The sequence below is a fragment of the Anastrepha obliqua genome, chromosome 1 (genome assembly GCF_027943255.1).
Source record: "Anastrepha obliqua isolate idAnaObli1 chromosome 1, idAnaObli1_1.0, whole genome shotgun sequence".
Classification (NCBI taxonomy): Eukaryota; Metazoa; Arthropoda; class Insecta; order Diptera; family Tephritidae; genus Anastrepha; species Anastrepha obliqua.
This window is the reverse complement of record NC_072892.1, coordinates 33,751,372-34,039,729: the sequence shown is the minus strand read 5'-3', so window position 1 is coordinate 34,039,729 and position 288,358 is coordinate 33,751,372. Positions and strand designations below refer to the sequence as shown.

The window sequence follows — 288,358 nt, the reverse complement described above, 5'->3', positions numbered from 1 at the left end:
TTATTTTACTTTGTTTTAATTTATTTCGATGTTTTTTTCGTCTAGGTTTAGTTACAAATGTTACGTCTGCTGATTTATTTTCAGTTATGCTATTTTATGTTACTTTAAGTTTTGTTAAGTTAAGTTATTTATTTTTTATTTTAATTGCTCATACTTTTTTACGATATGGCATACCATATTCCATGTTATTTTACTTCACGTAATTTTTTATACTTAATTTACATCAGTATTTCTTATTATTGTTTTGCGTTTATTTAGTTTTTATATTAAATCATAACAGTTATCAACTTGTCGCACTACTAACAAACAAGCAAACAAGAGGCCTTGTGCTAGATTTGCCACTGTATCCGGACTATCGTCACCTTCCCTCGTCAGCACATTCGAAGCCACAACGCATATGATTCCAATGGTGATAATCATTCGCCACATTGCTCGCAGCATGACAACTGATTACAATTTAGCCCATGTCCCATAAATGTGTGTGTGTAATCATAATTGTCCAACATACACGAAAATATTTGTACTCGGATGGATGTTCGTTATTATTGTTTTCGTACAGCCATTTGCTACCCAAATATCTTCATATGCCAAATATGTCTGTATGTCAGTCAGTGGCGATAGATATTTGCATTTGTGAACACAGTAATTCAGCATCCGAGTATCTTAATTTGAAATATTTATAAGCTGTCACCGCGGTTTAACCTCCTGCGAGTTTATGAGGTGTACAGGGGGGGAGCAGCGGCGTGAGCGGGTGTACAAGTGTTGACATCAACAAAACAATATAAACTAATTAGGACAAATAATTGCATATGACAAATGTTTCGACTGCACTGGAGGGAGAGGGCGAAATCGGTGCACCATAGCCTTGGCGACATGCAACATTTGCAACCACAATTATTGTATGTACCCATACATATCCAAATACGATTGTAATATGGCGTATGTGTGCATGTATTTGATAACTTTGTGAATATTTAATCAACACACCAGCAGCAAACAAGGAAGTGTACGCATATCATAGTTGGTTGCTGAGAGAGGGGTGCAAATGGCACATTGCGCTGGGATTAACATATTAAAAAACCTAATTTGAAGTGTGAAATAGGGCAATTTGCTTTTGGCACATTGAGTGAGCTAAGTAAATATTGCAGATTATTAAAGAAAGGATAAAAGTTGGCGCCCCTTTCGCATTCTTATCATTGACCTTAAACTAATTTAAATTTTATAAAAAAAAATCCCGAAAGATACAAAAATATTCGCTTTAAGATCTCCAGCTAAACGTTAGAGCAATTAGCTTTTTGCCTGCTGAAGATATCAGCAACACATTTGAATAATTCCCGTCATGAATAAATGCACACAAATTTCCGGAAGGACAACTAAGACAAAATATTCGGGTGTGAGTGGAGACGTGTCAGCAGCCACAGCGCAATTCCATGTTGAGCAAATCAAACAGAAAGTAAAACCACAATGCCACAACTTTGGCAGTGACAAGGCGCTGAGTGGCCCAATACTAAAGGGCCTGCTTTCATTTCCATGCGCGTCTCTTACACTCTGCGGTCACAAAATGTCTCGCAGTAACAACGGCAATAGCAACTGGAACCGGAGCGACAAACGCGCAGCCTTTGCTTTTGTCACATACACAACCACACACAGGCAAACAAACACATAGCCACATAGCCACATACAGGCACACTTACACTTATTCTGTATCAAGATTTGTCAACGCGTCCTTTTCGCGGGCGTTTAACCGCAAATGCGACGACTGTTAGTAGTCAAATACCAAGTGCCGTTTGCCGCCGTTGCTTTTGTCATCGGTCGGCCTTTATCGGTGGCGGTTATAGGCTGTTGCTGCTACTGCTGAAATTTTCAAATTTTGTCTTTAAGTAAATCTATAATACAATTTTAGTATGACCTGCCAACGCCACACGCAAGCCGGTCGCTGCTTATGCGGGCCAATGTTGATGGCGGATATGTGGTTTTAGCTGCTCCTGACTGGCAAGTCTAGCAATCTGGTAGCCAAACAGGCAATTTCAGATTGTGTCGTCGCATAAATTAGCGCCACTTTAATCTGATTCAAATACGACTGAAATTTATTTTTGCAACAAAAAGGCGAACTGTTTAGTGAAGGGTTAAAAAGGTTGATAAGAAGTCAAGGAAAAGTTTAATTCAGAAAGGGCGGTATAAGAAGAAGCAAAGGCAGTGGAGACTTGCATTTCTCAAAGGAAATGGAAAGAAGTCTTTAAAGGGCAAATAAATAAAGAAAAAACTAACTCACAAAAAAACCAAAAAATTAACAGTAAAATAAAAATAATGAATTTAAATCATATAAAATTAAATACCAAAATAAAATAAGATAAAATCAACAAAGTGCAAAAAAAACGCTAATAAAAACTAAATAAAAAAAATAAATAAATAAAAAAAAGTAAATAAAAGATAAATAAATAAAAAACTTAATCTAAAAAACAATGTAAAAAATAATAATAAAATACTATAAAAACAACAAAGTGAAGAAAAATTAAAAAAGCAAATAAATAAATAAAAAAAATAAATCGTATACATACTTTTATAGAGCTCGGTATTGTGTTTTCGCCACACGTAAGTCATTCCGTCAGAGCCGAAGAGATTGAATTTGGACTCGTCAGAGAAAATTTCTGTCTAGCAGATATTGAACTCCTTAGTTTCTAGTTCGCTGGCAAATCAACTCGGCTCGGTAGGCTTTTTTTGTTTGCTTAAAAGGGCTTATTTGCTGCTAATCACCCAGTGAAGTCCTACCTACGTAGCAGCCGCCGCACTGTTTCGACGCAAAATGATTTCCCCCATTTCCTGCTGAATTTCCTTGGCCAGTTTGGGAGCCGATAGCTGCGATTTTTTTCTTATTTGCACGATTAAACGCTCGTCACGTTCATTGAAAACTTTATTTGCTGCTTTTCGGCCTTTATTATTTACCCGAATGTAATGAACGAAGCGTTCGATGATACGTCGCATTGCTCAAGTGAACCATTTCAACAATTTTTCGCTGCGTTTTTTCACTTTGGAAATGTTTAATCACCAACTCTGTTCATCAACGCTGTTCAGTGGTAGATTTTTTATTGCATTTCACTTTGATTTGCATGTCAAACCCTAGTGCTAATGGGATTGTATTGGGTTGGAAACGAAGTAATTTCGGATTTCACTTTAGATGGCTTCGGTTGAGTTTTTAGGTTTCCAGACGTAGTACAAATGTAAAACACATTTTGTTATTTGATAGTTGGCAATTCAGCTGCCAATCAGTAAAAAAAAAGTTGTTTGAACGGATGCGTAGTTTTCGTTGGGCGTTCGTTGAAAATTGTAAAATCAAAAGGAACATTTTCGTCAGATTTTGCTTTTTGATTTCAGCCAAGGGAAAACCGTATCGCAAGCTGTTTATGGTGACGAAGCCTTAAAAGAACGGCAGTGTCAAAATTGGTTTTCCAAATTTCGTTCTGGTGATTTTTCACTCAAAGATGAAAAACGCTCTGGTCGTCCAGTTGAAGTTGATGGCGCCTTAATCAAAGCAATAATCGTTTCGGAACGCCACAGTACAACACATAGGGCATAGAAGCTTCATGTATCACATACATGCATTGAAAATCACTTAAAACAAATTGGCTGCGATTTGCTGAAGAAATGTAATGAAAGTTATCCATTTTTAAAACGACTAATAACAAGCGAAAGAGATCGTGGTCCAGGCCAGGTGAACCAACTCAAACAGCATCAAAAGCTGATATTCATCAAAAGAAGGTTTTGTTATCAGTTTGGTGGGATTACAAAGGAATTGTCTGCTTTGAACTCTTACCAACCAATCGAACGATTAACTCAGATGTCCACATTGAACAACTAACGAAATTAAACAATGCAGTTGAAGAAAATCATGAGAATGCAAGGCCACTCACATCTTTGGCCACTCGGTAAAAATTATTATAGCTCGGATGGGATGTTTTGCCACATCCACCATAAAGTCCTGACCTTGCACCATCCAATTATTATTATTGTTATAGGGTGGGCCATGTAAAATTTGCTTCTTGAATCGGCTATAAAAAAAAAACCAATCAATATTTTTTCTGGATGATTCGCATAGCATTTGTCCTTAACGGCTTCCCACAAAAAATACTCCATCGGGCTTAAATTACAGCTCCGAGGCGGCAAATTGATATCGGAATTCAAAGACGGAGCCAAAAGTTCGTGTCTAACTTTGGCAGTGTGACAAGTTGCACCGTCCTGTTGAAACCAAATGTCGTCCATGTCATCCTCTTCAATTTTTGGAAACAACTCGTTGAGCATGTCACGGTAATACTCGCCATTTACTGTAACCGCGGCTCCTCGCTCATTTTCGAAGACAAATGGCCCGATGATGCCGCCAGACCAAAAACGGCACCGAACAGAGACTCGTTGTGGATGCATTTGCTTCTCTACAGTAACGTGTGGATTTTCTGAGCCCCAAATCCGACAATTTTGCTTATTGACGTAGCCACCGATGTGAAAATCAGAAAAGAAGAAGAAGGCTCACCACTTTGGAAATAGCTTTTCAATATTTCCCAATTTTATTCGAGCGTATAGCGTCCCATTTCATAAATGTCATACCTTTAAGTAAATTGCGAACACATTTGACATGTCATTTGAGTTACCATTCTAAAAAAAAATAGGTGGTTCAAAAAGCAAACGCTATATGGCCCACCCTGTAGAAGACCATTACGCACTGCGAACAGAGCTGATCAATTGTAAAACACCATCTAATTACGTTTTGTTTCGATCTTTACAAAACTCCTTGAATGGTAAAAATTTTAATAATGAGGATGATATCAAATCGTACCTGACTCAGTTTTTTGCTAATAAAAACCAGAAGTTCTATGAACGTGGGATTATGGTGCTGCCTGAAAGATAGCAAAACGTCATTGATCAAAATGTTTTGATTTTCTAAAAAAAATCCGCAATTACTTAGGCCCATTATTCCCGCGAATTCTGCTCGTCTCTCTATGTTGCTAAAGCTTTTTACTAAATATTAACATTTAATTTTTTATTTTTTATTGCGACAGTTTCTTACGTTTTCACAAACTATATTCTTAAATTTGAAATTGCATGAAAGAGGCTGTGAGCCACTGTATTTGTTTAGCGGTTTAAAGATTACGATGTACAAAAATACAATAACGCTTGCGACATCTTCGTGAATACCAGAAATATATTTTATTAACAGCATAAAAGTAGTTTCTCCGAAACACTGGAAATTGCTTTATTTACTTTGGCAAATAGTTTTCAACAGAAAATTGCTTTTCGCCAACAAAAAATTCTTAGTTGAAGTCGAAGGCAAATCCCCAAATCAGTAACAGTAGAAAGTAGAAATGCCTTTCGAAATTACTTTTTTCCCAAAATAAGCAAAGCATACGCCCGTACGTATGCGGAATTATGCATTGAACATTTTGAATGAATATTTTCTTTATCTAAAATAACATTTCTGAATTGAAATTTGTTTTATCAAAGAATTTAAAAATAGTTTCACTGCTAAAAATTCCAACTACACGCACACACACACTCATACACACACAACATGTCATGTCAAATTGGGTCACTCGAAATGGCTGCCAGTGACAGAGGCAACTAAACAGTTAAAACACACACACACACATGCGTAATATGGGAGTTTGTAGGCGTGTGTGAGACAGTAAACTCCTCTGCAACTCCAAACGACACGGAAGATGGACAGCAAAGCAAGCTGTGAGCTGTAATTCACACGCACCTCAGTTGACTACGTAGAACAACGAACGGTTTGCCAATTTCTAAAGGATTACCAATTGCATACCACAAGGCAGCTGTTAGTGTTCTAGGAAAGCTCCGACAAGTTACAAATCCTAACACACTTAACCTATTTCTTTCTGGTATGTAGATGAGTTGTCTATGCAACAAAACCAACAAAAACAACGGCATGACTATGTGAGGGAGTATAGGAGGATATGACAGGAGAAAGCAGAGAAATACTGTTTTGTAGAGAATTCCATTGATAACAGAATAACTAGGCAAACAAGCCACATACACACACACATTCCTATTGTCATTCCCGACAGCAGAATACGGAAAAGGCACACGTGTGCAAGTTGAAGCGACCTATCTTTCGAGTATTCCTATAAGGAAACTTGCAGCAGTCGATGTATTGCAATAATACAGGTATGAGTATGTGTACGTGTATGTGTTTATTAACGGAAATAACTGGCATGCCGCATTTTAGTGCACAACTTAGAGAGACAGCAGTAGGGCAGAGAGGATTCATAGTACCCACGCACATGCACACACACACACCATGAGCATGAATATTCGAGAACGAGAAATATTTGTTATTTTGCATATTCCTGATTCTGTTTTGTTGCATAGTGTATTCAAATGCAGTTATGCTTGTAACATAAATTTTTGAATTTACACTGAATGAGTGAATTTCTGTGTACAGATGTTTGCAATGCAGTTGTTTGTACTATAACAAAGCAAGCGGGAATATAGCAGGTAATACCCGGTAGGAAATTTTTGAGGTTATCATAAAGAAAACTTATGATTGAAGACGTGGACTTTTACTTCAAACAAACTGTGTAATATGAAAAAGCTAGCGGGAATGCAGCAGGTAATACCCGGTAGGAAATTTTTGAGATAATCATAAAGAAGGCTCATGATTTAAAGTATCGATTTTTATTACAAAAAAAAAAAATAATAATAAATTGTGTTATATACAAAAGGAAATGAAGCAGATAATACCCGGTAGGAAATTTTTGAGATTATCATAAAGAAAACTTATGATTGAAGGCGTGGATTTTTATTACAAAAAAAATTTGTACAACATGAAAACGCAAGGAGAAATACAGCAGCTAAAACCCGGTAGGAATTTTTTGAGATTATCATAAAGAAAGCTTAGGATTTATTGTGGTGTGGATTTTTATTACAAAAAACGCTAAAAATAAATTTTTAATATATAACTTTGTTATATAGAGGGAATACAAGAGATGAAGTTTTTAGTGAGTAAAAATATGTTACAAGAAAAAATCTATTATAGTGGGTGAGCCAAATGCTTTTTCCTGTAACAAAGCTATTCATAAACAACTTTTAATGATTTTTGTTTTAGGCAAAGAAGTAAAACCTCCTTTGTAGTGTTCAAAAGAAAGATCTTGTGTTAGATTTATGGGTCTTTAAGTGACAACGAATGGAACCTGGTCGGCGAGATAGGCATAAGTAGTCCAAGTTAGTCCATTTATATCTAAAAAAGCAAATCTTATAACAAAACAAAAAATATGAAAAAAGAGATAAAAAAACATTATTAAAAAAAAAATATAAAAATATAAAAAAACAGTATATATTATATTATAAAAAAAGCATATAGGCTCTCAAATTTATTTTAAATTTAGCTGAATTCATCAACACGATATTCGAAGCAAATAAAGTTATCAGGGCCGTTAATGGCCAATCAATGATTTGGGAACACCAAAATGGAGTCCGTAGGCTACTTAATCTCATTAGAACATACGAAAATACATCGAATTGATAGCTTTAACTTTGATTAGCAAATGTGACGATACAAATAATTGTAAAATTGCTTTAGACGCCTATCGCGGAAATTAAAAGACAAGTGGAAGAACGTTAGAACGGCAAAGGCAAGCAGTGGCACGCGAGTGCGGCAAAGGATGTTGCAGCAGAAATACTAATCATATACAATGTTTATTTCCTTTATATATGCTTTCCATAAAAATATCACATCATACGGAATTGAAATTTTTGCTCCTGTGCGTAGCTACCACCTACTTTTTGGGTCAAGGCTGCAGCGAACGAGCTGAGTGCAGACAAACATGAGACATAAAAAAAAAAAAAAAAAATGGGCGTAAATACATAAATAAGTTTCGAAAATTTTCTTATTTCTTTTTTTTTTTTTTTTTTTTTTTTTGTTCGCACACAAGAAGTAAATTATAAGAACAGCAAATAAAGAAATGCGAAGAACAAAGAAGAGAATAAAAGAAAAATAAATAAAACAAAAACACGCTAACATGCCTATCCAGCGAAAAGAATATGCAAGCGTTGCAAAGGAACACCCCACCCACCCACTTCATGCACTGCTCACTGCTCAAACAACCCTTCCACTCGTACCGTTCCATATCCTCTCTCTCTCGCCCTTTGACACACACACCCATCGCACTCCAAGGCTTTTGGTGCACTTGCATACAGTGAACAATTTTAACAAGCAAATAAATTTTGCTACAAGTAAATTTTTTTGCACTTATTGCAGAAAACTACAAGTCAACAACAACGCGCAACAACAAAAAGCACACTGGCTCGCACGCCTCCACCACTCCTCTTTTTCGCATTTTCCAACACTTCAACAACTAACTTTTATACTTTTGCATATGAGTGCCACTTTTACACGCGTCAAGTGTTGTGCATGTATGTATGTGTGTGTGTGTATATGAAGGTGAGTATATACATATATATAGTATGCATGTATGTGTGAGTCTTTGGGTGTGTTTGTATATTTAAAGGCGCCTTCTCGTTTTCGAATGTTGGCAAAAATTAATAGGTTGAAGTGTTAATTTCGTCCAGTTGCAAGTGTTGCAAGCTCAGAAAGAGCGCAACGGCAAAGTAACTCAGCGTGCGGAAATAGCAATTGGCAGCACTTGTAAAGAATTCCAACTAATTGTGGTTGGAGCATGGCAAAGCAAAGCAAATATATGTATATGTATGTATATGAATGTGAATGTGTGTGAATGCGCATGTGTATTGGACACTTCAAAATGAAATTTCCGTTGGTGCGCACAAAACAAATTTCATATTTGATTTTGGTAGAAGTTCTACGATTTTCTTGATTATAATTTTTGTGAGCTTAGGTTAGATTAGATGGATTGCTCTCTATAGAGATGGCTCGCAGGCTAAAAGAGCAAGTTTTTCAAAATTAACGCGATTAATCCCCGATCCGTCAACTTCTGTGCAAAATATCGTCGGATGAAAGCATGTCTGCTGATTGGAATTTAAGTGTGCTCTGCCCAATCCATAAGAAGGGCGATCCTGCAATCTGTGCTAATTACCGCGGGATTAGTCTTCTAAATATCGCCTATAAGGTTCTAGCGAGCGTATTGTGTAAAAGGCTGAAGCCCACCGTCAACCAACTGATTGGACCTTATCAGTGTGGCTTTAGACCTGGAAAGTCTACCATCGACCAAATATTTAGAATACGCCAAATCTTGCAAAAGACCCACGAAATGGGAATCGGTGCACACCATCTTTTCGTCGATTTCAAAGCTGCATTCGACAGTACGAAGAGGAGTTATCTGTATGCCGCGATGTCTGAATTTGGTATCCCCACAAAACTAATACAGCTTTGCAAGATGAGGTTGCTCAACACCAGCAGCGCCGTCAGAATTAGGAAGGACCTTTCCGAGCCGTTTGATACCAAACGAGGTTTCAGACAGGGTGACTTGCTGTCATGTGACTTCTTTAACCTGATGTTGGAGAGCATCGTACGAGCCGCAGAACTTAATCGCTCAGGCACAATATTTCATAAAGCATACAATTGTTGGCGTATGCCGATGATATTGACATCATCGGCCTTAACAACCGCGCTGTTAGTTCTGCCGTCTCCAAACTGGATAAAAAGGCAAAGCAAATGGGTCTGATGGTGAACGAGGACAAAACGAGGTACCTCCTGTCATCAAACAAACAGTCGGCGCACTCGCGTATCGGCACCCAAGTCACCGTTGACAGTTATGATTTCGTCTATTTAGGAACCAGCATTAACACCGATAACAATGTCAGCCTGGAAATCCAACGTAGAAGCTCTCTTGCCAACAAGTGCTACTTTGGACTAAGTAGGCAACAAGCAGAAAAGTCCTCTCTCATCATGCCCGTCCTAACGTATGATGGAGAAAATTGGACGATTAATACATCCGACGAAGCGACGCTTGGAGTGTTTGAGAGAAAGATTCTGCGGAAGATTTTTGGACCTTTGCACGTTGGCAACGGCGAATATCGCAGGCGATGGAACGATGAGCTGTATGAGCTTTACGACGACATAGACATAGCGCAGCGAATAAAGATCCAGCGGCTTCGTTGGCTGGGTCATGTCGTCGGAATGGATACAAACGCTCTGGCTTTGAAAGTATTCGATGCGGTACCAACAGGTGGTAGCAGAGGAAGAGGAAAGCCTCCTCTGCGTTGGAAAGATCAGATGGAGAAGGACTTGGCTTCACTTGGTGTGCCCAATTGGCGCCGGTTAGCACGAGAAAGAAACGACTGGCGCGCTTTGTTAAACTCAACCAAAATCGTGTAGGCGGTTATCGCGCCAATTAAGAAGAAGAAGAAGGTTAAAGAATTAACAATTTAAAATAAATAAAAAAATATATATAACAAAAAATATTTAAAAAAGAATATATAAAAAAAAATATATAAAAAAAAATATATAAAAAAAAATATATAAAAAAAAATATATAAAAAAAAATATATAAAAAAAAATATATAAAAAAAAAATATATAAAAAAAAATATATAAAAAAAAATATATAAAAAAAATATATAAAAAAAAATATATAAAAAAAATATATAAAAAAAAATATAAAAAAATAAGGTTTTTCAATAGGTGCGCTTCAACTTTTTCCGATAGGGAGGGCGAACAACGCAATATTTTTTATTTTTCGCTTGTCATTTGTAAACTTCATTATTATACATTTCATCATGGAACGCTACACACTTGAGCAACGATTGCAAATCGTGCAAATTTTTTATAAAAGTAATCGTTCTGTTGGGGTTGCTGTTTTTCCAAAAAATCATCTTCAGTGATGAAGCTCACTTTTGGCTCAATGGCTTTGTCAACAAGCAAAATATGCGTTACTGGGCAGAAAGCAATCCACACGTGATTCATGAGGCACCGTTGCATTCCGAAAAAATCACTGTTTGGTGCGGTTTACATGCCGGCGGCGTAATTGGCCCATATTTTTTCGTTGACGAGAACGATCGCCACGTTACTGTGAATGGAAATCGATACCGCGACATGATAAACGATTATTTTTGGCCGCAATTGAATGGTATGGACTTAGACGACATGTGGCTTCAACAGGACGGGGCCACAAGCCACACAGCACACGCTACAATTGATTTGTTGAAGAGTAAGTTCGATGAGCGCATTATTTCCAGAAATGGACCGGTCGAATAGCCGCCGCGCTCGTGTGATTTGACGCCTCTAGACTATTTTCTTTGGGGTTATGTGAAGTCATTGGTCTACAGTAACAAGCCGGCGACGATTTGTGAGCTCAGAGCCAATATTGAACGCGAAATTGCTGGAATTTCGGCCGATTTATGCAAAAGAGTGGTCGAAAATTGGGTTCAACGATTGGACTTCGTAAAACGTGCACTCGGTGGTCATGCAAAAGAAATCGAATTTCATACTTAAATGTATATGTTCAAACTCGATAATAAAAAAAAATTAGTTAAAAAAGTCAAACCGTTTGTGTTTTATTCAAAAAAGTTCAAAAGTTGAAGCGCTCGTACTGAAAAACCCTTTATAAAAAAAATAAAATAAAAACAAAAAAAAAAATTAAAAAAAAAAATTAAAAAAAAAAAATTAAAAAAAAATATTAAAAAAAAATAAAAAAAATATATAAAAAATATAAAAAAATAAAAAATTAAAATAATATATATAAATAGATAAATAAATATATAAAACACGACAAGTCCAATACTTCGTAACTCAAAAACAAACAATCTTCGTGCAGTCAGTTTTAATCGCCAGTGTGCTTTTCAAACGCATAAATGCGGGGCAATACGAGGGGTGCCTTTTATATGTCGGGATTGGCAAGCCTGGTGTTGCAATCTGGCAACTGACAGCTGACATTTTTTGGATTTTATGTACTCAGAACGTTTTGAAATACCAACGCTATTTGTGTTGTTTACAGTAACTTACAAGATTCATCTCGGTCCAAAAATGGAATTAAATCGTGAACATTTTCGTGCGATTATTTTTTACAACTTTCGACGTGGATTAACTCAGCAACATTGCATGGATGAACTTAATTCATTTTTTGGCGATGAAGCTCCATCAAGGACCAGTGTTTATCGATGGTATGGTGAATTCAATCGTGGTCGTAGTTCACTCCAAGACGAATTTCGTGAAGGTCGTCCAAAATCAGTTGTTGTTCCGAAAACCATTGATGCTGTGCGCGAACTGATATTGCAAGATCGTCATATGACCTATCGTGAGATTGAGACAATCTTAGGCATTAGTGAGACCAGTATACATTCAATATTGCATAAACATTTGACTGTCAAAAAAATTTGTTCGCGTTGGATCCCACACAATTTGTCAATCGCTCAAAAAAAAGGCTCGTGTCGATTGGTCGAAGGAAATGCTCAAAAAATACGATCGCGGGGCTTCGAAACACGTCTATGACATCGTGACAGGTGATGAATCATGGATTTACGCGTATGAGTCCGAAAGTAAACAGCAGTCGACTGTATGGGTGTTTCAAGATGAGCCAAATCCAACAAAAGTTGTTCGCGCACGAAGCACTTCCAAGCAAATTGTCGCCTGTTTTTTTCGGAAAAACTGGACATGTCGCAACCGTACCACAAGAACAACGCAGAACAGTAAATTCTGAGTGGTACACAACCATTTGTTTGCCAGTTGTCTTCCAAGAAATTAGGAAAACCAATCGCCAAAGACGGATCACTCTTCACCAGGACAATGCGAGCTCTCACACATCGGCTCAAACAATTGCATTTTTGAGCACCCAAAACATCGAATTAATGGGTCATCCGCCGTATAGTCCTGACTTGGCACCGAATGTTTTCTTTTTATTCCCGTACGTAAAACACAAACTGGGAGGTCAACGTTTTTCGACACCTGAAGAAGTGGTTGCGGCATTCAGAATGCATGTTTTGGAGGTACCTCATTCAGAGCGGCAAAAGTGCTTCGACAATTGGTTCAAACGCATGCAAAAGTGTATGGATCTTCATGGAAAAACAATAAAGTGATTTTCGATGATTAAAATTTGTTTTTGTTCTCTAATCCCGACATATAAAAGGCACCCCTCGTAGTAGTTGAGAGAACATCTTTAACACAAATTGTCTACGTTTTTACATAAACCCACGGTCAAAATTATAAATACACAGAATTTTACACAACTTTGACTACTTCTCGGCTTTCTCTAATTATTTGAATTTTTTGCGAATTTTCAGTATTAAAATTCAGTCGATTTTTCAGTAAATATCTTATCAATCAAAGTTTAAAACTCTGAACACACACAACCAAATAACGCTCATCGATCAAGAATTGTGCCTGAATATCTAGCAAAACAAGAATCCACTTCGTTGCACCATTCGCCGCATTCAGCTGATTTGGTATCTAGCCACTATCATCTATTTTGGAATCTACATTTTCCTCTTGAAGCCATTCAAGCTGCTGTGACCGCCATTCTAAGCAGCATTCCTATAAGGACTACCATAGACGTATGTAGACAGCTAATTTGCTCATATGGAATGGCATGTCATACCATGTATCGAAGCAGGCTATTAGCTTTCTTTAATAAAAAAGTATTTGCTACAAAATTATTCACTTGACGTCTCGATTTGCGAGAAGTTAGGTCAACTCTGACTTTCCCGCCTTACTTATTTCATGCTGTTAGAATCTAAAGATTGATGAGAGTCGCAAACATACCTGAAAAGAGAGAAGAGAACAAAAAGTTAGTAAATTGTTGGCTAAACGAATGACATGTGTGTGCATATTAATAAATATATACATATATACAAACAAGTATGTAACTTCATACGATTTTTTAAAACACAGCTACTCGCTACGCGCCAAGTCAATAACAAATCATTAACAAGCCATTAACCTTTATTTTTTTTTTCTTAAATTTTTACATTTGTGAATTGCCTGGCTTAATGCAAGGTTTTGCAAAATAAACGGGTCCAGTTAACATAAAGAATGAAAAAAAAATAAAAGTAATCCCAAAACCGCGAATTCCTATCCCTCAGTCATAAAAAATAAATATAATACAATGCCATTTCGGCGGCACCCGTTTACCCATATTTTTTCAGAGTTTTACGAAAATAATTAATTATGAGCCATTTTCTTGGCGCAAACCAAAACACGATTCAATATCATCATTCAACTCCGAAAGTAATTAAAAACTTGCTTTATTTAAAATTTAAGAACTTTTTCGCATAAAAAGTTTACGAGTAAGAAGAAAAAACAGCAGAAAAAATCGCAGTAGTGGTCCTTCGTATAGGTATATTATTAATTCAACACTGCAATTTTTAATGTAAATTAACATATATGTATGTATCTTATATGGACGAATATGTATATATGTGTGTGAGTGTGCACACATGTATGTCATAAAAAGCGATTACTAATGTTATTATCAGCGCTTCAAGGGCAAGTCATAGGTGCGCGAAGGTGTGAATGTGGAGGCTTGTGCTGTAGCGTCTGTTGCGTCGCAATTTAAGTTGAAGTTCATTAAGAGTAATTCTGTAATTAATAAAATAATACCCTTCGCACATACATAGGTACATACATATGTAAGTATTTTCGATGGCATTGTTTACAGGCAAAATACAAAGTGCTGATTAAACAAAAAATCTGTCTCATTAGTTATACAGAATGCTTAAAAAAAATTCCAGATTTTCAATGGTGAGTGAGTGGTGATTCCGGCTCAAGTGAACGAAATATTTTCAGCATAGTGTTAACTTTTTCTGAAAATTGGTTTGTTTGTAGGATTGCGGGCAATAAGAAATACATTGAAAAAATATAAAAAAAAATTTAATAATTTTAAGATTTATTCAATACCGAAAATGTTTGTATATTTTCTTATATCTTCTTCTTTTATATATAATATGAAAATGAATGTTTGTCTGTATGTCCTCGATGAACTCAAAAACTACTGGACCGATTACTATAAAAATTGGTATATATATGTACATAGTTTTCCACGGAGAAGGTTTGTAGAATATGCCCACTCGCCACCAGGTGACGCTGCAGAGAAGTAACTTATACCCCGTTTAACCGATTTTTTCGAAATAAACAAAATCAATAAAATGGTTTAGAATGAATTGAATTAGATTTTTCTTTAAAGTTATTTTTCTTAAATTTATTTTAGTTGTTGGCATAGCAACGCGCGCCGGGTACAAGTTTCTATTCTATTCGGCGCTATTTAACATTTTTATAAATTTGTATTATTTACGTCAGCTTACAAATAACTCAATTTACATAAAAAGTGAACACTATGTCCAGAATTCTTCGAGATCCAGTCAAGTTCGAGAAAATTCACTTTGCTGGTTTAACGAGTTTCGAAATAGTGAAAATTTTTAAGGAATTTTACAGACAGTCTTTACGTTCTTACGTTGGAAAGGACGGCTTCCTTTCAAGTGGGCTTTTTTAAGTAAGTGTCACATTGATATTCGAGGATGAGTATAGCCTTTTGGTAGCAAGAGTGTCGCTTTTACAAGGATTACATATATGTATTTCTAGCCTTGGTCACTTTTAGTGCTTTTAGGCGCGATCTGATGTTTCCATTGGAAAGTTTGACATATTTTATCATAAACACACTCGGCATATTTTGATTCAAACATTAAATTTGCCTAGGAAGTCGGATTTTTTTTTTTTTTTTTGCAAGAAAGAAGGTCTAAAATGCCTAATGCATCATCAAACCTACCGTCACGATAATGGTATGTCCAGAGAAATTGTTAGTTTATAATTAGATAATTGCATTATTATTTGGACGAAGTTTGCCAACTCAGTTTCTTAACACAGTTTCATGAATTGCAGCAGTAATCTCAAGGAAGGCAATTTCGATTTAATTTTGCAACTCTTGAATAGTATTTATTTGGTTGGCGTAACATTTGTCTTAACTCTCCGACGGACACCTTTTTTGTGAATTCAAATCACCTTTTCGACTGTTTATTCGACTTTCGAAGAAAATCGAACGTTTTTTTTTACATTTTTCAAATTTCAAGTAAACGTTCAAGTAAAGAGCAACACAGTTTGTAAATGTCTGAACATAACCTAAAATTTTTCACAGCTTAGTAGTCTTCATAGCTATAATTTTTTAGTTAAAATAATTTTTTTTTTCTACTGGTAATAAATTATTAAATAAATAACCATTTGACCTATCACGCATACTATTTTAGCCATCAAAGTAACAAAACCAGACAAGCACAAACACAAATTTACTGCTTTCTAACGGCATCAAGAATTGTAAACTAAAAAAAAATTGGTATTAAATATCAGTGTAAGCCTTTCAGGGTGTTACCCGTGACCTTAATTTTATTATTAATTGAAAGTTTAATATTTATTCTACCAGCGATTCCATTTATTTGTAAAATTTAAATTGCTCTCAAGGGCCTCCTTCACATGTCAATTCTGGCAAATTCGACTGAAAAATTTGCCATCAGCAAAATTTGGCACATTCATCTTGAAAAGTCTCAAAATTACAACAAATTACAGAGAGGCCTGCCAATTAATACAGGCATTACTGTGTGCATGTGTCTGTTAGCTTGGAATATCATATGACACATTTTACGCCACATTTGCCGTCGCATATCCTTACGAGGTGCACACATACATACGTATAATTTGCAATAAGAAGACTTTATATTTACATGTGTGTGTATATAAAATATACAGTTGCGGCTATAAAAATCTGCTCAGGGCAGCAAAGAATGTGAGACCTACTAAGCTGTGAATTGAATTTGATTGGTTCCTTGAAGAAGTTTGGTATGATTCAAAGACGGGACGAATATAGCCCAAATTTACGAATTTATTATTGAAACCGATGAAAGTTGTTGTTCTTGTTTCAAAATATCTAACGTTAGAAACTAATTTGGAAAGAAATTCTTTGTATGGTGATAACAACGTGCAACAAAAATCAACTTTTTTGTTATGTAAGAAAAGTTTCATACGCACGTGAAACTATCGATTATATATAGAAATGCTGCATACTCGGTTTTTCAAATTCTTATGAATTTAATTTCGTTGTAAAGGAGTTTAAAATTTTAATGAACTAAATTTTCAAAAAATGGTTTGAAATATTTGTACGCACTCTACGATGTTACTGAAGATATACAACGAAAAATGATATATCCAGCTATTAAAAACAAATGTTGTTTATTTTTCGCCAGGACAAATATGGTACAATAATGTCCTTTGAAAAATTTATGTTAAATATGCTTGATAGTTTTTAATGAAATATTTTGAAAAAAAAAAAAATGTTAAAGATATATATGTGTAGTAATATATAACTGAACTACGTTTTTTTAGCTGTTTTATAAAAACGTAAGAAAGAATTGTTGAACTTTTCTAACAGGTAAAGTATACGCAATGGGTGTACTCTGTCTACGTTTTCTTCTTTGAAAAATGAAAAACTGTGTCGTTAAGCAGCATTAATGTACAAAATCTTGACTTGATATAAATACGGGTCGTGTCGGTAATGTGATGTGAAATCTATATTTTCACGCGCATATAAAAATTTTTCTGAATAACTTTTAACGTCGTATGGTGTAATATCTGGAGCTAAAATAATGTAAACATTAAAATTTTCCCATAAAAAACGCTTCATAAACCAAATTAATTTACTTGTCGCACCCCAATAAAAATAACCCGAAAATCAATTCCAAACTATCTGCATTCGTAAACTCTTTCACAGAATTTTTACTGCAAATGAAATCAAACATTGCGCAATTAAAAAGTAATACAACAAAAAGTGCTATATTATTATGCCCGCCACTGTATATCCTTATATAAATATTACAACTTATAAAGGATATATTTTGAATGAGTGGCACATTGACAGATTTGTGTGCACGCATTACATATTTTCTGAAAATTGATTCCCTTAGGCTGAAGCGTGCCTTTTCACTTTTGCATATCCCTTACAAATGTGTATCCCCTTTGTCGTTGGCCCACCCACCCTTGCGGTGCAGGCGGAAACTTGCCTTAGTATTGCAGCCATCCTTCGCCTGACGAACGCGTGCTTGCGCCTCTTAATAATAAATTCAAATTTAATTGCCATTCAAATTATATTCTGCGCGGTCTGATTGACTGATGTCACTGCTTCTTACCACTTGTCCGCTCTTCACTTCAATGTGTCTCTTTAAGATTGTTATTAATTTTTCAATACTTTTAGGTTTGTTTGCCAGAAATGATAATACAAAATTGTTTGTATTTATAAAATTTGTATACCTACATTCTCAATTCTCAGTGTCCCACATAATTTCCCACAACTATCCCTCACACTCTCACAAGGCCTCTGCTGCATGTTTACTCTGTTTTACCGCTGTCTGTCAACTCCAATTCGAAGCTAGAGAGTTCTTCGCCCACAAACTACTGGATTTGATTCAATTGCCAAAGTGTCCTTTTGAAAATTTTCTTAAGCCTTAACATATGCACACATTTTTCTTCATCATTCTTTCTTTTAGTCTCGTTTGTTGCGCATTTTATTGAAATCATTATATTCCGGTTGCCTTTGAAATTTCTCTTTTCTCCATTTCATTTGCCTCTGCTCCACTACTCTTCATTTTGTTTCTTATGAACATACTTCTTGCTGACTCTCCGCATCCTAATGAGGATGAGAGGACAAAATTAGATTCAGCCAATGCGACAGCGTCTGTGCGTGGGGCCAGCTCAATAAGACACTGATTGATTGATTGATTGATATATGGGATTGATAGCTATTATGCAAACAGCAGCAAGAATGGCACCAAATAAATTTTCTTAGTAAAAATATTTCTTGCCCCTTTCTTAAAGTTCACTTCGTAATGGAGCAATGCTAAAAAAATTGATTAAATCATTCAAGTTCAATACGCAGCTGAAAGTATGGCTCCAGCAAGCAGATATAGTAGACAGACGAAACAAGGTTTGAAATCAGCACTTTACTGGAGCAAACTTTTATTAAAAAAGTCATCTTAATAAGCTTGACAATTTGCCATCCATCCAGGCAGCACATTTTTTTAGTTCTTTTACAGTTTTCGTTGCTGAACTTTAGGCCACCACAGTAAGGAAGCGTAAGTGACGATGAGTTTGACAACTATAGTGAAGGTCTAGTAAGTCAATCAGGGGCTCATTCCCCCATGTTTTCCAAAAAGTCTTATACCGACAAAGAATGGTCTGGTAGCTTTTGCAGTAACTTTCTCAAGATGAAAGTTCCAAGTGAGCGTTTTATCAGGATTAGTGCCCAGATAGTTCGTTCCTGGGGGAGATTTAAAGAGTTGAGTCAGGGCAGTTGATCTTCTTTTCCTACTGAACGACATTAGCGCAGTTTTCAATTTGTTAATAGAGGTGCACAATTTGTTCATTATGCTAAGGACTTGTGGCGAACGGTTATGAGATTGTTTCCTTATGCTAGCCTAAAATTTATACTACCAGGTCATCAGCAAAATCTTGAATGTGGACGACTACATTGTTCAGTTTGTTTATCTATTACTAATGGGGAATGAAAAGGGGAGAGAGTACTACCCCTTACAGGCAACATCTTGTGACTTTGATAGAGCTTATTGTTCATCGTAGTTCTACACTGAATGCTCTAGATTCCAGCTTCGATCCAATCCTTCTTATGATGGTTTCAGAACGAGATAGTGATATGCACGAATATTATTTATAGACCCCGAATACTGAATGTCTTACAATTCCCTAAATTTACACAACCATTTCATGTGTTCTTTTATTTAAATTTTTTTTAATTATTAATTATTTATTGATTTAGTTTTTTTTAATATTAGTTTTTGTTATTTTTTTAAATATTTTTTTCTTTTTACTATCTTTTTACTATTTATTTTTTTTTTTTAATTTTTTCCAAATTTTTTTTTTAATTAATTTTTTTTTTGTAATTAATTAATTTTGTTTTTTAATTTTTAATTATTTATTTAGTTTTGTTTTTTAATATTTCTTTAAAATATTTTTTTTAATATATTTTTTGTTTTAATATTTCTTTTAATATTATTTTTTATATTTATTTTACTTTTTTTTTATTATTTTTTATATTTATTTTATTTTTTTATCATATTTATATATTTATATAATTTTTTTTAAATTTTTTCTTTTAATATTTTTTTTTAATATTTTTATTAATTATTTTTTTATTAAATATTTAGTTTTGTTTAATTTTTTTTTATTAAATTTTTTATTTATTTATTTTTCTTTATTTATTTAATTTTTTATTTATAATTTTTACTTTTTTATTTATTTATTTTTATTTATTTATTTTTTTATTTATAATTTTTTACTTTTTTTATTTATTGTTATCTTTTTTTTATTACTTTTCTTTTCTTATTTATTATTATTCTTGTTTTTTATTTATTTTTTCTTTCCTTCTTTTTAACAATTCTTTGCCTCTAAAACGCACTCGCAACCTTCAGTAAATCACTCAGATATTTATTTTTAAGCCACTTTTAAAATTGTTAAGAAGAAGTACTCGAATATTCAATGAAAACATCAAAGATGTCAAAACCAAAAATATTCACTGCTTCAATTGGTCCTCTGCCAATCGTAGTAGTTTTTATGCAATGGCGGTCATGGGAGTGTTCACAGGAGTATACACATGGACATATCTATGTATGTACGTTAATTTATAGTACGCACCCAAATATGACAGCCTTTAAATGTAGAATCAAAAATAAATCCCCCTTTTAGCGATTTTCAACTTTGTTTGTTGCTGTTGTTGCATTTCCCCCATCTACTCCACTTGCTTCTCGTTTTACTTCAGAAGCAATAGATTTGTTTGGTTTTTTGATGGTTTTTGTCTCACTGTTGAGCGCCCACTAACAACTCTTTCCCAATGTACCCTCCACTTGAGGGCCCAAAAGTATGTTATGGCAATTGCAATGAAGTGAAAACGACAAAAGTTCCTGGCAAACAATGATGCACAGGGCGGCTACTCAAGGGGTTCAACCAACCAACCAGCCTACAGAAAAAGACAGCGGTGTCGGACGCAAAGGCAATTTGAGTGTATAGATGATGTTGGTGCGCTATATGTGGGTGTAGGTCAAAACTATATTCTGCATTTTTTTTTTTTTTTGTTCGTTTATTGTTGTGTTTGTGGCATTTAGCATTTCTGTTCGACTATGGCGAACTCAAAGTTTGATGGCGTGCTCAGCGCTGGCACAATGGGATCAATTATTTTTGATTTCTGTGTGGGTACTTTTTTTAGTTGGTTTTGTATTTCATCCAGTGCCAGCAAGTAAAGCGTGAGAGAGAGCTTTGTGAGAGTTCGTGACCTCTTTTTTGTTAGCATAGTTTTTACTTTTACAAAAAATATTGGTGACCACAATATGTGGCATATTGCAATGACCGCTTCAGAATTGTTGCTGCTTTTTGTTAAAGTTCAAACCAGATTTTGACTGCTTCATTCAACTCACCCCATTCCAACTAATCCACCTCGTACACTGTGACTTAAGTTTTCGTATTTTCGTGCCATTTTTTATTGAGCTATATAAAGTGCGCCTATAATTTGTTTAGCGTCTCCCAATCGAATTAATGCTTGATAAATGCTTGATTGTTCTGAAAATTTAATAATACAAACAAAAAACCAACTCCCACTTTTCAATTCCGGGTAGCGGAGCAATGGCACATAAGCGAAAAAACAAAACACAAAAAATCGAACACTGCATTTGATGTCGATTGAGTGCACTTGTGACGTTTATTTGACGTTCGATGGCTTGTAGTTGTTGTTGTTGTTCTGCCCTCAATTCGTGTATGCCAAATTAACTTCAAGTGGGTTGCTGATTTTCTCTTTTAATAAGTGTTTGCGGACATAGTTTTAGTATTTTTGGCAAAAACGCTGGCAGTTTTATTAAAAAATTGGCAAGGAAATCGCTAGCAACAAATTAAAACTATTTTTTATCGCTTCCATTCTACATCTTATAATATATATTGACCGCCCACCCGTGCTTTTATCAAATTTTAATTGAATCATTCACGTTTTCATGAAAAATGCAGAACAAAGTTCTTTCCCATTCCTGCCACTTGTTTGTGCGCCATTTATTAAGCGAAAATTCGATATGAGTAATATTCCTCACAATATTTCACAATCAAAAGCTTAATGTGGTGGCCGGCCCATGGCCTTTAGCTGTCGGAAAAATTCTAAAAAAAAAGTATAAAAATTAATTAAGATGAAATAAAATTGAAGCAATTAAGAGTAGTACATAGAATATGAATTTCGAAAATGGCATTTAAATAAGATAAAAGGCAAAAGCAGAGTGATGAGTGGATACATCTTTGTTCAGAAGTATAGCAGCGTGACACATTGCTAAGTTTTGACTATTTACTCATTTCTTATTTAATTTTTATTATTTAAAAAAAAAATATTGCCTTAACTATTATGAAAACCACATAATCTAAAGTTTCAAATTTCGTATAAAATTATGAAAAACTCAAAAAGATTTAAATCACAATCTCAAACTTTTTAATAGGAATTTCTAGAAAAATTCTGTATATGCAGTTGTATAGGCCATTGAACTTTGATCCAATAAAGTGCACATTTCAAGTGGCTAAAAATGTATGCTGATTTTTGACAATTTCTTTTGCTGACGGTGTTGAGTGTTTTCTTCAATATAAAAAGAAAAATATGGCGTAGACGTTAGATGGAGAAAATGCACAAGACCGCGACCAAAGAAATCTGTGTGATATTTGATCTACCTGAAACTTGCACTTTGTAATACCGAAATTCAATGATCTATAAAACTGTATATCCGAAATTTTTCTGAGTTAAAATTCTGAGTAAAAAACTTGAAATTTTGTTAAAAACTCGTTGAATTTTTACAAATTTTATACAATGTTCGCAACTTTGACTTATATGTATGTTTTTTTTGTAGTATTAACAATATTTTTATAAAAAAATAATTGAAATTACAAAATAAATAAATAAATAGAAAAAACTTAACAATATGTGGTGTACATTTACTTTTGGCATTGACTGTACAAATGCGATATACGGTGGCGAACGGACAAATCCGTATCATTACAAACTCTCGATTTTTCTGTATTACTATTGTTTACTACTCAATATAATTAAAATTTACAAATTTATATCACGGCACTAGAAACTAGGGTATCGGTTTTTATTATATATATTTTTTAATATTTTTTTAATATTTTTTTTTAATATTTTTTTAATATTTTTTATATATACTTTTTTTTGTCTTATTATTACTTCTTTTTTGTTTTAATGTTTGGTTTCATATCTGTCGGCATTTTTTTTTTTCTTTTTCTTTTTGTTTTTTGAGTATTTGAAGATCGTAATAATAAAGTTGTTGAAAATAAAAATTAAATTTTTTTAAGTTAAGTTTAAGTTATCAAATGCTGTTTATTTACCCCATTTTTAGCTTTCGAAACCTAATTACACTGTGCGACAAATGGAATGAAAAAAAAATATATAAGAATGCAATTTAGCAATTATGAAAAAGGTAAATATGTAGAATATGCGTTCACATGCCGTTTGGTCACTAAAGGCCACCATATTTTTTCACAGTGTATTGAAATTTTCTTTATTTGTTGTCAATTAATCAAATCAGTTGAAAAAAACCACTTACATAAAACTGCATTTATCATTAATATTGTCTTCAAGAGTATTTAATAAAATTGAATGGTGCCTATTTTTGTATATTACAACTTTTTAGTTCAATATTTCTTGCCACTGTGGGTCATATTGACCCTTATTTTACAATAAAAAATCTGAAAATGATTAAGTTTGCAGAGTTGATGAAGGATTAAAAAATTTCAAAAAATATTCCTCAGGTAATTTCAGTAAGGGTCTTCTCAGCTAAAACCCGTGTGCGACAGCGAGAAAAAAGTACGCCTATGCCTTTTAATAGTAGATACAAATGCAAATCTGTGGAAAGAAAGTTGTTAACCAACATCTCGGGGCACTTATATTTTATAAATCTAGATTTATCACACAGATTGCTGAATAAAGTAAGACTTGTTGCTTTCCTTTTTTTGATTAATATTTTTTTATTTCTTTTTTATATTATTTATTTTATTGCATTTTTTTATACGCATTTTCTTTATTTTTCTTGTTTTTCATTTATGTATTCATTTTTAATTTTTTTTAAATTAATTTATGGTTTTTTGTTTTTCAATTTTTTTATTTATTTATTTATTATTTTTTTTACTTAATTTAATTATTTTTATTTTTTTATTATTTTTATTTTTTTTTTTATATTTTGTTATTTTTTTATTTTTTTTTTGTATTTGTTGTAATTTTTTTAATTTTTTTTTCTATATTTTAATTATTTTTTTTAATTTCGTTATTTTTATAATTATTAATTTAATCTAATTTTTTTTGTTTCTATTTATTTATTTTTATTTATTTATCTGTCTATTTATTTATTTTTGTTTTTGTTTTCAGCCCCATTCTGTTATTTTAGCAGCATATAGTAAGTTAGCTAACATTTCATTCACGATTTTACTTGTGTACCCAAATTCCATATTCAACGACTTTCGATTATCGATATTAATTTCGATCTTCCTAGATCTTTATGTTTATCTAAGCGAAGCCGAATTACATTCAAGCTTTACTTTTGAATAATACAGTTAAGTCATTTCGTACCTCTGTAGGGCTTTCTAACCATAGACTTGATAAATAAAATTATATAAAAAAGGAAAAAAAAACTCCGACACCGAATGCTAAACCGTTTTTTCTGCAAAGAGAGAAATCTGCCCTCACTTTAGTTATTTTTTCATCAGATACTATACACGAATAACACTCTAACAAAATTGTGGATCGAAAAAATAAATAAATAAAAAGGAATATTAAATAATACAAAGAGTAATGACGAATATGATATGTTACCAAAAACCAAGGTACTATTAGCACAAAAATATTAAGCAAAAGAAAACACAAAAATCACAATAAACCAAAACAAATAATAAAAACAGAAAAAGCAAATCTTAATTTCATATGTGGAATTGTAACTTCTCAATACGACGCTACAAAACGAAAAAAAATTCTCTCATATTTTATAAAATATCAACGAAAAGCAATATGCAATTTTCTAATTATAATCTCATTCCATTTTTCAAAAATGTCTCATTCAGGTGTCGGTAGCTCAAATAAGAAAATAAACACAACAATAAACACATTCAAAACAAAAAATTAAATAAAAAATAAAAACCAAAAAAAAACACACAAAAAAAACAAACAAAAACAAAACAACAACAGTCGGTGCAACGATTTATCACAGCAGCACAAACACGCACATATTCCAAGTCAAAACATCAAAGAAACAGTTTGTGTTGGCGGAAAGAACAGAGCCGCAGTAATGAGTAGAAAGCTTCTTTCGGCTTATTTCCAAATCCAAAAATTTTAAAAACCAAATGGGAATGGCATGACTAAATAGAAATTCTATGATAAATTTACATTAGTCACTAATTAAGTTAAGTACAGATACATACACACACATACATGCGGATGAACGAATCCACATACCTATTACAATTTTATATTATTCACGAGTTGGCATGGTAAGGGATTATAAAATTAGGATGTTCAAGTTGATTGTAGCGTGACGTGGTGGCGGATGAGTAATATTTAGATATTTATAGAAATTGAAGTAAAGTTAAGTAAAATAGGGAAAACAAAAGTAAAGTAAATTTAAGTAAAGTGACATAAAGTAAGCTAAACTTAGTTAAGCGAAGATAAATTATGATAAATTAAATTAAGCAAAGTAAAGCAAATTTAATGTTAAGTTTGGTGAAATAAAGTAAAACAAAGTTAAATTACATTAAGTAAAGTAAAGTTAAATTAAGGAACAAAAAGGAAAGTGACACAATACTTTGTGAAGTAACGTAACGTAAAGTATAAATATAAGTATAAGTATAAGTATAAGTATAAGTATAAGTATAACTATAAGTATTAGTATAAGTATAAGTATTAGTATAAGTATAAGTATAAGTATAAGTATAAGTATAAGTATAAGTATAAGTATAAGTATAAGTATAAGTATAAGTATAAGTATAAGTATAAGTATAAGTATAAGTATAAGTATAAGTATAAGTATAAGTATAAGTATAAGTATAAGTATAAGTATAAGTATAAGTATAAGTATAAGTATAAGTATAAGTATAAGTATAAGTATAAGTATAAGTATAAGTATAAGTATAAGTATAAGTATAAGTATAAGTATAAGTATAAGTATAAGTATAAGTATAAGTATAAGTATAAGTATAAGTATAAGTATAAGTATAAGTATAAGTATAAGTATAAGTATAAGTATAAGTATAAGTATAAGTATAAGTATAAGTATAAGTATAAGTATAAGTATAAGTATAAGTATAAGTATAAGTATAAGTATAAGTATACAGCGATAATCGACATATTAACCAAACAGCTGTTTTGTGCTACCGATTTTCGTTATAACATGGGTTTCTGTATAGCAAAATGGTTACAATTGTGGTTGCGAATGTCGTTAAAATTTGTTGATGAAGCGAAGGAATCATGTAAACTATAAAACAGTTTTTTTAAAACAAAAGACATATTCGTAAATTTACATTAAAAAAGAACAGTTTTTAATCGAATAGTTTTTCGACAAAATTCGAGCTAATCGGTGAAACTCGACATTAAAGCTCCCAGAGCGATCGTTAATACAACTGTTATTTGTGTTTGAATTAGCGTAATTAACGGGTAGACCAGTTTGTGTTGGGTTTCGCAGGAAAGCGCGCTCTGAAAACTCACCAACACGCACGCAAACAAACACAAATCAAACGATACGGCAAAACATCATCACAAACAACAAGCGGCTTTGTATGTCGCCACCACAAATGAAAAAGCGTTAAATTCAATGCAGACCCACTTGTCGACCACACACACACACACACACATCGACTGACCAAGCAAACCAACAACATATGCAACAACTGCGGGCGAGCAACGTGCAACAATTGTGCAATGCGAGTCTGTTGCGCTAAAGTATCTGTTAGATACCGCAAACGCGGACTGTAGTTGGGAAAAAGAGACTCTCGTATGACTCGATTGAATAGAATCTATTGGTGAATGCGCGTATGTGTTGGTGTTTACTTGCTGATTCACGGCTTGTTAAAGCGTTGGATCTGGTGCATACATACACATATACATATATGCTGCTTTTATTTTTTATTTATTTTCTTTTTTTGGTACGCCAGCCCACGCACAAATATACATATTTGCTTGAGTGCTTTTATGACTCGCTACCATTTCAAGTGCTGCCGTCGATGAGTATAAAGCCAGCCGTCACTCGGGAGCCACACACTCACACTTACAAATGTTGCGACTGAAGCGTGAGAAGTTGTTCCCGAATGTGTCAAAAGTGTTTTTAGAGTTTGGATTTTTTTTTTATGGTTTATATATATACATATATATAGTTAAACTTTTTTTTTGCTTTTAAATTTGTATTGTTCTTTGTTTGTTAATAGTCGACATATCACCACTTCGTATTTGAATTTCACGAAATGTTTCCCTTTAACTCCAATTCTCCACTAGCAACAAATTCATTTCGATTTAAAATGCCTTGGGCGACCGACTAACTCTTAGGCTGTGAGGCTATGATGCAAAAACCTTGCATCTTTTCATCCTATAAACCGATACAGCAATACTCTACTATATCAAAACTCACCCGCACATTCAAGCATACTTACAAGTGCATGTGTATGGTATGTAATTTCAATGCACAGGTGAACATAGAAGAGCTGTTAACACCATATCCACCCCCACCACCGCTGCTAGCCATAGCAATCAAAATGCGTTTATGTGTGAAAATATAAATCATTTTTCTCCTACAAGCACTTTCATTCACTAATAGTTGATGCCAGTATGCATAAGCGTGTGTATGTGTGTCGTAAATTCAAGTGGAAATGATGAAGTGCAGCAACAGACTGTCAGCGCCATTGGCCAACCCCAGGTTTGTTTTCAAGTGGTCTGCGCTTCCGGTCATCAATGGGAATACATTCACGACTTTATTCGGAATTTTTGTGTGTGTTTCATGATTTGTGTGTGGCGACGCACCAGGTGCCAAAGGCAACATCACTCTTACACTATTGCACTCATTCTGCCACTCAACTAACGGGCTATTGCGTATGCAATACTGCTTTTTTTTGTTTGTTATTGAGGGTGCAATTTGTAAGAGGTTGTAACGGTGTAAATCATGGGCATAGGAGTATTGACAACTGTGGTGGGATGGGTGACAGACAAACCGTGGCAAATGTTTCTTTTAAAGGCGGATATACAGGTATGGGTGCACACGCATAAATATGAGTCTCTAAATTGAGTCTCTTTTATTTACATTTCGACTTTTATTCTTATTTTATAATTTTTTTTTTTGACTCCTCATAATAATAGTAGTGCGACATTTTGCAAAGTTTCGACTTTTTGTTTTTCATAATTGTTTTATTTTTAAGGGTTTAAGGGGTTTAAGGGTGACCCTGCATCGGAGTGCCACATAGACCGCAAGTTGGGTCCGTTGTGTTGCCCCAGAGCTCATTATATTATATGATTTCCCCACCTAACCGAGATTTTTACTATAGTTTTAGGTCCAAGATATTTATTCGTTTCGAGAATTTAATGAGAGATTCGATTTTCAGGACCGAGAGTACTGAAAGATTATCAATTGTTGGAGAGCTTAGAAGAGCGAGTCGACTTCTGGCTAGGCCGGGACAACTGCACAGCATTATTTATTTTATTTTATATTTTTTTCATTTTGTTTTTTATTCTTTTTATTATTATTTTATTTTTTATTATTTTTTTTTTATTATTATTTTTTATTTGCTCACTTTTTTATTTTTTGTTATTTTCTTATTTTTTATTATTATATTTTTATGTTTCATTATTTGTGAACTTTATATTTTTCCATATTTTTGTTCTGTATAATTTTTTAATGTTTTTATTTCTTATTATTATTATTATTATTTTTTTTTCTTATATTTTTTTATATTTTTTTATACTTTTTTATATTTCTTTATATTTTTTTATTTTTTATTATTTATTTATTTATTTTTTCCCGGTTTTTTTATTTTTTTTTCATATTTTTTATTTATTTTTTTTTTTACTTTTTATTTTATTTTTTTTTTTTTACTTTTTATTTTTTTTTTCTTTGTTCTTTATTATTTATTTATTTTTTTGTTTTTATTTATTATTTTTTTCATATTTTTTTATTTTACTGTTTTTTTTCTTAAATTATTTATTTTATTTTATATTTTTTTCATATTGTTTTCATATTTTTTCATATATTTCTTTCATATATTTTTTTATATTTTTTTATATATATTTTTTAATATGCTTTTTCTTTAATTTTTGTTTCTTAATTTTTTTCCTTATTATATTATTATTTTCTTTTGTTTATTATTATTATTTTTTTTTTATGTTTTCCTCATGTAACGAATGTATGGAATTTTTCGAATTTTTATTAATTTTTCACAAAGTGTGAAACGATGAATTATATCAAATACATACACCTACAAAGAGACGGTATGGGCGCGCAATAATGCAAAACAAAGCCACAGAAAGGAAGATCCATTGTATGGGTATGCTTGTAAATGTGCGAAAGTTAGTGAAAAGTCTACGACGAAGCTATTGAGTAATAAAAAACAAAATTAAAATAAAAAACCGATAGCCTGGGTAGCTTGTGCTAAAAAGTTATTTTGTAATTTTAATTATAGATAACAAATAAATAATAATAATAATTAAATAAAAAAACCATAACCGACATACAAATGTATGTATGCCTTAGAATAAAAAAACTGCACAACGGCATTGGCTGAAATGACTAACTTACGTCACATTTACGTGTTGCAGTTGCAGTTGTTGCACTTTTTCCTGTGCACATTTCCTTCCAGCTCAGCTCCACATTGGCTTCTCTAACTTTTAGTTGAACTGCTGTTTGAGTTCAGCTAAAAAACAATGAATATAAACACACAAAAAAAAATGTTACAAGTTGCCTATTGTTATTGTGAGATGTGCTTGTACTTGTACAACTGCAATCGGTTTTGAAAATATGTACGGACAAGTAGATAAACAGAAAATGCAGGAGGGTTGACGGAAAGTGCGCGAAAGCCATGTTAAGTTCGAAATGAGAAAATGTCATTGGGGGCAATTGAAAAAAATTGTACATAGAAAGATTCTGACATTTATGCATTATTCCATGTGCTTTCAATATTTTATTGATTTTCACTTTGCTTTTTTGTCGTGCGCTGGTTATTGCTTTAGTTTCTGCTGCGATTTAAATATTTTTTCTTATTTTCTTTTTATTTATTCATTGTAATTCTCTGCGCATTTTTCATTAAAAGTTAGAAGCGATATTGTTTTGCAGTAAGCTCAGCGTAAGTGAAATATTTAAAAGTGTGAGGACCATTACATTACAACAAAACGTTGAACACTCGTGTCTGCCCGCAGCAACGACACAGGTTGGCTAATCATATGTGAAAGATGCTAAAAGCGTGAAAGATTTTTAGTACTTTGCGAACTTCCAACACCCTCCCCTCCCCGCTAGCTCATTATATGTAAAACTAAAAATTCTACAAATTTTCGTCAAAACTTCACACGTTAATCAGAATTTCTAGAAAAACTCAGGGTACGCAGTTTTATAGCCCATTCAATTTTAGGATAATGAAGTGTAACTTTAAAGTAGCTCAAAATTAGCGTTGATTTTTGATAATTTTATTGTAGACGTAGCTACGCATTTGCTTCTGTAAAAAAAATAACAGATGCAGATGCAGGTACTTCTTTAACGTAGGAAGGGAAAATCGACGCAAACACTTTCATAGATATGTAAATATAAAGTCCATAAAAGGTTATCCTGAAAACTAAATTTGTGCAAAAAGTTTCCAAAAGGTAAACATTACTTGTGGTCAAAATACTCAGCATATGACCCAGTAATGCTTGGGAAACACACACACTTAAAAGATAAATGACACAGACGGAAGTGTAAATTTGTAAACGAGGAAACTTGCAAAAGTGGAGGATAAATTCTCATCACCTGTAATAGGTGTTATTTTTGGTTGGTGATTCTTTATTTATTTATTTATTTGTTTTCTTTATTTATTTTTGTTGGTTATCCATTTATTTTTTTTATTTATTTATTTTTTTTTTTTTATTATTATTTTTTTATTTTATTTTTTTTATTACTTTTTTATTAATTTAATTTTATTTTTTTTGTATAAAGCACAAAAAAAAATGCATTACAAAATACGTAGCGCGCAGATTTAATCGAATTTAGTGCTGATATTATTTGCCACTTTTTACAGCCTTACCGGACTTAGCTCGCTAGTGACGCACAGATTATTGACTTCCAAATCGTCTTTATTAACTGGTTGTTAGCATATCCTGAGAGACTAAGTTAAACCCACAAAAAATAGTCAAGTGAACTCAAATCCCATGCGTCCAATTAACAGACGTTTGGTTTTTGTCGAGAAAAAAGTCGCATAACATTTGCTTATAGCAAATGACACTGACTGACAAATTGGCAAACTGCGAGTTTCCAGGTTATCCAGTGGGGCTAGAGATTATTATATGCATCGAGCAGCTCGCGAACAAACCACTCAAGAACCTGAGCTCTTGCACGACAGCTGAGTTCCTATTGAAAAGGCAGTGCAGGACGATAGTGAAATCCAGAATTAAACTGAAAACGCAAAAATTATTTAAGACTACGGAGGCAATATATCACCGAAAGGTATCCCAGAACAGCGCCAGTAAATGTATCCTCTCTCATCCGAAGAAGAAAGACAACAGAGACAGTTTTCTCTGCTAGACTCAGTTGGCGCTTCTATGGTCCAGATGTGTTGAGAATGTACCAACTAAATGTTCTACTCCTACACGAAATTTCCAGATTTTTTAAGAAACTAGGAGTGTTCGTAAAGAAGTTATAAAACCTGTTAGTCACTTTTTGCCTATCCGTTTATAGCATACATCTAAGTTCACAATAATAAAACCGCGATATATTCCAAAAATTATACTATTTATTTATTTTCCACAACAAAGCCAACTTATACGTTTCACACTTTGCACAAAATTAAAAAAAAATTAAAAATTAAAATTTTCTATAAAAATTTCAAAATGTTTAATCTAAACAAAAAATTTTGAGTAATTTGATAGCCCATTGAATTTGGGTATGATAAGTTGACGATTTAACACATTTTGCATTTTTTTTTAATCTTTTTTTAATTTATTTTTTATTTTAAATTATTTTATTTTATTTTATTTTTAAATTTATTTTTTATTTAAAAAAAAATACAATAAAAAAATATATTTAAACAAACTACATTAAAAAGTGTTAAAAAATATATTTTAAAAATGAGTTTAAAAAAATATTTAAAGAACATAATAGTACACAAAATATTTAAGAAACGATTAAAACAAAAAAAGTATTTAAAGAAATAAATAAAACAAAAACGCAAAAAAAATTAAAATAAGTTAAATATTTAAAAAAATATATTTAAAAAAAATTAGTACAAAGCAAATATTTTTTTGTTTGTAAATATAAATAAATATTCAAATCATTCTCATACATGACGCTGCTATTATTGTGAACACCAGTGCCTGAGTGCTTGGAAAATCACGCTTCGTTTGATGCCCTACAAAAATCTATCCCCACCTGACGTTTATCTACCTTTCGTCATGCAAAGAACACCAAATATTGGTGCTTTAGGAATGGCATTGAGTATCTAGAGTCTTAGATGGATTGTTCTCAAAACCAACTACGCCAAGTTTGCTTTTTAATTTACCCACACCGTCAGAAAGAAGTCTCAATATTAAAGATAGTAAAAATCCAGGTCGACTTCCGGCTGATTCCAAATTCTCAACCAGTTAGAAAAATTACAGCAGTGCAGGCCTAGATTTTTAGACATTGATCTAGTTATTGAGTTCGTGTTGAATCAACAAGTTTGGGCCATAGGGCCATTCGCCTCCACAACGGAGATATTGTTTTGGGCGGGTGTAAGTTTTTGCATAGTAATCTGATAGAATAAACTGGCAGCCTATACGATACGTTACCTATTGAGAGTTCTACTTGTCTAATAGACAAACCCGTTACAGGGGAATTAAAAATATTCATCACAACCCACTACATCAACGCAAACTTCAAAATGACAAACAAAACTTATATTTGCAAAACCACAAACGTGTGGGTGCAGAGAAAAGCGCCACTAAGCGTGCAACCAGAAGCGTAAATGTGACAACTGTTTAATACTTCTGCACACAAGTTACAGGTGAAAGGAGTAAAAGGGTAAAGGATGGGTGGCAGGGACAAATAGTTAAATCAACAAACAAATGTAATGCAAGAACTGTTGCGTAAAAGACAAATAGAAACGCACAAATATAAATACAGAGCTTGCACACACGCACACAAGCAAAGAGCGTGCAGCGGCAAAAAGGTACACGTGCAACGCCCAACTAACTGGCGTCGTATCAGAAGTTCCATTAAGTCGGTAGCAAGGCAAAAGAAGTGGTGGCGCAGAGGAAGCTGCAGACAAAAACTAGAAACCGAGATGGAAGCTGAGATGAAGAGATATAAATATAAGAGAGGAAGAAGAAGAAGCGACACGATGGAGTTAACTTGCCGAACACGTACACTAAACGTGTTGTTTCAGCTGCCGAGCGAACTAACAAGACAGGTGGACATGCAGAGTGCAGACAGACGAGACGAGCACACAACGGCGGCTAACGTAGAAGATGTTGGCACTGGCACTTGAGAACCTAGTGTACGAGAAAGCAGCGTAAAGAAGTATGAACAGAAAATATAGGCAAGAAGTTGTTTTGGTGCTTCATAAATGGCGTAACGGATGTTTATTTGATGAGTGAGAGTGAGTGTCAGCGAATGTTTGTTTTTATGAAGTCGAAGAAGAGTAACTTCTCATTTCCGCGCCTGTACGTGTGGGTGTGGATTTTTGGAGTGAGCATTAGCTACGTGCGCCTTCAGCTGAAGTTCAAATAATGGTATACTTTCAGGCGAAGCAACGTGCCGGAGTGTGGAGGATGTAGCGCATTGCTACATTGCGTGTCTCAGTGTATGCTTGCGGTTAGTTAAGGGCAATAAAAAGGGTAATAAACTAATTTTGTGAAATGTTGGCTCTTGGAATGCATGTAGCATTTGCGCATCGCCACTTTGGAGCAAAACGAAAATAGCTGAATGGAAAATTGAATACTCTAATGGGCGAAGAAATGTTTAGTAAAATAAGTTTTACAACATTTTACATACGAGCATACACATACATACACATACAACTAAGAACTTACACACTTTGATATTTATTCATATATCTATTAGAGTAAACTTTAATCTACTTTTAAAGTTGCTCTCAATAAAATCACATTTATTAATTACATTAAATGAAAAGAAATAAAAAACAAAAAATATTAAAAATAAATATTAAAATTAAAAGAATAAAATAAATTATTTTTAAGAAATTAAAAATTAAAAACAAAAAAAAAATAATAAAAAAAAAACCAAAAGTAATCAAAAACAAAAAGACGAAAAGAAAAACAAAATTAAAAAAAAAAAAAATACAAAACAAAAACAAAAAAAAATACAACGAAAAACCAAATAAAGACAAATAATTAAAAAAAAAGCAAAATTATAAAAAAAACAAAATTAAACAAAAAACAAAAAAATTTAAACAAAAACAAAAAAAATTTAATCATAAACAAATAAGATAAAACTAAATAAGAATAAAAATTTTTAATTAAATAAAAAATAATAATTAAAAACATTTTTTGTTTTTATAAAAAGATATTAAAAATAAATAATAAAATTAGAAAAAATTAACTTTCACTCATGCACATTTACATACTTTTACACTTACGCACTTGCTCATTGGTGTACTTTTAACTCTTTTTTACTATTACTTATTCACTAAACCAAAAAGGCTAAATCGAAATAATACGAAATGTCCGAAAAACCGCTCTTCCATAATCAAACATAGTTCCATATTTGCAGCACTTGCCTGCGCCTTGACTTGCAAGGGATACCTCACCCTAGTTACTAGTTCCCGGCGATCAAAATCGAGCAGGCAGAATAGTTAAGAACCTCCTGGCTGCCCTTTCGCCTTGTATTTCCCTAGCAACCGTTTCATTGCCTTTGTCTCAAGTGCTGCCAGTTAGCGATTTGATAACTTTGCTGTACTCTGGTTGTGATGGATGGCTGTGATGCAAATATGTACGGTGAAAGCAAATTCGACGTTTTCTATCACCCAATAACAGTTCGCAGTCGTAATTACTATCTCCGACTATTATGTTAAGCTCAAATTTGAATCGTTTATTCGGTGAGAAAGATTGCCATGGATTTAAAGAAAGTTCGGAGAGGTAGTACAATAACTTACTTCTGAGCATTCACCAACATTACCGTGTGGATAATCATCAGCGATTTAGATCAATCAAACTCCCTCTAATGGCTGAGGAAACTTTAAGAAGTAATAAATAAACACTTGAGAGGGATAGACACTATGCTGCCGCTGGTCTGGTTTAATTTATGGATTAAGCTTGAAAAATAATTGAAGAATGACGACCATTCTTTCGATCTTAGTTGGAGAGAGTAGTTCTCGATGTGTGGTTCACAGAAGCGACTGCTTTCGATAAGTCTAGGCTCTACTGCTAAAGTATTTTCATAGAGTCGTTGATTCTGGTTTCCGCTGCAATTAATATGTGTGTTTATGCTCTGCAGGGCTGTGATGGTATCGTGCACCTGAGACCTAGCAGAGCTCAGGTGTTTTACTAATGAAAGGAAAGTTGCAAGACTACAACTCTATTCACTGCTGGGTATAGCGGCGATATTGGGCGGTGATAACTTCCATGGCTGGCTGGTTTCAACAAGTTTCGATAGCAGGATCAGGCTCTCCCCGCTTTTCACTCTGTAGTTATGAGAAACAAGAAGATTTTTCTTCTTCAGTGGCCTAACCAGAATTAAATCTTGCCAGAAACTTTAAGTGAAATCAGTTCGTCAAATGAGCATCTCTGTGAGAGCACTTCGTCTCAAATAGCCGGCATTTTATGAAAAATTAAACACTTTTTTTTTCACTGAAATTGGAAAACAGACGATTCTCTCATTTTTCAGTACAATTTGTTGGCAGTGCCAAAGAAAGAAGATGGCTTGGTCAAACATTATATCCACAAAATGCACAACCAAAGTACATACGGCAACACTTTCAATGCCAGACACAATAACAAACAAAGATACACGCAAAAGACAAAAGAACTCACAGGAAGTATACAAAAACATTGGTAACAGTTAAAATCGACAGTTAAAGCAATCTCAGCAATCAGCAACAGATAGTGACAATGGCAAAAGTAATAGTATCGCCGCCAACGACAACAAGAAAACAACTGAAAGCACACATTTACTTAGCAAATACGAGAACACTAAAACATAAACTTTCGACAAACTCCATGAATGCCCAGATAAATGAAAATGAACTCACAAAAACTAAACAGCAAATGAAAGCAATGAAACCTAAAACTCACAAAAGTACAGACTCAAATAAAAAAGAAAAAACAAAAAAAAACATAGTTGGCCTATTGTTCCTACTGTATACGTACGTACATATGTAGGTGTGCACACAACGAGAGCCACAACTAAATAGAAAAACGGCGCCAAATAAGAACGAGAGCAAAATCAGTAGCAACAGTTGCACCTCCAGACAATCCAACTAAATTGAAGCAGCGATTAAAAATTCAATTGAGAGGCAAATAAAACAAAACGCCAGCAATCAACGGCAGTGAACGAAGGATAACAACAAGTATGGGTTTGTTGGGAAAAAAGGACTCGAGTGTGCGAGATAGACGATTGAGGTGGGCAAACGAAACGGATAGTAGCAGCAAGACAAGGTATATTTGTATGTAAATAACGACAACGCTAGCATATAAATCGGTATTCAAAATGCTAGACTGGGTTTATGTTGATGTAGGGTTTTGGAGTGAATTCCATTAGGAAGTATCTGTAAACTATGATTGTTGACAAAAGCAATCAAAACCGCTTTGTTAAACCACAAAGCCAAACAAGAGTTGGGCGGTGAAGCAAAACTGATCGAAAATGCATAAATATGTGTTTAGACGGGAAAAATAAAAACAATTAGAATTATATACAGTTAACAGTGTTACCATGTGAGAATTCCTGCTTTCCCTATCACGCAAACGCGGCCGCAAAGGAAAGGTGCACACAAGGTACATATGTGCTGGTATGTGCTGTAAATTGTACGATTGAAAATCGAATGGCAAATACACTATCACACTTTCGTGTATTACTGAACATAGACTCAGCTTTTAATGGAAAAATAAGAGAAAAATCTAGAAGTGTTTTTCAAAAATTCCAACAAAAAAATTTTCAAACAAACAAAAACGTTAATTTCGTTCCAAATAAAAATCTTTTCAAAAATTTTGAACAAAAAATATTAAAAAAAAAAAACATTACAAAAAACTTTCCAAAACAAAATTACAAAGAAAACAATTCCAAAAAAAAACAACAACTTAGAAAGAAAAAAGTTTTACAAAAACAAATTAAAATATAAAAGTTCGAAAACACGCATATCATGATTCAATGATAAAAGGTTTGTTCAGTAAGCAGCTTTTTCGTTCTCTCTTGACAAATCGGGTCCCTTAGCAAGACACTGGGTTGTTAGCTCTAGAAATTTTGAGTAAAAGTGGAGGAAAAATAAAATTTGTAGAAATGGTCTGCTTACGAGTAACAACTCGCTAAAGAGTTTTCATCGGTATGTTGAGGACTATGGTAGTATGACATGCAATGCACACCACTTAAGTCAGGACATGATAGAGCAATTGACGCAATCCGAGATCGATGAATGGAGAATTTATATTACAAAGCTTTATTTGTTATGATGTGGTGATTTAGACGGAATTCATGTTTTACAAAGAGTTACAACAGGGAGAATAATTGAATAGTCCCGACGCAATTGGTAACATTGTATACTTCATTATAAAAAATTTGGGATTGACGGAACTTGTTTCCAAAGAGCCCATCTTCCCATGGATGGATGAAGTGTCCAGAGGAGGCTTAGCAAAGCACAGTACCAGCATGAAAAAGGTGGTCGACATCGACATCGAAAACCGATGAAAAGATCAACAAAGTGAAAGGAAAGTTGATCAATACTCGCAAAGTAACCATCAGAGAGCTGGTAGAGGATTTTAACATTCCTTATGGATCCGTTCAGGACATTGCAGTTAAGGGGTTATATACCTCGTGTTGGACTAAAAAATCGAAAATTTTTTATGGCATATTCTAAAAGTACATCATCTTAAAAATATAAATTCAAAATATTATAAAGACCGGAGCACTAGAACGAAAGTTACAGACCGTGGAAGCGCGCGACCTTATCCATAAAAGAAGTGCACGCAAAACTTTAGACGCGATTATCTTGAAGTCGTGCTTTTTGAAAATTACAGTATTATTTTTCTACAATAATCATTTAAGGGGGGAGCCTGCTTTAGAGGCTTCAAAAAATCGATTTTTTCGGGGATTTTTTTGGGAAGGAAAGAAATATTCGATTGAAACGAGACTTTCTGGTTTTATTGTTATATATTTCAACAATCTTCTCAAATTTTTTCATTAAAATATATGTCATATTATGCCTGGTACAAGCATTTTGCCGAGGCGCCTCGAGTGTGCATGTGTCGTTCGGCGGGAAAGATGCAGGTCGCAATTTTCATCTGAAACCAAAATATATTTTTCTACAATAATCATCTGATCGGGGAGCCTGCTTTGAGGCTTCAAAAAATCGATTTTTTCGTGGATTTTTTGGGAAGGAAAGAAGTATTCGATTGAAACGAAACTTTCTGTTTTTATTGTTATATATTTCAACAGTCTTCTAAAAATTTTTCACTAAAATATATGTCATATTATGCTTGCTACAAGCATTTTGCCGAGGCGCGCCGAGTGCGCATGTGTCGTGCGGCGGGAAAGATGCAGGTCGCAATTTTCATCTGAAACCAAAAACCCGAAAAGTTTTTATTTTGGTATAGTATAGCTTCTAGTTAAACCAAGAAAATTAAACAAAAAGTGAGAAATTCAACAATTTTTCGCTAATTAAAAAAAAATTAATTTTTTTGGAAAAACAAATTCACTTTGGATTGTTTAAAAAGTGGGTTAATCATAACTTTCTTAAGGTTTTTTAGATTCAACTAGAAGAGAATTTAATTCCGAATACAATCAGTGTTATCTCGTTTCAATAGGACGTTTAACTTTTTCCCTATCTTTCTCGCCAATTAGGAAAAATCGCAAAAATAAAAAACCGAGAAGTCGCACTTCGAGCGATCCGGCCGCTCGTATACTTGCTCACAATTTCTTCTGTAACTCCGAAACTATTTTGAATTTGCTTCTAAAATTTTGAGGACACATTTTTGGATAGTTTGGGAAGACATTTATGCAAAAAAAAATAAAGTTTTTGAAGCCTCTAAAGCAGGCTGCCCCCTTAATTTTTTTGATTTCAGTTGAGCTGCTCATGCTCTCCCGTGATCACCGCAAGCCTCTTTTAAAAAACGGTGTTTCGGGGGAGTGGCGATATAAACGATATATAATAACATTTTTTTAAATAAAAACACCAAAAGGTATTCTTCGAGAGTTACCCTTGAGTATGATATATTTGAATAAAAGTTCTAACACATATTTAAAAAAAATTATGACAACGTCCATTTTTTCGGGCTCACAAGGTATATAACCCCATAATGATTCGGGTTTGCGCGGTGCTACTGCGAAGTTAGTCCCAAAGTACCTAAAAAACGGGGCTGCATTGAGAACGCTAAACAAATGATTCCAAGACTGAATTCGACCTAACATTCGAAAAAGGTGAATTTACTTTCATTACTGAAGGTGAATTTATGAGTACCACACGCAATTCAGACATCAGGCGAGTGAGTGGGGAACTCCACATGAACCAAGACCAAACACAACACGTCGTTTTCAGTCAAAGAAGAAAGCGATGCTCACGATTTTTATGGATTGCAAAGGTATTGTACACCACAAATGTTCGATAGCAGGTCAAATAGATAATAAAAACCATTATTTGGACGTGATGAAACGTTTACGTGAAGTAAAACGGGGAAAAAGACGGATATTTGGGGAAACAACTCGTGGATTTGGACAGTACTTTCACTATGCATAAATTTTTTACTAAGAGCTAAACGAATACCATCCAACAGCTATCGATATAGCTCCCAGTGATATTTTTCTGTTTGATCGAATCAAAAAACTACTACCGGGAATCGCTCGATTAATTCAAATAAAATATTGTCCGGAAGAAAATCGAAATTGATGCATTTTCCACCTATTCTTATTTCCAGTAAGCAAATATATAAATATTTGTTAAGTAGTCTGACGTTTTCTACACGTCCGGCTTACTCAATCAATTGATTGATTCAAATACTAAGAACTAAGTTGACGACTCTATGACAGCTTTCTTGCTCTACACCACAAATTCTACTCAGCCAGTGCAGACAACTTAATTTGTATTGCATACTTTTGTGCGCTTAACTACTGCTTGTGCAATGCCGTAAACTCACTCATTTGCTTTCATTCTACTATACTAAGATTTTTTTTTATTTGCATCTACTAACACGTTCCGTACATTTTTTCCTATTGTTCCAGCATCTCGTACTCGTCTACGCCAGGATGAAGATGAACACTTCAACACCTAATTCAATATCGTGCTTAAGATCAGCTAACAGTACTACAAAATGGGGAAAAAAATAAAGAGAAACCAAAAAAAAAATTAAAAAAAGCAAACAAAAGAATGTTGGCGAAGGGGAAGCGAATGAAGATGGCGGCATAGTTCATGACTGCTGCTGCTGCTGCATTAAATGAGCAAGCGAGTGGGAAGCAGGTGTTTGGAACAAGACATCAAGTCTGATGGCAAAGTGTACAAGATAGAAGGATGTTTAATTGAATTTCTATTATACTCGTTGAGTAAGTGATGGTCTTGCGATGGTAAATACATTTAATACCATTACAGCACCGGTGTGCTTTCAAGCACTTTCCGCTCAAACATGTATTTGCAAATACTTGATTGCGAAAATGAGAATGTAAGAGTACAAAAAAAAAAAACAAAAAAAAAACAAAAAAAAAAAACAAAGCAATAAAGATAAAATTAAATTATACCACAACACTGTCGATTAGCGATCAAGCGGCGTACTAGTCGAAGCACGAAAGTTCGATTGAAGAACAGCATTGGCGGCAAAGATTATTTGGTCAGAAGTTGATTGGTACGAAGTGGCCCAGAACGAATGTTTAAATAGGTACACATGGAAAATTTGGGGTGTAGAGGATAAAAAAAATATGTGCGGCTTTACCATCTCAAAGCAAGACTAATTTTTATTTTGATCAAATCAATAGAGACAACAACAGGCATTGATATCCAGGCAAGTGTGCAGTGCACTTAAACGCAATTGAAGTGTAACAAAAGTTGAGGCATGTGGAACTTAAAGAAAATTACCGACAAGGAAAAAGCAACCATTCCACCCATGTAGAAAGAAACACTTCATATCCTCATCAAAAGTTGAATTCAGCAGGCCCGCCTCAACGATTTTTCTCGTAAAAGGCAAACGCGCACAGACGCTGTGAAAACGAACAGTTTGAAGGAAGATCGTGTAATAGAGCACACGCTCAGAAAACCTCTAGGGTTCTTAGAAGGTAATTTATAGAATACATTGGTACGTAAATTAAAGCGGGAGCCATGCGTCCAAGACTTCAAGACGTGATCTGCAAGGCAACATGGCTTCAGACATAGAAAGCCTATCTTAGGCGAAATTGAAACCTTTATAACCAGCGTAGACGCAGCGCTACAGATCAGCATTCAACTGCGACGTATAACATAGTTCTTGCCTCCTTAGAGGAAAGAAATGTATTAAATAGTATAACATGCCTAGATACTTTTGCCGCTTAGAAGCAGAGGTTTCAAACTCCGCCATATTTACAGCACATGAATAGAGCGAGATTCCAAATTAGTCCATGAAACACCAGAGGGTTCTCGCTGTATACACATCACATCCAGAGCTGCACGAGTGCCAATTCTCGGTCTCGACTTGTAGAACATCAGTTATGAAAAGGTACTCAATACAGAAATGCCCGATATTACTTTTCTAATCTGGCAAAAAATTACCAAAAAAAAAAATATTGCATCAGAATAAAAACAAATCTAAAAATTTAACGCTGAACATTTCACTAAACATACGTATGGCAACCCTAATAGTACCTCCATGTCTATCACGAAAATTTGGTATAAAATCAAAAGCGCGACCAGTGATAGCATTAATACCGAATTATTTGTCCCATGAAAAGAGAAAGTTATTATTAATGGCAAGTGTTGAAGTGCGAAAATAGCCAATAAAGAGGGAACAAAAAACTCGGCAAGTTAGCATAAAATAAAATTAACTATAGACATTCAAAGGAGTGAAATAAGTTGTAACATATCTTTTCACAAAGTTTTAAAAAATACACACACACACAAACAAAAAAATAGATAAAGATAATTTAAGGGCTTAGGGATGTGAATAACGCAGTAGTCGAGAACGAGTCCAAGAGCTTATTAAGAGCGTTTTTTAGGAGAATAACAAAAGAGATTCCAGAATTCGGAATATTTATATAGCAAAGCAGGAGCTGTAACGGCAAGGATGAAATTCTATTTTGTATTGCGTGTTCTCTCTACTGTGCTGTGAAAGAACAATTCTGCTAACAACAAAAAAGTTACTCCGAAATTGTCTTCGAAGAGAGTGCAATTGGAGAGGCAATAAGATATACCTTATATACTAATAGGATATAAAAAAGATAATTATTTTTGAGAAGAAAATTATTGTGTCCGCCATTGTATTGAGTAAGAGAGTAGTAATTTGAGCGAGACATTATTAAATGAGTGTGAAAATCATACGAACAACAGTAAGGTGTAACTGTTGAATGAGCAACAAAAAAAAGGCGCGTCAAATATATATTTTTGTTTTTTATAAGAGCAGTGCGCTGGCAGTAGCAATTAGTTACGTAGAAGCTAATTAGTGACTAACTTAAAACGCATACTCAACTCGCAATGGCTCACTAATTACCATTTACAAAGTTGGCTGGCTATGGGTTACGTCATGCTTTTGTAGACTTCCAAAAGGACAATCCATATTCAGCAAATAACGCGCCCGCCTCTCGCACTAGCCACAAACTCACTCATTCGCTCTCTCTTCGTACCAAAGATAAATAGCGAAGCTATGTTCGCTGGGAAATAGCTATTCTCCACACTGTAGAGAGACAGAGAAAAAGAAAGCGGCGAGAGAGCACGCGTTTTTACTTCGTACCATGCTTATGTAAAATCCATACAGCACATAGGAAACAGGAAACTGTTGCAACAAGTTGTTGCAAACGCCGACAAAGAGCATTCTTGGTATACCCACAATATTTCTCAATAGTCAAATACTTACACAATATTTCACAAGTAAATTTTATTATACAAAATACAGAGAATCACTCGTGCTTGTAGAAGTAAAGTGCATAGCATACTTCTAGGGGCTATTTCTGTGCATACATACATACGCACGTACATAGTCGTCCAAGCAATAAAATCTGTGGTTACTCAAAGGAGTTTTCACCACATTTGCCACACTTTTTGTGCGGCAAACACTTTACGCTTCGGTCGCCGCTCGCCGCTCGCTCCCTCCTTTCGCTTATTCTATGGGCTGCAACATCCATTCGTATTTTCTTCCCATCCAACTCGCGCGCCATACTAAAATACATATAAGTCAAGCACGAACAACGACAATTGGAATTAAAAACATTAAACATTGAGCGGATTATTTTATATTCAATTAACCCAATTTTAAGCTTGGTCGATGGGTCGTCTCGTTGGTTTGTCGGCTGGTGGTTGCTTCGTTCATTCTTTGGCTGTTTGCTTATTTGGCGAGAGCAAAGTGGCACAGTTGGGAGTAAGCAAAGCAAGTGATTTACTGTGTGCAGCAGCATCAAGTATCCATTATTTAGTGGCTTGGCCTGAGTGTCACTGCTATTGTTATTGTTAGTTTTGTTGAGGATAAAAAAGGATTGTAATTAAATGCATGCGGAGTAGTCACCGATGACCATCAACCGGAAAGAGCACACACACACACCAAGCAAAAAGTAAGAGGAAAATACAAATACAAATACTTTGGCAGCGTGATTTTAATAGCTTCATTGCAGCAGCATTTTTGTGTCTTGCAATTATTTTTATAAATATTAAATTTCATAGCTAGCAGCTAAAAGGTTTGTGCGATTATTGTAAATACAATGCAGTAGTTGGTTTGGTGTTATATGGCTGAATCAAATTAGGTGAACGAATTGTATGCTACTGGGACTCCAATTTCGGATAAAAGGCTGATTTGCTACATAGCAAATGAGAGAGAAGCCGTTTTTGTTTTTTGAGAACAATAGGAAAAATGCGAAAATAATTTTTTTGTTTTTTGGAAAAAGTACTTTTTCCAAGTTTTTTTAATACCTTGTTTTTAACTCTTCTCTACAATAATATTAGTTTTTATGTGCTTGCTTTATTGCTTCTATTTTCACACTTTTACTTTAATTCGAATGATCTCTCTTGGTAAATTTGTAATATGCTTTTGGTGGTAAAGGTCGGAGGATAGTGCCGTGTATAGAAGTCCATGCAAGTGGGGAAGTCTCTGATCGCCGTTCAAGTGGGAGTAACCAAGACGATTTTTCTGAATATGGTTCAAGAAATTCACAACTTCCCGATTTTACCCAAGTATACTCTGGGTAGCTTCCGAGCCCCCGTTTGAGAGCGAGCCCAGGAGGATCACAACAACGTCTAGGAAAAAAACTTATCAAAAATCAAAGGGAATTGAAAGCCGCTAGAAATTCATGGGCTATAAAATTGCGTACCCCTTTCTTTCGTAATTCTCACTAAAAGTATAAGGTTTTGATGGAAGTTTGTAGAATTTTTATCAAAGATTTAAACTTGAATTTACTTGATATTTGTTGTAGAACAAAAATTGAATAATAAACGCATTAAATAAAAATTTATCATAATAAAAACAAATACAAAAAAATACAAAAAAAAGTCCAAAAAAAGTAAAAAAAAAAAATCCAAAAAAAAAAACAAAAAAATACAAACAAAAATATAAAACAAAAAAATACAAACAAAAATATAAAACAAAAAACAAAAAAAAATATTTGTTGTAGAATAAAAATTAAAAAAAAGTATTCAAATAAAAAAAGTTTACATTAAACATAACCAACAAAAAAATTAAAAAAATAAAAAAACATAAAAATTAAAAAAAAAATAAAAAACATAAAAAATTAAAAAATAAAAAAAAACATAAAAAATTTAAAAAATTAACAAAAAATAAAAATAAAAAAATAACCAAAAAAAAACTAAACAAAACAATAAAAAATAATAAAAAAAAATATAAAAACATAAACAAAAATTAAAAAAAATTAAGTAATAAATACAAAAAAACAAATAACAAAAATAAAAACAATAATAAAATTAATTGAAATTAAAATAAGTGCATTAAAATTAAAAACAAAATCATCACAATTAAAAAAAAATCATTAAAATTAAAAAAAAATTAAATAAAATTAAAAAGACAATCATTAAAGTTAAAAAAAAAATAATAATTAAAATAAAAGTAGAGTAAAGTTAAATAAAAAAGTAGGCAAAACTGGCATAAATACCGCTGTTCTATTATTTTGTGCATAAGTGTGGCCCGAATTGGTGGATGACTTTTATTCGAGAGTGCTCGGGTACCAAATGATAGAACAAGTTTTTTCTAATATCAGTCGCACCTCGACAGGCAATGGCAAACCCCCGGATGTTTATCTGCGATGAAAAATATCCTCATTAAAAACCATCTGCCATTTAGAAGCGGCATAAAAATGTGGGAGCCGCTACATTAAGACGCAAAAATATCAAGCTAAACACCACAAATAGAAGGAGGAGCTCGGCCGAATACCCAATAAAGGATGTAAGCGTAAAATATAAATCGTTATTTGCGTTGAAAATCATATATAGTATTTTTCCACTTCCCACACATCTCTCGCCCAATTATTATATGTGGCAGCATTATTTTTTATACAAAGTTTTACTTAACTAATAAATGCACTTACATGAAACACAAAGAACTTCCTACGAAAGTCAAAGATAATCCAGTGTATACCGAATAGAATTCAAATATTTGCCAAATATTTACCAAATACGAGTGCGTCCATTATCCACTGAGCGCTTTCAAATCGCATGAGCAGATATCAATGCTGTAAAATGTAATCCGGGCATAAATAGTTGAATTAAATTCCAATTATGGATGCTTTCAGCAACAGAAAATCCATGCAGGCCAATAGAAAATGAACTTAATTATAAATTCCAATATTTATTAAGTAGCACTTTAAAGGATTCTACAGAAGTAAATATGTGTACATAAGACAATAATTGCAACAACAAACGGTTCTAATAATATTAACAACATCAGGCACAGTAACACTGCCAAGCGCACAGAACAACAAACATAAACATGAAATGCCTCTCAACAATTGTGTACCTACTTAATTAAATAATTGCGCAGTGAGATGGAAAATTATAAGCCAAAAGGCGCCATAGCCAATAGCCAGTAGCCACTTGTCAATGCAAAGCAAAGCAAAGCGAATACCAAGTGGAGGCAGGCAAGGAAAGCAAGAATTTTTGTACCTACACATTCATATGCAACATACAAGTATATATGTAGGTAGGCAAGTGAAAATTTGCATTACCACAAGAAAATGCAGTTGCTGCCAGTGACGGTACCACAAGACGCACATACACAGGTACATACACACATGCACAGAAGGCCAATGGGGACTTAGAGCAGGACAAAAGTTGATTGTTTGAAGAAGCCCAATATGAAACCACACTAGCGCAACAAATTACATGCCGCCAGTGGAATAACAACAATAATTGCAGCAAATATGCACATTTACTATTATGCAACGCACTGCCAGAGGTATTGACCATTTGATTACAATATATCTGATTATAATTTGAATGCAAATAAAGGCAGTTGGAGATAAAGAGGAGTAGAGTTACAAAGCGAAGAATAGTTGTGGCAAGTGCAGCAATGAGTTAACCAAAGTGGTTTCAGTTATGCTGAAAAACAACGATAATAAAGCGTTTATTTGTGAATCCAGTGCTGCCCTAAAGCTGAGAAAATATACTTGTATTGGTATTGGAGTTTGTGGTGGTATTGTTGGTTTTGGCATGCAAGTAGCCAGTGGTAGTAACACTAAAATTAGGCAACGATTTAGGCAGGAAAATAGCTTAATTCTATTAATTATTACGAAAGCGTTGCCATATTAACGCTTGAACGAGTAATTTGCTTATTAGACAGCGTATGTGTGTGTGTGACGTGGAGTAGATCGGGGCAAACTTGCCGAATCCTCTTGAAAATCTGCTAGGAAGATACGCACTTGTAATGAAAATTAGCTGAGATATGCGTGTGAGTCAAGCAAGAAATTTCGAGTGGTGATTTTATATTGCATTGTGGAATGTTTATAGTGAAGCCACAGTGTCTAAAAATTGTACCACTGGCATTTATAGTATGTATGTGTATGTATGTGTGTAACTAACTAACTTCGTAATCTTCGTAACTAAAATCGTATGCTGGATTTCCAAAACTTAACCATTTAATGGTATCGGAAGGCACGCCCAGAGAATAGGTGCGCAAACGCATGACTTCTGCAGTTGCTGTCTAGACGCGGAACGGAAAGAGACGATTTCACACCTTCTGTCACTGTCCTGCTCTATCCAGATGTAGACTCGCCTTTTTGGGGAAACAATCCTTTAATCTAATAAAATTTTTGAAAAGTACACACTGCTTTTAGGAGAGATAAGGACAAGTTCCCCATGAGGCATCACAATTGACTATGGGTCTGAGTGCGTCCCACAGTGGACAACTGCTTCAACCTAACCTTATGGTACCGCGAACTCTCGAAATAATTTTTTTTTTTTTTTTAATATTAACTAAATAAATCCTCTGTTAATGCGCTGAATATAAATCTGCAGTCAAAGCTGACAAATTTAAAATGGCGGAAAATTTTTTTCTTTTTAATTCGTTCTTGTGGCAGAAAATTTACACTTTAGAGTTTTCGTGGTTGCTGATGCGGAATCTAAAGTCAGATTTTAAAAATCCGAAATTATGGACAAACACTTTCAAAATTACCATCAGAGTTGCAAGTGCATCTGTATTTTGAAATCATATTCACCACACTTGATCCGCCATTTTGAATATGCCAATCTTGACCACATACTCGATATAGAAGCATAGTAAAGGCGAAACTAAAGGGTGATTTTTAAAGAGCTAGTAGCTCTTGCAATTCTTCTGGCTGGTCTTCACTCCAAAATCGACAACTCTGCTTATTTACGTACCCATTGATCCAAAAATGAGCTTCGTCGCTGAAAACAATTTTTCGACTTTAAACTTTCTTAACAGAATACGCATTTTTATAATAAAATTCAATGGTTTGCAAGCGTTGTTCGTTTGTAAGACAATTCATGGTTAAATTACAGACCAAACTGAAGATGTTTGACAGTGAAACAAAACACGAAACGTGCGTCAGCTGTTAAACCAACTGTTTAAAAAGATAATAGCTAAAAAATCATCCTTTATTTAGTATGGAAAATTGTATTTGTACTTGAGAGTTTTGCAAAAAAAAATCGCAATTTATTCGCTTTTTTTTATTTTCAAATTCTCATGCAAAACGGCAATGGGACGCAAGTGGGATCTTTCTCCGAAGCACAGTCACTGGCTGTATTGGACTGTTATTGCAACTATCCTTCTTTACCGAATATAGTCTGGTGAACGACTCTCAACAAGACCACGATTAAAAAGAGGCTTTAGAAGGTTCAACGTACAGCGCTTGTATGTATTGCCGCGTCGCACCTAATCAATGGCGCGGTCTAGATTTTGGACAATCGGCCATAACACTTGGTGTGGGTCTAACTAATCCTGTTGACTATTGCTTGGATGAACGATTTCTTAATAGGTTATTTAGTACTAGAACTCTAGCTAGACCTGAGTGGACTGACAATAACCTGGTCGGAAAAACTGCCGAAAGGCTTTTACTGATGGCTCAGAGCTTGATGACGTTTGATGTCTGCTGTAAAAAGCCGAAAGTAACCGTTTCGGCTGGTCTTCCTAATCACTGGAGGAAGAATTTCAGGCTGAAATTCTGGCAATTAAGGGGGGAGATTGGTTTATGAGGTCTAAAAATTGCATCTCTTTGCGATTTTTTTTTTTTTAAGGAAAAAATTAATTTAGCACTGCAAAGTTTTTTCTATCTTTCAATGAACATTTAAAAAGTATAAACAATTTTTGTACTGGTTAAAATAAGTTGAAAAAAAATGTTTAACATAGAAATTAGTAGAGCGCTGCAACGCTGGAGCTTCCAACTGGCGTACAAGATACAGCTCGTAATTATTATCTAAAGCAAAAAATTTCTATTTCTAATTCTAATTTCTAATTATCATGATTTTTTATTCTAGATGAACTAATAAAACTGAGAGAAATTCCAAAATTTCAACTTTTTGGAGGTTTAAAAAAAAATGCCTTTCTATAAAAAAAAAATTCACTTCAACTTGGTATAAAAATCTTGAAAAAAATTTTTTAATCTATTTTGTTAGTTCAAATAGAAGAGAATTTAATACTGAAGGGAACAAGCTATGATTCATTTCAAAAGGTTCATTCGTTTTTTTTCATTCATGTACGCCAATTCAAAGAAATCATAAAAATGAAAAGTCGAGAAAAGAAGATAAAGTTTGTACTATAGCTGTCCGGTCACAGCGTAACTACCTAACGCTCGCCTACCTTTGGCTTTGTATCTACGGAAATATTGAGAATTAGGCTCTGTAACTTTGTGTGAATATTCTGAAATATATTAGGAATCGCTTAAAAAGAAAAACAAAAATTGATTTTTTTGACCTTATAAATCAGGCTCCCCCCTTAATGAGGTGAATATCTGGTTGGGCAAACATGTGACTACCTTTAGAGAAGTCTATAAGTATATTTATTCTGATAGCCAAGCGGCGATGGTGGGTTGTCATTCATTTCATCATTGCTCGCAAATGCCGGGCACCTCTTAATGAGAAGGCGGAGTATTTATTGCCAGAACGTAGTGACATAGCAGAAAAATGTAAAGCAGACAAATTAGCGAGAGAGGCTCCCAATTGGTATGGAAATTTTAGGTATACTCCACTCAACCTACAAACTGCATGGTACAAATGGCATTGTCACTTCAGCTAACACGAGAAAGGTTGATAGTCTGGCACGCAACGCTACAAAACCAATTTGGCCGAAATGGGACGACAGGCGCTACTAAATCGTGGAGGAAAAACGTCTCTATGTTAGTTGTTTTAATCACAGGCCACTGTCTCCTAGGTCAACATGCTCAAAGATTGAACCTAAATGATTGCGACTATTGCAGAAGCTGCAAGAATGAGGAGGAAGAGCATGTAAGACATCTTATCTGTCGCACTCACGCGTGGTATGCCACTTAAGGATTTAAGTGTCAGCCAGTTCAATGGGCTTGCTCTTAAAACAAAATGGCTTAACGAGGAGTAGCAGCCAAACTGCTACTGCGGTATCACAATGGATGGGCAACGGTCTAAATGAGATGGCCGACCGTCGTTTCCACCTACCTAATGCTCTTGAAAACATAAACTCACACACTATGGACACGTACTGTCTTAGGCAAGTGGATGGATCATGGATACAACCGCTTTCAAAATGAAACGAGAAAGGGAGGCCAGGTCTGAGAATAAAGAATGCATCCACTAATTAGTTTTACTTGGAATAAATATGCAATATTACGTAAGACTTGGCAATTTTAAGTGCTCTTACGATAATTTGGCCGATTTCGACATCTATGCAGCAAAAATTGCATATTCTTTGGTATCCAAATTTTTTGTCCGTCTCTGTGCTCGAAATATTCAATTTTTGCCATTCATTGATATGTCGGCTTCTAATGACAATGTAAACACGTCACTTCCGTTCGCTGTCGTCATTAGTTTTATTCTCACCCCAAACGCTTCTAGCGGAGGCCCAGGCGTGGCGGGGCTACGAATTAAAGCACCTTGTTTACCATAGCCAGCTGGTCTGCTGGCATGTAGTGGACAGGTGTTAAGATAAATCAGCGGCCCATTCAGTCATTAGCTGTGATATCAACAACAATATACGCTTTATATACCAATACATTCACCTCTACATATGCACATGAATTACTCTGAAACTCTGCGCTGGTAAACCGAGTGTAAATGGGTCACAATATATTTAGAAGCTATTTAACGCGCGCACTTCCTACTTTCATGCATTCACTGCAGTCTGACGGCAAATGAAGCAGAGTTTTTGAAAAGGCCTGTGAGAAAAATCTGGACCTGTTCACATTTTAACTGTCGAGTATGATTTTCATATATTAGCTTGGGTTAGGTTAGACGGGATGATCTAGAAAAGATTTGCAGGGCCGTTCTCCCAGCAATGAACGTCTGAATACCTGTGTAGATTCTAAAAAATGTAGTTCCCCAGAAATTTGTAGTGCATTCGCACAAGTAATGCTGAATGAATAGAATAAACGAGAATTACAAGACACTGCAAATTTGTAATAAAATGCACTGAAATTTAATAGGCTAACTTCGTACCCAGTTAGCTTTTATGAACTTTTTTTTATAAATTTTTTACAAAGTTTGAAACTTGGAGAATTTATAGAACTTCTAAGAATTTTGTTATGAAATACATAAAAAAACAATTTAAATTAAAAATAAATAGTCAAAACTTCTCAACATACGGCGACTTTATAATTATGCCACTCACTTTACATGTTTGAATGAATAGCATAAACCACAACCAATTCGGGCGCAATTGAATTGAGCTGGAGGGAGAGAGGAAGAGAGGTAGATAGAGACAAGAAGAGGAAACACAAAGTGCTGTCAATAATTTAGTGTTTTGGGTGAATGAGCACAAGTGTAATCTGTGCACGTGTATGTGTGAGTGAATGCTTAGTTTAGCATACCGCCAAGTTCATTCAATGACGACGTTAATTAGAATTGATTTATTTGGTCGCATGAATCGTTAATACGAGTAAGTTACAATGTTGCTAGACAGCATACCTTCACTGCACAACCAAAAGACCAAACCAAACCACTTCTGCTCCTCTCACACGAGAAATGCCGAGGTGGAAGTACACACACATACATATGTATGTACGTAATGTGGTGTTTGTTGCCGTCGTGAGTTTGGGTGTGGGATTCTAAATTTTTTTGCGAATTGTGTGTAATAGTTGGAAGCGCTGAGATTGCATTAATTCAATTCAAATTGGCAGGGGACTGGTAAAGGGTCGAAATGTTGCAAATTCGCATTTGAGTTTGAATTTACATTTGATTGGCGGCGCCGATCACGTAAAATAGCACTAAATGAGGCTCAAATTACAAGCAATGCGCCGCATCGCTGGGGGCGGGATTAGTCGATTTGGGCAATTTAGGATGTAGGTAAGGTGTTGCGTTTAGGTGAGAACTTATTTACGGTGGAATGATTCTGCATAGAATTACAGTTAATTATTGATATGCGCGAAGTGAGTTTGCATCTTAAACTTGCAAATGCATTAAGATATTGAAAGCTAAAGAGTTTGTCAAACGAGCTTCTCATATTTTCATCTACATTCGCTATTCTGAATGATTGAGGTATTTTGGACGTGATCGTAAATTTTTCTGAAAATTTGTTTATTTGTAGGCTTGTGTATTGTGTATAGTAAGAATTAAGCCAAAATAGTTTTGAAAATAATTTTAATTTTATTTTATAATTTCAAGATTTATTCAATATTGAAATTTTTGGTATAGCTTTTTAAAACGAAATTTCTTCGATTCGTTGTAATACTTTATACAATTTCGTTTTTTTTTTTTATTTTTAGAATAAAATACAATGTAAATACAAGAAAAACAAATTTGGGCAAAAAAATTGAAAATAATTTAATAAATTCGATATTTATTCAGTATTGAAATTTTTAGTATAGTTTTTCGAAACAAAATGTGTCCGGCTCGTTTTAACACTTTTATACATTTTTATGTTTCTTAATAAAACAGAATTCAAAAATATTAAATTTGCACCGGTCAAAAAATGTTTACAGCCGATCAGAACTTCGCTTCATTTCTGCCAAGGCCGAACTGATCATTTTCAAGGCCATTTGGGGTATTTTCACCTTGCCAGCGGCAACGTCGTTAATAGATACAAAGCTTACCTGCGGCACTGAGCAGTTGCTCACCAACCACATTCAATGGATAAACTGACAAATATTTCAAAGCAAATTTTTCCAATAGAATCTATACCAGTGTGCAAAAAATTTGACTAATATAATTTTTTAATAAAAACACATTTTCAGAAATGTTCGGCCGAAGTAAGGACATTTTTTGCTGAATCAGAACCGAAACCGGACTACACCTTTATGGCCGAAGACGCAGTATAAATAAATATTCCCCATACTTACATACGGGTAATGCTGCTGGAGTGACAGTCCTTGGCCGGATATAAATCCGGGTCGTTTCGGTAACGTAGAGCCGACTGTCGTGGAAACGATACTTAAGTGTGTTAAAAGTTAGGTAATTCCTGATTAATTTGGTTATTTCGGTTTCGGTAACGTAGAACCGACTGTCGTGGAAACGATGCTTAAGTGTGTTAAAAGTTAGGTAATTCCTGATTAATTTGGTTATTTGACATGCCAACACCAAATCGTTTTCGAGATATTCAATTTTAAATAAATATTAAAAAAAAAATTTGCTGGACATTATGTACAACTTTTTTTTAATATTAGTTTAAGGGTCCAATTTTTTTTGTTTTGAGTCAAAGATGAAGTATATCATCATCATCAAAGCTCCACAATTCGCGGTGAACCATTGCATTCGTTACAATTCGCCGCCACGTCACTCGGTGGTTAGCTTTTCTCTTGACATCAGTTGGGTCCGTAGTTCGTATGCATTTTTCAATGTGACTTGTACATCTTTTTTTCGGCCGACCTCTTCTTCTATCGCCTTGTGACCGTACCATCGAATGCTTTCGCTTTAACTTAGCTGATAACATTTGCATCTCGGCTAAGGGTGTCTCACTCGTCATTGTACCGAATGCGGTAGGGATCATATACAGTCTCGTGCAGGGCCATATATGAGAATTTTTCTTTCAAGACAATTCGAGACTTCATTTCAGCACCCAGCCTTCGCCACCATATAAAGCTTCAAAGGAAAAAAGTATCAACTTTATCAGTTTTGTACGCAAAGTAAAAGTTATTTGCAGTTTGTATTCTGCGTTGTAGGGCAATTGATGTATCTTTCTCGCGTTCAGCATAACTCAATGGTACTTAAATTCATTGACTTTATTATATTTATTTATAAGATACAGGTTGCGTTGCGTGCGCCACCTTCCATATGTTTCGTTTTTTCTTGGTTGATGGCAAGTCCTACCATCCTAGCTGATGATTCCAGGTGCATGAATGTTTTTTGCAGCACCTGTTTCTTTCTGGCTATAACTACCAATCATCCGCATATGCACAAATTTGTGTAAATTTGTAAAAAATGTGCCTCCTGAATCTATCATTAGTTACAACAGCGTCGAGTACTAGGTTGAAAAGTAGGGATGAGAGCGCATCTCCCTGTGCTACACCAGAGATCACTTCGAAACGATTGGTGATATTTTTTCGAATTCTCACTTTTGTCCAAGTGTTTGTTAAAGTTATGTTGACCAGTCGTACCAGTTTAAAAGGTATGCCTAACACCTTCAGATGATGTTCAATATGTTTTGGATTGAGTTTCTCAATTAGTATAAATCATCAATAAAATTTCAACCAAGCCCTGGCAGTTAATATTGACTGTATAATAAAGTTTTGAACTTACGATTTCCTAATTCAAAATATTACAGTAAAAAATTGCATTTGAGCTTATTTGCAAATTATTTTAGAGACTAGTACGCCTTTTCAGCTTTCCCAAAAAAACACAAAAAAAAAAACAATTCTACGAGTAATGTAATTGAGTAAACTGAGCAGGTACATAGTCCAATATATCGAAGCATCGATTCCAAACACTACCTGCCATATGGTAATTTAATTTGCGGTCGGGAGACCCTCTACGTACGCATGACTCAGTGTTTTTAATAGTGTTTTTCCTTTCCCTAGTCTGTTTATGCGGCCGCCGTAGCCGAATGGGTTGGTGCGTGATTCCCATTCGGAATTCACAGAGAGGTCGTTGGTTCGAATCTCGGTGAAAGCAAAATTAATAACAACATTTTTCTAATAGCGGTCGCCACTCGGCAGGCAATGGTAAACCTCCGAGTGTATTTCTGCCATGAAAAAGCTCCTCCATAAAAATATCTGCCGTTCGGAGTCGACTTGAAACTGTAGGTCCTTCCATTTGTGGAACAACATCAAGACGCACACCACAAATAGGAGGAGGAACTCGGCCAAACACCTAACAGAAGTGTACGCGCCAATTATTTATTTTTTTTTTAGTCTGTTTATGCCATTCATCGTGTCTCGGTAACTCTGAATAAATATTCACTACAGTTATATTTTAATTATTTTCTTCTCTTCTAAGGCGGCCAATATCTGCAGGCACCTCCATTTGCAGAAAAATATCAAGATGCACATCAGAAACTGGAGAAGGATCTCGGCCAAACAACCAACAAAGGATGTAGGCGACAATTATGTGCATGTATAAAAAGGGTGATCATATTGGAGGTACCCCGATAGGGTTTTTTGACAAATCACGCGTGACTACTGGCAAACTAATTATATAATTTTTTTCAGTATTCATTGACATCTTATCATGGAAAGACATTTGGTTCTAACAATGCGGCGCCACTTGCCATACAGCCCGTGAAATAATGGATTTACTGTGTCGTCATTTCTCTGAGCAATTTATCTCTCATCTCGGCCCAGTGGATTGACCACCAAGATTGTGTGATATCACACCTTTGGACTTTCATTTGTGGGGGTTTGTAAAGTCTAAATGCTTTGTAGATAAACCAGTCGCGATTGAGGCATTGGAAGCCAACTTTACTAAAGTTAGTCACGAGATACCGACCGAAGCCCTCCAGCGAGTCGTTAAAAATTGGTATTTACAGATGGCTGAATTACATTTGGAAGGGATTATCTTTAAATAATAAATGTCATGAATGGTTCAACACAAAAATGATAAAGGTTGCCCAGTCAATTTCGTTGTTTTATTTCAATTAAAAATCCGATAACTTTTCGAAAAAAAAAAATATCTTGAAATGCTAATTTTTTAACGCATTAGCACCTATATTTTTTTCTGAACACGTTTTAGGTAACGCAGTATTTATATTAAATTACATGTATATGTGTATGTGTACATACCGTTATTCATAAATTAATATGCTTAGCATGATATCATAGCAGAGTCTTACCTAAAAGAGAAAAAGAAAAAAGGTTGAAAGGTTGAAAGGATAATTAAAATCAGTTGTAATTAATATCCAAAATTCTTGTTATACAAAATAATTAATTATGAATCTTATCAGCCGCCACGTATGGGGATTTCTTTAATAATATGAGCACACACGCAAGGGGCAACACACATAATAAACAGGGACACACTGTGGGAGGCGGAAGCTGCAGCTAATGATCCACGTTATGCCAGACCAGGAAGAATCCGTAATGAAAGTAAATTATGGGCGAGTGCGTACAAAGTGAATGGAACAAAGAGGAGAAGGACGCAAGGTGTGGCAGAGCGGAAAGAAAAAATCACTGCAACAAACTGCACAATAAACACAATTACCATAACAATAGAAGCGGGCAAAAAGGCAAAAGCAGCATAAAACGGTGGACTAATGAGTATGCGAAAAACTGAGTAACGAAAAATTTTGCAGAAAAAGCAAAAAAACAAGAAAAAAAATTAAAAAAAAAAATACATTGCCAAACCATCCGGAAAGAAAATATGACCAAATAAATGCAGAACGAATGGAACAACAAGTAGGAGAAGAACGAAGAAAAAAGTAATAGTAGTAATAACAGCAGCAACACAAATCAGACACCCATACAGGCGAGAACTGAGAGGAGTGTCCGCAAAGTGGAGCGTGAACAAGAACCAAAAATACGCGCAAACAAAATAATACAAGCCATAAAAGGGATACCAAACGGGAAACGAAAACAACAAAAACAAAAACAGGGGGAAAAAAACAATAATAAAGCAACCAAGCGATATTATAATAACAAGTAATACAAGGTTAAACGGCGCTACACAAGCACCAGGAAAAGCAACAGCAACAGCTGCAGCAGCAACAAAAACAGCAGCCTGAGCCGGCACACACCGAACCAACCGAAAAACAGGGGTGGTACGCAGGAGAGCGCGGAGGACATGAAAAAATGGGCAATACAAATTTTTATGTAAGTACACGATTTGGGCGGTTACTGCGACACACACTCACTCAGCTGTAGAGATACAATAATGAAAACAATAAGTAAAGTTACAAAAGTAACGAAAGTGGCGCTGTAGAGGGCTTGGACGGTACAGGACGGGCGGTAGAGGACAGCCAGAACAGATTCAGGGACGCGCAACTAACAGCAAAGAATTGCATGCAACAAAGGACATAGGGGAAAATCGGGCAGTCAACAAGAGTGGCAACAACTTCCAACAAGACACAAAGTGGCCAAGTCCGGACAGGCTGCCATCGAATCGGTGAGCAATGAGGCGGACATTAAGTAACAAACAACAAGCGGGCAATGGGAGCTGATCGGCAATGGAAGAGGTAGACAGAAAGCAAGAAATTACAAAGGCTGTTGGCTCCAGCAGCAGGAGCAAAAAGCAAGGGTGTGGGCGGACGCCATGCCACGCCATACCACAATGCTATTTTCCAAATGACTGGGAATTATTAAAGGAAATTATTGCAGCTTCATGTAGCACTAACAAAAACAACAAGAAAAGAACAATAACAATATCGAGTCGGTACAGGGTCCATAGCAGAGTACATTGAACAAAACAGGCGTGCTAACAACAATTTACGCTTAACTACAAGCAATGTACAAAATACAAACAATAACAAACGTCAAACAGGAGAGGTGGAAGAAACAGGAACAGAAACAAAAACAAAAGAAACAAAGCAAAAATTGTTACAGCAACAGACACAAGACCTTTGTGGCCTGCACAAAGGCCAGCAAATGAAGCAAAATATGCGAAAGAAAATAGTGGAAGCCAAGCAAGCCTGCAATGGGGTCAAAGAAGTCACTCGGAATGAGTGAAGCTAAGATAGTGCAGCGCAACAGACTACTTTACGATGATGGGAGTATAATTTGAAGGAGATGGGAGATGAGAGGCAGCAATATCTTGGGGGAAAAAAAGACAAGTTTGGGCCAGCTGAGGAGTCAACAAGCAGGCATTAGTTTATAAGTCATACACAGATCACACTGAGCTGAAAATGTAGCACAGCCATATGTCAAGATAGGACTATTACAGTCTTTAGCGACCGCACTATTTAGCACCTTAACCTGATGCCTGATACTTGCCGGAGTCTATCAGCAACAGACTGTAATCATCAGCAAACAATTTAAGGGCTCTGGATAAGAGCAACCTCCATATGCAGGAAACCAGTTTACCGGCTAAGGCAAAGCAGGAAAAATCCATAAAGATCTCTGATATTAGATTGATTCCTAGCTGTGTCTAAACAAAAAATATTCTTCAAAACTTGCTACATAGTTTACGAGTTTAAAAGTATATCGTTTGTTGTTGAATGCGCTATACTTTATGTAAAAACATAAGAAAAAACATTGAATGTAAAACAAAAAATATAAAAACTTGGTAGTTTATCACGCTGCTATTAGTTTGAAGCCAGTTTATGTCTTGCCGAGGTTCATTAATATGGCGATACTTTTAAGGATTACGAAGCTCTAAAATAACTGTATTATCTGTTTATCCGATAAGAGTTTTTTTATTATATATTAGTAAAACCGCTTATTACTCATTCAGACGGCGATTACATCAGCAACATCGTAGACAATCTGTTTCCCACACACCCTTTGCTGCGCGGAAACCGAGACTCTAAAATTGATAAGATGCTAGAAGCATCTTCTTCATGTTCCTTTTCACTGGAGAAGAGCGTAAAACTGCGGCAAGAAGTCTCAAAAGGAACAAAGCTCCTGGCCCAGATGGCATCCCAGCCGAACTCCTCAATCTAGTGGCCTAAAGCCGATCAGACGAGATCCTCAACGTTTACAATGCGTGCATCGCTCAATGCATCTTCCCCAAGATGTGGAAAAGCCAGAATCTAACGCTAATCAGTAAGAGTAAAACGGACCTAGCTCAACCGTCAGGTTGGCGCCCGCTTTGTACGGCGGAAACGGCTGGAAAAACTTATGCAGCGCAGGCTAACAGAGTCAGTTGAGAGCGCAGAAGGACTGTCAGCAAGGCAATACAACTTTCGACCTGCAACATCGACCCTTGGCGCAACAGAGGAGGCGGTAGGCCGAGCTCAATGCGAACGCTCCTAGCCGAGACGCATCACCATCTTGGCAATGCTTGAAACGGCTTTAATAACTTACGATGGGCATAATAAAAATACTATGAGAAAGGTTTCGAATACCAGAATACTTGCTAAGGATCCTCCAGAGCTACCTGAGCGAGCGTGAACTTTTGTACGACACACCAGATCGGCAGAAAACTAAAGCCGTAACATCTGGCGCTGCCAAAAGATCTATTCTCTGTCCCGATCTCTGGAATCAGAGCTACGACGCGATCCTGAGCATAGAAATGTCAGAAGACACATGTCTCGTGAGATACGCGGACGATATAGAGTTGATCATATCAGCGCGAAATACCGATGACGGCAAGAGGAAGCTGAACCAAGTCATGTTAAGGATCCAATTTTGGCTTGGGGACCATGGCCTGGAGCTCGGCAAACATAGGACCGAAGTCATCTTGGTGACACAAGATCACATGGCACTCGACGTCAACATGCAATTAGGCGACACGTCCCTAGCAACTCAAAACGCGGTGGAATACCTGGCCATTCAACTCGATTGCAATACTCCTGTACGGTGGCAAAGCCAATGACACACTGAACCGGGTGGCAGATGGACGGCAAAACTCATTCGATCAATAGGCAAATGGGGCTAAAGCAATTTTGAGGAAGTGAATTACTTCTTAGCTCAGTTCCTTTCGGGTCATGGAGATACCATATGGACAAGGTAAGCAATCCCAAGTACATATACTGCGAGGCCCCGAGCGATGAAGCTGAACACAGTTGTGACAGCAGATTGGCCACGTCGAGCCGAGCAACATAATCAGCAAAGTGCTCGAACGGGACGACAGCTGGAACGCGGTAAAGAGATACATCGAGAACGTACTACGAAAAAAAGATAGACCTCGACACAATGCAACAAAGCGAAGCCTCACAGATAGAGGCATAAGAAGACGAGCCTATGACATGATTTTGGCTACAAGCATGGTCGACCCAGACAAGAGCGAATAGAACTGCCCCACTTCGTGGGCGTCGTTCTGGGCCCTCTAGAACTAATGAAGTAATTAGAGCTGGGAAGGGAGTTTCCCCAGAAGAGGAGGAGGCATTATATTTCACCACTTGACGAAGTAGACGACGGTCGCTGTAAGTGCGAAAGCATTTTGAACCCTACCTCACCCATTAAAAAAACACAAAAAAAAATCGGTAGACAACGCAAAAAAGTTTTTTTGACGGTCAAATATTTATTTAATATTCAAAATATAGAAGTGGTACTAACAACTGAGCTTCAATCTAAAACATTTCATACACAACCACAGCATAAATTTTTACTGGCGTAACAACCGATTTTGAACGTTCAGTCGTCGTCATCGGACAAAATTCGTGCTATAGCGAAGGGCGATTACGATTGAAGATGGAGAGAGAGAGAATATTCACATCGACAGTCATAGAAAACGATTTAATTCATGATTAATTTCCTTAAATTAACCCGGATGAATCTTTAGAAGTTCGCTATATCTCAAAACGTAAGTAGCTACCCACCTAATATCAGCAATACCTAATTATACAAAATGATGATGAAGTTGATGAAATTTTGAAAACTATTTGGTTCTTAATGCATAAATACATTTATGATATGAAACTAAAATGTAAACTAAAGCATATTTTATTATGTGGGACCAGCAGCAGTAGAAAGGAGAGTTGCCAACACACATACTTGCATACATAAGTGTACTCTCGAGTTGGATGTTCACATTTCTATTTGCAATTATACGTCAACGAACTGTGCAGCATGAATTTATGATGATTTTAACTTCAAAGTTATTGCACTCACACATACACACATACCCATACACGTTCATCGCAGACCCGCATATTCCTTAGTGGAAATATGACAGAATAGCATAAAGATGAGCAGTGTTAGATACACATATTAATGCATTTGGGAACTTATTTAAATACATACGAATTTATGAGTGCGAATGTGAGAATGCGAATGCGATTGAATGACGGAAAGCATCGGTGACAGAGCAGCATACAGACGGTTCACCGCAAAGGAAGCAACCGAAAGGAGTTTAAGGTGCCGGCAAAACAGACTGAAGCTGTGAAGTTGAACGGCGGACGGAGGCAGCACTCAAATGAAATAAAATATACAATAACCCAGAAGTTAAAGTGACGCCGGTAGGTAGCTACTGTCATAGTAATAGCGAAAAAAAACAAAAAAAAAGCAAAAAAAAAAAAACAAAAAAAAGCAAAAACAAAAAACAGTACAGCACCAATAACAATGAAAAACAACAAAAGTGCAAGGAAACAATATGAGCACGGCGACAGCTCATACAAGTGTGCATGTGGCGCACAATAAGCAAGCCACGCATGCAGCCGCACGCCTTGAAGTATGCTCGTATGAATAACACACCACTATGAAACGATAAAGTTTTTAAGTCAAAACTACAATTTAATTTAACTTTGATATTCCGGCGGGGAGTTGCATTGCCAAAGTAGAAATGTATAACTGCAAATGCACACATACATGGACACACATGCGCATATGAGTTTATGTGTAAAACATTCAAAGCACTTTTGTAAGGCGAGGCGAATCTAGCGAATGAGCGAGTGAGTTGTCGTCTGACAACTGCCACTGACTACATCCAACAACTACTGCCTGCTTCAACTGACTGTTGCACGCCGCTGAGGTTGCCGCAAAAGTTTACATTTTTGCGAATGGTTTTGTTTTATGTGAATATAAATATGTTGCAGGTTGTGCCATGAAGAACGCTGGCAGAAAAACAGATTCATACATATGTATGTTTATGCATGCAGCAGCAGCAGCGGCAGCTGTTTGGCGACATGCCGCTGGTTGGTTGGTTGGTTGCTTTGAAACAGCGTCACTCATAGGCCACAAGCGTGGTGTGGCATAACAATGAAGTGCAGATGATGAATGTTGAAAGGACGCCAAAGTTAATTGTTATGCGGCTGTTGGTGAATATGTATGAATTTGTTTATGTATGGATGGATACGCGGGCGGGCATGCATTAGGAAAATTGTATTATTTGAAAACGAGAACTTCAAATGCCATAAAATGGAAATAGAAGAAATGAAATGAAATTAAAAAAAAATTAAATAAATAAAAGAAAACTAAAAAATTTTGTAAATACATACGAATAAGATAAAGCGAAACTAAACTAAGTGAAACTAAAATAAACTGCGATAAAGTAAAATCAAATAATATAAAATAAAATAATACAAAAGTAAAATAATAAAAAATAAAATGAATTTATAGTTTATTTATAAAAATAAGTTAAACAATGAGCTTAAAAAATAGGCACTCATAGCTTAAAACATATCAAAAACTGTAAAATCAAAAATATATAATACAAGGAAAGAACAAAAATTTTGTAAATTTAAAATTAAACAAAAAATAATAAAATAAAAAATAAAACAAAAAAATAAAACGAAATGAAATAATGTAAAATAAATTAAAACCAAAAAAAAACAATTTAATTTAAAAGAATTCAAAACACAATAATATTAAGTAACAAAATAAAATAAAGTAGAATAAAACCAAATGAAACACATCCAATTTAATTAAATTAAAATAAATAGTATAAAAACATAAATAAATAAGATATAAAAAATTAAATAAAAAAATTAATAAAGAAGTGAAATAGATACATATAATAAAAGATCACAAAAAAATTAAATTAAATCAAACAGCATACAAATATAAACTAAAACACACAAAAAAATTAAGTAAATTAAAATGTAAACAAAACTAATAGCTAACTTAAAACAAAAAGAAAATACGAAGCAAAAATACAAAAAAATAGAAAGAAAACCATAAAATAAAATAAAAATATAAAATATAAAAAATAAAAATTATATAAATATAAAACAAAAAATAAATAAAAAAAAAAATTAAATAAAAAAAATTAAATAAAAAAATTAAATGGAAAAATTAAACAAAATTAAATGGAAAAATTAACCAAAATTAATACAGAAAACAAATGTAAAAAAGTGTCTACCAAAAATATGTAACACAAAAAATTTGGGTATACGAGGGCGGGTCAATAAGTCCGTGACTTTTTGTATTTCTGACCTCTTTACTGAAAAAGAAATACTGCTCCTGTCATCAGGCATCTGTCAGTTGAGTCCTGTCAAAATTTGAACGTGCTGCGTCAGTTAATTTGTGTTTTACAGCTACCTTTATCAGACTACCCAGTAATTTGAGGAGAAAATGGAAAAAACTGAATTTCGTGTGTGGTGATGGATCCATGTTTCGTTCACGGTTACAAAACGGCGCAAAAACTCCTCCATATTGCGATTAAACAACGCCAAACCTTCCTGTGAAGTTGTTACACGATTGCGTTTGTGGTCGACTGTGAATTACTGGGTAGTCTGATAAAGGTAGTTGTAAAACAGAAACTAACTGACGCAGCACGTTCAAGTTTTGACAGGAGTCAACTGACAGATGCCTGATGACAGGAGCAGTACTTCTTTTTCAGTAAAGAGGTCAGAAATACAAAAAGTCACGGACTTATTGACCCGGCCTCGCATTTTATTCTAAAACAAACAAAAATTTTAAAAATAAAAAAGAATAAAAAATTAATTAAAATAATACAAAAAAATTAAAGAAAAATATACAAAAAAATTAAACAAAAAAAAATAAAACAAAATTAACAAATAAAAAAAAATTAAACAAAAAAAAAAATAAAACAAAATTAACAAATAAAAATTGATCGAGTCCAAAGAACAGCCTGCCTCCTGATAACAGGATGCTTAAGTACAACACCTACTAAGGCTTTAAATACGTTGATTCACTTGTTCCCTATCGATCTGGCTGACAAAGCGATTGCAGCGAAAGCAGCGATTCGGCCATACTGAACAGGAACACTGTTATCTCTTCCGACATAGACTATCATGTAAGTCTTCCATCACCACCCTTGCTATTCTCCTGTTCACTCCCAACTAGGGAAGAATGGAAGACAAATCTTACCGAAATCGATGGCCCTCCGATTATATATACAGATGGTTCAAAACAAGACGGCAAAGTGGGATTTGGAATCTTTTCCAATTCCCCTCACATCAATCTATCATTTAGATTACCCGACTACTGTAGCGTATTCCAAGCGGAAGTATGCGCTATCTGGTATGCTGCGAAAACTCTCTTAGAAAATAGAATATCACTAGAGGATATCCGCTTTTTCACCGACAGTCAAGCGGCCGTTCGAGCACTCAGCTCCTCTTATACCCACTCAGATGTGGTTCGATCCTGTCTCTTATCTTTTAACGAGATAAGTGTTCAGAATTCTGTCCAAGTTATCTGGATACCGGGTCACAGTGGATTCGAAGGTAACTGCAAAGCTGATGAGCTCGCAAGAGCTGGAGCTGCGCAATCAAATGTTAGTAACTTACCCACAATCCACATTCCGCTTTCAACATGCAAACTGCTCATTGATCGAGAATTTCACAGCATTGCTGATCGGAGGTGGCGAGTGGAAACTACTTGCGTTACGACCAGACAAATCTGGCCGTCCTACAATCTGAAACAGACAAAAACCCTTATAAGTCTTTCAAAACACGAGCTAAGGCATATAACATCTCTTATCACCGGCCACTGCCATTTGGGCACTCACGCACGTCGGCTCGGGGTTCCTCAAAACGACCTGTGCAGATACTGCGAGGACGAAGATGAGGAAGTATCGAGCAGACATTTGCTGTGCAATTGTCCCGGTCTAGCCAGAAGTCGACTCGCTCTGCTTGGCTCTCCAACAATTGACAATCTTTCAGCACTCTCGAACCTGAAAATCGGATCTCCCATCAAATTCTCGAAACGAATTAATATCTTTGACCAAAATCTACAATAAAAATCTCGGTTAGGTGGGGAAATCATATAACATAATGCGCTCTAGGGCAACACAACGGACCCAACTTGCGGTCTATGTGGCACTCCGATGCGGGGTCACCCTTAAACCAACCAACCAACCAACCAACCAACCAACCAACCAACCAACCAAATCAAGATGTAAACAAAACTAAAAGCAATATTAGTAAAGAAAATACGACGAAAAAATACAAAAAAAAAAATAAAAACAACAATAAAAAAATTCATTAAAAATATAATAAAGCAACTAAAAACTGTAATAAAAAAATAAAACAATAGAAAAATAAAAAAATAAAAGAAAACCATAAAATAAAAAAAAAATATATAAAAAATAACTAAATATAAAAATAAAAAATTAATTATAAAAAATAAAATCATAAAAAAATTAATTATAAAAAATTAAACATAAAATAAAAACATATAAGATATTAAAAATATAAACAAATAGGAAAGTAAGTAAATCAAAATATAACAGAAACTAATAGCCAAATCAAATAATAAAATAAAAGGAAAAAATACAAATTAAAAAAAAAGATTAAATATATAATAAGAAGTAATCAAAAAATCTAATAAAAAAATTTAAAAAATAGATAGAAAACCATAAAATAAAAACAAATTAACGGATTAAAAAAAATTGCTTCACCAAAAATATGTAACACAAAAAAAGTTGGGGAGTATTTTATTCTAAAATAAAAATTTAAAAAGTAAAAAATAATAAAAAACTTGTTAAAAAACAAAAAATTAAATAATAGAAAAAAATTAAATAAAACAAAAATTAAATAATAGAAAAAAATTATTGTAAATACAAAAAAGTAAATGAAAAAATAATTAAATAAAAAAAACATTAAATGAAAAAATAAAACAAAATTAATACAGAAAAAAATTTAAAAATTGTTTTTACCAAAAATGTGTAACACAGGAAAGGTTAAGTATATTTTATTCTACCATAAAACAAACAAAAATTTAAAAAATAAAAAAGAATAAAAAATACAAAAACATTAAACAAAAAAGTAAAACAAAATTAACAAATAAAAAAAATTAAAAAAATTGTATTTACCAAAAATTTTCAATACAAATAAATTTAAGCATACACATTTCATTCCAAACAAAAAAATTAAGAAACGAAAGAAAAGATATTTCACATTTAAAAACACTATAACAAAGTTTTCAACAATGAATAAATGCAAAAATTATTAATTTTTTTTTCAACATTTTCCACTTGACTTTGTATTATAAAGTCTACAAAAAAAAAACAATTTCCAGAAGAATTTAAAACCCTGTCAAAGATATGTGGACTATTTAAATTGAATGGCTCATGGATTAGTACATTTATATGTATGTGTCTATGCACCCACAAACTCCTTTAATAATTTTTTGCTAATTTTAATTTTTTGCGTCATCTGCGTTTGTGCAATAGTTTAAAGTTAATTTAATGCTAATTAGCATATGCTTCATTTATGAGTTAATTATTCATACCACATGTTGCATGTTAAACGACACACCTGCATAGCCGCACGAGTATGTATGTTCATTGTACATATACGTAGTTACAACATAGTTCTATAACAATATATGCGTCCAAAATAATAAGGACACTACTTTAGCCTTCAGCTTAATTTTAACCATATAGCAGTAAATTTCCCAGTTCTATTTATTCTCAGTTTTTGTGACAGTTGGTCGTCTTTCAAGAAGGTTGGCTTCTTTACTTGTTCACTTGCTTATTTGAAGTCAAATGAAAAGTAATTAAGTGTTTCGATGCGTAGAAATGAGCATTGCTTGAGTAGAGTGAATTAAGTTCTTATTTATTTTAATAGTGTTTTTTATTTTATTTTTCATTTTATTTTATTTTATTTTTTATTTTTTTTTTGTCATTTTTTTTTTTATTTTTTTTTTTTTTGTCATTTTTTATTTTATTTTTAGTTTTTTAATTTTTTTTGTGTGATTTTTCTTGCTCTTTATTTTTTTTTTTTTTTTTGTTTTTTCTCATTCTTTATTTTTTAGTTTTATTTTATTCTTTCTTTCTTATTTTATTATTTTTTTTGTACGCAATATTTTTTTTCATTGCCATTTGAAAGGCTATGAGAAATTATCGTTAGTAGTGTCCTCAACTACAAATGCGCACGTACTTACTATTTTGTCCATGTGCGTATATTTACTTTTTATGCGAAAATAAGCAAATGCGCAAATTACATTTGTGGTTTGCGTCGAAGCTTCGGCCGCCCTCAAGGTGTAAATAACGATAATTCGTAACCATGAATTTTAAATTAAACACACATTTGCATATGGTTGTTCTCATATGTAAGCAGAATAATTTTTATTATTTTTGTTTTAGTGAAGCCAGCCATTTAGTAGTGCAGGAATAAATAATAGTGCAAGAAATAAATTCAACGAAAGCTCCAATGCTGAACAAACAACAAACTTCAAAGTTTTTCGCCAAAACAAAGTAATCCATGCCTAAGTGACCTTAAAGTACTTGTAATTTTTTTCATTTTCTCTGCAATACTTTTCTGCAAGTCATTCAGCAGAAGATACTTTTCTAGTGAAAGTACTTAAATTCCACTTTCATTGGATTCGGTGTGTGTGTGTGTGCTGTTTTTTGCTCGCTGCATAGCATTTAATTTGATTAATTCAATTTAAGCGTTGTTTAATGATAGGTGACACGCACTACTATCAACACAGGATGTGCAAGTCATGCTGCAGCCGCGTGGCAGTAGCCCACAAAGGACACATTACGGTGAGTGAAAATAAAAATAAGCCAACAATGGCAGAAAGACATGACAAAAATAATGATAAGTGGTATTTGCAGTTGTGTATTTAAGCCACACCCTACATAACACGCATAATCATGCAGTGGTGTAATTTATGGTAGTGGAATTGTTTCCCAGAAATTAGTAGAAATAAAGTCACAGTGGAAAAATAAAACATGAAACACGACTACAAGTAAGTTGTTTAATGTCTGTAAGTGAACTTAGAAATGTTAAATATGTAAGGTTGCATTATATACATATGTATATGGATTTCACTTTCATTAAACTTTCTGGAACATACTAAGTAGAGTTGAGTATACGTAATGTTGGGCGCAGACCGACTGAGGGGCAGTATACGCCATGTAGTCCTCCTCCTTCAATGAAAGGCTACTTTTAATATGCGCATAGCGCGGATAGTGATTATGACGCGCTTTGTGTGAACGCTTAATGCGACGCTGTTAATCAAATGCAAAATTTGCGCCCAATAATTTGCTGCGAGTCGAATGCAGACGTGCATGCCTTCTCCCACCTTTCACTTCGTCTCTCTCTCTCTAACTTTGGGCTCACTCCAGCGAAACAGCTCGCTTTTTCGGCCTACCATTAGGTAATTAGGTAGGTTGGGACTACGATAACTAATGATCTAGCAACTCTGAACAGGGTTCAGTAAACAACAACAACAAAAGTGCAGAGAATCTATACTAATACTTGTACATATTTTGAAATCAAATCCGTTTTTATTTTTTCTGTTCAAAAAACTGGAAAGCAGCTAAATAGATTTTGTTCAAATCGTCTTAGCTAAAAAACAATTTGAAAATTTTAGGGGCGTGACACCCTTATAACTAACTTATATTTTCCTACAGCATATCTCTGGAAGTATTGGTGGTAGGGTACTGACATTTGTTCTGCTTGATATGTTATCAATTCCATAATAATGGAGAAAAATAATGGTTACTTGGAAAGGAGGCATATCATTTCCCATAAAATCTGAAATTTTGTTCAACTAAACACTAACAATTGCAAGGTGTGTGAATACGACCACCAAAAACCAATAGAGAATTCGCAATGTTGAAGCAACAAAAGTCTCTCTTCTACGTGCCTGGAACTTTACCGAATTTATGTATGACCAAGCACTGTCACTTCAGCAGCATTTACCAAACATGTATGGGGAATTTTTTATACTTATACTACCACAACAACAACAGAAACTAGCGATGATATGGAGACATTTCTCAAAATCTTTTTTCTCTGACTCGCTTCAGAATATACACCTGCGTTCATAATAACAGCGCGACATATTGTTAAGTTTTGACTATTTTTTTTACCATCTGTTGGACAACTTTTTTAAAACCTTCAGTTCCGCACTCGCGGCGAGCCTTTTTTCGTCCTGTTAGAGACTCCTTGTTAAAAATATATCTCCATGTATCGATGGAAAATTAAATTTTAGGAATCTACCTGCAAGCTCAAGTCGTTAGCTTTAATAGAAATAATTTAAATTCTCGTCCAAAGTTGGAAAAGTCTGACCAGACCCGAGTACCCAATAAAAGATTAAATATAGTTGATGCTACAACAAAACCCATACAAAATTTTATAAAATGCAAAAATTTTTCATTTCATCAAATTCTAACATTTTAGTCAGAGTTTTTAGAAAAAATCCTGGTATGCAGTTTTACGGCCCATTCAATGTTGGTGTCATAAAGTGCAAGTTCGAAGTCGCTCTATAAAATCGCGTTGATTTTTGGCCATTTTTGTTTTAGCTGACGGTAGTGAGCATTTTCTTTCATATCAAAAAAATGTCAAGCATTCGTTATTGGGGAAAAATATGTATATCAAAACTACAGGCAAAAAAAAAAATTCAAAAATATATTCAAAGTTTTCAAAATAAAATTTACCCACTTGGAACTCACTCACTTAATTATACCAAAATTCAATGCGCTACAAAACTGCATGCCTGAAATTTTTTCGAAAAATTTTGATAAAAAAGTGTATTTTTTTTTTAATAAAGAAAATTGTTTTTAATTTGCTTTCGGTAGGAAAATTAAATACATTTTTATATAAAAATTATTAAAGTTAAATAAGAAACAAATTGTCAAAACAAGTCCTAGAGCCATAGTTATTTATCGCAGTGTATACGTCCACATCTGTTTAAAAACATTTTAAGAGGTTACCTTATTCTAACCGCCGCACTCCAAACATTACAGGACGCTAACAAGGCCAGTAGCAACGGATACTGACATCTAGCATAAAGAACTACCTTCTCCGATTTGAGCGCAAAATCCTCAGAAGGATATTTGGACCTAACAAGGAAGCTGATGGATCCTACAGAGTCACATACAATGACGAGATGGAGAAAACATTGTGCGTTTCGCAAAAGCTTAGCAGCTGAGATGGTTTGGATACCTACTCAAAATGGACGTCAGCAGGATTACGAAGAAGACCTTCAACTCTTTTATTATGGGCAGTAAAAAGCGTGGAAGACCGCCAAGAAGATGAGCAGAGGATTTTGATGCAGAATTATGCCTTAGAAATGCGAGGAGAAGCAACGCAATGAACTCAGTTGCGTGAATTGAAGGAAACACTGGCTCAACCCGAGCTGTAATTGCTATTATGATGATGATTACAGACATTGAACCTCCTTTCTTTATAGTGCTTGTTAAGAAATTTGCACAGAAAAAAAATCTCGCAACAAAAACTCTTAATTTTTTATTTTTATTTATTTTCTATTTTTATTTATTTTCTATTTTTATTTATTTTCTATTTTTATTTCCTTTTTATTTTTATTTATTTTCTATTTTTATTTATCTTTTATTTTTATTTATTTTCTATTTTTATTTATTTTCTATTTTTCTTTTGTTGAAGAAAGTACACCAAAAATTGTCCAAGCGATTAAGAAATTAATTGCCAGCAACGGAAGATACTTTGATTAAGTGAACTGCATAGACAGTACCTTAATAAATACTCCAAGATCGAAAAGAATGAAAACAACCAATGGAGCAACAATGTAACAATTAAAAACTTCAGCTGAAAAGCCTGCGATGTGAGCGCTGCGCTCTATTATAAAATTGCATATTCTCATAATTAATAATTAATTGTTACGTGAAGCTTAAAAAAAGAAATAAATAAAAAATAAAAAAAGGAAAAACAGCAATATCTTAAAATTGAAGCACTCAAGTGGCGCCTTAAAGTATGCAACAGTGTTTTCATTTCACTATTTAATTAAATGCCACTACTCCTGTGGCAACAAAATCATACTCGCACCACTACGCATTCACCACTACAAGTGACACTAATGTCCAACCGTGTGAAAGAGGTGTGGAAAAGTGCGCCACCCGCTTCACTTTATCCAACAACAACGTGACAAGTGTAAGGTAAGTGCATACCCCTGGAAATAGTTGTACGCTTGCAATTCGAGCTGGTGTCGGCGCTGGCGCTGGACATTGGCCGCCTGTGGGCGTTGTTTTGTATCTACAGTTAATGATGTCAGAATGTTAATTAAAGGCAAATTATTTACAAATCCCCTGTGAATTTTCCACCCACAGTATAATGCAGCTAGGCAGTGAGCCGGTGAGCCAGTGAGTGAAGGGTGTTTGGGGTTTTGTTGTAGTAAGTGTGTAGTAATGCGTGTTAGTGTGCGGTTGTGCGAGGATTTATTTTCTTTGCGTTTTATATACACTTTTTTTTGTTTTTGTCTTTTACGTGGCACCAACTCTATATGATAGCAGGAGGCAAAAGCAACAAGCACAACGAAAAAAAAAACGAAAAAAAAACCACTAAACACAACGATAGCACTGGATAACGACGAAAAAATACACACACAGCTATACTGGAGAGTGCTGAGAAAAAATGGTAATTAAACGAATGCCGAGAGTAAAAGAAATTTGTAAAAATACAAGGTAGAAAAAAAACGGATATATGCAGAAGCAGATATGCTAAGTGACAACGGGCGCTCAGCGCCTTATGCAAACTGTTAGCAAGTAAACGGTTAAACTGGCGAGCAGTGGAAGCAGTTCGTCACTGCATACAGACTTACAAATATTGCGGGTACGTACATATGTAAGTTTTGGTAGGTAGACACATGTTTGTATGCCTTTCGTGTCAGTATTTTGCATTCAGTTTTCCTTTCTTCATCATCGCTATTTTTTAACGTATGCACACACACAAATTCACATGCATTTACGTACCCATAAACATACACTCATTTACGAGCATATACTACGAATATGTGTACGTATGTACCATATTGTGTCAGTGCTCATTGCGCTTTTGCACCGAGTGGCTTAATTGTTTCCCAAGCTACAACAGCTAGTATTAACGTTTTTAATTTCTTTTTTTTTTTATTGCTGCCTTTTCTCTGTTAACATTTTTATTATTCTTTCATTTTACTACTTTTTGTTTTTGCCAGCTTCGCCTGTAAACCCGGCTATCGCATTTATATTTATGCACTGTTCTGAGTGACTGCAGTGGCGAGCAAAAAAAAAGCACATATCCGGCTCGTATCGGTTATAAGTGGCTCAAAATTGATTTAGCCGCACTGTTTAGTGTACCTCGGAAAGAATCTTTCTCTTTCTCATGCGGAAGAGTAACATGCAAAGCTTCGTTGCAATTCGTTGCTTCCATTTTAGCATTTCATAAGCCATTTGAGAGGTGCAGAGATATACTAAACGAATGAAATAATAAGGAAAACAGCTGAGATTTGCTGCATAGTTGCAGGCGAGAAAATATTTTCAGCGCAACTCGCTAAAAACCCAACTTAATTCTACATTGTGCGTGCGCGAAAGGAAGATATTCTCGCTATTTCTGGAGCAGGCCGTTGACAAGATGGACTAAAACAAATACCTACAAAATAACTGAACAAATGTGGCGCAATCACAGCCAGAACTGACGAGTTGTTAAGAAAGCCACGAGCAAACATATTCAGAATTACGCCAACAATTTTGCGAGCAGAACGATGGGGTAGCCGTACAACGATAGATGTAGAAGCTACAATCAAGAAGAATCTAAGGAAACAGCTTTCACTATCCATGTGAATGCCCAAGTCTGGGTGCTCTACGACATAAAATGCTGGGGAAATTCTCGATGGTTAACTAGAAAGAAATTGCAGATAAGAAAATAGAAATCAAATCAAGATGGTTCGACTAATAAAAAATAGTGGTTCTACAAGTGGCGTATCAACATCTTTGCATCTTTTATGCTAATTGGGTCTGAGCTGTATCACTCGGACAACATCTCCACCATAGTATTGTTGTTGTTTTAACAGTAATAGAAGCCCCGTCAATGTAGGGAATATCACCGGTCGTCTTCGTTTGGCTTATCTAAAGATAGGCCCAGGAAACATGAGGTTTCGACGGGTTGGGTCCAGAGGAAGAGGGGTGTTAAATGAGGTTTTAGAGGGCATGTGAAAAGGTGGTTATTGTCGTGCGGGGTATCTTCACATGCCGGACATGTGTTTGGTATGTCGAGGTCAATCCTGGATAAATAGGAGTTTAACCTGTTACAGTATGCAGAACGTAGTTGTGCAAGTGTTACGCGTGTCTCACGGGGAAGCTGGAGCTCTTCATCTGCAATAGGTGGTGGTTGGTCTCCGATTACGGCATTCACAGGGCGGGAACTTAAGAAGATGGAGACGATCTCCCGGTGAATGTCATTTAATGACTGTCTAAATACTGTCTGGTCCAGTAGATTTCTGCCAGTTTTATCCTGGATTTCGTCGGCATAGTTTAAAAGTTGTCTCCTGACGTGCCTAGGAGGTGGCTCTGGCTCCAGCAGGTGTCTGCAAGGGCGAAGCCTGCGGTAGCACCCCAGTATTCCTCAGTCCTTGTTTATGCCAGATAATGTATCTTTCTTAATATCATAAACATTGTCTCTTTTTTCACCCCTGAGTCCATTTTTAACTCTGCAACTTTGCATAAGTTTTAATAAACAAAAAGCTGAGAGATAAAGCCAATAATGATTTACGTCTCGAGTCATTTTTTCCGGATATATGTCTTCTTCTTCTTATTTCTTTACTTTCTTTTTGCCTTTGCTGGAGTTATCAATTTTGTTCCTCAGCTTCTAACCCAAGGCATATTTAATGTTATTAGCAAGAGGATTAATGTCAGCCACACAAGCAAATCTCTGCAGCCTGCGCTGAGCTGCTGAACTCCTATAATTTTCTCTCTGCCTTTGGAGGAGAGGTCTTTGGCAGTAAGCCGCTTTCACTCTCCCGCTCTATGTTAGCAAATCACGCTCTGGACTCAAGATAAGTAAGAATTTGAAATACTTTGTTTTTTCGTGGTTGTACGTCATGCAGGAAACCAGGTGGAAAATGTTATATGTGCCACTCACTATTATCACTAAACAAACATTAACGTCCACTGTGACACTTTGCAAAACGGATTCCACGGTAGAAGCAATAGCATCCGCGAAAGAGAATCGCGTCCAGCTATTCGTATTATTTTTCCCGCTTCCGAATTTTTACGGGAAAGTGTTTCCTAGCACGGGAAGGGTGACGATACCAGCTGCCATCTAATTCATCTCCACTGGCACCAAAAACCTCTAAAAAGCAATCAGTAGAGTCAACCTGCTGGCTTATTCGAGTGTGTGCTCAATACTCTATTATCTCTCCTGCTACCCTTTGTCCAGTATGTAGCTACATATTAGTGACCCGGATGATGGTTGCCACCTCAGAATCGAAGCATCTAAAACCGAGACGAGCTGGTTGCAATTATTAGTAAGACGTTTTCCATATTAGGGGGTGATTTTTACGTACTCAGTGCCATTGCAAGTGCTCTACTTAGAACTCTACTCCTTTTGCGAACTGACATGGAACCAATATTGAGCTTAGCGAAACTTATACGCTTTCATTTACCCTTATTAGGTTTGTACAGGATCAATTAAGAGACATAGTAGCATCACTCAGGCTGAGGTTCTCAGGTTATAGTATGCGTCAACGCCTTTCTGGAAAAGTTTTCATAGGAATTCAAGTAGCCAATCAGCCTTAAATTGTCTAATTGCCAGCACTGCACTAATCGAGAACTCATGTTCTTAACCCTCCGTTGCATATATTTTTTAAAACCTTGGGTTGGGCAACCGGGTCTGGCGTTTTTCGTCCTGTTCGAGGATCCTTTTTAAAAGGGTACATACACAGATCGATAGAAAATTAAATTTTAGGAAGCTGCCTGGAAGCGCAAGTCGTCAACTTTAATAGAAATATGTTAAATTCACGCCGATGGTCCCTACAAAAGGTCTGGCCAGACCGGAGTGCCCAACGGAGGGTTACGTTTTTAACACCTCTATAGTTTAAGTTTATTCTTAAGGAAGACTATTGCATATAAGTGGCTTATTACCTGAGAAGAGAGTAAGTTCCGTTACCCGGTAGGGGTTATGAAAGCCTAAAACATAACTATGGAATGAATGTATGAATTTTTGAGGGTTCCCAAGCTAATCTCTCCCGAATGTCAGCTTAGAATTATTATACAGTACTTTGTCTTCCAGTAACTACGAGAAAAATTTGCTGATCACCATTACAAAGGTTAAGCAGCAACTTAAGTTCGGAGACTATTTAGAATGCCTAAGTTCCTCCAGGTCACAGACTCTTTCTCTCAGCTCATGAACTTCGAATTCATTTTAACCAAGCTACTTTTGTACGCCACTGTTTATTTTTTCGTAGCCTTTCTACAAATACACGTATTCCTATACATACGCGCACTTCTACGAATACATAGACCATCAACAGCATACACAGCAGTCGACATACCTACATATCCATGAGCTTTGGAACTTGGCATCAGCACGAGAATACGACCAGTTAATAACCAACCAAACTTTGGCTGTTTCGTTTCCAAGCGCGTGCTGCTTGCTTGCTTGCTTGTTGCTTCTCTTGCTCTGTACTCGTCGCGAAAAGAGGCTAATGCGGACGAGGCGGACCAGCAAAAAAAATCAGCATAATGAAAATGGGATAAAACGACGAGCGAGACGAGAGAGCAGCATAGCATAGCTTAACTACGACGAACATATTTTTTTCCTCACTAAACGCACACACACACACACATGCATACACATACAAACACGCTACTGGTAGACTACGCATATTCGTGGCGTAGAAAAATGCAAAGTCTCTACCACCTCAACACTGAATAAATGAGCTACGAATATGAAGCGTCGTCATCAACGCCAACGACGCCACCACCAACAACTAGCGCAGCGGTGAAGAGGCGAGGTGATGTGTACTTCGTTTTCCCATTTTGCCTGTTGCATTTGCTGTTGCTGTTGCTGTTTCTCTTCCTTAACCGGTTAGTTGTTTTTTGCTATTTGCCACCTGCTCTGGCTGGTTGGCTGACTGAGTTGCTCGTTGCTTGCTGCTTGCTGCCTTTTTTTGGGCGCCTATTACCGCTGTTAATCATGACGCTGGTTAAAAGTTGTTTGCACGGTTAAAACTGATTAAACGTGGGTGGATGAATGATTAAAGTTGGTATGTAGATGCTGCCGTCGTGATGGAGACGTGCACGCATTTCTACTTCGCACTTATCAATAGTTAGTAGTTAAGATGCGTCATAATTAGACGTGTGTACGTATATGTGTGCACACCGCATATCTACACCTGATTTTGATTAACTACTCATCCATCAAAGCCACCTCTCAACGCTGACTTGTAAGTGTTCATCGTTTAACTAACCTCACCTACTCTCTCAGCAGCCGATTTGTTGTTGTTTAACAACACCTACCCACCCGCCATTCCACTGCAGCACAGAAAGCAGTATTTGAATGAGTTGAGTAGCTGTCATTTGTAATTGCTAGTGAGTCACTTATAAGCCGGCATTTTTCAGTACTTTCCTTTTGACTGCCTTGTACTTTTTTTTTTTGGTTTGCTTGTTTCTTCGGAAACTTTTGGCTTTTACGCACTACTACGCAAAATTCTTAAACAACAATTACTAACTTTCTGTTTTCTTTCGAAAAGAAAAATGCGTAAAAACTTTTATTTTCGTAAAGTTTTTGTGTAACTGCTCGGCTCCTTCGCTCTTTCGGTTATTTTCCATCAAATCTATAGTATGTTCTATTTTTTTCTTTATTTTTTCCGGCTACTCTCTACGCAATCCCCTCGCATTCTGCTAATTCTTTTTACTACTTTTTAGTATTGTCTTAAATCCATTTTTGTATTCTCTGGTACTTATTTTGCGCTTTCGCTATTTTCCTCGTGCGTATTAGTGAAAATAAAATCTCAGCAAACTAAATTATTTTCATTTGCCAGCACAGAAATTTATATATTCCAATGCTTTAACTTTTTTCCTTATATTCTAGCAAAGGGGGAACTTTTATTTACTTATAGTTTTCCACGAAAATACTTTTCTTTTTCTTCACGTAGAGCAGATTTGCTTTTGTTTCAGTTCGTTTTTCAACTTCAGCATGACTTTGTGCCTGGGTTGAGTTTAAGAGTTTAATGAAGAAAGTAAACAATTAATTAAACAAAAAGAGAAAAATTCCTGTTCAGTGTGTAGGTTTCGTTCGAACGGAAAAGCCTAAATTATTAACCAAAAAAAGAGTGTCCTGACACATAGACAGGCTTCTTTTTAAGCTGCATGCCCAAAAGTTGTAGAAACTTATCATCATATCTCTGCGGCTAAATTGATTGGAGTAGAATTGAAAAACTTTTCAAAAGATTTTAAACTTGCTTCCAGCGTACTGACGAATCTAAGCTTGATGAATAGGTAGGATTTTACTATGAAAAGCTAAGCATCAGTGCATCCTCTCGCTTGCGCAATCACTGTAGTATCTTTCAGGCCGAAGTTATCGTCATGAGAGGAGGCTTATTGCCTTTAAAGCACGAGGGAAGTATTTATTTAGAAGGATTATCAGGCAGCTCTGAAAGCGTTAGAGTCTGTAAGACACTCATCAAAAACGGTAGCTGAATCCCATAGATTATTATGCGAAGTATCGCAATATTTTAAAATAAACCTGATCTGGGTGCTAGATGAGCTTCCAAGAAAAGATACAAGACTAAATATTCACCCGATTCCCTTAGCTACGCGCAAACTATTAATAGATAAAAACTCTATCAATGCTGCTAACGTCCGTTAGAGGCAATCTCATTTTTGCCAAATAAGCAGGCAAACTTGGCCAGAATGGAACCACGGCCGTACAAACTCACTACTGAATTTCAGAAGGCAGAATATGAGAAACACGATAGGGGTACAAACAAGGCAGGAAATTAACTAAATTAATTCCATCCACAGATTGGTTCAGAGCAGACTCAGGAGAGTAAAAGACGAGCTCCAGTGGTACCACAATGGGACTATTCAGGCCTAAGTATGTTATCTTCAAGCGAGCTGTGGATCAGGTCAGTCTACAATCGCGGACCACGGAACTAACTTGTGAGATAACTAAACAGGTTCGAAGTTGGTGAGGGAGTATACTGCGAAGAGCTCCCCATCAAGCTCAAATTTAGGCTTCCGGAACACTGCAGCGTTTTCCAAGCGGAGGTAGCCGCAATTAAGGAAGCAGTGGATTGGTTGTTTACTTCTGTAATTACTGTAAATGACGTAAATATCTACTTCGACAGTCAAGTGGCAATTTGGTTCTTTGGGCTGGTTGTTTGTGCATTCGAAACAAGTTGAGGAATGCCTGATTTCTCACTCGACTGCATTCGAATACTTCGATATTAGGCTCATCTGGGTTTCCGGTCACAGCAGAGTAGAGGGAAACTGCTGTGCTGATGAGCTGTCTAGCCAGGGGACCCTTGAGAAGGTTTCATCGCAAAATGTGATGTTTGGGGTACCCTTTGGTCCTTTCGGCAAACGTTGTCTGAAGGAAGAGGTGGAATCATCTCATCACCTTCTTCTCAGCTACCTTTCTTTCGTCGGTCAAAGATTTAGACATTTGGATTCCCACTTTTTCGCTACACCTGCGGATATTGCGCATTTAAATATCACACATCTGATGAAATTCATCAGTAGCTTGAAACGGTTAATACTAGGGGTGGGACTATTTGAATAAAAATTATTCGAATAATAAAATCTTTTATTCGAGAGGTATTCGTAATTCGAATAATATTTATTCGAATTTTTTATTCGTTTATTCGAATAATGCTATTCGAATACCTCACTATTCGAATACCTCACTATTCGAATAGTTTACTATTGGTTTATGTACAAGTGCATGCACCATGAGAAGGGCCAATGTAATTTTTATATTTTTAAAAGCATTTTCTCCCTGATGTAAATGGATATATAGTGAGGTATTCGAATAGTAAGGTATTCGAATAATGAACTATTCGAATTATTTGAAACGAATAGTATTATTCGTTTTATTCGAATATTATTCGAAAATAATCCCACCCCTAGTTAATACCAATGTACTTAGGCACTGTTGGTCGTCATCCTCTAATCTAAAGTGCCTTCTTGCTTTTTCCACCTGTTTAGTTATTTTCTTTCTGCGTTGAACATTGTCTCTGCCTCTGTCCCGCTGTGTCCAAAACACGGTAACGCGGTCTTACTTCTTGAAGTGTCTAACAGACTTAGAATCGCCAGCTATTCACAGTATTTTGTCGTTACTCCAAGAGGCGAAGTGGGTTCATCACAATAACAATTAGTGGGAGAACGTGAGTTCAAACTAGTGCTATCAAAAGGTGTAGTGGCCCTCTCTGCACTCTTATACATGTTGGTAACCCCCGTAAACTAACCTAACTTACTATTATTTATTTAATCGTATTTTCATTTTATTCTTCCGCCCCGTAATATTTTCTGCCAAGCAGGACCACAAAAACTAACTTTCACAAAATGTGAAATAAATATGATTTAGTGAAGCATTGCTCAACAAATTATTTGAATAAATTTTCAATTATACAACTTATAGGTATGCCCAAAAGCGTGAGACCGGTTTTGCCAAAAATTTCTGGTGTTTAATAACATCGGCATCATTTTACATAATTGTTGACCGAACCGAATGTTATTATTTATCATAAATGCAAAACTGATAATTTAGATGAAGTGGGCTTTGATGCAAATGTCATTTGTTGGCGCATAAACAAAAATAAGAACAGCCACCCGCCGTTAATGACGAATTTATGGAAGCGCCTAACTAAAAGTGCATTCATGTGAAAAAGGGTGTCGTTTTAAGAGCGAAAATTTTCAATTTAACAGTATTTGTTTGCGGGAGTAGTTGTTTATAGTTAGGCTCTCATGAGCGAACATTAAAATTTAATAATGGAGATTAATGCGGGCACACAGCACCTAGAAATTGTGAAAACTCAGTACCGAAACATAAATTTATACGAGATGTGGCAGAACTTTAAATAGCACTGCTATAGAAGAAGGATGCATGGGTCAATCGCTAGTATCACAACATTTCCATATTAGACCAAAAAGCTTATTTAACGGAGGAGCTCGAGCTGAAAAAACAGTTTTGCGAAGAAAAAAGGAAAGCGGAACACTTCTCGAATGAGCTGATAGAAGAAGACTTTTGTTACTGTTTCGAACAGCGAAACAATCGCAAGAAGCATTGAAACTATGGGATGCCGCCCTGATCAAAAAGTTACCGGCATATATTTAGAAAATTCAAGCGTTCGATCCAGCTCTCGAAACAATACCGGAACTCTATTTTCAGTATAGCCATCAGAGTCGTCTTCGATTTTTTCATTACGTCATTTCAGCTGTTAAAACTTGTTTCCCTTAGTGACTTTTTGAATCGATCAAACAGAAAAAACTGGCAGGGAGCCATATCGCAGGAAATATCATGGCTATTGGATGGTATTCGTTTCGTTCTTTGTCAAAAATTCACGGATAATGATGGCATTGTGCGACGATGCGTTATTATGGCGCAAAATCCACGAGTAGTTTTACCAAAATTCTGTTCTTTTTTGACGAATTCTTTCACGTAAACATATCATAATGCCCAAAAAATAGTCCTTATTAACTCTCTGATCTTCGTGCAAACATTTTTGGTGCACAATATCGATGTAACTCATAAAAGCCGGGAGGATCCGGGTTTCAAACTTTGTACAGGATTTATGAAAATTCATCAAAATATCAATTAATTTTTTTAAAACATTTTGAGTACGCAATTTTATAGTTCATTACATTCTAGTACAACAACGCGTGCAATTTGAAATCGCTAAAAATGTTTATTGCTTTTTGATCATTTTTTCCGATGATATTTCCCTTTTTTTTCTCTTTATATGGAGAAAATGCGCAGCACCACCAACAAAAAAAAATTATCAAAAATCAGTGCGAATTTTAAGCCATTTTAAACTTGTACTTCATCGTACCAAAATTTAAGGAGCTATAAAACTATGTACATACTCGAAATTTGTCTAGAAATTCTTACTAAAAATTTTTAAGTACAGATGAAAATTTGTCGAGTTTTTATAAATTGTGTAAAAAGTTTGAAATTTTGATTTATATTGCATTAAATTATATTTGTAATAGAATGAGGCATATTTTTATTAAAAAAAAATATATTATAAAGCTAATTAACTAGTCAAAGCATTGACAAATGCGGTGCTTTTATAAATCAAAATAAAATACTTTGCTGCATCCGGCTGGTTATTTAGTAGCCAAATCTCGTATAATTTCACATTGTGACCTCGTGCAATTGCCACCAAAAGATCATGCCGATTGATGCTGTTTAATTTCTTCTGCTCCTCTGCGATCTTATTGCGCACCCTATACATTCACAAACTTACGCAGCGACAAATGCATTTGAGTGGAGTGCGATAAAGTGCAAGTGTATGTCACACACACATACATATAACTGTATGACTGCGGCCGATCGACCCATTCGCCACAATATTGAATGACTTTGCCCAATCTCGCTCCGCTGCCCCGCACTGCGTTGAACGCTAAATACATTTTGACAATTTTAGCTGAACTTTTCCCTCCCAACTCAACACGTGCCTGCCTGCCTGCCTGCCACCATCATACTTCTCTACCCACACGTAGATATGAGAATGCTTTTATTTATTTCTAGGCATATGCATATATTTAGCTGATGGGCAAATTACATGGCTCAATGGTTTATTGCATATCCGAAATATGACTAATTAACGGCAATAACATGTGACAAGGGGGTTAGGGAAATATGGTTGGCTGCGGAGCGGGTTAGTTGGCGCAAATTTTCAGAGCCATCCAATAGTATTTGCCATGTGGTCAAGTGTGTGTGTGTGTGTGTGTTTCTACAGTTTATTTGCCACATTATACAAGTGACGAATTTAATGATGCCAAGCCACCGACCATGGCAGATTTTTCTAATCGCAAACGGCTGATGGAAGTCAGTGCTGACTGTTTTCGCATTCAATCGAAAGGCATATAGCGAATTGATTTGCACTGATTTTGTTTGAAGTTTATTTATACTTTAAAGAACAAACATGTAGACGTATTTTCTTCTTATATATTTATTTAACTTTTTTTATAATTATGTTTTATTTAGACAGTTCATGATTCAGTCATGCTACTACAAGGTAGCGCAAAATTAATCATCCAATTTTATTTTTGAATAACTTTTTTACTAAATAAAAAATAATAATTTGAGTGATGGAAATCTTCCGATAGCGTGATTAATTTAGCGCCAATTTGTATAAGTAGTACAGTGCGTTTCATAACTATACCGCAGGGACTTATTATCAATTTGTTTGTTCCTTATATAATTTTAATCATTTTATTTTTTAAATACCACATAATTTCAAACTTGATTGAAAAAAAATTACAAATTAAAAGATAAATCACGAACTTAAAATTAGAATTCACAAATTAAAAAAAAAAAAAAACAAAAAAAAACGAGTTCACAAATTTTCACAAAATTTCAAAAAACGAATTCAAATTTAAAAAATGGCATGAGCTACGACGGCGATACTAAAGGGTTTTCCACTTACAGGTGCTATCTATCATCGTCATTCGATATTAACGATTTTTTATGGCCGGAATTGGATGGTATTGATCTGGACAACATTTTTTTCAACAAGACGGCACTGCGTGCCACACAAACAACGAAACCATTGATCTTTTGCGGGAAAAGTTTCCTGACCGTGGTATCTCTCGAAGAGGTGATCACAATTGGCCACCGAGATCTTGTGATTTAACACCTTGTGACTATTTTGTTTGGGGCGAAGTTGAAAGAGAATGTCTACGCCAACAGCCCAGGATCGATTCAAGACCTCAAAGATGAAATTCGTGAGGTTATCGAGGACATAGGGCAACCACTTTGCAATTCGGTTATGGAAAATTTCAATGACAGGATATTGTCCTGTAAGCGTGGTCGTGGTGGTCATTTGCCTGATGTGATTTTTCACTATTAACGGCATACCTTCCTCTTTATAATGTAATAAACATCCGATTATTTATATTAAAAAATAGCATTTTTCTTTGAATATTAAATTAACACCTCTAAAGTGTCAGTATGTTTGTGTCATCGGTATAAAAAAAGAGTTACGAACAAAGAGCTAATATCAAATTTCGTTTTAAAATCGGTAAAAAGTTTACCGAAACATTTGATTTGATGAAAAAAGTATATGGCGATGATTGTCTATCTGGTGCCAGAGTTCAGTTGGGTTTACACGTTTCAGAGATGGTTTTGGTTTGACAATGAACACGGGGGCCGCCCAAAATCAGTAATCACCGAAAACTCCATCGAAATTGTTCGCAAATTTATCAAAAATAAACCGAAATCATTGTTGACATTCATGGAGTCGATTTATCGCATTTTAACTGATCATTTGGGCTTATGAAAGGTCTGTGCACGTTTCATTCCGCCCAAGTTGACTGAGGACTAAAAATTGCTCAGAATTCAACATTCGAAAGACATCATTAAATAGGCGAGAAAAGACGAGAACTTCCTTTACAACACTGTAACTGGTGATGAAACGTGGTGTTTCCAACATGAACCTAAGCGTCAAAGTGCCGAATGGAAGGCCCCCAGATGAGCCAACACCTAAAAACTCGCGTTTGGAGAAGTCAAAAATAAAGTCGATGCTCATTTGTTTTTACGATTCCACAGGTCAAACCGTCAATGCAATTTTGATAGCTCGGCACTTATTGCATGATAATACACCATATCTCTTCGACCCACTCTTGTGACTGATTTTTTGACTAGAAATCGCTTTTTAACCATCAATCACTCACCGTATTCGTCTGATCTCCTTGGCTCCCTGTAACTTCTACCTATGCGGAAAATTGCATTTGGCCATGAAAGGAAAACGTTTTGCGTCCGTAGAGGCCATCCAAAAGGCTTGTACCGATATCCTGAAGGACATTCCGGTCAATGACCTGAAACCCTCTTTCTAAAAGTTTTTATATCGCGCAAAACAGTTTATCGAGGCCAGAGGCGAGTATTTTGAATAAATAAACTCGAAGTTATCAGAACAAAGCTCCTGTGGTTTCTATTTTAGCTTAGTCTTCTTTATTTTGGACTTCACCTTGTAAAGCGTTTTTCAGTAAGAGCGCTTCAATTTTTTTTTTTTTTTGAATAAAACACAAACGGTTTGACTTTTTTAACTAAGTTTTTTTTTATTATCGAGTTTGAACATATACATTTAAGTATGAAATTCGATTTCTTTTGCATGACCACCGCGTACACGTTTTACGAAGTCCAATCGTTGAACCCAATTTTCGACCACTCTTTTGCATAAATCGGCCGAAATTCCAGCAATTTCGCGTTCAATATTGGCTCTGAGCTCACAAATCGTCGCCGGCTTGTTACTGTAGACCAATGACTTCACATAACCCCAAAGAAAATAGTCTAGAGGCGTCAAATCACACGAGCGCGGCGCCCATTCGACCGGTCCATTTCTGGAAATAATGCGCTCATCGAACTTACTCTTCAACAAATCAATTGTAACGTGTGCTGTGTGGCTTGTGGCCCCGTCCTGTTGAAACCACATGTCGTCTAAGTCCATACCATTCAATTGCGGCCAAAAATAATTGTTTATCATGTCGCGGTATCGATTTCCATTCACAGTAACGTGGCGATCGTTCTCGTCAACGAAAAAATATGGGCCAATTACGCCGCCGGCATGTAAACCGCACCAAACAGTGATTTTTTCGGAATGCAACGGTGCCTCATGAATCACGTGTGGATTGCTTTCTGCCCAGTAACGCATATTTTGCTTGTTGACAAAGCCATTGAGCCAAAAGTGAGCTTCATCACTGAAGATGATTTTTTGGAAAAAAGTAGTCTTAAAGTAGCAGCAACAGAACGATTATTTTCATAAAAAATTTGCACGATTTGCAATCGTTGCTCAAGTGTGTAGCATTCCATGATGAAATGTATACTAATGAAGTTTCCCTATCGGAAAAAAGTTGAAGCGCACCTATTGAACAACGCTGTATATACCTACAAAAACAGAATCGTATAGGGTCTAAACACATACAAACAAGTAACCAAGGAAACCTAAAATTGTAAATAAATTTTAAGCGCAATTGTATTTGGCAAGGTGTGTGAAAAAATATCGTAGTATTTATTTTTTCCAGGCTCCCAAAATAATCATCAAAATAGGTGTTTTTTCAGCCGCCATAGTGGAGATACCTGCCGCTTAGCAACATCGCAAATTCTATTGGGTTAGCTGTCGAGCAGACGGTGAACTAAAGGGTGATTGTTTAGCTATTATCTTTTTAAACAGTTGTTTTAAACAGCTGACGCACGTTTCGTGTTTTGTTTCACTGTCAAACATCTACAGTTTGGCCTATAATTTAACCATGAGTCGTCTTGCAAAGCGTTGTTCGATTTCAAATCATTGAATTTTATTATAAAAATGCGTGTTCTGTTAAGAAAGTTTAAAGCCGAAAAATTGGTTTCAGCGACGAAGCTCATTTTTGGATCAATGGGTACGTAAATAAGCAGAATTGTCGATTTTGGAGTGAAGATCAGCCAGAAGAATTGCAAGAGCTACCAATGTATCCAAAAAGGTAACAATTTGGTGCGGTTTATGGGCTGGAGGTATCATTGGACCGTACTTCTTCAAAGATGCTGCGAATCGTAACGTAACTTTTTTTTTGCCCAAAATGCAAGAGTTTGAATTGCATGACATGTGGTTTCAGCATGACGGTGCCACATGCCACACAGCACGCGTAACAATGGACTTGTTGAGAGGCGAGTTCGGTGAACATTTTATTTCACGTTCAATTAGCCACCCAGATCGTGCGATATAACGTCTTTAGGTTATTTTTTGTGAGGCTATGTTAAAGCTCATGTCTATTCAGACAAGCCTGCTTCAATTAACGCATTGGAAGACAACATTAAAGTATTAATATGTGAGATACCGGCCGAAACATTGGAAGGAGTATGCCAAAATTGGACTAAGCGGATGGAAAACTTTTCTATAGCTCTTAGAAAATCACCCTTTACCAGCTAAAATTGAGTTTACCGTACACCCGTTAATAATCGTCAAACAAAAAAAGTTTTCAAAAAATTTTTAAATATAAAAAAACAATATTTACCAAAATATTAAGTAAACATTATACAAAAAACTGATAACAAATAAAAAAAAAATGACAATATAAAAATTAAAAAACAAAAAATCAACAACCTCACTGTCTTACTTCAATGCAGTAAATTAAAATTTACGCACCAATCAATTAGTCGCTTGTAAATCTTCACTAAAAACACAAATAGCGACCCTCGTATGCTCACTTCTACTCACTCTAACATGCGTTTCCCAGCTTCTTATTTTCCAACGATCTGATACCCCGGTAACTTTTCGATGGCTTCTTCACACCACCTTGTCAATCAATATTTTCTAGTAGTATTCGCTTCACACATCCACTTATAGCGGCTAAAAGCGCACATCATTTCTCACACAGCCAACTATTTAACTCGCAAAGTTAATAGCTCTGGGATAGCCTATTATTTTTATACCAAAACAACAAAAGAAAAAACCTAATTCGAAAAAATGTTTCACTCGCTTTATTTCTGCCATTTTGAAAAGCTTTTATCGCTATTTAATAGTGTCTGGTAATGCAATTAGGCAGCTCTCTTTGCACGGCGTTAATGCAAGACGGAAGAGACAATCTCATCCGGGACAACATGGGGAGAAGTACATTAATGTAAGCATAGCAGAAAAATGAGGAAAATGGGGAAAATAAAGAAAGCAAAGACAAGCAAAAGGAAAAATTAAAATAAGTCATTTTTCCAGGCTGAAAGAAAATGCGGAATGAAAGAGAATTTGCACAGGATATGTGGCAGGGATTAAGAGGCTGTATGGCCTACTCCTACATTATAACACAGTAAAATTGACAAGGCAGATATTGATGAAAAGAACAGCATGCCACAGCCAGCTAGCAGATAAGGTAAGAGATGTGGAGCAGTTTTAAATTGCGTTACACCCTCCTATTTTACGCTTCTGTTTAGTGTTGCCACACGTATTTCTGCAAGCAACAATAACAAAGTTCATTTTAACGCCTTGATTCATCAATGAGGCTCATAATCTATTTATAAGGCATTAATAATAAAATTTAACACCAGAAACATGCACACGCACACACACACACACAAGTAAATGAGTGACGCTGCCTTTGGTCGATGCGCACAGAAGCCTCCGGCCAATGAACGGCACGAAGCCAATGTTGCGTATATTAGCCCCTAGAAACTTGAAGAGTTTATATTTCAAACTATTAAAAAACTTTGCGCACTCACTCGCCGCCTAGCTTTCAACACGCTAAACTTTTGACTTTGGCAACAGCTTAAACTTTCATTGCCCCGCAGCCAAAGCAATTTCTGCTGTGCGAGTAAGTAGCTAAAGAATATTGCATACTACCGAAACAAAAAATTCCTCTTACATCAGCAAGTGGCCAAAACACACACACATATATGCATACATACATACACTTGCATAGACAATCATATGTGGCCGTAAGCTGGCGAAGTTATTGCAACTTATTTGTTGCTATTCGGCAGCCTCAAAAAGTTTTCACTCAATTTTCAAATTAAGTAAGTCCAGGATGAAGTTGAAGGCCTGGAAACCTAGTGCTTAGTTTCAATGCTAGGGCATTTGACTGCAAACACATGCAAACTCTCAAGAAACCCAACAAGGATATCAAAAGAAAAACAGGATCAAGTAGACGAGACGGAATTAATAACAAACGGGACTCGGATGCCACAAGCAATTCTCAAAACAACTATGTATGACTAAGTAACGGCGTAGTATGCGGCCCACAAACTAGCCGAGAACGAAAGTGGCTGACTGGGACAACCACAAGCGCAAAGGATTTGAAATGCAGAAAATTGTGGGAAAAAGTGAGAAAGAGTGAGGAAAAGTGTGTGAAACGCTTGTATATTAATAGCCATGAAGCCGCATACTTTATCAAGGCGGCAACACAACAACACAGATCTGTTAACGTATTTGCATATTCAAAGGCGAAAAGTATATGGTGAGTGTGAGTTCAGCAAGCAAGGACAAAGGTTTCTCACAAGGATATTTACATTCACATAAATTATTTTTCACGTACATATTCGTAAATATGAATTGGCTTATTAGTCGAACGCTTCTCTGATAGCAAGTATGAATAAAATATTTTCAAAAGCAAAAGGTAGGAGCAACTAGAAAACAAACGAGTGATTTAGGTTGACAAACTTTGTTAAAGCACAAAAAAATATCCCACATTATACAGGATGCATACGGTAGTTGAGGATATTCATATATGTGGCTATAACTTCCCGAAACCATTACTTTTCTTTTTGCTCCATTGCACAGAAAATATGGAGAACCACAACTTAACTGAAGAAATGAAGAGACATGCAGTTATTCTATCTGTTCGCGCAAATCACACCGATTGAGAAATCTCTAATTTTCTTAACACTTTATCGACCGGTAGCCTATTTATAGGCTTTTCGATTGCCAGCGCTTATTGACCGGTAGCCTATTAATCGGCTTTTGGTTATCGACGGTTTTTGTCAGTGGGTTGCTCTTTTTATAACTACGCAGAGCCAACGTCGTTAATTATTTGCAGCTTTGTACTTTGCAATAAATTGTAAAATCAAATACAAAATAAAGTATAAATATCAATAAAATTCCATTACTTTAAAACAAAAGGAATAAGCACAACACAATGCATAGTGAAAATTCAGCCGGTACTTACTGAATGGCAGCCTCAAACACAACCGGTCGATAAAGTGTTAAGTGCACCCGTCCATTAGCTCATAAGGTTCGCCCTGAATTGGAATCATCAGGCGATGATGTAGAATCTGTTGCAAAACGCAAAAAACACGAGGAACATTCTGAAACTGTTCGATGTGGAAAATTTATTCAACAAAACGAGGACTCTTCAAAATCAATGAGAACCCTGGCGAGGTGGGAAGGGAGCTTAATGTTTCACATTTATTCAAAAATTCGGCGGCTCTTAAAAATCAATGATGACTCGTGCGAGTGACGGAGGTAGCTTAATGTTTCTGAGGGTCTTATCTGTCGTGTTGACCATGAAGACCTCCGATATAAATCCTAAGTCCGATCTGGAGAATTTATTCAAAAATTCAACAAATCGAGGATCCTTCAAAATCAATTGTGAGGGATGGAGCTTAATCTTTCTAAGAGTATTATCCGTCGAGTTGTCCACGGAGATCTTCGGTATAAATCCTACAATATGTCTTGCAGACAGTTTATGTCAAGCAAATAGGAGAACAGCCAGTTATCCGATCAAAACGATCAAATCAAAATTAAACACCCGAGATGTTATGGTTTTTTTTCTGACGAAAAAACGTCTTACCAAGGCCAAAAGACCAACCGCAGAAAATATAGATAGCTATATTCCAAACCCACAGAGATTCCTGTTGTGAAGCACACCAAACACCCAGCCACAATTAAGGTTTTAGGGGTTATGAGCAAGAAAGTGCATGACATGCCAGCCCACTTCTTTATTCAAGGATTTCGAGTGAATTCTGTTGCATATATTGAGGTTCTAGAGACAGTAGTGAAACCCTAGATTGATAGTATACGCGGTGACAGCCCAGACATTATTCAGCTACACTTTGCGCCCTCACACAAAGCTATGGCGACACATGATTGGATGGCAGAAAATTTCCAAGGCCACATAACACTAAACTTATGGCTACCTAACTCCCGAGACCTTAATCCACTGGATTACTACGTACGGAGCGTAGTTGAGCATGAAACCATTCTCGTAACATCATTTCTTCTCTGACGACCGAGATTTTAAAATTTAGTAGAATAAAAAAAACCATTAAGAATTGAAAAAGGTATTCCGATCCGTTTGCATTTGAATGTCATTATGACATTCAGATCAGACGATTGACAGATCAAGTAATTTCGTTTCGTACCTCGAATGGAGTAGCAACTGCCTCCGTCTCTGTTATGTCTAATGCCGAACCTTTTTTGCTAACTCGTCTGCTATCTCATTACCCTCTATACTCCTATGACTGAGAACCCATATCAGAGTAGTTTGAAGCCAATGTCGAAGCAATTCTGGTATCTCTCTACACTGTAAAACTGGTTTGGATGAAATCTATATCTGCAACATCACCGGGCGCATTTTAACGGCGAGCATTGAAAATAAGATGGTTAAGAGAAAAAGTTTATGGCTTGCCATGTAACTGGTTTACCCATGAATCTAGCCGTGGTCTGTAAGAGTTGGTGCCACCAATATGCTGATTGAAATTAGAATGGCCAGCGTGGCTTTTGTCTTCGAAGCATATCCATCCCTTCAAAATCAATGGGCGCCTTTTAGTGACGAGCATTTAAAATGGGATGGTTAAGAGAAATCGCTTATGGCTTGTTTGCCCATAACGGATATGTAGATGTTTGCAATATCAGACTCCAGTTTTTCCTTGTAAGAGTTAGCTCTACCAATATATTAATGGGAAATATAATGGGTGGGGTAGTCCTTGTATGTTGGCGCAAATTCGCGTCTTGGAGATTAGTGGGAAACCGACAAAATAAGAAAGCGAGGACATTATAACGCCGGGCATAACTACAAGTTTAGATTGTTTCGTCATTATATCATTCAGATGCTGTAGCTATGAAGGTGAGTCATTTGGTCGGTTGTTACTTGTCATGTTTAAAACCTTTTAGTTGCTCAATCGCTTGTTTGGCTGGTGGCTCGTTTAGGACGTTCCATTTGGCACTTTGACGCTTAGTTTCAGGTTCATGTTGGAAACACTACGTGTCATCACCAGTTACCATGTTGTAAAGGAAGTTCTCGTCTTTTCTCCCCTCTTTAATGAGGTTTTTCGAATGTTGGATTTTGAGCACTTTTTCACCTTGTATGTATGTTTAAAATGGATGAGAAATTAGCTTAGGTAAGTATGAAATTAAGTTCGAAATTAGATAGCATCAGTCCATATATAAAATTGGAATAAATGTAATATATATATGCATTATTTGCATAAAAATTCTTAACCGAATTTATAGATATGAAGGTTTGACATTCCACTTCTGAATCTTATTCTAATCAAATTTATGGATATGAAGGTTTGAAATTTCGCTTCTGAATCTTATCCTCATTAAATTTATGTATATGAAGGTTTGACATTCCACTTCTGAACCGCATTCACAATAAATATTTTTTTAGATATTGTTCCGAACACCTTCGACTTCAACTTTAACTCTGTAACACAATAAATTTCTTCCATTCCGAAAACACTTGAATGGTCACCCCACACGTACACGACCATCAAATGAAAATCAAAGTTTATTTGAAATTTTGCGTTAGCACTTAAGCTGCAGTAGATAAAAATCTCTACTTCATTATTGAACATTCACCACTGAGAATACGAATAGACGCATACACATACAGACATATGTGAGCCAAGGCGTGAATGTGTTTAGGTGATGAAAACGTAAAATGTACTACTTTATATACTCTACACTTCTTACTTAATTGGGGATTAGGGGAAACGTGGTGCATTTAACTTGGAAACTAAGTAGGGGAGAACGCGAAGGGAGGCCTGGTTAAATAAATACAAGGCAAGTTTGTAATTTCGCCTTAAGGAAAAGGAAAAACACAAAACTAGCGAGCTGAACGCTTTTACAAGTAATGGTAATGGTAATGATAATGGGCAATACATATGATTATGTACGATTATCAGAAAGGATTATCAAAAGTGTCCACCTAAAATCTGGGTTTAAGAGGTAACCAACCGTTGTAAGGGGAGTTGGGCTTACAATGAGGACCTACCATTTTCTACGCAGCTCTTGAGAATTCATAATGAAATCAAGCAACCGCAAACCAAAACCAGCAAATCTAACAAGGATCTGTACTCGATGAACAAAACCGAAAGCCAGAGGACCAATAGTGTACGCTCTAGGAATACACAGTACTATTGGCGATGGGGTGAAAACAAGGAGACGACCCAGAAGTCTTCCTTGTACAAACATATACCAGCCTGATATCCAGATGAAAAGTCGAAACTGGTGTAGGACATACCTCACACGGCCTGCCGCCGAGACCCATCACCTCCACACCATTATAACAAAGGATAGATCTCGTTCCAACGACAGTCTGGTCCATGTTTCCAGAACGATCCGGATTTGTACCCGGCCAAGGACTGTTATTTCAGCAGCATTCTCAAACAAAGACGAGGAATATGCTGCTACAACAACAACAAACCCAACAGCAAAACAACAAAAGATCCCACGATGGCAGGATTCCACCATAGAAAGGCTACAAGCAAAGTTCCATGGACATTCAAATACGCCTGCACTTTGAAATATGACAGCCAAGAAGCATGACAGCGAGATCAGGACGAAAATAGAGTGGGCGAAGGCTATTCCTTCGAACTACAAAAGGTAGTAAGCGCAGGAGCCACAAGTAAAGCTATAAATCTACGAAGATTACGCGCAATAAATCCAAAGGAATAAGAATACAAAATGAAAGAATTCCGAGGTCCGACGACTCAATTTGGTTCTACATTGGTGGACTCAAGCTGGAAAGCAGAGACGAATGCAAACGTATTTCGGTCCCCAAATCACTGCAGCGTATTTTTAGCGCCAATGCGAATATCTGTTGACAATAAATGGGATTTGCGCATATCATTCGCATTCTGAAATCTGAAGATTGGCGAATTGATTCTCAAAGAAACTGAAACTGCATTGGTAGCACTACATAGGCGAACTCATCCGATGAAATAAAAGATAGTAAGAACTCTCTCTATCTAAGTAAGAGAGAAATATTCATAGTCATGGAGCAATTGTAGTCCACATTCTTATCGAAACACATGCAGAATGGCTAAAGACACCACACAATGACGCCTGCAGCAGTTGATATGACGAAGAAGAGCCACAAACTGTCACGTCCTAAATTACGTCACTGCACGGTACTTTTCAAGAGAATAAAACAAAAATTTGCCTGAAGAGTTTTTAATTGAACTGAGCGAGCGTAACGGCAGAGAAGATGCGGCAGCTGCTTAGGTATCTTGTCTTAAGGTAGAAATAGGGATTTTGGGTTCACGTAGCATAACAAATGGTGAAAAATTGCAGTCATATCTGCTTAGCCTAATTTGTCCTCCTATCTACCACCAAACTATAATTAAAAAAGTAAAAGTGGTTCTAATAAACATTACTATTCTTAGTTTTTTTCGAGTTACATCCAAAAAAAAAATGACATTTTAGCCAGCAGCGACTTTGCCAATCAAAAAAATATTAATAAGTATTTCGAACAAAAGCAAAAATTCAAACAAAGGCGGAGTAGGGTGTGGACTTTTCAGCCAACACGCAAAATTAAAATGTCGACTTAAGACAATAGGAATATACGAGGGTTGCTATTTATATTTTAGGCCTAAAAATGGGAAAAGTGAACAGTGGTGGTTGAAGACTTTTTTTTTTTTTTTTTTTTTTTTTTTTTTTAATATTTTCCCTTCTGATTAATAAACTTTTGCATTCGTTTGATCTATTTAATTTTTGAAGCACTTTGAGGACTTTGTCCAGTCGCGTTTCCGTGGCGTTTTTTTAAGCTGCTTGGGGTCCAAAACGACTACACTTTTTTAGCATAAGGTGAGCATGCAAAATCTTATTGATGCTCGCCATAATAATGCCTAAGTATGCCTCAATCCCCCTTGGGGGAGCCTGTTATCCCTAGAGGGCGCGTCCCCAGGTGGTGGATAGGGGAACACCTCCCAGATATGGAAGGTAGGAGAGTAGGTCTCCCGCGAACCACACAGGCCGAAGACGTAAACTTCGTTAAAAAAAACTCCCTCAACCCAAGGTGTGATGCGACCCGTGCCTATTGGGTGGGTTTGGCAGCCGGGGGATTAAACAAGGCTGTCTTTGAACGGAGCCCTCCTGATATCAGGCCGCCTCAGGTTGTAACGGTGGCCTTGCCATGGTATGGGGCGCTGCCATGGTCGACCGGTTATTTCCCCTAATTCCTCCTTGGTCACCGCGCATGGCGACATGCGCAGCCCCTTAGGCGGGGCAGGTGACCGTACGAACCAGAATAATGAAACCAACAAAAAAACCAAAATCGGATAGCGGCGAGAAACAGACGGACAAAGTGACGGAAAGACAAACGGACGCACTGACAGCACAAGACAAACAAACGGACACACAAACTAAGCTACAGGACAAGCAATCGGTCACCCATGACAAACTGGGGATCGGATCTTCCACGGAGGATGAGCTCCTGGCCTCCAGCCAGGAAGCAGTTGAGGGTAAAGCTGTGGGCCACAGCACGCCAACAACAATAAATAAACCGACAACATCCGCTAAAGCCATGGGGCAAAAGCGTGCCAATAAAGGCCCATCAAGGTACAAGCTCTACCAGAGGTCTCTCGCTATCCTTGGCAGGATTCGTAAGAACGAGACCGAAGGTAAAGCTCATCCCAAAGATGAGGCTGACAAGGCAAGGTGTCAAAAGGTGGTGGACGAATATCTGGCATTCCAAACCGCCCGAAAGACAGAGGCCAAGAAACGTAACCGTTCGCAAGACGAAAACAAAAGGGCAGCAAAGAAGCACAAGATCTCAGATCAGGGTGCGGTTGTCCCCACACTTACCAAACAGTTCAGTGAGGTGGCACGGGACCACCTTCAAATGGCACTGGTGGACGAAACTTCCAACCGCGGCAAACCTGTGCTTGAAAAATGGTCGGAGATTGAGGCACGGTTGTCTCGCATAATCGTCGACCATGTCATGGCGAACCCGGAGGGTCAATCGCCAGGTTTCGACTCGGTGGAAGTGGTTCGCGGTTGCCGGGTAATCAAATGTGATGACCAGTACTCATTGCATTTCCTGAAAAAAGCGATTGGCGAAATTCAGAACAGCTGGGATGGCTTGAGGCTCAAGCTCATTCTAGCTAGCGAGATACCACGAAGGCCGAGGGCTCGCATCTGGATACCAAACATGGAGTTTGAAGCCAATCAGCTGATTCCCTATCTCCAGGCTCACAACCGCGCAGTGCCGATGGCCGACTGGTCGATCATCAAAGCGGAGGCTCCGCAAAAGCACAGCGTGTCGTTCCTCCTTCAAATTACAGAAGAGAGCCTTGAACCACTGCAAAAAGTGGAAAATAAACTTCGGTTCGGCATACGGAAGGCCCAGCTGAAGATATTCCGTTCTGCGAATCCGGAGGAGGAGCAGGATGAGGTTGACGGCACCAGCGAACTGCTGACTGGCATGCAGTTAAATGACGCCGAACCTGCGGAAGCAAACCAATAAAAATGGTTTTAAAGGTTGTCCAAATTAACCTGCAGCATTCACAAACTGCAACGGACAACCTAACCGTTCTCCTAGGGGAGGAGAACGTTGACATAGCCTTAATTCAGGAACCCTGGGTGCGGAGCAACGAGGTGAAGGGGTTCCCTGGAAGAAACTACACTCTGTACTATAAGCGTACTCAAGGTAACCCTAGATCATGTATTGTAGCCAAAAAACACTTAAACATATTTTTAATCCCATCATACAGTTCACAGGATGTGACAGCCGTTGAGGTGGAAGCTGCTGACGGTGTCAGCATCACACTTGCATCCATCTATATGGCACATGATCGGCCAGCACCGCCCGAGGAGGCTTGTGGGCTTGTGCTTGAAGCAACCAGAAACAAAACCCTGCTACTCGGATGCGACGCAAACGCGAGGCATGCGCTGTGGGGAAGCTCTGAGACAAACGACCGAGGTGAGTCTTTATATAATTTTATTATTGATACTAACTTATCGGTATGTAACAGGGGTAACACTCCCACTTTCACCTTTCCCAGTACGGAGTACTTCAGAGGATGGGAGGAAGTGATTGATGTTACTCTACTGTCTGAAAATAGCTCAGTAAGGGTAGATAATTGGAGGGTATCCAATAAAAGGTCATTTTCTGATCACAGTTGGATCCTCTACGATTTGGATCTTAAGGTAGATCCACCCCTACCGTATCGAAATCCTTTAAGAACCAACTGGAAGAGGTTCAAAAATGCAGTAAACAATAGGTTAGGAGAGACTCCTATCTCTCAAATCACTCTCACGGAAAACCTTGAGAGTAGGGTCATAACACTGGGAAAGGCATTTAGTAGGGCCTACAAAACGTCCTGCCCCATAAAATTTAGCAAAAAAACTCACCCTCCTTGGTGGAGCAGTGAGCTCTTAAAACTAAGGGAAAAATCTAGATCAACGTTTAACCTCAGCTACTCGACGGGAAATTGGGAATTGTACAGAGAAAGTCGGAGACAGTACAAAAAGGCAATCAGGGCCGCCAAAAAAGAGAGCTGGAGGGAATTTTGCTCGTCAATCGAATCCACCAGGGATTCTGCTAGGCTCAGCCGTGTTCTTTCCAAAGACCACTCAATGGCTTCTTGGGTCAAGAAACCTGATGGAACTTGGACTGCTACAGCAGAGGAATCGCTAGAGCTTCTGCTAAACACGCACTTTCCGGGATGCAGCGCTTACGAAAGTGAGAGGGGAAACATTAGGCGGAGCCAATATAATCCACAGCATCTTGCAAATGAAATTATTACCAAAGAAAAAGTTGCATGGGCAATCAAATCTTTCTCACCCTTTAAATCTCCGGGGCCAGATGGGATCATTCCAAAGATGCTACAGGAAACCTTGGACTGTATCCTACCATGGCTAGAGGAAATTTTTAAAGCGTGTTTAAACTTAGGCCATATTCCAGATAGCTGGAAACTAGTCAAGGTCGTCTTCATACCAAAAGTAGGTAGAAGAGGACATGAATCAGCGAAGGACTTCAGGCCAATCAGTCTTTCGTCCTTCCTGTTAAAAACCTTTGAAAGACTTTTGGATATGCACCTCAGAAGCTCTTTGGAGAGCTCTGGTATATCAACTGCACAACACGCATACCTTAAAGGCAAATCTACGGAGACAGCACTTCACGAGGTAATCCGAACTATAGAGGGCTCTCTAGAGAGCAAACATTATACCATGGCGGCGTTCTTGGATATCGAAGGCGCCTTTAACAATGTTAGCACAGATGCCATCCAACGGGCGTTGATAGACCTGGAGGTGGACAGTTGCGTTAGCAACTGGGTCATCTCCATGCTAGAAACCAGGATCATCAAAGCTAATATGGGTAATATCAACATAACCAAGAAGGTCCACGGGGGCACTCCACAAGGAGGAGTATTATCTCCACTTCTTTGGCTATGTGTGATCAGCAAAATCTTAATAAAACTTGACGGAGGTGGGGTAAAAGTGGTGGCGTACGCTGATGATGTGGTGCTAATGGTGTCAGGACTGTGTCCAAATACGATCAGTGGGATCATCCAAAGGGCGTTAGGCGAGCTTAACTCTTGGGCCACAGGATGTGGGCTAAGTTTAAACCCGCGTAAAACAGAACTTATGCTTTTTACCACCAGATACAAGGTACCAACTTTCACCCTACCAAATATCAACGGACAAACTCTGTCACTATCAACCAGCGCAAAGTACTTAGGAGTAATTCTGGACTCCAAACTTAGCTGGAAGTTAAACGTCAAAGAACGGGTAAGGAAAGCAGAAATTGCTTTATATGCCTGCAAACGTATGCTTGGAAGAAGATGGGGTCTTCAACCTAAGCACACATTATGGCTGTATAAGGCGGTTATACGACCAATTTTAACGTATGGCTCGGTAGTTTGGTGGAAAGCTCTAGAGAGAGAGTACAATACCAAATTACTCGGCAGAATACAAAGATCAGCCTGTGCAATAACGGTCGGTGCAATCAGATCATGTCCTAGAGAGGCTCTCAATGCACTGACACACGTTATTCCAATAGACCTACATATAAAGAAGACGGCAACCATGAGTGCATTTAGGTTAAATGAAGCGGGTCGCTGGAAAGAAAAAACTTATGGTCACGCTAGTCTATTATTGCGACAAACTCAGTTAACCTCGGTGAGGACTGACTACATCGTCCCGATGGCAACGTTCAATAGGAATTTTGCCACACTATTTCCATCTAAAAAAGAATGGAATAAGGGATTCTCTCTAAACAACTTCGATACCACAGTCTATACAGATGGCAGTAAAATGGATTGTGGTGTCGGAGCTGGTATATATTCTCAGAGACTTGGAATTGAAAAATCTGTGCGTCTCCCTAATACCAGTAGCGTCTTCCAAGCGGAAGTACTAGCAATTGGGGAAGCCTGTAGGTTACTAATCGCAGATTTCTCTTTTAAGGGCAATATCGCTATTCTCTCGGATAGCCAAGCTGCAATCCAGGCGCTGGATGCGACTATAACAACCTCTAAAGTGGTGGAGCAAAGTAGGAATAGCCTCACCAACTTGAGTGAAAACCATAGCGTAACCTTAATTTGGGTCCCGGGACACCGGAACATAGAAGGTAACGAAAAAGCTGATGAACTGGCAAGAGGGGGATCTGCCATGAATAGCGCTCTTGCAGTACCAGTACTCACTCCACTAGGTGCGGTCAAGAATGCAATTTCACTAAAATACCTTCGAATTGCAGAGTGTAGATGGAGAGACCAGACGAAATGCAAAATCAGCAGAACGTTATGGCCCACCTACAACCTCAAGCAATCGTCGACATTAATAAACATGAAACGACGGGACACCTGCAGACTTACGGCAGTCATAACTGGCTTCTGGTCTATCGGAGAACAAGCCGCCAAAATGGGCATCCCTCACAACACATACTGTCATAGTTGTAAACAACCGGAGAAAAAAGAAACAATCTTCCATTTTCTCTGTGAATGCCCTGCCCTATGGAAGGACAGAATGTCAACCCTGGGCAAACCGCTGTTCGAGAGTCTCGAGCAGCTGTCTGGCTTAGACATCAACAACCTAATAAGGTTCCTAAACCGCACAGACTGGATATAGTCCTGCTGTAAATAAATGTTAAACAATTTGGTAACGAGGATGTGGCAACAAAATGGTGCGGAAGCGCTAGTTGGATTCTGGATGAATCACCACTCTAACCAACCAACCAACCATGCCTCAATCCATGCCATCCAGAGTCACGCTTGACAAGATATACAGTGTGGTGCTGCCAGAGGCTCAACTCTGTCAAACTCAGAAAATGAGCCCCGCAAACACTGTTTCCCAGGAGCGAGAACGGCTCCAGCTCTGGGGTCTACGTGGAATCCAGCGGGACAAAACTGCACTTTGATCTTGGAACGCATGCATCTGTGTTTCAAGCGGAGGTGTATGCTGTTCAAGAAGCGATGAACTTTGTTGTGTAAAACAGATGGCGAGACAGATCCATATGTGTCTGCAGCGACAGCCAAGCTGCGCTCATGACCTTAAACAGCACCCCAACGACTTCAAGGGTAGTCGAGTCCTGTAAATCCAGACTGAACTATGTCGGTAGACAAAATAGACGGACACGTGGGAGCGAATGGGTAACTAACACCCACAAGCGAGCTTGGCAGGCTGAGAGAGGCTGCAGATGGACAAAACTGATGTTACCTGTCATGTCCGACCGACTGTCGCAGTTCCTGCTGTCACTAATATAGCTGGGGACTGTACGAGACTGGTTGGACTGGTGACGGGCCACTTTCTATGGGCAAAGCACTTTGCCCGGCATGTGGAAAGGAGGATGAGACGGCAGACCACTTTCTGTGCGTCTGCCCCGCTTTCGCTCGAATCAGGCTTGAGGTCTTTGACACTGATTTGCTAAGAAGCGACCACCTTGGCTCCTTGGCACCGTAAGATCGACTCAGATTTCTTGAGATGTCGAGTAGATTTAAAGAAAATTAAAAAGGGAATCCGAGTGCAGTACAATGGATTTAATTGTATCTGAGTGCTGTACTTGCTAGTCTGTCCCGACAAAAAAAAGAAAGAAAAAAATTCCTCAATCTCTAGGTAAGCTCAAGTATTTTATGTGAAAACTGATTTTCGGCGACCTTCCCGAAATCCGACGGTGAGCGTAGAGAGAAAAATCATTATACTAGTTTTTTACGGTGCCAAAAGATGGTGTTTGATCGCCGTATAATGTTTTTAACACATCGAAGCAGTGTTAAATTCTTAGTCCATGTGGAAAATTGTGAAGAATAATTGCACGAAAATGTTGACTAATTAATTTCATTTTTTGCCGAGACACGTTTTTAAAGCAATTTCAGAGCTCATTTATAGTAAAATATGTTAAACTTATCCCTGCTTGCGTCTGACACCACTAGCTTCGTCCAATGCCGGAAATGTAAATATCCACCCTCGTATTACTATGATAGAAAAGTGTCTAAAAGCAATGCATTTAGCAACCGTATTCTTTGGCGAATAATAGAGCTTATTCAGCGCGATGTGGAAAAGCGTAAGGGGAAAAATAAAAAAGACATTTTATGCAAAAGACGTATTGGGAACCAACGAAATGTCGAAAATGCGGAAATGCGGAAAAGAGGAAACACAAGTCAATAAGTGAGAATAGAACAATGTAATGTAAGCATTTCTTCATAAATTATAATCTTTTTTTTTTTGTTTTTTGGTTTGCTTATTTCAAGCAAAAGTCATATTTTGTGAAAAACCAAGCACTTTTTGATGGAAACCACAGACGTCAAAATAAGAAAAGAATTATCGCGAATGTGTCACTTGTCTTATTCAAGTCAAACAGCAACATAATAACGACGCTAACGATGACAAACATAATGGTGACAGTGGCAGCAAGATTACGAAAGGAAGGGGGAATTTGCAAGGACATTGAAGGCGGCTCCTACTTACCTACAAAAATACGTATCTGCTATGCTGCTAAGAAAGAAAGGCTGCCAGCCAGGGGGGAGTAGGTACTTAAGTATAGAAGTGAAAAATGTGCACAAATGACGCCATTGTGAATAAATATAGTATAACAACTACAACAACGTGCAAGCTTAAGCTTAGCAAAGCAAAGGCAGGCATACGTAGAAGGCAAACGTAGTAGATTAGCCTAACCAAAGGACCCATACATACATACATATGTGATGAGCACGCAAGTGCTGCCCCATTTTCCGTATTACAATCAGATAGATGGATAACATCCTCAAAAACCTTTTATTTATTTGTTCATTTCTATGGCAAATGGCAACATTTGTTCACACCTTACACTTTAGTGCGAATTCATGGGAAAAGATGTCACTGTAATGACTTACATTTGTTTGCAATCGCATCCTTATAGCTATTATTGTCTTAGACAATCGTACATAATAACGCATGTGTTAAGATTTGAGTAGCTAAGTGTTTGTGAGATTAGTGGCAGGTCTTAAAATCAGCGCAAGTACGCCAAAGGACAAAAAAAAGTTCTCTTCCTATTAACTCTGACATTTTAACTGAAAACACGCATACATTGTAAAGTGTAAATGTTTACGTGGTCTAGGTTGCATTGCTTGGTGAACGAGCGACTCGGATGGTCGGAGACTAATGAACGCATTTTAGGTATTATTAACCGGTTATTATTAGAAGTAGTATTGACTAGCGAGGTTTAGGTAGTTTGTTAGCCTAAATAAAGTGGATGCGAGTTCTTTCAATGCGCTAATAAGCAAAGGTTGACTTCTCATGACCAAATCGCACTCGCCACAGCAAGCCCAGTATCTAATTAAATATCCACAAAGTCAATTGGTTATCCCTTAATAAAAAAAAACTGGCTTGAACACTTGGCACCTTGCAGCTCATGAAATCTTCATACCTGTTGATTCTGGAAACTACTCGTTTAAGTAGTTTTTTTGCTCAATAGTTTTTTTTTCGAATTTTGTTCTTTGTACTGGTACTTTTTGCAGTCTTTGCTATATGGCAAAGTTATAACTATCATTCATCATAATTCCATTCCATCCTGTCACAGTAGGTTATGTAAATTTCAATTACTTTTCTTGTAACTTCACCGAGTAACTGGTTTTTGATTGTACTGAGGCCAAATGGTTCTCGAAATAGCACACGAGGAATGGAGCACCGTCTCTTTCCGCGCTTTCCTGAGAAATAGTTGGTGTAATTCCCCTTTAACAACAGTCTGGAGGATGCCAATGAGCGGGTGGGAGACCTCAGATACCAATTCAAACGATCCCTTCTTGGCAAGGCCATCAGCAATTTCATTTTCCTCTATGTAACTATGTCCTGTAATCCAGATCAGAGAAATAATACCTTAACATCCATTTGATCTGCTCCCTACAGGAGTTGGCCAGGCATCATCATTGCCTTGACTCCCTCGTTCCCGCGTTCCGTAAGCATTCTGCATGCCTGCAGGATAGTAAAGACTTCTGTCGGAAAAACACTAGCGGTATTCAGCTGTTTAAAGGAAATAGATAAATTGGCTGATTTAAAGAGAAGCCCTGCTCCGCCTCCCGATTCCATCTTGAAACCGTCAATCCTGCCTACTCGGAAATATTGCCATGGCACGACCCTCAAACTCCAGTTTGCGGATACAGAGATCTGTACGAAGTTAATAGAAATGCGATGTTAACTGCCTGAAAGTGATACCGTGTCCCTTGAGAGTTTGCATCCAGAGACCAACCTCCTTTAATCTGATTGCACTTTGAGCAGCGATGTAAATAAATAACATGAAAGTCAAAAGAAGTAAGTGCAAAACGAAATTAAGGGCTGCACTGGGACAAGTTCTACATACTCCGGAGATGCCAATACAAGCAGTTCTTTGCACCCGCAGTCGAGTGATATTATAGCCATTCCGAAAAAAACTTCCCACCAAACCAGGCATACGTACGTTAAAATTGGCAGAACCACTACGTTGTACATCCAGGGAACGACCTGTGGCTTGAGTCCCCATTGTTTTCTAAACATTTATTTGCAGGACTGGAAATTTATACGGGCCTTCTTTACCCGATTTTCAATGTGTAGCTTCCAATGGAGGTTGAAGTCAAGTATCACTCCAAGATACTTCACTTCCGATGAAAGCGAGAGAATGTGGTTATTTAATCTAGGAATTCTAAAGTAAGGAGGTTTATATTGCAGACATTTTTGTTTTTTATTGAAGCATAAATCAAGATCCATTTACGCTATGTTCGCTTTTTAATAATAATCGATATTATTACCTAGTGAAATAATGCAGAAAATGTCTGTAGAATCAAGATTGATGCGTAGTACGAGAAGCTACTACTGTATTATAAAAATTACTACCAACCGCTAGTTCTTTCTCATGGTGTTTTTTTATATATTTCTCTTAAAACCCGCTTTACAAATTGTAATAAAATAGACGAAAATAAATTCCAACATAAAAGAAGTATCAAAGTCACCTCACGGCCATTACTGCCATTCGACGTATAATAAAATGACGTAAAAAAACAGAATCACTAAAATATAATACCGCCATAATTTCACAAGCGTTTACTTACTATGGTACTTCTACTATTACGGCACATTCACACTCAAACCAACAGCTATTTACGAAACGAGGAGAGACTTCAAATTGAGTGCATGTCAGGCGGTATATCCTATAAGTTTCATTGTGTACGCACGCATACACAGAAGCATATAAATACGGTACAGTATAGTTAAATGAAATCGCTACGCAGTGGAGATCTGAAATAGTTAGTGTCGCAGTGTCGCAGACTAGTTCACAGTCTTTTAAATTAGTTAATATGTAAAATTTATAAATAGAAAAGAAAAATCAGAAATAATAGTAATTTAGAAAATTATTGTAGAAAAAATTTTAAATTCAAAAATTCAAAACAAACAAAAAAATATCGCAAACTAATACTTCGTACTTGTAAAAATGAAAACTTGAGTTTAACTTTTTTTATTATTTATCTTTTCTACTATTCAACTTTTCAAAAACTCAGACGTCAAATGTAACCACTTTCGCATTGTAATGAAATACACCAAGACTTAAAGAAGCGCGTTGATTGCGTTTGGATCGAGTAGCGTATTCTCGAAGACCTTCTCAACGTGCTTGCCGTTGTTCCTTTACAAAAGCTGGGCTTGAGTTTACATGTTCAAAAACTTTTTAGACCTATACAAGTGCGATCCGTTGCATTTAAACCGGATATTCGGTATGCTTGTGGAAGATGTTGTATAGAACTGCTTAGTACCTTCACCTCGGTACAGTAAAATACTAATCTTTCTGCAGCAAATTATTTATCTTCATATTATTCACATATGTTTTTTTAGTTAGGGGCAGTGTTGCCAATTATTTTTTTCTTGGTTTTATAACTGTGAATTTTTCAAAACATTGTTTTTCGACCAAAAACTGTAACCCCCACAATGCATTGCAATGCAGAGTTTTGAGAAAACCAAGGTTCCTTAGTTTTATTAAACATAAAACACAAAAACACAAAAAACTAACACACTAAAAAACGAAAGAAAATGTAAAATATAAAAATAAAGTAAGAATAAAAAAATAAAATTAAAATAAAAAAAAAATTTTGATTAAAAAATATGAAAAATAAAACAATAAAAATATAACAAAAAAAAAAATAAAAACAAAAATTAAAAAAATGAACAACAAAAATTAAAAACTTAAAAAAAAATAAAAAAATTAAAAATAAAAAAAATTTATTTCAAATTTAAACAAAAATTAAGGAATAGAAAAAAAATAAATTAAAACCATTAAATAAAAAATTTGTGAATGAAAATATTAAAAAGATTGAAAACAAAAAATTATAAATATTTTAAATAAAAATAATTTTTTAAACCCAAAAGAGTTTAAATAAAAAAAAATGTATATGTAAACAAAAAAAATAAAAACTTTATTTAAAATAAACAAAATTTAAAAAAATTAAAAAAAAATTAAAAAAAAATTAAAAAAAAATTAAAAAAAAATTAAAAAAAAATTAAAAAAAAACTAAAAAAAATTTCTTTTTAAATTTAAGAAAAAATTAAAAAAAATATTAAAAATATTTTTTTTTTTAATTTTAATAAAATTTTTAAATAACTTTTACATAAAATTTTATTTAAATTTAAAAAAATTAAAAAAAAAATTTTTTTAAATATACATATTTATATGTATATAAAAAAATTAAATAAAAATATTTAAAAAAAAATTTAGTTTATTTGTTCAAGCCTGAAATTATGACTAAACTGTAATTTGTACTAAGTAATTACAAAAAAAAATGCTGTAAGCTTGTATAAAAAATTAGAAGAGAATTAGCAATATTTCAGTGCCGTCAGTGGATATATATTTAGCAAAATTATTCATTTTCATGCAACTCAAATTTATTCTAACTATGAACCAAATTGGCCCATAAATATAATTTTTTAAATAACTCGGCGTCAGTGCCATCTAACGGATATGCACATATAAACGCGCACATACACACAGCAGCTCACAGAAATATTATCACAAACTGATAAACGAATTAATGCAACTGAAAACATCAGCCATCTTAATATTTTTTCAACGAAGTCTTGGTTAAGTTTTCGCTGCAATTCAAGAAAGCTTGCAAACCTACGAATTTACATTAAAAATCTATTTGAACATTTTTTACTTGATTTTCTCATATCCACTCCTGCGGGAATATGCAGCGGATAGGTATTGCAATTGAAAACCACTCGTATTCTCTACCAGGTGAATTAGCGCACATGTGACGTGTATATGTACATATGTATATATACATGTGTGTGTTTAGTAAATGTCATTTCCGCCAAAGACTGCACTCAAATTTCGCATTGCTATCTCCTGCAATGGCACGCCCCTCAATCACCCCATGGCCTACCTACCGCCAACCAAACAATCCCTGCCCTCGCCAACATTTTATGTCATTCAGTTGTGTATATGTGAAACTATTTTAATAAAAATTTGCATGTGACACGCGAACTAAGGCCTTATACTACATTTTGTATTAAAAATAAAAGTTTTTTATGTGTCGATGTGTGCAATCATGTACATTGTAAGTGTGTGTAATGAAACAAATCTGAGTGCTAAAATGGTGTTATTTTCGCTACATTTAGCGCTGAACATACGGTCGCAAAATTACTTTACCAAAAATATGTATAATTCGAATGAATGATCAGCCGGAAAGGCCCTTCGCAAGAACAATAGTACCGCTAGTGAATAATTCAATGTAATCGAAAAATAACGCGAATAATTAACCAATAATACAAAATTTTTATTTTATAAACATTGATGAGTAAAAAGATAGTGCGATCCATTTAAATTCCAATAATAAATTTTGTATGTCAATGGTAGAATCAGATAATTCTTCGGAGTTCGCAATTCATTCGCTACATTGAAGAAGCGTCACTTAAAGAAATTATGTATGTATGTACATAATCGGTGATCACACAAATAAATTATCAAAAATCGACGAGACTATCATAAAATTTATCTTATAAAATGCGCACCCAAAACTTTTTTAAATTCTGATAAGGCTGAGCCTTTGTTATAGACTACGTTCAAGCTTTTGGCCATTGTCGAAAATTTTTTTATTAATGGGCTGATTTGCATGTATGCACAAGAAGAAGAAAACTAAAAAAAAACCATTGAAAAAAATGTTTTAATTTCCAGATTTTTTCAACGTTAAAAATTTTGATGTGAAGTTTTTTAAAGTCACCTCGGGTTCTTTTTATCATCTTTTTAGAATTTTTCGTTTTTTAGCATAAAATGTGTAATTTAAAACAAATACCGATTTTTCACTGGTTCGCATATCAATTTAGCACCAAAAGTTAATGGAATATCACTTTTGAGATTCTCAGGGATTACTGAGTACAGTCGCAGCCTTTTGTGGAAAAAATCGACAAAAAATCTGAGAGCAGGTGCTTTTCACAACGACAACACAAAATCATAAGAAATCTAAAAAATTTTTTTCATACACAAAGTATGTTTTATCCTAAAAAATTAAATAAAAAAATCAAACAAAAATTTAAAGAATTAATTGAAATTAATTAAAATTAAGAAAATTGTGAAAAATAATAAAAACAAAAAAATAAACCAAATAATAACAAAAAATTCCTATAATAACAAAAAAACTAAAACTAAAACAATTTAAATAAATTAAAATATTAAAAAAAAATTTAATATAAATGATAAAAAAAACCTTTAAATAAAAAAAACAAATTTTAAATAATAAAAAAAATTTTAAACATTAAAAAAAATTTTAATAATAAAACAAAATTTAAATAATAAAAACAAATTTTAAATAAATAAAAATAAAAAAATTAAAATTTAAAAAAATCCAAATAATAACAAAAAATTCCCATAATAACAGAAAAAAACTAAAATTAAAGAAATTTAAATAAATTAAATATAAAAAAATTTTTAATAATAAAAACAAAAATTTTAAATAATAAAAAAAAAAATGTTAAATAAAAAAATTTTAAATAATAAAAACAAATTTTAAATAAATAAAAATAATACAGAAAAGATATAAAATAAATTAAAATTATAAAAAAAACTTTAAAGCAATCGAAGGTATTTCATTTCAAACCACGTCATACCTGAACATTTTCAGTTCACTTTTTACTTCACTCAAGCCTACAAATAAACCAATTTTCAGGAAAACTAAAGTTGTCCAAATTAATTGGACTACTTGACGTGGAATCGCTCATATTAAACAATCTTAATGTGTCTGTTTTGCCAGTTGCACCCAATTCTGTCAATCACTGCCCACAGAGAAAAAATTTCCTATTGGCTACTTTGCTACTACAGCTAATAAAATGTGGCATAGACACAAATAAATGCTCTGAAGGATACTCGTACGTATTGCTGCATCGAAACAGTCAGGCAGTTGACAGTTGTGTGTCAGTAAAGTTTCAATGTTGCAACGCCATTTTGACACTTAAACAATATGTTGGTCTATAAACTTTAAGCGGGTATTTAGATTTTTATTTTTGCAGATGTTATTTCATTCACGGCTATATATATTTTATACAATCACCAACAGGCATTCAGTTAAAACGCGCATTTTTTATGAAGTTAATTCATATTGCCATGTTTAAGGATTGACAGATAGACAAAGAACTAAACAAAAAGAAAAAAGTGTTTTTAGGATTATAGGATATTGCAGTGCAGATATTTAGTAAAGTAACCATGGTGTATAATTTTTGGTATTGCAACAAAGAAAAATAATTACTCGTTTTACATGTTGCTTCCAACCGGCAAACCGGCAAAGGGCTTAGAGGGTTCATTGAGTTGAAGTTCAAGTGAATAAATTTACAGCGTTCAGCAAGGCGAGGATGGTTAGTAATGTAATTTAGTAGTGCTGCCTACTCAATTTTCATTATCTCAGCAATCAAATTTTTTAAAGAACTGTAAAGTTTAAAGGACTACATTTTCAAAAAATAGTTTTAAATACTTATGCGCACTCTGTGCGAATAATATCGAAATCAAACGAAAGGGGGTATAGCCGCTTATTAAAAAAAATATTGTCTAATTTTCGCCAGGACCAATATAACATAATAATTAACTTTGAAAAATGTATCCGTAAATATACTTGGAATGTCTCAATAATTATTTTGAAAAAAAATATACGTTAAAGGCACTTATATGTAACAATACACATCTCAACTTCGATCTTCTTGCTGTTTTATGACAACGTAAAAAAAAGTAGTTGTCGCTTTCCTCATAAAGTATACGCAGTGGATACCTACACATGTATGTGATCCGTTTCTACTTATGGATAGTGCAATGCTGGTAAATTTACTCAAATTATACTGGGTATTTTTCGATAAAAGACTATGGCTTTTCAGGCTTTTCAAAAAGCACCCAACTTTTTTTAATTGCAAAGCGAGAGGTCTAAGCACTATCATAGAGTGTATAGGCTTTTAGCGACTTTCGACGGGTATTGCCAGCTAGCACTTGTTTTCCTTTGCATTTTCCTTGACAACCCGCAGTCATCTACAGTGAATAGTAGTTCCATAAACCAGTAGAGATTTGCGGACGCGTTTTACAGGTGAATTATACGTAATTGCAAATGGATCGAACGAAGCGCCGCTACGTGCATTAGTAAGGAGATATTACGCCAAAAATGTTGAGCAAAAAAAACTGTTTCAAACGTCAAAAAAAAAATTAAAAAAAGCAAACATTTCCAAAAAAAAATTTAAATATGTATGTCCACAAAAAAATTAAAAAAAAAAAAAATATTATAAAAAAATAAATTTTATTTTTCCCAAAACAAAAAATATTCTCCCAAAAATAAAATTTTTGCTCAAACAAAATAAAATATTTTACCAAAAACATTTTTTCTGCTTAATAAAATTATAGAAAAGTTAAAAAAAGAATCAACAAATAATATTTTAAGCCAATAATTTTGAACAAAAAAAGGTTAATTCTTTCCCAAAACAAAAAAAAAATCCTTAAAAAATTAAAAAAAACCCTCTCAAGATATTTCACTTGACAAAAACAACTTTCTTAAATATATAAAAAAATTTAAAAAGAGCCGAAGATATTTCGCTGGACAAAAACAACTTTCTTAAAAAATATATAAAAATGTTAAAAAGAACCGCATATACCTATTTTACTTGAGAAAGAAAAATTACACAATAATTTTTAACCAAAAAATTAAATTTTTTCCCAAAAGTTTTTTTTTTCAAACGTATATTCTAACCTCAAAAATTAAACAAAATTGTAAAACAAAAATGCTTAACAAAATTATAAAAATATTAAAAAACAGAAGATTTTTACTTAACAAAAAAAAATTTACAGTCATTTTGAACACAAATTTTAGTTCTTTTCAAAAGAAAAAAATGTTCCCAAGCATTTATTCTTTCCTTAAAAATTAAACAAAATTAGAAAACAAAAATTCTTAAAAAAATTTTAAAAAATGTTAAAAGAACCGAAGATGTTGTACTTCAAAAAATCCCTAAAATAACAAAAAAAATTTCAACAATGAATAAATCTCGAAATTATTATATTTTTTAAATTTACTTTTTATTATACTCAAGCCAAGAAATAAACCAATTCCCATAAAAATTTACGACATTGCCCAAAATATTTGAATCACTCGACATAGAATCGCTCCCTTAACAAATTCTTCGCAAGAACATTCGAGTCTTAAATAAATAGTAACTCAAACATACCTGGGGATACTAAAGCGACTTTCGTCATCATTTTCATTAGGAAATAAACGAAACAATCAATTAGACCAGTCGTCCTCTCGCCAACTCGTTCTCTCTTCATCACCCTTCCCAATTTATCATCAAGCCATCTTCTAACCTACCTACCATCAAGCCAAGTATCTGTCTGTCATTTGCAGGCAGGCTGATGGCAGCACTATTTTCTTTGTTCAGAATCGCAGGCGCTCAACCTTAATACGCTAAAATATTTTAATTAATTTGAGTTTAAATTGTATGCGACACCAGCTGATCCACATTCCCGCACTACTCCACTCCGCGCAGCTACTGTTTGTTTTCATGACACTTCTTCAAGCATTTTGCAACTCTTTTGCTACTTTTATGCTAGCTACCATTTGCCCACTTCTATTTGTTTATTTACATACAAATTTGTGCACTATAAACTTTTTAATGAAGCAATTATTAGTGCCGTTAGCAGAATAAGAGAGAGGCAGAGTGGCAACTGAAGCTGTGTGTGCTCTGCTTAACCCGATTCAAAGTAAATACAAAATTAAAATAACTTTAAGGTAATACAAAATGACAAATGGTAAAAAATATGTTGCTGTTGTTGTTAGCAAACTTCAAGCTAACGATTTCAGTTTTTAATTTATATGTAAAGTATTATTTATTTACTCTCATTCAACGCAAACAGACGAATGGCACTACAATAAAAAGGGGAATTAAAGAGATGGATACTGAGCAAAACTTGAGAGTTTAAAAATTGGGTAAATTGAAAGGACGGTACCACTGGCTAAAGCACTAAGCAAATTATTAAAGTTGCCATCAATGAAAGGTTAAATGTATGGAAAGCGCAGCATGACAGATTAAAATCTACTTTAAAATTTAAACAAGTTCCCAGATCAAAAAATTGACATTTGGCACTTATCGTCGTCTTTGAAGCTGGTTTTTCATATGATGAGAAGCATTGCAAATACAACAAGAATCTCAATTTGGTTAATCTGTAGAAATCTAAATACTGATGATGAGTGGGTATACACAGAGCGGGATATGTAGTGGGGCCTAAGCCAAGCAAAGCTTTTGAGCTATCCCTTTAACTGAAAGGACGTCACTCGGTTAGGTAGAAACGACTTGTAGGTCACCTTACGGGTATGGGTATGTTTGCTTAGAGAATTTGAAAAAAAAAGTGTCGTAGCGCGATTATTAGTTCACTCCAGTTGGAACAATGTTATTGTGGATAGTTCAAATTTCAAAAGTGTGGCGAGAACTTTGTTTATGTATAAATTAAAAATGTTATCAATATTTTCAATTTTTCAAGCAGAACCTTAGAAAACTTCAAGGTATGCAATTGGATAGCCCATTTAATTTTAGTATCATGAAGTGTATGTTTAATGTAGCTCAAAAATCACTTTTTGACAATTTTTTTTATCGCATGCGATGTTGACAATTTTCTTCCACACAAGCTGCGAAAAAAAAACATTTAAAAATCAACGAGAATTTCCAGTCACTTGAAACTTGCACTTTTTATGCAAATAGTGAATGGACGAAAAATTTCTGAATATAATGTTACAATTTAGGACTTTTGTTTTAATAAATGAATGAGTGAAAGTTTGGAGTTTTCAGTTATATGGTTTTTGTTGTAGAATGCACAATACCTTTATGACAACGTATAAAAAATTATATATAATAAAAATGTAATAAAAAAAAATAAAAAAAATGAAATAAAAGTTAAAAATAAAGTTTTATAAGAAATTTTATAAAAACAAATGTTATAAAAACAATTTACAATAAAAATTTTATAAAAAAAAGTTTACCATAAAAATTAAAAAAAAGTTTATACAAAAAAAAATTATACAAAAAATTTAACGCAACAGACAATTGCTGTAGCAAAAAATTTAATGCAAAATATATTTAAAGCTTTGGTAATTCGTTTCAATTATATGGTTTCTGAGTTTTCCGTTATTTAGTTTTGGTTGTAGAAGGAGATTGGTAGTTATTAAAAAACAAATGAAATAAAAAAATTGCAAAAACGTTTAAAAAAAAATTACAAACAAGTTTTATAAAAAAAAAATTAAAAAAAGTTTAATAAAAAAATGTACACAAAAAACTAAAAACTTAAATTAAATTAAAAACCAAAAGTAAAATAAAATTAAAAAAAAATTATATTGTATAAAAAAAACTTTAAAACAAAAAAAGTTAAAGCCTTGTCCGTCGCGCTACAATTAATCTTCTTAAAGAGAAAATAAAATAGAGAAAAATTAAAAAACAAAAATTAAAAAAAAATTAAAAAAAAAATTAAAAAAAATATATAAAAAAGTTCAATAAAAAAAAAATTTATGAAAAAATTATATCAAAAAAATTTAAAACAAAAAACTTAAAGCTTGGGTAATTCGTCGCGCTACTATTATTTTGAACACAGGTGTTCCATCTTGGCAAGTTCAGTATAAGTTTTTTCCAGCCTTCGAACACAGAAACGATGTGGTGCACGAGATGTGCTCATCGAAATTGGCGTTGCAATGCTACCAGATAATTCCGCTCCAAGCACCATTAAACCATTCTTTAAACCAAGTTTTTCAGCATTGCACTTAAGCGAAAAGAAAAAAGAACATTTTTTTTTTGTTGTTACAAAACTTGTTATTGAATTAATTTTTACCAACAGGTATTTTAAAAAATATTTATTTAAAAAAAAACACGAATTCGCTCTTTGTTCTTCTCAAGTTCTGCTCCAAGTCTTCTTTGTTCTTTTGTTGTGAATATTTTAATATTTTAGAAAATGTAAACTTTTTCTTTTTATTAACCGCTTGGTTGAAAACAATTGCATTAATCCATTTAATAGCAACAACAATCAACAACAACTAATCCACTTTATGCAATCGACAGCACTCAAACTAAAAACAATACAACAACCAAACAACAAATTTCACTTTGAAATCAAGCAAATTGCAGAATATTTATTTTTATTTTCGCAATCACATCGTAAAGCTCAACACTCAGTTGATGCAGTTTTAATGCAATAACTCTTTTAATTATTGGTTTCATTTGCAGCCAAGCTAACAGGCGGAGATATAAAAGTTACCTAAAAACAATAAAAAAAAACACGAAACAAAATAGAAATACCTAAATAATAATTAAAGCGAAAAAAATGCACAATACCAATCGGCCGGGTCCGATCCGCCAGTCACTCACTCACCCAGCTACCTGGCCACCCAGGCATTGAGTTAACCTTACGGTTGGATGCGCTTGCGCACACTTGATTGTTTTTACATTAACACCAGCCAGACACCCGAACCGATATTTTGACCGTATTAGAAAAAGCGCACCGAAAAAAATTATTGACATTATTTTTTCTGTTTTTTTTTTTCGTTGTTATTAATGCAACAATAAGGGAATTTACTAATTTGTTGCTTGCTGTATTTATTGCGTGTTGTTGCAACTGATTTGTGTGGCATTGCTTCTTCACGAGTTTCAATGCAATTTACAAATTTTTTCGCCGGTTTCAACAGTACTTTTGCCACCTCGGTCCACATGCAATGAATGAACTTTATGTTTTTGGTTTAACAGAGCATAAATTTTATTGCAAAAACATTAATGAATAAAATTGGCAAATGGATGGAAGCTCCACAAAAAAAGACCACAAACACACAAAAAAAAGAATAGAAATAAAATTAAAATAAAACTAAAAACAATTTTACAGTTGTAACTGAGCACCTACTGTTTTACATTTTTTTGTATACCCAAGGCTTTGTTAAATATATAAACTTATATGCAAATGTTTTGTGAAATCAGAGCGAAAGTTCAATTGAAAAACTGGCTGGCTGACAAAGGAAATCAATGCCATTATTTTTAGTTATATGTTTAGTAGACAGGTGTGTAAAGAATAGTGGTAATCACGGTTTAGTTAGTGGTTATACTATTTTGTAGCTTAATCAATTTATTTTATATACGATTTATGATTTTCAAAGAATTTTTTTTGTTTTTTTTCGGAGTGGAGGCTTAGAAAATAATGATAAATGCTTTACTCGCGTGAAACTCAATGTGAAAAAGAGTCTCATAAAACAATAGTTTGGATTTAGACGTGGCCATTCGACGATAGAACAAATCCAATCAAAATACATTTTTTTGTATATTTAGCAAAAAAGTTATTCAAAAACAAAATTGCATAGAGTCCCACGCTTATTCCAGCGCTCATTGTTTGTATGATTAAATATTTCAATGTACGTCCCGCACTGCAAAAGAGCTCGAAGTTTCGTTAAAATGTGACTCCTTTGTAATATCATCAACAAAGAATTTTTAGTTAAAAATATAGAAAATATCAACCCAGGCGATATGAGATTATTACATTAGCAATTCAATGACTCATAACTTAGATAAGAGAGAACAAAAAGGCTGAAGTATTGGATTGACTAATTACCGCACGACAGGAGTAGCTTGACCAAATGACCACCAGCAACTGATCTCGTGACCGAAATGACGTTCCACAACTTTAACGAAATTGTTGTTCCAAATTTCGCGCGCTCTTTAAAAAAAATACTTATATATAATTAACACAAAATTTCGTAATTTTAAACGTCAAAAATGTACTTGAATGGGTCGATTGATTCAGCATAAAGAAGGTTAAAGTTTTCTCCTTGCAAGCAATCACACAACGGTAGCGATATCTTGAGGATTGATAAGCAATTCGATTTGTCGTACTGTTCCAATAAACTTTTCATGCTTTTCGAATTTTCCTGTACTTGACTTATTGCCCATGAACAATGCACAACTCACACACGTGTACACCTACAAGAGTAGAAGAATTCATGAGCATTGAAGCAATCAACTTGAAAATCACATGCGACCATTCTTCTGCACAGAAATTAAACTACATATAAGCCGGTATTGAAAAACGATGTCTTTTTTTCTAAAGCGTTGGTGAAAATTTATGCAAAATAAGGTAATCTCGGCACGATTCTTTTGGCACATACACACTCGCGCACTCGTATTATAAATTGCAAATGTATTGTATTCTCCACACAAAGCATCAAAAAAGAGCTAAGTGAACATGAGGAAAATGTTAATGCGAGATATTGATGATTTTTTCAATATAACGGAGTATTGTGATTTATGTGAAAGGAAAAAAGAAATGGCATGTAGTTATGAACGACGTGAGAAAATATAGAGGGAAGCATTTTTTAATAATATTTAAAATACGACTAGAAGTAGATAAAAGCGATTGATTGTTCATAGCTACCAAAAAAACAAAAACGCCCGTTAATCGGAATTTTTCGATATCCTCTAAATTACGAAAATTATATCATTATTTTCATTCGATATAAATCTTTTACTGCCAGCTGTTTCTTCATATTTAAAATCACGAAACAGATGCAAAAGGCTGGAATCGATTATTCGTTCGCGGTTATCAAAGGTCTTAGAAACTCGATTGGATTATGAAATACATTTCTGAAATACAATTGGTTATTCTGAAGTACATTTTACAGTTTCTGAAGTACAATTGTCTATCCTGAAATACATTTTATGGTTTCTGAAGTAAAATTGATTATTCTGAAATACATTTTAAGGTTTCTCAAACACAATTAAATATTTTGATGCACAATTTACAACTTCTGAAGTACAATTGACTCTTCTGAAATAAATTTTATGGTTTCTGAAGTACATTTTACAGTTGCTGAAATGCAATACAGGATTCGGAAGTGAAATTGACAATCCTGAAGGAGATTTTATGGTTTCTGAAGTATAAGTGACTCTTCTGAAATATATTTATTGATTTTTCTAGTGCAATTAATTATTCTGAAGTACATTTTACGGCTTCTGGTGTTAAACAGACTATTCTGAAACATATTTCATAGCTTCTGAAGCACAATTGACTATTCTGAAATGCATATTTCGGTTTCAGAAGTTCAATCAACTATTCTGAAGTTTAAACTACAATTGAGTATTCTGAAATACATTTCATGGTTTCTGAAGCACAATGAACTATTCTGAAATTAATTTTAGGGTTTCTGAAATAGTATTGACTATTTTGATATACATTTTACACCTCCTGAAGTACAATTGACTATTCTGAAATACATTTATGGTTTCTGAAGTGCAACTGATTTTTCTGAAAAAGAGTTTATGGTTTCTGAAGTAGAACTGATTATTCAGAAATCCATTTTGCAGCTTCTAAAATAGAACTGACTATAGTGAAATAAATTTTACTGTGTCTGAAGTACAATTGCAAAAGGGTGACCTGTCGAATTAAAATTAAAGAGTCTTACCAATTAAGCACATAAGTTGAATGGGAATTGTTAAGATATCTCTTCGGTATTTAATTAAATTTAAACGAAAAGTCGTGTTTTTTTTTTTTTGAATAATTATTAATCATACGATAAAAATTTGTGGAATTTGTTTTTAGCAAATATCAGCTCCTTAGTACTACGAAACATGGAAAAAACGTAAAAAAAAAAACATTCCCATCGATATCTCGAGAAACATTCCCTTTAACAAAAGCATTGCGAGTTTTTTTCGTTTCAGACGATGTGACGAGTTATAATGAACACCACAAAGCAATTTACTTTCGAGGCACCTCCAGGTGTTCACTGACAGTGGCTCAATTTTCTGTAATTTGCAATGAAAATTTAGGAAAATACCATTCATGTGAATTATTTAAAGGGAATTAACTGTATAAACCAAAACTGTCTGTAACTTCGAATTAGCCAACCCACTCCAACTGGAACTGCCATCTGTCTCACACTTATTACTTAAATTTTTACGTAACCACATTTAAACTGCTTTGTAATTCACACATCCCCGCGCATACAACACATTTTTGCATATCCGGCTGAAGTATTTTCTCACTTAACCAGCACTTATGTTTTTACTTTCAACAACTCTTACCCTCTTCCTGCATTTTCACCTCTTTGCCAAGTAATTTACACACTCCTGACCGCAGAGTACACATATTTTCATTTAACAAACCAAAGAACTCTACTAAGTCGCCAACTGATCCTAAGCCTTTTTTGGTTGCACTTACTTAATGGCGAGAATGCGTTTGTGTGTGTGTGGTAACTATCCTTTCTCCATGCAAACAACTGGTATTTTTATCATGGGGATGTCCTACGAAATGTGTAATTGTTCAGAAATGTACTAGTTCCATACTAGTTCAAAATAGACAAAAAATGTTGTGATGAAAAATTTATAGATATTTAGAAAAAAACTATACTATCGGAGAGGCGCTTTTGACAAGATGGCCTGAATTTAATTAACGATTATGCGCCTAGCCATTGTGTTAAAGATGTGGTTTTTCTGGCTTCTTGTAGTCCAGGAAAGACTAATATTTATAATATTAATATTTTTCCTTCTTTTTGGTAAAATATTATTTTCCGAAATCTCAAATCTTCACATTTTCCATATAAAATTCCATATATAAGCTTCATAGCCCCATAAAGAATATTGGAAAGCCCACCAGGTAAAAAGATGTTGTTGAGAAAAATAAAGTAGGCTCTGGAAAAGTCAACTATAGTAATTTTCGACTATCATTTGAAGAGGGTCATTTTACAATTTAAATGATTTTTCGAAAGTTATTTGAAACAAAACTGTTCAAATGTCTATTATTTGCCCTTCAAACTACGATTTAGCTAAAAAAAAAATAAAATTACAAAATAAAACATAACAAAAAATAAATGTATATTAATAATTAACAAACAAAAAATTAAAAAACAAAATTAAAAAAAACTAAATAAAAAAAATTAAAAAAATAAATTTAAAAAAATTAAAAAAATAAATAAAAAAAATTTAAAAAAGTTATTAAAAAAAAATTCAAAATTATTTTCAATTTTTTCAATTTCAATGAAAATTTTGAATTAAAAAAAATTAAATAAAAAAATTTAAATTAAAAAAATGTGAATAAAAATAAATGTGTAGTAAATAAAAAAATTTTAAAATTTAAGAAAAACAAAAATATAAAAAAGTTAAAAAATTATATAATATAAAAATTAATATATAAATTAATAAAAATTCAAAAAAAAATTTAAATAAAATAAATTTAAAAAATAAATAAAAAAATGTTAAATAAAATAAATAAAAAAATGTTAAATAGAGTAAATAAAAATTTAATATAAAATAAATAAAAATTGAAAATAAAATAAATCAAAAAAACATAAAAATAAATACTGTATTATGAACATAAAAAGGAACTTTTCTCGATTTAAGACAATTTTAAGTATTCAACTGATAAAAAAATTAAAAATCGATTTTTTTTCCTTCACTCTTCGGAATGAAGCAAATAAACAAGAGTAAAGCTACTTCAAATAGCATTATAAACTGTTGCTTAAAAAAATTTTATGATTTTATAATTTTTTCGTCGTATCATAGCTTTTATTTATTTATTATTTTTATATATATATTTTTTTTTTGTAATTTATACCTATTTAATATACTATATAGTATAATAGATAGGCATTTTATTGCCGCCAACAGCAAATTGCATTTGTCCCTGCTTCTTATTTACACCAAATTTATGAGCGTCTGCGAGCAAGCAGCAAACTGTTGCATACCAATAGGCGACGGGCACCAAACACTTTCACGCTGGCTGCTTTGATAAATTGGCATGAAGGAGAACATTTTTTGCCAACTAGACAAAATCACATTACAAGTCAAATACACAGAGTGTAAAAATCAAAAGCCAACAGAAGTTTTGGCTGTAGAATACGAAATAGTAGCAGAAAATACGAAAAAAAAATCAAACAGATAGGCAGGCAGGCAAGGCAGTTGACTGCCAGGATCACATCGAAGCCAGGGAATATGAAATCGGCTTGGTTTAGAGCAGACAATTGGACGTAGTGACTGGGCAGAGATATACCGAAATCAAAATATTGATTTTAAATTTGTATAAAACGATGCAACAACTACAACAACAGTAGCAGTAGCAGCACCAAAGGAGCATATGAAGAAAAACAGACAAAAACAATTGTAATGTGCCATAGAGGCTGAAATTTGGCAAATGCACATAAATGCATAGCCAAGCCAGAAGCGATAAAAAAAAAACATCCAAATAAGAGTCAAAGGGGTGTAGGAAATAGCGACAGGCAAATGTTTAAGGGCATAGAGAGAGAGTGAGAAAAGAGAGCAAGCGAACGGACGGGCGAGCGTGTGTGACATTTGAAGTAGTATTAAATAGAAAACGAAGCTTAAAAGCATTGAAAAGCAATTTTGCGGCTAATAAATCCGATTTCCGTGGCCAATAAATTGTGCAAAGCGACATACACCACAGCAGAGGGACAAAGCGAGGAGTTGGGAAGCGAGCAAAGAAGCATAGGGGGTAGAGGCAGAAAAAAGATAACTGCCACTACTACTAAGCCAATGCAATGAAGGCGGGTAGGAAGGCAAATGAGTGAACAAATAAACAAGCAGCCCAAATTAAGCAAGCAACAAACAGACAAACCAACCGTCACCGCCAGTTGCGAGTAATAGCAAACCAAAGCGCACGAACGCAGGAGGCAGGAGGCAGCTGGACGGACAACACCGCATTTAAGAGTTGCAAAGTTTTAAAAGCCTGAACGTTAAAGGATCTCGCCTCAACGCAACATTTGTTGCATTTGCAATACAAACTACTAAATTTGTGAACCGGAAATCGAATGGACATTTTCGGAGGAATAGTCAATTTGCAGCACTGGACAGAAGAGCAAAAGGACGTCCGACAAATAGTAAGACAACTGGTGTGCCAGAATGATCAGCTGCTACATTTGTTGCACAAACAATAAACGACAGAGGGAGACAGAGACGACAGATGAGTGTTGTTGTTGGGGTTAGTGGAAGACCAAATGCATGAAAGTTGTGTCATTTAGAGGACATTAACGCAAACTAGTGCTTACATGCACTTCCCTCACTAAGTTTGCACTTAGCCACTAATGTAATGGGCGCGCAAGCCAAGCCGGTTTTGGTTAGTGTGCTTTAAGGCGTTACTTTAAAATAGTAGAGCGAAAATTTCTTAATTTACGAAGGCGATACGAGTGAAAGTTGATCTGATAGCATTGACTCTCACGCTACGTATCAAAATTCCTTGAGGAGCTGGATTGAAATCTGAAAGTTTCGTGCAGGCAATAAATGCTGTTTGCGTTGAAATTGGAGGCAATTTGTGTAGATTAGAGTACATAGGCGCAATTTTTGCTTGAAAACTGAAATTCTAATAGTTCCTCTCTTTAACAGTTCTGGCTCAGCATTTATTCACAATTTAAGGGGCATCTTCCCTTTCTTTTTTTTTTTTATAATAGCAACGATAGAAATTCTTGGTTTAATCCACTTCCAGAGATTTCAATATCAAACAAATGGGGAAAAATCGTTCTCCTGTACTAACGAGACCGAGATGTAAACTCGGAATTATTGGCTGGAGAGGGAGAAGGGGATTTTTCGAGACTTATCACTGTTTACCAGCTCAATACAAGCGATAAAAATAATTGGCGATGATTATATTGTAATGAAGTGAGGTCTTGTTTATTTTGACCTATTTTGAAAGCATAGAGAAAAAATTGTATACTATAAATAAATTGTATGAATTAGCTGAGAAGTGTAGGCTCAAAAGGAATTATGTATACAAAGAAAAAATCATTTCTTATTTTAATATTTTATAAGCGATCCAGTAAATAAAGCCGGGTATTTAAAACAAAGAAACAAAAAAATTTTGAATACAAAAAAATTAAAAAAAAAAAAAATAAATAAAAAAAAATTAAAAAAAAAATTAAAAAAGAAACACACAAAATTAAAAAAGAAACACACAAAATTAAAAAAGAAACACACAAAATTAAAAAACAAAAAATTAAGATAACTAAAAAAAAAAAAAAATAAAAATGAATAGAAAATAAATATATAAGAAAAAAAATTATAAAATAAAAATTAAAAACAAAAATTTTAATTAATTAATAAAAAAATAAAAACAATAAAATTGTTTTAATTTAAAAAAAAAATTATTTAAAAAATAATAAAAAAACTAAAAAAAAATTTATTAATTAAAAAATAATACAAATACTAAAATAAAATAAAATATAAAAAAAAAATTATGTATAAATATTCATACCCATTTATACAATAAAATAAAAAAACCTCTATCATTTATGTGATGAAGATGAAAAAGTCGCCCTAGAAAAGGGTGTTTATACATAAGAAAACGATTAAGACACGCGCCCCAAATTGGTGAAGAAGATTGGTCTAAGAATGTAAAGATTGTCTGGTTGAATGAGCCAGATTCTTTTTTATTTTTTTGACAATAAAGATTTAGCAACCCCGATTACACTTTGAATTTCGCACAAAAATCACTTATGAACTTAAAATTTGTCCAAAGCACACACTCACTCACCTGTACATCAAAATTTGGTGGCTGCTGCTGCAATAAATTTCCAGGAGATTCGATTTGGTTTGGTCCTTGATTCTGATGGTTCATCATGGGGCTCTGCAAGATGTTACATATTTATAATATAATAATTATTATTATGATATATTTTATATACTATATATTTTATTTTATTTAATTTTCCCCCCTTTTCTTCTTTATTTATTCATTTTCCTATTTTTTTTATTTTTTCTTGTTTTTTTTTATTATTATTTTTATTTTTTTTTTTTGTATTTATTATTTTTGTTTTTAATTTTTATTATTTTTAGTATTATTATTACTTTTTTTAACTTTTATTATTATTATTTTTTTTTATTACTACTATTTTTGATTTTATTTTATTTTTGTTTTAATTTTTTAGTTTTTAATTCTTAATTTATTTTTTATTGTTTTTGTTAACTTTAATATTGTTTTTTTTTTTTAATTTATTATTGTTTTATTTTTAATTTGTTATTGTTTTTTTTAATTGTTTTTTTACTGTTTTTTTATTTTTTTTATTATCTTTTTTTTGCTTTTTTTTGTGTTACTACTATTTTTAATTTTTTTTTTTTTTTAATTTTTAATTCTTATTTATTTATTTTTTATTGTTTTTTGTTAACCTTATAATTTTTTTTTTTATTATATTTGCTTTTTTAATTTTATTATTGTTTTTTTTTTTTAATTATTATTATTTTGTTTTGTGCTTTTTGTATAACTACTATTTTTTTATTTTTTTCTATTTCTTACTTTATTTACTTATTTACCTTTTTTCTATTTTTTATTTTTTTTTCTATTTCTTATTTCATTTGACAATTTTATTTATTTTTTTTTTTTATTTTTATTTCCTATTTTTTATTTTTTATTTGTTTTCTTTTTCCTATTTTTTATTTTTTTTCTGTTTTTATTTTTTTTTTCTATTTTCTATTTTTATTTTTTTATTTTTTTTTTATTTTTTTTTATTTTTTTTTATTTTTTTTATTAATTTTGTTTTTTTTTCTATTTTTTATTTTTTTTTCTATTTTTTATTTATTTTTTTCTATTTTTTATTTATTTTTTTCTATTTTTTCTATTTTTTTCCTATTTTTTTTCATTTTTAATTTTTTTTTATTATTATTCTTTTTCTATTCGTTAATTTTTTTATTATTAGTTTTATTCCATTTTATTTATTTTTTATTTCTATTTTTTATTTATTTTTTTCTATTTTTTATTTATTTTTTTCTATTTTTTATTTATTTTTTTCTATTCTTTATTTATTTTTTTCTATTTTTTATTTATTTTTTTCTATTTTTTCTATTTTTTTCCTATTTTTTTTTCATTTTTAATTTTTTTTTATTATTATTCTTTTTCTATTCGTTAATTTTTTTATTATTAGTTTTATTCCATTTTATTTATTTATTTATTTTTTTATATACATTTTTTTACAATTATTTTATTTTCTATTTTTTATTTTTTTATTTTTCTTTTCATATAATTATTTTCCTACCTGTGCCATTTGCATTCCACCGACGCCGTTCATCACGGGCGGTTGTAGTTGGCCCATCTGCATTTGATGTGGCGGATACGAATTCATTTGATTACCAGGTCCACCTTGGTGATCCATAGAGTTGAGCATGTGATTGAATGGATGCGTCGGGAAGCCACCATGCTGAGTGGGATCGAGTAATGTGGGTGGGCGTGGCAGCGTTTCTTCAGCTGGTGAGGGCTGACGGGAGCCGGGTGTGCGACTAAAGAAAATAAAAGCAATAGAAATATTAATTAAAATATTAATAGGAATATTAATGGAAAATTAAAATAGGAACCTTAATATAAATATATATTATAGAAATACTTGCAACTAAATTTTAATATAAGGTTGGCCAAAAAGTCTTGCGGTATTTTGATTGAATTTTCAATTGTCCATAAAATTGGTTATAATAATGCGATTTAAGTCAAATATGCGTCAATATTACATACACGAATATTTTATAACTGTGTAATTATAGGAAATACGCTTTTATTCACCATAGCTATTCGCTGCAGCAATAGTGCCAAATGCTAATAGTGCAAAGTATCTAGGCATGACTTTAGATGTAAAGCTCAAGTGGAAAGAGCACGTGAAAATCAAAGCTGCTGAGCTGAATCTAAAGATGCAAAAACTCCAATGGCTAATTGGCAGAAACTCTGAGCTATCAACTCAAAATAAACTCCTCATATACAACCAAGTGCTAAAGCCGGTGTGGACCTATGGTCTTCAATTATGGGGATGTACTGCAAAGACCAACATCGACATTATACAGCGCCTCCAAAATAGAGTAATCAGGGGAATCGTTAAAGCTCCCTAGTACGTGCGTAATGAAGATCTGCACAAGGATTTAAATTTAAAAACCGTCTCAGACACAGCCAATTTCTGTGCAGTTAAGCATGCTGAAAAATTAAAAAAACACATTAACGCAGAAGCTTCCGTACTAAGCGATGAAGCAACTGTAAAAAGAAGATTGAAAAGAAAGAAACCTCAAGACTTAGTTGTCAATATGGTTTAAGCTACTTCAAATTGTCAAATGAAAATTACTTATTAGTTTTATACTAGGTGTAATCTTTATGGAATGTAAATAAAAATTTATAACATTTCAATAAAAAAAAAAAAAAAAAAAATTCGCTGCGTTTTCCAGCAACACACCGAACAAGTTGCAAGCCACCACTAGTGAAGTTGCTCAGTAGTCAACAGTTTGAGCGCCATTGAAGCTATATGAAATAATTTGAGGCCTACGACTTAGTACAGACACACATCATGTCTTATAAATATCCCTGGGAATTTCTCATTAGACTGAGAGACACACCACCACAGAGCCATCCAAACTGTATTGTTGGTGATGTCTTCGCTTATAAAATGTTGAATACAGGGAAAAATGTTGACGAGTGGTTGTGGTAGAAGTAGCATTTATTTCCCTTGGAACCAAAAAAAAATTAAGGAATAGAAATAAACGTTTGAAGTTTTCCCAATTGTTTAAATTTCTTCATATGTTTATAAATTCATATTTTGCCAAATGAAAAGTAAATTAAATTTGGCTTCTAACATTTCTTTGATGTAGTTTTATACAAAAAATAGTCCAATTACTTCCAATACAAAGCCAGCAAGTAGCTTCACCCTCGCTCTTTGACGTTTATTTGTGTTTTACTGCAGTGAATTGAGATTTTAAATTAAGAATTTATAAAAACAATTTGACAGCAACTACTCAGCGCATCTCGCATGCTAGAAAGTAATGATGAATTGCCAACTAATGGTGGGGTGACTATTCACAGCCAACAATTAATAATCGATAGGTGACATTAATAAATAACGTTTAAATTAGCAGCAGCTGGGCAGGTCGACAATTGCAAATAAAACATTAGCAAGCAATCTGTATGTGAATGAGTACAAAGTATGTGCCTATGGATGTATATACGTGCATACATACATATGTACATATGTACGCAGTAGTTGAAGAAAAAATCATTAAGCGCATGCAACAGATAAAAGTAAAGTTAAGATAAAGTCAAAGTGGAATTAGAGTTCAAGATAAAGACAAGCTTGAAGGCAACGAAAGACAAAATAAAGGTAAAAGCCAAGATGAAGTAAATGAAAAAGATAGAGTCATATATAAAGATAAGAGTACAGATAAACATAAAGAATAAGGTAAAAATAAAGATTGAGATACAGATAATGTTAATGATAAATTAAATATAAGGAAAAGGGAAAAAGATAATGATAAAGTTTATGATAATCAGAGGCGGCCAGATTAAGAAAAATTATTTCAAAGACGCCATGCAGCCTAGGTTATCTACAGGGTCAATGGAATACATGGTTTCACGTGTTTTAAATATTTTTTTCGATTTTTTTTATTTGCTTTTTTATATATATTTTGATACTGATATATTAAAATATATTTTACTTTATTTTTATTGTAATTCACCTAATTTTTTTCTTCTTTATTTAATAAAAAATTTTATTTAATTTAATTTCTGCTAGTATTCATATTTTTTGGTGTTTTGTTTTTAATTTTTTAGTTTTACTGATTCAATTTTATTTTACTTTCCTTTAATTTATTTTTATTTGTTTTATCAGTTTATTTTGTTTTATTTTATTCTGTTTTGCTTTATTTTATTCTGTTTTGTTTTCCTTTTTTTTATTCTCTTCTACTTTATTTTGTTTTCTATTTAATTTTTATTTATTATGTATTGTTAAATTTTTTTAGTTTGTTTTATATTTATTATTTAAAACAAATTTCATTTTGGTTTAGTTTATTTTTTAAATTTACATTCATTTTACTTTATTTATATTAAAATTTGTTTAATTTATTTCACTTTATTTTATATTATTTTATTTATTTAATTTTTTTCTTTACATTATTTTAATTTTTTTCTTATTTTGGTTTATTTTATTCTATTTTTTTTTATATTTTTATATCTTTTTTTATTTTTTTTAAGTTTTTTTATGTTTTTTTTAGGTTTTTTATTTTTTTTTTTAGTTTTTTTATTTTTTTTTCTGTTTATTTTTTTTCTATTTTTTTACCTAAGATAATTTTTTTCATATTTTTTGCATAAGTTCGTGTGCCATTATGTTTGAGTTGCTGAAGACTTTTCTTCTCCGAGGAGAGTTTATTTGCAAATGGAGGAGGATAAGGTGTATAGTAATGTTTAGTTTATTCTATATTAGTTTCAAAGACTTCAGGCACAAAGACGTGAGACTTCTTTTTTATTCAAGATTCTACAGAGAAAAGTGGTTGAATATATCCGGGGCGTTGTACCAATAAATAGCTTCTCCTCGGCACAACCTGCCTATACTGAAGAAAAATTTACAGAAACCGCTTTACACTCGTTCGTCAGGTAGGTGGAGAAAAATTTTATCAGACAACAAATAGTTTGCCCTGGTTGCTTTTGTAGACATAGAAGACACCTTCAAGATGTCTTAGAAGATGCTTCAGAAGATTTTGAAGTTGAAGTAGAAACTTCCCTTTACAAGGAAACATAGGCTTCCCATAATATCCCCCCTACTTTTTAACGGTATAGAAATTCCTTTGCGAGAGAATGTCGTCAAATACTTAGGACTCATATTAGATGGGAAACTCACGTGGAAACCTAATATTGAGGAAAGAGTAAAAGAAGGCCAACGTTGTATTGTATGAATGCAAAAAGGCGGTCGGAATCAATTGGGGATTAACACCTCGCGAGGCGAGCTACGCTAAAATCAAGCGAGTAAGGTCAGGAGAACAGCTATTTTATGCATCTCTGGTGCTTTAAGGGGTTAGGGGTAGTCATAATTTTCAAAAAATTTGATTTTTTTGTTTTGCATTTTCTTGAAGTATAATATCTTACAAATATTGTTTAAAATTTGAAGTGAATCAGACAAATACTTTTCGAGTTATTCATCAATTAAGAAAGGCCGCTTGGTAGATGCCAATAAAATGTGTACTTCTTTTGAAAAACATAAAAGACTCGTGCCTGATCGAATAATTTTTTTTTTCAAATTTCGATTTTTTTTTAACCATTAAATATCGGTTTTTTTCCTCGAAAATCTGAAAAATATTTCCTGAGGCCGCCATATTGTTAATTTTGAAAAAAACAGGCTTCGACCAGGCACAAGATTATCTATTAATAAAACCAATTTCTTTTGTCCGACTGATTTTAGATGAATCCCCAAGGACTTGTGATGATCACCGCAAGGGACTTCTGGAGAAATGGGCTCCACACAAACAGCGATAACCTTCACAATTTTTATTATAATTATTATTTTTTTTTTTAATTTTGCTGAAGTCAAGTCGAAAAATGATGTGTTAAAGCTAAATTAACTAGCAAAACAAAATGATTGAAAATCATCATTTTTTCAGGCCTCTGACTACCCGTAACCCCTTAACAAATAAGTTAAATGCCGAAGTAATACATAAAAAAAGTCAATTGCAGCTAGCTAAAGATTTTCATAAACTTATAAAACCATTAAAAGTGGCGATCGTATTAAAAACAAATTTTATGATTTATAAAATTATTTTATTTATTGTAATTGTGTCTGTATAATTTTTGGTTTTTGTTTTTGTTTTTTTTTTTTTGTGTAATTTTTTTTCTTTACGAAAATTTCAAATATTGGACGCGATTTTAATGAACCACAGTCTAACCAAACAATTAATTTTTCCTAGTCCAAAAAGAAATGATGCATGTAATGTCATGATGCCCTGTGGATCAACGCGAAAAAAACCAAACCGAGTGACTTTTAAATCATATAATATAATATAAGCTGGGGTAAATTTAACCGTAAATTTTCTTTTTTAATAGCTTTTTTATTAAGTGAAAAAAAAATTATTTTAAGTGAGTGATTTATTTTGACCTTGACCCGTTCCATTGCTTGTCTGTTTCCTGTCTAATTCACAAGCATCAAATATGATTGGCACACGACGCCTTTCAAATAATTATACATCTTCCATAGGGTGATTAATTTTGTGCCACTTTGTGCATAAAAATCATGTAAACATGTAGATATTTTGCAAAAAATGTAGCCTATGCAATTTAAATGCTTTAAGGGTAAACAAAAATTTTGCAGCACTTCCTACTGGTGCTGTTCGTGGGTGCAAACGAAAGACTTATGTAACAAACTTGCAGCCATCCATCCACGCCGATATTAAACTATTAATCTTTGCACACATAAAACAAATCATGAACAAATTTTAAATTAAATACAAATACATAAAACGGAATGAAAAATAAGAAAAAAAAGAAAACACAATTTCTTACAAATTCAGCAAACACCCAGTACTGCGGCATAATAATGAGTAAGTTTGCACAGCATTCAAAATCGCATCTATTCGCAAACGCAAGCGGCATTATGGCCAATTAAAAGGTAAATGCTTACATACGTACAAACATGCATACCCAACACACACACATACATATGCGCACACTGCAATTGTCGGCTTTGGTTGCTATGTTCGCTTCGTCGCTTCTATTGTTTGCCGGCTATTGCTACATTTTTTTCTTTTTTTTTTCATTTTTGACTCGCCTTCCTTCTTCGTTTTGCTTGCCATCTGTGCTTTGGTGTCTGACTTCCCGCCTTTTTTCTCAAGTAGTGGCGCTGCGCTTAGCTTACTGCTGCTGCTGCTTGTGCTTTGTGCTTTTCCCCCATTTAGCTTTGCGTTTCTTTGTCTTTGCCTTTGCTTTTTCATTTGCTTTTCTTTAGCTTTACTCTGCAATGCTTTCGTTGTTAGGTCATTAACACACAAACGTTGCAGCGGCCAACAACAAAACGCCTTTGTGCGCTCTGCTGCTTGAGTCAGCTGCTGCTGTTGCTGCTGTACAGATTGAATGGAACTGAGTGTGCGTGCGTGTATGTGCAATGTATTTGTGCCAGTAGCCGGCAAAAACGTGTTGTTGCTGCTGGAGCGTGAGTCAGTCACTGACACAACAATCAAAATCATAAACTAGCAGCTGCTGCCGGCTGTTTTGCTGATTTGCGAGTCTTAAGAAACCACATTTGTTTGAAGTGTGGATGCTTGTCGGATTGATTATTTGGTTTTTGATTTGTGCTTTTATGTACATTTGTATGTAATATATGTATAAAAAAAAAGTTTTTGCGCGCAGGCACTGTAGACATTTTCTGGGTTATTTTCAAAGCTTGTTACGTACAAAAAATTTACTTTTATTTAATTAATTTTTTATATCTTTTTTACGCACTCAAACTCATACAATTAAGCTCTTTTACAATGTTAGCAATATTTTTCGTGCCAAATTCATTTCGTTATTTTTTTTATAAAAATGTACCTCATTTTATAAGGAAATCCTTATAAATCACAGTTCCAAACTATGCACAAAATTTACAAAAATTTTACATATTAAAAAAAGTTATTAAAATGTTCGATTTTTTAATCAGAATCTTCTGGGCGTGCAGTTTTATAGCCCATTAAATTTGAGAAATAAGAGGAAGTTTACCAATTTTACAATAAAGTCTATAATAACCGTGAAGCTGCGCACAATTGCTATTTTCTTTTTTCATACGATACGATCCGTATGGAATAAGCTTCCAAAAATTCCCTTTATGAACTTTTCTGCTTACTTACAAAAAATATCTTTTTTTTTTACTGTTAATTAATATTTATTTAATTTTTTATATTTTTATATGCCCTTGAGCTCACATAATTAAGCTCTTTTACAATATTTTGTACAAAATAATATGTTTGTACAAAATGCACAAAAATTTAATAAATTTCAAAAAAATTTCATCGTAATTCCCAACTTTTTGTTTAAGTTGTTATTTTATCATATTTTTGATTTTTTTTTATATTTTTTTTTTTTATTTTTGTTTTATATTTTTTTTCTTTATTTTTTTTTTAAGTTTCTGTTTTTATATTTTTTTTAGTTTTTATTTTTTTTTTAAGTTTCTGTTTTTATATTTTTTTTAGTTTTTATTTTTTTTTTTTAAGTTTCTGTTTTTATGTTGTTTTGTTCTTATATTTTTTTTTTTAGTTTTTATTTTATTTTTTTTTAAGTTTCTGTTTTTATATTTTTTTTTAAGTTTTCATTTTATAGGTTTTTGAGTTTTTATTTTTTTATTGTTAATTTGTTTCATTTCTTTTTCTTATTTTTTATTTAGTTTTACTTTTTTTTTGAATTTTTTTTAACTTTGTTTTTTACGTTTTTCAAGTTATTTTTATTAATTTTTTTTTCATTTCTTTTGCTTTAGTTTTTATTTGCGTTTTTGAGTTTTAATTTATTTTTTTTTGTTTAGTTTTTATTTTTTTTTCTTTTAGTTTTAATTTATTTTTTTTTAGTTTTTATTTTTTTTCATTTAGTTTTTTTTGTTTTTTGTTCTTTAGTTTTTATCTTTTTTTTTCAAGTTTTTCTAGACTTGGTTTTTTAAGTTATTTTTTTTTATTTAATTTTTTTATTAATTAATATTTTTTGTTATTTGTTTATTTATTTTTATTTATTTTTTTAATATTTTTTCTTTATTTTTCTTATTTTTTTATATTTTTTTTTATGGGCTATTTTCATTTGCGCATTTTTTAATTAAATTTATGAGACCTTTTTATTTATAAAATTATTCACTTTATTTTTTGTTCCATATTTTTTTATCCATTTTACGTTTAATTAAATTACATTTTCTTTACTAGTGTAATTTATTTTATTTTGTATTTTGCTAATTAAAAGGAAAATGTCTTTTGAATTTTTTTTTTTCAATTTTTGTGGACTTTTTTACTTATTCAATTTTGTTATTGTCTTGTATTTTTTATAATTTAAAATTTGTATTTGTTATTTAAAAATTGTATTTATTATTTAAAAATTTTATTTATTTTTTTGTTCTATTTTACCATGTCTATCTTTAAATTAAAATAATTGTATAAAGGATTTCATGGACTTTAATATAACCTTTTGTTTTTAATCATTTCAGTCTATTTTTTATATTTGTTTATTATTTTTTATTTTACTACTTAATTTTAGTTAATACAATTTGTTAAATTTCTTATTTTACCATTTGAATTTCTTCATTCCTTTCTATTGCTCCATCTTATGGCTTCAAGAAATATACTTTTTTTACTTCTAAAGCAGCGCATGCTTTTAATTTTTAAATATTTAAATGGCGTTTATGATTTTTTTTACTTATTTAATAAAACAATGCTTTTTTTTGCATTTTTTATTGAAATAAAAATTTGATTTTGTGCTTGATTTTTTTCAAGCTTGATTTTATGTTTTCTGAGCAACGCGTGGGCTCACTATTTATTCCCGTCATCTACTTTACTTTCGGTGTGTGGGAGTGGACTTTACATTTAATTGACTGACTTTAACTACCAAACACTGCACCAAGCCAAGTCCGTTACTAATTTAATGGATTATTTTCTTCATTTTTTTCGTGACCTAAATTGAATTGGCGTTCAATTTTACACCTTTCACACAAAACACTTTAAAACGAAAAATTTTCATAAATAACCTAAGTTTAAAGTTAAGTCTGATGATTAAACAGAATTAAAAAAAAAGCAAATGCACTCGTTAGACTGTGTAACACATTTTTCCAGCAGGAAGCATTCATACACAAAACAAGAACCGCAAAACTGTTAGTGAAAGATTTTTGGATGATCCCACAATTTTTGGAATTCAAATGCTTCAGGCCATATCTTCAGATTAGGTTCGGTTGGTTGTCCCAACAATTGACTCTAATTTATGCATTCTAATAATATATGCAACATTTGTACTATTCATACCTGAGTTCACAATAATAGCAACGCGGCGTATTGCAAAGTTTTAACGGTTTATATTTGGTAATTCGACGCGCTGTTATTATTTTGAACACAGGTGTCGCGACATGTGTGAATTCCAATTTCAAAGATACATATTTGGTAAAATTTGTTGATAGAGTTTAATCGGCTTAAGCTCAACCGATTGAAAAACGGTCAAAAACACAAAAAAGGGGGAAAACATCACGAAGGTGAAGGAATATATTTAAATACTCAAGATGTTATCAGGAAATTATATGCTCAAATGTGATGTATGTAAGTGTATGTAAAAAAAAAGATTTCAAGAACCTGAAGAAAACTTCGAAAAATTCGACGAAAAAAGAAACTTGCAGAACTTAAACCTTTATTAACAAGTTAAGTAAATATATATTTGTACATACATATACACATGCATTTGTGTAACCACAATACACCACTTAAAAAGTTATTCACCTAAACACAACAAAAAATTAGTTGATAAACAAAAATTAAAACAAAAAACTGAAAACAAACAACGCTTCCCAACCATTTCATTTTCGCACAAAAAAACAATAACCAACTAATTTAAATTGCTGTGCAAAGTATTTACGAGCCTCGTGGTGGTATGTTAATTTTGAACTAATTTCAAGGCTTTGCCAAATTAGACACACACATTTTCCGGACCACAAAACTGCGTCTGCCACCACCAAGCAAAAAAATGTGAGCAAATAAATAAACCGCACATTAACCTTCAAAAATTCAAGAGAAGAGATAAATAAAGAAATTGTAATATAGGTATACATATGTATGTACACGTGTGCGCAAAATAATAATAGAGCGAAGAATTACTACCAGGTAGGTAGGTTACTATTTTATTTTAATTTTTTATTTTTTTTAATATTTTTTTTTCATTAATTTTTTTTTTTGTATAAAAATTTAGAGAATTCTATAACAAAAACCATACAAAACTCAAAGTTTCAAAAAATTCACAAACATTTTAAAATTTTCAAAACAAAAATTGGCAAAATGCTCAACTTTTCATCACAATTTTCAGAAACTTATGATGGATGTAGACTTATAGCCTATTCAATAAATAAGTAAATAGAGTGTAGGTTTAGGTTAGGTTGACCTGGCTGACTGAGAGCCATCACATAAAAGCGTAAGCTTGAAGTCGTTCTAACATCGCGTTGATTTTTGGCAATTCTTATTTTTTTTTTACATGCGATGTTGACAATTTTCTTCAATGAAACACAGGTTCGGAGGTCTTTTATAGGGAAGAAACTGTTCAATGCTTCAGCGAAGAAAATTAAATAAGTTAAATACGTTTTTGATTTTTTTTGTGAGTTTTGTATAAACGTTGGTTGGAGATTTCGGTTATACATAAAAAGAAATATATATAATAAACAAATTATATATATAAAACAGTTATATATAAAAAAAGTTATATCATATATAAAAAAAGTATGTATTTAAAAAAATTATATTGCATATTAAAAAAAAAACATATATTAAAAAAAGTATGTATAAAAAACTTGTGGAAAAAATATATAAAAATTTTACATAAAAATATATACATATATGAAACAAAATTATTTATTTGAAAAAATAAAAATAAAATTGCATATTAAAAAATATTATACACAAAAAAACGTGTAAGAATATTATTTATAGAAAGAAAAAAAATTGTATATTAAAAAAATTTTATACAAAAAAATACATATGTATAAAACAATATATAGAAAACAAAATTATATACATATTTGAAAAAATTAAATATTAAAAAAATATGTATATTAAAAAAAAATATGTATAAAAGCAATATTAAAAGTTGGTTGTTCGTTGCGCTGCAATTATTTTGAACAGAGGTGTATATTTATATTATATAAAAAACAAGATATACTACTATAAAAAACACGGCAATTAAAAGCAAAACCAAGTCGTTTTGGGAGCACTAACTTTTATTTTGTTTGTTTTTGAAAGGAGCTGCGCATTAAAATAGTTTTAATAACGTCCAACATCATGCCTATAGGTACAACATAAATGGGGTATGAGAAAATAAATGTTCTAAAAAAGAAGCCGAAAAACCAGCGTGAGGGGAAAAATGTATTTTCACTTTTTGGTAAACCATTCCAAGTCGAAGGCAGGAAGCAAAGAAGTTGGCTTAAGAAATAGTGATTGCTTGAGATGACTTGGCTTACTTGCGATGCAGCGCCCATTGAAACACAATTGCACGCACATACACATCGCTCACATATAAAGGCACACACATTCAAAAAGAGGGGCTCACCAAAAAAAGGCAGCAAATACAAAGCAGAAGTACAAAAAGATGGGTATAAACCTTATTTGTGCGCCAAACTTAAAAGCCAAAAGAGAAGGTAAAATTTCAAAACAAAACAAAAAACAAAAAGCACGCAAGTAAAAGTTGAAAGTGAAATTTAAAAGGAGGACAAATGAATAATTTAAGACAAGGTAGAAATGACAATTTTATAGTGATTTCACAATTTTAGAGCATTGTTTTGTAGAAGAAGATTTTCGCAAAAAACGACTCCACACAAATCACTTCCATTTTCGGCCGCTCGAAGCAATTAAGGCTACTAAGCCAGTCGGCCAATACTATTATGCAATATCTTCGCCATACACAAGTAAACAAAGCACAAAAATATCAAAAAAAAAAAATAAATAAAAGTACAACATAAACATAGCTAAAAGAAATCTGTGGCAACAACAAAAAGTGCAGCAAATACACTGCGCCACCATCACACACTTTAATCTCTGGCCACTTATGTGGTTGAATAGTTGTGGTAATTACGTGGTTAAACCACTGGCCGAGCGACATACATAAATACATATAAATCATATGCCACCGTTACATGGCCGGCTGAGTCGTTGAGTGTGCAGAGGCAGCTAGCAACCGGCTACGAAATTACATTTGGCATTGAATTATGCGGGCGATGATGAAATAAAATACGTAGCAGTTTGGTTGGCTTGCGGACAGTGTCTTGGTCGGAGCTCTGCAAGATATTACGAGCAGCGGTGATATGCAGATTTTGGTAATATTAAAGTATTTGGGGGTCAAGACAGGAGTGCGCATACAGAGAGAAGAGGTTATTTGTGCAAAAAGAGCTGTGAAGATATTTTTATTACAAAATTATCACGAATATGGCACAAAGAAAAAATGGAATAAACAAGACAAACTTAAATAAATGCGAATACAAATATATATAAATAAATTTAATTAATTTAAAAACATTTAATTAGTAGGATGAAATTTTACTTGCAGTAAAAATAGAATTAAATGAAGGTATAATAAATTAAAAAAAAAAAAATAAAGTAATAAATAATAAGAGAAAAATAAAATAAATATAAGAGAAAAATAAAATAACAAATAAAAATAAGAAAAAAAAAAATAAAAATAAAAGAAAAAAATAATAAGAAAAATAAGAAAAAAACACAAAAACAAAATTTAAGCAAGTTAAGTAAAATTAATTTAGATCAATTGAAATACAAAACATTAAAATGAAGTAAAAAAAAAGTAAAAAAAAAATACTAAATACTATTACGAAACTAAAACAAACAATGAGATTAAAAAAAGAAAAAAAGCGCAGTACACATAACAGAAGTGAAACTTTCAAGGCAGACAAAGGAAGAAGGAGAGACCCGAGAGCGGATAAGAGAGAGAGAGAGAAAGAATATATGTATATCTAAATACATTCACAACATTTGCAGAGAATACAAATAGACAAAATTTACAAAAATAAATGCTCTCTCTTGCTCCTATGTATTAGCGTGTCGTTAGAACCGTGCGCACATACTCTACTATAGCAATATGGCGTTAGTGCTGTACGTTTACGCGTCACTCTCTTTCTCTCTCTGTTATATTCTAACGCCTTGTATATAATGTATACGTGGTTCTCTCCTGCTCCTACAATACGAGTAACGTCGTACGACTTAGACTAGAGCATTAGCGTAGGAGTGGGAGAAAAGACGAAGAACCGCACAAGAGGGAGACGTGAATAGCCTAAAGTGTATCTGAGATATATATAAGGTATAGCTCTTTCTCTCCTCTTCCTCTACATTATATCTTTTTTCTCTCTCGCGGAACGAAAATGCCCAAAACGTTGCATGAAATTTTACTCTCCATTCTCGCTCGTTCATCGACGCCTAAGAAATTTATTTATTTATTTAATAAATGGAAAATAACAATGAATTATTATTTTACAATTCAAAAATTATACAAATGGATAAAAAAATATAAAAATTAAATCAAATATAACATTGTTATAGTAAATAAAAGAAAAGCAGTTAAATAAAATACTTAGTCTTACCATAAATTATGGAATAAATTTAATAATGCATACGGCGCGAACAAATTCGCAGAAAAAGTTCCGTTATTTTTGCTTTTGCTCGTAAGCATGGTCTACTCATAAATTATACTCAGTTTCGTAGCAAATTTCGCTTGTTCACAATGAAGTGGGGAGCTAAGGGAAATCGCATTGCAGTGATTGCATTCCATAAGTGTGATAAAAATGTAAGAGAGATTTACGAATTGCTGAGAAGACTTAATATTTCGATAATGTTTGTTTACCGTACGATTAATCGTTTTTGCCAAACGTCTGAAGTGACAAACAGAAAAAAAAGTGGTCGTCCTCGCGTGGTTCGAACCAGTGCAACCATAAAAACCGTCCGAGAAAGAATTCGCAGAAATCACCAGAAAGCAGAAAATCAGGTCCAAGGAAATGAATGTATCGGCCAGATCCACGTCAAGACTAATTAGAGATGATCTTCACGGAAAAACGGAAGCCTATCGTCGCTCAATTGGTCATCTCTTGACAAGGCGTTTGAAGAAAACTAGACTCGACAGATGCAAGCAGCTGCTTCGGTGGCACGCGGTCAACGACCATGAAAATATTCTTTTCACAGATGAGAAAATTTTCACTGTTGAAGAAGTTTCTACACATAATAAGCAAAACGAGAAAATCTATACTAAGACTTCTAAGGACGTTCCAAGGGTTTAGCCTCGCCACCATTCGTAATGATTTGGTGGAGAGTGCCTTGTAAAGGCGTTACATCTCTTCATTTCTGCGAAAAAGAGGTTAAGACCGGGGCAAAAGGGTACCAGGAGGATGTCTTAGAAGACGTGGTGAAGCAGTTAAGCAGTACTTACTTTAATGGAGAGCGTTGGATCTTCCAGCAAGGATCGCTCCAGCCCATAAGGCAAAACCCAACCAACAGTGGCTAAAAAACAATATTCCTGGGTTCATTGCCGCAGAAGATTGGCCGCCTAGAAGTCCAGATCTGAATCCATTGGACTACAGTTTGTGGTCAGAATTGGAGAATATGGCCTGTCGAAGATCTCACAAAAACTTTGGCAAAATTTGCAATAGCTGAATGGCTTAACCGTTTGAAGGCTTGTGTGAAAGCAAATGGTGGCCATTTCGAATGAAAATTAAAATTTTTTTATTTTTTAATATTTACATGATTAAATAAAACTAACTTCGTTAAAAAAAGTATTATAATTTCATATTTATAACAGACTTTACTTGTAACAGAACTTATGGCAGAATTAATAATAAAAAATAATCATTGCAACAATATTTCAAATTTGTGTTATCATTTTAATATTTCAAGCTCGTAAAAAACATCCGATACATTAGGGTGCCTCACCAAAAAAAGTTTTTTTTTTCAAACTTTTGAACTTTTAAAAATATTTCCAAAAAAAAAAAACAAATCACATACGAAAGAAGAGTTGATGCTTAAGAGATTAGTATAAGAATGCTTAAAAATTTTATCAACGGAATCAAAATATGAAATTTTTGGAAATACTCCCAACCACAACCCATCCTCCTAACCATCCCACCACTAGCTCTCCCCGCCCTCTTCTTTCATCCCATAAGTTTTCTCTTTCACCTCACCTCCTTCATATTGATATCACAAAGGACGAATCCGTTTATCTTCGTCCAAGTGTGCTCATTCCGTGGGCAACCATTCCAACCTAACCTAACCTTACTCCCAAACAATACAGCAGTTCACGTAACTCTTAATATTTTTTCGAAATATTAAGGCGGTATTCTTAAAATATAATAAATTTTATAATTTCGATAAAAGCCTGTTATTTTTTGTTCGTTGAGGCACCTAATATGCATGTAGAATTGAGTTGGAGGTTATCTTAGCGATTGTTTGATATTTTATGTTGCTCTGTACTGTCATATTTATTCAAATTTATTATATTTTATTTTATCCACTTTTTCTTTTTTTTTTTTTTGTTTTTTGTAACTTGACTTTATTTTCTTTCCAATGTCAGTTTTAAATTGTAGAATTCTGATGAAAAAACATACTGATTTTTTTCTGTATCGAAAGTGATTCACCCTAATGCCCATATATTACGCAATGAAATAGCCATTCAAACCAACTCACAACACTTTTCAAACGCTTTTGCACTTACAAGTACATTCAAGGCACGCAATGCAATCGACCATAAAAAAATAAAAGTCTGAGTGCGTTCGTTGGCTGCATGCATGTGTTACATGCATTTTGTTGGTGCGTTGCATGCAACAAGAAATGCTGTGGCAAAGCAAAGTGATTCTCCGATAAGCTAGCAAAAACATCCGTTTGCTTGAGTTTCTCGCCAAGTTCCTAAAGTCTAACAGCAAGAAAAATAGTAAATTATATATATTCTGTAGCTTAGAATGCAGCGCCAGGTATGTGCTTATATGCACTTACACGTATACACACAATATAAACCGTAGAATTCTGTCTACACTCTCCACTCTATACACTTCTCTCTACATCTGCATTTAATTTTTCTAATGGGAAAGCCTCAAATGTACTTGCAACGAGAATGTCTGGCGTTTCAGTGTTGTTGACAAGCCGTAATTCTTATGCAGAAAGTTGCATACCATACCATATACACACATCTACATACGTATGTATGCACATGTAAGAGCACTTTGAGAAACTTCCCAGTGAACCAAAGGGGAAGCAGATTAAGTTTCAGACAGGGTCATTAGCTTGCCTGTGATTTCTGTATCCTACATAACAAAAATTCCATTGGCTTCAACTTCTAACTGATTAATTCTGATTTCTCTTAAATTGATTGAAAAAATGGAAGCATAAGCTGCTGATGAAACTTATCCAGGCTATATCAATAAATCGCACAATGCAGGCAAATCGTTATCATCTGGAAGGTAAACTTTATCGGGCTGGCAGCAAACAGAAAATGGGCTGCAGAGTCCACTTGTGGAATAGCATCATTTCTGATTGAACAAAAACTAGCTTTCTAATCCACTGGAGCGCACCTTATAAAAAACACTAAAGCAAAAATTAAAACACAAATCAATGTATAAAACAAAAAACTAAATTTATAAAAAAAATCTGAAAAAAACATTCAATTTATAAAAAAAAATTAATTTATTAAAAAAAAATACAATTATAAAAAAACAAATTATACAAAAAAAAATTATACAAAAAAAAAATTATTAAAAAAAGTATTAAAAAAATTAATATAAAAAACATTGATTTATAAAAACACACTACGTTTATAAACAAAATTTATAAAAAAAAAATTTATAAAACAAAATTTATTATATAAAAAACGAATCAATTTATAAAAAAACTAAAAAATAACAAAACTAAATATATGTACATATAAACAGAACATAGTTTATAAAAAAAATATATATAAAATCTAAATTTATAAAAAACTCTCAATTCATAAAAAAAAAAAATTTTATAAAAAACCGTTATTTATAAAACAATTTATTAAACAAAACTAAATTCATAAATTAAAAAAATAAATATAAAAAAATTGATTTATAAACAAAATTTATAAATAACAAATTATAAAAAGATTATTTAAAAAATAAAACTATAATTTATAGAAAACAACGAATCAATTTAAAAACAAACGAAAGTTATAAAAACAAAGCTGAAAAAACACTAAGTTTAGAAAAAAATTTATAAAAACGAAAAAATTAAAAAAAAACGTTATGAAAACACATAAAAAGGACATTGTTTAAAAAAAAAACTTATATAAAAAAAGAATAACTTTGTAAAAAAAAACAGTTATTTATTTATAAAGAACTAACTTTATAAAAAAAAATTATTTATAAAAACATTTAATTATTGAACAAATTTATTAAGCAAAACTAAATTTTTAAAAACAAAAAATATTTATTTATCACAAAAGTTATTAAACAAAACTAAATTTTCAAAAACAAAAAAATTATTTTTATAATTTTATAAAACAAGTTTATTTGAAAAAATTTAAATTTATAGAAAAAACTAAATATATAAAAACGAAACGAAATATATAAAAAACATAATTTATAAAAAAAGTAAACATAAAAAAAGCTAAATTTATAAAAAGAAATTTATTTATAAAAAATATTTATTTATTTACAAATAAATTTATTTAAAAAAACTTATTTATTAAAAAAAACGTATTTATTAGAAAAAAATTATTTATAAAAAAAAATTATTTATAAAAAAAATTATTTATAAAAAAAAATTATTTATAAAAAAAAAAAATTATTTGAAAAAAAAATTTATTCATAATAATACATAATACATAAATATAAATATTATAAAAAAAAATGTATTCATAATTAAAAAAAATTATATCTATAAATTTATAAAAAAAAGTTGATTTAAAAAAATCAAAATTTATAAAAACAAAAAAAATTTATAATTTTGGTTGGAAAGTCACAACTTTTTGGTTAATCAGCCTAATGGGCATGTATGGTAAATATTAATACTCACTTATGTAGGTATATCGAAAGCATACTTCACAAAAAACAAAAGAAAACCACAATTTAAAAAAAAAAATATTTACTGCAAATCAACTCCTGAATGAATAAAAAATAAACTGGACAACGGAAAATGAAAAAATTAAATAAATTTAGTCAATCAACTTATTTTCATCAGGCTCGTAAATTATAAAGGGTCTTTCAAAAGTGATGCCTAGACGTCTGTAGTAAATAATTCCTGACGGTACCTCTTTTTTTATATAAGGTTGTCAAAAAAGTCTTGCGGTATTTTTATTGAATTTTCAATTGTTCATAAAATTGGTTATAGTAATGCGATTTAAGTCAAATATGCGCCGTTTTGTTCGATGACGAGTTCCCAACGAGATACCAACTTCATAATGCCCCTCTTATAGAAGCTCGCTTCCCTATTGTCAAAAAACTCGGAGAGCCAATTTTCACAGGACTCTCTTGAGGACAACTTCCGACTACCAAGCTCGTTCGCCATGGACAGAAATAGGTGGTAATCACTTGGTGCGAGATCCGGACTATACGTTGGATGCAAGAGAACCTCCCATCCGAGCTCCTGGATCTTCTGGCGCGTCACCAAAGATGTGTGTGGCCTGGCGTTGTCCTGATGGAAGACAATTCGGCCTCTGTTGATCAAAAATGGCCTCTTCTGCATGAGTGCTGCATTCAAGCGGTCCAGTTGTTGGCAGTACAGGTCCGAATTGAGCGTTTGGCCATAGGGGAGCAGCTCATAGTGGATGATTCCCTGCCAATCCCACCAAACACACAGAAGAACCTTCCTGGCCGTCAATCCAGGCTTGGCCACCGTCTGGGCAGCTTCACCGCTTTTCAACCACGACCGTTTGCACTTTACGTTGTCGTAAGTGACCCACTTTTCATCGCCAGTCACCATCCGCTCCAAAAACGGGTCGATTTTGTTGCGATTCAGAAGCGATTCGCATGCATCCATATGGGCAAAAATGTTTTTTTGCGTCAAGTCGTGTGCCACCCATACATCGAGCTTCTTTTTGAATCCAAGCTTCTTCAAATGGTTTGTAACGGTTTGATGACTCATGCCCAGCTCTTGGCCGATGCTACGGCTGCTACTATGCCGGTCTCTTTCGATCAATTCAGCAATTTTATCGCAATTTTCGACGGCAGGCCTTCCGGACCGTGGCGCATCTTCGATCACCTCTGCACCAGAACGAAAACGTTGAAACCATCGTTGCGCGGTGGAAATGGAAACTGTATCGGGTCCATAAACTGCACAAAATTTTATTGGCAGCATGAGATGCATTTTTGCCTTTATCGTAGTAGTACTGTAAAATATGCCGTATTTTCTCTTTATTTTGCTCCATGTTTGCGACGCTATAACTCACGAACGACTAAAAGCAAACAACAATTAATTAAACACGTATTAGCACGTGAAAAGAGCTTTCCAAAAAGCTCTAGCGTGAACCGATGCGACGAATACAATTAGAACTACGCGCTTGCAAAGACAAGCTTGCGGAAATACCGCAAGACTTTTTTGACAACCTTATATAATCTTTGACATTTGTGAAGTAAACAGATGTACATTTTTATACGACGTAAAAACGCGTTAAAATTATTGAAACTTATTATGAAAATGGTCGATCTTTAAGAACAACTTATCGCAAATTCCGTGACTGTTTTGATGGAAATAAACGTCCGAATGAGTTGGCAGTTCAAAGGTTGGAGAACAAATTTCAAGAAACTGGTAATGTCGGGGACAGAAAAAGCACTGGCAGCCAAAAATTGTACGTTGTTGTAGAGAATATCGCTACTGCAGCGCAAAGTATTGTTGAACAAGCTTCAACATCGATATCTCGACGTTCTCAACAATTAGGCATTCATTAATCGACTTTTCCAGTGATTTTACTTGTAGACGCGCTCATGGTAGGCATTTTAATGAACAACATTTTTACATATTATTGTTAAGAACCGCATTTTGAATAGCGAAACCTGAAAGAATCTAAAATTTTACATATTTTATTTGTGTATTGGTATTTTTCAGAGTCTTATTTACGACTGCTTGAGGTGATTTTATCACACGACCAACTTAAATTGCCAAGATTCTTTGGTTTAACTTGCCACCAAACTTGTCCCATAACTGGTAAATTTATGGGCCTAATCACTTTTATTTCAGGGTTGTGGACAATTGTTTGAGTCACTGTAGGCGAACGTAGCGTAGGGTAATGCATATACAGGGTTGGCCATATTAAACTGAACCATTGAGTAACCCTATAACTTTTTACTGTAATTTGAAATCTAAGGTTTACGTCAACAAGCCAAAGACACTAGGCGCACTTAAGGCCAATATCCGACGGGAAATAGCCGCCATATCGGCCGAGACGCTGGCCAAAACTATGGAAAACGCCGAAAAACGGGCACATTACGCTATACGAGCTAAGGGCGACCACTTGCGCGATATCATATTCAAAAAGTGATGTAAACGAATCTCCTTGAACTAAATTAAATGTTTTTCACAATGAAACACAAAAAAATGTTTCTTTTTCCATATTTTTTTAATAATCACATGGGTCAGTTTAATATGGCCAACCCTGTACATGAACTAACATTTGTACCGTCAACTATTCTAAAATACAAAAATATCACTGAAGGCGCAAGAAATGTCACAAAAATCAAATCAACCTAGCAACAGAAACCTGTGCTGATGAGGAAAGCAGTTGGCATTGTCGGATTGAAGGTTGGAAAAGTGTTGCGTCCGATAAAAAAAATCTTTTAGCAATCTTTATAGTGTTATTAAACCAAAATCTCCTCGTACATGAAACCTCCGGCACACACTAATTCGTACACACATACACATACTCGTATGGATACGTTTCATTAGGTAATCGCAAGTATGCGAGTAGTGGCAAACATGTTTCCTCGCACACACACACATGCACACAGGCACACATGCAGACATACTATGCAAATTTATTTAAATGCTGCGCAAAGTGCGGAACGTTTCTCCATACCATTCGCGATTTTGGTCATTTTGAGCTCATTACCAAGGCAAGTTTATTGCCAAAACACGGCAAAGCGGCCATGCGATGTCAGGCCAAGTTCAGACATGTTTGCCGGCAGAGAAAAAGAATACATAATTACAAGCGCAAACACACACAACAAAGAAAATGTAATAAAATAGAAAAAAAAAACAGCAACAAATTAAATTATTACCTATGTATAGCATTACAGCAACAAGTTATGGGGCGAAGCTGAAAAACGGCTGGGAAAATATCAGAGTGCAGTTGAAAAAATAGTCTATTATGTATGGCAAAAGCAGCACACTAGCAACAACAATAACAGCAATAACAAACAATAAAAATGTTCACAAAACCAGCACCAACGATGACAGCAACAGGCAGACGGACGGTCAGACGAACGTACTGACGGAACGGATACTAACAAAACAACAGAGGCAACTCTACACGCCTCTGCTTTACTTAACTGCTAGTCCAATGCGACTTTGCTTTGACTAGTTGTTGCAACGTTGCAATTATCATTATTTTTTTTATTTTTATTTTTTTATAGAGCGTCTGTAGTCGCTGTTGTAACAGCAGCAGTGGGTAAATGGACGTAATAGCTGATGTTGGAGTTGGAGCTGGAGTTGCTGCTAAAAAACTGGTTCGTTGCTTAACTGCTTGTCTGACTGACTCAATGACTGGGCGGCTGAAACAAGTGGTGGGTTGACTGCAATGCTGGCAACAGCAGGCAGGCAGACACACGGACAGACAGCCAGTTGTTTTGACTCAGCTGCATATATTAGTCGGGAGGCAAGTGTCTGCCGCCTTGCATAGATGTTGTTGCAAAAAGTGACTGCCTGGCAGTGAGATGCAGCGCCCAAGAACCTTGAAGAAACCAGTTGGTTGTTCTAATGTCAATGCCATTGCAATGCGCCGGCAGATCTGCCAGACCAAACAGCAACTCGCCAAGCCAACGTGCAAAGCAGGCAGTGCAAGAAAAAAACACATGAAACAGGAAAATAAGACCGCCGATTTGTAGACACTGCAACAAGAAGGAAAAATAGCAAATAACTGTAAAAAAAAGAAACGACTCGATAATGCGGGCAATGGTGAGTTGAGAAAAATGCTGGTGAAGCAGTCCCAGTCAGTCGCACTCAATATGACAGACGAGGCTGACAGCCTATCCGTTGAGTCTGCCAGTTGAGTGCCTGGACCTGGACGCAAGCAGCTGCAACAAAACAGAGCTAGCGAGCGTATGTTATTGGCCTTTTTTAATAAATGCAAAAGTAAATTCATACATATTTATGCTAATGGCATATTTAATAGTTGGTTTGCTTAAATACATTTCCTGCATAGCGATTTGTGCAGAAATTTTATCACAAACCCTGTGGGGTACCATATTACTAGACACCAAAATGGCTCACATGTGATGGAAGTAGAGGGTTAATATGTCGCAAGTATTCCGCAGAAAATTCAATTTGAAAAATCTTATGAATTCGCGTATACCGTTTCATTCTAAGAAGATGTGTACTTTGATTCAGAAAAAGTTATTTCTAATCGCGTTCGCCACTCAATAAGCCATTTCAGAGCGCCGATAAAAGTTTTCCTCTAAAAAAATATATCATTTTGGAGCCGAAGTAGGGCTGCAGGCTATTATGCAAGGTGGCACAAATTTTAATCACCCCATCAGAAGATTTATAATTTTTGCAAACGGCGTCAATCATATTTGACACTTGTGAGTACACAAAGAAACAAGCAGCATAAAGAATTTTATTGATAAATTTTTTTTTTTATTATTTTGAAAAAAATATATTCGAATTGGATGATCAATTTTGTATTTGTAAATTTTGAAAGACTTGCTAAAATATTAAATAAATAAAATATAAACGTCGTTTTATAGATAGAATCCCATCTCTGAATGACTTTTGTCATATTTTCTCTTTGCAAAAAGATTAGATCTTGAATACGAGGTGTAGCGCTTAAATAACGAGGTCGAAGCTGCTATAAAAAATATGCATGTGCCACCGACAATCAGCTGTTTTCCCTAATGAAAATAGTACCTATTGCATCTGTATTATAAATAATATTAATAATTTGTTATATCGGAAAAATTTTAATATAGAGTGATTTAAGAAATATGTCCTTTTTTTATATATTATATTTTTTTAATTTGTTTAGTTCTATTCTTTTTTTGCTTTTGTTTGTTAGTTTCTAAAGTCTTTCATTTTTTTTTTTTTAATATAAATATAATAATATATTTTTTTTCAATTTTTTTTACATTTTTTTTTTTAATTTTTTAACTTTTTTATATTTAATTTTTAAAATTTTTTTTTATTTTTGTTTTTTTATACTTTTTTTATATTTTTTTTATAATTTTTTTTTTTACATTTTTTTTTATTTTTTAACTTTTTTTACATTTTATTTTTAAAATTTTTTTTTATTTTTGTTTTTTATAGTTTTTTTATATTTTTTTTTATATTTTTTTTAATATTTTTTTTTATATTTTTTTTAATAATTTTTTTAATAATTTTTTTTTACAATTTTGTTTTATGGTTGGTTGGTTGGTTGGTTTAAGGGTGACAACGCATCGGAGTGCCACATAGACCGCAAGTTGGGTCCGTTGTCTTGCCCTAGAGCTCATTATATTGTATGACTTCCCCACCTAACCGAGATTTTTATTATTGATTTTGGTCAAAGATATAAATTCGTTTCGAGAATTCGATGAGAGATTCGATTTTCAGGTTCGAGAGTACTGAAAGATTGTCAATTTTTGGAGAGCCTAGAAGAGCGAGTCGCAAATGCCTGCTCGATACTTCCTCATCTTCGTCCTCGCAGTATCTGCACAGGTCGTTTTGAGGAACCCCGAGCCGACGTGCGTGAGTGCCCAAAAGGGAGTGGCCGGTGATAAGAGATATTATATGCCTTAGTTCGTGTTTCGAAAGACATAAGGGATTTTGTCTGTTTCAGATTATAGGATGGCCAGATTTGTCTGGTCATACCGCAAGTAGTTTCCACTCGTTTATTTCATAATTTTTTATGTTTTTATTTTGTTTTATAATTTTTTTTTATTTTTTTTATAATTTTTTTTCTTTATTTTGTTTAATAATTTTTTTATTTTTTTAAATGTTTTTAAATTAAAATTTTTTTTTTTTTTTTAATTTTTTTAAATTTTAAAAATTTTTTTATATTTTATAATTTTTTTTAAATTTATTTATATTTTTCAATTTTTTATATTTTTAAATTTTTTAAAATTTTTTTTTTTTAATTTTTTTATATTTTTCAATTTTTTATATTTTTTAATTTTTTTTATATTTTTTAATTTTTTTATATTTTTTAATTTTTTTTATATTTTATAATTTTTTTTATATTTTTTAATTTTTTTTATATTTTTTAAATTTTTTTTTTATATTTTTTATTTTTTTAGCTTTTTTGATTTTTTTTTTAATCTTTTTCCCCAATTTTTTTTTAATCTTTTTTTTCCAAGTTTATTGAATCTTTTTTTATTTTTATGTTTCTTTTTTTTAATTTTTTTGTTTTCTTTTTTAATTTTTACGTTTTGATGCTTTCTTTTTGTTTTTGTTTTGTTTTAATTTTTTTTTTTTTAATTTTTGATGCTTTATTTTTTATTTGTTTGTTTTGTTTTACACAACCTTTGACCAACTGAGGCACCGTCCAACCGTTTTATAAAAATGGTCGTTCTGCGCACTGACCGATGCGGCACATTTTCGCTTAAACGGATACGTTAACAAGTAAAACTGCCGTATTTGGGGTGACGAAGATCCACATAAGACCACATAATGAAGATCTTGTGTTACTTCAGAAGATCATTAAGGAGGGAAAGCGATTTAGGAGGCCGAAATTTTGGAGTTCTTCGTGAATTTTTTTGAAAAAGGAAGGAATAATCAGACATTTTTTAAACTTGGAGGGTATTTTACTCATATTTTTAAGTACGCTTTAAAATTTTTTCAAACCATTTCCGTCGGAAATAGTGGCGTTAGGATTGACTAAAGAATACTTTGAACAAAATTGGTCGATAACTTTTTGAGCTAGAGTGCCCACCAGTTGAAAAAAGTAGTTTCGAGAAAAACATCGTTGTAACGCGCTCTACGGCGCGGAACCGACGGGCAGTCACTTAAATGCTCATAGAATCGGGAATAATGCGAATTTCGCTTTAAATTTTTTACCAGATATTCTTGAGTAGTTATTTATTATTATTTATGTAATAAAAAAAGTGGATTTTTTGATAAGTCTAAACTGGTTGCCCCCTTAATACTCAGCAACCCGGATATCTCAAAGATCGACTTATGTTTTCAAAATCTTGTCGTTCGCTAAATTTAGCCCCGATGATATACAGTTTTTTTTTGTGACTGAACGTCAATACTTTGTTCTGTCCGTCTTTGGAATAATTTACTGCTAAAAATGAAAAGTATAAAAGAGAACTTGCGCTTCAGAAATGAATTGCTGAATATTGCTGAATGTACTTAAATAATTTCTCATTCTTTAACTGTAATCAATCCCTCCCCTCTACTACTGCTACTATTTTGTTATCTTTTCTTTAATACCACCTACAACTTCATCTTTTTTACTGATACTGCTGTTTTATTACTACTGTAATTTTAATTTTGATTTCATTGTTAATTTTTGTAATCTAGGATTTAAATATGTAATCCATTCTAGGTGTCCATCATTGTGAAACTAATCCTTGTTGCATGTTTTACTCAGATAAATTAAAATAAATACCACAACAACAAAAAATCATGCATTCACAACGAGTCACTGTTGGGTGTGATTTTTAGCTGGCAAAGCCATCAGACCGCACTTCTTCGAAAATGATTGCGGATGACGCTGTTAATGTTGAATGTTAATGGTAATAGTGACATGAAACACCTTTCATGACCTAAACCATAATAAATTGTAATAAATAAATAATTCTTAAGAACTATCATGCAAAGTGGTGAGACAAAGTGGGTTTAATTTTTTAGCAAACATTTCTTATTTCCAAAAGATTCTCGCCAGGAAAAGCAATGAAAACTTGCGCATTTGAAGGCAAAATAATAAATTAAACAGAAGGAATTATGCGAGAAATATTTTTGTAAATTTAATATTTTTTGTAAATTTTCTTCAAAAAATAAATTGAAATTGAAATTTTTGAAAGATTTTGAAAAATTTTGTAATCTTGCATTACCAGAATTTATTTCATCTTAACCCTCCTCCGTTGGACACCTTTTTTTAAATCCAGATCAGGACTTTTTTCGTCCTGTTAGGGGCTCCTTGCTTAAGGGGGAAGTCTACTGTGAATTTTTCAAAAAATCGATTTTTTTTTTATTAGCTTAAAAAATACTTTGAATCCTCTTAAATAAGGTACAATATGTGTTACAGCTGCCTAAATTTTTCTTCGTTGAAATTTCGACCTTTTCCCGAAGCGCTCCAAAGCGCGTACCTGCGGCACCTGAAACTTTAAACGCATTTTTCTCGAAACTAAGTTTTTGTATACGGTGTACACGATATCTCGAGTTCTGATAAATGAATCAGCTTAAAAATTTAATTATATATTCTCTGTAATAGTGTCTCTCGTCTGACATAGGATTTTTTTGATATCGTTATTTGTTAAATTGTTATAAACAATAGTAACATCAATTTTAGGCAAAAAAAAAGAAAAAAATGTCAAGAATTTTTTTTTCAACGCCAAAATTTTTTATCGACATAATCCTACGTCAGACGAGAGTCAATACTATGTATATGATAACAATATTTTTTTTTTTTGTTTTAGATCACCGAAACGTAATATTTCATGTACACCGTTTAGGCACCTAAGAAAAGCGGACCTGCGCTTGCAGAAGTGCCACAGCGGCCATTTTGAATATTTTGACTTAAAATTTTTTTTTCAAACCTTAAATATATAATAAAGATAAGAGTTTAAATAGATTTTATGTACGAGCAATATTTTGTTAGAAATAAAGTCCGGAAAATAAGCCTGTTTTTCCCTTGTCACAGTAGACTTCCCCCTTAAATTTTAGGAAGCTACCTGGAAGCTCAGTTCTTAGCTCTAATAGAAATATGTTAAATTCACGTCTAAAATCGGAAATAAGGTACCCAACGGAGGGTTAATACTACGTTCAGTTATGCACCTGAATTGAGGTAATTGAGTTTTTAATTCAGATAACGATTTTGGTGTCCCCACACATTCCATTAGGCTTAATCCATTTCATAGTTGAAACTATTGGGATTTTGTTTGTGAACATATAGGGTTTTTTAATAGGTGCGCTTCAACTTTTTTCCGATAGTGAGGGCGAACGACGCAATATTTTTTAATTTTCGCTTGTCATTTATAAACTTCATTAGGGGAGCGTGTCATTATTCTGTATTACAAAATTCTGGTTGACAAAATTCTGTAAATTGCAAAAAAATTCTGATTTTCTAAAATTCTGCTTTTTAAAATTCTGCTTTCCAAAAATTCTACTTTTTCAAAATTCTGTTTAATGTTTAATGCGAAAAATTCTGCTTTATTCGAGTTTTGTGATTTTCGCCATACAAGAAGTAACAAAATAAACATTTATTCCATAAATATACATATGTATATGTTTAAGCGATAACAATATTTTAGTTTAGCCAATTACAATATTTTTTGGAATTCTTTTTAAATATGTAGTGTGACTTAATTCATTTCTTTTCTTAATAATTCTTCGCAGCTGTTCGTTTTTTTTAGAAGAGTTCTACTTAAAAATACGGTGGATTGCGTAGCCGGAGTTGGACCGATGAGGGTTATTTTTTTGAAGCGCGGCCGAAGGCCACCCACGCGAAAAGAAGTTCTACGCAAAAATACTGTGGATTCTATCGAAACTGAAGAAAAAATTATTATTATTATTATTTTTTATTTAATATCTCGAATAATAATAAAAAATAATAATAAATTAAATAATTACATTCCCTTTTTAACATTGTTAACATTATATTTTAATACAGAATTTTATAATACAGAATTTTGAAAGCAGAATTTTAGAAAGCAGAATTTTAGAAAAGCAGAATTTTAAAAAGCAGAATTTTGTTTTTAGAATTTTGTACATACAGAATTTCGACACCAACCCCTTCATTAGTATACATTTTATCATGGAACGCTACACACTTGAGCAACGATTGCAAATCGTGCAAATTTTTTATGAAAATAATCGTTCTGTTGCTGCTACTTTAAGAGCATTACGGCCATTTTACGGTCCATTTAACAAGCCGTCCCGTTTTGGGGTTTTGTGAAGTCATTGGTCTACAGTAACAAGCCGGCGACGATTTGTGAGCTCAGAGCCAATATTGAACGCGAAATTGCTGGAATTTCGGCCGATTTATGCAAAAGAGTGGTCGAAAATTAGGTTCAACGATTGGACTTCGTAAAACGTGCACGCGGTGGTCATGCAAAAGAAATCGAATTTCATACTTAAATGTATATGTTCAAACTCGATAATAAAAAAAAAATTAGTTATAAAAGTCAAACCGTTTGTGTTTTATTCAAAAAAGTTCAAAAGTTGAAGCGCTCTTACTGAAAAACCCTATAGAACAAATTTAAGAAATTTAGCTTTAAAATAAAACTTAGAGAATTCATATGTATCTCTGCTTAGATGTGCCCATTTTACCGTTGGCTGTGAAGGAGCCTCACTCACTATGACCGCAAATTGAGGAAAATCTCTGTATTAACCACATTCCGGCCCAGCCTTGTCTTTTTTACCTATTTTTTGTGAAATTTTAAGAGAATTTTTGACATTTTTTTTTCAACATTAATTTGCATTTTTTAAAAAATTACGTCTTCCCATCAAACATATTTTTCTCTTTTTAATGAGACAACTTTCACATTGTTGAATGCGGAATCTGTCAAAATTTATGAGTAATAAGTAAATATTGAAGGGTGAATTCAGCTCAATTAAAGCCTTAATTGTTTAACTTTCTTATTTTATTTCTTATTCTAAATTTCGCAATTTTGGTGCATGTCTGAACGCTGCAAAGAAGGCCTTATCGCAAAACCGCATGCACTTAGTAATCGAAATCGGGGGAAAAAATATTATTTAAAAAGCACTAAAAAGAGATTTTCATATAAAATTGTAAAGCGTTAGGTACATACGAGTACTCTCAAAATAAATATAGGGTGATCAATCATGAGGTGCTTTTTTCAATAGTTAAAAAAAAAAACAAAAATGTAAATTATGTTCAAAACCTTTATTTATCACTTGAAAGGACATTCTTTGACATTTACTTTTTGAATATGACTTCATTCAAATGTTGGCCGCAACTACGCTTAAGGTGGTCCATTCTGAAGGTCCAATTTTCAATCACTCGTTCGAGCATTTCGACTGGTATGTCGTAATGTTGGCTTCCACAGCTTCAATCGTAGCTGGTTTATCAGCATAGACCTTGGACTTCACGAATCCCCAAAGAAAAAAGTCCAAAGGTGTGATATCACAAGATCTTGGTGGCCAACTCACAGGTCCTAAACGTGAAATCAGCTGCTCTCCGAAATGACTTCTCAATAAAGTCATTGTTTCACGAGCTGTATGGCACAGAACGCTGATTTTCATAATACAGTTTAACAATTTGTAGACGTTGTTGCGGTGTGAGTCTTTCCATGATGAAATGCCAAACGCTGTTCAACAAATCCACGATGACAGTTTGCCACAACTCGCGCGCGATCTGTAAAAAAACGCAAATGAAAAAAACTCCTCTTAATTGATCACCCTATATATTATTTATTGTAGATGTTTCGACGATTTTTTTCCTCAAATTTTCATTTTTGTTTGAACTTTGTTAAAATGATTTTATTTTTTTTATTTTTCTCCCCTTTTTACTGGTGCAACACATTATAATGCATGGCATGGTAACGGGCCTACATATGTATATATGTATATATGTAGCACACAACAGTGGCAGCTGTCAAATTAATATGCAACACAGCAAAGAGACATGCAGCAACAATCGTAAATACAACAAAAATCACTAACTTGAACAACAACAACAACAACAACAGCAATATCAGTCAGCAGGCAACAGACAGCAGCCGACAACCGCAACAAAATACCATACATATAAATTGAAGGGAAACTGGCATTGCTGTTGTTATAGGCTTCTCATATCTCAGACGTCATCCAGCCCTGACTTCCTATTCCTACAACATTTCACGGAGTATTTGCATGCGCACTCATGTATGCACGTACAATTTGAAAACATATGTACGTACATTCAATCGCATATATTGCATTGCTTCCTGATCCACTTAAGGTGACTCGCACGCAGACTAAACCACAGAGACATGAAAAAGTAACCACAAAAACTACTCTTTATTGTTTATATGACTACTACCGTTATTGTTGTTGTTGTCGTTGTTATTGTTGTCGCATAACTGAAGAAAAATCTGCATAACTAAGACCTTGGTGACTTTCGTTTGCATTACGAACTGGGAGAGCTCATGGGAGGAAGAGGGTATTTATGAGTGAATAAAATACTTTGAGATATGCACGTCCAAGTTAAGTTTGCTCTCTGTGAATATGAGAAAAAAGGTTTTTTTATATCTTTGAGCATCAACCGATGAAAATTCGATCCAAATTTTATTTAAGATTTAATTACTCTCGCTAAACTGCGAGAAAGTGAATGATAAAAAATTTTAATTCACAACAAAATAGTTACAAATTACATGCGGCTGCGGTAAAAAAAGGCAGGGTTCCAGTAGAATACGATCCCAAACTCTCTTGGTCAAGAAAAATAATCAGGAAATACAAATTGACGCAAAATTAATCACTCAATCGGAAGATTTATAATTTCACGACAATCACATTTGACATTTGACAAGAACAGACAAGCAATGGAGTGCATAAAAGTTAAAATAAATAAAAGAATTTCCATGACTTGAAATAACTTTTTTTATTTTCATTTAGCAAAAAAGTTAGTCAAACGCGAAATAGATGATTCATTTTGGACCACTTTGTACAAAGCAGCACCACTGGTGGCAGAATCCAAAACGAGCGCCCAAGCAGCTTAAAGGTATATGGTTACGGGACTCGCTGATCGACGATCAATTGATTGAATCCCTGCTATATTTAAGAAATGTAAACCAAAGTGGTAAGAAATGGTAATCACATAAAAAGAAAAACATAAAAATATTTTAATGAGTTTACCATCCACGTTAATAACTATGACCCTAACTAATGGAAAAATTATGGAAACTTGTATGAAAGGTAGGTGAGACTTAACTATTGTTAAAAGGGAGGTGAGACTTATAGGCCTCATGTCACATGTGAGGCCTTGTCTTCTTTGGAAATGGAAACCGCTCTTGCCATAGGACATCCTCTCAATATGTGGCAAAGCAAGCTTTATAGATATTTGTGAGAAAGGCACTTAGAAAGCCACAGCCCACTAGTAATTCAGTGAGAAAAACGCCATGAATTTCTGAAGATTTGCACCTTTTCAAGACTTATGAAAAAAACTTATGTGTTTCATTGAATCGTCATAGCAACTGAACTCAAGGTGATTGATTCCGGAGTTTTCATTCTAAAAAAAAACATTCAATTTCCAAAATTGCTTGTTTTCTCTTCAAAAAATTAAATCCTATCACATTACCCATAGAAAGATCTATATACGATAGATCTCTGATTAAGAAAGTAAAACTACTTCTACTTAGAGATATACAGTGAAACCTCTCTTGGGCGGATACTCACTGCCAGTTAGCTTTTGTCTGTCCAAGGGAGATATCCACTCAAAGGAGAGTAACTTCAGCCGATATATAAGATTTGGTATAGAAAAAATGTCCACTTAATAAAGGAAGTGTCTGTTAGGAGAGGTTACACTGTCATCAACTTAAAGAAGCATTTCGTAAACAAGATTTTTAAGTTAATATTTTGAGCTTAAGCAACCAATAATTCACAGCCGTAATTTTTTTATGCGAATAACTTTATAGAACTGTACAGTCCGCGACAAAACAAAAGCATCTCAATATTTGGACTAGTTTTGACGATTTTACCTTTTATTTTTGCTTTTTTTCGATTTTTTTTTTCTAGAAAAGTATATGAAAGTATATCATTCATTGTATAACAAAAACCATATACAGTTAAAATTCACAATTTAAACAAAAGTTAGAAAAATCCCACAAACATTTTGCCACAATCCCACGGTTTTTAGAATTTCGCGAAAAAGTACCAGATTTATAAAAATTCGATATATTTTCTTCAACATTTCAAACTTTTTAATAAGAACTTTTATTTAATTTAAAATTTAGATCATGCGGTTTTATAGTTTATTCAATTTTAGTATAATAAAGTGCTACTCTGAATTTGCTAAGAACTTTCGTTGATTTTTGAGAATTTTTCCTTTTCCTTTTTCTTCCATACAAAGTCAAGGGTATTTCATAAGGAGCAAAAGCGCAAACCCAGAGGGAAAATGGTTATAAAAAATTAACGAAAATTCTGAGCCACTTCAAACTTCATTATACTAAAACTTAATGGGCTATAAAACTGCATACGCAAAATGTTTCTTAAAATTCTTATTAGTTAATTTTGAGTTAAGTTAAGATTGAAATTTTTTTGAAAATGTATCGAATTCTTATAAATCTCGTAATAATAAACTGTGATTTATACGAGATTTGTTGTAGAATGAGCTATGCTTTAATAAAAACCATTATGTGAATTAATAAAAATCAATAGAACAGTCACAAAAACTGGTCAAAATATTGCGATTCTATTATTTCGTCCATAAGTGTTGCTATTGTAATTCCTCACCCACCCCACCTTTAAGGGGGGGCCCTCATTTATCGGGTCAAAAAAATCGATTTTTTGGAAATAATTTTAATCTCTTCTACAACTATTTAAGAATATACTTTCAAAATTTCAAGTCGATATCTGTATTTTTGAAGGAGTGACAAAATTTTTAACAGGACGCGACGGGTGGCCTGATCGCCTGTATCCAAAACTTTAAACGCGTTTTTCTCGAAACATCATTTTTCGATTTTGTGTACACAATTGAGAACGCTGTATTGAACCAATCAGGCTTTACAATAGCTCATTTTAAAGATAATTAAATTGTTTTCAATGTGACATTAAGTGTTTTTTTTTAAAAAAAGATTTTCATATTTTTTTGTAATTTTAAAGTCAATTTTTATGCATGAAAAATCACTTTTAACATAAAACTGGGTAAAAAATATCAATTTCGACATTTTTTTTTTAAATCAAAATGTCACTTCGAAGGTATTATCCTAAAGTTTTAAAAAAAATTTGGTTTTTTTATTTCAGAAAAAAATTCAGAGCGCTAGAATGTACACAGATAGAATGAGGTGCCATGGACGAGGTGTATATTTCCATACTTAAAATGTTTTTTTTCTTCTCCGAAAATTTTTGTAGACAGTCAAGACATTTATTAAAGTACTTTACAAAACGTTTGAAGTTATTTTACCTGAGAAAAAAATTCCCAAAAATGATGCATTTTTCGACCGTCTAGTCTAAATGAGGGTCCCCCCTTAACATAATTTGACTATAAATATTTTGCAGTACTCACTTAAATCCTTTTTCGTCATCAATGCCATTGACAACGCCATTAGTATTTGTTACTTGGTCGTCTTTCTTTAGGCCGTTTGTGTCAAACGGAGAATTGGCCTTTTCCTTTTCGTCGTGTGACTGAAATGAAGCAAGAAAAAAAAGTAAATAAAATATGCAAGGTATGAAATGAAAGTGCAAAGAATAAAACAAGTAGAGAAAGTCGTCAGATTTGTCAAAATCCAAGAATTTCAGTTATATAAATCAAAAGTAAACGGTATAGAGCGATTCATTATTAAGCACAAAAGAACTGACATCCTGGCATTTGCAAATTATTATGGCAAATGCATGTGAGTACATTTATGGCAGCACAGGTAGGTAATTTGAAAATGCCAATCTGCCAGCTCATTTTAATTTAATTACGAACTACCCTAATGCTTTTTTGCTTTTATGATTTCAAGGGTGTTGCCCTCATAGACATCATTCAACTGTTCGAAACTGTTAATGCACTCAATCTTCACGTTTTGAAGCATCATCGTTTTTGCAGTAGTCTGTCAGAATGTCGTATTTTAATTATCAACGACTACCCTAATTTGGCAATGCCCGACTTCTTCTTGTAAGATTGCTACAAAAAAACAAATTTTTGAATGCACAAGCTATCCAAAAGACGTAAAGCCGATACACAGATGACTTGGGTTCCAAAGTGAACGATTGTCTCTCTTCACTTCACTGCGAGAAATCTTCAGCTTTCTCCCTAAATCCACAGCGACCTTCTTTAGCACCTGGACGAACCAGGTCAAACTGCAATTAAAGGTGAAAATCGATGATATATCAATACCGAGCCCGATACACCAATAAAAAAACCCAAAATTTTTGAGGTCACCTTCCACAGTTTGCTCTCCATCTCAGCGCACATAAACGCAATTGTCACTAAGGCCCAATTACGCAACAATTTCCTCAAGTCGTTAGCTGGTAGCACTTGGGGGCAAAAACAGAGAAATATTGCTGACAACCTTTACAGCAACTGGCCAGTCGGTTTTGAATTACGCTGCGTCCGTCTGGTCGCCTGGCACTAGTGATTCGCAGTAGACAAATCTATCTTCAGACCTACCAAAATACTGTCATCAGAACAGCCACGGGATGTCTCCTGGTGCCTCACCTGCAACATCTCCACAACCAGGCTTCCATGCTGCCAGTTATAGAGCTACCTTACTGTGCTCAGCAAACGATTCCTTCCGAGCTGCTACCACTGATATCTCCTCTACAGGCACTTATTAGTGGCTGAGCCACATCCCACATCTCTTCGATTTTACTGACAAGATCCAGTGCCAAAAACGGCTACAACTACTGGATCGGACAAATTACAGACAGACATAAAACGGCATTCACCGGGAGTCTCTTACCACCTTTTTAAACTCCCGACCCCAGAATGCCATCTTGGTAGTCCAACCACCAAGCATAACAGAAGCAAAGCTTCAGCTGCCTCGTGAGACAATTACGTTCCAGATATTGTAGCAGGTTAAACTACTACCTACCCAAAATTGGCCGTAACATACTCAACAATGTCCGGCATGTTCCGCACAACATTAACCATTTATTCAAATACGCCGTTAAATTCAATAACTTAACAGCCCTCTAACTTTGGACTCACCCAAACCAAACAGCATATTTCTTAGGCCTACCGCTGAGCTGAGATAGACGATGACGACCGACGAAGCTTGATAGTTGAGCTATACGAACAACAGCAGCCAGTTTTACCAGTTCTAGTCTTACGCCAATTTGGGTTTTAACTTTAACATTCAACGCGCGCTTTTTGCCGGATTTTTTTTAGTTATTTGATGCTGCATTCAAAATGGTCCCTATTTGCGCAGTCTTTTCTTTAAAGTTTTCGTTTTTCAAATTTATTTGTGATAAGTTAGTCTGTAAATTTATTGGTGGCCGCCGTAACCGAATAGGTTTAATCTGTTATGGCAAAGATTCTAAGCATTTTTGGCTCAGGCATTTCTACAGGTCTTAACGCCTTTACTCAAATTTGCCTTTGTTTGTGAGAAGGCTTCTATTTATATAATTTTTTTCTAGCATACACACAGCATAAATGAATGAGTTGATGGAGATTTGTACTTTGACCTTGGGATATTTTGTGCCAGAAGCACAGCCAACATTATCGCCAGCGTTACTCCTGCCAAACGAGCTGTAATGACACTTTTCTCGAAAGAAGGCGAGACACTCATTTCCAATGTGAAAGTATGTGCGAGTGCAGTTCTTAAGTAATGAAAACTAGTGGGCCATACAATTGAGCAACGCTTTTCTATTCCCACAATAGAACACATTTCAGATTCCCAATGCTAGAGAGGAGCAAATCTTGCTTGCAACACTGCACTTGCTTTATTTTTGCCCAGGGAAGAACACAAAAATGGTCCAGAAAACCCGGAGATCGAATGTGTTCCGCCATTGGAAGTTCTTGTGCTTGCATTTCCGTTTAAAGTCTGGTGTTCATTTATTATTATTATGAAAGGATTTAACACTGCGACCTGAAAGGACTATTCTGTCCTCTTCATGGATTCAGAGTATTTCTCTAAGCTCAACTTCCTCAATAAATGTTAGTATTCTACCGGAACGACAGCAGCATTCCTTGTAGCATAGGCTTGTATGCTGCTACAACAACAACAACTCAGGTGTTTATCCCGCTGTTGTTCATTTAAGCAAATGTTTGCGTAACCGAACAGCTACTAAATAACATTTCGCGTTTGTAAAGAAGAATAGGCTTTTGTACTTTAACCTTGAATAAAAACAAGGATATGGGGTGTTGACATCTTAGACACGAGAATGAAAAATAATCCGAAATTTATATGCAATAATAAACTCTATAAATTAAATATAAAAAAATAGTAATAGAAAATAATACAAAATCGCAAGCAATTCATAGAATTCTATTAAATGAAAGATTGCGAAAAAATAGGGTACTTGGTGTCAAATGACAAAAGACACAAAACTTTGCACAGCTCACAATAAAATATCAGGGCCAATCGATTGGTTTTGCTTCAGAAGGCAATGAAAACACAAAATCCATTAAAGATATTTTACAGCAATAAATAAAAAACAGTTTGCGCAAATAAAAAACAGCAAAAGACCGTTGTGGTCTTCAGAAAGACTACGTCAAAGTACCTATAAAATTTTGCTTAGTTTTATACTTTTACATGCATGTATGTATATACATACACAGTTAGATATGTATGTGTGTATTTTTTAACCAGTTTACTCACTACTTTCCAAGTGGATAATAGAATAAGCAAACCCAGTTGGCTGCTGCTTTCATCATTACGTCGTATTGTCCGCTTCAGGAATGAAGTCGCAGAGCAAGAAAAAGCTCAGCAAATGAAATTGAAAAGCACACACAGAGCCAAGGATAGAAGTGCGGACAACTTGTAGAATAAAAGGAAAGCAATTGAAAATCAATGGATAATAGATACCAAAGTAGTAGAGCCCCTGAAGTAATGCGAGCTCATGCGTATGGTTGTGAAGAGGCGCTTATGTAAGGAAAAAAGTAGGTACATGCGAGTTAAAAATTTGATGCATCCCATAGACTTTCTTTATTTATATTTATTACGTTTTGTTTAAAAAGTATCACAAATTTCTCATTTAAACGTAGCGGCGCTGTGAGATATTGTCAGTCTTTTTTTTTTTTCTTTTTTGTTTTTGGTTGAGTTGGGTGTATCTATCAGTTTTTGTGATATTGCTTTATCAGTTAGTGTATGCGAAATATGTTTGTAAACCAGCCATTCTTTAGTGCATTCTTCGGATTTCTTTGTCGAATTTGGTGTGCAGAATTGACTTCCAAGAAAAAATCCATTCTCATTATTATATAGTCAAAATATACTGGTCAGCCTTCGATGAGGCACAAAGAGTTTAAAATGGGCCTTACTGAAGTTAATTATGTGGGCTTGCCTCGTTCTCGTCGTCCATTCAGCTCTGTTGAGTTATGAAAAAGTTAAGAAAATTATACTCGAAGATCGTCTCAAAGTAGCGCATTATTTACGCTGTATTTAGGATGAGACGAGTTGAGGCGTGGCTTGTGTTGAAAATGCTAAATTTTTTGCAAAAACAGTTTCGCATTAATGCCGATAAAAAAAGCTTTATTAGGACCAAAAAGTCTTCGAAACTATCATTACCGGTGACGTGATAACAGAGCCAACAATCATCGTAATGGTGCTTGAGGTGGTGTGAAAAGTTCTCAGAAGTAGCTGAAGATGGCAACAAATTCGTTCAAAGCATTATTTGACTATTATAATTGATTGCGATGATTACTTTATCTCCTCATCTTATAACAACGAAGCTCCAAAATACTAATAACTACGAGAGTAGTATGAAAAGTCCGTGCAAAAAAAAACTAGTTAATTGTTGTTTATTTTTTACATAGACTCCTTTTAGGCTTGTACACATCGTCGAACGCTGTTCTAGTTTGTTAATCCCTTTAGAATTATAGGATTTGTCCAATTCTGAAAAATAACCATTCCTTTCTGCCTCCTCATTTGAATAAAATCTTTTTCCCGCCAACCGTTACTGCAAATTGGGGAGCAAATAGTAGTCTGAGGGAGCCAAGTCTGGAGGACTGGTGAGATGTGAAACGAGTTGGAACCCTATTTCCATTAATTTAACGACCACAGGTGCTGAGGCGTGAGCTGGTGCGGTGTCGTGATGGAAAAGGAGAATCACTCGATTTCCTAGATTCAAGCGAATGCCAAACACAAAGAAATACATACACCGACCTGGCTGAAACTTGGTGTGTGTTTTTCCAAGAGATGCTACTAACTGTTAACGGTTATGTTACCTCGATACGCGCTAGTAGTGCCATCTCTCTAACTTGCAACAAATGCACTTGGAGTGCCTGTTTTTTTTTTTTCTCTATAAAACTTTGAAATGTTCACTATCACTCTGCATTGATTAAACTTATCAAATATTTCTGGTTACTAATAAAATTTTAAAGTTGGCCGCCGTAACCGAATGGGTTGGTGCGTGATTACGATTCGGAATTCACAGAGAGAACGTAGGTTCGAATCTCGGTGAAACACCAAAATTAAGAAAAACATTTTTCTAATAGCGGTTGCCCCTCGGCAGGCAATGGCAAACCTCCGAGTGTATTTCTGCCATGAAAAAGCTCCTCATAAAAATATCTGCCGTTCGCAGTCGGCTCGAAACTGTAGGTCCCTCCATTTGTGGAACAACATCAAGACGCACACCACAAATAGGACCAGGAACTCGGCCAAACACCCAAAAAGGGTATACGCGCCAATCATATATATATAATAAAATTTTTAAAATAAAAGGAACACTTTTGCAAAACAAATGCTGTTTGTGTTTTCTATGTTCGCTTAGGACCAAATTCCACTAGTCAAATATAAAAAAGGTGTGACTTACGATTTTTATATCTACATACTCACTTGTTATTGTGTTGTTCGCTACTTTTTCTTAAATAATTTGGGTAGTGTATAAAATAAATATCAATAGATAATTCAACGGTTTTCGTTTTATTAACAAATTTCACTCACTATTTGAGCAAAAGTAATTTCCCAAAAGAAATGGAAGCGAAATAGTGCAGGAATACTAAATCATACAACAGCGGACACTGAAATATGAACACTCAAAAATTCACACAATTTTTATGGCATTTTTGCACATCTAAAATGTTTTTTCAAAATTACAATTTTAGAATGGACATACTTGCATATGCCTTAGCCTTTTTTAATATCAAATTTAAAAAAAATATATATATATATATAAAGCATTTTGTTGAAACTGCAACTTGTTTTAAACAAGCGTGTAAAATTTTTCATAGCCTTCAATTCGACAATTTTTAAAGTAATATTTGAAAAAAATAAATAAAATGAAATCAGTGCGGGGAAAAACTATAGCCTTTCTAAATCTAACTTAAGCACTAATTTCCCTATTCGTTCCCTACTACTCAAAAAATGTGGTTTTATCACAGTCGCTCATTTTTTTCGTCGTTCGAGGTTTTTCCATTTTTTCATGACTCACCAATCGCACACCGAAATAATAACAAAATAAAGGCATATGAACTAAGTGGCACAAAAAAAATGTTAAGCCTGGCAGATTACGTCAAAGCTTAACTGAAATTGATGGCTACACAAGCACACAGATTTAAATGTCCACTATTGTATACGAGGGTTGCTATGAATATTTCTGGCCTTCAGACTAGAAGTGCGCCAGGCGCCAACTGGCATTTCCATTGGAAAGTTTAACATATTTTACTATAAATTCACTCGCAACGTTTTGATGTGTAAGCCATATTAGTGTTCAGCATCGAGAGTGCCTTTGGAAATTTATCTCGAGGGTTTTAAAATTTTCGTATGATAATTTTTTATAATTTTTGACGTAGATTAACAAAACAAGAATGCATTGAGGAACCAGAATCAGTATAATGCGAGCAAGCACCGTAGTACCGTAACAAACTGGAATATAGATTTTTCTCGTGGTCGCTGTTTGCTCACCCTCAAACTCCGGGAAAATCGGCCAAAACCAGTTGGACCGGAAAATATAGAAACTGTGCGTGAAAGGATTGATCACGAGCATTACGCCACATACCGTGAGATTGAGGCATGCTTGGGTATTGAAATAGCCGACGAGCATCAATAAGATTTCAGTAGTAAAAAAGGCTAAAAATCGCCCTGGAAACGCGATTGGACAAAGTGCTCCGAAAAGTAGTTCAAATGAATGTAAAACTGTATTAATCATCATGGAGAATATTTTGAAAAGCAATCACCAACATTAATTTTTCCATTGTGAGGCCAGAAAAATTAATAGCAAACCTCGTAAAAAAAAAATGAACGTTTAAGTAATGCGAAAAAGATGAAGAGGAACAAAAATGCAGCAGTAGAGTAAATACAGTTAAGACATCGATGTTATATAGAATATTTATGCGTGCAACTGCACGCTGCATCAAGCACACAGTGCCTCAGGCACGAAAATATTGTATGCATCCAGAGAATCTCAAAATGAAAGAAATTGTGTGTGCAGAAACGAAACTTTGCTTATTTTTATATTTTCAAGTATTTTGCAAAAATATTTACCTTGTCATTGTCATCAAATTTCAGACTTCGCAAACGCGGCTCCAGGCTGGAGAGTGGACTCTCCTTGTTAGTTGGTGAGCCACCCAAAACATATTCGACCATTTTTACACCCAAACCGCTGGTGGCATCACGAGGGCTGTAAAAGAGTAAAGAATTATATTCAGAAATAGTAAAAATGACTTTGTGTAATTCGCAAGCAGCGCATTGCCTACCAGATGTATACCTATGAGACCAGAAATGCAAAAAATTAAAAAAAAAATGTTCACCTTTTGAATCAAACCAAACCAATTATCGCGTCCCTTTTGTTATTTTTTCATAAGAAACAAAGCGCCAGTCTACATTGATGAAAACCTATGGCAATTAGAAGGAACTAAGTCTGCTAAAATAAAAAAATGGGTAGGTCACTGCTTCCCAGCTAAGCGCCTCTACCATTTCCTTGCCACACTTAACTCGGCGAGATGGTGCACTGCCTTCCAGGAAAATCATTCAATGCTTTTTTGGAACAAAACTAACTAATGCTGCCTTTTATCATATACCGAATTTCAAAATGATGAAAACCGAGACTGTGACGCATTTCATAGTTTAAACGTAAAAAACTTAAAATAATTAAAACAGGACAAAGTGTCGCTGCGCGGTAGTCAGCCATCAGAACTTAAAATCATAAACGTTTAGCATAGTTTCCGTATATATAAGTATATATGGTATGCTTGAACTACCTCCTCTGAAGCAAATAGGCATTTTTTTTTTCAAAGCCTGCACTCACCTCAATATGCCCGCATTGGTGCTCGTATTTGAATCTGGTGTTTGTGGAAAGGTGCGCGGACGCGGTGGTGCCAGAATATTTTCTCCTTGTGTAGACCATGTCGAGTCTTTCCAAACTGGATGATCGCCGACACCGGGTATATGCAGCGGATTTAGCGGACCACCGGTTACGCCACCCGAAGTGGTACCTTTGCCATCGGATTTCTCCCATAGCTTTTTGGCAGTGGATGTGGTGATCTGCAATGAGTAGAAGAAAAAAGGAAATTAGTTTTATTCAAGTAGGCGAAATTATTGTAATTGTACAAAATGTGATTTAGATGAAGATTGGATTGAGCACAAGTAATTATTATTATTTGTTCCAAAATTCTGCTGATTTTCTAGATTTCTTTAATTAACTGAAAATAATTGACAACTGAATTTGGATTTTGAATCTGCTTGGTTTTTTATTTTTTTTTTATTTGTGTTATGTTTTCTTTGTTATTTTTTTATTTTGCCATTTGGGAGCAATTATGAATGTTTTGAAAAACAATGGAACTCTGAGCTATGAGCTTTACATCAAAATATAGTGCAGTGAATTCCGATCAAGTGGATGAATGCAAGTCACGGCCTCGCTGCTGGTGGTCATATAGGAAAAGAAGCCTTCAGGAAGATTAGAAAAATCAAGGAGAGGTGGCAACTCATTATGAAGAAGAAACGACTGGGCGTGCCTTGTTGAACTCAACCAGACAAAGTATAAATCAAGGATAGACTTCCGCGTTGAAAGTAGTTGATGTGGCAGCAGAGGGAAAACCCAAATGCATCCATGTTTTTTTTTTCTTTTCTATTCTTTTATCACTTTTTTTTTGTTCTTCATTTTCTTTTCTCTTGTTTCTTTCTTTACTTTTTCCCTTTTTTCCTTTTTCCTACTTTTTTTTTTTTTTTTTTTGCTTTTTACTTTTTTTTTCTTTCTACGTTTTTTTCTTTCTACTTTTTTTTCTTTTTCCCTTTTTTCCTTTTTACTTTTTTTCTTTTTTTGCTATTCTTCATTATCTCCTTTTTTCTTCTTTTTCTTTTTTTTTCTTCATTTCCTTTTTCCGTTCTTCTTTCTTCTTTTGCCTTTTTTATTTTTTTCCCTTTTTGTCTTTTTTTTATTATTTCTTCTTTTTTCCTTTTTTTTTTGTTTTTTTCTGTTCTTTTTTCTTGTTCTTTTGGTTTTTCTGTTCTTTTTTCTTGTTCTCTTGGTTTTTTTTGTTCTTTCTTCTTCTAAGGTTACTAAGGTTTGTTCAACGATTGGGAATAGACGATGAATTTATTCGTGTAGACTCTGCTTTTATTTATTTGTAGTAAGAAGACCGAACCAATTAATTGAAAATTTTCTGAATTTTTTCGCGCATATCTTTTGAACCACTCACGTAAGCAAAAAAATTAGTTGTTCAATTTGTTAAGAAAAGTCTATATTTCGACAAAAACATCATCAAAGTTTTAGTAAAGAACTAAGTTACGCCATTGAAATGCTTACAATCTTTTACTAAGATTTGCTACTAAAATTTTGCTAATCGAAGTATCACTTTTGGGAGAAATAAAGAGAGTTTTACTTGGTCAGGATTTCCCCTCCAAACTGCATCATTCGATTTTTGAAATTCAATAGTCGAAAAATTGATGTTTGCCAGCAAAATATCACTGAGCGATGTGTCTCTAGCATGCATACATACATATATTTTATAAAAAGAGACGTATTTCGAAACGAAACTGCAGCTACTCATCGAAGAATACACTTTTTGTCATTTTAGCTCTTAATTTCCTCAACTGAGAACATAAAACGGTTTATGTGAGTTACCCCACACTTCGTTGCCTTTAAATCGCTCATCGTTCTCACACTCATATGCCCACACATCTGTACATATTTCATGCATATATTCTGATTTGATTACAAAAACTGATCTCAAACATTTTGCAAAATCATTTGACATATTTTATTTTGTGGCCTGTCTCAGTTGTGGTCGTCAATCAACTGCAACAACAAATGTGAACTTTGCAACATAGTTTTAAAACGAAAAATCCAAATACTTTTAAACCCTTTACACTTCCGGCTTTCCGGCCTGTGTACGCAATCATCATCAACAGCACCAACAACTAAAACATCTAATCCAGTTAATGCATTATTTCCCTGCCGGACGCACCTAGTTTTTGCATGCAGCAGTCGCAGTCACTCAACAACATTCATTGATAAAGTCATTTAATTCATACATGCAGGCGCAACAACAACAAAACATGCAAATAGACATACGCAAACACTCTATCAAAACCATACTTTCGCTCTCAAATCTGTTGCATGCATTTCAATACTGAATACTAGGGTTTTTTCTTTGTTTTTTTTTTTTTTATTTTTTTGTTGGGGTTCACAGTTCAGCCGTTTGCAATTTATGGCATAAAATGACTGAAAGCATTGAAAACATTTTGAAAAGTTCAGCATAGATATTGCGCAAGCACTTGAACTCACACATACATTTGTGTGCAAAATAATTACCATATTTCAAAAATATATATAATATATTTTTGTATTACATTTTTTTATGTTTTTATAATTTTATTTTTTTAATACATTCTATAACAAAACCCATGTCACTCACATCTCGAAACCTTCTACAAAAATCACAAAACTGGAACAAAGTCCAAAAAAAAAAAATACAAGAAAAATGTCCAACTTTTTCTTCAGAATTCTTAGAAAAATTCTGGGTATGGAGTTTTATAGCCCATTCAATATTAGTATAACAAAGTGGAAGTTTCAAGTAGTTAAAAATGCTCATTGATTTTTGAAAATTTTTTTCTTTTTTGCTGAATTGTTTGAAATTGTCAAAAATCAATGAGAATTTTGAGCCACTTGAATTGCGTTTTATTACACTAAAATTGAATGGCCTATAAATCTGTTTACCCAGAAGTTTTCTCTTTGTTTCAGGGGTGGAAAATTTTGATGGCAATTTGATTTTTTTTTTAGTTTATTAAATTTTATACTAAATTTGGAGCTTTTACCATTAACTATATGGTTTTTGTTGTAAAATGTACTATACTTTTACCAAAACATTAAAAAAATGTATTTAAACAGATAGTTAAAGCTTGGTAATTCGTCGCGCTACTATTATTTTGTACATAGATGTGCGTATACATGCAGACCCTTAGAAGCTAACACATCTGCAATAACAAATGAAGATCAAATTTGAAGAATAATTTCACATTGTCTATCCATACGAGTTGTTATTTTTAGTCCTCTTAATCCAGTGCCCAAGTCCTTCCCCCACTGAACCATTGATTCATTGTGTGCCCGTCGTATGTGATGTGTGCAATAACCCCCATCTGTAGTGAAAAAGTGGTTAAAAATATTAAGAGATAATGATTGAGAGAGCTTGCAACCGAAAAAGAGAGGATTTAACAGCAATAGACCTGGAAGGACTGCATTCGAGCCAATCCACGCAGGTGAATTGAGTATGTATCGTGAAGTCTACATTCACAGATTTACCGCACTGACTTGTATTCAAATGTTTCCTCATTTAAAAAGCGGGGTGGCTACCGGAAGATGCTCAAATGATTCTAGCCTGAGTTTCTATCGAGGGCTCCAACAGCATTTTGCAATATCCAGACTGCCTGGGACTAATAAAAAAAATGCCTCAGTTCAAGTGAGTTAGGTTGTTTTGCTGCCGGAGTCATAAATATGAAGCAAGAAAGATGATAGAAGTAAATGTCCTTTTTTATAATGAATATCGGAAGAGAGCAATTTTGCTGGCTAACTTATCGATAGCCTCGTTTCGTGAGGTGTCTCAATTACCAGATGCTGCTGAGTAAAGCGTTACATTGGTTTAAATTCAATCGTATAGCCAGAGTATAAATAGCGGCCGAATTATTTCAGGCGCTAGCAAAATGATGGCCTTGAAAATAAGTTGGAGGCAACAGAAGATACTTCTACCTGAAAATTACTCGGAAAATCAAGCAGGTGGAATGATCTTCTACACTCAACGGCTTCAAGAAAACACCTGTCCTTAGCTCGATGCTCCATACCCCAACTCGAAACCGACGATGTATTGGATGATTCTAAGCAAACATATCCATCCTCCTATCCAAAAAGATATCAATGGAAGAAGAGTCATAAAAGGATAATTGAAGTATACGTCATGTCGTGGATACTTAGCACGCCATTATTGGCTTTTCGTTAGCTCTTTTAGCATTTTTTGCTATGGATTCAGTTTATAGTCGAAGGCAATGGAAGTAGAGAGCCTGTTAGGAGCATATCAACATAATATCATACTTGCGTACAATACGCCAAGAATTTGTTACTATTCACTAGCAACATAAAATCTTTGTGGACTAGAATAAAAGCTGAAAAATTACTTTACATTTATAGCAACACAGTTTTGCAACCATAAAGATAAAAATTAGTTTTCGAATAAAAACAAAAGCAGAAGCGCAAATTCGCTTAAAGATAAGCGACTTCGCAGGTAAGTAGTGGTCGAGCAAGCTGACGGAAGGTTAGCCACATAGACAATAGACAAACACACAAACGGTGGCGCATTGACTTCAGCTATGTAATCGCGTCGTGGGACAATAAAATTTTAATCGCCAAAGTTGAGTTGTTGCAACAGTGAAATTGTAAGAATTGAACAATTCAGCAAACAAAAACAAAACAAAAACAAGCAGTAAACACACAAAGGTTTCAAATGCATTATGCGCATGCGCGAGAACACGAAACTCACGGACTGAACTGGACTGGTTGGTACTGATGAGTGGGGTAGGCAAGGTGAAATTATTTTCCTATATTCGTAGAATAGACGTCTGCTGGAATTTTAATAGGCATTTCAGTGTTGCTGTAGCCAAAGCGAACAGCTAAGCGCTCAGCACCAAACCATCTGTCGCCAAGTCAACAGTGGTCAGTCATTCACTTAACCGACAGGCCAAGCAACTCAACAATTTTGTCTAAAGCCAACAACAACACTGGAATGGCAACAAAGCACAAGGTGAATGTGTATGAAAGTATGGATGAGTGCAAAATAAAATGTGTTAAAACGATAAAGACAGGAAAACTTGCAAAGAAAAAGAAAAACAAAACAGTAACGGAATGGAAAAAAGAACGTTTAAGCGGATTGCGGAAGGAGTTGGTGACAACAAATGCGATATACGCGAACAAGCGGACGAGTAAATGAGGTAAAACCCCAAAACGGCGAGCGTTGCAGCCAGTCAATTTATCCACGTAATAGGAAAATGCAAATGTTGGTTGTTGCATGCAACATGACAGCGTATCACGAACTGAACGATGGGTTCGCGTTTTGGTGCGCCATTTGAACGGCAATAGAATTTTAGCGCAGCTAATCTCTTCTTTTTTTGTGGTTTTATTTTCGAGTTACACGAAAGTGTGCGGATGGATGTGGATGGGAAAAATGTAGAATCAAATTCGTAATGGAAGCAAATTTAATTAAATTAAAACAAATCGTTTACCAATTCCAATGCACTTAATTAACAAAAAAATGCAAATAAGTAAATAAAATAAAATAGAATGTAAAATAATAAAATCAAGTCATAGAAAAATATTAAAAAATGATAATAAAAATAAAAGAAGGGAAATGGAAATAAAAACGAATAAAAGTAAAAATTAATAAAAAAACAAAATAGAAATTAAATAATATAAAAAAACTTAAAATTAACTAAAAAACAATAAAAAAAAATCGGAACAATTTTAAAAATAAAAAAAAATAAACACAATTCTAAAAATAAAATAAATAAAAATAGTTTTACAAATAAAAAAACTAAAATAATTTTGAAAACAATAAAATAAAAACATTATATGAAACAAAATGAAAGTACAATACAATAAAACATACAATAAATAAATGAGAAAAGCTTCAGAAACAAAATCAAATACAATGCGATAAACCAAATAAAATATAAAAAAATTAACTAAAAATAAAAAGTAAATAAAATAAATTTAAATAAAAACAAACTACAATTAAATTAAATAAGGCAAAATAAAAACAATTAAATGAGATGGAATGAAAATTAAAAATTTAAATTAAATTAAAGAGGAAAACTTCAAATACAAAACCAAATAAAATACAAAAAAATGTAATAAAATAAATACAAAAAAAAATAAAATAAAATAAAAAAAATAAAACAAAAAAAAAAACAAAAAAAAAACAAAATAAAAAGAAAAATTAAACAATTATTAATTAAAAAACATATATTAAATTGTTTTTTATGAATTTGTTTTTTAATGAATAAGGAGTAAAACAACGATATAAAGATGTAATAAGATGTAAAAAAAAAAAATTAATTAAAAATACGAAAATTAACAATAAAAAATTTTTATTTAAAATACGCAAATTAACAGCAAAAACTTGAACTTAATTTAAAATTGAAAAAACTCAAATTAAGAATAAAAAAAATAAAATAAAAATACCCAAATTCAGAATAAAAATAATGAAGTAAAAAATTTGTAAACAACGAATCAAAAGAAAAACAACACTAATAAGATGAACAGGCGTGGCTGAATCGACTCCTCTCATCATCTAAATATAAAAAAAAAATTCCAAATAAAACAAAATTAAACCAAAAACAATTAAATATGTAAATAAGGAGGTAAATAAATTTAGCAAGACTAAGATGTAAAAAAAATTTTTAATTAAAAAAACTCAGATTAAGAGCAAAAAATAGAATAATAATACCCGAATTAAGAATAAACCTGATAAGCATAGGAAAAAAGTAAAAAAAAATTCAAACTACAAATTAAATTAAAAGATATCGAAAACACACAAATAGAACGGACATGCATCCCTAAAATTGCAAAACTTCTTATAGGGTGATTAATTTTGCGCCACCTTGAAACTATTCGTACTCATATTTATACCCGAACTTATATTCATATTCGCGTTCATAATCATATTTACATTAATATTCACTCATACTCACATTCGTTTTGATCTTTATTCTTTTTCACATTTATACCTACTTATTAATACTCATATTCACTTCCATAGGTATATACCTATGAAATGATACTTTCAGCTATTAGTCCATAGATGTCGCTAGGAGTATGTTTAAACCTTCCTATATGTTTTGTTTTTTCGTCTGTCATCTGTCCACAATATTCAGTTCATTGTTTGTTATGTTTCATACAACAATTTTTTTCGCTCTTATAAATGTCGAATTCCGTGCCTTCAAACTACGATTTGCCAACATCGTGAAACCACTTGTGAAATGCTACTCTCCCAGTTCAAAAGGAAGTCTTTTTTGCATCGAATCGTTACGGGTGATGAAAAATGGGTGTATTTCTCCTATCCCAAGCGTAAACGATCGTATTGTCCGCCCGGCCACAAGCCAAAAAAAAAACGGCCAAACCAAATCGCTTCGGCCGCAAGGCAATGCTGTGTGTTTTCTGGGATCAGCGTGGTATGATTTGGTACGAGCTATTAAAACCAGGTGAAACAGTTGATGGTGCACGCTACCAACGACAATTGGCCGATTTGAACAGCGCTATACACCGAAAACGCCTAGAATATGCTGATCGGCGTCACAAAGTAATTTTTCTTGATGACAATGCACCACCACATCGAACAAGAGCGATTATGGAATTGGTGGAGACGTACGATTAAGAACGGCTGGTGCATGCGGCTTGCTCACCAGACTTGGCGCCTTCCGATTATCATTTGTTTGCATCGATGGGCTACGCACTTTCCGAGCAGCGCTTCAATTCTCACGAAGAAGCCAAAACATGGCTCGATGTTTGGTTTTCGGCCAAAGACGGTATTTTTTTGGGCGCGACATCCACAAATTTTGTAACCATTTTTTGTTAATAAACGTTTGAAATTGAAAAAAAAGTCTCATTTCATAGGTATACACCGTAACTCATTTTCATACTCATTTTCCCAATCACACTCAATTGCTTTTTTATACATATTTTTATTCACATTCCTATTTAAAATACAATAATTACTATGCTTCCTAGGTTTGCCGTAAATTGACCAAACAGAAAAATATTCATACTCATACTCATATCCATACTGATACTCATACTCACACTCATATTCATACTCATACTCATATTTATACTCAGAATTGTACTCATATTCATATTCAATTCCCATTTTCTACATATTCTTATTCACATTGATACTCCAAATAATTACTACGCATTTTAGAGCTTTCGTTAATTAACTTAACATAAAAATATAGCTATGGTGGGTTTGATCACCTTTTAATTGACAAGTAACAATACCCAGTAATCATAGATTTTATTCCAATAAAGAAGAACAAAGCGAAGTAAAAATAATTAACATCTCTTGCACCCTTCTATTCGGTTAGACAACCAACTAATCAAGCCAAAGCAAAATTACGAAATCCATTTATTAGCAATAATTTCTGAATAATTAGATTTAGCTTAGCGCCAGTAATTTATACATTCGCTTGAATTGTGCAAAAAGCGCACACTTTGCTGCTAATCCATTAACCAGTAGTAAAAAAAAGATCTGTCTATCATAAATATGCAAAGCCATAAACCTGTAAATGAGTATGACCGGGTGATTCAAATATTGGTACATTTTTGCTACTGGAAATTTTTCGCGCCCAAATTTTTAGCCCACGATCGATATCAAAATGATTTGCTTTACGCCTGAACAACATGAAGAAATAATAGCTTGCCAGTATGTGGTCGTCGTACAAGTATGATGCGCACCTACAAACATACGAGACGAGTACAAGAATGTGTCTAATGGGGCCGAAATTATGCAACCCCATTCAGTTCAGCAATCTCAAAAACTCTACATTTTATGCACCAGCCTGAATTCGTCAATAAGTCAATGAGCCCTTGGAGATTTGGGTTGACGGGATATGCTGCTGTGAGCAAACTGAGACAACACTTTTGCTCTTTTCCTTTTTTGTTTTTTGTGTTTGTAAATAGTAGTACACCCGGTATTTGCGCAGTCTATGTATCAACACAAAGTAAATTAGCTTTGCTAAATTCTCTAAATGCAATTAAAGTCAATAAAACCGTCCGTCAATGCAGCAAGATAACAATAACAAGAAACTACATGCATACATACACACACACATGCACACATGCATATGTATGATGTACGCATGAATTTAAATATTGAGGAAGCAAGCGATTAGGAGAAGAGCAACTACAGATATTGCGCTAGTTATTGATAAACAAGTAGGAAATAAATAAAAGCAGATATGTAAACAAAGAATAATGAGTGTTAAAGAGGAGGGCAATAAAAACAAACCACACTTACCAAAGCAGAAAAAAAGAAAAATTTGTGTAATAAATAATGAATTGAAAGAAAAATTCAAGCAAGCTGATCATTGAATCGTTGAAACATTTGTTAAAAAGCTTAGCTACACTGTGCAGCGGTCAAGAAGATACCGAGATTGCGGTACAGCAGAATTCGTTGGACTTTATTAAATATAAGAGAAAATTTGTACGCTAACCCCTAAATTTCTCTATAGCCACAAACAGAGGCACTATTTTTACCTATAATTTATACCTGATCGCCTGAAACCAGTGACACGCAGTCGATAAAGCTCCAGACTTGCCAAAACACTGCTATTCAGACAGCGACGGCTTGCTTCCTGATGACCCCTCTTCAACACCTTCACAACAAGACACAGATGCTCCCGGTAAAGGAGCACAATAAATTACTCAGCAAACAGTTTCTGCTTGGGTGCTACCGTAGGTTTCACCCTTGCGGACACCCGCTTGAACCAAAGACACCTTTCAGGAACGTCAGGAGACACCTCCTTAATTACGCCGACGAGATCCAAGACAAAACGAACAGACATCTACTGGACCATTCAGTGTGTTTAGACAGACAATAAACGACATTCACCAAGAGACCATCACCACCTTCTTAAGCCGTATCGGAGTCCAACCACCACCTACAGTAGATGAAGAGCTGCAGCTTCCCCGTGAGACTCACGTAACACTGTCATAATTACTTTCTGGATATTGTAGCGGGTTAAACTCCTACTTATCCAGAATTGACCCCGACATACCAAACGTACATATGTGAAGGCACCCCGCACGACACTAACCACTTTTCACATGCCCCACTAAACTCACTCCTCTAACACCCCTCTCCCTCTGGACCCAACTATCGAAATAGCAAGTTTTCTGGGCCTACATTTAGATGAGTTAGACGAAGACGACAGAGCTTGGTATTGCTGCTACAACAACAACCTATCATTTACCAGTACCGGCAGCAAAATGGAAGTGTTGATGAGCTCAGAAAAAGTGATGCAAGATGAAATTTTTTGACGACTTTATTGAACACATTGGAACTTGCAAGCATCGAAAATTGTATGTATAAAATTGTATATATAAAATTGTATGTACAATCCATCCGTTATTTCTCTATTCACTACTCACAACAAATCAATTACTATCCCTGGGGATATTGCAGTCAACCAATCAACCCGGTACACTCACAGCGAAGAGAATGTCGTCTTTGTCTACAAGGAGGCGAGAATTCAGTATGCCTTCGGAATGATCGGAAAAAAATCTCTTGTACATGTTTTGCTTGCCCTCCACCGAATCCATAAATAAACGTCATTTCATATTTTACCACAAATTCCATTGTAAGCAATTTTTTTCTTCAACCTTCTTCGCAATGTGTCAAAATAAAGAACAAAACAAAAAAAAAATTTTTTTTTTTCACAAACCAAAATATTTTCAGTGATTATTTTTAGTTCTGTAGTCGGCTCAATGCATGCCAAAACCCATGAAAAACGTAAGAAATTCAAAATATAAACCTGCGATACTTAAAAATGAATTACAAATTTGACGCCTTTGCCACAGATTCCCATACAAATGCATGTATGTAAATGGATGCATGAGTCTTGCCGAGCTGCTTAACCGAAAGTGTAACTTTTCAAAGCCTTGATTTCGTCCTGTTCGAGAATCATTTTTAAAAGGTTGTATCCGAAAATCGATAGAAAATTAAAGTTTAGGAAGGTACCATGAAGCCCAAGTCTATAATATATATATAATATATATAATTGGCGCGTACACCCTTTTTGGGTGTTTGGCCGAGCTCCTCCTCCTATTTGGTGTGCGTCTTGATGTTGTTTCACAAATGGAGGGACCTTCTGTTTCAAGCCGACTCCGAACGGCAGATATTTTTATGAGGAGCTTTTTCTATAATAGAAATATCTTAAATCCACGTCCAAATTCGACAGCCAAAACTGGGTGCCCAACGAAGGATTCATCTCCTCGTTTAATTTCCCTTCGCAAATGTCCATTCAACGGTATCCAATGCTTTATTAAATAAAAAAAACTGTAACTATTCTTTATGGACATCCCGAAAACCCCACAAATGCAGCATTAAAAAAAATGTCAAAACATAAGAGAGGATTCAAAGTTGAATATAGTGAAAATTAAAAAAAAAAATTTAAAAAAAGTAAAAACAAAAAAGTTTAAATTACAAAGACAATATAAAAAAAATTAAAAAAAAATTGTTTTAATTTTAATAAAAAAAAAAAAAATTTAATATTATACTAAAAAAAATTAACAAATTAAAAAAGATAATCTAAAATTTAAAACAAATTAAAAAAAACACAATCAAATTAAAAAAAAAATAAAAAACGAAAATCTAAATTTTAAAACAAATTTTTAATTTAAAAAACGAGTCAAAATAACCCGCATGGGTAAGAAACATTTGGTTAAAATGGAAGAAGTTGGTTAAAATGAAGTTTTATAAAAGCTTTTTCAATCATTTAGATCCACTTGAGGCTCAATTAGAAAAACTTGAATAAATTGTAAAAAACAGGTGACATTTAGGGACAAAACGGCAGTTGATCCAATAATTATTCTCAAGCTCTTCATCTTTGATAAGTGTAATATCGCGCAGTGGTTATTAAAAACACAAGAAATTATTGAATTCTCGAATTTATCAACTCGTCAACAGGATTTTACCCTATTGACTACCGCGTAATTGTTACTCATTTAAGGTGACCGGTGGCTTATCTAAGATTAGGTCGGCTTTTAGAAATTCAGTTGATATAGATCGTTTCTCGAGAGCAGGCCGAGTATTCTACGCGCGAGAATTTTGCAAAACACAAACGTTATTCGGCAAAGGCGTCGAAGATATTAAAACTGAGCAGTGGAAGCTAAAGAGCAGTCGTTTGTAAGCTCGATGCACCGAACTCAGCAAAGGTACCTTTTTCGTTAAAGCGAAAAAAAATGGGCAGGTGTATGTATGCACGACTAGAATGGAAAATAAGTTTTCACTTCCTCGGTGAAGATTAGCTAGACTAAATCAATTCACGAACCCACTGCTTTAGATCATTGAGGTTCATCAGAGCTGATTCAAAAAAGGGCGATCTAAATGCAAACATAGTATTATAGTGCGCCTCCTTGTTATATTTTTTATCTAACAGTCTTTTTTTTTTTTTGGTGCATGCCTATCAACCTATCTAATTCCCCACAATATATGTAAAATAGCAAAAAATTCTCTTCCACGGGAAATCAATAAGCACTTGCTTGAGAGCTATTACATCCACATACAAACTGGTTCTTTGGAATTTGCGCAACTACAGGAGAAAAGGATTCCACGCCAGCATAGTAACAAATAGATGCCGCAGCATGCCGCGTTGCAGATACAACATGTCTGCAATGTGTCAAGTGAGAATAGTACAGGCATACAATACGAGGGTTGCGTTTTATATTTCATGCTCAAAAATTAAAACACAGTACAATGTTGATGAAAATGGCTTTATTGTTTTTTAAAATATTCTCCTTGGAAGTCAATAAACGTCTATATTCGCTTGAAACAATTTCCAAAGCACTTTCGCCACTCAGTAGTGGATACCTCCAAAACGAGCTGTTTAAAGGGTTCAATAGCTTCTTCAGGCGTTGAAAAACGTTGACCTCGGATTTTATTTTTGATGTTCGGGAACGAAAAAAAATCATTAGTTACCAAGGATTGTAATAAGGCGGATAAGCTATTCATTTCATCTTTTGAGTGCTCAAAAACTGTCTTGTGTGAGCCGCCCCGTGAGAGCTCGCATTGCCTTGGTGAAGGATAATTCATTTTCGGCGGTTGGTTTTCCTTAATTCTCCGAACACTTCTGGCAAGCAAATAGTTGTATCCCACTCAGAATTGACTCTTTTAAGTTTCTCTAGCGGTACAGTTGCGATGTGACCAGATTTTCCGAACTTTTCCGAAACAAGCGACCATCCAACTTTTGTTGAATTAAGCTCTTGAAACACCCATACTGTCGATTGCTATTTTCCTTCTTCCGACTCAGGCTCGTCAATTGGTATGATCACAGACGTGTTTTGAATCTCTGCGGCTGAATTTCTTTACACCAATGGACTAGAGCCCTTTTTTGGACAAGCCCAACGGATAGTTGTGGCATTTAAAACTTATGTAAAATAATTTATCTGGTAAAGTGAATGATTAGAGGTCTTAGGATCGAAACGATTTTAACCTATTCTCAAACTTTAAATGGGTAAGAACCTCGCCTTTCTTGATATGAAGGTTGAGGTTATAATGTGCCCAGTGGTCCACTTTTGGTAAGCAGAACTGGTGCTGTGGGATGAACCAAACGTAATGTTACGGTGCCTAAATTTGTCTTCTTGAAGAAGAAATGTTCATGCAATATTGGATATAAGCTGGTCACACTAATGACCAAGGATGGCTCTATCTCGCTATGTGTCACATGACGATCTTGCATTATCAATTGGACGACAGCATCGATTGTTTCTGGCACACCGACCGTTGATTCGGACGGCAAGAATCAACGGCTACATTGGAACTCGTACCAGCATTTCACAGTGGCTAAGTGTGGTGCTTCCATGCCAAAAGTCTAAGTGAGTTAATCAATGCACTCGATAGTCAGCGTCGAAAATCGTAATAAATCATCCCACGAAAATTTACACGAGATAATTCCACATTTTTTGGTGGGCGAGATATATTTTTCAAAAAGAACCAATAAAGCTCGTAAGTGAAAATCTTATGTGTAAGTCTCTGCTAAAACAATACCAAACTTTTTGGTAAAAATATCGAATCGCAGCTCATCACGCGTAGTGTTGCATAGGCGCATAATATATAAAAGGCAAACCTCGTAAAAACAAATACGGGCGCATGTAAAGAAAAGGGAAGTGATCGAAACGAGAGCAATTTGGACTAACTTTGAAGCGATTCAATTGAAGTTGACTGCAACAGCCCCTCCAGCACGGGCGTAGAAAAAAGAAAAAAGAGAGGTATACCAAATTTGACAGAACACAAGCAGACAGGCAGACAACGCAACACAACTCACTCATTTATGTATTTTCATTAATTTTTTATTTTATTTTTTTGCTCTTTTTGCTTCCTCGTCGAGTTCAAAGCATATCCCAAAGGAACATAGACACATGAAGAGAGAACGGACGGGCTTGCATACTCACCGGCATTATGAAATGATAAGAGCTTACAGAGGAGAAGGGTGAGGTGAAAAGGAGCACAAAACATCTAGTGACTGTCAAAAGTAGATAGAATAGCAACTGCAAGGGTGCTAGTGCTGGCTAGTGTTGGTGGCAGCAGCAAGTAGCGAGGTAATGCAGAGAAGTTTTAACTTTATTTTCAAGACACCCTTTTATGTTTTATAAAGAAACAAAACAAAAACACGATGCTGGTTGGAAGGCATGCATGAGGCGGGTTTAAATAAAGACCAGTTGATGGATAGATAGTCAAGTTGAAGTGAAAGCTCGAGATGGTAGCTTTGGCGCAGCTGTAACAGTAGCAAACATATTTGGCAAATAAAGCAACAAATAAAAAAATAGATAAACTGAAGTTGAAAAGAAAAAAAAAACAATTCCCTCGTTGCTACTGTCGACTTGAAGATGGATTAACTTCTTACCCACAATTTCAATTTTTTATATATTAAAACAACTTAAATCCAATTTACATTTTTAACTGTCAAGCACGAGATTGCAAAGTGTAGATATCTGTCTTCATGAACATTAACTTAAAATTTTTTTTAAATTGTTGAAGTTAAATAACTTACTTTATCAAAAGAAAACAACATTCTTTTACGTGAGAGGAAAAGTCTAGCACCGTCAACAAAAAATTAAAAACAAAAAAAATTCAAAAGAGAATAAAATAAAAATTAAAAAAGTACAGAAACTATTTTAAAAATAAAATCAAATAAAAACAAAAAAAATATAAACAAAAAAAAATATAAACAAAAAAAAAATATAAACAAGAAAAATAAAAATAAATAAAAAATAAAGTAAAATAAAATAAAAATTAGAATAACATAAAAAATAAAAATAAAATAAAATAAAATAAAAAATTAAATAAAATAGAATAAAAATTATTAAATAAAATAAAAATACACCACGTTGCAAAATTATAAAAACACCACTAATTTTATAGAAAAATATTTACAGTTTATACAACAACAAAAACTGCACAACGCAAAGTTTCAAGTTTGCACAAAATTTCCTCAAAACTTCGAACCTTTAAGTTCGCAAGCTTCAAGTGGCTACAAATTACCGTTGATTTGTGACAATTGTGTTTTTTTTTTGCGCAACAAATCTGCCTCTGGCCGTGGTGGGTACTGTACTCGCATAAGATTCAGCTGGAAGTTGAACGGGAGTTTAAGGTGGAAACAATTCTCGTGGACATTTCGAAACCCCAAAAAGGTCACTAATTGGTGTGACTCGCATGTCAGTGCCAGTGCCTACATTGGTTCTAACATATTATATTTTCTCAACACACAGAAATACAAGCATATCGCTCCAACCATCTGTCTTAAGTGCTAAATGCATACAACAACCCATATAGCGAATAGCTCAATTATTTGAGGCGAGCTTTTGGTGACCAAATAATCTCACGAAATAAATTATAAATCATCGCCGCGGTAATGACATTTGAACAATTTGGTCTACTTTTTGAGGTGATGCGTCTGGTCTATGAGGGTAAAATTCAGATGTAAACTTTCAAATGGCCCATCCACATACATATACATTTTTTTATCCTTCTACCAGAATCTGCTGCCGGAACCTTGTTATTTTCAAAGAAGTTTGGCTGTGTCGTACAGTGTAATATTTCCACAGAAGATTTCCAGCAAATATTTTATTATCTTTATATATAAAAATGAATGTTTGTTTGTATGTCCTCGATGAACTCAAAAATTACTAGATCGATTATCATATATTAAAAATTGGTATATATAATTGTTTTTTCCACGGAGAAGGTAGAATATGTAGAATACGCTCATTGCTGCCACTCGCCACCAGGTGGCGCTGCAAAGTAGCAACTTCTGTCCCGTTCAACCAATTTTTTCGAAATAAACAAAATCAATAAAATGGTTTAGAATGAATTGAATCTTGTTGTACTGATTTTTCTTTAAAGTTGTTTTTCTTAATTTTATTTTAGTTCTTGGCGTAGCAACGCGCGCCGGGTACAGCTAGTATGTCAATAAAAAACTTTCATTCAATAAATCAGAGCATTGGGAGTTACTTAACTACAAAAGGAAAACAAGTTGTAAAACAAAATCTAAGTGAGTGCACATGCTCGAAAAAATTGAAATGTAGTCTTAAGCGTTAGGAACCAACGAACACAAGGCGTTGCTTACCAACCCTGTGGAGAAATGCACTAATACCGAACTGGTGCGCTTCTAGTGAATTTGTAACCATGACTGGTTCATGTTTCTTCGGTATCCGGTCATTTTCCCGAATCGAATTTCCCGAATGCCGCTGGCCCGAATGTCTAAAATTCCGAATAACCAAAATCCCGAATGCCATTTTCCCGAATGCCAGTTTCACGAATGGCTTTGTCCCCGAAAAATAAAATTTTTTTTATTAGTAATAAAGGATTTACTGCAATAAATTTTTGTAAAAGTGAACATATACATATTTGTAAACCAATTAGAGCACAATATTATAAGAAATTGCTTTTAAATAGTCCAATACTCTGTTTTCTCTTCTATAATTATCGTAGGAAGCTGTGATCGCTTGGATTCTGCTTTGAAGCTGATACCATTTCTTCTTTGGTGCAGCTCTTACCGATCTCCCTAAACTTAACTCCGCAATAGCACACTCTGTATCGGCTTGCTCTTTTTGTATTTCTGTCAGAAGGGAGTACAAACAGAAGTTAAAAAGTAGAATGACAGTTGCATTCGTTTCTATGGTAACATTATTCTTCTGTTGGAACCATTTATGCGTCAATTATTTAAAAATATTCGGTAAATTAGTTATTCGGGAAATTGGTTTTCGGGAAAATGGATTCGGGAAAATGGCATTCGGGATTTTGGTTATTCGGAATTTTAGACATTCGGGCCAGCGGCATTCGGGAAATTCGATTCGGGAAAATGACCGGGAATCGTTTCTTCTATATTCCCTTATATGGAATATAAGCTTATGCCCTACGAAGTGTCAGTTGTCCTCAGCTGCATTATTTTCCGATAGTTCGAAACTGGCACGATTCTTAGGTCACGCAAGAAAAAATATTAAAATTTTATTTTATTTTCTCTTATAATGGTGGTCCAGTGTGGATCATCCAGCATTTAGAATTTAATTTGGTTATGAATAACATTCACATAACTTTTCGAGTTACATACAAATATGTCCAGCAAATCAGTGAATGTAGCTTGAACAGTTATAAGAACCGCAGGGATTATTGATCATAGTCTCATTTATTAAAAACAAATACGAAAAATCTGAGTGAATGTTTTTTAATAAAGTTTATTAAGAGTAGAAGGAATTATTGAGTCTCAGTTTTAATAACACAAAAAAAAAGAAAAAAATCTGACGGAGAATGTTTTTCAAAAAATAACAAAACGAAATTTTGAAGAAACAAATTTTTCAACAAAAAAATATGTTTAACAAAAACATTTTAACAGAAATATGTTTTCAACAAAAAAACATTAATCACCAAAAAAATGTTTTGAACAAAAAAAGGTTTTATCAAAAAATATTACTTCTAACAAAATTTGTTTACCTTTTTATTTTTAACAAAAAATATTTTAAAAAGTATATTTTAATAATTTTATAAAAAAAATGTATGTGAATAGCAGGGATTATTGAGTCTAGCCTCAGTTATTAAAAACACAAAAAAAGCACAAATCTGGCGGGGAATGCTTTGCAAAAAATACAAAAAGAAATTTTGAAACAAAAAAAATTGACTACAAAAAAATTTGTTTAACAAACACATTTTAACACAAATATTTTTTCAACAAAAAACATTTATCCACAAAACAATTTAAAAAAAATATATATATATTAAAAAAAAAAATATTAAAAAAAAAAATATCAAAACAAAAAATATAATATTTAAAAAAAAAAAATATAACTATTAAAAAACAGTAAAAATATTTAAAAATGAATAACAATTTTAACAAAAAATATTATATTACTTTTAACAAAATTTTTTTAATTTTTTTATTTTTAATAACACAAAAGTATATTTTAGTAATTTTATAAACAAAGTGTATGGGAATAGCAGGGATTATTCCAGCAGCATAGTCTTAGTTCTTAAAAAAAAAACAAAAATAAAAAAATTTGAGGGGAATGTTTTTCAAAAAATAACAAAGCGAAATGTTTTCCTAAAAATTTCGAGAAAAAAAATTTTAACAAAACATAAAAAAAACAATTTTCAAAATCTTTTTACAATTTAACAAGTTTTTACAAAAACATTTAAGCCCAAACAAAATAAAACATGTTTAACAAAAAAATGTTTTTGACCAAAATATTAAAAAAAATAAAAAGCATGTTTCGAAAATATTATGAGAATAAAAAATTTAATGGAATAGTTGATATTATTAATCATAGCCTCAGTTAAAAAAAAAAAATTAAGAAAAACTATGAGGGTATGTTATTCAAAAAATAACAAAAAGAAGGGTTTTCGTAAAATTTTTTAACAAATATATTACTTTTAATAAGCCCTAACCAAAACCTTCGCTGATATTGAAATTGCTGCTAGTAAAATTGGTCTTAAAATCAACGAAGATAAGACGAAATATATGATGATGTCCAGACAAAATAAACCAACATCAGGCAAACTGAAAATTGGCGATTTTTCTTTTAAAATCCTTGAATCCTTTACCTATTTAGGCTTCAAACTGAGTAGAGACAATTCAATGAGCCTCACCATCGATGAGAGAATTCTAGCAGCGAACAGATCGTATGCGTCGTTAACGAAACTCTTCAAATCAAAACTACTAAACAGACAATGCAAATTGACTGTGTATAAAACCATCATTAGACCAGTATTATGCTATGCAGCTGAATCGTGAACGCTAATTGAAGCAGATAAAGCAAAACGAAAATGTTATACATTTCATCAAAGTTCAGCGGTTAAGATGACCAGGTCACATTACAAGAATGTACGGTACGAGGGCGCAAAAGAAAATCGTAGAAGCCAGAGCGTTCAACACTAGAGCAAGAGGAAGGCCGAGAACAAGATGGACCAACGAACTAGAGGACGACATCAATAAACTTAGGATAACGAACTGGAAAAAAGTCGCAAGACGTATTGAGGTCCCACGTGCAGCAGGCCAAAGCTTACAAAGAGCTGTAGAGCCAAAAGATGGTGATATTACTTTTCAGAAAACAGTTTTAACTTTTATATTTTTAATAAAAAATATTTTCAAAAAGCATTTTTTATACCAAAAAATTAAAAAAAAAACATTTTTAACAAAAAACTATTTAACAAAATATGTTTATTTTAAAAACTTTTTTTATTTAAAAAATAATAACTTTAAAAAGAATATGTTATCCTACAAAATTAAAACAAAAATTTTGAAAAACATGTTAAAAAAACCGAAGGCATTTCATTTAAAAAACTCTATATCAAAATTTTCAATATTGAATGCATATAAAAATAATTCAATTTTTTCGGTTACTTTTTATTATACTCAACAGCCTGCAAATGAAACAATTTCTAGAAGATTTCTTCACAATGCCCCAAATACTTGAATCTCTTGATCAACTCAAAAAAGTAAAAAAGTAAAAAACAAAAATTAATAATCCAAACGCTAAATGCATCAACCTTTACTTCAACTGTCACACTCTGAAAACATTTCGGGTTACTCGCAAAGTGGTTTGCTACCGGTGAAAACCTACAATTTGTGAACCAGAAATTTGTTTCACTAGTCCCCCTACAGGGGAATGAAACATAGAAAACACAATAAATATGCGCACACTAATACACATATAAAAAACACAATCGTAAAACTCGTGTTTGTCGTAATCACTCGGCAGTTAGGCTATGCTATACGTCATCATAAATCTGTGTCAAGTTTAACGCTCAGCTCCTTTTAAGTCACACTCAATCAAACAACTCGAATTTGCGGATTTATAAAAGGCAAACAAAGCAAAAACAAAAAATGCAGCAGCCAGCTGGGTGGGTAGAGGCAGGTGAATTGGCTTATATGCGAAATATCATACTTATACAGACATAGGTGGCAAGTACGACAACTTGCCACACAACATCCAGCCATTTCATTTGGCAGTCAAAAGTGGTTTGTTGTCGGCAACCAAAAACAATAAGAGAAACAAAAACAAAATGAAAAAAATAAATTAAATTAAATTAAATTCAAAGCCAGCAATAAAACAAAAAATGCCGACAAGTAAGCGTACCTGACCGTGGAGGAGGAGAAGTATGTGTACCAAAATATTTATAAATATCAGTCCGTTGAGACTTTGGGAAAAATTCCAATAAAATCCGCCAATGTGAGTGACGCTTTGGTGCGTAATTTTTCGCAAGCCATCAATTAATTGCCGCTACAAAAATGATTTATCGCTACATTCGGGCAATATTATTGAGTAATATCGCAAATGTTTTTCGATGCCATAAACGGCTTAGCGACAGATGCTGGGAAAAATTACCGATAGCGTCGTCGAGCGATGCCAAAGCGACAAGTGTAATTTCAAATTACTTGAATAAGATTTTAAATTCCCCAAACAGGCGGAATTCAGAGCGGCAACGATTTCTGCTGGTTTTTTACACCACCACTTAACCTCTCCTCCTCCCCTTGCATGTTACCACACGAATGGCGTTGAAAACTTGTGTTAGATGCATTGTTGGTGGCAATCAAGTGATGTTAAGGCCTCAACGGCGAATACTTGTTGGTGTAGTGGTAGCAGTAGTACTAGTGGTAGTAGGAATGTAATTTTAAACAACAACAACAACTAAAAATCGATTTTTTCTCATCTTTGCGCGAATAATAATAAAAAACGTCAACTTGCCTTACTTTCAGTACTCGAACTCGTAAGTAGGGTTGGTTGTTGTTTGTCAGTTCAAGGCAAAGGCGGCGAATGAGCTGCTCATTTGCTTTTAGCGCCCATAAATGCCAAAAGAAATAATAAAAATCCGCTGCAGGGCGCCTATAAACGAATTTGACGTGAGTGTTTGGATGGGGTGCAGCCGCGCAGCAGTCGCGCAGTGGAGCAGTGGCGCAAACGTTGCTCTCAATTTAGCTAATGGCGCATAGATTACAGTTAAGGACATGTTAATTTAATGATTTCAGTTGAATCAGATTTCATTTGATTGGATTCGACGCGAATGAAGGTCGTTCGACTGGCTCACAATTTTGGGTTAATCTGTTCGAACAAAGAAGTAAATGAAGTAAAGGAAATGAATATTGAAGGTGCTCTAGAAGATTTGCAAACAATGCGTCAGTATTTATTGTAGCAGCATAGAAATGAAGTTTCAATTATCAAAAGTAGGCAATTGAGAGATTTAGTTAGCATGGAAAGTGACTACTGTGCCTTTAAATGTATTGCCTTACGTCCCTTCAAAATAATACATTTTTTAATTTCCTAGTAATTCATTTAATTTTCGTGGTAATTCTAACAGTTTTTCAGTACAAAGCGCCCGAACAGCAATTGAAATTGAAAGCAATAAAAGCAAATATCAAAATGCACTGACCCATTGCAAATTATTGTTTATATCGACCTAAAGACGCTACTCGTAAATGCATAAAAGCATTTGGAATTGCAAAATGTGAACTGTAATTTGTGAGTGCGTAAAAATGTTGTAAATGTAAATATCCCTTTGCACTTTGCATGTAAATTTGTGCAATATAATTTTTCTATTAAACTTTCAATTTACTAGTAATTCTAAGAAATTTTGTGTAACTGTTTCCTATTCATTGAACTTTCCCGGAAGTGTCATTGCGTACTCATTAATAAAATATAAGCTTTTAACGACGCGGAAAAATCAATGAAGAATGTAATGAAAAAAACAAAATTAAAAAAAACCTCCTCATAAAACACCGGTTTAAAACCGTAGGTCCCTCCGTTTGTGGAACAACGGCAAGACCGACGCCACAAATAAGAGGAGGAGCTCGGCCAAACATCTAACAGAAGTGTACGTGCCAATTATTTATTTTAATTTTTTAATGTAATGAGTGAGGGTTGAACTCTGGATATGTACATATCACGAAACCATTATTTCTATTTTTCCTCTATTGCATATAAGACATGGAGGACCACAACTTAACTCAAGAAATGAAGAGACATGCAGTTGGCGTCGCTTTATGTGCAAACTACACCGATTTAGAGATCTCTAATTTTCTTAAGTGCGGCTGTTCATTCGTTTAATAGGTTCGCCGGAAATTGGAAACATCAAGCGGTGAAAGACAACGCGAAAAAGACGATAAACGTCCACACACCTTCCGATCTGCGGAATTTATTCAACAAGTGCAACCGATTATTAACGAGGACCCTTCAAAATCAATGAACATCCTTGCGAAGGAGCTTAACGTTTCTGCGGGTCTTATCCGACGTATTGTCCATGAAGATCTCCGGTATAAATTCTATGTTATGCGCAGAAGACAGTCGGTTCAAACGCGAGAATACTGAGTTATCCGATAAAAACGCCTTCTAAGCAAAATTAAGCAGCCTGAAGCGTAGGAGAAGTTATGACAAAAAAAATTGTGACCAAAACCAAAATACCAACCGCAGAAATAACAGATGGCGGCTATTTTCCAATCCTACAGAGCTTCCTGTTGTCACGTATACGAAGTTTCCAGCCACTGTTATGATTTTAGGTGTTATGAGCAACAAAGGACATGTCGTTGTCCCCAATTAGTGCGACTAAGTCAAGTCGACCGTCGGTTCTACGTTAGCAGAACGACCCGGATTTATATACGACCAAGGACTGTTACTCCAGCAGCATTTCCCAAATGTCTAGAAGGTCCAGATTATTCCGAAGTAATAAAAACTTTATGTTGTGCTACCAAACTCGAAAAGCCGAGCTGTTGGAACTGCTTCCAAGATTGAGCGACGAAGTTTCACTCCATGTGCATATTTAATCAGTAGTGTCGGAAATTTCTTAACATGCTATATGCTTGTTGAATTTTTAAAATACTAATCTCAATTCTAGAACTTTAACCCACAAAAACTCATCCCACTAGACAAGCGAGGTAAATGGATGGAATGAATGCCGGCCGGTGGCGGGCAGCACAATTCGATTGCCACTTTGCCCAGCTTGGTGGTGGTAAATAGCTTAATAACTGCCATTGCACTTATATATGTACATACGTATATATATGAATAGGTATATATGTACTATGAGTGCACACATACATACATATGCACAATACTTATGTATGTACACTTGTGTTTACTCTGCTGAAGCTTTCGTGACTGTTTTGAGTTGATTCTCTCGCAGGTGTCTCTGTGCGTTAACTTTTTGTGCATTTTATAAATATTTAATGTCTTATCGGATGACCAAATGTAAACTAAGCTCCAGTGATGGCCCGACGTAGTGCACATAGAGGCAGTAACAACAGCATAGTTAAAAACAGCAAATCGTTGGATGAAGAACAAAAGAGTGAAGGGATATTGTTGGCGTGGATTTTCTACTAGTGACAAGGGATTGCACTAAAATGGCAAATAAATTTTCGTGCGTGACACGATGTGAAAAAATTTAGAGATGGCCCATATGAGCAGAGTACTAAAAGATAATATACTGAAGGTAATTAGGTGGATATACTATAGAATAGAATAGAGTATGTAAATTCCAAATGAACTAACTTTTCGTTTTGCCCTTAAACACAGCGCACGGCAGAAGATGCTGAAAATAATTACATATATACGAAGAACAAACACAAACAAAAAAAATAACAAAATAATAATAATTAAATAAAAAACAGAAAAAAAAATTATAACAATTAACTCCAAAAATATAAAAAAAAATTAAATAAAAAATAAATAATTAAATAAAAAACAAAGAAACAAAATTTTAAATAAAATAATAAAAAATAAATTAACAAAAATAAATAAACAAAAATAAATAAACTAAATAAATAATAAATAAATAATGAATAAGTAAAAAAATAAAAAATAAATAAATGAATAAAAATAAATACAAATACAAATAAATAAAACTAAATGAAAAATATATCAAAATATAAAAATTAATAAAAATAAATTAACAAAAATAAATAAAAAATAAATAAAAAAATAATAATTAAATAACTAAATAAAAAACAAACAAAAAAGAGAACAAAAAAAATTAAAAACATAAAAAACCCTAAAAAATATAAAAAACAAGAGTTAAGAGCAAATTTTTATAATCGACCTCACAATACATAGTCTCCTTCCAAATCTACACACCGATTACTGCCATTGCTCTCTCGATTGGCACCATCTTTGGTAGTCATCCCAAATTTACCCTCTCACCATCTCGTTACTAGTTTTAGTGCTGCTGTCTGGCACGAATTTTATTAGTAGCCCGCAGACATTACGAAAATGTAAAATTGGACAGAATTATTTACAACAAACTAATTTTTAAAAATTTAACCGAAAACTTAAACATTTTAAAATCTATTAGCTGAAAAAATCGCAGAGTCCGTACAAATGCTTGTGGATTCGAACTATCAACTCAATACGTAGCCTCATAGCCGTGTGAAAATATTGGCGTATATACTTTTTACACATACCCCTGTGTGCACAATAATAGCAGCGCGACAAAGTTGTGACAATTTTTAATTTTTTATAATTTTTTTTTTCTTTTTCTAAAAAACCACACTACAATATAGTAAAACATACAACAACAAAAATCATATACATCAAAGTTTCAACTTTGTGCAAAGTTTATAAATATCTATTAGACAGATTGGAAGCAATCTTTCAAACTTTTTAATAAGAATAAACCAAAAATATGAATGCAGAGTTTCATGACTCAATTAATTATAGTTTAAGGAATTGATCATTAAAAATACTCAAAATTTGCATTGATTTTTGATTATTTTCCTTTGGTGTAGTGTAGCGCAACACAAGACCAGCAGAAAATTAAAAAAAAAAAAAAAACAATTAATAAATAAAATAAAAAAATAACCTGATTTTCAAGCCACTTTTACTTTATATTGTACTTTTATTTCTTAAAGTAAATGATTTTTTTTAAATAATTTTAAAAATTTATTAAAATAATATATAAAAAATTAATAAAAAATCAAGAATTTACAATATATCGCTCTGCTATTGTTGCGCACACAGGCGTATATGTATAGGTATGTATGTAAGTATATTTACTTATGTATGTATCGCGCACTAGCAGTATTTGGTGGGAAGATAGCGTGAATTTCGATAAAACAAAGACAAAAAAAAACGAAAAAGAACTGTGGTTACCCACCGAAAACAAAACGCATGAAGGTCTAGTGAATAAAATAGAATGATAAGCGCACAAATGTACCTATTTAAATATGCGCAACGTTTCTCACTACCGCGGTGAGTGCACTTCCAGGCACAGTAATGCAGGTTGACAAAAGACTAGCGGTAAGGACTTGGCTGCTTATCCAGCTCCGAAACAATTCAACTTTAAAATAAATAATGGAATTATGTTATCAGCAGGCAGTCAAAAGTAACCAACATAGCCGCTGCTACAACACATTAACTCACACATATACATAAATACATCTTTTTCTTTACATATGCAGATAAATATCCATCTACGAATAAACATATCAAAACCAATTGCTGATGTATAAAAACTTTTTAAAATATACATATTCTAGTGCATACATACATACACATATACATACATTTAGAGTGACAACTGGTCACAGAATAAAATATACCTTGAGCATAAAAAACAAAAAACAAATGAATCGAATACCAATTAGCTTTTTAGCATTTCATAGGTGGGCAACGAATGAGTAGAGAGAACAATTTACATTCACGTAACGACTGATCGTTGCTGTAGCAGTTCATCAAGCCCTGCCGATACGGTGTAGTCAACGGTCCTCATCGACTATCTCCCCTAACGGTAGGCTCGAGCAGCATGATGTGGGTCCAATGGAGAAAGGGATGGTAGGTGAAGGGGATTAACCCCCCTTAAGCCCACTCACGAAACGATTGATAATAAGATTCACTTAATTGAGTAACTGGGGGTTTTTCCAGACCAAGGGCTGCCGCCCCACTAAACTAGCCCTGTCTAGTGTATCGTACTCCGTACGACATGGTCACATAATTGAGTCACTTCATGATGGCCCTTTTTTGGTATTCTCTTCTTTTCAGATCCTGCCCTAGTTTAACATGTATTTGTCAAAAAAAAAAACATTAAGAAAGAACAGTCTTTGCGAAATCCATTCAGTTGCAAGGATGACAGATCACCAGGTTTGGCCATCCACTATGATGAAAAACGAATTTGCTCGAGTAGTTCGGCTGCCACGTCATTGGAGACTCGGATTCTGCCCGCTCATTTCTCACGTATTCACACAATCGTGCAATTATTAGTTGTTGTTCAGACGGCAACGAAGTAAGAAACGAACGTAGACTGTTGATTTTTTTTAAATATCACCAACAGAACATCGTTTTTTTCATAAGCAATCCGCTGTCAACCACAGTCCGATTACGTCAGCCAATCAGCTGATTATTTAAAAGTTCACTGAGAGCCGGTTAACTTCTGATATTGGCCACACCTTCTGATTTTGTTGTAATTCAGCAGTATACCTATTGAAACGGAATGGATGACGTGCTGATTTTATTACCTAGTACTTGAAGAATCTACTTCTTTTCGTAAGGAAACATAAAATCGATAACCCTCGATTACAAATTTTGATCAAGAGGAAGATTTATATGCTAACAGAAGATATATTCGAATTCGTTAATTTTCCTAATTCAATCGATATACATTCAGAAAAATTTAAAGAAATTTAAAAAGTTGGAATATTTAAAAACTCGAAATTTGACAAATTAAAAAAATTGGAGAATTAAAAAAGAAAAATTTGACAAATTAAAAAAATTTTACAAATGAAAAAAATTTTACAAATGAAAAAAATTTTACAAGCAAAAGAAATTTGGAAAATTAAAAAAAAAAGGAAAATAATAAGGCAATAATATTTATAACAAGAAATTCAAAATAGCATATGTGTGTCATGTATTTATTTTAAAATATTAATTAGAACTTAAAATCCATAAATAGTAAATTTTATCCAATTTAAATTTTTAAAATAAAAATTTCAAAATCAAAAATTCAAAAATATAATGAAATTCACAAATTTGAAAACTTAAAAATTTTCCCAATTTAGGCTATACTATATATGTATTTTTGGAAAATTTTTTAAGTTTTAGAAAATTAAAAAAACCTTTTTGGAAAATAATAAGTACAAATAATTGAGAAAACTTACAAATAGAATATGCAATTCATATGCAAAATATTTAAAAATATTAAAAACTAAAAAATAAAAGTTTTAGAACTTAAAATATTTTAAAGTTAAAGTTTATAAAACGTTAGCTTAGCTAAACTTAATTTAAACGTAACTTAAACTTAACTTACACTAACTTAAACTTAACTTAACTTAAACTTAACTTAAACTTAATTTAAACTTAACTTAAACCTAACTAAATTTAAACTTAAACTTTACTTAATTTAAACTTTACTTAACTTAACCTTTACTTAACATAATTTCGGAGCTTCAAAATTTCAAAAGTTTAAAATTAATGGATTAAGAAAAAGAACTTCAAAAATTTTTTTTTATTCAGATATTTCTATTATTTAAAACTGTATATAATATATGTATTATTTATTTAAAAAAGAATTTATTTTTGCATTATAATTTTTATTTTTATTTATGTATATACATATATATTATATATATTTTTTGTATTGTTTTTCATCATGAAAATATATACTTAAATTATTAATAATTAGAGTAATTTAAAAATTTGAGTACAATAAAAATTTAAGTTAGGCGAATTTTAGAGATCCAACATGCAAAATTCAACATCTAAATTTTTAGCTTACAATTTTTAATTTTTAACTTAAAATTTTAAATGTTCTACAGAATTAAAAAAAAAATTAAATGCTCCAAATTTATCCCATCAAAATATTTCCCATAGCACCTGCTAAAATGCAACATAAATGAAAAAATATTTCCTATTACTTTTATCTCTTTTTTTCGCAATTTTATTAATGAAGTTTAACACGCTTTGCATATGCAGGTAATTCCGTTACTTCAATCAAAGAATGCCTTCATTTGCTTACACGTCAAGTTGTTGCTCAATATTTTACACTTCATTGTAAAATTTAAGTTAAACTCAAACGACTTAACACCTTTTCAAGTGATGTAAGTAAGTCAATTTATTTATAATCATTTTGCATTTATTTGCTGCGTACAAAAAACCGAAAAAAACGCGTATATTTTTTTCAGAGTAAAACCAGTTTAGTGCAGAAAAAGGAATATGTAAAACAATAAACGCAAGAACGAAATATTAAAGAAAAAAATGTGTAGCCAAAAAGTGTAAACCTGTTCGACCAGCAAATCGGCGACGTCATAGCCAGCCGCAAGCAGCTGTCCCACCAAATAAACCAGTTCGCCAGCACTTTTGGCGCTTGCTATCATTGCGCCCAACTATTCGCCTGTCCGACCGTCCGGCTGTCCGCCCAACTGTCGTCAATCGCAGAAAAACGTTCATTTGTGCCCCGGCTTTGTTGCGCACGTCTGTCCTTGACTGAGACATAGAAAACTGGCAGCGAATGAGTGAGTAAGAGCAAGCGGCTCGTTTAAATATATCAGAATTCTTTCATTAAAAAAAAATATATATTTATATTTTTTCTTTTCCATCTGAGTGTGAGAGCATTTGGCCGGAGCTACTCTCGCCACGAAGAGTTGAAGTGAGGAGGAAGTAGTGGGAATCACGCACGCTCGCACGCACAAAACTCATCCGCAAGCGTGCTCTCACACACTTTGAAATACGCACAAAGAGGCATGTTCGTCGGACTGGCTATTGGCTAACGAGAAAATCACTGCTGAGCAACAACAAAAATGTGGTAATTTTTAAATAAATGACAACAATTGAAAAACGTGCGTCTCGCACTTCACTTTGGTATTGTAAGAATTCACGCAATTTCGTCGCTAAATACTTTTTAAAATTTCGGTTCGTTTTAACTAAGCAAATTACGGCATTCAAACTGATTTGTTTTTCTACTTTTTTGAATGATTCCCCCTATTTGGTGCCACATCGCGGGGTTGTTGGTAGGAAGGAGAAATGGCGTGAAAAAATTGTTTCTACGATATTGCTGTTTTCATAAACGAATTTGGCATTTCATCCAAAATCAGATTTAATTCATTTTTACTATAATTCATATTTTTATCGAACTAGTTTTTTTTAAGTTTTTAATTAATAAATTTTTTATTAACTTTTAAATTGCACTTATTTTTATTATTTATTGAAACCTTGTATGAAATATTCTGCTTCAGACGGTTTATTTAAAATGTTGTTTATTAAAAGTAATTTTATTCTTAATTTTCACCATATTTTTTACTTAATTTACATTTTTAAACTTTTATTATTTTTAATTCATTTAATTAAACTTTAAACATTTAGTTTATTATATTTTATTTATTTATTTATTTATTTATTCTCTTTTTTATTTTTTATTTTTTTATTTTTTATTGTATTTTTTTTGTTTTTTTTTTAATTATTTTTTTTTTATTTCTTTTTATAGTTTTTTTTTTTATTTTTTTAAATTTTATTTGTTCATATAATAAAAAAAGTTTAATTTTATTTCGTTATTTATATAATTTTTTGATAAATTAAATTGACTTTGTCGAAGACGAATAAAAAACACGATGTGTGATACTCCACGTTTAATTTTTGAATAATAAAAATAGAGATGAAATATTTACCAGAGATGTGATTAACTAACATACGCATTGTTACATTTGTAGGGTTGATATTCAAAGTATCATATTTCAACATTTTTTTAATTTTATTTGCTTTATTTTTAACGTTTGCTTATTATTCTATTTTATAGATTTTATTTCATTCCATTCGTTTTTTTATTTTTATAAATGTATGTTAATTAATTTTTATTTAATATTAACTTGAAAAATTTTACTTTACTTTATATGTGTTTTATTTACAAAAAATTCCCTATATTTTCCTATTTTTAGTTTTGCTTTGTTTTTAATTTTTTGTTTTCTTTATTTTACTTTATTTTTTATAATTTTTATAGTATTTCTTCAATTCCTTTTAGTTTTCTTTTTTTTTAATTTTTTAATATTTTTTCATTTTTTTTCTTAATTTTTTTCTTAATTTTTTTCTTAATTCTTTTATTTTTTTCTTAAATTGGTTTTTTAATAATTTTTTTTTTAATTTGGCACCGCATCGGAGTGCCACATAGACCGCAAGTTGGGTCCGTTGTGTTGCCCTAGACCTCATTATATTATATGATTTCCCCACCTAACCGAGATTTTTATTATAGAGATTGGTCCAAAATATTAAATCGTTTCGAGAATTTAATGAGAGATTCGATTTTCAGGTCCGAGAGTACTGAAAGATTGTCAATTGTTGGAGAGCCTAGAAGAGCGAGTCGACTTCTGGCTAGGCCGGGACAACTGCACAGTAAATGCCTGCTCGATACCCCCTCATCTTCGTCCTCACAGTATCTGCTTAACTTAACTTTTTTTTAATTGTTTTCATTTTTTTTGTTTCCATTGTTTCTGCATTTTTTTATTTTTTTAATCTTTTCTTAATTTCTTTTTATTTTTTTTTACTTTTTTTTTTTTAATTTTTTTTTTATTTTTATTAATTTTTTTTTATTTTTATTAATTTTTTTTTTATTTTTATTAATTTTTTTTTTTATTTTTATTAATTTTTTTATAAATTTTTTTTTAAATTTTTTTTTAATTTTTTTTTTTAATTTTTTTTTTTTAATTTTTGTTTTTATTTTTTTTATTGTAATTTTTTCTTTTTAATTTTTTTCTTTAAGTTTTTGTTCATATTTGTTTAATATATTGTATATATAATATATAATTTTTCTATTTAACTTTTTTTTTTTTTAATATTACAAGATTTTTTTGAACCTACTTTATTTCAAGTTATAATTTATCATTAATTTTGAGTACCTCCATTTAGTTGCGGTCGAATATTATTTTACTTTACAAATTGTTAGTGCTTTTATTGTAGTCGTAGTTCACCATTATTTTAAAATTTTATCAACTTTTTTTTTATTTAATTTTTTTGCAGTTATAAAACCCTAAACCTTAGTTTTTAATATAAACTCCACTAGCCTTGGGAGTCTCTCAAGGTCCCAAAATCCCTCTACAGGCGAATGAATTGTTGGTTTCTTCCTGAAACCATTACATCTTTTAAAACTTTTTTTTTTAAGTCAATCTACTTTCTCGATTTCTGCTAACCTCATCATACCTGCTTCAAGTCAGTACTGCAACGTTAACGCTTTTCAATAAACTTATTTGCCTGTGGTAGCGCATAAAAGTTGCAACTTTTATCAAGAAACAATAAAACCTTGCATTTGAACTGGAACTGAACAAAAATTCACACAAATTTTCGCCACACTTCTTGAGAATTTTTAATTTGCTTTCACATATAAAACTGCCTATGCAAAAGTTACAAAAAACGAAAAACAAACCTTGTCCCGGCCTCCAAGTTACAGCTCTGGTGGTGATGCTTTATTCATTTCTTTTCGCTTGCGGCTTTAATATTTCCAAACGTGATTGTAAATTGATAAGCCGCTTGTCGTCGTCTCGACATTGACAACAGAGAAGGCAACAAACAAACAAAAGTGAGTTTGGTAACTTTTGCTTTGGAAAGAAATAAAAGCCAACTGAATGCATACACATTTGCATGCATACACCTACACATAGATATGTATGAATTTGTGGAAATAGACGAAAAAAGTTTGCCAATAACTGTCATCGCTCATTGCTGAACTTTTGAGCGTTTTTGCCGGTACATCAGCAGGTTTGTTCACGTATGCAGATATGTGTATGTGAGTGTGTGTGTGTATATATTGTATAATATTTTTTTTGGTTGCTTGTCAATAGCTTGTAACACTTTTGTATTATCGAAGTGGGAATATTTTATAAAATGAATATTTAATTATCACATTGGCGCACGCATTGTTGGTATTATCTTTTCGTTGTTGTTGCTTAAAATAAAATTGACCTTGCTTATAGAAAACTTTTGCCGAGGCATGGGAAACGAAATGTGTGGTATTTAGGAGAGAAATTGAGTAAATATTTTTTTAATCCTTGAATTAATTAAATTCCACATTATTTAAATTTATTTTTAGCTTTTTTCTCATTTTATTTTTGATGTTTTATTTTCATGTTTGCATTTTATTATTTAGTGTCTACCGTAGGTAAACAACTTTTTACTATTATTTTACTATTTTTAATCATTTATATTATTTTTTATTTGATTTTCTCGTTTTTATTTGATTTGATTTAACCATATTTTATTTTAATTTGAGCTGTGGTATTTTATATTCATTCGTTTTTTAATTTTTATGATATATTTTTATTTTTTTATTTCTTTATATCTTTTTATTTTTTTTTTAATTTTTTTATATACTTTTTTTCTTTTTCTTTTTTCTATTTTTTTAATTTGTTTCTTTTTAATTTTTTATTTTTTTTTATATTTTTTTTATTAATATTTTTTTTATTTTTTATTTTAGATTTTATTAATTTTTTGTTGTTTTTTTATTGTTTTTATTTTTTGTTATTTTTTATTTATTTTTTATTTTTTTTTTTTATTTTTTTTTTGTTTTTTTTTTATTTTTTTGTTCTCTTTTTATTTTTTAAATTTTTTCTAATTTTTTTTTATTTTAATTTGTTTCTCATTTAAATTAAAAAAAATAATTATTTTTTTTATTTACATTTAATTTGTTTATTATTATATTTTAATATAAATTTAGCTTTTTCTAGTATAAGTGGCCTTTTTATTTAACTGTTTTTTTTTATTTAAGTTTATTTGTTTATTTATTTTTAACTTTTTTATAAATTTGTTTTTTTTAATGCTGGTTTTTTTTTTAATTTTTGTTTTAATATTTTTTAATTTAATTTTTTAGTTAATTTTCTTTTATTTCATTTTTTTTTAATTTAAATTTATCTTTTTGTTTTGTTTAAATTAGCGCTTTTCATTGTATAAGTTAGTGCTTCTCTTATTTAAATCTATTTCTTTTATTAAAAATTATTTCTTTTATTTAAGATTAATTTTTTGTTAAAGATTTTTTTAGTTAAGTTAACTAAATTTGTTTTTATTAATTTAGTTTTTATATTCCATTTTCATTTTACATATATTTTTATTTATTACTTATTTATTATTTATTATTCTGCGCTACTTTTTTCATTTAATATTGATTTTTTTAATCCACCTCTTTTATATCATATTTCACTTAAATAACTTTCACTTTCCGCTTAAACTCGCCGACTTTCTCAGTCATTGTATTCTTTCCTTGTGTCCTTCTGTTTGTGTGTGTATGTGTTGGTTGCAGTGAATGCAGACTGCTATTTTAGGTTTTATGCATTTTCTCTTATTGTCGAGACAAGTAAAAAGTGAGGCCTAAAAGCGGATGTTGCCATGTTGTATTGTTGTTTTTGTATTCGCCATGGCTAGTTACATTATTGTTGCATTATTCGTTACTTCTTACATATACATACATATTTATATTCGACGTAATTTCGGTGACCTACATTCGCAGTAAGATGGAATGCATATAAAGAAAGATTATTTCGTAACACCGCGGACTGTCAATCGAAAGCTAATAGTGCCCGTTTTGGGTAGAAATATTTCTTTATTTTTTGTTGTTATTCACAGCGAATGCAATTAATAGCTGTTTGTTTATCGTGCAGCTGATTTATTCACTATATATGGTAAGCATACATATGTACATAAATATTTTTAAAAGGTCCTGCGAAAATTTTAAGCAATATTTTGTAAATACATAAGAACCTCGGGATCTCAAAGAGGAAAATGACTGAAAGAATGAAAGACTTCGGCGCAGCCAAGTTCAGGCTTTTCCGGGGTTCCAAACAAGTTTCCGAAAACTGATGGTTTACTCGGTTTACTGCTAGTACGGCAGCTGCTTCTTAAATATCATCATTTTCGTTGTGCCGTTGCTCTGTCTGATTGTGCATATAATTTTTCATTAATTTTGAGTACCTCCATTTAGTACCTTCATCTACAAACGAATGAATTGGTTGGTTTGTTCCTGAAACCATTACATCTTTTAAAACTTTTTTTTAAGTCAATCTACTTTCTCGATTTCTGCTAACCTCATCATACCTGCTTCAAGTCAGTACTGCAACGTTAACGCTTTTCAATAAACTTATTTGCCTGTGGTAGCACATAAAAGTTGTAACTTTTATCAAGAAACGATAAAACCTTGCATTTGAACTGGAACTGAACAAAAATTCACACAAATTTTCGCCACACTTCTTGAGAATTTTTAATTTGCATTCACATATAAAACTGCCTATGCAAAAGTTACAAAAAACGAAAAAAAAAACCTTGTACCGGCCTCCAAATTACAGCTCTGGTGGCGATGCTTTTTCATGCCTTTGTTGTTGTTGTTGACCGTGTCATTGATGTGAGTGTTTGTTTTTTTTTTGCGGTTGTTGATGTTGTGTGTTTGTTGTTGTTGTTGTTGTTGTTGTTGTTGTTGTGTAACAACATAAACATTCCTCATACTGACATGTACGCGGTATTCTTTTGGAGTGGCAATCATTGGCCAGATACAAATCCCGGTCGCTCCGGTGAAGTAGAACCGACAGCCGTGGGAACGATGAACACCTCGGTCACTCTACCTCGCTGCTTCCATTGCTTCCTCGGTAAAGCAGAGTCGCATATTATTAATAATTGACCCAATTTTGGTGGTATTATTTTAGCTATCCATTTAGAGCGCCGAAAAAGTTGCGACAAGTATTTTACCATCCACCTCTTCCAGAGTCAGTCCTTTAGATTTTGAGCTATACAACCATTCGTCTTTTGTTTCAGGAATTTAAGTGGAATTGGCACATCCCAGTAAAAAATGTGTCAGCGTTAAAGGCTCATCATATTGTGGAATTAGGACTAATTCGGTCAACGGACGACTGCTTATTGCAGTGATTGAAATTGTAGTAGCTTTCACTAGTTTTCGTAGTTTGCTCTCACTACTTGGAACAAATGAGAAGTAGCGCAGATAGCTCAAAACACGGGAGCAATTATTTTGCTCCGCTCCTAACAACGCTTCATTACTGCCCAGAGCAATTGTAAGAAAAAATGCGCATTTTTGTATAAGGATAAAATTTGAAACATCGACAGGGGAAAAAATTATTAAAAATCAACGAAAATTTTGAGTGACTGCAAACTTGCACTTTGTTATACTAAAATTTAATGGGCAAACTTAAAAAAAAAGTTCAGAATACAATTTTTTAAATGTTGACACAAATTTGAAGCGCAAAGCTCAACTATCAATACAATCACATTTTCCGCCAAGTTCTTCCTCCAAACCCAATACAATTCAATTAAATGATTACCAAATTTTTGACAATTCACCAGTTGTTTATAGAGAAAAAAACAAGTTATTGCTCAAAATTCTCTGAGTCAGCACCAGCGTGTAATTGGTGGATTTACCTGCGTGCATTGCGTGGAAGCCAATCCACTCGACTCTTTACCTTATTCACGTTCCCCCATCGCATAAAATTTGTAATAACAAGAAAAGCTTACGTTAACTAAAGAATTAACACATCAAGCAAATAAAAAAAAAATTATCAAGAATGTACAAGTGTACAAATACATATGTACATATGTATAAACATATGTAGGCAGACAAATAAAGAATAAATGTCAGCAAAAATTGTTTGTGGATCATTAAAGTATAGTATCGTTAAATGAAGGAAAAATGAAGAAATGTCAAAAATGTGCAATGTTAGCATTCTTGGATAATTAACTGGACACAGCCACGCAAATAACATAACACTTTTCTCATGGAGAGCGCATAAAAATGTGTTTCGTTTATTTCAAAGCAATTGACACAGACGCTGTCTTTTCCCTGCTGCAGAAAAGGCGACACACATTTGTCCATTTAATCTGTCAACAACAGTGGCAGGCACATAACAAGAGTTGTTGGATTTATCGATTTGAAAAAAGTCAAACGGGGAAGAGAAAAACCAAAGTAAATAAATAGTAAAAGATAGAAATGAATAGGAAATGGAAATGAAAAAATAATCATGAAAAGCTGTTGCTGAAAGGTGCAAAGACCTCAACGGGGGTAAGTTGAGCAGTAGAGCAGCAGAGCAGCCCTACCAAAGGGGGTCGATGACTAGGAAGGTGTAGTGTCGTACAAAAACGCCATTCAACGTGTCTGCACAAATAGCCACACCAAGCACGAAAGTGGAAATGGAAATGGAAATATAGGAGGCGTGGTCGGAGGTGAAGACAAGTGTGCTAGTCTACTCTTATTCCTTTGAAATAGCTAGTAGAATCAACCACGTGAAAGAGCAATTGCAAGTGGCTCGGTGAGTAGATTGTATAGATTGTATGGTGCTTTACATACCTACATATGTATGTATGTTTATGTATACTAATTCAGCATGCAAACGTGACATGTGTAGAACACTCGCACTCAGCTGACAACGACGCTGTAATACATTATCACACTAACATAATGTACGTAAGCATATTTACAAGTATTTACATAAGTAGGTAAAAACCCAGTAGGGAAAATCTCAACTGGTAGGAATTATGACCAATTCGCAACTATACCATTTATAGCAGCCCCGCAGAAGGAGCTCTTCAGAGTAGCCAAATATATTTCAGGACAGTAAGACATGTTTCAGAAAGTATGAAATGTATTGCAAGGACCGTGAAATTTACTTCAAAAGATGTCAAAAGTACTTGAGAAAATTTTTGAGAAATATTAAATTTATTAAAGGAATAAATACGCAACGAATTACCAAGTTTCAACAATTTTTTTTTTTCTTTTTTGTATAAATTTTTTTTTTTTTGTATTTGTAAATAAATTTGATTTTTTCAAATAAAAAGAAAACTATATAAATTGCAGCTTTGTAACACAATTAAAAAAAATCAAAAACTTTCAACTTTTGATTCAGAATTTTTAAAAAATACTAGCATAACGAAGTGCAAGTTTCAAAAGGCTCAAAATTCTGGTTGGTTTTTGACAATTTTTCTTTTTCACTGAGATGTTGCACATTTTCTTCCTTAAAACAAAGATATTATCTGACAATGTCAAAACCATAATAAACTCACGAATGAGCAACATTTGAAAAAATTGCTACAGAAATTCTGAGTCGGTTATTGTTGTTCTTATTGTAGAAGTATAAACATTCCCCATACATGTACGGGAAATGTGGTTGGAGTTCTTGTAGAACCGACAGGCGCGGGATCATCTGAGTCGGTGATCGCCAAGCAGAATAGATTACCAGATTTGACAATCCGAAGTAAAATTGTGAAAGTAACTTCGGCTGCCAAGTCACCGGGGATTCTGCCCGCTCGTCCAATCAGTCGTTGTTTGGACTGCAACGAAGTAACATGAGCGGATTGTTTGCTTTTAATTTCTTCGTATATGACCAATACAATCTCAGTTTTTTCTTTTTCATAAACATTCGTTTGTCATAACCCCGTCAACAAATCAACGGATTCCTTAAAAGTTGCGGAGAGCCGATTAACGGCCTGATGTGGGCCGCCCCTCTGCATTCTGTATTTCGTGAGTAGTCGCAACTCCAAGAGCGCGCACTTCTCCGCTTTGACGAATTTTGCTTGACTCATTCGATCGCAACATAGCCTGAGATCACCTTCGCGAGACTATTAGCCTACCAGCAGCATTATTGTACTTTTTGTTTGATGAACCGCAAGGATAACGAAATATAAAATTATTTATGAGCCATGAAGCAAAGTAATCTGTGCTGGTAGTTTCTTCAAAATGCAGCACAACGATTTGAAATATTTAAATTTTTCAAGTAATTTAAAAAAGTGATAAATGTGCATATGAAATGATATTCAACAAACGTCGTATTACATATTCTTTCAAGAAAATACTGTTTAGAGCAAATTTTCTTAAAAAAAAAAAAAAAAAAAAAAAAAAAAAAAAAAAAAAAAAAAAAGCTACACAACAAAAACAAAATTAAGTAAAACAATTATAAATAAAATAAAAATTGTGATATACATAAATGGTTCTTATAAATCAAATTAACTTAAGAAAAAACCTTTAGATCGTGTATGAAGCCAAAACTTCGTTCGAGAAAAAACACGAAATTGTGAACGTGTCGGGCGATATGTGTATAGTAGAAGTGGTGAAAGGTTGGTTTCAAAGAATAGATCGCTGCAAAAATTTGCTTGTCCTGTTCCTATGAACGATTTCAAATTTCGTAGAGACAACTTTTAATTTATATTAAAACATCAATTATTTTCTATATTTTATTTCAATACAAGATTTTTTTGCGCATGTTTTTGCAATTTTACACGAATAAACATATTTGCGATCGTGAGAAGCTACTCGTTTCAAACCACACGAGGGCAAAAGATACGAAGCGCTTATCTACGCTCCCACGACGGTCGGTTATATGTTATTGGAACGACCCAGATTTATATACATTGAAGGACTGTCGCTCCAGCAGCATTCCCCAAGCATATATGGGGAATGTGTATGCTGTTACTCCTTCGTACAACAACAACGCGTGTTATTCTGAGACATTCGTTTATCAAGCCGCAGATGCTTTTTGCCTTTAAAAAGGAAGGAAAAAAAAATGTAAACAAGCGACTATTATTTAACTTTCCTAACAATTCCATACAAAATTCATTAGATATTTAAAAGAAAAGAACAAAGCCATGAATCAACTCAAAGCACCCAAAAGTCTACTCGAGGCACCAATTCAGTGTCGGTTGGATTTTCCTGCAGCGTCTTACCAAGAGTCGGTGTTAGTTCCTTAGTTGAGGAGTATAATGGTGACAAGTTATTACTTTGTTTAATGCTTAGCTAAGCTGTTGCCATTTCTAGCCGGTTTGGGTGCTAACAAACTCAGGCCTATGCAAAAAAAAAACAAATACTGAACTTTGTAGTGGGAATGCACATACGCATAGGCGTTAAAGTGCTTAGTAAAATATTCTATACATACATACATACAGTTGTATAGCCGAAAAGCAAGTGGGTATGGAGGTTCCAGCCACTAACACTTCACGTTCTGACTTTTGCCTTTACGTGTACAAAACCCGCATGCATGCTGGTTACTTTTCCTTTGCCACTGCCCAGCAATCGATATTTGTTGAATTAAATAAAAGTAGAGAAGGGAGCAAAAGAAAATAATTATAAAAATATCGTAAGCGCAATAAACATTTGTAAAAAAAAGAATAGCGTGTAACTAATCAGCTAAGTTTATTGCACTTTTCCTCTGCAGCTAATGCTAAAACAAATTATGCTCGTAATGCACGAATTAGTCGAGCTTTTAGTGATTTCTGGTACACCAACTTGGTTCGAAATCAATTTTTTCATAAATCTTAATTCTGTTTATAATTGTTTGTAAGAATTCTATATATAAAAAAATCGTACAAGAAGAAACATTAGCAGCCTTTGAAGTGTATACGAGTATTTAATAAGTTAGCGACGCGTGTACCGAAATTTTAAGCGCTGCTGACAGCCTGAAAACTGTAAAATTATATCGGTTGTCTGGCTAAAGAATATGGACTTCATTATGAAAGTCGTTGCGTAACAGTGACTTACCGGAATACAAAACGTTTTGACATATTTGTATACAGTAAAACCTCGATATAAACAGACCTTTATAAAACATAAAACGCAATACAACAAATTTTTTACTAAAAACCCTAAAAAACCTATATATGAAACTATATAATATATAATTGGAGCTTACACTCTTTATTGGTTGTTTGGCTGCTCTTAATTGAGGGGCGCGTCTTGAAGTTTTTCCACAAATAGATGTACCTACAGCTGCCTCTGTACGGTAAATAGTTTTTTATGAGGAGTTTTTCATGGCAGAAATGTAGGCTCAGAGAGTCTTGTCTCAATTGTTGTAAATCAGTGAAATGCAAGTGCATTGCCACCGCGACAAAAAAACAAAAAACTATAAAAAAAAAAATAAAATAGGAATTAAAAAAAAAAATATAAAAAAGGAATTTAAAAAAATTTAAAAGAATCAAACCAAAAAAACTCAAGAATAAAGAAAAGTTTAATTTAAAAAAAATTAGAAACAAAAATTTTTTTAATTAAAAGAAAAACTAAAAAATAATTAAAAAAAATTGTTTAATTAAACAAAAAAATTAAAAAACAATTTTAAAATAAAAAAAATTAAAAAAAAACTTTAAAAATTAAAAACAAAAAAAATGCAAAGCAAATATTCAAAAAACAAAATTAAAAAAGCTATAAAACAAGAATTAAAAACACAAAATATAAAACAAGAATTAAAAAAAAAACTATAAAAAAGAATTGAAAAAAAGTAAAAAAAACTATGAAACAAAAATAAAAAAAATGTTAAAAAAAACTAAAAATTAAAATACCAAAAACTAAACACACAAATCTAAAAAAAACGAAAACACTAAAAACAAAAAATTACATTTAAAAACTAAAACATCAGACTAAAAAAACTCAAGATAAACGAAACTAAGGTTTATTTTTTGTTTGTTTTGTTATTGATATTCTATTATATAAATATAACGCAAGATTTAACGAAGCATTTTTCCAACCCTTTCAGTGACGAAAAAATACCATTCAGTCTAACACCAGCTTATTGGGTTCGAGAAAAACAAAGCTCTTCATAATCAGTAAGTTTCCCTGGCAACCCGGCCGGATGGTGAGACATAAGGTATGGCAGTTCTCACGATAGTCGGTTCGACTTACTTGCTTACTCCTCGTGGAGCATAGGGACTGTGCCCTCTCTCTCTCCCTCCTGCTCCTCCGTACATGTATGGGGAAAGTTTATAGTGCTCCTCCTCTCTGCTTCTCTTTTGAAATTACAAAACAATTCTGTAAGTCAAAAGAACAGAGGAGAGGGAACAAATGACAACAAATGAATTGCCTAAGATAACTAGAACCAATTTACAATTAACGGGTAATATCTTAGGAGTGCAGAATTTTCAAAAAAGATATTCATCAAACCAGCTAACCAGAAAACACAATTTTTGCACATTTCTGACAGCGAACAATTCCGAAAGCCAGTATTCGAGTGATCTGTAGGCCATCGTTTGGCATCATTAGGTTTTTAAAACAGAAGATGCAGACAAAGTTGTCGCCACTTTTTGGTTCTGGCAAATCAATACCAAGCGCCTAAGTTCTGGATGGGGAACTTGGCGCACTGAGAGTCACATTTTAGTGATGACATTTTGGTAATCGAAGCAAATCGAGAAATTTACCTGTCCAGAAAATTTTCCCCCTATAGGTTGTTGTTTTTGCAGCATAAAAATTCCCCTGCACATATTTGGGAAATACTGCTGAAATACAGGTTGTTTTGGGAACGAGGTCTAGGTCATGTGTCTCGACTTCTTTGGATTAACTATGGAGGGGTAGGGGTACGCCTACGCTAATAAGCCAGCTACGATTAACGACTCAAAGGAAAACATTCGACGAGTCATTAGCGAATGGGGCAGGCTATGGCTATGCTGAAGAAAGTTATTTATATACAATTTTGGGTCCATTTAATGGATTGGAATGGAACTCTCACATGACCGCAAAAGCATTGACCATTTCTTTTTTTTCCACTAGAAACAAAATTCTGCACCTCTAAATAAAACACTCCCTTGCCTATAACAGCAACAATGTTATCTAGTAATTTAGCAACATAGTTACCAGAGTTGCAGAAACAATAAAAACCAACAATAACACACAATGAAACAAAAGTCATTAACATCAAATAGCACCGCAGAGCATAACACAACACAGTTCAAAAGACAGCATAAAAATCTATTTACACAAGGACGAGGAAGCTACGCCTGGTGGACCGGTCACCGCATACAATCGTCCACTGCTGCTTGCTGATCATAATCATCAATTTATATTACATACAAAATACATATAAACATATGTATGTATGTGTTTTGAACCGAACAAACGAGCATAAAAATAACTTTTGTTACGAATTTTCCGAACGACTATTTGCTTGATTGGTTCACTGACTGACTGACTGGCGATCTGTGCGCTTGATTAGCTCATTTGACTCTTTTTTCTTGTCTTTTTTTGTTTTTTGTGTCAAACTAGAAATTAACTATGTAAACGGATTGTGCAGTACTTGGTATGCCTATCCCTAAAATCAGTTGAAGCACCCCTCCTACAAAAAAAAAACAACACTGACTAGCCTTCTTTTTGTCTAGCAATTGCGCCATTTAAGCAACTAGTAAACACCAGCAATCACCAGTCACCGGTAACCCTCCCCAATTTTACAACTGTTTCACTTTTACCACCGGCATTTTTATGCTTTTGTGTAGAAAATTTTAAATTAAAATAAATACTTTCCGGTTTCAATTAGGCAGAGGGGACCAATGAATAATGGGCAGATAAGTAAATACTCATACATATTTAGTGTGTAGGAATTGGTGAGTTAAGTGCGAATACACTTCGGCATAAAAGTATAACGATGAAACAATAATGTCTGATTATTTCATTTTCCATTGGTATAGTGCACACACCCACACAGAAGGGGCATTTTTGTTAATGGTGTAAAAGAGCAGTAGGTATGTGTGCATGTGATTTTAGTGAAGAAGAAATACCGATACAAATTTAAAATACAAATTGTAGAATTGTAAACGCATGCATAATTTCTATTAAGTTGGTTGAAATGAGTAAAAAAATATATAAAAAAAACCAAAAAACATATAAAAGAAAAAACAAAAAAATATATAAAAAATTACAAAAAAAAAAGTATATAAAACAAAAAAAAAAAAACGATATATAAAAAACAAAACAAAGTATATAAAAAAATAAAAAATATATAAAAAATATATATAAAAACAAATATATACATAATATATAAAATCATATTTATACAAAATATATAAAAAAATAAAAAATATATAATATATAAAAAAAAAAAATATAAAAATTGTAAAAAAATATTGTATAAAAAAATATAAAAAACTAGCAAACCCGGCCCGCTTCGCTGGGCACATTAAAATAAAATAGATATGGTTTAGAAAAGAAAAGATATGGTTTTCATATTATTTATTTCTTTATTCTTTATTCAAGCGCTTTGGCATAAACAATATTTTTTGTTTTTCTATTTGTTTTTGAGTAAATATAAAATATAAATTGAAAATCAGGAAAAAAGAAGATTGTTTTTAAATTTCAAATCAACGCAAATGAATAACTAAGAAACAATCGTCTTTTTTCCTGATCATCCATGAATTTTTCGTTTCAATTTATATGTTTTATTAAGCATTGGAGCTTTTTTAACCATTATCCATTTATATTTTTCAAAACAAAAACGAAAAATTTTTTTTTTTCCACGAACACATAATTTCATTTGAACATTCGGATTTCACATTAAATTCTCAAATTTCGTAAGAAATTATTCACTGTTCCAAAATCCACTCCAAAAAAATTCACAAAAAAATTCATAAAAAGTTTTTACACTTTGCACGTCTTTTCCTTTTGGCATCCAAATCAGAAAGAAATATTGACACATTGTAACTCACACTGTCAATTTGACAGTTCAGTTCCGCCCCAAGCGTTAAAAAAGTAAACGACATTATGGCAGGTTCAAAAGAACGCCGTACGCGTTGCCGGTGCTCCGAATTACAACCAAACTTTACGAAACCCATTTTCAATACTTACTTAACAATGTGTGTAAGTTTGGTTTAATTCGGTGCAAAGACACGGCGGGTCGACGTTTTGGTATATATTTCGAGACCCTAGTCATCAATAGGTATGAAAATTACCCCGTATTAAAGCACTTATCAACAGCTTTCATTTGATACCCATATTGTACATACACAACCAAAGGTTACCCGGGTCCACGTTTTGACCTATATCTCGAGACCCCAGTCACGGAGCGGCATGAAAAATACTCTGTACTAAAGCATTCACCAACAGCTTCCATTTGATATCCATATTGTACAATCACATTCTAGGGTCCACGTTTTGGTCTCTATCTCGAGACCCTAGTCACGGAGCGGCATGAAAAATACTCTGAACTAAAGCATTCACCAACAGCTTCCATTTGATACTCATATTGTACATACACATCCGATGGTTACCCGGGTCCACGTTTTGACCTATATCTCGAACCCTATCCACCAATAGGTATCCAAACTATACAGAAACCATCTTCAATTACTTCTTAACAATGTGTGTAAGTTTGGTTTAATTCGGTGCAAAGACACGGCCGGTTAGCGAACACACACAAAAAGTTGACTTTATTTTATATAATAGGACTATGAATAAGTTCGTGCGGTTTTACAACAGATGGCGTAACTTGATTATTATTCCATCGATCCACATTTCCAAACATTCATTGGAGAGCTACTGTCGTAAGGCACAAACGTCAGTATAAGTTTTTTATTTGAAGCGTAAACAACAATATTTTTACCACACTTGAAAATGTCGAATTTCGTGCCAAATAATGTGTTTTTGCGGGGAATTCTTCTTCATTATTTTAATATGAAGAAAAAAGCAGCCGAAAGTCATCGTATCTTGGTGGAAGTTTATGGTGAGCATGCTCTAGCTGAGCGAACGTGCCAGAAGTGGTTTGCACGCTTTAAAAGTGGTGATTTTGGCTTGGAAGACGAAGAACGCGAGGGTGCGCCGCCAAAGTTCATGGATACCGAATTGGAGGAATTGCTCGATCAAGATCCGGCTCAAACGCAAGAAGAGGTTGCAAAAACTTTGGGAGTTGATCAATCAACCATTTCCAAACGTTTAAAAGCCATGGGAATGATCCGAAAGGTAGGCCATTGGGTGCCGTATGAATTGAAGCCAAGAGACGTTGAACGCCGTTTTATGGCATGCGAACAACTGCTTCAACGGCACAAAAGAAAGGGTTTTTTGCATCGAATTGTGACTGGCGATGAAAAGTGGGTCCATTACGACAATCCAAAACGTCGGGCAACGTATGGATACCCTGGCCATGCTTCAACATCGACGTCGGCGCAGAATATTCATGGCCTGAAGGTTATGCTGTGTATCTGGTGGGACCAGCTGGGTGTTGTGTATTATGAGCTACTGAAACCGAATGAAACGATTACGGGGGATGTCTACCGACGACAATTGATGCGTTTGAGCCGAGCACTGCGAGAAAAACGGCCGCAATACGCCGATAGACACGACAAAGTTATTTTGCAACATGACAATGCTCGGCCACATGTTGCACAAGTGGTCAAAACATACTTAGAAACGCTCAAATGGGATGTCCTACCCCACCCGCCGTATAGTCCAGACCTTGCGCCATCCGATTACTATCTCTTCCGATCGATGCAACATGGCCTGGCTGACCAGCACTTCCGTAATTACGATGAAGTCAAAAAATGGATCGATTCGTGGATTGCGGCAAAACCGACCGAATTTTTCACAAAGGGAATCCGTGAATTGCCAGAAAGATGGGAAAAAGTAGTAGTAAGCGATGGACAATACTTTGAATATTAAATTTGTAACCATTTTACGTCAATAAAGTTTCAAATTTCGAAAAAAACCGCACGAACTTATTCATAGATTATAAAAAATATAAAAAATTAAAAAAAAAAAATATAATTATCCTAAAACTAAAATAAAAATTAAAAAAATAAGACACAAAAACAAAACACCAAAAATAACAAAAACAAAACAAAAAGTACAAAAGTAAAACCAAAACCTTAAAAAGACAGGTGCGTGTAGAGGGAATATTCACGCTTACTCAGTCGCAGACATTTTTTATGTGGGCTTACACTCTGCCTTGAGATCAAGTAAAAGCTAGCAAGTTGGGCAATTTTATTTTTAAGGATCTTTGTAGCAAAACGCGAGCACTTATTCTTTCTTGCGAAAAATTAAAAAAATATGTACATAGATTCTTATCCTTAGTATCTTAATTATTCGTTTTATAAAAAAAAAAAAAAAAAAAAAATGGCATTTAATTTACGCATATTGGCCACGAAACCTTAACTCTCATTGGTCATTAACGCACTTATTTAATAAAATTCATTAAAAAAAAATATATAGAAAAGGTTTTAATTTCACTCAAATTTAGTTGCCAAACTTTTAAGGCTACCCAATATATGTATATAAGGGTGTCTTTATAAATATTAGTAAGTCGATAATTAGATGATATTTACCATCTCCTGCGAGAGCGCAACTTCCTCGGCACTACGCGCTTCGAACATAAATTCATGAAGTAATTTCATCATGGGTAAACGCCTCTTAGAACACGAACACACCCACACACAGAGTAACAATTTTTTTAATTTTCTTCGAGGATTTTTTTAATTTAAAATTTATCAATTTTAATTTTGCACTTTGGTAGTATATACAAATTCTGCATACATATAAAAATTTCGTCAAGCCAGAGCCAAGTATTGAGCGTGGAGGCGTTATTTGTAAATTTGTATGGAAATTTTTATAAAATTACTATAAATCTACACTTGAGTTGCCGCGAACGCACAAATTTGCATCTGAATGGTGAAGCTAAACGGAGTTGATAAGTTGAAATAGGAAAATAAAAATACCGACATAAATACTTTTGGAAGAAATAAAAGCATTCACAACAAAAAACAGGGTCACAAAAAATGGCAAGACGGCTTATTTGTGGGCTTACAAAGCACTAATCACACAATATAGAGCGTAAAATTTCATATTTTTTAACAATAAACAAAACGGCTAGAAAATGTTTTATGTGCAGGTCTCATGGTTTGGTTTTGCACTTTTCACTTTTTTTCAACTTTTTCTTATTTAATTTCTTCTTCTTTATTTTATATCTATTTTTTTACATTTCTACTATTTTTTTTATTTACAGTTTTGCTGCAATTTTTAATTAAATTTTTTTTTTTAATTTTTTCTTTAATTTTTTTTTTAATTTTATTTTTTATTTTCTTATTTAATTTTTTATTTTCTTATTTAATTTTTTATTTTCTTATTTAATTTTTTATTTTCTTATTTTTTTTATTAAATTTTTATTTTTAATTTGGTTTTTTACATTTTTTTATAGTTTTTTATATTTTTTTTTGTTTACATTTCATTGTATTTTTGTGCATTTATTTTAATTTTTATATACATACAGACATACCTATGTACACATACTCATGCATTTGTGTTTACTTTTTTATTTCTTTCATATCAATAAACCTATTTAGTTTATTAGTTTTAATAAGTGAATAAAAATACCGACATATTTACCAGAATTTATGAAACAAAAAAATCAAAACAAAAGAAGATTTCACACAAAGAAGGGCAAGGTCGGTACTTTTTTTTCCAGATTTACAAACCACACATAACATAAAATTCCACGTTTTTTTAACAATAAATAAAACCGATGTTAGATGGAGACGGTATTTTAATATTTTTCATTAAAAATTTCTTGAGATTTTTTTTTTTTACTTTTTTTATTTTATGTAGTTTTTTTCTTACTTTTAGTTCTTTTTTTAGCATTTCCTTTTATTTTTTACTTTTATTTTTTTTTATTTTTTATTTTTTGTTTTTTGTATATAATTCTTACTTTTGATATTTTTTTATGCCAATAAATTTATAAATCATATTTAAGCACTTCATCGCATTAATATTTATTATGCATTTTTTTATTTTTACTTCTTTATTTATTATTTTTACTTGCTTTTTACTTTTATTTTTTTTTATTTATTTTTAATTTTTGTTTATTTTTAATTTTAATTTATTTTTTATTTTTTGTTTTTAATATTTTGGTAGTTTTCTGTACCAATAAATCTATAAATCATATTCAAGCACTCCACACATTTTTATTAGCCATTTTTTGTAAACAAAATTATTGCAGCATCTCTAAATAAGGACAACATAATAAAATAATCTCAACATATTCAATTGATATTTCATATTTCAAGTTTTCACTTTGCTTCGTTATTTTGTTGGTTTTCAATTAATTTTAAGTATTACTTTACACTTGTTGTTATTTTAACTGTAGCATTCCACCAACAGCTGCTGTTGAAAAGCAGGAATGCCAATGAATATGAACCAAGAAATACATTCAGCTTTTGAATTTGTAAGGCAATGGAATCAGCTTAAGCATAGCTCTTGGAAATGCACTCGCATATACCGGCACGAGAAACACCAACACATCTACATACACAAACAAATGCCTTCGCGTATTCACACAGCCACAGTGGTAGCCGAGCCACAAACTAGGAAGTGAGCAAAGACTACATTGAAATTTACGAGCAACCCACTTTTATTGGTGTTTCACCTTCGCCACGAGTAAAAATTGCCTAAGCAAAGAATATCACTTGCACCTGTGTCCTGTGGCTGACTCACTGGCCGGCGTATGTGTGTGTGTTTTTTATTACATATTTTTATTGGTTGAATATTTAAAATGTGGGCGACTGTTAAATTTTGCAGTTGTGGCATTGAAATGAGAACAGAAAGCGGTTTTTTTACATTTTTGCTAACTTAAATTTTGGGCTTAAAAACTTTGTTTTTATGTATATTTTTGCCTTTTTTTTTTGTTTATATTTTTTTATTGGATTATTTCTTTATATTAAATCTTTTATATTAATAATATTGTATTATTTTCATTTTTTTTTTTGCTTTTAATTTTAATATTTTTCTCTACTATAAAAAATATTAATTTTTGATTTCAATTTTTCCATTCGCTCACAATTGTTAACGCAAAAAAAAACAAAACAAAAAATGATTTCGCACACACTCTTATGACAGCAGGCAGTCCGGCAGGCAGACTAAAATATGTAAATTATAGAAAAACACACATTGTAACAGTTAAGCCAACGACAGCAATTCACACACAATAAATATTGAATCGAGGTATGACGACCCGTGTCACTCAATTTTAAACGCCGACTCTACGCCAAAGGCTAAGAGTTTATGCGAAAAACTCGGCAAATTTTTGCTTACAGGTAAACGCTAACAGAGCAAAACTGAGACTGACTGCCTAGCGGCCTAGCTGCCTAATCGACAACGCGGTGAGTGAGGCGAACAAGTCGCATTAATGCACTGAGTAAAAGAGTGAGGGCAGAGAGTGAATCTCAAGAAGAAAAATAAACACAAATACACCAAACCACCCAGTGCGAGAAACATTAGAAAAATCACATTCAGGCACAGCGAGAAATATAAATGCGTGAGTGCCACCACACATTTAAACACTGAGAGCCAAATCTATGTGTGTGTATACTGAAATTTGTTTATTTTATAATGACGACAAATCAAAGAACAAATCAAATGCACAAAAACACGTGTGTTGCGATCAGTGTATGAAACGAGCGGAGCGAGCGAACAAAACAAACGAGAAACAGAATATTTGCAATAGAAACAAAATAATTGATTAACAAAAGCGATAATTTATGTATTTATGCATTTCGATAGTAGTAGCAACATTCACTTGGCGACACAATGGCAGAGAGGGGGAGGAGCATTTGAAGGAAAATGAACGTATGCATGGTAAGTAATATATAAAATTCGGAATAAATGACAAAATTCTCCAAAATTCGCCAAAACCAAACATAAACCCGATCAAGGCGAATCTAAACAAGTTGGTGGCACACAAGACCGACAATAACATTTTGTACATTAGAATGTCACGACAAAAGAAAGTTGAGTAGTAGTACAATAAAGTACAATTCGCTATTTCATTTTGTGCTGGCAGCCTAGATTTGTCTTGAACCCGAAACACAAAGACCAGTCTGCCACTTTAGAAAAGTTAAAAAGAATTCGGACCCGCCACTGAATCCATCTAAGTAGGATTTTTCTAAATTCTACAAAAAAAACAAGGCATCAGTGAGTTCGAAGTTTTCTAATTTTTGTAAATGGCGACGTGCGTCAATCAAATCTGACACTTGTGAACTAGACAGCTGCAGTATCGTTCCCACGACAGTCGGTTCTACATAACCGGAACGACCCGGATTTATATTCGGCCAAGGACTGCCACTTCTAGTAAAAAGTGATTCAAAAACAAAATTGAAATATTAATTTTGCGCCACTTCGTAATTAGATAGAGTTGCACGTCGGAAGGGAAAATGTTTTTCAACTCTCTACCTTTGTCGTACGAAAAGTCCGGCCCAACAACAATGTAGGCAACTTAACACGGGCTGAAAAGTGCATTGTTCACAATTAGTTTTATTCATCAACGCAATTTCCATCAAGAACAACGCAATCATTCCGGCGCCGCTCTAACATTTCAATACCACTTTTGTTGAACAATTTATCTTTTGCCTCAAAATAAGCCTCAGTTTCCGCGATAACCTCTTCATTCGCACGAAATTTCTTACCGGCGAGCATTGTTTTTAGGTCTGCGAACAGCCAATAGTAGCTGGGTTTCAAAACGATTTTTTGGATTTTTTTGAAGTTTTCTGGTGTTACCGCCTCATTTGGAAGTCTCTGCATTGTGCATCATTGGTGTCTCTACAGCCACGTTTGAAATCAGTAAACCATCGTTTTATTGTTGTTTCTGATGGAGCGGATCCCCATATCACTTTTCAAGCCATTGCTTCACCTGAACGGTATTTGTTCACCTCAAGAAGCAATGTAAAATTAAAACACGAAATTATTTTTGTTTCATTATTTTGAAAATAACAAAAGTAGCGTCACTTTTAGCACTACAACTCGCGAACTAATGAAGGTTAGGTTTTTAAGGTTAGTACTAATTGAAAAATAGGTGAATGCAATAAAACTAGTGTCATCTCTGTGTTAGGCCCGGGACTTTTCAGTCCATGTGTTACAATACAGAGCAACTGATTTTATTGTATACGCCAATACTTACATTGTGGTATCCCTCAATGTTTTATTAGCATATAAGGCTTTATATGACGTTGTCATGCCCTACTTGGAGCTACGTAATGCCAACAAAGAGTTACGCACAGTTTTTGTGGAGTAAACTTTTCAGCATAACTAATACTGCAAAATTAAAGCTAGTGTTAGTAGTACCACATAGCATAAACTACCTTTTTATTCACTCATCCTATTCTGATATTTTGCTGCAGATGCACTCGAACCGCTTTGTTTCAAAAATCACAAAATGTGATCTACGTAGCGCTAAAAGCATTACAGTCTCATTTGAAGTATTCTTCATGCGTACTTGACATCCACGCATTTTACAAAAGAGGTTGTCTGCAAAGTCGGTTTACTGACGATAGTTTAACGTGATAACGTCACAAGAAAATACTGATTGAATGGTTGCATTTTTCAAAAGAAAATTTTAATTTTATTTGTTTGATACTTATTTTGTATGGATATAGAGAATGAGTTAACATTAACATAACATAACATAACATAACATAACATGACATAACACAACACAACACAACACAACACAACACAACACAACACAACATAACATAACATAACATAACATAACATAACATAACATAACATAACATAACATAACATAACATAACATAACATAACATAACATAACATAACATAACATAACATAACATAACATAACATAACATAACATAACATAACATAACATAACATAACATAACATAACATAACATAACATAACATAACATAACATAACATAACATAACATAACATAACATAACATAACATAACATAACATAACATAACATAACATAACATAACATAACATAACATAACATAACATAACATAACATAACATAACATAACATAACATAACATAACATAACATAACATAACATAACATAACATAACATAACATAACATAACATAACATAACATAACATAATATAACATAACATAACATAACATAACATAACAAATTACCCCGTATTAAAGCACTTATCAACAGCTTTCATTTGATACCCATATTGTACATACACAACCAAAGGTAACCCGGGTCCGCGTTTTGACCTATATCTCGAGACCCCAGTCACGGAGCAGATGGAAATACTCTGAACTAAAGCATTCACCAACAGCTTCCATTTGATACCCATATTGTACATACACATCCGAAGGTTACCCGGGTCAACGTTTTGACCTATATCTCGAGACCCTATCTACCAATAGGTATTCAAACTATACGGAAATCATCTTCAATACCTACTTAACAATGTGTGTAAGTTTGGTTTAATTCGGTTCAAAGACACGGCGGGTCCCCGTTTTGGCATATATGTCGAGACCCTGGTCATCAATAGGTATGAAAATTACCCCGTATTAAAACACTTATCAACAGCTTTCATTTGATATCCATATTGTACAAACACATTCTAGGGTCCACGTTTTGGTCTCTATCTCGAGACCCTAGTCACGGAACGGATGGAAATACTCTGAACTAAAGCTTTCACCAACAGCTTCCATTTGATACCCATATTGTACATACACATCCGAAGGTTACCCGGGTCCACGTTTTGACCTATATCTCGAGACCATATCTACCAATATGTACCCAAACAATACGGAAACCATCTTCAATACCTCCTTAACAATGTGTGTAAGTTTGGTTTAATTCGGTGCAAAGACACGGCGGGTCCACGTTTTGGCATATATTTCCAGACCCTAGTCATCAATAGGTATGAAAATTACCCCCTATTAAAGCACTTATCAACAGCTTTCATTTGATATCCATATTGTACAAACACATTCTAGGGTCCACGTTTTGGTCTCTATCTCGAGACCCTAGTCACGGAGCGGATGGAAATACTCTGAACTAAAGCATTCACCAACAGCTTCCATTTGATACCCATATTGTACATACACATCCGAAGGTTACCCGGGTCAACGTTTTGACCTATATCTCGAGACCCTATCTACCAATAGGTATTCAAACTATACGGAAATCATCTTCAATACCTACTTAACAATGTGTGTAAGTTTGGTTTAATTCGGTGCAAAGACACGGCGGGTCCACGTTTTGGCATATATTTCCAGACCCTAGTCATCAATAGGTATGAAAATTACCCCGTATTAAAGCACTTATCAACAGCTTTCATTTGATACCCATATTGTACATACACATCCGAAGGTTACCCGGGTCCACGTTTTGACCTATATCTCGAGCCCTATTTCCAAAATAAAATATAATCCATGTTACTCGTGATGTAGCTTTCGAATGGTGAAAGAATTTTTAAAATCGGTCCAGTAGTTTTTGAGCCTATTCATTACAACCAAACAAACAAAGTTTTCCTCTTTATAATATTAGTATAGATATGGTAAATATTACCATACATTTTTTCCTTCAGATATAATAAAAAAATAATAATAATAACATTAAAACAACAGGTATTATTAACAAACTTGGTTTTATTTGAAATTCTTCAAGTAAATCAAAATAATAATAATCAATAAGAAGGCATATGCCAATACAAATACGTGAATTTATATATGTACATATGCGCATATACATACATACATATATACGCTCACTTAAGTAGGGGAGAGCAAGATGTCGAACGTTGCCGTTCGTTTGCTTTGTTTGCTTTGTCGTTCCTTCCACTCTTTCGCTTGCAGTTCATTCAATGCAATGAGCAAGGTAACTAAATACATATGAGCAAGGTAACACTAATATGAGCAAGGTAACTACATATGAGCAAGGTAACTACATATGAGCAAGGTAACTACATATGAGCAAGGTAACTACATATGAGCAAGGTAACTACATATGAGCAAGGTAACACTAATATGAGCAAGGTAACTACATATGAGCAAGGTAACTACATATGAGCAAGGTAACTACATATGAGCAAGGTAACTACATATGAGCAAGGTAACACTAATATGAGCAAGGTAACTACATATGAGCAAGGTAACTACATATGAGCAAGGTAACTACATATGAACAGTAATGAGCAAGGTAACACTAATATGAGCAAGGTAACTACATATGAACAGTAATGAGCAAGGTAACGACACATTTTTTCGTGCGTGCAGCCTGTTAAATCGAATTATAAGACGTTATCACGTCAAAAACCACACACAACATCGAATACCTCCCCGTAGGCGTATATGCATTTAGGTACCCTCCAAACAAATTATTACGCGCTGGTGGCACTCGTTGTTGTTGTTTTAACAGCTTAGTTGGTGGCACTCGTCACATGATTTGCTTATTTCATGAGCTATTCTAAGTTCGAGTGATCACTCAACACCCAATGACGGATAGACAGAAAATAGTGTTGCCAATAATACCAACCATCCACCAAAAGAACTACTCTTGTCTGGCATTAAAAAATTTCCTGCCTGCTGCCTTGAAAAAAAGCAAGAAAACCAGCAGCAATCAAAATAGAATGAAAACGAAAGAAAAGAAGAATGCCTACTCCATTGGAGAACACGTTTTACCGCTGCTTCTGTACTCGTAGATTGGATCATCGCGGAAACATGTGTAACAAGTTAGGAGCTAGCAGCTGAAGAGAGAAATGAAAAAAAAAATGTAAGAAAAAAAAGCGGACAGTAATTAAAAAGTTCGACAAGGTTCGTTGTACCGATTGGCGTGACGACTTTCAATAAATGAAGCTGTCAACATTTTTTTACCACCAAATGCCTCTAGCAGCAAAACTCGCTATGCTGTGCAAATGAGCATTCCAGAGTGTAACTTAGACGCGAGAAACTGTAGGCCGAGAGAAAAAGAATCAGAATTCACCCTTTTAGCGTGAATGACGACAAAAACCTTGAAATGTTTTTGTTAGTGTTCTCTTTAGTACGCCGTGAACTTGAAATTTTTTTGCTGAATACTTATTTTTAGACCAACACTAAAGATTTAATTTTGTACTTTCGATACAAATGAGTGCAAATTTTAAAACATGAATGACAACACAACTACGCTACTGCGATCGAATTGGAAATAGAGGTTTTATTTATACATTTTACAAACTTTATTTTTCCAAATCAATTTCGTTCACCTGCAGCAAAATACAATTACGCCATAGTTTTGTTGAATTCTCGAAAGAGTTTTTAAATTCCATTTCTGAAATGATATTCAGTTCATGCAGCGATTTACGTTAAAACTCGTTAAGTACTCCGGGATTGTTTTGTTGTTTTTTTTTCATCAACGAAATTAAAAGAATGCCATGGTAAAATATATTTACATACACTTGAGGACAAAATAATAGAACCCCCATATTTGGACCAGTTTTGACTACTTTTCTTTTTTTCTGTAATTTTCAGAATTTTATAATATTTCTAACTAAAAACTCTTACTTTTTTAAGACATTTTTAATTTTGTACTGTAAGAATCATAGCAACCCGTGATTGTAAGAATCACAGCAAACAATGATTGTAAGAATCATAGCAGGCCATGATTTGTAAGAATCATAGTTGGCCATGAACATTTTGGTTCAGCCGTTATTCTTAGTTTTAATATGTACAGTCAGTTGAAATAAAGCAACCGAGCAGTTTAAACGTGCGTTTCCTTTGTTCCCGGATGTGTTATATAAAGTTAAAATAACCTTACATTGGTTATGGGCCCAGATCACGTGGGCAATTGATTTTGTTTCGTTTTTGGGTATCGCGTTGATACGGAAAAATGAGTGCAATCGCAAATATTGAAAAACTTTCCCAGGACAATTACGCGACGTGGTCGGTACAGGTAAAAAGCCTGTTAGTAACATTAGATTTGTGGGAATATGTGGTTGGCGAAAAGCCGGACGAAGAGATTGCAAGGGCTCTCTGGGTAAAAAGTGACCAGAAAGCATTGGCAACAATTACATTGTGCGTAAAATCTAGCGAATTAATACACGTAAAAAGTTGTGCAACTTCAAGGAAGCGTGGCGGGTCCTAAATTCAATTTATTGCACAGATAGTGCCGCGCGTAAGGTTGCTCTATTTAAAAAGTTAATACACTTCAAAATTTCCATGCAAGACAAGTTCGCAGCGCGTGTAAATGAGTTTCGTTCAATTGTTGAGGATCTTAGAGAAATAGGAATTGTGGTGCCAGACGATTTCATCTCAATTTTGCTTCTCTGTAGTCTCCCTGATGAGATGGAAAGTTTTGTAGTGGCTATTGAAAGCCGGGATACTTTGCCGAAATTCGATGCGTTGGTGTCAAAAATTTTGGAAAGCGAAATACGCCAAAATGAAAAGTGTTCAACTCCTGATGAAAAGGTGTTTTTGGCCAAGTCCAAAAGTCGACAAAAAATTGTGTGTTTTAAATGTGGCAAAAAGGGACATATACGTGCCCAGTGTAAAGTGTCAATGCCTAAAGAAAAAAGAAATGAAAAGGCATGTTGTTTGTTTGAAGAGCGAAAAAATGATAGTGACACGTGGATTTTGGACAGTGGTGCTAGTTCGCACATGTGTATGGAACAAAGTTTTTTCAACTCAATTGAGCCCAGAAGGCAAGAAATAGTGCTTGCAACGGGAAAAACAATTTATGCGAAAGGTATAGGTACGGTGAGCTTAAAAACGGAATTTATGAACATAATTTTACATAATGTGTGGTATGTTCCTGAACTAAAATCAAATTTTTTCTCAATTGGCAAAGCCATAGAATACGGTCATTCAATAAAATTTTCGGAAAATTACGCATTAATGGAAACAAAAGAAGGAGAAAGCATGTTAAAAGCAAAGTTAGTCGGTGGTGTATTTGTAGTTAAAATGACAATTAGAAAGCCGGTTGAAAAGTTAAATGCCTTAATTGAAAACAAAATGTTAGAAAAGTGGCATAAAAGATTCGGACATGTAAATATAAACGATTTGCGAATCCTGTCAAACAAAAATCTGGTACGAGGTTTGAATATAAGTGGCGTTCATAACTATCAGTGTGTAACTTGTGCTGTTTGCAAAATTCGTAGCTTGCCTTACAATGCATATGGTAGGGTATTATCGGAAAACGTGCTGGACTTGATTCATACAGATCTTTGTGGTCCCATGCGGGTTAAATCGTTGGGGGGAGCGTCATATTTCATTACATTTATTGATGATTTCTCCCGTTATATGACAGTGTATTTTTTGAAAAATAAATCTGATGCTTTTGATGCATTTAAACATTTTGCTGTGACTGCGGAGACACAGATAGGCCGGAAAATAAAAACTGTGAGAAGTGATAATGGTAAAGAGTTTGCCAATATGATGTTTAAGCGGTATTTTAGTGAAAGGGGTATTGTTCATCAAACTTCAGTTAACTATTCGCCTCAACAAAATGGCGTGGCTGAGAGAGCGAACAGAACATTAGTGGAAATGGCGCGTTGTTTACTCGAAAGTTCGACATTGCCTCAATATTTGTGGGGAGAAGCCATTAATACATCGGTGTACTTGAGAAATAGAACAATAACTAAAGTGTTGAAAAACTTAACTCCTTATCAAGTGTGGTATAAAAGGAAACCTTCGGTGTCACATTTGAAAATTTTTGGCTGTGACGTGGTGGCTTTAAAGAAAGGGCCATATAAGGGTGGCAAATTCGATACAAAAGGCACTAAACTAAAATTTGTTGGCTATGCCGGAAGTGCTAAAGGCTATAGACTTTATAATCAAAACAAGCGAAGTATTGTTATAGCTCGTGATTGTATGTTTTTTGAATCGTCTTTTGAACCAATTTTAATACAAGAAGACGTTAGTGAAGAAGTACCTTTCTACCATGAAATGAAAGAGTCATATCCATCGGATGCTGGCAAGTGCGGTGAAATTCAGAATGAAAGTGTTGTTGAAGAGCAACTCGAAGACAATGGCGATGATGATGATGAGGGGTATTCTTTAGATGAAGAAAACGACCCGGTAGTTACGCGAAAAAGAGGTCGAGGAAGACCAAAATTATTACGAACAGGTACTGTTGGTAGACCAAAAAGACGGTATAATGAGGTAGAGGTTTTAAATTACATTGCTGAGAGTCCTGAAACTGTAGAAGAAGCTTTGTCTTCGCCAGAACGTGAATATTGGGAGGAAGCTATGCAAATAGAGTTCGATTCGCTTATTAAAAATAATACGTGGGTGTTGGTGGACCGACCAAAACATGAAAACGTCATTGGTTGTAGGTGGGTGTTCACCAAGAAGCGAAAACCATGTGGTCGTATCGAAAAGTACAAAGCGAGATTGGTAGCTCAGGGGTGCTCCCAAAGGCGCAACATTGATTACACCAAGACTTACGCACCTGTTGTACGACATTCGACCATTCGATTGTTGTTGGCTTTAGCAGCGAAGTACCAACTGGTGGTTAATCATGTCGATGTGGTATCAGCTTATTTAAATGGTGATTTAAACGAAGACGTCTTCATGGTACAACCATTAGCGTTTGAAAGTTCAAGATACCCCAATAAGGTTTGCAAATTAATTAAACTCATCTACGGTCTTAAACAGGCAGGCCGCGAGTGGAACAAAAATATCTCCGAAATCCTCACGACTATGGGCTTCAAAAGATGTCAAGCGGATAGTTGTGTATATTTTAAGAGGGAGTATAGTTCCATGTGTCTTATTGGTTTGTACGTGGATGATATGCTGTTAGCTTGCTCTAATGCAGGGCAGACGAAAATTATTTTAAAGCAGCTAAATGAGTTTGTTGAAGCTGTAGATAAAGGGCCGGTATCGTTTTATTTGGGTATGGAAATAGAGAGAGATGCATCTACTGGCACAATATCAATTCATCAAGAACATTATGTGAATCAACTTCTTAAAACATGGGGAATGGACTCATGCAAGTCGGCAACTACACCTTGGGTTGATGGCACGGTACTCAAGAAGTGTGAGAAGCAGTGTAACGATATTGACGCGATGCGATACCAAAGTTTAATCGGAGGGTTGATGTACCTGGCGGTAATATCTAGGCCAGATATCGCCCATGTTGTATCTAAATTATCACAATTTAATAATCATCCACATGAAGAACATTTTAAAGCTGCGAAGCACGTGTTACGATATTTGAAGCAGAGTTCAGCAGCGAAAATAACTTATTCATCTACAGGCGAAAATTTGGTGTGCTACACAGATTCCGACTGGGCTGGTGACGTATCTGATCGCAAATCATACAGCGGTTACGTAGTATTCATGTCTGATGGTCTGGTTTCTTGGGAATCAAAAAAGCAGTCTATCGTTGCCCTCAGTACAATGGAGGCAGAATATATAGCTCTATGTCAAGGCGCAAAAGATGTTGTTTTTCTTCGGGCGTTGTTGCATGAAATGGGGTATGACGGATACGTAAATGAACCTACGAACATGTATTGCGATAATCAAAGTGCACAATTTTTACTGAAGAACCCGATGGTGCACAAGCGCAGTAAACACATAGATTTAAGATTTCATTACGTCCGTGAGTTGTTTGGAAAGGGCGAAATCGAGGTACATTTTGTAAATTCTGATGCAAATGCAGCAGATATAATGACTAAATTTTTAAAGAAATTGAAACATAAAAATGGATGTAAATTGCTAAAGCTTACAATGTAATTAAAATGTACTCAAAAGTAGCAATATTATTATTACAGTTTTGTCGTAATGAAAATATTAAAATACGGAAAATTTTGAAAAATGTAATTTATAATATAACTGGGTTGAGAGGGAGAATTGTAAGAATCATAGCAACCCGTGATTGTAAGAATCACAGCAAACAATGATTGTAAGAATCATAGCAGGCCATGATTTGTAAGAATCATAGTTGGCCATGAACATTTTGGTTCAGCCGTTATTCTTAGTTTTAATATGTACAGTCAGTTGAAATAAAGCAACCGAGCAGTTTAAACGTGCGTTTCCTTTGTTCCCGGATGTGTTATATAAAGTTAAAATAACCTTACATGTACAAAGTGTGCAACTTATATCTATATCTTTTGTTGTAATATGAGGTATATTTTTATAGAGAATAATAGAAAACAAATTTATAAAATGAATAAAAAAAATAAAATAGTTATGAAAACTAAATATATTTATATAAAAATATATTTATAAAATATATACAAAAAAAATACAATAAAAAAATTAATATATGTACAAAAAAAAATAAATATATAGAAAAATAAAGAAACTATATAAAAATATATACAAAATAAAAGCAAAAATATAAAAAATAAAAGCAAAATATAAAAAAGATAAAAAAATTATAATATTATAGGAAACAATAAAAAAATAGAAAACAAAAACACAATTATAAAATAAATAAGAAAAAAACCAATTATAAAAAAATTAAAATATAAAGAAAAATAAAAAATTATAAGAAACAATATAAAAAAATATAAAAAATAAATATAATTAAATTTATTAAAATATATAAAATCACATAAAAAAAGTTAAATTTATAGAAAAAATAATAATAATAAAAAAAAAAACAATTACAAAATAAATAGGAAAAAAATTATAAAATAAATAGAAAAAAACCAATTATAAAAAAATTACAAAATACAAAAAAATAAATAATACAAACTTAAAAAAAAAATGTTAAATTAATTAAACTGATAAGAAACAACAGAAAAACATATAATAAATAAATAAAATTACATGTATTAAAAAATATAAAAACACATAAAAATATAAAGTTAAAATTAAAAAAAAAAAAACAATTATAAAATAAATAGAAAAAAAATAAGAAAAATGCAAAATATAAAAAAAATAGAAAAAATAGAAAAAAAAACCATTATAAAAAAATAAAGTTAAAATTAAAATTAAAAATATAAAAAAGCATGATATTTGTTGTAGAATAAGCATACTCTTATTAAAATTAAAAAAAAATGAACAAGTCAAAATATCACATTGTGTTATTTTGTCCATTCAAATTAAAACTATTTAGCATCTGTGACCAGTCAATTAATAGAGAGAAACCTTAGAGTGAGATATATACATTATTATTAAAGATATACATACGTGATACCGACTTCACCTCTAAAAACTCTCGTTCAGATTCTACTTCAGTACAACAAAGAATTACAGAATACATTGCGTATGGCATTTGCTCTAGCTTCTTAATTTGCTACTTCGCAAAAAGAAAAACAGGCGTAGTTGTTCTTGTTGCTTGTATACAAAAGCAGAAATCATTTCCAAATAGTAGTCTTACACGATTCTATTTGCATGTAACATGGCACAAAGCCCAGTACATAATGTATGTACGTTTGTAAAACCCCGCTACTTCTAAACTCAAGGAAGAGAATGTATAAACGCGATGGTATAATCGCTAAGCGTTTACAATTATTTAATTTGACAAATAATTTACAAAGCAATTAACTGTCAATTAAATTGGCATAATTGCCGGCAAATTCAGATAGGTAGCTAAGCTAAAGTAAAGATAAAGAAGCACATAAAAACAATAAAATAGAGAAACGCGAGCCGGTCACAGATAACATGTAGAATACGATTCATAAAGAGAGCTATTCCACAACAAGAATTATAGATTCTCTCCACCGTGGTTCCGCAATGGGGTTGAGTGAAACAATTTTTTGGAGAACCGAGCTGGCGAGAAGTCCCACCGTGTGTGCGTGTATGAAGTGAACGAACGGGCAAAGCAGCGGAACATCTGGTGAACAAGAAATGAGCGATCGCTAACTTACCTCTCGCGATGTGAGAACGAGCGAGTAACGAATAGTTGTGATTAAATATGCAAAAATCGGCATTTTCAGTGCGGGCACATGGCGTTCACTCTGGGGCCTAGGGCACTAATTATGAGATCAAAGACAACAAAGAGTGAATTTATTTCATTTCTTTGTTTTTGTTTTTGTGTTTCGTTTTCATTTGTCTTTTTGGATTCTGATTTAAACCATTTGACAAAGAAGAAGTAGCGTAAAACCAGCAAAAGTACAAACAAAATGAAGTAGAAAACCGAAATGGGGAGAAACAGAAATAAAATTAGCGTGAATACAACAGAAATAAAATATACAAACTCAAGACACGTGCAAACGCAAACGCTTTTCAGCTAAGAAAAATTGAACAAACAAAACTAAAACACAAGCAGGTAAACCAAAAAAGTAAGCATTGTGAAGAAGCAATAGCAAATAATATTCAGCATACAGCCAATACAGAAAGAGGCAAGATGAGCAAATATTTTGAGTGTAGAGTCGCACAGGCCCCAATTTGCTGAAAAACTTTAGTAACTTTCATTCGTTTATCAATTGCAAATAATTCGAGAGAACAAGTGAGGCATATTGTTGCAACTCTAAAAATTGTAACGAAATAAGCTATTAAATGTGTAATTGCAGTAAATGTAAATGCCGGCCGGTAACAAGTGATCCGGTCCAACGCTCTTAACCGGCTGCTTGTCGGTCAGACAACTCACATGTACGCAAAACATGTGCAATCAATAAGCACATCTGAGTACATGGGAAGAGAGAGGAGGCAGCTGGGGGCCTACATTTCTAGAATGTGGAAAGAAAATGATGGGTGAATGTAAGTGAGCATAGACTCAGCAGATAGTGTACAATTCAAACTCAGGCAGCAAAAAATAAAAATAAATTTATGTAAATGTATTTATGAATGTACGAATATAATTATGTATACTCGTATATGTGTGTTTGTATGCATGTAAAAATAGCATCCATGAGAAGTTAACATTTTATTACAAAACCGTTGGGAAGCTTCTTACTGAATTATTTCTGCAACTTTTCTCTCCCATATTTTTATCTCTACTTGCATAGTGCGGTTTCAGTGCAAAAATGTGAAGTTCTAAATACTTAGTATTTCTTTCGAAAAATAGGCGTAACATTTTAAACAGAGTTATTTGCAAATGTATTATAGCGCAACGAAACATTTCATATCAGAAATTTATTTATTCATCATTTCTTTCATATAACTGTGATAATACTGGAAATTTTTTAATGGAGAAAATGCACAAGACGTTTTTTTGGCTTATGTTTTTATTATGGTTTTCTTTTATGCATAAATTTTTGAGTAAATTTGTATTTATTTTAAAAATAACTAATTTTTTTATATTCTAAGTAATTAATTTTATAAATCACAAATTTGGAAGTAATTTTATACCTATATTGTATTATAGTATTGGCTAAATGTATGCCAGCAGCTGCGGTTACACAAATAATACAAAAAAAAATTGTTTTGCAAAAATTAAATTTTATATACATAGAATATATAAAGCTTTATTAGATGAAATTTTAAAATTATTTATTTTTATTAAAGCTTGTAAGTTTTATAAATAAACTAGGATTAGATACCCTATTAGTTAACTGTAAATAATAATACTAAGGCTGTAGCAGTTATTTCCTTGAAACTTAAGACATTTGGCGGTATTTCAGCCTATTATTTTAAAAATAAAAAAAAATTTAAATTAAATTCAACAAAAAATAAATAACAAATATTTAAAGAAACAAATAAAACAAAAAATTTAAAAATATTAAAAAAAATACAATAAAAAATTTAAAAATATTTAAAAAAAATACAATAAAAATTTTTTAAAAATATTAACCCTGGAGTACGAATGATCGACGATTCGACGAGCATCGTTTTTGTTTTACTAAATTGCTTTTAAATGTGTGTGTCTAACACTCTCAAATTTTGCATGGTGTTAGTAGGTCATTGACTCTTGTTGCAAGCAGTCGTGTTTTTTAAACCGCGTTGCTAGAACATTACTTATTTTTGTTTTGTGCTCGTCGAATCGTCGAAGGTTAGTACTAGCGTGACTTTTATGTCTGGATTAATATCATTACTTATTTGTATTTTTATATTGCGGAATTATTTACTTTGCCGTTTTTAACTTTAGTTGAAAAACAAAATGGCTTATAATAAAAAAACATTAACCGATAATGAAATTGAAAAGTTTTTTGAGAGTTGTGATTATTCTGATAATGAGGATGTAATTGAAAGCGATGCAGACGAAAGCGATGTGGTGTTAAGTGGCGACAGTTTTTCAAAAACTTCTTCTGAATCAGAAGAAGACAATGTTTCCCCGTTTGTTTCTAGAAACTCAGGCAGTGATATTGAAATATCATAACAAAAGGCGGAGTCGATACGTTGGACCAAATGTGTCGTGTCATGTCGTGTTCACGAAAGACAAATAGATGGCCAATGTGTATATTTTATGGTATCCTAAATATAGCATTAATTAACAGCTACGTAATTTATACACACAATACGTTTACTGCCGGAATAAAACCTCTCAACCGCAGACAATTCATGAAAGAGCTCCACAAGAGTCTTGTTGAACCATGGCAAAAAGAAAGACTGGAAATGCCAAAGTTACTTAGCAAGACAAGAGCAAATATTGAAAATATTGTTACTCCGAATTGCAGTAAAAACAACGGGGAGTTAACCGAAAAGGATAAAAAAGAAAATAAAAGAAGTATGTGCAGATCATGTCCGTACCAAAAACGACGAATGGCGAAGTCAAAATGTGATAAATGCGAAAAACCTATATGTGGAGAGCACAAAGTTGAACTGTGTGACTCTTGTTCAATGTGAATATTTTTTTAATTTTTCTTTAACTTTTTATCAAGCTAAGAATGTGTAATTTTTAAGTTTTTACTGCTTTTATTTTTTTATTTTTGTTTTACAATAATATTTAGTTGCTTTTTTTATGATCTCAAAATTTTGTACAACATGAAATGAGTTAGTACAAAAATTAAATAAATCCTTTTCCTATGAATAAAAATTGAATTTGTTGTTTATATAGATTAATCGGATGTCAAAATAATTAAAATCATTTATTAACAGAGTATGTTTGGTTTTAAGCTATAGCTGTAGTCAATTAAAAAATACGTCGTCGATTCGACGATCATTCGTTACAACGTACGTAAAATATGTTTCGTACTCTAGGGTTAAAAAATATAAATAATTTTTTTTATTTTGTTTTTTTAATTTTTTTTTAGTTTTTTTTTATTTTATTTTATATTTTTTTTTATTTTTTTATTTATTTAATTTTTTTTTTTAATTTTTTGTTTAATTTTTTTTTAATTTTTTAATTAAAAAAATAATAAAACACCAAAAACATAACAAAACATTAAAAAATGTGATTAAACTTAAAAATAATAATAAAACACAAAAAATTAATAGAATATTAAAAAAACTAAAAAAAAATTTTATATAAAAAAATACAAAACATTAAACAAATAATAAAACTTAAAAACAAAATTACAAAATATTAAAAAGTAAACTTAAACATTAAAAAAAAAAAACTAATGAAGTATAAAATTGAAAACTACGTTTTTTTATATTGGGTTTTTTTTGTTATTAAAAAAATTATAATAAAACATAAAAATAATATAATAATAGATTAAAAAATAATTAAGCAATAAAACATAAAACATTAAAGATAAAATAAAGCTTAAAAAATTTAACTAAACATTAAAAAAAAAACTAATAAAAGATTAAAAAATAGTAAAAAAAAGTAAAAAATAAAAAAAAAATATTAAAAAATGTTTTAAATGCTGAAATGTGACAGTTCTTGGCCAGATACAAATCCGGGTTGTTCCGGTTACGTAGAACCGACTGTCGAGGAAACGAAAGAGAGCTGTAATAAATAGACTATTACCATTACGGTTTATTTTTGGAATGAGCTCTAACTTGCTACTTGAAAGGCTACTTATTAAATCTAACGATTTTGTGAATTTTTATTAATTTTGAGAAATTTGTGCAGTATGGAACTGGCTACGGGGATTTTGGGTAATAGCCTGTTTATAAACTGCCAATACACACAATGGCTAGGTTTTTATGAAACTGTTGAGAATTGCACACGCTTGACTTGAATACATCACTTTATTGGGTGAACTTTTGGTTGCCGAATTAGCTCAATAAATTGGCCTCCCATGTCAACTGATTTTACTTCTTTGGACTAATTTTTGTGAGGTACGTCAAGTCAGTAACTATAAACAGATAAACCTTCTACGTACAGAAAGAGAATTTCTACATTCAATGCTGAGTTTTAAGCATAGGACTAGTTGTCGGTTGCGGAATATTGTTGATAAGCCAGATACTGAACGTTGTAAAACGATCATCACCAAAACAGAGAAGTAAATTTGTCGTTTGGCATTTCGACCACATTACTATGTATTAACGGAAAATACTATTCTTTTTACACATCAGCTACTTTGTAATCCTATTATAAAAACGATATTTACTGGGTGGGATGATATACTAAAGGCTTCAAAATATTTTGAAAAGAAAATTAATGAAATTGTCATTTCACTTTGGAAGCGAAAATAATCGGACGAATAAAAAGTGTTCGTTGTCAAGATATCTTATCTCTTATATCGATTCATATATCTTTATGTGAAAATACTTAAGTCTTTCAGAATGATTACTAAGTAAAAAATACGACACATTTTCAAGCCGTAAAAGCTGCAATTCAATGAATTTACTGCCAAAAGCTAAATTTTCAATCAATTTAGTGATTAGCATAAAATATACTGACACGTATGAAGCGATTTAAGGATTTCCCCTCCAAGATTCCTGTCATATTTTGTCTGCTCCGAACCAACTCGGCAGCACAACACATTTTTTCTCTGAGCATGAGCATTAAAACAAACAAAGCGGATTAGCTCGCTCACTACTACTCGTGCATGGCTGGATTGTTTGTTTGGCTGCCTACTTAGTAAGCTGGTTGTTGTTTGCTTGGTTGGTTGACTGGCTAGTTATGTGGCTGCCTAAGTTGGCCAGTGCATTGACTGTTTCGATGATGTCGTAGGTCATTGATTTGCTCTACCTTAGCCGCGGCGCTATGCAACGCCAGAGCTCCCTCAGCTAGTCAGTCACACATCATGTCACGCTGTGTGTGATTCTAATATTTTTGCTTGTTCTTCACTGAGTTATGTTAACTTGTGCTTGCTTGCTTGCTTTCTGCTTTTCTTTCCACTAAGTCCAGTTCATTGTTTTCCTCATCGTTGGGTTTCTTCGATTGGTACGTTTGCTCGTTCGTTGGAATTCCAAATAACAACACACCGCTAAACGCATTCGCCAACTCTGCTGTTCCAACACTTGTTCCTTCAATGCAACCGATGTATGTATGTATGTACCTAATAATTTATTCTTAGTACGAATACTTGTTGTATGTAGTTTGTATTAGCTTTGCATTGCATGTTTATCGCACAATTTTTTATTCTTCTTCGCTGTACTAAGTGCTTTTCAGCTTCGCCTTTAGTTTTGTATTGCTTCTTTTCCTCGCATTCAGTCTGGTTTTGCGTGCACGCAGCTTGTAAAAAATTATTTTCGCAAAATTTTTAAATTTTTTCTGTATTATTTTCTCTCTACATTTCAAGACCACTCAGCTCTGTCGCCTATTTGTACTGCTGGCTCTCTTTGTACTGTACGCCATTTCTTTCCACTGAGTACCCTTTGCCACAGACTTCATAGAGTGAGTACTTGAACAAAAAGCTTTCATATAATTCTAACATCACATTTGGCTTCTCCTCCTCAAGTTTGCAGTTACTGATTTTGTTGAGGGGCCTACTTGCGAATGCCCTCACACGTTTGACTTACTACAGCGCTTCGTTTAATTTGTCTTCCGACTCCTCTGCTCTGAGTCACATGTAGTGACTCTTATAGCTTAATTAGACATTTGAGGCTCCTATTTAGTGGAGTGTACATACAAACGTACGTATGTATATAAGCGTGTATGTCTATCATAATTTCACATTCATTATATGCACAAATTGGGCATTAGCGAAAGCAATTAGATAAATGACAATTCGGAAATTATATTTTGTTTATAGAATTCCAGAAAAAAGCAGACTAGTCTTTATTAAAAGAGTGGAGAAATCCAAACTGATTTGGTTATAGCTTTAGGGGCTGGTACCAATGAAAATTTTCAAAGAACTGATTTGCTAAAAGCTGCAAAGTTGTATAGAAAACATTTTTGGAATTGGAAACACTTTATTTTAATAAAAAAATATCAGATATAGGTCGAAAAGATAACGCAAGCGTCTCAAATATTCAGAATGCGTATTTTATCTTTAAAGGTGTGTTTCTCAAACCAATGTTGTTGTTCTATCAGCATAACCCTTCCCCATACATTAAGGGGAGAACTTAACGCTGTGTACACATTAACGCAGTCTATTGAGCACCATAGACGTATGGTTTGTACGGCAAAAGCTCGAGAGCATTAGAGCTCTCACAATTGACAAGAGTGCAAGCCACATTTTAGTAATTTCTATAAAATTTTTAAGATAATAAAAAATTATCGCTGTATAGTCCTAGCTAGCGCCCTTTACGATGCCATGTTTTCGAGAAGGCTTTGTAAATTCCAAGAGATAGAAAGGTATTGGTTCTTGATGGAACTAAATAAGCTTCTAATTTAGCGAAATCATTCGCTTTCTAGATAACCGTTCATAAAAAATAAATCAAAAATCGATAATAAAAATAAAAATTAATCGGTAATAAACTTAATCGATAATAAAAATTAATCGGCATAAAATTTAACCGATAATAAAAATGAGTCGGTATAAAACTTCACCGATAATAAAAATTTATCGGTACTAAAACTTAATCGATAATAGAACATAAATCGGTAATAAAAAATATGAATATTCATTAAAAATTGCTTGAAATAAAATAAATCGATAAAAAAATAAAAAAATCATAATAAAAATAACCGATCATAAATTAATAATAAAAATTAATCAATAAAAAATTAATCGAGAATAAATATTAATCAATAAAAAATCAATCGATGATAAAAATTAATCCATAAAAGTTCAATAGATAATAAAACCTAAATCGATAATAAAAAATAAATCGATATTGAATATTTATAATAAATCAAAAAATGCATAAATGATTAAAAAATTGCTTTCATCGTCAAGATTTAATACAACAAGAATAGGTTTATTTGAATAAAATTATGCAGAAAGGCAATTATTTCCGAGTCGCAATTTGTGTATCAATGGAATACTCCCAAAAGAAAGCTCCCGAGTACGCTTTAATATCGTAGAAAAATTGAAATTAAAATCGGTTCTTAAGATTGTCGCTCAATCGTAGTCTGTTTTATGATTTATGGTTCAAAGCTTGAGATGCTTCGAAGCATTCTGATGTTTATTGTTCTACTGGAGAGTACAAAATCATTACTTTTTTCAACAAAACTGGGTTAATAGCTATAGTTTGAATAGTTAGCGCATTTTCATAAAGCAAATACTGCAAAAAAGTATCGATAAGAAAAGAGAAACCTAGACCAAAACGTTATTGTTCCCACGACAAGTCGGTTATTTGTTACCGGAACGACCCAGATTTACATCCGGCAAAGGACTAACTGTCACTACAGCAGCCGCCTCCATACAGGTATGGGGAATGTTTATGCCGCTACAACAACGGCAAAAGAACAAATGTAGGGGGGAAAAAATATCGCGTATTTACTTGCAAGTATCCCGACGGCCGCCGTAGCCGAATGGGTTGGTGCGCGACTACCATTCGGAATTCACAGAGAGAACGTCGGTTCGGATCTCGGTGAAAACACCAAAATTAAGAAAAACATTTTTCTAATAGCGGTCGCCCCTCGGCAGGCAATGGCAAACCTCCGAGTGTATTTCTGCCATGAAAAAGCTCCTCATATCAGATATCAAATATCTGCCGTTCGGAGTCGGCTTGAAACTGTAGGTCCCTCCATTTGTGAAACAACATCAAGGCGCACACCACAAATAGGAGGAGGAGTTCGGCCAAACACCCAAAAAGGGTGTACGCGCCAATTATATATGTATATATATATCCCGACGACTTTGTTTCCAGATACCTTCTTAACCGTTTTTGCTCTTTTTTTTAAATTTTAAAAACATTAGGCTTTAGATTTACTACTTCTACGCCGCAAATGCATTATTCACCCATTAAAGTCATGATGGGGAGTAAGATTCATTTCGCAGGAAATGCAATATTTTCTAATTTATACCCCATATAAGGTGCATGGAGCCTAAGGAACTCTGGCACACACACACACATACATACATACATACATACATACATACATACATACATACATACATTAGGAACATGTGCATACCTCCTTCAAAGCACACTTGTATCGCCAGGGGAAGTAATGGAATGTTTTTAACTGAACTGCATGGGAATACACGAACATTTATACATACACACATCCATACATACATACAACCAAACAAATGTAGATGTTGCCACCGATCAGGAAAGGCTATGAAATGCGAAATTACAGCAGAAATGTGAATTAAGCAAATATGGGCATACGGCGGAGTTGATACTAGCAGTGCAGCAACCAGCAAAATCAGCAACAACTACAAGTTACAAATGCCGTAGAAACATATGGCAGACATGGACATTTATTTACATACATACATACATACCCACATACATACATATGCATGTACATATATACTCGTATGTACATACATATGTATATAGTAGTAGTAGTAGTAGGAACAACAACACAACACGACAAAAGTGCAAACAGCGTAAAAAAGTCGAAAGAATGGCACGACTTCGGTGTGACGAAGAAAAAGAAGAAGAACAGGTTCAAATTGCAGCAACATCGGCGGCAACAGCAGCAGAAAAAAGGTAAAGATAACAAACAAAAAAAGAAAAACGACAATCGCGGTGAAAAAACATAAATAAATAAATAACTCGGAAGGGAAAAAACTATTGGAAAAATTATATAAAATGTAATCAAGAGAAAAAACAAAACTGAAACTAAAACGGTAGCAAAAAATGCCTAGCAACTAGATTTATGTGCGTGCAACATGCGCACTCCGAAGATGTTATGTTGCACACTGTGTTGTTGCTGTTGCTGTTACTGCTATTGGTGCATTTTTACATTGTTGCAAGCCAAAGATTCAACGCTTGCATGTACTGCTTCAGATTACAAATACATGTCGAACCCACACATACACACACCCTTCTCATGGGAAGACGACAAATGCGGCGCAACAATGGAACGTTCGGCGATGCTACACCAAAAAGCAGTGGAAATGCAGGTTGCATGGTTACAAGTGCGTGCATCATTAAAATGCGTTGCAACAAAGCAATGACACCATCAAAGGCAGCAGCAGAAGCAGCAGCAAGAGCAAATAACGACAGCGTCCAAAGGGAAAAACATGAGAAGTAAGAAAAAAGGAGAAGAAAATTCGAAGGAAGTTTTGTGTTTCTTTGCGTAAGGTTTACTATAGCGGACATATTTATGGGAAAAGACGCGCTTCATAAATATTTTGCCCATGTGTTGAAGATGTCACGTACAAGTGCTTACGCACACTGCAACATGCAACATGAGATTAATCCCATTGCAAGATGGCGGACGATAATGTTGCAAGATCTATCGACAAAGTTAACACTTTGTTAAAAAATCTATTTTACTACAAAGCTCCTACAAAGTTATACAAATACAAACGCACATACACATGTACATAGAAGATGCCATCCTATCGATCGAAAACACTCGGGGGCAAAAACTTTAAGTGCGCAAGGATGATAGATTACACGGTCTGGCCGTCCGAAGCAAAATTATGAGAGTAACTTCGGCTGCCGAGTGTTCGAAGATTCGGTAGCAGAATTCTGCTCGTTTCCCGCTCATTTCACACATATTCTTACGCCCGTCCAATCAGTTGTTGTACAGATGACAACGAATATTCTCATGAGAAACTTCAGTGAGTTATTTATCGAGTATTTGCCGAAGTGAACGCGATGCTCTGCTTATGTGCATTTTAAGCCAATTGCTATATTAGCTGCGCCACGGCAGTCGGTTCTACGCAAGCGGAACGATCCGGATTTATATTCGGCCAAAGACTGTCACTTCAGCAGCATTCTCCGTAATTGAATGGGAAATGTTTATGCTGCTACATGAACAACTAGCTGCTCTAGCCTTCCCCTCAACTGGTGAAGACAGCAAACTATTAAAGGAGGGTTGCTGTTTTATGACCATTACATTTTAGAGTACTATGAATATTTATAATACAATTAAATTTTTTTATATTAAAAGTGTTGAATAATTTTGGTTATGTATTATCAATACCGAACTAATAAGAAAAACAAATCATTATTCCCAGTAAGAATTTAGAAACGTTGTTGTTGTGGTAGCAGCAAAATACAATAATAAATTTAGAAAGGTCGTCTGTCTCTCTGTTAATCTTTAAAAATAGTTTACATTCTCAGACTCCAATTAGAAAATGCATAAAAGTGTGTTCTGTCCAAAGGCCACAAGTAAATACAAAAACCGCAAGTTTTTGCACACCCATACACTCACACAAACGAGGCAGCATACAAAGTAAACGCAATACAGAGCAAATCACGTGTAATAGACAAAATGAAAAACCTCAAAATTTTCCAACTCATTTTATAGTAAATTTGCATTTTGCTATAGTTTCGGTTTTTTTTTTTTTGTTTTTTTGCTATAGTTTCCTTTTTTTTTGCATTTTACTTTCAATAAATGGCGTAGGCAAGCAAAAACAAATTATGGTCGCGCATTCATTTATGTGTAGGTATGTGTACGTATCTTTAAATATTTTAGCATTTCATGCTAGAGATGTATAATAAACTCTCGCGACTCCTGGGAGTCCTACGGTATTTATATGAAAAAAAAAACCTACATTGAGTAGATCTGGCAAAATTGCGAGCCCTACGTAAAATTTTATGAGTTCCCAATAATCCCGCAATATTCCCTATGTCGTTACTTTACTTGATGCTGTAGGTTTTGGAACAAAGCAAAAAGAATTTAAATACAATTTTTTAGATCTGGGTATTCGAGTGACTGTAAGGCGCATATGAAGTGTGGCTGTTAAGGGGATATTCTAGTGTAGAATTTTGAAAAAAAACGAAATTTTTTTGTTGCATATTTTCAAAGTTTAGACATTTAAGAATATGTTATTGAGGATTTTTTAAAACTCCTATTATTTCATGAGTTATAGCCTTTTTGGTTCGACCGCTTCAACTCAACTTTTTTCTTAAAACTACTTTTTTCGAGCTGGCGCTAAGGATATCTCGAGTTATAATTGACCGATTTACTTCAAATTTGGAGAGGATGTTCTTTAAACATTCCCTCATCGGATGTCCTTAGCTCAAAACTATAAACTATAACTTTTCATTTAATATAGAATTAAAAAAAATAGGAATTGTTGAAAAATATGTAAAAAAAATGTTTTTTCAAACAGCTGGCATATTGTGAAAAATAAGTTTAACTTATCCGAGGACCATTCGATAGCGGCATCTATAATTAAGAATCTGCTTGGTCTATATATTTCTATTTTCGGGTTGCCGTCATGCACGCCAGGACACTTGTTTTGACGTGATAACGTCTTATAATTCGATTTAGCATGAAAATGAAAGAGAAATGAAAGAGGGTGTTTCGAGTGTAATGTGTCTTGAAAAAGGCAAATCGATGATGTTGCCTCTTAATGTTGTTGACTTATTAACGTCTGATGCACAATCGAAATTGGACATATCTTTCATGAATTTGATAAATGTTTAGTAATTTTTCCCGTTTGTGTAAATGTAACTTGATCAATTCCATTGTGATTCCATTTACCTCCTTCTCTATATCCATACAAAATATCTATCAAACAAAAAAAATTAAAATTTTGTTTTGAAAATTGCAACCATTACATCAGTATTTTCTTATGACGTTGTCACGTTAAACTATCGTCAGTAAACCGACTTTACAGACAACCTCTTTTATTCTTTCTTTTTTCCTTCTTTTTTTGTTTGATCCCCTAATTTGACTGCGCATAATTTTTATCAATTTTAATTTTTTGGGTTAGTTTTTAATGTAATAATCAATAAACAAAAGATAAAACAAAGGTATAGTAAGCATTTTTTGTTTCCTTTATGCAGCGCTTCAAAAACCGGGCGGAATTCATGTCTCTACACTAGAATACCCCCTTAAATATTGATTTTTGTGCCAGTTGTGTTAGGTCTTATGAACATCTACGGCATTTTCGATAGGAACCATAACGATGTGTTTCTATCTAAAAAAAATTAATATCAGGATGTGCGGGATCAGCATCGGGTTCGGGATTGAATATTTTCCTGCATTTCGAATGTAAAAACCCCAAAAAAAAAATGTATGTCACCAATTAAAATAAATGTAATAAATGCTGAATCGGCAACCAATTAACATTCATAATTATTAAGTGTCTCAAAGTAATTGAATTTGTTAAATTTAAAGGTATGTAATTTTTTTGGGGTTTTTTGTTGTAATAATTACCCGATCAAGTTCAATCAGGCATTCACTCGTTAAACAAAATATTTTAATTTCGGTTTTCCGCAAGTAGACAAAAAATGTGCTTTGAAGGTTCTATGAATTATTAAGGCACTTTCAATGTTTTCATCATAAAAGAGGTGGGCATGGTTAATGACCACATTCGCTCAAATAATTTAAAAGCGAGGATAATATAACTATGCACACCGAACATAGTATGCTTGTGATGGAAGACTGGCCCTAAAAATTGCAATCTTGAATTCGTTTCTAATCTAAACTCGAAAATTGAGACCTTTTGATAATGAATGCAAACGATAATCGAATTGCATAGGATTTGCAATCTCTTAAATTGAAATGTCATGAGCGTGGGAATCATATGAAAGAAGGGACTGACACGACCTTCACACGTTTAAACCCAGATTTGTATCCGGCCCAGGACTGTCACTTCAGCACAATTCACATTTATGGAGAATGTCTATGTTGTTATAACAACAACAAAAATCTCAACAAAAACAACAAAAATCATCAACAACAACAGTAAATACAAAAATCAAAATCGACAAAAATGAAAATCAAAAACAACAACAATCATTTTCACATTTGAAAGCCCCAGTGAAGTGCTGATTTTATGGCGTTGCTCATTATTTGTTTAATGGCAAGCAGTGTACGGCCACAAATATCTACAACGTTGCATATGATTTCGCAGCACTTCATTCTTTTTTTGCAATAAAATGAAAAAAATAAAAAAATTCGTTATTGACAGAAATTGCTTGCATAATGGGTGCACAAATGGAGGTATTTTTGATTGGTAAAATCACCTTCTTCGTCTTATTTGAGTTTTAGGTATTTTCATTATTTATGCATTTCTCATCAGGTCACAAATATTCCCGAATTCATCAAATCAGATTATAATGTTAAGACTAAATTAATTAATTATGAAATTCAAAGTTACTAAGCACAAAAAAAAAACAAAAAGCGATAATTTTAAAATAAAACACCTTTAAGGTTAAACGGGTTAACAAAAAAAATTAAATGCAACATTAAAGTTTTAGAAAAAAATAAAAACAAAATGCGACCAGGTGGCGCTGGCGCAAGTCAACGTTTGCTGTGATCATTCATTTTGTGCATTGTACGTGTGTGGATTCACCATGTCTGTTAGCATGAAATCCTCAACACCAAATTGCGCTATTTGTTTATTTTTTTATTCATTCGTCTGAACCTCTCAACCGACATATCTAACGGATGCTGCTATTGTCTCAAGAGCAAGCCACCGAGCCGTTGAGCATTTGTGGTTAAATGGTAGTCAGCCGAATAGCAGTGGTACATACGTACATACATATGTGCCAACAAGCCATCCGATCTAGTAAACTCTAATCAATAATGTGGTAGCAAAAAAAAAAACATGTTCCCTCTATATCTCTTATCTCTTTTCTCCACCCCCAGCACGCTCCATACATTAATGAAACATTTTTTTTTTGTATTCTCTCTCGGCATTTGACGAACCGCAGCAATAACAATAACTACGTTCCATACTAAGAAGATTCACAAATTGTTTTGCTAAAAAACAACAACAGTCACATAAATAATTCAGTTGATAAACGATCTGCATTTATCAGGCAGCAAAGCAGCAAAGTAGCAAATGCTTCTCTAAACTCCGATTGCAATATGTTTGAGCCTCATAAATTTTATTATCGACCAGCGTGAATTCAATAGCACAGATTACCTACCAATATATGTCCATAAATATTTTATAACAGCAGCACTTAACATATAGATACTGCTCATAAACATCGATACCAAGCACGCTTATCGCGATTATAAAACATATAAAAGCCAATTAAGTTCGCAAAACCGCTAGTGTAACTAAAAAAAGTTATGTATATATCTCTCTCTCTCTTCCTACATCACACATCTAAAATCGGTATGTTAACAGTTCTTGTTGCATTTTGTTATGCATCTAAACTCTGCTATCTAACATACCATGCGATGTAATGTAATAAATTGAGAGATAGAATGAAAAGAAAAAAAAATTATGTTAAATGACTCACCGCTGCTGCATTACGATTTGCGGCTGCAGCTGCCGCGGCAGCATTATTCATGAAGTGATTTTGCGGCAACATGCCCATGGCGGCGGCAGCAGCAGCTGCAGCTGCATTTGGTGGCTGACCGCCGAAATACACTAACTCGCCGGGTCCGCCAGGTGGTCCCGGTGGACCAGGTGGCTTGGGCACACCGTTCATGCCAACTCCAGGATGTACGCCAGGGTGATCATACATATTGCAATTGCTTGCTTGCATAGCGGCTGGTATCTGCATATGAGTTGGTTGCATGCTAGCAGCAATGGCAGCAGCCGCTGCGGCAGCTGCTGGATTATTCATGGCATGATTGAGTAAATTCGAGCCGAATTGCTGATGTGATCCCATTTGGGAAGGGTGTGGCGGCCCATGTTGCTGTTGCTGCTGCTGTTGTTGTTGTTGCTGTTGATGTTGCTGCTGCTGCTGCTGCTGTGAGTGCGAAAGTGTCATCTGTTGACCACCACCGCCGCCACCATGTTGTTGCGATTGCTGTTGCTGCTGCTGCTGTTGTTGTTGCTGTTGCTGCTGTTGTGGTCCTGGCTGTTGATGTGAGGGGTGTGGCGGTTGCTGTTGTTGCTGCTGCTGCTGTTGTTGATGTTGTTGCTGGGCGGCAACCACCTGCGACATCATATGATTGTGCTTGACCACAGCAGCTGTGTGCATGGCAGCCATGCCGGCAGCGGCTGCGGCTGCGCTACTACCGCCCACGCCCATTTGTCCAACGCCCATTTGGGAGGGTCCACTAAGCGAGGGATGTAGACCACCATTCGTTCCGATGCTGCCGATACCTGCACTCATGCCAATGGGGCCAATAGTGCCCGGACCGCTGCCAGGTGGCCCACCGGGTGTGGCATTGCCTGGATTCATTGGTGGTGGCGGATTATATTTCCATTTGTCCGGATTCTGCAATGAGACAAGCGAGGAGATATTTGAAGTACATGATTGTAAATTGTTTAAGTAATTTCGATATATAGAATGCGATCTTAACACTCGCCCATTCCCGAACACATTTCCTGAGGATAGTCTAAAATCGGTTGTTATGGCAAAAAATCCCAATAGGGTGGTGAAACCAATAATCCCAAATCGCCATACAGTTAAATATAAATTAATAGAGAGGAGAGCACGGCAGCTGAGAAGAAGACTCTGAAAGCTTCTGCAGAGAGGACTTGAAGCAATCCCCCGGACAGGTAAGGATGCCTACCAAATTCGAGAACTGCGGCTTTGTTAGCGTTAGAAGGGCCCTTGAGTGCCTCCGATCTACCCGTGGCCAGAAGGATCTCGCAACTGCCCAGCGTTTGCACACTAGCCCAGCGCTCGGTGAGTTGACATCTTTCCAGGAGCAAACCACAGGTTCTCAAAGGAACCCCAATCCTCTTATTTTCCGAAACCATCTCCAGGGTGCCCTGTCTAGCCAACTCACCAGCTCAGCAGTTTCCCTCTCTGCCGCTGTGAGCGGGAACCCAAGTGAGCCTGATATCGAGATATTTGGATGCAATCGACAAGCCAGGCATTTTTCCCCCCGACTAATTTCGAACGCACAAACAACGAGCCCAAAGCCCTAATTGCCGCTTGACTGTCAGGGTAGATATTTACGCCATTTACAGTAATTACAGAAGTAAACAACCAATCCGCTGCTTACTTAATTACGGCTGACTCCGCTTGGAAAACACTATAGGGGTCCGGATGCCTAAATTTAAGCTTGATGGGGAGCTCCTCGCAGAATATTTCCCCCCACCAACCAAACCTTCCGTCCTACTTCGAGCCATCCGTAAACATGTTTGTCATGCCCTGTCTCCAACAAAACAACGCTCGAAATTCCGAATCATAAATTTGATAACTGAAACATCTCACGACAAGGCAAAATTTGTGCTGACCGCTTGAAGCAATGACAATAAGGTCGGAGCGGGTGAGTGGTGTGCTTTCCCATACATAAATGCATGAATAAAACTTCAAAATAAAGTCAGAATCAATTTGATATCTTTTATTTCAATTTATTTTCATATCATTCTTATAAAGTCACCCTATAGCAAACATACTGACCAGCTTCGCTTTATTTTCAACCATTTATGTGTATTTGATTGAAAAGTAAAAACAAACGCTGTTGTTTGCATACAATTTTTTTTCTAACCCGGAATATCGTTTCTTTTTGTTTTTTCCTCTTGTTGAGCTTTCGCTGAATATCTGCCAGCTTGTCTGTGACAATATTTTTATCCAATAAATGCCAAGGTCTGAGACTAATACACGAATAGCCGAGTCGTCTCCACGCACTCAATGACGCTTTGCGGGAGACTTTATGGCAGACAGCAATGGCCACCTTACACACACAAACAAATGCACATACATTGATTGTTTCATACCACCAAACATTTGAAAATTCGAATAACTGTGAAAATTGTCTGGACACTCGTCACACCTCATTAAAAGTCCTATAAAATGTATGGATACGATAAGAGATGTTTAAGATAAGAAGCCAATTTAATGGAAAATAGCAAAGCGCTGCTCGAACACACATCCACGTGCGCTAAGGAATATCGTCGCATTTAGCCATTGCGGTTTATCCACGCACAACAACAAAATCACTTTCCTTAAGTGACAACAGCAGCAAGGAATTCCATATGGCCGATATCCGAAAATTGCAAGGCTTTCAAAGGGGCGAGATCATCAGCCAAATAAGCAGCCAAGTAGCTGAAGAAGAAGAAAACTAAAGCTACTACAGAAACTTGTTTACCACCTACCGGAGATGTCTAGTTGTGAAATCAAAACTAAACAAAAATATAATTTTTATTGTCGCCAGTTTGGCGACCAGATGGAGGGGCGATTGGCGGCTAGCAACTGAACATAAAAAATGTTTTGTTCTTTTATTTTTGCCAGACATACTGACTCACCATGTTACTCGGCTGGTCTACTGTGTGGTGTTAACGTTTTTGAAGAGAAATACTCACACAGGTACACCTGTGTTCACAATAATAGCAGCGTGCCATATTGCAAAGTTTAGATTATATATTTTTTTATGTGAATTTTATTATTTTTATAGGAAAATATACATATATACAATTCTTAGAAAAATTTTAAACATACAGTTTTTTATTACCTTGAATTTAAGTACAAAAGACTTGACTTAAATTTTGTATTTGGTTGCTTTTGTTTTTGCTGGCGGTGCTGTATTCCCGCCAAAAAAAAATTTTTGAGCATTCGTTTTATGGAAAGGTTTATATTTTTAGGAAAATTTGTTGTATTTTTTTAAATTTCGTACAGTTTCAGGTTATCTATTTTTGTTACGGTATGTATATTTTTAAAACAAAAGTTAAAAAATTATAAAAAATAAAGAAAGTAAAAGTAAAATAAAACGAATAAAATTAAAATAAAAAAATTAAAGAAAAATTAAAAAAAAAAAAAAATAAAACACAAATAAATAATAAAAACAAACTAAAAAAATTGACTAAAAATTAATAAAACATGGTCAAAACTTTCCAATATGTCACGCTGTTATTATTGCGACCACAAGTGTATGTAGGTATGTGTGTAAAAAAATTTATTTCAATTTCTGCATTGCCAAGTATTCGAGACATATTCATGTTTGTTGACGCTTCCTTCCCTTATAGCCTGCCCCATTTTTTCGCTTTTGCAACCACCATCAGTCATCTTCCGCTTTCTGCTCCTTTTTGCATTTTGCTACAGAAGAGGGGAGTAAAGACATGTTCACTGATGGGGAAGGGTGCGAGATACTGCCGGAAAGCGAATTGAGGAAACCCAACTAATGAAAATTACAAGTCGTTACAATTTCAGAGAAGAAAAGCAAAATAAAGAAAATATATGAAAACAATATATAAGCCAATCGGCGAATTTCGATGCAATTATGTACAGTAATTTTTTGAGGAACAGGGTGTTTTTTAAAGGTATATAAATTATAAATTCGGTTAAATTTCAAAATTTGTTGTTCTTAATTATTTCTTCGAATTTGTTTGTAGTGGCCGCGCCAATACTAATAAAAAGCAAATGAATCAGTAAATTATTGTGAATTTGAACTAAGTTAGTCGGAGACTTCAAATTACAGTTTTTTATTAAACATTTTCTTCATAAGTTGAGTCATAAACCATACTGTAGCCATGAAGAAGTACAACTGATTTCAAAAAACTAAGCAATTAAAATCACTTCGGCAGATAAGCCAGCTAATGGACAGGTCACATATTTGTGTGAAGACTGCATTAAAACGAACAATGAAGTTCGGTCTAAGCACTGCGAACGTAATCTTACAGATACGACGTAATGTCCCTTTCAAACTGCGTGAGATTTTCTTATCTGAGATTAATGCTATACCAAACGCTTCGAGCTGCTGATTAATCGTTTCCACGACAGTCGGTTCTACGTTACCGAAACGACCCGGATTTATATCCGGCCAAGGACTGTCACTCCAGCAGCATTCCCCATATGTAAGTATGGGCAATGTTTATGCTGCTACAACAACAATAGCTGCTGATTAATCTGCGCGGAAACGAAAAAAAACAAATAAAGTAAAAAAAACTATAACAATAAACAACAAAATTAAAAAAAGGTTAAAAATATTAAAAAAAAAAACAAAAAATTCGAAAAAAAAAACAAAATTAAATTACAAAAATAAAAATAATTAAATAAAAAAAAATATAAAAAAACAAAGCTAAAATTAAAAAAAAAATTAAGTAAAAAAATTAAGTGAGACAATAAAATAAGATAAAAAGATAAAAATAAAAACAATGAAAATGCAGTAAAAAAACAAGACAAAAACCAAAACAAAAAAAAATAAAACAAAAAAAAATAAAACAAAAAAAATAAAACAAAAAATTAAAAAAAATGAAGTAAAATATTAAGTAAAAAAATTAAGTAAAAAAATAAAATAAAGTAAAAAGGTAAAAATAAAAACCAATGAAAATACAATGCAGTAAACAAAAATTTAAAAAATTAAAAAAAAAAAAAATGTAAAACCAACCAACCAAATTACAAAAAATTAAGTAAAAAACAAATTAAGTAAGAAAAGAAAATAAAGTAAAAAAATAAAAATAAAAGCAATGAAAATATAAAAAACAAACAAAAACAAAAAAAAAAAAAAAACAGAAAAAAAAAATAAATAAATAATATTAATATAAATAAAAAACAAAGTAAAGTAAAAACGAAAAAACTAAATAGATAATAAATAAAACAAACTAGTCGAAATAAGAATAAAAAAATTAAATAAAATAAGAAAAGAAAATAATAAAAAATAATTCACTAAAAATAAATACAATGATTAATAACCACACCTCTTGTGGTAGAAGAAATTAAATAAAAATATTTAAGAATTTTTCTTGCGAAGGAAAATGGCTCGGCTAATTCATAAAATATAAATTAAATAAACATCTAAGAATTTTAAACTATATTATACCAACTCCAATTTCAGATTTTAGACTGCAAAAGTTTATTATCAAAACAGATCACGCAAAAGCCTCCTTTCCTGCTCTGCGTAGAGAGTACAGCAAAATAAAGCAGAGGATGCCATTTACACAACTTACTATATATAAACCCGTAGTGCATAGCAAGTGCAACTACATCGGCGCAAGTATGCATAATCCACAGAAAGCAAGCAGAAACATTAAGCACGCACGCACACAACTTAAACTACACATAAATGTATAATTTTAGTAATGTTGAGAACAAAACTTATAATCAAGAGGAAGAAGCCAACCAGCACCGAGAATGGGAGGAGCAGGTAGTTAACTCATTTGGCGTCATTGTGCCTTTGGACATGCGAGTCAATGCAGCAGCAGCAGTGAGTCTTTTGCTAGTCGAGACGGCGACGGCGACGACAGTCTTTTGCTAAGTCTAAACTCAGATGAGCAGGCACATACAGCAGTCAGGTGGATTTTTAGGTATGATTTCTTCCTTTTTCAATTTTTCCCCCCCTTGCCTTACTAACCACACTAGGAGTCATATGCAATGCTTCACTTCACAACTTGGCGGCGACACTGCTCATTTAAGAAGTACATAAAAGATAAAAGGGAGAAAAATCATAATGAACTAAAAGTATGCAACTTACTTGCTGCCAAGCAGACCCCAAGCGGTCCACGAACAGTCACCGGCGCCGGCAAATATCCGAGATAGCAATGCAAGACCGCCAACTTTGCTGGCTACTTTCAGCAGAAAAAGGTGGCGAAGTGCGGCGATTGAGCAAAAGTAATATTGCTACATACATACACACACATACATGCATATGTTTAATATATAGTAGGTGCAAACACCTCAATTTTAGGAATGATACTGATTAAAAAAAGATTTTCCCCAATCCAACTATTTGCCATTTTTTATGTAGCTATTTTTTTTTGTTTTTTTTTTTTTTTCTATTAAGTTTATATGCTTGGTGGTCGTTCGACTATGCGCACACAGTTGTTTTCCTTCGAGTTTTGTTGTTCTCTTTTGTTTTATGTTCTTTTTTTTCGCTTTTGCACTAATTTTCCTGGCACATTTCCAGTCGTCGCAAAATGCTGTGAAAATTGTTGATTTTTCGCAGAGCCTAACAATATACAAAAACAGACGCACACAAGCAACCAAAAGTGCTTTCAAATAAATAGACGAGACTGTGTGTAGGTGAGTGAGTAAAAGACACCGGACAAAGATACATATGGACATACACTCGTGGCCACGCAAACCTTACCAGTGAATCTTTTCGTGTAAATATGCATTTCAGCTGTAGTTATAGCCATTCTAATATAGTCAATTTAAATTTTTATTGGGGTCTGCGCAAGTGCTTTTATTTGAAATTGGGGAGCAAAATATTGACAAAAAAAAAATAGATTTGTTTTAGGAGTCTGTGAGAAGTCGTGCATTAAATTTGAAGACGAAAAAATGAAACTGCTGCTCAAAAATCGATTCTTTTCATTAAAAAAGAACAAATACTTATTCGCTGGATGACGAGAAAATTTGGATGTAGACAGCCAACAGTAATAAATTTACTCAGAAACAAGAACCAGGATGATCGTTTGGAGTGTCAGAATAGAGTTGGAACTAAGCGAAAGACATCCTTACCGGATAGATAATTTAATCGTAGGATTGGTTTAAAGCATCAATTTAAAAACCCCATGGAAGCTAGAAATGACTTCGAGAAACCATATAATGTAGCCATAAGTTCAAGAAGTGGACGCAGAAGGCAGCAGGAGTCCGGCTTGAATACGAGGGAATTCGCGCAAAACCACTTTTGTCTAAAAAAATGAGACTTGCTCGTCGGTAATGGGCAAAAACGCACCCTAACTGGTCCTTGGAGCAGTGGAAAATATGGTAATATGGCCGGATGAAAGCAGATTTAATTTGCACTGCAACGACCATTTATCTTATCTCTCTCGATTTCCAAGGGAAGGCTTTAAAGAAAATCGTGGTGACGAGAATGCTTAAACATCCTGAAAGTTAAATGGTCCGGGCATGATTTTCTTTCGGTATACGAGGTTCTTTACTCTTTGTGGATGGAATGATGGACGCCCGAAAGTGCGGAAAATGTGTTTCCTCCAATCGTATCCTTCCCGTTGTAGAAGCCCAAAATGGGTATACTTCTGAATCCATCTTTAGGTACGACTCCGCACCATGTCATCGGGCTAGATCGTTAAGTTTTTATAATCCCATGTTTCTGGTTAAGAAAGATGACACTTCTGCCTAAATTTTGTTTCTTACAGGTGCAACAAATCTTTGCAGATTTCAGAATATCACATATGGCGTGGGCAGAAAATTATCTCGACTTGAACTCGATCGACCATCTATGGCGCACGATGAAAAAGAAAGTGGCTCCACACAGACCAAACTCTAAAGCAGAACTGAAAATAGTGTTTAACAAAGGATGGGAAGAGGAAATTTAAATTGAATTTCTTGCAATTCTCGTTGCTTCAATGCCTGTCTGAGTCCAAGCAGTTGTTCCCGCTAAATGTGGTGCAACTATATATTAGAATATCAGAGCATTTACTAAAATATTTATCAATTTTTTGTATCGAAAACAAACGCAAAAGTTACTCAGATGTTGGAAACATTTTAATGCACAATAAAAATTCGGATGTGCATTTAACACAAAAATGATCTTCTTAGTTTTAAAATAACAAATTTTTGCTAAAAAAATGTTCATTTATGAAGCATTATTTTCTATTTTGTATATGTCCTTTGCGGCCGCCGTAGCCGCATGGCTTGGTGTGTGACTACCATTCGGAATTCACAGAGGGAACGTTGGTTCGAATCTCGGTGAAACACCAAAATTAAGAAAAAAGTTCTTTCTAATAGCGGTCGCCCCTCGGCAGGCAATGGCAAACCTCCGAGTGTTTTTCTGCCATGAAAAAGCTCCTCATAAAAATATCTGCCGTTCGGAGTCGGCTTAAAACTGTAGGTCCCTCCATTTGTGAAACAACATCAAGAAGCACACCATAAATAGGAGGAGGAGCTCGGCCAAACACCCAAAAAAGGGTGTACGCGCCAATTATGTATATAGATATGTCTTTTGCAGTAATTGCGGAGAGTACAAAAAGTGAGGTGGTAAAGTTTGTGTGGCCACGAGTGTATGTATAAACAGCTGTGTTCACAATACTAGCAGCGCGACATATAGCAAAATTTTGACTATTTATTCTTTTTTTTTATAAAAATTTATTTAATACTACAACAAAAACCATTTCATTTTGATTAAAAAAAACAAACAAACAATTTCGACTATGCAATTTTTTGAATTTTGGTATAGTAAAGTGCAAGTTTTAAGAAGCTAAAATTCACGTTGGTTTTTGATTTTTTTTTTTTTTGTTTTTCTGGCGCTCTTATACATTTTCTGCGTAAAAAAATTTGTTGAGTCGAGCATTCGTTATATGTCTGAAAAAAAGTGTTACAACGTCAAAAAAAAACCCCCAAATTACAACACCCAACGCGAATTTGGTGGGCCACTTCAAACAGGCAAAATATTATATGAAAATTGCATGCCAAGCATTCCATCTAAAATTTTGAAACTTTGAGACCAACTTGAAACCAAATTTAATGGTTAATTAAATTTTAATTTAAAATTAACTATTTGGATTCAGATTTATCGCATTTATTTGTTTGACGTTAGATTTAAAAATTTTATTTTTCATTTTCTAATTTAATGCTTGTTGATTTACTATAAGGGACTGAGTCTTACAAATAAAAGAAATAAAGAAATTAATAAATACGCTTCGCAACTTCAATAGCTTTACAAAAAATAATGGCTAAATGTTTATGCCGTAGCCGTAGCCGAGGGGTGGAAACCTGGAGAATGACTACCAGAAAATCAGGAAAACCTCTTAGATTTAGATTTATTTGAGGTTTGCACTTCGGCCTCATGGTCGTTTGAGCCCTCTTTTTATCACAATACCTCATCCAATCCAGATCCAGTTCCCTTATTAAATTTAAGATAGAACTGCTTCTCTTCCGACTGCAAATGTCCGAAATGTCTCAACCTTCTCCGCGCTATAGCGCTGCCATTCAAGGAGAAGGTGCATTGGGGTCTCCTGGGATTGTCGCAGAAACGACAAGAATCAGTGGATCATATCCCGCAGTCTGCAGTGGCCTGTGAGGGTTTTGAGTTTTTAAACGTCTTTTGGTTGTTGTACCGCCCCAGTAGGGATCTCTACTGGAGTAGCCCAATAATTTGGTAACAGCTAACCTCTCTTAGCTTCTCCCTCTTCACTCCTTGATGGTGTGTTGTCACATAGCAAGGAACGGTTCAAGTCCTATTAATGACGAGACCGCAGCCTCTCTTGCCAATGCGTCCGCTATTTCGTTTCCAGTTACACCCCTGTGTCCTGGGACGAGGAAAGCGTTTATATCATGCCGAATTTTTCTAGCTTCTTTATTCTCTGACGCTGAGTCTTCCTGAGAAATAGGCACATTATTCTTCTTCAACAAATATTTTGATGATATTCTCTTATTAAATCTGCTCCAGAACCCAAAAACTGGACGTTTGAACAAATGTGTGTCTCTCGATAATGATTCAATAAAATAAAAATGGATAAAAACCATGGCTACTTTCTATATGTTAAAGTTAAATTACCGGCCGCCCTTCTGATGTTGCAAGCTGAGAATTACAGCTTATCTATGAGTTTGTGTGATTCCAAAAACTAACAGCCAGTACAAAATAAGTTTGGTGCGGTTTGATACTTATCTATAGCCTGAGCTTAGGAATTCTTCTCAATACAAATTGAATATTGCAAATACTAAATTAAAGATTCGGATTTTTTTTGCCTGTTGTTGTGTCCCAAAGCCACAAATATTTTACCCACACAAATACCTGCATATGGGCGAGTGAAAGTTCAAATTTGCATAGCATTTTTTTATAAATTTGTGCATTTACATGGATACTCACATCAATTGGATGCTCATCACCGCAAGCCCAGCGTTTTTGAGCGAATTGTGCTGCATATTCGGCAGCCGCCATATCATGCATAGATGTGCCAGACGGTTGAAAAATGAAGCCCCCACCCGCCTCTTCCTGCACGCGCGGTATGCTTTGATCGCCGCGCCCATTACGATCATCGCTGCCACCCAATAACTTCATGTGTTGTTGCTGGTGCTGCAACTGCTGTTGCTGCTGCTGTTGTTGTTGTTGGTGGTGTTGGTGCTGCTGTTGCTGTTGCAGTTGCAGCTGTGACTGTGGCGTTGCTGACAGCGGCGGTGTTAATAGAAAATTAGGTTGCGTCTGCGACTGTTGTTGTTGTTGCTGCTGCTGCTGTTGCTGTTGGTGCGGCAACAGCGGCGGGAATGGATGATGATAGCCACCACCGAATGGTGTATGCGGATTGGGATGATGATGTTGTTGTTGCTGTTGCGGCTGCTGCTGTTGCTGGTGCGGCTGCTGTTGCTGTTGAAAGGACTGTTGTAGGTGGTGGTGTTGTTGATGGTGCGGATGGTGGTGGGGCGATAGCGTTGGCGGCGCAACCGTGGAAATGGAAATCGTGGGCGTTGGTAACAGCTCTATTTTGACGGCTTTTACTTAACACACGCGCAGCGGCGAAATAGAAATTGATATACACAAGTTGCGCTTTGCGATCGGCGACTTGCGTTTTTTTTATGCTTTTTTTTTTACTTTTTGATTTACGCTACACGTTTAGGCAATTTGGGATGCCTTAGTAATACGATTGACAATTTTTTTATTTTATTTTTCTATTTTACACGCACAATTAATTTGCTTTAAAATGCTATAACTCACAGGATGCCAGGCTAAATGCAGACTTTTTACACAATTTTTACACTTGCTTGGGTTATTTGATTGAAATGCAATATTCCGGTTGAACAACTTAGAGGCCCTTAGTTGTTAGATGCGAAGATTCGGCGTGCACTTATGGATGCTTTCTTGCTTTAAAATGTATTTTGGCGTAACTATGATTCGTGAAATTTCCAGAAACCGTTGAAATACTTTGAGATTTGCAATTTACAGATGCTGCGCTAACTTCAATGCACTAATTTATTTTTTATTCTTTCGCTTTGATTTATACAGATGCGATTGATAAAAGAGCCAATAACACTACACTAACTAATTATTTATGCTATTTATATATATATATATGCATGTACGTCTGCGAGTAATCCAATAATTATTATGTATGTATATATGTATATATATTTTTACACAAATATTTTACAAGAACTGTTTCACGATATTAACACAAATGGGATTTTTATTTCGAGTTTGATCATATGAAGAGGTGAATGAAGATTAAAACGCGTACACTGAAATGAGAAGATAAATAGAAGAAATGTGAAATTAGTATGTTTCTGCTTAAAATGTGGAACAAACAGAGGCATTAGTTTATGATATTTTATGTTATGATTTCAAAATAATTTAAATTTAGGTTACTTAATTTACTAATTCCAAGCCACATTTAACCAACGCATAAAAAATATGGAACAATATTTTTCCCCGGTATACATAACTACCAAGAATGATAAACCGTATGTAAGTATGGGGAATGTTTATGCTGCTACAACAACAACATAGACACGTGATTGCGCCAGCAAGAGAGTGCGTGACGTCACATTAGCTGAGTTGTGCAGTGTTGCCAACCAATTGCTCTTCGCAATAAATTTAGTGCTTTTTTATACCCAAAATACGAAAACTTTTAAGTTTGATGTTTGTTTCTTTTTTTATTAGGTGCACAACTAAGTTCTCGCTGTTTGTCAATAGATGCCGCCAGCATTGTGTGCTAGTCGATTCTAACATAACCTAAACGTTATAAACCAAGCTTAAACATATGGTAAAGAACGTTTCTACGACGGTCGGTTCTACGTTACCGAAACGACCCGGATTTATATCCGTCCAAGGACTGTCACTCCAGCAGCATTCACCGTATATAAGTATGGGGAATGTTTATGCTGCTACAACAACAACATGGTAAACAAACTGCTTCGACACATTAATGCTTTTATTTTGGTATCATATACTTTTGGTTTTGTGAAAATGTCGGATTTTGTGTCGAATAATCGTCGTTTGCGGGAAGTGTTGATTTTCCTCCTTCATTAGAAAAAACACGGCGGCTGGAGCGCATCGAAACCTACAAAAAGTTTATGGAGATGCTCCTTTAAGTGAAACAACGAGCCGAGATTGGTTCCGTCGCTTCAAAGACGTTGATTTTAATGTTGACGACCGTCCGCGTGAAGGAAGGCCAAAAACCTTCGAAGACGCTGAATTGGAGGCATTGCTCAATGAGGATCCGTGTCAAAAGCAAGAATAGCTTGCTTCAGTATTAGCAGTTACCCGCCAATTCATTTCCAAGCGATTGCATGATTTGGGAATGATTCAGAAGCAGGGGACTTGGGTTCCTTATAAGTTAAAACCAAGGGATGTTGAACGTCGTTTTTTCGCCTGTGAACAACTGCTCCAGCGGCAAAAAGGAAGGGTTTTCTTCATCGCATCGTGACGGATAATGAAAAATAGATTCATTACAGCAATCCAAAGAAAAGAAAGTCATGGCGACTGCCCGGTCATGCTTCTACGTCGTTGCCTCGACCGAATATTCGCACTGCGAAGCGTATGCTATGTATTTGATGGGACCAAGTTGGTGTTATTTATTATGAACTGCTAAAACCAAGCGAAACCATCGCTGGGGATCGGTATCGACTTCAATTGATGCGATGGAGCCGAGCACTGCGCGAGAATCGGACGCTATACGCAGAGAGGCACGAAAAAGTGCTTCTACAGCATGAGAACGCTCGACCGAACCCGTTAAAACCTACTTGGAAACACTGAAAAGGGGAATCCAACCCCACTCGCCATATTCTCCAGATATTGCGCCGTCCGATTATCACCTGTGACGATAGATGTCACATGGTCTAGCTGACCAGCAGTTCTATTCATATGAAAACATCAAAAAATGGCTTGATCCGTGGATAGTAGGCCAGGTCGATTTGTGGGGAGGCAAAAAAAAATCCCCCATTGCTCTGTGAAAATCATATACTAGGGATCAAATTAAGAAACCTTGCCGAAGGAACCATACCTCTAAAACGAATTCTGATCTCCCCCAATTTGGGTCGAACTTTTTAATTTCTTTTCTCATGTAAAGGCCAAAAATGGTGATATATTGAAATGATTGTATGGGGAACCCCCCAGGGGAGTTCCAGGTGTGCCACTGGCATGGGTGGATCGGCCGTCCAAAGTTAGTGGGGGTCGGTCATACATTTGGACTCGATTGGAGCACTCTAAATGGATCAAAGTGGGATTTTTCGTTCGACCCAAATTGGGGGCCATCAGAATTCGTTTTAGAGGTATGGTTCCTTCGGCAAAGTTTCTTATTTTGATCCCTGGAATACGATTTTCACAGAGTAATGAGCGATTTTTAAATCGACCCGCCCTAGTGGACAGGCTCAAAATATGAACATTTTTACCGGGACGGTATACGAGATCTACCAGAAAAATGGGGGAAAAAGTAGTAGCCAGCGATGGGCAATACTTTCAATGATTCACTTGTAACCATTTTTTCAAAATAGAGTTGTATTTCCATCAACAACGAGAACTTAGTTGCACACTTAATAATTTAAACTACCGAAACCGTAAGTTAAAAAAATTGCATTAATAAACAAAAGAATGTTAAAAAAGGTCACTCTGAGAAGATTTTAGTGCTAATGGAAATTTGTTGATTCTTATAAAATTTGAAAGTGCAAGCAAATTTAATTTTTTGCTCCTTTTAAGGTTATGCTAGAATATTAAATTTTCTCTCTGAACTCTTTTAAAAAGCGTTTGAATTTACTGAATGCGAATTAAAACCATAGAGGTGTAATAGTTTCTTCCGTCCTCAATCCTTAGTGGGACATAAGGCATCATGAGGTGTATTCATAGTAAAATCGAGGACAAAGGGCAGCCACCTTGCAATTCGGTTATGGAAAATTTCATGAAAAGAATATTGTCCTGTAAGCATGGGCGTGGTGGTCATTTGCCTGATGTTATTTGACACTATTAACGGCATACCTTCCTCTTTATAATGAAATAAACATCTGATCATTTATATTAAAAAATAGAATTTTTCTTTGAATATCAAAATAACACCTCTTATTGGAAAACCCTTTATAACTAACGTATAAAAAATATCATTGGTTATTCAGGGTTAAAAACATCAGGAATATTTCGCCGATAAAAAGCAAACAAATTTGGATAAAAAGCAATCAAATTTGGAACTTCGTCCAATTGGAATTGTATTGTATTTAATAACACATTAATTCAAGCCTAAGCTCAAAATTAATATTGTAAATATTACTAATCGGTGTGCACCTGTGTATCGTTGAATGCATCCGCGAATGAACAAACCGAATATGGCGCATATTTGTGTGCATCACTGTGCCGAACAATGCAAATAACCGGTAGATAAGAATGTAATGAGCAAAAGCAAAGCATGGACAATGATAGGCGAAATTGTTTTTGTTACATTTGTACGAAACAAAAACTGGAAGGCATTTACAAGGAATTAAAGAAGTAAGACAAAGACACCAGTTTTTAGTGTACGAAGAGAAAATAAACAGAATATCAGAACTAACGAAATACAGGAATAAACAAAATTGAAGAATACATAAAAATATGTATGAATGTATGTGTATAGGTTTAGCATATGAAACTCTGCGTAGTGATTTTTTCATATATTCATAATATTCACAATAGGGGCACTCAGACCAATTTCGTTAGTTTGGCGGTTTGTTTTTTGGCAGTTCCGCAAATGGCTTTTTCTGTGAACGACGTTTTTGACTTATTCCTATTGGTTTGGTAATACAGTAGATTCTGTTTTTATACGGTACCTACGTTCCGCAAGAAACAGCATAAAAAAGCTACCAGTTCTATAGTAAAACTATAGATACGTTTCAAAAGTGCTAAGAACCGCATAAATCTGAAATAATGTAATAAAATCGCATAAAAAAGGGTAGTAGTCCCATATTATAATTATAGATACGTTCCATAGACCGCATGAATCTGAAATAATGAAATAAAATCGCATAAACAAAAAATTGTATTTTCGAAAATTATATATCATTATTTAAGAAACGTCAGAATCGAAAAATAAATTTACATCGTCAGAAATAGAATCAGACAATATCCGCATGTTGCGCATTCGTTTAGGATTTGGCGTAAAATCACTTTCGTCACTTGAGGAAATGTATACGTCTGATCTAGATGGTGATGCAGGCGGTTCCATACTTGTGGGGTTAGCTTTTCTGATGTAATCTGTGATGAGTTTTTGCTTAGCTGGTTTAGAATCTTGTTTATACAATTGCCGATAGGTCGACATGAATTTTTTAATTTTTTTAAAAACCGCATAAAAACAGAATCTACTGTACCCGTTTGCACCAGCTGAATCTCTGGCAAATTATTAGCTTCGTTTCATTCACTGGACGAAAATATCCGTGAAATTCATTCCTGCGACAGGCGGTTCTACGTAACCGGATTTATATCCGGTCAAGGACTGTCACTTCAGCAGCATTCCCCGTTTATGTATGGGGAATGTGTATGCTGCTACAACAAAAACAACTTTGAAATAACAAATTTTGTACTGTATGGAATAAATTGATTTCTTTTCTTCACTTTTTGATATTTTAGACTTAGACTTTGCACCTGACCATCAAATGCGAATTGTCAATCAGCTGATTGTTCTTTTATCAACTACCCATCAAATTGCCAAGTTTCCTACCGCTCATTTATAACTTATTTTATTTTGTTATATAAAATGCAAATATGAAGCGGCTCAAAATTCACATTAATTTTTGGATTTTTTTTAAAAGTCATATGCATTTTTTCCATATAACGCATGAATGGAGTGGTGTTTGTATTGGAAAAAAGCGCAAGAACCTTACCAAAAATCAATATGAATTTTGAGCCTTTTCACACTAGCATTTCATTATAATGCAAATGAATGAACTATAAAACTGCATATTCTAAAATTTTCTTAAAATGCTGATGAACAATTTTTTTAGTTTTTTTAATTTACTTAGTTTTTTGAAAGTTTTATTCATTACTGAATAAATAACAGAAAATCTGTAACATAATAATCATTGTGAATGTACAGTGGCTCACAGCTTATTTCGTGTGGCTGTATGTTAACACTTATAACGAAACATGATTTTTGTGACACTAAGCGAAACATAAGGTAATTTTGACCGAAATCGTTACTTTTTATGTTTTTTGTTGCCTAAAGATCTTGCAGTTGGTCTCATTGCTGGTAGTCTAGTCAAAATAATATTTCCGGCTGGAGTTCGTACATTTCTTGGAGGTGGGTCACTTTTCCATGCATTTGGAGGCCCGGTTTCATTTTTTTTCATTCGCTCCAAAAAGTACTCAGGAAGAAGATCAATTCCTTCAGCAACTGCATTTATTATGTTGTCCACATTATTATGTAGATTCACAATATCATCTTCTTCACTTTCTGAAGAACTAGGTGTTCCTGGTATGACTTGGTCCTCGTGGTCTGAGATGACAAAGTCCGGATCGGCATCTGAATCGTCGATCACGCTGAAATCACTATCGTTATTACTGTCTGCATTAGCCATCAACCTTTGAATCCGATCACCAAAGTCCGGGTCAGTAGGCCGTACACTTCTACTGAAATCACGACTAGCCATTTTATGATAAAAGTGTGAAATGTTACAGTTTATAACTAAAAAAGTATAGTCACCAGCGGGTAAGCGAAACACACGGTAAATCTGACCGACCGAAATCGAACTTGGGATGTGCACAAGACAATAGCGTCACGCCAACTAAATGAAAACCTGTTCAGTGGCGATGGTAGGGGGAGGGAGGAAGGTAGGAGGAGGGGCAGCTGTCAAGGTCAAGCAGTTTAGCCACTATTCCAGCACGAAATTCACTATCGGTCATTTTGACCGATGTTTCGTTATGAGTGTTAAACTAAAGAATTGTAAAATTATTTTTATTTGATTTACTTTAAAAAAAATTTAAATGCACAATCAAAGATAAATTATTTCTAATTACAAACATGTATAAATGCATTCAAATTTTTTCTGCTTTAGTAGAATATTGACAACAAAAACAGAATACTAGGTAAATTGACGTCACAGCTTATTTCGTGTGTTCACTTTTACCGTTATCGGCGCCAGTAAACCGGTTAGCAATTACAGTAGGTTCTGTTTTTATGCGGTTTTGAAATAGTGCGGTTTTTTTTTAATTACAAAATGCATGTCGACCTATCGGGAATTGTACATACATATAAACAAGATTCTAAACCAGCTAAGCAAAAACTCATCACAGATTCATGCGGTCTATGGAACGTATCTATAGTTATAATATGGGACTACTACCCTTTTTTATGCGATTTTATTATATTATTTCAGATTTATGCGGTTTTAGCATTTGAAACGTATCTATAGTTTTACTATAGAACTAGTAGCTTTTTTTATGCTGTTTTTTTTTATGCTGTTTCTTGCGGAACGTATCTACCGCATAAAAACAGAACCTACTGTATAGGAAATTTGTTTTGCATACTATATTAGATTATATCCTTATTTAGTTTACACATTGAAAGTAGTCGGTTGTCCAGCTTAATTTAAAAATACCGTGATTGGTCGTCGTACGTCGATTGAAAGGCGCGAATTAGTGATTACGCATTACAAAAATGGAAAGTCGCAGAAAAAAATTGCTGAAATTGTAAATTTAAGTATTGTACTTCCACAGTACAGTACATTATTCAACGCTTTTCTCGTGAAAATGGAGTGGTTGACAAAGGCCGCAAAGCTCCAAACAAAATTTTTACAGAAGCTGATGAAAGGTGGATATTAAGAAAAATTAAAAAAAAAACCCACGAATTAGTGCGCCAGCTTTGACAAAAGAGGTTGAAAAAGTACTTGGTAAGTCATGTAATCCTGAAACAATAAGAAGAATTCTGCGCAAAGCTGATTTCCATGGTCGTACAGCTCGAAACAAACCGTTTGTTAATGAGCGTAACAGAAGATTAAGGGTGGAGTTTGCCGAAAACCATGTTAATAAATACCAAACATTTTAGAATGACGTTATTTTCGCCGACGAAAGCAAATTCAACCTCTTTGGTTCCGATGGAAAGTCTTTCGTTTGGCGTAAGCCCAACGCGGAGCTGGACCCAAAGAATCTGCGTGGTACAGTAAAACACGGTGGGCGCCATGTAATGGTTTGGGGCTGCATGTCAACAGCTGGTGTCGGAAACTTGGTTTTTATCGACGAAATTATGGATAAAACAGTTTATTTGAATTTATTAAAAAATAATTTACTACAAAGTGCTGAAAAATTAGGCATTCGGGACAGGTTCAGGTTCTATCAGGACAATGATCCGAAGCATATGTAAGTCGGAATTAGTGCAACGGTGGCTTATATGGTATTGCCCTCATGTGGTAAAAACGCCAGCACAATCACCTGATCTCAATGTAATTGAGAATTTATGGAATATTCTGGATCAAAAAATTAGAAAACATAACATAAGCAACAAACAAGATCTAAAAACAGCATTGCAAGTGGAGTGGGAGAAAATATCTCCTGAATACACTGGAAAACTAGTTAGCTCCATGCAATCCCAGTTAAAAGCTGTATTAAAACAAAAAGGCTACCCTACAAAATATTAGATTAGTAAAAACTTAATAAATTTAAAAAAAAATCATGTTTTTTCTAGTTTGGTTAAGCACACGAAATAAGATGTGACGTGGATTTACTTATAATTTTGATTTTGCTGTAAATATATTACTTAAGAAGAAATAATTTAAGTTTATTTATGTATGTTTGTAACAAGAAATAATTTATCTTTGAATGTACGTTTAAGTTTTTTTTTCAAAATAATGTTTATACAAAAATATTAAACTTTTTTATTTTGATAAACGGGCACACGAAATAAGCTGTGAGCCACTGTAGTAAAATTTATCATTGTACGCTGACTAACTTCCGAAATTGCTGGTCACCCACATTCAACGGATCTGCTCTCCGATGTATTCCATCCAAGATGTACAGAATGCAAAGGTTTTCCGGCATCAAACCGCTAATCAGATGGATTATAAGAACCGATTTACACAGGGAAAGTTTTGGAAAGGAAACATTTTATTCGTAGGAGAAGGACGGGCGAGGAAGAGGGAGGAGGTTTTGTTTCCCGTACTGGCGACACGCTTTGTGCTTCTTATTCGTATTGCCAAACTTAAGGAAGTAAACCTCAAAAGCAACGAATGTTGCCGAAAGCAATTTTGCCCGGGTGACCGCGACTGAAACAAGAGCATATCTAGTGTCTTCCTTTCCAGATGTATCTGTGTGTAAATCGGTACTAACTGACTGCTTTAATTAAGACAGAATAAGCGCATTAATGTACGCTTTTTCCGAAATTTAAAAAAAATCTTATTTCAAACCGAGTGTCATAGCAAATTATGTAAAATTTTTGTTTTGGGTCACATAAACGGTTAAATAACTAAGCGGTATCTCCCTAAAATACATATACTATTTAAAAATTTAAAATATAATTTTTTTTCAAAGGGTAGAGAAAAACAATTCTTCCAAAAATGTTTATAAATATTAATAGTGGTGTTATACTGTTAGATAGGTAAGTGAGTTGCTGACTTATCACCTCATTTGAAAAATACGACTAAAAAAATTCAAAAATTGGTAAAACAAAAAAAATAAATTAAAAAACTTGTAAAAAAAAAAAAACAAAATATTAAAAAATTAAAAAAAAAAAAAAATTAAAAAATTAAAAAAAAAAATTTTTAATTTGTAAACAAAAAATTAAAAACATTTGTCAAAAAAAAAAAAAAAAAAAAAAAAAAAAAAAAAAAAAAAAAAATAATAATAATAATAATAATAATAATTAAAAAAATGAAAAAATGTAAAAAATGTTAGAAAAAAAAAATACTTTTTTTAATTTTGTTAAAAAAAATAAAATATTTTTTTTTTAATTTTGTTAAAAAAAATAAAATATTTTTTTTTAATTTATTTAAAAAAACAAATAAAAACATTAATTTAAATTTATGCTTAAAAAACAGCAAAAAATTTATGTTTAAAACAAAATACTAAAAACCGCTTTAACTCTTTTAGCCTTCTTTGCCGGATTATCAATTTTAGTGCTAAAACATCCTACTTAGGCTTCGTCCGTTTCAAAAAAAATCAAAATTGCGGAAAAGCCTCTTAAGTAAACAATTACCACAGTTCCTCTTATCAGCTAGCCCATTATAATTAGAGTGTACTGTTCAGAAGCTAAAAACTTTCGGAAACAACGTTTGATAATTTCTCAGAATTCCACCGCTTATTATTACCGTCGTATCTGTCATTGTGACAGATGCACAACTGTATTTTGCAAAGCAAATCTTTTGTTGTGTTGTTACGCCTTGATATTTTTTGCCAATTTTGCAAGAATTGGTTTTCTTATTTAGAAATTGAGTTAAAATGCCAAGAATTACAGATGCCCCGTGTTAAAATCCATAGAAAACAAACGACGTACTACACACTCTAGCACCCATATACCAAAACATGAATGTATGTATGTACATTAGGGTGACTCCTCAAAAAAAAAATTGCTGTTTTTACACCTGAATTGTGAAAATGTGCATAATAAAATTAGGTTTTAAAAATATTTTTGTGAAAAATTTCTGCGTAAATATGATTCCCATTTGTTTCTACGGCATTAAAATAGCGAGATTCTTTGGCTATGTTTGACTTTTTTAGGGGATAGGTTTAAGGGGACAGATACCTGTAAAATTTGGAAAAACAAATTCTTTTTTTTTCATAAAATGTTAATCCTTTAATGTCAAAAAATTTTTAGAACGTAAATTTAAGTATTTCTTATATTATAGATCGTCAACCGTGACGACTCTATTCTTTGCGTTCGAGCACTGGGAGAGGTATAGTTAGACGCGTTTTTTTTCTCAAAACTATATTTATCGAATTGGCGTACATGATAACTCGAAAAGTTATTGACCGATCTGCCTGAAATTTTGCACACATCTTTTTTTATGATATTAGATTCTATGTGAATTTACAATTCGAAAATTTTTCGAAAAAATAATTTTTTCGAAGCAAAAATAGTGGTAAAATTCGCTCCAAAATTCATTTTTTAAGCATTTTATTCGCGAAGTTTTTATCAATTTTTTTTAATTCATATAGAAATTATGACATTAATAAACAAACAAATTTTTGGCTTTTTGTTTTCAGATCACTGACGCCGATGCTACAATGCCCGCCGATTGAGAAGCCTCGCTGTGACCTTCCTAGAAGAATTGAGTGTACATCACCCATTTTAAATGATTAAAATAAAAATAAAAAATATTATATTATTTTAATGTATAAATAAACTGTATGCCAATTTTGAAAAAAATATTTTGACTTCTTCATTTTAAATAATTTTAATGAAAATCAGGGAAAATATGGCCGTTTACAGGTATCTGTACCCTTAAGAAAAACTTGAATAACTCAGACATAAAAGATGAAATAGAAATAATATAATACTGCTCTTAATTTACACTCATTTATTGGAAATAAAAAAAAGAAACATAAAAATATACTTGTTTTTAATTTGTAGCCTGTGAGACGAATGATTAGTGACAGAGTAACACTGATTTGAGGCTTCACTTAAATGTATACCCAAATAAATTGAAATCAGATCAAGTCGGTCCCACGACAGTCAGTTCTACGTTACCGGAATCAGTTGGATTCATATCCGACCAAAGACTGCCACTCCAGCAGCATTCCCAAATGCTTAACATGCTATAAAAACAACAATGGCGTTAAAGGTAGTTGCTTAAAATGAATCTGAACGCTTAGATTCCACAAACAATTTTTTACTTGGCAGGTAATACGGATTTTCAATTGCCTTTTTTAAACACAGGGAGAGGCATTTTCTCCCTCTTTTCATGTGATTTACATAACAAATTTTGTTTTTTCTATTGGTAAAATTTACTAAACATATTTTTGCAGAGCTTTTAAGCTTCAACTCTTTTATCATCTCAAGTGATTTGGACAAAGTATTTTTAAAAACTAGTTTAATTTATAAAAAATATTCGATATTTAGAGGTACTCTAAAATCGACCCAGCTCACGTAAATCTTAATATTTTTCCGAAATATTTTGACGGTAAACTTAAGATATAATATAATAAATTTTATTATTCTAATGGAAAAACAGTACCGATTTTTTGTACGCAGAGTGATACACCCTAATACACATGCATGCACGAGCGAGAATAGGACAATAGTACACAAGAACAAAACATTGAGCTGTGCTAGGAGTCAATGGACAATAAAAGTGCCGTCAGACGTGGCAATGAAAGCAAATTTGTCAAAAAACATACAATTTTCTGAAATTAAGGAAGTTTTGTAATTTCTGTTAAAGTAATATTAAATGGCGCAAACAGGGTCAATAGTGTTACCACTGGAAAACAATGGGTAATCGATCCCAGTGTAGTCGGTTCTATGTTACCGAAATGACCAGGATTTATATCCGGCAAAGGACTGACTGTCACTCCAGCAGCATTCCCCGTAAGTGTACGGCAAATTTTAACGCTGCTACAACAACAGCAATGAGTAAAGATGTTTAATTGCTTTAGCTGGATAGAAATCGTTCCGCAAATTTTCGACGAGTATAAATGCACTTTCGAGGAAGCCGTTATCGTGCCAACGGTCAAAATCTCGTAAGCGATTATCATGACAATGAAGAAGAAATGCTGTTGGTTTATGTGACGTAGATCCGACTGTGCTGGAAACAGCACGCAATAGTCGATTGGTTATGGCATTTAAACAAAAAATTTGCTGCTTCAAAAAAATGCACAAAAAAGATCTTTTAGCTCGAAGTGTCGTCCCATTGAGCAACTTACAAAATAAGAAAAACATTCGAAAATCACTTTCCCAATTGAATTTCAAAATTGAATGCCGAAAAATTTAAAAGTACTTCTATCAACCTACTTACTCTCATGTCTGACCGCACCTTAATACACAACATGCGAAATTAAAAGAAGTGTGAAGCGACAACGATACAAGTATATCCCTGTAAAAAAGCGAAGAAGAAATAAAGAACAGCAAAAACATGTGGCATAAAGCGCAGTCCAGCACAAGAATATGTTCGTACAAAAGGGAGCTAGAACAATACACAGAACAGGAGGAATAGGAGCAAAATAGGAGTAATATCAAAAGGGCGAAAACCTGCTGCAGCAGCCGGCTATTGCCACTGCCAGCAAAGAAGGTAAAAGTACTTTGTGTGCACCACTACAGAAAATCAATCGAACGAACGGAAGACTGCATTGTTTGCTGTAGGGACAGCAGCACCTACAGTACTACTAGCAGCAACTACTGCAATGACATTTTCTGCCTTTTCGTGGCTGAGTTGGTTCCCTATATCTTGCTGCAATTCCATGTTGTATCTGTATGGATGGAATAGGAATGTATATGGCCAAGGCAAAGATAGCGCTGTCGAAGAAGGAACACTGAAACGTCGGGTGTTATATGTATGCATGTTCTTACATTTCAATGCATACAAGTGAATACATCAGTTTTTTTTTTTTTTTTTGAAGTTTTAAGTTCTAAAAACAGAAATTCTCTTTTCAGTGTACTTTAAAATAGTATTCGATTAATATGTATTTAGTTATGACTTTCAAAAAACCGAATATGCATTCGATTGATTTTTACCTTTTTATTATGTCTTGTTTTTCTTTGTTGTGTGGCCAAAGGATTTCTGATGGTATGTATATGAGGCCTTGCTTTGAGTGTGTGCGTTCAATTACATCCGCTGTGTAGGTAATCGGCGGTGTTTTTGGTGCTCGGCTCAACCGCGTGCTGGTTGCTAGCCAGGCCTCACAATTATTCAAAGATTTTTTAATAAAAAAAATACCTTGGGAGTTGCCGCAATTCTTTTTATTTTTTAAATATTTTTGTTTGCTTTTAAATTTTAAGCTGGGTACATTTGACACAAAACTGTTGGAATTACAACACAAGCGAGATTGGCAAAGAATTTCAACTTCGCGCTAGTTTCTTCTTTTAGGTGCAATAATATTAGATAATATAAAATCACAAAAATTATGCTTCCGATATAAATTTTGCAGGTTTTTTTCAATAAATTTACACTTTACACAATAATTACAAGAAATGATTTATGCTCGGTAGGTTGGTCGTAGTAGGGGTACGGCAAGGGCACACAACAACGAACAGGCGACAATGCAAAGCAGCGGCGTTTGCTTTTCCTGCGTGCTTCGATTTTCATTTATTTCGCGTTTTCCCTTGAATTTACAAACACCTAGCAATCTTCACACACACATTAAAATATATTTTATATGAAAAGAGAATACTTATGACTTTTGCATAAATTTTTAGGCGTTTTTGCATTAATTACAAATTATTTACACAGGATAAAGTCGAACTCGTCGCGAGAACACACACAAATTGCTTCTGTTTCGTTCTGGCTTTGCCTGTGCGGTTCGTTGCGACGGCACTAGCAGAGCAGCGATGCAGCCGTACTTCACTCATTCGTTTACTCGTTCGCTCGTATTTTCACCAGCTGGCTTCGGCAATGATTGCCCATTTTTTCTCTCTACTTTATTCAAATTCCTTTTTGTTTGCTCAATTCTCTCCATATCTTATTTTGCATACACTTTCGTATTGTCCTCTACTCGCTCCAAGGCGCGCAACTACAGTACAAAGCGCAATCAATACAGAACGGTATGAAAAAATTAAATATATAACTAAATACGTAAAATTTTGTATGCTGATCAGCTGCGTTTATGCACAGTGGTTAACATTTGATATTATTTCAAATATTGGAACATTGAAAAGGTATAGGATTTGTCGGCATACTCGTCCATTTTACGCAGCTTGCTCGCTCGGTTTTTAGGCTGCTCATATGCTGTTAACTTTGCTCTTTTCTGTATTTGAACATTCGGTAATTATAGAAATGTACTCGGTCTTCGCTCTTGTCTATTCGCATTTCGCTTCTTGTATATTTTGCTTTGAGTGCTTCTTAGTTGTTATTGTTTCAACGTGTGTACACAAACGCATGCACGAAATCGTGGGCATATCAGACTAGCACAACAAACAAAACGAATTTTGCTAAACACCGAAAAATTTGTATAAACAATAAAGAACAAGGAAGCAGTGAGAGCATATTATTAAAATAATTTTTTTGTGTGCGCTTATATGTTGTTTTAAGTGTTGCCACAAAGTGAAAAATAAGACTTGTGGATGCTTGCATTTTAGCAGTCATATAAATAAAGCGAATGCCATTGCATGATAAGAAATATAAATAAATATATATGTATATATAAGATGCCTAAGACCAAACATTTGTAAATTTTAAATACACATACATATGTATGTCACTAAATAAATGCCACTTTAGTCAAATATTAAATATTTTGAAAGATTACTAGGCGCATTTTTTCAGCTTGGGTGACAACCTGGCTTCACTAAACAAAAGTCTAGAATTGGAAAAGAATCGCAGGGATCTTTGTTAGGTTAGGTTACCGCTAATTTTCTCAAAATCTGATGATAATGCTTCAAAATTAAATTGTATCTAAATTTTATCTTCATAGTAAAAATCGCTATCAATTCATGCCTATGGTATGTAGGTATATACATATGTACATATTTATCCATGCGATGTTGATAATTACTAACTTATTTGTTATATCTTCGGATTTGCTGTTGAAAATACATACATACATATATTTTTGTTATCTGATATCTTGAGGTTGCGCATAGTACCCGGAAAGGAAAACGGCGCTTAAGTTTTCACACAAAGAAATTATTCGTATACACATACAGATGTATATTTATATGTATATTTGACCATTTGCCACATTTTATCATAAATTGGTTTTTAATTTTCTAACTTTGATATATTTTAAACTAGCTTTAACCCGCGGCCCCGCTCGTGTAGGAGTAGTTTTGAGGGATTTAGGATATGTATTTAAAAAAATTACAAACAATAATTTCAAAGAATAAAGCAAACTAAGATTTTTTAGATTAAATTTAAGCAAATATTCGATTATTAGTGACGAATGAGAGTGGTGGCGCGGCCTGAGGGCTGTGGAAAGGGAGTTCCATCATAAAAACATGCCTATGAAGGTTTCATTGGGTGAAAATATGAATGTATAAAAATTTTTACGTCATTTGGTGTTGTCGTTTCGTAGTGATGCGTGGACAACGTACAGACATTCACCTTTATAGTATAGATTATTTATACGACGGTTGCTATTTATAATACTGGCTTAACAATGGAAGAATGCACAAAAAATCGGGTTTTCAAAATATTCTCCATTATAGATCAATACACTTTTGCATTGGTTAGGAAAATTTTCGAAGCACTTTACCCAGTCGCATTTCCAGTGCAATATTGCGATAACTGTGAAAATATAAACTGACTTAATTAGGTGTATATGCAGATATTGAAAGTGATTCTTAACTATTTTTAGTTTTCCTGAATTTGAAAAAATAAACGTAAAAATTTATATTTGCAATGAAAGCTTTTAGTTACTTTTAAAATCATATATAGTCACCACTACAAATTTGCAGCGGCAACACTGATTGATGCTACACTCTTTAGCAAATCGAATTTATACAAGGTGGTGCTGTTTCTTCAATTGATTGGCGCTTGAGTATCAAAGTGAGAGAACGTATTTGTATTTTCTTTCCTCTTATTAGTTCAGCTGAAATTTGACAATAGCGGATGCAATTGTTGTATTTGCTGAAATGTTATCACGCAGTGGAATTTTGGAGCGATACTCAGTTGAACACCGCATAAAGGTCACACAAACATTTTATGAAAATGGTCATTCTGTAGGAAGTGCATTTCAAGCCTTGCGTGATTTTTTCAGTCAACATAACCGGCCTACTGAATCAACAATCTGCAGACAAATTATGCGTACTTGAAAAATTGGCGGTTTTATCAGGACGATACCACATTCCACATAGTGACTGAGATAATGGCTCTATTGCGAAAGAAGGTCTTACGACGAATTATCTCACGAAACAACGAAGTCAAATGAGCGCCGATCTTGACACCCTTGGAGTTCTTTCTCTGGGGCTACGTGAAAATTACGGCCTATTCCAATAAGGCCGAAACGATGAGCTGATGAATAAAATCATACGCGTTATAAATCGTATACAGCCCTAACTGTGCCAAATAGTCATTGAAAACTTTTAAATAGCAATCCTGTGTTGCCAGAGGGTTCGGGGTGTTTCAAGCATAAATGCCATAGACCAAGGCATATGCATAAGCAGGCAGAGCAAAAACAGTAATGGCGTGTAGTTTGTTGTTGCCTAAAACTTCTAGGATATCCAAGAACATATCGCACTTGTTACGTTAAAGCGTAACAACTCAAAAATTTGTTATTTTAGCGCAACTACTAAACAAATAAGAATGAAACAACCGTTATATTGTTTTTAATGATATTTTCGTGCAATTACATATTTTTCCCCTTGTAATACCTATATTATTAATATTTACGGAAACAGTTTTTTGTCTCTACTGAAAATGTTCAGATTTTGAGTTGTTACGCTTTAACGTAACAAGTGCGATATGTAAGTTTTCAAAGGTGTGTTGTTGTTGTTTGTATTTTCTAGGCCGGTGATCGACAGCAAGAAAGGTACGATAACAAGATTTGGCCATCCGAAGCAAAATTTTGAGAGTAATTTTGGCTGTTACGTCACAGGGGATTTGACTAAGACAGAGATGAATGTAATGAAATCAAAATGTGCAAAGTGAGATTATTTGCATACCATCAGTCTTAAAATCAGTAGTTTTTCCGACGGCAACGATGTAACATGAGCGGCGATAGGTGATTTTATCGTTTATCCTCAACCTCCATTTTTGCCGGCCGCTGTTGTAAAAAAACTTCTGTCATAGCATTGTTACGTCAACAAATTAGCTGATTTCTTCAAAAATCGCTGATAGCCGATTGAGGAGCTAATGTTGGCCACACCTTCCGTATGATCTTCACCGTGGATCGGCAGGCCATAGCTCACTGAACGCTATCTGAGTTCATATATGAATCTTTGAATTCTCTGCTCAACACCATTTCTAGTTGATGTTTATAAAGGGTAAATTTTATATTAGAAAGAGTAAAATTCAATTGACTATTTGTAAAATCCAACTTAAAATAGTGTAGATATGAATAAAGTAAACGGTAAATATAGGTTGACAATTTAGAGATTAATCTGCTCTCATTCAAAATTTTAAAAATCAGTTGCTCTACTGTTACCGCCTTGTTGATACGATACGCTTTACGATACTAAAAACCACGATAAAAAATCATTTTGCATAATTTTGTTGTGTTTTATTTGTAAAAGAAAACCTTCTGCCTCTTTGCAGCAGTGTTCCAGTACAGACTTACCAATTAGTTTTGCTATCCTTCCTTTTCACATATTCATTCTAAATGCATATTGGTCTTTTTTTCTATTTCAGACGATTGCCTTTCAAATATATATAACACACTGCAGTACAAAAATGTTGCAATAATGTTTGAAAAAGCACATTTATGATTATAATTCACTTCCTGCAGATTTACTCTTAGTCTAGTTCCAATTTGTTCACTTATCAACTTTACTTTTCATCTTATCCGTTTCGTACCGTTGCCGATCCTGATCCTTCTACTCTGCGGCACTAACCAACAAATCTGAACAATATACAACTATGACAGAAATGTTTGACGCTTTTGATATTGTTAATCGTTGTCTTTTCACTTTAATCATTCAATAAATTTCTTTCTAACTTGTCTTTATTTGATTAAAACACTCACGCCGTAGCTTTGGGATTATCCTCTGATAGATTTTGCTTTTTTTTTCAAAATAAAATTCAATACATTTTGTTGTCTTTCAAGCTTTTATATCTTTCGGCGTTTTCGGCTCTAGCGTTTTCTTTTACTTTAGTTTTTATTGGTACATATTTGCAAAAAAAAAAACGCGACTTCAAGAGCGACAGCAACAACACATTGCTTGCATTAAGTATACAAACAACACAACATTAAAGACTCACAGAAATTTACACAGTTCTAAACAACGGAACACTTTTTATGCCATGTTTGTTGAAGATTCACAGAAAACCAATTTTAGTTAAATATACTGCATAAGTGAAATGTAGATCATTTGTATGGGTTTACTATTTAATTAGTTAATAAAATTTACAACACAAGAATTTTCCGCAACGGCGTGAAAACTTCTTTCTACTCGTGTTGCGAAAATTCTTTACTACACAAATTGCAAACACTCTGTGTTTCTTTGTTTGGGAGTGCTGCCACATTAGTTAGCATTGCTTAAAAATTATATGATTTCATTATAGATGCTGCCAGATGTATTGAGTGTGTACTTATGATTTAACATTTTTATGATTATATAGGGTCGGGCGGTCGCCGTAGACGAATATTGATGTGTGACTGCAAATCAAAATCAAAAGTACACAGGTTCGAAACCTCGGGCACGAAACACTAATTGACAGAAAAGTTTTTTCTAATAGCTGTCGCTCTTCGTTTATCAAAATTTTGAAAAAGTAGATAATTTTATTGCTATTACTATTTAAATCATAGTGTTTTCTTTACTCGATAAAAAATTTCGCCTCGGCATTACGAAGATATTGAGCATTTACTATGGCCACTTACAACGATGGACCGACTAGAGTATGGCGCAAGCCCTTGACAGCTTTACAAAATCGAAATATAAAATTTAGAAATATTTCCGTTATGATTTGGGGGTGAATTTCAAGTTAAGTAGTAGGAGACGTGGTTGTTGTTGTTGTTTTAACAGTAATACGTGGAGACGTGGTGTTTATTGACGGCACAATGGATGCCAAACAATAAATATGTATATTGAAAAAAAAAAAAAAAAAATTAGTTGGCAGTGCTAAAAAATTTGGGGTTATCACTGAGAATAAACCAAATTTTAAATTTTACCAATATAACGATCCAAACCATAAGGACCATAATGAGCAGATGTGGCTTCTCTATAATTACGGTAAAGTTATAAATACATCAGCCCAGAGTCCCGGCATAAACATGATTCAAAATTTGTGGGCCTTTTTGAAGAAAAAAGGCGCTAAAATACATCCAAAGAATGCAGCAGCATTAAAAACTGCAATAATAGAGAAATGGCAGAATATACCGAACGTATACGTCGTAAGCGGCCGCCGTTGCCGAATGGGTTGGTGCGTGACTACCATTCGGAATTCACAGAGAGAACGTAGGTTCGAATCTCAAAACTAAGAAAAACATTTTTCTAATAGTGGTCGCCCCTCGTCAGGCAATGGCAAACCTCCGAGTGTATTTCTGCCATGAAAAAGCTCCTCATAAAAATATCTGCCGTTCGGAGTCGGCTTGAAACTGTAGGTCCCTCCATTTGTGGAGCAACATCAAGACGCACACCACAAATAGGAGGAGGAGCTCGGCCAAACACCCAAAACGGTGTTGGTGTACGTGCCAATTATATATGTATATATATACATACGGACACCCCCATCTGCCAGAACAGTTTTTATAAAAAAAATTTTTCCCTATGCCGAAATAAAAGCTTATTTCATGTACTTTAATTTGTCATGTGGCACTTTTTAAATACTAAAAAGCCATTCCTTCCAAATCTCAAACAAAAAGGAAGTGATTATTAAAAGATTTTCCAATTCTCCAGAAGAAAAAAAAGTTTTACTGTGAAAAAAATCCTGTATTATGAAAAAAAAAATCCAATTTCAGCAATTTCCTTCAATATTTATATTCAGCAGCGAACCCAGAAACCCCCGAGCATCATGTTTGAGGAGAATTCACAGTATATATATATAAGATAAGATATAAGATATATATATATATATATACGCCGTAAACAAATTGGTTCATTCCATGAAAAACCGCCTGCAAAGTATTACGTATTTACATTATGTATTTATTAAAAAAGGCCTGTATTAAAGTTTTTAAAAACAATTCATTGGCAGTGTTGAAATTGTGTTATTTGTTTTTTTTGCTTTAGTTGTTGTTTTCCTAAAGAATTTGAAGTTATTTTTATTAATTCCCTTTAAATATTGTGAATAAATATGAATCAGTACAAAAAGAAGTTAAAGATAAATAAAGGGTACTATTTCTTTCTATTTAAATCGAAAATTGAATTAATTTTCAATGTCAAAACTAATTCCTCACATGTCAAAACTCATTCCTGTACATATAATTGGCGCTTACACCCATTGTTTAGGTGTTGGGCAGAGCTCTTCTTCGTACTTATGGTCTGCGTCTTGGTGTTTTTCCACAAATGGAAGGACCTACAGTTTTTACGAACGACGTATGGTTTTTTTAAGGAGCTTTTTCATGGCATAAATACAATAAATTAGAAAACTACTTTTTCTATCATTTGGTGTTTTATTCCCAGTATTTCGAATCTAGGCACCAATCACGCACCAACTCATTCGGTTACAGCGGCTAATACTGCCGTTTTTTTACGTGCCTCGAACAAGTCCTATGTTTTATTTTTGCATATGAAAAACGATTGGGTTAATTTGGAAGAGAAACATAAACTATTAAAAAATACATTTTTATTTTTATTTGCCCAAATGAGGTTACTTAAGGGTACATACGAGTTATCTGGCACTTTATTAATACACTTTGCTTTTGACTAAAATGTATTTAAGTGATAAAAGATTGATTGAATTTGTAGTGTTCTGATAAGAAACATATTATAATGTCAATTTAAAAATTAGTTTACCCATTTTAATTTGTTTGTTTACATGTTTTGACATTTTAAACGTGTAATGATATAAAGTGCCAACTAGTAATGACATTATTTTCAGTAGGCAGACATTGCAGTTAAAGTTTTTTTTTTTTCTTTCTGCTTCAACCTTCAAAAAATATTTTATAAGTTTAGTATATTTTTCGGAATTTTACATTAAACAAATAAGAAAGAATATCATGAAAAAAAAACATTTAAACAAAATGAGTTACGCGAAAAATTAGTGCAAAAAAATAAATCAATGCGAATGAAATATGTACATATACATATATCTTTTGGTTATGGAAAAACCTGCAAAGCCGGAGCATCAAGGGCTATAGCGATAAAATCAAATCCAATTGAAAATATGGAAACTTCAAATTCGCGTAACAAATAAAAAATGTCGTTTGGTATGTCTATATTAGGAAATTAAAAGCTTAACTGGCTTTTAATAAAATATATTGTGAGAGCCTAAAGAGGTACTCATTGGTTTGATAGGTGGCGGTTGTTCCCCCGACAATAGGGTGTTAAAGTTGAAAAAATGTGTTATATCAGGTCTATTTATCCGTCAGGTCAAATCGTACATCATTTTGAAGCTCGCCAGTGTGCTCAAAAGTTGCATTCTAATATAGCTGACAGGCGACTTGGCTTCCCATTACGCCTTTGTATAGCGGCAGTACTTCTAATTTTTCTCCTCCTGGTTCTGGCCACCACTGGTATTTAGGGTTGTATTAAGAAGCTTAGGACGTCCACGTGGTTTACCTGTGCGTTCATAGGGTACTCCACCTTTGCTTGGTCGACCACGTTTTCTAATCGGTTGATTAGCATTAGATTGTGCAGGTATCGCTATAGGACGAATAGGTTGCTTTGATTTTTTTGGCCTACCCTGACCGCGACCCGTACGAACAATATTCAAATTCACTGCGCCAGTGGACGGTCTGCCTACTGGGCGACGTTCTTCATAATCTGGTTTCTCATGGTATGATGCTGTAAGAGGTAGAACACACTTTTAACACTTAAGCAAATGTACCAGTGAGTGACAGAGTGCTCACAATTTTCACTATCGCTGTAAACCTTCTCCTTTCTTGGACGACCACGTTTGGTTGGGAGAATAGGTGTTGGTCTTCCTTTAATATCGTTTACCGCATCATTTCCCAATTTGTCAGTTGAAGCATGTTGTTTTTTGGGGCGGCCACGTCCTTTGCCTGTTGAAACAATGGAGTGCGAAATTTTTTGTTTGCCCAGCTTCCGTGGTCTCCCTCGACGAGGTGGTTGCTTACTCTCATCCGAATTTGGGGTGGTAGTGTCGGAATTTATTGAATTATCTTGCTGATCTTTGGTAGCGTTTCGTTGCATTTTTACCGTCTCATGTACCACCTGTAATTTTAAATATGTAAACGTTGTAGTTTCTATAGAGTTACTGATTCACACCTTTATAATAATTTTAAAATGCTTGGCTTTTTCTCGTCCCTCCTGGAACTTCTAATATGCCGTTTCACGAGTAACTCCACTTATTTGATAAAAAAGTTCGATGTAACCGATGTAAGCCGCTTGGTTTACATTTGCCGGTTGTGGTGATGGGCGAGTCCGAGATGTTTTAGTCGATTCTGTCGATTATTCAAACATCTCCGTGGTTATCGATGTTTTCTTTTGTAGCCGATGTTTTCATCTTTTGTAGTCATTAGTTACATTCTTGTGTGAATGGGCCCCTCGAAAGTACTTTTTAATTTCTTTTAAATTTTCTTTTCACAAAGAAACTTAAAACAATATGTTTTAGTGTTGCGAATAGTAATAAAATAGGAAAACGATATTTTCAATAAAATTTCCTCAGTCCGTATATCGAACCATAGTCGGACCTATGCAAAAAGTAACAAACACACTAACAAAGTTTTAACGATCCCTGAAATCTCAATGGAAATGATACTCGGAAGAGCTAGGCCATACGCTAATACAAGTGTATATCAAGTCTAATAGTCTACACATTAGAAAGATATGTTTACTTTAACCTTGGACGCAATTACAACAACCGAAGCATTTCTACTGATAGCCATGAAGCAATCGAAGCTCTCAACTCTTTCCAGTTTAAATCAAAACGGGTGCAGGAATGTCTTAATGAGCTGAATAACTTGGACCAGAATAGTCAAGTACGTATCCTTTCTGTCCCATGACACATAGGAATTACTGGCAGCGAAATAACATTTAAATTAGCCGCAAAAGGAGCCGTCAAGGGGCTGTAATTTCTTTTCTCTTAATGAGGAAGTACAGGAACGACAAAGAAGATCATACTGGGACAATCTACTGGGTTTTTCGCAATCAAAATCAATGATAGGTAACTTTAACGGTATACAAATTTAACATTGTATGGAATCAAATAAGAATAATTTTGGCGGGGTATTGTAGATTGAATTGTCATCTTACTAACCTGGGAATACACTCCAAAGGAACTTGCAGGTTCTGTAATGAGAAAGATGAAACCGCCAAACATGTGCTTGCATCGTGCCCAGCACTCATGCATACGCGGCGCAAACACCTATCTAAACATATTGACGTGATAACGTCTTATAATTCGATTTAACAGGCTGCACGCACGAAAAAATATGTCGTTACCTTGCTCATTGCCGTTACCTTGCTCATTAGTGTTACCTTGCTCATTGCCGTTACCTTGCTCATGTATCGTTACCTTGCTCATTGCCGTTACCTTGAATGAACTGCAAGTGAAAGCGCGGAACGAACGACAAAGCAAACAAAGCAAACGAACGGCAACGTTCGACATCTTGCTCTCTCCTACTTAAGTGAGCGTATATATGTATGTATATGCGCATATGTACATATATAATATAAATTCACGTATTTGTATTTGCATATGCCTTCTTATTGATTATTATTAATTTGATTTACTTGAAGAATTTAAAATAAAACGATAAAAAAAAAAAATAAAACGTTTGTTAATAATACCTGTTGTTTTAATGTTATTATTATTTTTTGACGTGATAACGTCTTATAATTCTATGTAGCCGGCTGCACGCACCAAAAAATGCGTCGTTATCTTGCTCATGCGTTGTTACCTTGCTTGAACACCATGTTATGTTATGTTATGTTATGTTATGTTATGTTATGTTATGTTATGTTATGTTATGTTATGTTATGTTATGTTATGTTATGTTATGTTATGTTATGTTAAAGTATATTATGTTATGTTAATGTTAACTCATTCTCTATATCCATACAAAATATCTATCAAACAAATAAAATTAAAATTTTCTTTTGAAAAATGCAACCATTCAAACAGTATTTTCTTATGACGTTATCACGTTAAACTATCGTCAGTAAACCGACTTTACAGACAACCTCTTTTTTTTACCAGAGAATAGGCAAATAGCCATAAAATAGGCAAATATAAAATTTATCGAGAAGGTTGTCTCGGAGAAATACTCCGAATCCATGAAATCTAAATCTCCTCATAATAATCAATTAATGTATATGTAATATAAGATAAAAATCAGTGGACTCGAAACAATCCAAAAACATCTCGATGGTACTGTTGAGCAACGAGTCGATTGTTCACTCGATTGTACTTTTGCGATGACGATGACGACTCTTTCGATTGTTTAAGCATCTCGAACCTGGCGCATCATTAGCCGGTTGCTTGGCAATAAAAATCATCTGGTGAAGCTTCAAAAAAAGGGTTGCCACACTTTTAATATATATCGCCGAGTGCATTAATTCATTAAATATTTCCTCTATATAAGAATTCTTATTAGTAGTTTATTTAGTTTTGAATTTATTGGGAGTTAATAGGGGTCCCGAGTGAAGAAATACCCCCTATGATGTAAACTAATTGTTTATACTATAAAAGGGTTTTCATTGAGAGCGCTCGAATTTTAATATTATATAATGTTCAATAACAGCTGGCACATTTTTTTGGATGGCAGCCATTGATTGTGAGTCCCGCCTAATGGCAGCACTGAATATGATTTTCTTATCGACCTCACCGGACTGACGGTAAAGCGCGGTGGGGTTAACTTGAATGTTTGCGGATCATTTCTTCGAATGAAATTAGACCAATAGTGAGAATAAATAGCAATATATATAAGTTAGCTTATCTTAATATTCTCAAAAATGCCATGGAACCATAATCCTTTGAATCCATACTGCTAAACTGGTCATTCATGAACGATAACGACCACAAGCATATAGCAAAAGTGGTGAAAAATCGGCTTGCAGAAGAAAAAAATGCCCAAACTTAACCCCATTGAAAATCTGTGGAACGAAACTAAGGTTAACGTTGGACAAAAAAAAAATATTGTATCATAAATGCCAGTGAACTATGGCGAGGAGTACAGGAAACGTGAAACTCTATTACTTTGGAGAATATAATGTTTACTTCGCAGTTGGGAAGCAATTTTTAAAAATTATTCGCTCAACCAAATACTAATCAGGTAACGAATTAATAAACAAATTTTGAAATAACTAATTTCTGTTTCTTCTTGCAGATAGATAAAAGTGAGCTATTTCAGTGTTCAGTTCAAATTGTGCTGAATTCCTTTATTAGAGCTCCTCGTAATTATAGGTATTGAATTGTTACCTATTTTGCGTTGTTTTTGTTTATTTAAAACGTGACGGAAATTTAACCAGTTCAACCTAACATAATACTGAAATAAAAGAATAGATTTGTGCAAAAACAACTGTTCACTAGGTCATCCAGCGAAAATAATCATCACTATATGTTATTGTGGGAAAGTGCGCTATTTCTCTGTCAACAGCTTGGCGTTTTTTTTTTCGTTTCCACGACAGTCGGTTCTAAGTTACCGAAACGACCCGGATTTATAACCGGCCAAGGACTGTCACTCCAGCAGCATTCCCCGTATGTATGTACGGTGAATGTTATGCTGCTACAACAACAACAACAATCGTTTTTTATTACCAATTTGGTATTTTGAATGTCGGAATGTGAGTAAATAAACAAAGCCACAATAAAGAAGCAGTTCACTTTTACATTCAAAATACTAAATCGCAAGAAAAAACAAATCAGCTATACTACCGATATCCAATTGGCGATTTGTATAAATAATAAAATAATATTCTTGCCATATTTTATGCAATCTCAAAAAACGAGCGCACCTCTTAAAAAAATCCTTTAAATTTTGTGGACATTGCAAACTGATGTACGGACTGACAGTTCTCGGCCGAATATAATGATGTATAGAATACAAAGGTGACGTCCATCTCGTACCGCTATTTCGCTCCCGGTGAATTCGGCAAAATCGCTGTGTGTGCAACTTCACGCTTGTGCAGCTTATTCGTGAATTGTTTGTGTAGTTTCTTCTTCTTGTATACTTGGTCGCATTTTCAAATTTCTCTGACGTAACTACTGCAGTGTAACGCCATACCTCTCTGATAGGCACAATTTTGTAATCAATAATTCTTCAAATATTTCAGGATATCAGGCAAGGAGAATTTCCCCTTTGTGGTGGCACTAAAGCAACTGATTTAGCGATTTTGTATTTCATTTGTCACAGTGGGCTGTTTTTTATTCACATTTTCATAGAAATTTTGACAATCAGTACAACAAATTGCAAAAACAAAATACATTTTATTGGTTGTTGCTGTTCTTGTGCTAACACCTTTAATAGATAGTTTTTTTTAAACAAACAATTATGTTCTTTCTATATTTTGTATTATCTTTTTTGTTCAAATTAACCTAACCTAACATTGGTTTTTGTAATAACGGTCGCACCTCGGCAAGCAGTGGCAAACCTTCAAGTATCATATATTTCTGCCATGAAACAGCTCCGCATAAAAAGCCGTTTGGAGTCGACTTAAAACTGTAGGGGTCCCTCCATTTGTGGAACAACATCAAGACGCACACCACAACTAGGAGGAGGAGCTCACTCAAATACCTAGTAGTAGGTTACGCCCAATTTTTTATTGATGAACTGTTTTTTTTTTAATTTTTGCTATATTCACATTATCTCACCCACCACTTCTACAATTAGGTCACGACAAAGTGCTCTCTTCTTCCACTTGAATCTGAATACATACATATATATATGGGCAATGCTGCTGAAGTGACAGTCCTTGACCGAATATAAATCCGGGACGTTCGGGTTACGTAGATCCGATTGTCGTGAGAACAAAGCAACAAGGTCCGTGCTGATGATAATTGGCTCTATGTTGCCTGATTGACTTCTTTATGTATACTTTTACTTATTCTAGTGGGTATCGAATCCAATACTTATTTTCGCCGAGTCATGTACGAATGCGCTGGTCAACGGTGGATACGTCGACAATAAATAACGAAATGGGTTCTTCCACGCAACACTAAAGTTGTATAATAATGCCCCGAAGCGTACAACGAATATGAACTTAAACGATTTTGCAGTACAATTATAAACTAAAAGCCGATCTATTAATGGATTTTAATTAAAAAATTCAACACAGCATATAAAATAAGGTTGCACATGGAAAGTTTATTCAAAAACGTTTACAGCGGCTGACAATCAAATGTATTTGCTATTTAAAAGATGTTTACTTGCTACAAATACAGCGAGATGATCGAACAATGCTTAAAAAATAAAATGAAAAAACCAAATAAAGAAGTCTAACCAATTCCTAATATTGGTGAGCAAATTGTATAAATTAAATAAATCTCCACCAAATTAAATTTGTTAAATAATGTATATGTATGTTGGTGGCACGGAACTTTAATGTTCCTCAATATGCATACATTTCTATTGTGATGATATATATAATGAAACGATTCGTTTGTAAATAGCTGAATGCAAACCTTTTCAAACTTATGACTATTTTTTATTTAACTGTTGTTTTATAAATGCATATGAAGAGATGTTTTTGTTTTGAATGTATGTATATATGCTACTGAATTATACTGATGATTTGCTTAATACATATATAATTCTGTATGCCGTATCTTAATCCATGATTAGTTTTATCGGCTTTAAGCGGCGGACTCCTCACCATCTGCCAAATCATCGTCATCTTCGTTGCTATTTGCAGCCGTATCGTCCTCAGTATCCTCCTTGTTTTTGGATTTCTTCTGCTCTTCTTCGGATGATTCGATATCATCGTTATCGTCTTTATCCTGTGAATCGTCATCGTCCGAATCAGCTCCTTTAGCGGGTTTACGACCAGGTTTAGCAGGGGCTACCTTTTTAGAGCCCGATGGTCGACCTCGTTTCTTCGGCACTCCTCCATTGGCGGCAGACGATGTTGGTCGTTTTCCAGTTGCTACAGCTTTTTTACCTCGGCCGCGTCCAGCAACACGCTTTTCCTCTCCAGATTCTAAATATTTCATAAAAAAAAAAATGATATGTATGTATTATCCACCGTTAGATTTCAAACTGTATTCACACACTTACCGTCATCTTCGTCTTCGCTCTTTGCTTTTTTTGGTTTTCCTACTTTCTTCGGTGATTTCGATTTGCGTCCCGCTTTTCGGCCACTTGGTTTGTAGTCACTTTGCTCATCATCATCTTCACCATCTACACCAGCTTCCTCATCATCTTCTTCGGATGCTGGCGCTTGCTTCTTTGGGCGACCACGTCCTTTTGCAGATTTCGGAGGGCGGCCACGTCCCCCACCACCACCACCATTTGCAGCTACCGGCGCATCATCATCGGAAACCGGTTCAGCGGCGCTCTTTTTGCCGGCAACACTGCTTGTCGAATTCTTAGCTGGCCTACCACGGCCTCGTCCACTTGGCATCTTCTTCACCTTGTCTGGGTTGGAAGGACGGCCACGCTTTTTAGGAATTGTCGTACTACTATTATTTCCAGTTGAAGCGATTCCACCTTCTTCTCCACTCTCAATATCTTCATCTTGGATACGCTTCTTTACATCTTCCATTTTTTCGATATAATTTGCACTTTCCGCCTTTTGTTCGCTGTTTGATTGTGATTGACGCCGCTTACTTGTGTATGTATGCGTGCGTGACTGATTTTCTCAATGCGAATATTTGGTACCAACGATGTTTTCAACGAAATTTTTACTTCCCAGCAACTATTTCATAACAAATATTCAAATAAATATATTAAATATTCAATGATTTTAATAAACACACTTTATAATTTTTTTTCTTCTTGAATTTATGCAATTTTCGACTAATTACTAGCAAACACGAAGCACGGCGTCGGTTCTATTTGTTACCTTTTTCAAAATGAGCACCGAAAGAAAATGACAAAGGAAAAAGCGCATGAATTGGCGTCAGTGTGCACAAAGTGGCGCGCGATAATCAAGGGTGTAGCAAAATACTACGTGTGTTGATTTGCAACTTGATATACGATACGAACACAAGAGTACAACTTTTGCTCTAAACTATTGTCTCTAAATGCCTTTTTTATCAATATTTCCAATAGAATATTGAAATGCAACGCCAATCAACGATCAATCGACTGTACTACTACCAAACTATTTCGCCCATATGCAACCCTTTTAATGCAAGCTTTTTGCCATTTTGCAATTTTCTGCGAAGGCACTACTTCAGCATTCAGTTGTTTTTTTCAAAAAATTCGACAGTGCTGCTCATCTTGAATTGACACCTTAACCCTTGGTTTTTATAAATGAGGATTTACAGGGTGGCTGATGAATTTTGCTACATTAAGAAACTCAAATAACTTTTTTTTAGTGTATGGAATTCATTTATTTTTTTTTTCAAGTTGAAGGTCATTAAATTTTATTAAATGTAGCTTAACTAGTTTTAAAAATAATTGAATTTAAATGCCCCCCATGCTCGTTGACACAAGTGCGGCATCTTAGTAAAAAGTTGTTCATTGCTGCTTTGAGAGTTGCGACAGGAATAGCCGCAATTGTTGCCCGAATGGATTGTTTTAGTTCATCCAAATTTGTTGGCTTTGTTTTATAAACTTCTTGTTTACATAAACCCCACAAGAAAAAGTCAGGTGCAGTAAGGTCAGGCGACCTGGGGGGCCAACGAAATTCGGAGTTTCTTGAAATCAGTTTATTGGGAAATTTTCGTCGCAACTCTGTCATAACAGTCTGGGCTATGTGAGACGTTGCCCCATCTTGTTGAAACCACACAGAGTTGAAAGGAATTCTCTTTCGGCGTAGTTCTGGATAGAAAAATTCTTTCAGCATTTTCAAATAACGGTCTCCAGTAACCGTAACGGTGTGACCATTTTCTTCAAAAAAATAAGGCCCGACAATGCAGCGTGAAGAAACCGCACACCACACTGTCACGCGAAGAGGATGCAATTCCGTCTCGTGGAGTATCTGTGGGTTAGAAGTACTCCATATTCGACAATTTTGTTTGTTCACATTGCCGTTTAAATCGAAATGGGCCTCATCAGACATGAAAAGGCAGTTTAACATGTTTTGGTCTTCTTCCACCATTTGCAGGATCTTCTGGCAAAATTCCAAGCGAATCGGCAAGTCTGCTGCATTCAGTTTGTTAACCATTTGAATTTTGTAGGGAAATAAGTCTAAATCTTTGTGCATTATTGTTTGCAAAGACTGTCGGCTGACACCAAGTTGAGCAGATAAGCTTCTTGTTGAAACCCTTGGATTGCTTTGTATAGCTGCAGCTACAGCAGCGATCGCTTCCTCCGTCCGAACTGGTGGGTTTCGATGACAAGGCCTTCTTGCGACTGTTCCTTGCTCAGCAAAATTATTCACCAGTCTCATTATGGTCCATCTGCTCGGGGGATCGCCGCCAAACATCCGCCTGTACTCTCTCTGTACCAAAACTACGGACTCCAGTGCGTGATAGCGGCGGACTATCCAAATTCTTGTTTGCGTGTCCCAGTTATCCATTTTAATAAATTTTAAAGATCAATCTGCAAATTAAAACAAAAATGGAACAGATAACTTAAAAAGAAAAAAAGTTATTCAATTTTTTTTTGGTAGCGGCTTTCATCAGCCACCCTGTATTAGGTGTTTCACATACATCAGCCAAGGCAAGGCAAGGCACAGTTCTGCCGCTTACAAGTAGTAACAGGAAAACATATTATCGTTACTTGAAAAAAAAAAAATCACACAAAAAGTTATCATGACGTCGCAGTTTATATATGTACAGTGTGGAGGAAACAAAATTGCGTCGAGATATCTTAACAAGTTTTAGTATTTTTTTGTTTATTCAATGCTTGCTATATTGTCTAGAAGAAAATGCGTTAAATGGAAGAAGAAAATGCGAAAGATGTCCAAAATTAACGATTTTTTTTATTAAAGTTAGGATATTAGTAAGATTTAGAATTTATTACAATAAAGTGCAATTTACAAATTTATTTCCAAATATTCTAAAATTGTGGTGAACCTTTGTACAATTTTTATAAACTTTTGGCCATGTTCGAAATTTGGTTTTATGTGATATTTAAAATAATGACCTTTTTTATGTATGTATAGGCATGTAATGTATAGACATTCAAAATCTTAACAAAACATTGAAAGGACTGAATATGACAAAAAATATGTGATGGATGTGTGTGAATACATCTTCAGTCTGTCAAATAAACTATTTAAATAAAATACAAGATTTTTATTTATTAGAAAAATTAGTAATTCTTTTTTGCCTTAAGAGCCCTTTATATACAACTAGGCATTAGCATCGGTTTGATAGCCGCCTACAAGGGTTTACAAATAATTGATAATTTTTTTTAGCCAAAACTCAAAGCAATCGAATTACTGTAAAATCGGTCTTTAAGTTCGAAATTTAGTGAATTAAGAAATATTATTGTATATGTATCTAAGAAAAAGATTACCAAAGTTTTAGGTTTATGCATTACCTAAAACTAACATATGCATCTAGAATATGAGATACAAAAAATCATCGAACGAAGAAGTATGAGCATAAAAATACTTACGGTCTTTTCCTTTCTTTAAATCGGCTCCCTACAGTTTAAGGGGGCAGATGCCTTTAAAATTTCGAAAACAAAATGTTTGTTTTCATAACATGTTAATATAATCCTTTAAGAATATGTCAAAAAAATTGTATAATGTAAATTTAAGTATTTCTCGTATATAGATCGTCACCCTTGACGACTCTATTCTTTGCGTTCAAGCGCTGGGGAGGTATAGTTACGTATTCAAACTTTAGACGCGTTTTTCTCAAAACTATATTTTTGGCGTACACGATAACTCGAAAAGTTATTGACCGATCTCCCTGAAATTTTACTTTCTATGTGCATTTACGTTTTCGAAAAAATAATTTCTGGTTTTTTGTATTCAGGTCACTGACGCCAATGCTACAATGCCGGCCGATTGAGAAGCCCCGCTGCGACTTTCCTGGAAGAATTGAGTGTAGATCCGCCATTTTAAATGATTAAAATAAAAAAAATGTATATTATTTTACTGTATAAATAAACTGTAAGACAGTTTTGAAACAAATATATTGACTTCTTCATTTTAAATAATTTTAATGAAAATCAGGGAAAATATGGCTGTTTACAGGTATTTGTCCTGCTTCTACAATTCCGTTCCATTCAATACCAAAATGCTTAGCCATGCCCGTCTATAATTTATAATATATTATACATATTTCAATGAAACTAGGAACACATATTAGTCTTTGTCCAAGGTAGTTTAATGGATGTTAATTTAAAAATTCAGCACAGCATATAAAATAAGGTTGCACATGGAAAGTTTATTCAAAAACGTTTACAGCGGCTGACAATCAAATGCTATTTGATATTTAAAAGATGCTTACTTGTTACAAATACAGCGAGATGTTCGAACAATGCTTAAAAAGATATCGATGCTTCTACCGAGAAAATTATGGATTCCCCCCCAAACTAATATTATTTTACCAATCCAACACATACTGCTTATTCTTGGAACGCCTGCCAAACTAATAAGGCTCGTTAGCGCAACGCTCACAAATACGTAATCATTCAAGAGAAGCTCGCAGAGTCGTTCTCTATTTAAGGGGTTACATGGATTTCGTCGGGTAAAAATTTTATATTTAATTTAAACTTTTTTCTGTCTTATAGATACATATTTAAAGAATAGTTTCTGAAATTTTCAAAAAAAAAAATTAAAACTCCTCCATTGAGACATCATTTCCGGTGACCCCTCGAAAAAAAGGTGCGTCCGCGTTGTCAGCATAACTCCGGACAGGATTACCGAAAATGAAAAAGCAAAAATAAGTGTTTTAGTTAAGACCATAAACTCGTGCTTGAACGAAGGAAAGAAAAAAAAAGTAAAAATTGGAATTTTGGCAGACATTTTTTCAAAAAAATGAAAATTTCGGTAAAATTTGCTTGACATTTTGTTTTTTTTTTAAATAGTTGTAATTGCAAAAAAAAAAAAAAAATCCTTCGCTCAAGCACGAGAAAATTGTATCTCGAACACCTTTGTAAAATTTCATCAAGATCGGTTGAGTAGTTTTCGAGAAAATTTGACAACCGACTTTGAAAACACGGTTCCGAGAAAAACGCGTTTAAAGTTTTGAGTAACAATAAAAGTGGCTTGGAGCGAACACCTTCCAAAGGCTGTATCGCTGAAACTATTATTCGGACCGATTTGAAAATTTAGGATAATATTCTTGAGATATTGTAGAAATTAATAAGCAAAAAAAAAATCGATTTTTTGAAGCCACGAAACCCATGTAACCCCTTAATCAGGTGTAATGCCTTATCAATCACAGTCATATTCAATTTGATGCTGCACTTTGTCGTAGGGGAAGTCAACAAAGGTGGTACCATGATAACTAAAACAACCCAAATATGTGCTTACGCAGTTGACATCGCCATTCTCTCAAGAAATAGGAATGATTTAAAAGAAATGTTCCTAAAAATTAATAAAATTGCGTACGGTATTTATTGGCCTTTTTGTAAACGAGGGCAAAACCAAATATCTGTTGAAATCAAAGCGGCCTGCACAGATGCAAAATTTCCATGTGGGAGCCTATACTTTTGAAACAGTGCAGCATTTTAAGTACCTAGCAGTTATGTTCGCATGTATCGGTGATTCAACTTCCGCAGTCAGGGATCGCATCAACGCCGCCAACAAAGCGTATTACGCCCACTTTAACTTGTTCAAGTCCCGACTTTTGTCTAAAACTACAAAGTTAACTATGTACAAGACCCTTATTCGACCAATCCTAACGTATGGTTGTGAGGTATGGACTCTTAAGGTTGATGACTGCGTGCAGATATTGCTAGCATGGAAAGAAAATATTTAAGAAAGATCTTTGGCCCAATAAGAATGGACGATGCCACCTACAGAATTCGATTGAACTCTGAACTGAACAATCTAACACAGAACGGGACAGTTGCACGTTTTGTTAAAACAGCAGCGCGTAAGATGGCTAGGTCATGTGATCTGTATGCCTGTTGACGGTACCAGGAAGAAAGCCTTAACAGGAAAGCTAATGGGCGTGAAGGCCAAAGGCAGACCGAGGAACCGTTGAATAGACGCAGTGGAACACGATCTTAAGAAGTTGGGATTGCGTAACTACGAAGCAACAGCTCAAGATAGATCGCTTTGGAGGAGCATTTTGAAGGAGACTTTAGCGCACCCCGCGTTGTAACGCTATGAAAGATGAGGAATATTATTTTTACAGGTATGTAAATTTAATTTAAAAACAAGTAGCGAACGAAATTTTTAAATTTTAGTACGAACTAATGCATATTGAACAGATAGTACCAGTAGAGCAGCTGATGAGATTTTTTTCCGATTTCTTTAGTCTCGATATTGTACATTTTTTTTTAATTTTTAGAGACCCAAAGCACAAACGAAATACATTGATTTTGTGGTTTTTGCTCTACTGCTACTACCTGTTCTGGTGCCTTGGTCGTTATACCAAATTATTCGTTAGCCGTTGGCCTTGATACCAATAAAACTCAATAGATGAAGAAACTCCAACAAAAAAACCTACAAAAAAAAACAGTTGCATTTCATTAAAAACAAGTTTCAATAAAAACAAGAAGTTTGCATATTTTGTTTTATTTTACTAAAGTACGTTCACATATGCATCAATTACCAATAAATCCACCAAATTAATCTACCCGTTCACATACGGCAGATTACCTGCAAAATTGACAATCCGCTATCAATACTGCTTTTCTTCATAGAAATTATTTTGGTGGAATATTTCGGTGTTTTTGGTTTGTTTAATTATTATTAACGATATGATGAAAAGACAAAGAGAAGAAATAGCTTATTTAATTGCGCAATTGGCTGCTAATAATAAACAGTTGGAGGAAATCCGTAAGCGACGTTTACTGAGGTTGCAAAAAATTATGGCAGCAATACGCATGCGAAATTCGATATTACATTTTGTAATAAGTAATAAGAGGAAAAAACATTTATGGATACACGCCTTTTTCTGTAAAATGAATCTATAATTAATAATATTTAACAACAATTTTATTAGAATTATGTTTACAGCCCTGTTTTCTTTTCCGGCGTCCATTTCATTTAGTTTTTATAATATTTTCATGCTTCTCCTTACATTCGTAATAATAATTATCGAAAACACAGGGTTGTATATTAAAAAGTATGATTATTATCTAGGATTATTTTATAATCTCAGATTTTGGGAGAGAAATTTTGTATGGGAAATCGCGCTTTTTAATTACGGATTTTGAGTTAAGCGCGAAAAAGTAGATCATCTACTTATATGTGAACATATTATTGCAGTCTGTCTAATGGAAGCGTAACCGTGCAAACTAAAAGTCCTTTTAAAAAAAAAATAAATAGTTTTTCTTTTCCTTGTTCACTCCTCTCGGGAACATAGGGGCTCAACAAGATTCAGTCTTGCGTTGGTTTCGTTAATCTATTTTGATTTCTGACAGGGTAGGTGATTAGCCTGCCGCTAGTTAGTTTTGTGAGAAATTTAAAAGGCGTACGTTGCGGTTACAATATGAATTCCGGGTATGAAAAAAGATTTGCAGCAGTTTTCCAAATCGTTCAAGGAATGTTACGTGCATCTGCAGCAAAATATTTGAAGAAGTCGAAGATGTTCATTAACAAATATTGCATCCATTTATTAATGAAATGGTATACCGAACTAAAGAACTTCCTTGGACGAGGTAAAAAATCTCTCCAAAGCAAGATCAAACGATCATTGATTTATTTGTCCCAAGCCGAACTTATCGTTGCCTGACGCTGAAGCAGTTTTAAGGAAAAGTAGGACGTTTTTTGTGCAGAAAATATCAAATTCCAGAGCACATTGGAAAATCGCTGCTCTCTGGGTGAAATTGACCTGCATGGGCTAAGGCAAATTCAGAACAGAATTGGGAAACATAATATTCACGGATGAGCGAATATTCTCTTTGTGCGAAGAGTTGCATACTTTAGTCCTGGTGTACTGCCGTGCCGATGATCGGCAATTTCAACGAACTGTTAAGCATCCAGTTAAGGTTTATGGCATTTTTGGGAACCGCTTATTTGTGTTTATCGCCAATTTGAATGCAGTTTTTATTAATAAAATTCACAAAAAAAAATTATAACAGTCAACTGTGAAGATGTTTGGAAGAACTAGCCAACCATGGATTTTAAAAGAAGACAATGAGCCCAAGGAGAGTAGAGTGGAAACAGCAAAATGTGATTGAAATGTTGAATTGGATTTCACAGAGACCTGATATCAACTTTAATGAAAACTGTTGAGGATATGAACCAAAATTTAATCGATCTAAGCGTCGATTAAATTTATTCGTTTTCACCACCCTACTTACCACGCTAAAATATCATACGACCCTACCTGGCAACCAAAAATAACTTAGAAGCGGAACAACAGCAAGCAGCGTAACAACGTCGACTCCTTTTTTGATTAAATTAATTGATTTTGATATATAATATCATCAAAAAGAAAATTTTCATTTATTCTAACATTTTTACACATATTCTCTACTTTGCATTTTGTTAAATGAAAATTGTGAATTTAATTTTTTTTTTAAATATAAATTTATTTGGAATTCATAGTGATTGATTCTGAACAAAAATATTTAGCCAAGTTAAGCAAAAACTCAAAGAAAAATAAATATTCACAGTCAAATACAGGGTGAACGATATGAAGTGTTACCTATTCAAAACACCATAACTTTTTTGTGTGAAATTAGTTTTTGGTAATTTCAAAGACAAAATTTTTCAAAAATGATTACAATTTTAACATACTATATATTCACTTTAGCTCGATATGACCACCTTTTGCCTTGACTATAGCCTTCAAACGGTCAAAA

General features: G+C 34.0%; 3 protein-coding genes and 1 long non-coding RNA gene across 5 annotated transcripts; 1 reads left to right on the top strand and 3 right to left on the bottom strand.

The window, feature by feature from the left end:
• Nucleotides 1-121,470: 121,470 nt before the first annotated feature.
• LOC129240892 (maternal protein pumilio-like) lies at nucleotides 121,471-269,693 on the bottom strand. Its single transcript, XM_054876963.1, has 8 exons — nucleotides 268,865-269,693; nucleotides 250,433-251,796; nucleotides 240,064-240,993; nucleotides 163,821-164,056; nucleotides 163,058-163,193; nucleotides 155,995-156,113; nucleotides 123,035-123,275; nucleotides 121,471-121,632 (listed from the first exon to the last, which is right to left on the bottom strand). Exons 2-8 carry the CDS (start codon nucleotides 250,622-250,624, stop codon nucleotides 121,471-121,473), a joined length of 2,016 nt encoding a protein of 671 aa, XP_054732938.1. The 5' UTR covers nucleotides 250,625-251,796; nucleotides 268,865-269,693.
• A 2,323-nt stretch (nucleotides 269,694-272,016) lies between these two features.
• LOC129253030 (chromosomal protein D1-like) lies at nucleotides 272,017-273,781 on the bottom strand. Its single transcript, XM_054891256.1, has 3 exons — nucleotides 273,636-273,781; nucleotides 273,257-273,581; nucleotides 272,017-273,191 (listed from the first exon to the last, which is right to left on the bottom strand). The coding sequence occupies exons 2-3, from the start codon at nucleotides 273,558-273,560 to the stop codon at nucleotides 272,887-272,889; spliced, it is 609 nt and encodes a 202-aa protein (XP_054747231.1). The 5' UTR covers nucleotides 273,561-273,581; nucleotides 273,636-273,781; the 3' UTR covers nucleotides 272,017-272,886.
• LOC129253031 (uncharacterized) lies at nucleotides 272,369-278,250 on the top strand. Its single transcript, XR_008583691.1, has 3 exons — nucleotides 272,369-272,614; nucleotides 277,954-278,110; nucleotides 278,201-278,250. It is a non-coding gene; the product is annotated as an uncharacterized LOC129253031 (long non-coding RNA).
• Nucleotides 278,251-278,654: 404 nt separating this feature from the next.
• Nucleotides 278,655-280,659, bottom strand: LOC129253029 (nucleolin-like). Of its 2 annotated transcripts, none has more exons than XM_054891254.1 (3): nucleotides 280,371-280,659; nucleotides 279,584-280,223; nucleotides 278,655-279,506 (listed from the first exon to the last, which is right to left on the bottom strand). In XM_054891254.1, the coding sequence occupies exons 2-3, from the start codon at nucleotides 280,068-280,070 to the stop codon at nucleotides 279,163-279,165; spliced, it is 831 nt and encodes a 276-aa protein (XP_054747229.1). In that variant the 5' UTR covers nucleotides 280,071-280,223; nucleotides 280,371-280,659; the 3' UTR covers nucleotides 278,655-279,162. The 2 variants fall into 2 exon arrangements, with proteins under 2 accessions (XP_054747229.1, XP_054747230.1); XM_054891255.1 differs by lacking the exon at nucleotides 280,371-280,659 and adding an exon at nucleotides 280,285-280,354.
• Nucleotides 280,660-288,358: the final 7,699 nt, after the last annotated feature.

Bases quoted from the DNA above. Each gene is read 5' to 3' on its own strand.
- LOC129240892 (XM_054876963.1), bottom strand. From the start codon at position 250,624: ATGAAGTTATTGGGTGGCAGCGATGATCGTAATGGGCGCGGCGATCAA. The intron at 156,114-163,057 runs GTAAATATTTTT...GCTTCATTTCAG, and splicing joins AATTTGATGACAATGACAAG to TCACACGACGAAAAGGAAAA. The intron at 121,633-123,034 runs GTAGGAAAATAA...AACATCTTGCAG, and splicing joins GTGGAATGCAAATGGCACAG to AGCCCCATGATGAACCATCA.
- LOC129253029 (XM_054891254.1), bottom strand. From the start codon at position 280,070: ATGGAAGATGTAAAGAAGCGTATCCAAGATGAAGATATTGAGAGTGGA. The intron at 279,507-279,583 runs GTAAGTGTGTGA...TGAAATATTTAG, and splicing joins GAGCGAAGACGAAGATGACG to AATCTGGAGAGGAAAAGCGT.
- LOC129253030 (XM_054891256.1), bottom strand. From the start codon at position 273,560: ATGCAACGAAACGCTACCAAAGATCAGCAAGATAATTCAATAAATTCC. The intron at 273,192-273,256 runs GTGAGCACTCTG...TACCTCTTACAG, and splicing joins TTACAGCGATAGTGAAAATT to CATCATACCATGAGAAACCA.